General features: G+C 40.4%; 5 protein-coding genes across 11 annotated transcripts; 3 read left to right on the forward strand and 2 right to left on the reverse strand.

The window, feature by feature from the left end:
* Positions 1 to 1,704: 1,704 nt before the first annotated feature.
* On the forward strand, positions 1,705 to 26,823 carry Cdhr1 (cadherin related family member 1). Its single transcript, XM_090345539.1, has 17 exons — positions 1,705 to 1,808; positions 2,292 to 2,464; positions 3,771 to 3,916; positions 4,838 to 4,888; positions 6,242 to 6,331; positions 8,583 to 8,669; positions 10,314 to 10,430; positions 11,278 to 11,421; positions 13,122 to 13,200; positions 13,665 to 13,765; positions 16,185 to 16,388; positions 17,077 to 17,229; positions 19,586 to 19,750; positions 20,346 to 20,413; positions 20,978 to 21,206; positions 22,018 to 22,275; positions 24,323 to 26,823. Exons 1-17 carry the CDS (start codon positions 1,705 to 1,707, stop codon positions 24,854 to 24,856), a joined length of 2,703 nt encoding a protein of 900 aa, XP_090201665.1. The 3' UTR covers positions 24,857 to 26,823.
* A 2,514-nt stretch (positions 26,824 to 29,337) lies between these two features.
* Lrit2 (leucine rich repeat, Ig-like and transmembrane domains 2) lies at positions 29,338 to 33,377 on the reverse strand. The gene is made up of 3 exons (XM_090345540.1): positions 33,268 to 33,377; positions 32,187 to 32,968; positions 29,338 to 30,086 (listed from the first exon to the last, which is right to left on the reverse strand). The coding sequence occupies exons 1-3, from the start codon at positions 33,375 to 33,377 to the stop codon at positions 29,338 to 29,340; spliced, it is 1,641 nt and encodes a 546-aa protein (XP_090201666.1).
* Positions 33,378 to 39,653: 6,276 nt separating this feature from the next.
* Positions 39,654 to 48,023, reverse strand: Lrit1 (leucine rich repeat, Ig-like and transmembrane domains 1). Its single transcript, XM_090346997.1, has 4 exons — positions 47,902 to 48,023; positions 45,451 to 45,917; positions 42,397 to 42,702; positions 39,654 to 40,621 (listed from the first exon to the last, which is right to left on the reverse strand). Exons 1-4 carry the CDS (start codon positions 48,021 to 48,023, stop codon positions 39,654 to 39,656), a joined length of 1,863 nt encoding a protein of 620 aa, XP_090203123.1.
* A 5,358-nt stretch (positions 48,024 to 53,381) lies between these two features.
* Positions 53,382 to 64,456, forward strand: Rgr (retinal G protein coupled receptor). Of its 2 annotated transcripts, XM_090346998.1 has the most exons (7): positions 53,382 to 53,530; positions 55,146 to 55,302; positions 56,665 to 56,786; positions 59,722 to 59,875; positions 60,577 to 60,694; positions 63,537 to 63,650; positions 63,952 to 64,456. In XM_090346998.1, exons 1-7 carry the CDS (start codon positions 53,449 to 53,451, stop codon positions 64,081 to 64,083), a joined length of 879 nt encoding a protein of 292 aa, XP_090203124.1. In that variant the 5' UTR covers positions 53,382 to 53,448; the 3' UTR covers positions 64,084 to 64,456. The 2 variants fall into 2 exon arrangements, with proteins under 2 accessions (XP_090203124.1, XP_090203125.1); XM_090346999.1 differs by lacking the exons at positions 55,146 to 55,302; positions 56,665 to 56,786 and having other exon boundaries at positions 63,952 to 64,451.
* A 36,949-nt stretch (positions 64,457 to 101,405) lies between these two features.
* Ccser2 (coiled-coil serine rich protein 2) lies at positions 101,406 to 224,767 on the forward strand. 6 transcript variants are annotated; one of them, XM_090346699.1, is made up of 12 exons: positions 101,406 to 101,523; positions 140,079 to 141,534; positions 142,508 to 142,704; positions 167,233 to 167,323; positions 174,021 to 174,183; positions 181,448 to 181,643; positions 193,221 to 193,304; positions 195,507 to 195,593; positions 203,412 to 203,501; positions 210,487 to 210,619; positions 217,996 to 218,035; positions 223,486 to 223,636. In XM_090346699.1, exons 2-12 carry the CDS (start codon positions 140,118 to 140,120, stop codon positions 223,547 to 223,549), a joined length of 2,562 nt encoding a protein of 853 aa, XP_090202825.1. In that variant the 5' UTR covers positions 101,406 to 101,523; positions 140,079 to 140,117; the 3' UTR covers positions 223,550 to 223,636. The 6 variants fall into 6 exon arrangements, with proteins under 6 accessions (XP_090202825.1, XP_090202826.1, XP_090202827.1 ...); XM_090346700.1 differs by having other exon boundaries at positions 101,407 to 101,523; positions 210,487 to 210,571; XM_090346701.1 differs by lacking the exon at positions 217,996 to 218,035 and having other exon boundaries at positions 101,409 to 101,523; positions 210,487 to 210,571; positions 223,486 to 223,681.
* Positions 224,768 to 288,358: the final 63,591 nt, after the last annotated feature.

A 288,358-nucleotide genomic window follows, 5' to 3' on the forward strand; every position in this document is an offset into this window, starting at 1 on the left:
AAGACTTTTAAGTGTTGAACCAGAATTCAGCACCTGGACAGCAACCTCAAGGTCAAAGGACCTAGGACCTCATCAAGTCTTTAAGATTTATCTGAGAAGCACTGTATGTTAGGAAAGAGAACACAAGAGGAGGCAGAATGAACTAGAATGGGTACAGGCACTGGGACGTATACACAAGAACTGGGTGGATAGGTAGGGATAGGTCAAACCCTCATCAGGAACTTCATTACTAACTCAGAAGGTGGCCAGAAATGGCAGAACTGTAGTTCCCATGTCCTGGCCTTCCCCATTCTCCCCTTTTCCCCAGAGACAAAGAAACACATACAACTTTGCATGTGAGCTTGCGTATACTACGAGGGATAATTCCACCACTGTGCACCCTGATTCTGAACTGAGCCCCTTTTGAATATGGACAGAACATAGGGAGATAGGAAGCCTACACTGTAACTCTGAGGGATTGACTATGCCTTCCTGAGGGGCATAGTGGGAGGTTTTCAGTGATCTAGCTAGCACACCTTCTCAGGGTGGGGGGGCAGGATTGCAGGGCCATGGCTGAAACCACAGTGGCCTTCCAGGGACACCAGTCTCAGAGCAGTTCAAGCCCTAAAGAAAGATGAGGATTCTGCCAGTGCCCAACTCCACCTGTGGCCTCTGTGACATTGATCAGATGTGTTGTATACATAAAATGACGTGTTGAATAGAACTCCTTCATACAACTACTTAAAGATCATCTATTTTTTTTTTAATCATTCACTCTTCCTTGGCCAGCTGGAAGACAGGATCTACTGCCGACACCCCCTCCTTCATTGTACAGACTAGGTACAGGGATAGGGAGGAGATGGCAAGTGTTGGGTCCACCAAAGGGCCTCCTTGCATACACATAATGAACACCTCTGGGAGAGCTGGCCTTCTGGGGAGACAGAAGGCCTTTCTCTTTGCCTTTTTTTCTTGCCCTCAAATCCTAATGTCTGGGTGGTTTCCTGGCCCATTCACTATTTTTATCTTCCCGAATGCTTAGCTCAGAGAAGTCATGAAACTCCTTGAAAGTCACAAAGGAAGTTTATGACAAAGGACATCTCCAGCTGGGCCGCTGGGATTTACAGCTGTAATCCTAGCCACTCAGGAGGATGAGATCTGAGAGTCTCCAATTAACTAGCAAAAGGCTGTAACAGGCTAGCACACCAGACTTCAGGAGAAAAGATGCAGGGCAGTGCCCAAGCCCTGAGTTTAAGCTGCAGTACTGAAACCCTCCCTCTGCGACTCCCACCACCCCTTAACATGAAAACCGCCAGTGGATCCCAAGTCCCACCAGCACTAGGGGGGCTTAGGGGACCCTTAGTAGCTGCCCTGGGCCACCTGCAGAAAGACTTTCCCTGACTCATCCCTGAGACCCAGGGTCCCTTCTCTCCTGGGAGCCTGGCAGAGGCAAAGTGAGGGAGGCGGGTAAGAGGGAGGGCATTGTCTCACCCCACTGCAGCGGCTGGTTTGCCCACTAATTGGCCTCATTAGGCAGCAGGCAGGAGCCCTCCAGCTGCTGAGATCCCAGGGGTGTCATCCGCTTAGCACTCACGCACCACCGGCGCTCCTGCCCTCGCCCCTCCTCCTTCCTTCCCTCCCTCCCTCCTTCTCTCCCTCCACTGCTGCTGCAGCTGCCGCTGCTGCGGGTGCCCGCGCCGGTGTGCTCCCTGCCCGCGCGTCCCGGGCATGCCCCGCACTCCTGCGCCCGGTCCCGGTGGCATCGGCCCGCGGAGACATGGGTTGCGGGCCGCGGGACGCTCTGGCATTGGGGCTGCTGTGCTTCTGCCTGGGTGAGTGGAAAAGAGTGGGGATAGTCGGAGGGGACGAGTGGGGGGGCATTTCTTCGCGCTGGGGGCTCCTGGAGCACAGTCCTGGATCCTAGACTCCAGCAGAGGGGCGCAGGCGGGCAGACGCGGGGAGTCTTCCAGCTACCAAGTACTGTCCGAGTAGTGGGGCGCGTCCAGAGTGCTCCCGCAGAGCTGATCGCGCTGTCCTCTCTGTGGGAGGATCTGGGCTGCTCTGCACCTCTGGGAGGAGGTCCTGCCTCCCTGCCTCGCCATGTCACTCCAGCTAGGTCACTGTGCCTCTCTGGGCAAGGCTTCCCTGCTGGTCCTTTAATGGGTTGTGCTCTCTGATGGTTTTTAAGTGCTCTCACATAGTGTGTGACCCAACAAGCTTGAGCCCAGCTGAAGCCCACAGGAAGTGAGGAGAATTGGGGTGGGGGACTCTTCAGACCCTCAGAGCATTACAGACAGTGGGCTCCTGTTCTGAAGAGTGAACACGCTGGTACCCCCTCCTCTCTATCTTCCTGTCTCTGGGTGTCTGAGTGTGTCTGTCTTCTCTTCCTTAGCCCAGGCCAACTTTGCTCCCCACTTCTTTGACAATGGATTGGGCAGCACGAGTGGAAACATGGCCCTGTTCAGCCTCCCGGAGGACACCCCTGTAGGTAAGGAGCCTTGACTGACAGCATCACCTGCCCTACGTCATCCCCATTCCTCTGGACTCAGGGACCAAATGAATGCCGGCTGGTACCAGGTGGTATGCTCCCCAGGGAGCCCCTGTTTGTGCTCTGAATTCCCCAGAGTGATGAGAGGAAATAGAAGCCATCGCTGCTATAGTGACCCAAGAAGGGGAGGCCACTTCCGGAGGCCAGGGCAAGCATGTAGCAGGCTGCTGGCTTCCAACCAGCTCCATGGCGCTGCTTTAAAAGATGGTGCAGTCTTGAGGACAGCCTCAGATCTCTAGGCTGAAAAACATCAACACAAGCTGGCTACTATAGGCTCAAACCTATAGTCCTAGCTACTCAGGAGGTGGAGAGCTGGGGATGGAAGTTCAAAGCCAGCCCAGGCAGGAAAATCCATGAGACTCGGCCCAACAGCCAGAAATGGAGCTGGAGCTGTCCATTTGAGAAAAAAAAATGCCAAGGGACAGTGCCATGGCCTGAGTTCAAGTCCCAGAACTAGCGAACATGTACACACACACACATACACACACACACTCACACTCACAAGTCGAAATGGCTATAGCAATGGGGGAAGGAAGAGAGGGGATTCGTCTGCATTCAGAAAACTTTTAAGAGCCAGTCCAGGCATGGGGGAGGGGGCAGATATAACACTACACATGCGCAGTCACTGCTTTTTTCCCCCCCTCGCTCCTCTTCCATCCCAAGGACCCCCCCTTGACTTGCCTTCTAGAAGAGGAATTGATCCAAGCAGGGGGAAATAAAGTTGTTACTGTTAGACACAACAGTTTCCTTTGTAGACTGTATTGAAGATGCCAATCCTGCATGTGACAGATAATATCTAATAGGTGTGAAGATTAGAGATTAAATAAAACGTTGGAACCACCAGCAGGGATGAGGCATATGAGTGCCCCATTCAGAGCTGTAACTTTGGCACTGAACTGAATATTCACTCTAAACAGTTGAATCCTTAGCTCTGAGCAGTTGCCACTGTGTGTGTGTGTGTGTGTGTGTGTGTGTGTGTGTGTGTGTGTGTGTGTGTGTGTGTGTATGTCTGAGTTTAACTTGCTCAAGGCCAACACTCTACCACTTAAGCTATCAGCACCACTTTCCATGTTTTGGTGATTAATTGAGTCTCACAGACTTTTCTGCCTGGGCTGGCTTCCAGCTGCGATCCTCAGATGTCAAACTTCTGAGTAGGTTGAAATACAGGCATGGCAACTGCCACTTTTATAGGGAAAGTTGGATCCCAGGTTCTAAGCTCCTCTCTTCCCCTTGTGTCTCATTCCAGGATCTCATGTATACACCCTGAATGGAACAGACCCCGAGGGAGAGCCCCTGTCCTACCACATCAGCTTTGACCCTGGCACTAGAACCGTCTTTTCTGTTGACCCCAATTTTGGAAACATCACTCTGATAGAGGAGTTGGACAGAGAGGTATGGAGAAAGTTTGAGGAGTGCTTTTGGGCTGCTGTGTGTTTGGCTGGGTAGACCTGAACATTCCGCTAGCTGGTCCCTGCTGGTATGCATTAGACCCTCCTGCAGAGTAAAGGGTGACTAGAGGGCTGTCTTCCCCCACCCCAACAGCTTTGCTTCCCATTAGCCGAGAAAACATTATTCCTCCAGAGTGATGAATGGGCCCCCTCACATCTGCCAGCCCTGCCTATCTTTCCAGAACGTGCCATTAAGAAGACAACTGTTTGCATGTTGAAATTTCTGATAGAGACCCTCTCAACATGCTTTTTCAAGCCCGTGCTTGAAAAGGCACTATAAGCCATAGGAGATTCACGTAGCACATAGACAGAGGCGAGAGCGAGAGCGAGAGCGAGAGCGAGAGCGAGAGCGAGAGCGAGAGAGAGAGAGAGAGCGAGAGAGAGAGCGAGAGAGAGAGAGAGAGAGAGTTGCTGAGCTTGGAAAAATTGTCTGTGCTCTTCTGAGCCTACAGGGATAGCATGTGAGCTTTCTCTCCCTAGAGAGACCCTACACCTGGCTGGACAGTTTAGCTGACCATGAAGTTAGACCTCTGCTATGGGGCTACTACTACCTCTGGTTCAATGGTAGAATCCATTAGCTGCAAGGTGGGGCAGAGAAAGAAAAGGGAACTCACAGAGCCTGCACCCTTTGATCTAATGACCTCACTGAAGTCTCAGCCACATCCGAGGAGAGAGAGTACTGGAGACACTAGCTCTGGACCACAGCCCAAACTCTGCAATGTAGATAGTCATAGAAAGATAAGGGAGGATAAAGGACAAGAGGATTGTCTTTTCTTTTGGGCCTTGGAGACAGAGAGAGCCCAGTCTCTGGTCTAGGGTGACCTATCAGACCCTAGACTATTAACCTGGTCCCTGTGCTTTACAGAAAGAGGATGAGATTGAAGTCATCATCAGCATTTCTGATGGCCTGAACCTGGTGAGTGTTTCCTTTGTGGACCCTGGCTGCCTGCAGTCAGGCCAGAGAAGGCTTGGTTTGTCTCCCAACCCAACTGAAGGATGCCTAGTAAATATAAGCAGGGACTGACAAGGCTTGCCCAAAGTGCCCAGAGCAGAGGACCTCAGTGAGACCAGAGGGAAAGGAAGAAAGAAGAAAGGGAGAGGAAGAGAGAGGAAAAAGCAGGGAGGAAGGAAAGAGGGAGGGGAAGAAAGAAGGGAGGGAGGAAGAAAGGGAGAGAATGGGGGAGGGATGATAGAAGGGAGGAAAGGAAGTGAAGAAGGAAGGGAGAAGAAAGGGAGAAAGGAAACAGATATCATGTTCTCTCAGCTGAGCTTCTGAGGTGTCAACCCACATTGCCTGGCATCTCCTCAGAGCTGCCTTTCTCATTCCATATCTACCTTCTCCCAGATGGCTCTTGGCCTCTTCCTCAGTTTCCAAACTGATCACCTGGCCACCCAGGTGTCTTTCTTCACCTCCTGCCCCACAGCCACCATGTTCCCCTGTCCTAATTACTGCTTGCTAGGCTTTCTACACTAAGTCCCAGAGTATTCCCCAGCCATTCCAACCCACCTTCGAATGACCATCACTAGGAAATAAATGTAGATCTGGACTCTCAAAGTGTCAGCCTCTGCCTCCCATCTGTCCACAGGTCACTCAGGGGCTCAGGGCTTCCTGTGTGATGCCACCTGCCTCTCTTAGCTTTTCTTCGCCCATCCACCCTACAACCACAGAAATCTCCTGTTCACTGCAATCACACCATGTATCTCATGAGCCCTTCTTTGCCAAATGGGTCTTTGCCTGACCCATTTTCCTGGCCTACTTTTCTACCTTGTAACTTACTGCAAACTTGCTTTAGAACTTGGCCCCAGCACTCCCAGCAGCCCCTCTGTTGCCCACAGCTGGGACGGAGGCTTTCCTTAAAGCCTCTAGCTCTAGTGATTAGTCCCGAGCAATGCATTTATGCAGACCATGGTGCAACAGTAGTGCCCTTGAGTTCGGTCCATGCTTTCTAAACCTGGCACACTGGCATTGTTACCCCAAATGACATCTCCACTTTCTTCTCCATGTTGATCTTTGCTCCATATCTAAGCCACTGTGGCCACTGCAAATCAATATGCCATCAGAATGTCTGCTTCTCTAGAATAGGATTTAATACATGATGTCAAGTATTCATTTTATGTATATTTACTGAATGAATGAAACAAAGAAGAGAAAAGGGAGGAGGAGAAGAAAATATGGCAGGACTGTATTCCCAGTTGTCTTAGTAGCCAACATTTTTTTATCCACCGGAAGGTCACAATGTCCTAATCCTGGTCCCTCTGCCCTTCTCAGGTGGCAGAAAAAGTTGTGATCCTGGTGACTGATGCTAATGATGAGGCGCCCAGGTTCATCCACCAGCCCTATGTGGTGCTGGTTCCTGAGGTGAGTGAGGGATGCTGGGTAGAGAAGATGCTCTCATGCCAGCCCATGATCTGCATTGTAATCAAGAGAGCTGCCCTGTCCATCAATGGCCACTCATTAGAGGGTGCTGGGTGCTTTGTCTTTCTCCACCTCTGCAACTGTGGCCTCTCATACAATCTATCTATCTATCTATCTATCTATCTATCTATCTATCTATCTATCTATCTATCATTTATCTATCTATCATTTATCTATCTGTCTACCTGCTGTGCATCTGTCTGTCTGTCTGTCTGTCTGTCTGTCTATCTGTCTGTCTATCATTGGGGAGGGCCAGAGTTGGGGCTTGAACCCAGAGCCTGAACATTGTTCCTTAGCTTTTTCACTCCAATTTAGCACTCTACCACTTGAACCACAGCTTCACTTCTAGCTTTTGGCTGGTTCACTGAAGATAAGAGTTCCACAGATTTTTCTGCCTGGGATAGCTTTGAGTAGTTAGGATGGTAAGCATATACTACTGGCACCAGGTTCTCCCATGCATTCTTATCCCAAGTAATGTTCACTTAGTACTTTACATTATCATCATAATGTATACTTATTAGAAATATAGTATAGAAAAGTATGAAAAAAGACTAAAAACATTATTCTGGACTCCTCTAATTTAAGTGTTAAGTTTAAGTGTATTTTCTTCTACTATTTTGGGGGTTTTTCTTTATTTAACATAACTGTGATTGTACTAAACTTATGCTTTCTACATCCTATTTTTCATTTAATTTGTACCATAAAACCTCTCTTTATTGACTATAAAACTTGTGTGACTATCAATTTAACAGCTTCCATCAAGTTAACATTCTGGTTAATGGTTCATTTAACTGACTGAATCATTCCTTTATGCTTGGATATTCAACCTTGGAATTTTTGCTATTGTAACCAACACCCACTGCTAAGCATTCTCCCCCCCCTCTCTCTCCCTCCTTTCCTTCTTTCCTCACTATCTCCTTCCTTTTCTTCTTTCCTTCTTTTCTCCTTTCCTTTCTTCCTTCATTTCTTCTTTTCTTTCTTTTCTTCTCTTTTTTAGTTTTAATTGGACACTGTCTTGCTATACATACTGCCTAGGCTGGCCTCAAACTCCTAGTCCTCTCTAGCCCTAGGATTACAACATATAAAAGATTTTTTCTCTTTAATTGAGATTATTTCCATGGAGCTAATGGTGGTGGTGCATAGCTGTAAGAGAAGATAGAAGGAAGCTGAAGAGAAGATAGGAGGATCAACACCTGAGGGTAGATCACACTAAAGTGTGAGAACCTAACAAAACCCAATCTAAAAGTCAAAGGGCTAGAGACATGGTTCAAGTGATAGGGTGCTTTCCTGGCAAGATGGAGGCTTTGAGTTGGATTTCTACTATTAAAAAACGCAGAAGAAGGAGGACAGAAGGGGGGGGTAAAGAGGAGAAAAAGAAACAGGAAGGGGAGAAGGAGGAGGAGGAGGAAGAAGAGGAGGAGGAATTATATCTTTAAGGAGAGGGAGATAGCGCAATGGTAGAGTACTTGCCTTTTTGCTCAGGAATCTATGTTCACTCTCTAGCAATGCAAAACCAAATAAGAAGGAAAGGAAGAGAGGGAGGTAGGAGGAGAGAGGAAGAGAAGGGACAGAGGACAGAAGAGAGAAAGTGAGAGAGAGAAGAAAGAGCAGAATGGAAAGATAATTTCCTTAAGACACACCCCAGTATTTGAAGTTACAGAGTAAAAAGCATGAGTACTTATATTTCCAAGTTGCTTTCCTGGTTTCCTCCTTGCCCTGTAACATAGAGTATGGTTTCTCTTCCCTGTTCCTTGCCAGTGGCTAGAATTCTCAAAGTTTTGAACATTTGTTCTGTTAGTAGGATAAAGATGTTTTATTCGTACTCTCATTGTGTCTCTGTGGTCCCAGGTGAACATACATTTGCCAATTTGGATATTCCCACTTCCTATTTAAACCCTTTATCTATTGGGGGTGGGTAAGTCTTGTCTTTTCTTTTCCTCCCTCCCTTTGAGTGCATCCCTAGCTCCTCACCTTATCTTTTCCCTCCTTTCCTTCTCCTCTTCCCTACTTCACTCTGCCATGTCTCCTCCATGCTGGGCCTGCCTTGTCAGGAGTGCACTTACTGACACCATCTTCTCACCATTTTTGCTCTTCCCACCCTTGAGCTCCACCCTTGGACCCCATGCATCTATAGCTCCCTGAGACTCTTGTCACTGCCCCTGACCCTTCCTTGTGGCTGTCATCCCTCCCCCAGGACACTCCTTCTGGAAGCAGCATCTTTAAAGTTCATGCAGAAGACAAGGACACGGGCTCTGGAGGAAGTGTCACCTATTTCCTGCAGGTAAGGTAGGACATAACCCATGCAGCTGGGGGATACCTGGTCACCTTCCACCTCTATCACCAGTGTCTCTGCTGTTCTCAAGACTACACCGGGAACAGGAGCCTGAGAGGGACAGAGGTTTCCTTTCCTGACTGTCCCCTACCTCTCACAGCTCTCCATTGCCCTAGCCCATTCCCCAGGAGGCCTGGGTGTTGATGATATCAGAATATAAGATATACCTAGCTGGGCACCGGTGGCTCATCCCTGCACTCCCTAGCTACTCAGAGGCTGAGATCTGAGGATTGGAGTCCAAAGCCATCCTAGGCACTAAAGTCTGTGAAACTCTTATCTTCAATTAACTACTAGAAAACCAGAAGTGGCACTGTGGATCAAGTGGTAAAGTGCTAGCATTTAGCTGAAGAACTCAGGGACACCACCCAGGCCCAGAATTCAAGTCTCATGACAGAGAAATAAATAAATAAATAAACAAATCTATCTAAGTTTGGGTTTGTTAACAGGAAGAAAGAGAGAAGAGGAAAATCTCAACATAAGCATGGTTATGAGACTTAAGTGCCTATCTTTCTCCATTCATGTCACTTTGACCAAAGTCAGGGAGTTCTCCCTTGTACCTCTGTATCAGCATGGAGTTTGAACACAGGGCCTGGGTGCTATCCCTGAGCTTTTTTGCTCAAGTCTAGCACTCCACCACTTAAGCTCTGGCTCCACTTCCAGCATTTTGGTGGTTAATTGGAGATGAGTCTCCATGTCCAGGCTGGTTTTGAATCTTGGTCCTCAGGTCTCCTGGGTATCTAGGATGACAGGCGTGAGCTACAGATACCCAACACCCCCCTCTGCCTTTTTAACTTTCCCAGGAATGAGCCATGTCTCCCTCCCACGGCTGTGATTTCTGCAGCAATTCCTCTCCTCTCCACATCTGGTACCACCCTTTATAATTTTTAAATCAGTACGGGTTGGTGGCTAAAACCTCAGGCTATGAAGAAATATCCTGGACCCCATGGGTACCACGATACCTCCCCCCCCCCAGCCCAACTTACCAGTCATGTAATTTTAACCCTTTGGTGCACTTTCCTACCCAAGCTTTCTTGATTGTAAAAGAGGAAAGATAAAAGCACCGGTTCATTACAGTACTGTGATCCCATAGAGGCAGAGGAAGCCACAGTCACAGCACATGCTGCTTAGCCTCTAGCCTTCCCCAGAGGGCCTGAAGCACAGGAGGCAGGAGCTCCTGACTGCCTGCTCCCCACTGCTCCCCACCTGCAGCAGCCTGGTGAATCTGCAGGTCTCTAAGATTCTCACCTTCTCCATGAGTGTTAAGCCCCAGATACCTCTAGCATTCTATCTGCTGGAACCAACAGGGCTGATCTTAGCTCAAGGCTACATGTTTTCTAACTGAGCATTTAAAAAAAAAATAACAAAGCTAAGGCCTTACTGGGAAAGAAGATTCTCACTTTGATCGAGGATGTCAGGAATGAAGTCCTCAATAAAGCCCATGAAGAAGGACCCCAGGGATCAGAAAGGCTGGAGACCTTCCCTCAGGAACACCCACCATGAGAGTAGAAGAGAATTCCTTTGCAGGCAGAGTGCCCATTCTTGGAGTTGGCCTGAGTTCCATCCCGTCATCCAACCACCCTCTAACTGTTACAGAACCCGCACTCTACCAACTTTGCCATAGACCGCCATAGTGGTGTTCTTCATCTTCTGCCCGGGGCCAAGCTGGACTATGAGAAATCGAGGTCTCACTCTGTCACTGTGGTTGCCAAGGTAATAGAGAGGGTGGGACAGAGAAATACCTACCCCCTCCTCAGCCTTCACTAGGCTGACACACAGTAAAACGGGGCAGGTAGTTGTGTGCCACAAACTGGCCAGTAGGCACCTCTCTTTACCCTTGCCCCCAATTCCTCTTCTCCACAAGACCAGCTACCTACCAACCCTCTCTTGGCCTCTGTGTCCTCATCTATTCACTCCTAAAGCTTCACTGAATTCCTCAAATGTCTGGAGTGGATAGAGTAGCATACTTGGCAATCAGCAGTGCTCAGTCAAACTCTTCCTATCCTCCTCCACTCCCCAAGGCAAATACCTAGCAGTTTCTTTGATAGGAAGCTCCTGGTAGATCACAGGTTAGCTATGAGCCATTTTCACCCATTTGGTTATAGCTTGCTCCAGGAAGCTTAGAAATGGTACCACCTGCCAGTTCTCCAGTGAGAGTTCTGCTTGTGGACATTTCCACTGCACCTACATGAGTGAGGGTCTAAGTATTCCTGGTGAGCCTTTCTCCTGGCTCAGCCTGGACATGAGGTCGTCAGGAGATGTGGGAGGCTTGGTTCCTGGTAGGGAGTGAAAATCCAGCTCTGACACTGGCTGCCCACTCCCTGTCCCCAGAAAGACCTTCTATCCAAAGGAATCTGTTGCATGCTGAACACTGATGGAAAACCTCCACATCTCATCCCATTTTCCCAACATTCCTGCAAAGGGAAAATGAACTTCAGAAACAAACAGACCCCACTCAGCCATGCAGCTGACTTCACAGCCAGTAGGTGGCAGGAGTCAGATTCCAATGGAAATGTTCTGACTGCTGAGCCTGTCTATTCCTTCCTGCATTCCTCTCTAGGATGGTGGAGGCAAGCTTCGGGGAGACCACGTGGTATTCTCAGCTACAGCCACTGTCACAGTGAATGTGGAGGATGTACAGGACACAGCCCCTGTCTTTGTGGGCACACCCTACTATGGCTACGTGTATGAGGACACACTGCCGGTAGGTGGTTGTGCCCCTCATCCAGTGTCTCCTCCAGACATATCCTGTCCTGTTCTTTACAATTCCCAATCCCACTGGTTGCCCTTCCCACATAGGAGTTAGTCCTGAACTCACCCAGGCTCAGGACACAAATACATTCTTTTACCTTCTGAAGAATAAGAGAGAGGAGGAAAGCCACAAAAGTGTGTTTGTGCTTAGGCTGGATGGGTCACTTGTTCAGTCACTCTACTTACTCCAGCCCAGCTTCTAGAAATGGGTGGAAAACAAGGGAAAGGTAGGTGGCTGGCAGGCTCAGTTTAGGCAGAGCATTTCTTATTCATCCAAAGGTTTCCTTTGTGCTTCATCAGCTCCAAACCTAAAGCCTGGAGATCCTCAGACCAGCGATCCTACTATGGTCAGCTGCTGTGGAACCATTATTTTTGTCCGGCTTCCCACAGACTCAGCAGGAACTTAGTCTCAGCTTCCTTTCTGTTCAGATTTCTGGTGGCCTCAGGACAAGTCCCCAATGTTTGCACTCATCAGCGTGAGTCCCCAGGGCTCAACTTCCCTGCCATTCCAGTGCATAACTGCCACATCTCCCCACCTGTCTGATATCTCTCCTTCCCAGTTTGGCTCAGGCACTGTGATTCCTACCACATTAAGAGGAATTGGGTACCTCCTTTCTGTTCCCACATGTGGCACATACTTCACCTGGAGTATTTCCTCTCTGAAATACATCCATGCATTTATTTATTCATCTATTATACCCACATATTTACATGTTCTCTAACTCCAGCATGAGGTCCCTATGAACAAGACCAAGTTAAAGCCAGACTCGAGTGTGCCATGATTCAGTGGCTCACTGTGGAATGTCTTCTAAACTTTCATGTCTTCCTTTTCTGACTATTCTTTATAACACAAAAGTGGAGACCTTGCAGCAGGAAACAGAAATGCTGTAGGCCCATGCTTAGATGTGTAGGATAGTTGAGTAGGCCCAGACTCCCCTACACACACACACCAAACAGCTAAGGGTCGAGAGAAATGTCAAGGTCCAGAAATCAGGACAGGCTCTGGAAGGGGAATCCTTTCCTATGCTGGGTCAGAATGCAGCTCTGAGTGGATATGCCAGAGGGAAAAGCCTACAGAGAGTGCTTAGAAAGTGGCTATAGGCAAAGGTCAGTCTAGACATGTTTAGTTATGCTCTGCTTCTTCCAAAACTCTCTGAGTGATATCCGGGTGGTCACAGGATCAAATCTGAAATCTGAGACCTGCTGTTGGAGTTGTTCCATGACTCCTCCCACCTCCCTCCCACCTGCCTCTCACCTCTTTCCTTTATGCCTTTGGTTTGCATGAAAGCAAAAGTTGTTAGGGAGAACAGAGTGAAGCTGGAAATAGAGGGTCTGAACGAGGACTGAGGGAGTAGCATGAAAGGAGCAGGAGTGGGGCAAGAGGCTCACAGTCACTGGGCTCTCCAAACTCTGACCCCATGAGTTAGGAAGTAGCCAGGTTCAAAGCTGTCTCTCCAGCCCTTGGGAAGCCAGTGGGCATGGAGACCTCTCATCCCAGCAGGGCAGAGTCATACTCCAAGGCCACCTGTAGCATGGCTCTTTTCCCGGGAGGGACCATTGCCTCATCTCTGCGCTGGAGCAGAATCTAGAGAGAGGAGACTTCAAGCATGAACATTAACTACAGGATGCTTATGCTTGCTTTTGTCCTCAAAGGGCTCAGAAGTGTTGACTGTAGTTGCCATAGACGGAGATCGGGGCAAACCCAACCGCCTTCTCTACAAACTCATGAACGGTGAGTCTTGACACATTGGGAGTGATGGCTCTGAATGTCTAAATGAGCAGAATTAAGTTTCCAGCATTCTTAGGATCTGGTTCCCCCACCCACAGGACTAGGGGGAGCAGATGCTTTGGAGAAGAGGGGCTGAGCCCCTCAGAAGATGAGTGCTCCCTCCCTGCCTGTCATTATATCCGGAACGAGTCCTGTGCAGGGCTTGAGAGCAGCACAGGCCACATTTCATGCTGGCCACGGACTCATGGATGGCAGTGAGCAGCAAGACTTTTTATATTCCTGGAATTGCTGCATTTTGTTCTTATTCTTTTCAGTTATTTTGGCTTTAGAGCAGAGGGTTGAATTAAATGAATTAAATGCAATGATGCCTAGGCACCTGTTAAACTCACCTAGAGACCATCTCCCAACCTTGCCTCCCCTGCTCCCTCCTGTGGCCCTGTGCTGAACTGCAGGGCATGTCTTGACAGAGAGCGATGGAACCTTTGAAATCAATGAGACATCTGGAGCCATCTCTGTGATGCAGAGCCCTGCCCAGCTGCGGAGAGAGGTGTACGAGCTGCATGTGCAGGTAGTGCCTCTTCTGTGTGTCCTGCCCTTTTCACCCTCTAGCTCAGGAAAGCTACAAGAGGGATTAGAACCAGGACCTCCCTATGGGGTAAATCTGGAGAAGGAGCTCCATATTGCCTCAAGGAGCGAACAGACTGTAGTGTCTTCGGTAAAGAGAAGCATGAATTTGCAAGCAGGACTCATGAAAAGCCAGGTGAAGGGAGGCTGAAAGCATCAATGAATCCCAGTATGAGTACAATGCAATCTGTGGAGGAACACTGCTGGAGAGGGCTGAGGTTGGGAGAGACAGAGTGGAATCAAGGCATCCCAAGCCATAAGCCTGGGAGCTGACTGCATGAGCTTTTGCAGACTTTTCTGCCTCTAAGCCACGATTATCAGATCTCAATATCCTGAGTTGCTAGAATTATAGGCATGAGCTCTAAGGGTCTGACTTTGTTTTGAATTCTTTGTAATGGTGCAGATGTCCACATGCAATCATAATTTGGTTTTTTTAAAAAATATTGTTGTTGTTGTTTTGTCAGTCCTGGGCTTGAGCTCAGGGCCTGAGCACTGTACTTGGGTTTTCTGAAGGCTAGAGCTCTAGGAGCCTTAGCACCACTTCTGCATTTTTCTATATATATGGCACCAAGGAATTGAACCTGGGTCTTTGTGCATGCTAGACAAGCACTCTACCACTAAGCTTCTGCAATCATAATTTTTAAAATTGCTGAAAGGGTTTGAGCAAAATCTCAGTTACAAGGCAAAAACCTCAGTTGGGCACCAGCGGCTCATGTATAAAATCCTAGTCTATTCAGAAGTCTGAGTTCTAAGGATCCCAGTTCCAAGCCATCCTGGGCAATAAAAACTGTAACACTCTCATTTCCATCTATCCAGCAAAAAGCCAGAAGTAGAGGCGTTGCTCAAGGGGTAGAGTGCCAGCTCTAAGCTAAGTGAGATCTCAAGGCCTAGAGTTCAAGCACCCATATCATAACACACACACACACACACACACACAAACACACAGAAAGACACACACACACACACACACACGTGTAAAAGCTTACTCTGGCTGCTCAGTAACCAGTGGATTTGCAAACTGTGACCAAGAAGTATACCTGTGACATCAGTATACCTGGGTTTGTGGATACTGTGAGGGTCCAGGAGATAAGACCCCTATCAGTTGAGAATGCTGGTCTCCACCAGTTGACACCCCTGGCCTTGAGCAAGGTAGAGCTGACAAAAAGGAGCAAATTGCAAAGTAGAATGGGAGCAGATTACACATTGATGGCCTCTGAATGTGAACAGGATGGGATTGCAGAGGGTGGGGGTAACCCAGGGTGATCATAAGGAACACAGGAAAGGAGACAAGATTTGTAGAAGGACAATGAGGAGTCTCTCCGCCTGGGGAACATTTTAGGTAGGCCATCTAAATTTTGTCACACAAGTTTGCATCTTGGAGGAGTCAGGATCCCCATGAAAGAGAATGAGAGCACCCTGAGAATAGATATGGGTAGAGAGGAGACAGGAGCATCAGAAGCTGGGACTGAGGTGGGATCAAAGATGTCAGTGGGAACTGGCTGAGAACAGAATCACATTAGCCAAGTGAATGGAGCCCTTGGAAACATGCAAAGGTGATTGCACTGGACACAGTGTGGAAGTCAGTGTGAAGATGCTAAGGGGACAGGTGAGAATCCAGTGGGGGTAGGAAGTGGAGAAGAAGGCACAGGCTAATGGAAGAAAAAAGGGTGACAAATGCAGCGGTGGTACACGCCAGACACTGTGTTGAAGATGAACCATTCAACTTGTGGATGGGGACAGGAGGGAAAAACTGGAGGCTTGGCTAGGGAAAGACTGCCTTCCTACTTTGGTTAGTTATTGGCATGACTCAGTTACTTGATGTATTAGCTAGGAGTTCGCATTAGTTCCTTGTCACCTGGTCTTCCCAGAATAGCTGCCTGTTTCATCAAACCTGTTTCAAAATGGAAGTTAGAGTCTCTTTGTAATGTAATCTATCTTGTCATTTTTTACTGTATGCTGCAAATTAGAAGCAAATGCTAAGCCAGTCTACCCTGAAAAGAGGAAACTCACACAAAGGTACCTGGCATAAAATGGGGTATATATGCCAGGAAGCAGGATTGTAAGGACCAATAAGATTCCACTGGAAGCTTAGCACCAGTGGCTCATTCCTGTAATGCTAGCTACTCAAGAGGCTGAACTATGAGAACTGCAGTTTGAAGTGATTCTAGGTAGAAAAGTCCATGAGACTCATCCCCAAATAACCACACACAGTTGGAAATAGAGCTGTAGCTCAAGTGGTAGAGTGCTAGTCTTGAATGCAAAAGCTCAGGGATGACACTAGTCTCTAGAGTTCAAGCCCCAGGATTGGCAGAAAAGAAAAGTCACAGAGCCATCCATCCTTGTCTACTTGTCCCAATCCCCAGGTGACAGAGGTTAGCTCTCCAGGAAGCCTAGCTGCCCAGGCTGTGGTTCCAGTCACCATCAGGATAGTAGACCTCAACAACCACCCGCCAACGTTCTACGGAGAGAGCGGGCCTCAGAACAGGTTTGAGCTGTCCATGTACGAGCATCCACCGCAGGGGGAGATTCTACGAGGCCTTAAGATCACAGTCAACGATTCTGACCAGGTGCACGGTCCTGCCCTTAAAATTGATGGGGTCTGCATCAACCCTCAGAGTTCTTGTATCATAGGCCAGACGTGTAGAAACACAATGAGATGAGAAGGTCTGGCTAAGGGCAAGTGGAGGGACAGTGGCTAATCAAACACTATCTGCTTGGTCGAAATGTATGCACTACCAATTGAAAAATGAAAAGTTGCGCCAGGCACCGGTGGTTCACGCCTGTAATGCCATCATCTCAGGAGGCTGAGATCTGAGGATCAAGGTTCAAAGTCAACCTAGGCAGGAAAGTCTGTGAGACACTTCTTTCGAATTAATCACCAAAAAGGCAGAAGTAGAGCTGTGACTCAAGTGATAGGATGCTAGCCTTGAGCACATAAAAGTTAGGAACAGCACCTAGGCTCTAAGCTTAAGCCCCTGGAGAAAAAGGAAAACCAGTCAAATGAAAGGTCTTCTGATCTTCCCCATCCCCAGCTCCGGCCACAGGTGTTAGTCCATATGTCATGCCAGACCCTTTGCCCAGCTCTGTTTGTTATCTTGCTTAATCCTCATAGTCTGCTAAATCTTGCTGATCCTTGATCGACTGACCTTTATCAAAAAGAGTTAAGGGTACAGGAAGGCTCCACCCTGCTTGAAGTGAATACTGTTTCTGTTCTCATGTGTCTTCCATGTTCCTTTCCCACACTCCACTGTCCAGGGAGCCAATGCCAAATTTAACTTGCGGCTGGTGGGACCTGGAGGTGTCTTCCGAGTTGTCCCGCAGACTGTTCTGAATGAAGCCCAGGTCACCATTATCGTGGAGAATTCTGCTGCCATCGACTTTGAAAAGTCCAAGGTGTTAACTTTCAAGGTAGGCAGTGCTTTGCACTTCCTTACATGGGAAGGAGAGGCAGGACATAGGAATTCATTCCAGCATCATCTCAATTTATCCTTGAGGGAACTCTTGTTACTCCCTTCTCTTCCTGGCCCTACTCTTCTTCCAAACCCTCTGCTCTTCTGCTTCCTGGGAAGCAGGCGGTGGGTCAGGGAGAGAAGAATGGCTCTCAGACAGAAGAGTATTCACAGTCCCAGAAAAGCAAGGGCCAGGGAGTCAAGAGTTTGACATTTTAACAGATACACAAAGGAATTTCCACTAAGCGGGGCAGATGCTTTCTCATGAGCCTTTAACATCTAACATTTATTTTGATATTACTACTTTGACGTTATTCATAATTGTATAAAATTAGAAATGTATATAAATAATGCATATTATGTATTAACCGATAAGTCAGGTACTGGCAAGATGGAAAAGTAATGACTTACTGGATGATTTAATTATTTATCATCACACACATACACACACACACATATACACACATACACACACACACACAAATATACATGCCCATAGCATGAATTAGGATAAAAAGTAAAATACTCAAATACTAAAAGGCAGAATAAAATATGACTACCCTCAGGAGGCTGAGATCTGAGGATCATGGTTCAAAATCGTCCTAAGCAAGAAAGTTAGCTCTACTTAGCCAGCAAAATAAGCTGTAAATGGGGCTGGGAGTTTGACCTAGTGGTAGAGTGCTTGCCTAGCATGCACGAAGATCCAGGTTCAATTCCTTGGTACCACATATACATAGAAAAAGCCAGAAATGGTGCTGCGGCTCAAGTGATAGAGCTCTAGCCTTGAGAAAGAACAAGGACAGTGCTCAAGCCCTGAGTTCAAGCCCCAGGACTGGCAAAAAAATGAGCTGAAAGTGGAATTGAATCACAGAGATAGAATACCAGACTTGGGTGAAAAAGCTAAGGCACAAAAACCCAGTTACTGAGTTCAACTTGTAGTACAGTATAAAATAAACAAGACCATCTGCTCTGGCATTTAGTTCAATTGTTTGTAATACCAAAATTCCTAGGAAAAGAAGGAAAATAAGAGCTTCAAACATTAGAGAGGACATTATAGATAAGGAATGTTATTTCCTTAAAAGATCTAAGAGAAATAATGGAAAAAGTATTAGAAATATAGACAAATTGCTAACACTGTTGATCACAACATTAGTATCCCATGGGAGGGAGAGCAGGAACAGCTGATACTAAGCAACAGGAAGGAAATGTACATATCATCCGATCAGGAAGAAATATTTTTATCAATAAAGTTTGAAGAGTTAAATTTTTTTCCTATGTAAAATTTGGGTTCTATGTATTTTATATTATTCATAAGATTTTTAAATCAGAATGATGATCCTTATCAGTGAGAATATAAAAATGATTATGCACATAATTGCCTAACCTTAATAAAGAAAAAAATATAGTACCTCAAATACAACTGTTTTACTATATTCCCACCTCCAAAAGAAAATATGCTGGAATGGAAGATTCTTTCTCTTTTACAAAAAAACTAGCAGAAATTACCAGAGGAAGAAATAGCATTGAAATAATGAAAAGTGAAGAATTTCACAAAGGAATAGGAACAAAACAGGTATGGCCAGATGCCAGTGTCTCACACCTGTAATCCTAGATACTCAGGTGGTAGAGATCTGAGGATCGTGGTTCAAAGTCAATCTAGGCAAGAAAGTCCTTGAGACTCTTATCTGCAATTAACAACCAGAAAGCCAGAAGTGAAGCTGTGATTCAAAGTGATAGATTACTAGCTTTGAGTATAAAACCCCAGAGACAGATGTACCCATATGCCTTTTTATTTTGTTTGTTTTGTTTATCTTTTCTTTTTTTGGTGATACTGGGGCTCACTCAGATACTCTTGCTTACTAGGCCATAGTTTTGTTTTAAAACTAAAAATTCTCCTTAAAGACTTCACAGCTAATAAGAATAGAATAAGAAGAGCTAATAATAAGATAATGATAAGAACTAATAAGAATCCTTGATAAAAATTATACAGGTTTTGATCTGGAGAGACGAACTTACAAAAATAGTAGGAAACTTGGAACTAGAGAGGAATTATGCAGATAAGTAGAGCAACAAAAACAAAAATAAGTAGGCCCAAAGACAAATGGAAATGAAAGGAAAGCTGGCATTGCATGCTCATCAGAGCAGAATGATGTGGAGTCTCCCTGAGGGTGGCTAGAATGGCCCTGTGGCAGGCAAGAATGGAATGGGAGACAAGGCAGATGGATGCTGCCTCAGTGCTGGAGAGACAGGTAGTAAGAGTGTTTGAGGCTCAGTGGCCCCATCCAAACAAGACTTAATTCTCCTTCCTCTTCCAGCTCCTGGCTATTGAAGTCAACACCCCGGAGAAGTTCAGCTCCACCGCAGACATCGTGATCCAGCTCCTGGACACTAACGACAATGTCCCCAAGTTCACTTCCCATTACTACATTGCCAGGATCCCTGAGAATGCCCCAGGAGGCTCCAACATAGTGGCTGTCACAGTAAGCTGGGGGCCAGCCCAGGGCCTCGGGTGGGTTTAAATGGGATTCCAGTTTAAGTGACAAGGCCACAGTCCTTAGTGTTTGCATGAGCTGTTGCCCTTTGTTAGCCACTGTTTCTTCATCTGTGCAATGAGTTTTGTGTTTTCCATCACTGCTTATATGGCAGAGGGCCAGGAAGGGGAGAGGATCTCCTAGCGAGACCGAGTCACAGTCTCTCTCAATCTACTCTTGAGGGGATAGCTCGTCATCTGCCATGTGGTCAGTCAGAAGCAAGCAGCCAGGCCGAAGTAGAGAAGCTTCTCATTGTTTGCGAGGAGGACCTTTGTATAAATTTCAGGCATGAGGGGTAAGGGGACACATCCCTTGTTCTTCCTTATTTACAAAAACATAAATAAATATTTTCCAGATCTAAACCATTTTGGCTCCAACACTGCACCTCTCTGGAAGAAACCTATGGTCCTAGAACAGTTTGCAAGTTTGAGACTCCCTGGTTGCTGAGCTCTAGGCTCCCCATCTCTCCACTGGAAGCCTCCTTCCACTCTGGGGGCTGCCTGGCTACTTTGGCAGATACCAATGGGAGCTTTCTTTCTTCCAGGCTGTGGATCCAGACACAGGACCTTGGGGCAAAGTCAAATACTCCATCTATGGACCTGGAGCAGACCTGTAAGTACATTCAGTATCCCAGGTGGAGCATCAGGCAGAGGATTTGGGTGGTGAGGGTTTATAGCAATTAACAACAGGAAAGACTAAAAAGGCATAAGAATCTGGACTGGGGAATCCTAGGCAAGGTTCAAGGTAGGGAGAGAACAAGAGATGAAGAGTAGGGATGGAGTCTGAGGTATAGGGGCCACACACAATAAAGTGACCAAGAAAGAAGAAGGTAAGGTCACAGCCTGGAGTTGGGGTCATGGCCTCCAAAGCCAGGCAAGCAGAAGTGGGCTTAGGAAGAAGCAGGTCATGGAAGGATAGGGAAGGGCTATTACTTTCGGGTTTGGGTTGTTATTCTCCATAGCAGTAGATATATGCACCAATTGGCATATCCACCTTCCAGAGTTAGGTGCAAAATAACAGAGTATCTGGTGGGAGGACCTGGAGAAGAAGCTGAACTATGCCTCCTGTGTGTGTAGGCCTGTGTATGTGTATCGAGGCCTGGGAATGTGTGCCTTTGTGAGTGTGATTATCTGCAGATATGTACACCCCTGTGCCTGAACTCCTTGAACTTGGCAGTTTCCTCATCCACCCGTCCACCGGGCTTATCTACACCCAGCCCTGGGCCAACCTGGATGCTGAGGCTACTTCGAGATACAATTTCTATGTGAAGGCAGAGGATATGGAGGGCAGGTTCAGCCTGGCTGAGGTGTTTGTCACTGTTCTCGATGTCAACGATCACTACCCTCAGTTTGGAAAGAGCATCCAAGAAAGGACAATGGTGGTGGGGACTCCGGTGAAAGTCGAGGTAAGTTTTACAGGCAACTGAGCTCCACTGAGAGCCTCGTTTCTATCACTGGGAGAAGCACCCTAGGCACATTCAGTTTAACATAAAATGTACTATACTCTCAGAGAGGGTAATGCACTACAAGTTACTTTACAGGAGTTCATCTCCACATCTACGTGGACAGATCCTCCAGGGAAACAGATGTTAACAAACACAAACCTGAGGCTCAGAAAGGTTGTATCTGACTTGCCTGAGTGTTTCCTAATGTGGAGAAAGTATAAACTCAGAAAGCTAGCCAAATGGTTGGAGGCATCCCTTAGGTTGGTAAAGTGGTGACCAATGAGTGAAAGCATCAGGTACTAAGTTCAAGTCCCAGTCTCAAACCAAAGTAAGAAAAAAACAAAGAGAAACAAGAAACAAGAGGAAGTGGCACTGTGGCTCAAGGGGTAGGGTGGTAGCCTTGTGCTGAAGAGACAGCACCCAAGCCCAGACTTCAACCCCCATGACCAATCAAAAGAAAAAAAAGAAAGAAAGAAAAGCTACAAAAGAAACAAAGGCTTTAGTCTCAACCCCAAGGTCACTCTTTTCACTTGTATCCTTAGACAAGTCACTCAATAGTCAAGCTTTTCCATTCTAGGAATGGAACTATGTAACTTACATACTCAATCTTAAGTAGACCCAAGCTCATGGAAGGGAATACATTCTCTTTTCCCACCTCAGTCCACTCAGGACCACTTCCCATCAACTCAGCCAGCCCCATACCACATGCTCAGCTAGCTTGCCCACACATCTTTCCCTCAACCTGGCTCAGTCCGCCCCACCCTGTGCACAGGCGACAGATCAGGATGCAGAGGAGCCCAACAACCTAGTGGACTACTCCATCACCCGCGCAGAGCCAGCCAATGTGTTCAACATCGATGCGCACACGGGCGAGATCTCGCTCAAGCCCTCTATCCGCTCTCTGGATGCTCTATACAACATCACGCCCAACAGAGACTGCATATGGTCTGTAGAGGTGCAGGCTAAGGATCGAGGCTTCCCATCCTTCAGTACCACAGCCTTGCTCAAGATTGACATCACAGACGCTGAGGTAGGTACAAGGCCATGGCTTATACCTAGACAACACGGGCAGGCAGCTTGGCAGCATGAGCAGAGAGACCCTTCCCCAAAAGACCTTCAATGATAACAGAAGCCATCTGTGCCTGCCAAGCTGGTTTATTCATGGTGTGTGGGTGATGATGCCTTCCTCGTATGCACAGGGTGGGACAGGCAAAGCTAGACTTGGGGGAAGACACTGGGCACATGGCCTAAGTTGGCATGCACTATGGAGCTTGCCAAAAAGAAGCTTGGAAAATGGTCTTGTTTTATTTGGAGTGGATGGAGTTGGTAAAGGAGAGTGAGTTTCAGTATGCTCATACTGAGAGGGAGAGGTAAAATGATGCATGTGATACTCAGCTAAGAGCCAGATTGCTGGCAGAAAATAAGGAGTTTCTGATTCAATTTGGTTTAATGCTCCCCTACCCCCGTCGATCAAAAGTAAACAATATCCAACTCTTCTAAGGACAGAGTCCAAATAATCAGAGATTATTACTTATTAAATTTAGTGTGTATTAATTATTTTATTTTTTCCCAGTCCCAGAGCTTGAATTCAGGGACTGAGCACTGTCCTTGGGTTTTCTCAAGATTAGAGCTCTACCACTTTGAGCCTCATCATTTCTGGCTTCTTCTGTGCATGTGGTACTGAGGAATCAAACCCAGGTTTTCTTTTTTTTTTTAATTTTTTTTATTGTAATTAGTAAAAGGGTTACATGATATTTGCCAGATAGAAGGTACATTAATTCACATACATTGATAGCCTTTCACATGTCTTGGTACCCGTTTCCCTCCCCCCCCCACACCCCCCACCCGTCTTGGTTTTCCCCCCTTCCCTATCAAATTTCAAATATCCAAATATAAATAAATTCAATATATCAGATAACAAAGTGAGATATTATACCAATATGAGATAACCAAGGGACAGCAAAGGAGATGAGAGACAACATAGTACATTAAGGACAACAATCATTCATTATATGGCTTTTGTTTCACTATCCTGGAAGTCCTTTCAATTAGCTTCACATTATATGTCCTTATGTATCAAGATTTTGCTCTATTGCAAATCTCTGCTAGTAGAGCCCAAGGTTTCTACTGATTATGACAAATGAGGGAAACCATTGAGCCTAAGTTCCTTTGAGTCTGGCTTACTTCACTTAATATGATTTTTTCTAAGTCTTTCCATTTCCTAACAAATGGGGCGATGTCATTCTTTCTGACAGCAGCATAGAATTCCATTGTGTACAAATACCACAACTTGTTGATCCACTCATCAACTGAGGGACATCTAGGTTCAAACCCAGGTTTTCATGCATGCTAGGCAAGCACTCTACCACACTAGGCCAAACTCTCAGCCCAATTTAGTGTATGTTAAATTATACAAGAGATTTTTTGTGTGATTGTTTCATACGCAGAAATTTGAGCAAATTCACCCTTTCATTATCTTCCCAGAGCTGGAGTTTTTAATCTAAAAAGATTGTTCTTCTAGTAATGGGAAATATCCAGCCTGTGGCTGCAGAATCATAGGGACACAAGAGATGGGTCAGTTGCTCATGATCCGTCTTCCTGTATTGATAATTCTTGTATGGCTCTCAACGGATGCTATATTCAAATAGCCCTTGGCAGAAAAAAATGATACCCCATTTGTTTGCAACATTCTCCCTCTGCCTATATATTTTTTTTTCTGTAAAGAAGTCTGTAGTAAGCCAGGTGCCATTGGCTCACTCTTATAATCCTAGCTACGCAAGAGGCTGAGATCTGAGGACAGAGGTTCAAAGCCAGTCATGGCAGACAAATCCAAGAGACTCTTACCTTCAATTAACCAACAAAACTCTGAATTTGAAGGCAGAGATCAGGTGGTAGAGTGCCAGCAATGAGCAAAAATGCCCTAGCAAACACTCAAGGCTCTGAGTTCAAGGCTGAATGAATGAAAACATAAACAAATCCCATAATACTTTTCTACAAAGCAATTCCTGAACTGCAGTAAAGTCCTGGGTGGCAGGAGAGAACAGCTGAATGCAGGAGGTGGTGGTTTTTTCTTCCAGACGCTGTCCCGAAACTCCATGGCTGCCTTCCTGATAGCGACCAAAGACAACCCCATGAAGGCTGTGGGTGTGCTGGCGGGCATCATGGCTGTCGTGGTGGCCATAACTGTCCTCATCTCCACTGCCACCTTCTGGCGCAACAAGAAATCCAACAAGGTCCTGCCAGTGCACCGTGTGCTCCGAAGAAGGCCCAGTCCTAGACCCCGCACAGTCCGTGTGGAGTGGCTCAAGTTCAGGAGGGCCAAGGCTGCCACCAAGTTCATTCTCAAAGAGGATCCACCCACCGAGAACTGCAACAGCAGTGCGAGAAGCTCACCTCCTCCCCGGGCTCCAGCTCTCCCACCCACCCCTAGAATGGCACCCAGCACAGCTGCCCACTGGACTGTGCCTACGGTCTCCGGATCCCTGACCCCAAAGCAAACCCAGCAGTCACCCAAACCCAAAGACTTGGGAAACCCTATCCAGTCTACCCTGGTATCTGAGCTCAAGCAAAAGTTTGAGAAGAAGAATGCTGACAACAAGGCTTGCTTCTAGAGTGTACCTGGTGGCCCTGCTCTTCCTCTCCCCCTATCATCAGCTATGCTGATGCTCCCTTCTTACCCTCTACTCTTCAACGAGGCCAGGTCATCCCCCCCCCCCCATTTTGTACAGCAATATGGTAATTCTCATATCCAGGGGTCTGAACAGGGAGGGCCTTGGGCAAGAGAATTCTTGGGCTAGGGCATACAATTGGCAAATATATTTCCATTACCTGAATATTTGACACAGCTACCAGTGCTCTCAATTCTTCAGAGACTGGGAGCTGACAAGGATGTTACAGTCATTTAAGTATTACTGAGATTTCATCATCTCTAGTCAAGGATCAGGGCCTTGACTATGTATGACAGGGAAAACAAGAATCTGGATACTGAAGCCTAAACCTGAGACTCAGGCCTGGGTAAGGCTAGAGGTTAGCAAAACTTACAGAGCCATAGGGAAAAAAAAGTGGAGTCAAGAGGAAAGCCTGGATGCTCTGAAAATTCATTCTGACTACAGAGCTGAGGCCAGAGCTATTAGGACAAAAGGATGAGATTAGAAATCCTTGCTGTATCTAGTAACATGGGAGTATAAGATAACTTTGTGAAGAGTAAAGTTAATTGGGCACTGGTGGCTCATGCCTATAATCATATCCTCAGGAGGCTGAGATCCAGAAGATCATGATTGTAAGCAAGCCTGAGTAGAAAAGTCCATGAGACTTCATCTCCAAAACAGTCAGCAAGAAACTAGGCTGGGGGGCATGGCTCATATAGTAAAACACCATTGAAGTAAGCAAGCTGAGCAGCCAAAAAAAAAAACCTTATAAACACACACACACACACACACACACACACACACACACACACACACACACACACACACACACATGTTGTTACCAGCTCCTGTGTCCAGAAGCTGGAATTACACTGAAAGACTAGAGACAAGTAGAAGAATGTCAAGGCCCCTCTCTGAGGTGCTACCCCTGGTCCTCTGAAGAGATAGATAAGGTGGTAGACAGATATGAGGGCTAATGTTTGAGGAGACTTCTATATTTATTCACATCTTTTGCTCATATTATGGCACTCTAGGGAAAGTGTTTAAACTTCCTGATTGCCTTCTTCCTATAAAATGAAGAAAGTAAACCCTAAGAACTTAGTGGTGTTATAAAGTGATAAGAATATACAATTTTTTTCTGCAGGCTAGATCTCTAAGTTCAGTATTAAAATATGACGCCTTGTTGGTACTCTGCCAAGTGTGTCACCCCCTGAGGGTAACCACACATCTGAAGTCTGATGCTGGTTATGGTCTGACTCAGATACTTCCTTTCATTATCCTGTCACCGGACAACACTGCTAGAGCCAGAGACAGACAGCCACAACAAGTTTAAAGCTCTGTTTTGTCTAAGATAAGCGAAATATGTCTGGAAGAGAGGAGTGATTGGTCCCATACCACACAATGGGTGATTGCAAGGATCTGGTCTCAGGCTTATAGTCCATGGCAAGGCCTTTAGTTGGGGCTTACCTTGTCTTTGTGACCATTTCTCCCAGGAGAGAAATCTTTCAAAGCCTTTGTGGTTAATATGCTGAAGCTTTGCTCTGCTTTAAGGAATCTCCTAAAGGAAAATCTAGACACATAGACAGAGATAGCAGTTGAACTGTTCGTTGAGTTTGCTTCATTCACTTATAGGACCTCTGGAAAACAGAAGTGGTTTTATGTAAATAGATGGTACACACGTGTGATTTTCTTCATGCCTGAGTTTGTGTTTTAAGGTGTTGTCCAGATGTGCCGAGGTGTCTGCCGCCCCTGAATCAGACAGTATTGGAAGATAAGACTGCAGCCTACTGGGAGACAAGTTAACATGTCTCTTCCACCCCATATTTTAAGAGGGAGCAAAGTTGAATAAATGCTTCTCCTCCATAAGAATGTGGGATCCTTAAGACATGCATGTCTTCAACACTTTTGTAAATGGCAAATAAAATCTACTTATGAAAGGACAAAAACGGTTCTCCTTCTCTCCTTGCTTAAATGTGTGCTCACGAATTTAAGGAGACTAGTATTTCTGATTCCTAGATCTGACTCGAAAGGAAGCTGCAAGATTTGTCCAAATTGCCAACTTATAGGATGTATCTGCAGACTCGTCTGATGGCCTTGACTTTGACTTAGGCTTGTATTGAGCAGGACCAGCTTAGGTAGGGCTATTTAGGGTAGAAAGAGGTCTGGAGCTAAAGTTAATTATCCCAGTACAGTCCAGAAGGGGCAAGAGTTGGGAGATTTGGCATGAACCTGATTGCCAAAAAGCGCTGGACTCTCTCAGTCAATGATCATGAAGACCTCTGAGTTATAAGAAAAGTCCAGCTTATGGATCTTGAAAGGAGAATGGGTCCCTGGCTAAACCCAGGAACTTGAACCAAGGCAAAGACAATCTTGGAAGCTGACTGTGGAGAAGGAAAGAGCCTAGGAGCTGGTATGAACCACAATGGGGAAAAAGAAGAGGGTAGGGCCAACCAGAGGGAACAGCAAATGTGGAAAGTGCTGGAGGCGCTGCTGCCAACCACATGGTGGTGTGAGAAACTGCTGATCAGTCACACTGGGACAGACCAAGATGTAAAAGCCAGCACCATGTTAGGCTTCTAGCTAAGCATCTGCAAAGCAGGAAGAATAGCTGGGCAAAGCCTTTCTTTTTTTTTTTTTTTGGTCAGCCATGTTGCCTAAACTCAGGGCCTGGATACTGTCAAGGCTAGGACTCTACCATTTTGAGCCATAGCTCCATTTCCAGTTTTCTGGTGGTTAATTGAAGATAAGAGTCTCATGGCCTTAAACCACAGTCCTCAGATCTTAGCCTCCTAGATAGTCAGGATTACAGCAGTGAGCCACCAACACCCAGTTCAAAGCCTTCTTTACCTTCCCAAATCCTAAGAATGGAGCATTAGCCATGTAGGAAAAAGCATCAAGGAGATAAGTCATTATTTCATTTTCCTGTGGCTGATCTGAAGTAATCAAATCTTTTTTTTTTAACAGCCTGACAGCCCTAGGTCTGAATTTAGGTTTTGCCACTTACCTGTGATTTGAGGCAACCTTTCTGGGCCTTGCTTTCCTCACCAATATAGAACTTGCAGCTGTTGGAGGTAACAAGAGCTAACAAATGACAAGTACCAAGAGTCAGCCCTGTGCCACTGGTAGATTGATAGACACTTGCTGTTCTGAGTTTACAGGTGGACATTTGAGGAAGGCTGAGTGTGGTTATACATAGGACCGCATGTCCAGGAGGAAGGACCTTTCCCCACAGCCTCATGCCAGGATGTGTTTACCTTTCGGAGCTCCTGAAAGCCTTTCCTTTCTGATAGGAGAAGGGAGAAGTTGAGGTAAAAGTGGATGAGAGTAGGCAGACACCATAGTGACTGTTACTTCTGTAGCATTCAGTTTGGGTACCTAGCTATATGCACCAAGGGAGTGAAAAATACATGAGACAAGAAGCAGCAAGCTGACAAAAACATGGTAAAAGTTTGGGAAGGAGCTAACATCCTCAGTTTTGCTATGGATGTGTTATTGTTGTTGTTGTTGGGACAGAGTCTGACATACTGGAAGTGTGACTCAAGGGGTAGAGTGCCATCCTTGGGCGAAAAAGCTAAGCAAGAACATTAGTCCTGAGTTCAATCCCCAATTTTTCACCATATATTTAAAAAATTTAGACCAATATTGATTCTAACAAGTCCTAATATTGGATATGCATGCTGGCAGTCGTGAGAAGTTTCCTTATTTGAGGAAATCATGGGGTTTGTGGTGCCTGCCACCTGCAGAATGGGTGATCTGTAAAAGTAAGTCATTAAACATTTCAAATTAAGTTTCTTCACATATAAAAAAGGATATTTTAATCTGTCTTTGGGAGGATAAGGTAGCACATTTAAATGGGGGGATAAAGAATAAACAAATACAGCAGTGGTACTCACTAGACACTATGTGGAATAAGAACTATACAACTTCTGGGTGAGAATAGGTGGGAAAACCTAGGAGAGAATGAGAGAAGAGGGGATATTTCCCCAAAAAAGAAAAGAGAAAAACATACTCTTTAACTGACCCACATAACTGTAACCCCTCAGTACATAATCTTTATAATAACAACAACAAAGAACTTAAGGGATATTCTACCCTCTTTTACAAACATGAAGTGTTATGTGTAGACACTATACATGAGCACGTGATGGTTATCAAGCTATGCACATACATACAGTCATATAGATATATATACATTGATCATAGATTTATTGATCTCCAGCCAGTGTCTATAATCAGTTTGCTAGGTTGAGGCCTTAGATGCATGAAAAGACCTACATCTCACTTTTCACTTGGGAAAACCCTCTGTCAGTTCCCATGCCTAGAATACAGGAGCTACTCAATAAACACTAGTTGAGTAAATGCATGGAATCAGATTGAATTGACATGGACTGTTGGATTGAGAGGACGCTCCACATCATTTCTGCCTTGTAGTATAGTCTGGGTCATTAAATCTTATCTTTGTCTTCTTTTTCCTCCTCCTCCTCCACAGCTCTGTGTCCCTCAGCATCCTCACAGGCAATGTGATGGCCTTTAAAGGAGTCATCCTTGGATGGTGGGACTGCTTGGGGACACCTAGGGACTTTTCTGTGACGAAGATAGCAGTGCAGGCCCCACTCACTGCAAGGACCCTGCGCTGTCCAGACATAAACACCCACAGGCACTGCCAGGAGCACAGCACACAGGACCACTGTGACATGAAGGAGGCGTTCACGAGCCTCCAACCCTCCACCATCTCTGCCTGTCACAAAGACCACACATTGGCCTTGGTGCGGAGGTTGATTCCCCAGGCCTAGACATGCCTCGTATTTTGTGCCAGGCAGGAGGTCATCCACAGCATATGTGTTGATTCCTGGACCCATGTGGATCACATCTTTCCTGAGGGCCTCTTCAGACGCAATGTAGAGAGTGAACCACTCCTCAGGAGTGTTGGCCACAGCAAGCCACTCCAGCAAGATCCCACGTGCAGTGTGCTTCACCACGCGAAGGTCTACGTAGGCATTAACTTCTGAGGAGATGGATAGAGAATTGGATGCAGGCAGGGCCTGAACAGGCTGGACATGGAGAGAGATGACAAGGTGGCTCCTGCCGATGGAGTTCGAGGCGACACAGGTATAATTACCGCTGTCTACGAGGTGAGCAGCAGGGATGACCAGCTGTGACAGAACTGCATCTTCTGCAGTAGAAGAGCCCAACACTGGGTGGAAAGAAGAGCAAACACAGTTCTCTGCACTTCTTTGAGAGACATCTGGAGGGTTGCAACAATGCTGGTCTTTGTCAAAAGATCATCATCTATGAAATGTACTTAGTGCCCATTTTTCTCTTCCCAGGAACCCTAGTAATTAATTATATTTTTTTTAGAAATATAAGACATGGCAGGATAGAGCAATTGAATCCTTCAGATTGGATAGTGAGAGTTGTTCAAAAGTGACAAATGATCTGGAACCTGGTTCTTCTATTTATAAACGCCACAATCTTTTAATAACTTTAGTTGCTCCTACCAACAACCTTAACCTAGCTGAGTCCTGGCTTTCTGATATCTCAGAATTATATGGTAAACAGTCAGAAATAGAAGATTCAAATTTGTGATCCTACCTACACAGGAGACTAAGATATAAGGGTCCCCATTCAAAGGCAGCATGGGCAGACAAATCTGATACACTATCATTTCCAATTTAAAAAAAGCTGGAAGGGTGGGTCAAGTGGTAAAACACCAACCTTGATCAAAAAAGTCAAGCAGTGAGGCCCTGATTTCAAGTCCCAATACCATCACACACACACACACACACACACACACACACACACACACACAGACACAATTGTATGACTGAAACTGTGAGCCCCAATACTTCCAACCTCTCACACATGCAGCGCTCCAGAGCCTCGAACTTCCTAAATACCTGGTCTTAGTCATGGTGTTTTTAATTCTCTTGCCCTTGATTTCCTTATCAATGAAATAGGATAAGGATTGCTTTCAATCTGTAAGTTTGATAGCAAGTATTCACTAAGTCTTAGTTGTTTTTTTTTTTCCAGAAGACTGCATATAACACAATGCCAAGAATGATTACAGAGCATCACAAAAGACAACCTCTAGATGCATTTCCTGGTTTTCTACAATGATAAATTCTTGATCTCTGCTTTATGAGCACTTAACCAACAGCCAGGAGAATATGATCAACACAAAGAGGAAATAACTCAGTCAACTGAACATGGTTTAACTCATCTCAGGGCTTGTCACTATGTATCACAACTATCTGGATGACTGCATGTTCCAGATTTTAACATCGTACTTCAGGTTGATTTCTAGATAGAGGAAGATAAAAAAAAAACTATTGTGCACCTTTCTTTTCCCACAGCCTTGAGGAGGCCATGCCTAGCTTTGTGAAACCTCCCAGTACTGTAGAGGATTCCACACGAGGTGTGAAAAAAGAATACATGACTCCAGGGAAGTAATGGCAGATTTTGAGTCTTATTCTGGAACACATGGATGTTATTTCCCCCCTACGAATCCTAGGATTGTAATTGTAAGATATTAAGATTTGATTAACATAGTCATAAGACCTAGAAAATTTATATACAGAGATGTGAATTATATGTAATATATACATGCATGTTATATGCATAACATATGCATGTATATGCATATATTATAGAACATAGACATATGTAATATATATAATACACATATATACATATGTAATACATACACATATAGTATGCGTATACATATGTGTGTATGTATATATATCTATGACTTATCAGCCTTACTAGATAATAGTTGTGAATTAAGTTAAGAAGGAAAGGAATACTTGCTAAAATACATGTTGTAGGCATTAAATTCACTGGATTTAATTCCCTAGGGCAGGGGCTGGGAAATCTTATTCTGAGCGAAAATCCAAGTTATTTTGCTTACTTTAGAGAATAATAGATATTCTCAGGAATCAGTCCTAGTTGGAATGCCTAAGATTTTAAAATGCACAGTATAGTGACTTGTCTGGCAGACTCTCAAAGAAAGTGTTTGTTCATATACAATTCTATAACGTTTCAATGGTGTGCTAAATAAGATCCAGAATATGTATTTAACTTATGTTTGTATGTATGTTTGAGCAAGATTTGTGAACAAACTTTTGAGACAATACTAACAGTCAAATACTACCTTGGAATCTTTTCTGTTCTGTAAACTAATTTAGACCAATATCAGTTTTACCTATATATCACTTTCATGATCCTCCCCAAAAGAGGTAGAGTAACTACAATCTCACTCCTCAGATATACTGAGAGGCAACATGTAGCTTACCATCGAATTCTCTCCACATGCTCAGAGGATACATCCACGCAATGGATGGCAATGGGCTGGCTCGTGACAAACATTGCAGCGTTACATTCCGTCCTGCCTGGATGGTGATATTGTCACTAGGGGTTGAGATCTGTGGCTTCATGCAAATCCTAAGTTCAGTCTCATGAAAAAGCTGCCCTGCTTTGGAGAGAGGGCCCTGGCAAATCATATAGGAATTCACCAGAATAATTGGGAAGGTAATGGACTTGAAAAACTGGACAAGTCCCTTTAGACGACAGTCACACACCCAGGGGTTGTTGTGCAGTGCCAGTACCATGCTGGAAGGAAATGCCACCCCACAGCCTGGTTGCTGGTGTTTCTGGTAGGAGAGCCAGTTCAAGAAGACACTCTTGGATACTACTGTAAGCCTATTGGAGGAGAGATCGAGGTAGGTCAGGTTGGCCAGGAACTGAAGCGCCAGCTCAGGGATTACATCGATCTTGTTGTGTTTCAGATCCAAGACTCTTAGAAGTGGAGTGGCATGGAACACTGTCCATGGAACTGAATGGAGTTTGTTCCCTTCCAGCCTCAGCTCTCTCAGTTCTGGTAAGTGATGCAAGGCTCCTTGGTGGATCACAGTAACATTGTTAAAGTTGAGCCAAAGGGACTCCAAGGTGCTCATGTTGACGAAAGACCCTCGGGGAAGTTCATACAAGGGTGAATTTTCAATTCGTATTTGCTTGAGCGCTTCAGGAAGGTTCTGTGGAATCTCTCCCAAAGAGACAGACCAACACTTCAGAGTCCTGTGCAAGAAATCAGAAAAGCTTTAGGATGAATATTGAGGATTTGAAAGTCGTAAATGGTAAATCCTGGCATGAGATTTGTAAATTCAATTTTTAAAAAGACACTCTTCAGTGAACTGAAAAAATACCTATATTTGATTTTTCCAAAAAATGCTCAGCTCACCAAAACCCAACACAAACTAAATGATTCCCGTAGACATTCAAATTTCTTGCCAGTTCTAGGTGTATGTATACTCTACGTTATCTCTACAGGAACCCCAACCCCTATCACCCTCTGGCATTCTGCCTAAACTGCACACCTGCCAACACTTTCCTCTGAGCAGATGCATCCTGGCAGGCAGAAAGGCTGAGCTGCCTGTGCGTCCAAAAGAACCAGAACTAGCAGGAAATAGTGATAACCCATAGCCATCTTTCTCTGTAAGAAACTACCTCATATGCTTTGAATAAGCACACCCTAGTTTCCAAATGACAAATCCTATTATTGGTAATCCATGGTGATATAAGTCAGCACAAAAGTAGCAAAGCCCCTGCCTGTCTATTGAGGCTCAGATCACAGGCTCGGGAAGAACCCACAGAGAGAGAACTAGGTCTCTTATCTATGATCAGAAAATTCTCCCTTCATCTACTTTGAGTTTGGAAAGCAAACTATTAATTCAGACAGCCAGTTCTCTCCTCAGCCTCTCTCCTCTCAGTCTCTTACAGGGAAGTCTGCAAAAATAAGTAGGTAATGCTATGCTGAGTAACATTGCATTTCAAGAGATTTGGACAAAATTCATTGAATACTTAATATTTCCTAAGTGGACTCTTAAGCCCAGCATTTCTATTTTCTTGAAGTGACAGCAGATAAGTGAACAAAGTCAAGGTATAATCATTCTTTTTTCTGTTTCTTGTGGGACTTGAACTCTGAACCTGGGCATTGTCCCTGAGCACTTCAGCTCAAGGTAACCGCCCTATCCCTTGAGCCATAGCACCACTTCCAGTTTTCTGGTGGTTAATTGGAGATAAGAGTCTCACAGACTTTTGTACCTGGGATGGCTTTGAACTTCGATTCTCAGATCTCAGCCTCCTGAGTAGCTAGGGTTACAGGCATGAGCCACCAGCACCCAGCAAGTTGCGATCATTTTTTATCATTCTTATCAATTGTTCTCTCCCCTAAACTTTGGGTTATGTGTTAGCCCTGTTTCCACTGCAGCAAAACAGCTGTATCTACAGAGCATGGTGCAGTTTCAAACAAATAAAACCAAAGCAGTGGGGGTTGGAGATAGAGTTCAGTGGTAGATTTTTTTTCCTGGCCTTTATCTCAAATGTGGTATATTTCATCCACACCATAAAATTAGTCATTTACATTGTAAAGTGGTATGTGTGATATGATATTGCTCTAATATAATTTAGTTTCTCCATATTTACTGGTCATCTAAGCTAGACACACTTGTTAGGCACCAGAGATGGACTGGTGAGCAAAATAGTTATAAACCTTCCCCATTTGCAACTTTCTCATTGCTTCTGTTTCATAGTCTTGAGGGTTTGGCAATGTCATTTTACCACTATAAGTCTGAGTTTCTCTTCTTCAGAATGAGACAGTTAGGAAATACCCCACAATGCTTCTGAGACATTTTGACATTATTTAAAGAAAGCACTTGGCATCAATGGATGGTTTCATATCAAGAACTTAGCTTATAGCAGATGCCCATTCATTCACCTCATATGGTACCAGATTTTTAAGAAGCAGAAATATCTGCTCTCTCTTAATTGGGAGTACTTCAGAATCCCGTGGTTTCCTGTAAGACTCATGATATACAATATACCTTACAAAATGCCTCAGTGAAAAAAAATCCGCTTAGTAGCTAACCAGTGAGCAGAAAATGGGTCAATAGCTAAGCTGATTACACTGCAGTGTTTCCACTCATCCAGATGTATTTGCTGGAATTCCCAGGCAGCCTAAATCTACAATCTGGATATATCTCTGTGATTTCCCCTCCACCCCAAAAATAAAAATCCAACACAAAATGTGTAAAATGGACATAACATTTATAATATGGTAAACATGTGATGCCTTGCTCACCTTTCAAGAATTGAGCTGTTACTCAGCAGCAAGAAGTGTTTGCATGAGGTTATGTCCCTTCCAAGGCAGCCCACTCCCAGTGACAAAGGAGTAAGCAGACTAGAAATGACCAGTATGGTCTGATGGAGTCAATCTCTCTCTCTCTCTCTCTCTCTCTCTCTCTCTCTCTCTCTCTCTCTCTCTCTCTCTCTCTCTCTCTCTCTCTCTCTCTCTCTCTCCCTCTCTCTCTCTCTCTCTCTCTGTGGTGTGTGTGTGTGTGTGTGTGTGTGTGTGTGTGTGTGTGTGTGTGTGTGTGTGTGTGTGCTGGGGTTTGAACTCAGAATATCATGCAATTGCTTAGCTTTTTCACTCAAGTCAAGCCCTACCACTTGAGCCATACCTCTCCATCTGGCTTTTTGCTGGTTCATTTTCTGGATTTGTATTCTTGGGCTGGCATTGAGCCTCCTCAGGTGTCGGCCTCCTGAGTTGTTAAGATTAAAAGCAGAAGCCAGCTGGGTGCATTGGCTTATACCTGTAAGCCTAGCTACTCACAAGGCTGAGATCTGAGGATTTGAGGTTCAAAGCCAGCCCAGGCACAGAAGGACCTGAGACTCTTATCTCCAATTAATCTCTAGAAAAAAAGGAAGTGGGGCTTGGCTCAAGGGAAGGTCAAGGCTACTAGCCTTGAGCTGAAGAGCTCAGGGACAGTGTCCAGACCAAGTTCAAGCCCCCTGACCTCCTCCAATAAAATAAAAGAGAAGCCACTGTCTTCCAGTGGATGCAATCAGCATGGATGGGAAATTTTAACCCCAGTGTCCTCTATCAACTTTAACAAGACTGCATCAGACTTGCTTTGTGAAAACACACACAGCTCCGTCTATCCAAAACCACTAGTGAATTCCTTCTTATAGCCAAAAAAAGGTAGCCTAAAGAATCTTCTTGCTTCCCTATTATTTCTTCTCTATTTATTTCATGCTAACCTTTTCACATAAACCCCAGCTCCGTGCAGCTTTCCATAAGCTGGCTGAGAACTTATGAGAAACCCCCTCTGGCGTGTCATCATCTACGTACCTTCTCCTCTTATGACTACTTTAGTCTCCTATTTCCTGATTGGCATGAAAGTGTAAGGGTGAGAGACAAGGCAGAGGACTAGGATAACTAAAGGTGTTAAGGACAAGTCACTCAGATAAAACAACTTGTGGCTAAGAAACCCTAAGAGTAAAGGAGAGGGGACCTAAAACTATGCTATAAACCTCATTTCCCTTCCTGTGGAAACTGTCAGGAATTAGGCTCTTAGAATTCTTAGAAGAAACAGAATTACTCTGTGCTTATGAAATCGATATAAATGGCTCCTGGGAAGCAGTTCACTGGCTTATTTTCAAAATCTCTTGATAAGAGACTATCCTGTCTGTTCAATTAGAAAATTCCACTCATGTGGGAGGGGGTGGGAGGAAGGAAAGTGGGAGAATAAAATGGGAAGGGTTTACAGTGTTCAGGAAGCAATGTACCCACTACCTGATGAATGTAACTGCAACCCCCAAAATAAAATAAAATTAAAAAAGAAAATTCCACTCACTGCTATTAGCAAATAAATAATACTAATACTAACAAAACTTTCACATAGACCAGTTAGAGAACTAGATGTAACTTGCCATTCTTTCCCAAGCTAGAAGTCTTTCCTATTGGCTACACTCTTGAGTTGTGTCTGTGGAAGACACATGAAAGATCACAAGATCCAAGTCTTCCTGAAATACAAAAACCACATGATTCATGTTATATCTAAGTGAAATATTAGAGTAAAATGCTATCTGAAAAAGCCCTACATTCTTCTCCAATCTATTTTATCACTGCTGGGGAAACTGTTGGTATTCCAGATGGTAGACTCTCCATCAGCCTGGTCCTTGAGTGAATGAGTGATGCAGAGCCTTCTCTTCCCAACACTTCCCACCCCATCCATGAATCCTTCTCATTCAAAGACACTATTTTTATTTGGTTTAGATTCAGGAACAGGACTCAGACTTGGTACCTGATGCTTTTGCTCACTGGCTAGTACTCTACCAAGTGAGACATACATCTGACATACCATCAAATACACTCCTATAGAGTAGAAATAAAATACAGGATATGTGTTAAGCCACTAGAATTGGGGAACTTCTACTGTGTCATAAATTGAACCTGCCTACAGTGCTTTTTTTTTAATTTGCCAGTCCTGGGGTTGAACTCAGGGTCTGGTCATCGTCCTTGGGCTTTCTCAAGGCTAGTGCTCTAGTATTTGAGCCACAGCACCACTTCTGGCCTTTTCTATGTATTTGGTACCAAGGAATCGAACCCAGGGCTTCATGCATGCTAGACATGCTAGGCACTTTACCAGTAGGTCGTGCTCCCAACCCCCTACAATGCTCTTGTGACTTAGTAAGACCTAACTCCATGTTTGCCTTTGCTAGATTATGTGATAAGTTCAAAACCAAATTTCTCAGATCCACTCCTCTGGATGATCTGCTCAGGGAGTCTTCATGAGTGGCAGCCTCACCTGGTGCCCACACCCATCTTCTAGAACAAAAGCTCTATTGCTTTAGTTTTCCCTGAAACTTAGGTAACTGAAAATAAGTGACTTTGGGCTTGCCTTCTGCCTAGTTGGAAAAAATAAAAGACATGACAGAGACACCATGTCACAACCAACCTCCCAAGTAGATTTGTAAGGAAAACCCACTGGGGGATCATGCATCATCACGTCACCCATCGTAGTCTAGGGTAATCGGAGGATATTCAGTTTTCATGAACTAACTCATACTTGCCAGATATCTACTAAAAGACTAAGACAGAAACCAGAAACCGTTCACTTTTCTATGTTTTTTTAATAAATAATTTTTTTGGACCAAAGCATGTCATTAACTCACACATCATTACTGAATGTATAGCCCATTGGCAGAACTGAACAGTGATAGATCCCATAATTGTTATCACCTGTTTTGTTTACAAAAAAACACTGGCCCTTGATGTTGATAATATTTGTCATCATCAAATTGAATAGTTTCTCTTGCCAATGATAATGGCCCACAGATATAATTAAATATATCCCCCAGACAATTGCAGAAAAATATCCAAGTGTAGAAACTGCAGTCTTATATACTCAAGTATTGCCATTGTGTTGAACCAAAACAACTCCTTTTCCATAGTGAATCGATTATGGATCACATTGCAGACATCAATACCAAATGAATGTCCTTCACCTGGCTAAAAATTTCCCCGCCTGGATTTCAAAAGATAACCAACCCCTCCCCTGTAAAAATCAATGCTTTGGTTCTCAGTTTTGTTATCTATTGAATCAAGGAGAATTAACGTCCAGAGTGGATTGTCATAAGAATTCAAAGGTGCAAAAATTGGGAGAGATACTATGAAAGGTCATTTGCAAGTGTGATAGGGATATATATCTGATAAATGTTCCCATGATGTTCTCTTGCTCGTGACTAACAAAATAATTACTTTGGATCACTTGCTGTCCTCAAATATTCTCAATTATTACACGAACAATGGGAAATTAAGTATCTTGGTTGCTCCCCACAAGAGTTTGGCTCTCTGGATAAGGAACAAGTGAAGCCATCATTTCCTTGGGAATATCCATTTTCTCCTGTGTAATGAGACACTGACTCAGTGGTTTCAAGCTTTAGGTAAAACTGAACAAAAGTCCTCTTTTGAAGTACGTCATTGAGTGACAAGGAGAGCTCCAAGACATTTGCAAAAACCCATGGAAGTTTCTGTAGGATTCTCAGAGGCAAAGGTGATCTAGGGAGCCTAGCAACACTGGGTATGACTGTAGCTCTGCCAGTGAAACTCTCCGGGATTCCTTCCCTCCTCACACCACACTCAAAGCTCTCCTGAGTATCACCTAAGCTTTAGAATCAATTATCTCCAAACAGAAGAGATATACTGAAAATAAAATTTGGAATTCATAGAATAGATATTAGAATTCAAACACATGGATGAGTGAGGTACAGACATGCGTGCGTGCGTGTGTGTGTGTGTGTGTGTGTGTGTGTGTGTGTGTGTGTGTGTTTTGCTGGAACAGGTGCTTGAACTCAAGTCTCAAGGCCTCATACTCTTGCTTAGCTTCTACACTCAAGGCTGGCACTTTATCACTGCCACTCTTCCACTTTTGGCATTTTGCTGAATAATGGAAGAGAAGAGTCTCTTGGATTTGTTTGTTTGCTGGTTTTTGAATAGGGATGCTCTCATCTCAGTCAGCTTCCTTAGAAGTATTCCAGGTGTAAGCTACTGGAGCCTGGCAGCCTTTGCTTTTATTTGTTTTGTGGCCAAACAACTGACTTGATTGATAGCGGCCAATCACTAAGCCCCTGCATTTCTTTCACCTCAGAAAAATAAATAAATAAAAAAATAAAGAGAAGAGAAGAGCAGTGCCTGATAAACCAATGACTGTTTTGCAGAGTTCCATGCGTTAGGGACAAAGCCTCTGAAGGACAGACGCTTTCTGGACACACAATTGCTTAGAAAGCATTTGTTGTGGCCCAGGGAAACCACAGGGAACGATCAGGTATCCAATCAATCGAAGTGACCCAGCCCATCTTCAGGCCATCAGCGTGACTGCCACGACCCTGACAGGGAAGGGTCGACCCAGCGACACCGGCCTCAGCAGAAGTACTCATGGAGGTGCCTGCCACCCCTGACCCCCAAGGCCTGAGAGTCCAGGCTGGACCGGGCTGAGAGGAGCCTGTCTGCCTCGCTCAGGCTGTTCTGGGATAGCAGCTCAGAGCCATCCTCGCTGTGGCGCAGCCTCTCCAGGTGGACATAGGCGGCCCCGGTGGCCTCGGTGGAGCCTCTGGCCCGGCACTTGCGACAGCGCCTGCGGAGCGCCCCGCAGCAGACCAGTAGTGTGGGAGGCAGGGCAATGACGGCCGCCACGCTGATCACCACCACGTTGATGAGCCTCTGGCTGCCCTCGGCCTCCACCGCCGCGTCCGTGGAGAAGAGGACGCATTGCTCTTGGCGCGGCACCAGGCCCCGCGCGCACACGCACGCCACATACTTGGTCTTGGGCACCAGGCCCTGGATGGTGATGCTGGTCTTCCCTTCTGGCACCAGCACCCGGCGCATGTCCCGCTGCCCGAACACCGCGTAGAGGACGCTGAAGGCCGTGGCGTTTCCAGCCTGGGAGGCCTTCCACACCAGGGACACGCTGTGGTAAGTGTCCCCAACCACCTTGAGGGACCTCACCATCTGGGCGTCCTGGGGTTCCTCTTGCCCATCAGGGGCGCCCAGCTGCAGGTGATGCAGGGTCAGCTCCTCCTTCAGACTGGGCACGGAGGGCAGAGGGGCCGAGGCCTCGGGCTCCGGGACACGGGGGATGTGTCTGGCCACCAGCTTGTTGTTGTAAGCAGCAGCTTCCAGGCTTTCCCCCATCCTGGCCAGCAGAGCCCCCTGGAGTCCACTGTGCTCTGTGGAAGTCTGGGGTTCTGTCACCAGCAGAGAGATGAGTGTCTCCGAGGCTCCCAGGAAGTTCTGGGCCTGGCAGATGTAGTCTCCAGAGTCCAGAGGAGACACGGCAGGCAGATCGAGCAGGGACCAGCTGGAGCCATCGCTGGAAACTTCTTGGTGCACTGGAGAGAGAGAGGAAGCAGATATGGGAGGAGGAATGAACTCAATTGTGCCTCCATTCCCTCCCTGTCCTCTGCCCAGGGCTAAGTTCACAGCTCCTGGTTTGCACACTTGATAATGAGCCCCTTGTTATCCCAAGAAAACACTGGCAGGCATTCAGCTTTCACATCATTCAAGACTCGGTTCACTGGGTCATTCAAGGCCTCACCACCAGCCCCTCCCCTTCATAGCTGAATACCCTTTGCTTAGACTAGTCAAGGGGCTTAAGACCGTGAGGAGTCCATGGAGCTTCAGGCTGAGGCCGAGGCTAAGAATAAACTGCCTTTGGGATTCTGGGCTGTTCAAAAGGGTTTGTTTGTTTTTGTCTGTTGTGGGGCTTCAACTCAGGGCCTGGGCACTGTTCCTGAGCTCTTTTGCTCAAATCTAGCACTCTACCACTTTGAGCCATAGCTCCACTTCTGGGGTTTAGGTGGTTCATTGGAAATAAGAGTCTCAGGGGACTTTACTGCCCAGACTGGCTTATTGTGGGCTGGCTTTGAACCTCGATCCTCAGATCTCAGCCTCCCAGGTAGCTAGGATTCCAGGTGCTGGGTGTTTTGGAGGGTGCTGAAGTCTTACAGGGGTGACTGCTTAGGATCACTGGTGAGATGGGTTGGAAGGTAAGCTGGTCTGGTGGTGAGCAGAAGGCAAAGGCCCAGTGGGCATTCCCCTTCCCATCCCTTCTCACACCCACTACCAAGTCAACCAAAGCATCTTTACCTTCCTGATTTGCATAATGGAGCTTTGGAGTACCATTTTATTTGTAAAGTTATTTCTAGAACCCCCTGCCAAAGAGGGATAGGAGGCAGGTGAGGTTTACTCATTCAGTGCTCAATCATGCCTCCTCCCACCCCATTTCTGCCCATAGATTGCTGTGACTCCCACCTCCTCTGCCACCATGGCAGAGATGAATCATAATTCCCCACACAGCCTCACAGAAATAGGACACACTGCTGAGATCCCAGTTTCTTCTCACACAAGCTCTAGGATGTAGGTCAAGCATTTACTTCTCATTTACTCACTGGCAAAATAAGGATAATCGGGTTGCTTTTTAATGTTCAATAACATTCCGGGCATAATTCTTTTCATATAATGACCAACACACATGAAGAGCTCAAGAGATAATAACCTCTATTATTAAATACTCCTGATAATACTAGCTTAATAGTTACAGTTGGGAAACTTGCTATCAGCATTAATACATTAAAAGAGCATGTTTTACCAAATATCACTTTTTAAAATTCTTCCCAGGATGGCTCTGAGTCTTGAATACAGTGGGTCATGACAGGACAGGTTTGGAACCTGGAGACAAAGGAACTTAATTTTAAGTTGTTGATACTGAGTTGGATGGTATCCAACTCCATTCGGGTGAATGAGAGTCCAGTTTGGGTCCCTCTACCACCTAGTTTGGAAGTTCGACACAGAAGCCCTAGCACTTCTGTGCACTGGTGGCTCACACCTGTAATCCTAGCCATTCAGGAAGCTGAGATCTGAGGAGCACAGTTCAAAGCCTGGTGGTAGCTCACACCTGTAATTCTAGCTACTCAAGAAAAAGCTGAAATCTGAGGATCACAGTTTCAAGCCTGTGAGTCTTACCTCCAATTAACTAGCAAAAAGCTTGACTCAAGTGGTAGAGCATCACCCCTGAGTGAAAAAGCCAAGCAAGAGAGAAAGACCCTAAGTTTAAGCCTCATGGGGATTCACATGCCCCAAAAAGTCCCTCCTGTAGCTCACATACCTGTGCCATTGAGTGGGTGCCCATTGGCTCTCCGCCAGCTCATCTCCGGCCCAGGGACTCCTGTGGCTCCACAACGCAGCAATACTGTGCTTCCCACAGGGGATATGATGCTGGTCACCCCTGGATGCAGCTCTGGGCCCTGACATTTCCTGAGCTCCAGCTGGCTGAAGGCCACTCCAGCCAGGCTACGCGGGCTGCCACACTTTAATCTGGCTTCGATGAAGACTAAGTTCGGGACCCAGTCATCCAGAAGATGGACCAGTTCATAGAGCCGGCAGTCACATACCCAGGGGTTGTCCTGTAGACCTGAAGGAGTGTGTGAGAAAAGGAAGAAGTGAATCCAAGATAGCCAGGTATCCAGGTGTCTCTTTCCTCTCAGGTAAAGTGTAATCAGAACTGGCCAATAGGCCCAGATCCTTGTCTTGCTAGGTATATGATCTTAAACTTGCTTCTTTATTTGAATGGCACCATTATTTCCCTTCTAGGTTGCTGTTAGCATAAATAAAAACACATTAAGTCCCGGGCAAGTCATACAGCATACTGACAAAATGCCATTACTGCTCTCATACTGAGGCTAATTCTTTCAAGACTCTGGCAGGGCAGGGGGCAGTTTGTAATAATTGCAATATGCCAAAATCCATCTTGCTTCATTGACTCCTGATCCTTGACCCCAGGCCTCCCAGTATAAATGGTACATTTGGCATCAATAAAAAAAAATGCTTCTGCAAAATGGTTCCCTTTGACATAAGCTCAAATGTGGAAAATGGTGGGGTAAGAAGAATGGAAAATCAAATCATGTGATATATCCTGTCCTCTTAGTGTTGAATATTTTTAAAGAAATGAGCAGGGTATTTGTGGCTTATTAGTACCTGCAATCCTAGCTACTCAAGAGGCTGAGAGCCCCATGATTGACAAAGGAAGGAAGGAAGGAAGGAAAGAAAGAAGGAAGGAAGGAGTGAGTCTTGTTGATATTGTTTTAAGAAAGGAGGGGGTAGTGGTAGAGGGGATGAATTTGCATTTCCAAAATACTTGACAAAAGCATTTATTATAATGTTCTTTTTTGTGTGAGGGAGTTATGCCAGCATCAGGGGCTTGAACTCAGGGCCTGAGCACTATTCTTGAGCTTTCTTACTCAAAGCTGACACTTCACCACTTGACACACATTTTCCTACTTGGGCTGACTTTGAACCCTGATCTTCAGTTCTTGGCCTCTTGAGTAACTAGGATTATACGTATAAATCACCAACATCCAGATGTGATTTTCTTTTTGCATCCCCAAGGGGTTGTTTCTAAATTTGGTAGAGTGTAAGAATCCATGATTTGTTTTGTGTTTACATAAATATATTTGGAAAAGGGGATATCAAAGAGTTAGAGAAGGTATGTTTGGGTCTGATTGCATGTCACTGACACGTCCTTTTGAGTGCAGCTAGGGTACCAGCTTCTTCTGTCTCCTTGCTCCATCTTGACAAAAGCTGATACTTGATGTTAGATGCTCTCATAGTACATCTACAACCCAAGATTCATCATTAATTCAGCTCTGGTGGTAAGCTACTTGGTGAAAGACAGTTTCAAAAGAATCAGTGCAAAAGGTAGAGTCAAACATTCACTCTTCAAATTGACACTCGTAAAGCATTTCGAACAGTTTGTTAGCTCAGTAAGGGTATAGATTTCTGGTGGTAGTGGTGGTGATAGTGTGTGTATGCTGGCACTGGGGCTTGAACTCAGCCTTCACATTCTCACTTGGCTTTTTTACTCAAGGCTGATTCTCTATCCCTTGGTAGAGCATCATTTCTTTGGGAAGGGCAGTATTTTTGTTTCTATTTTTTTGTCCTGGAGCTTGAACTCAGGGCCTGGGCACTGTCCTTGGGCTTTCTCAAGGCTAGAGCTCTACCACTTGAGCCTCAGCACCACTTCTGGTTTTTTTTTCTCTGTATATGGTACCGAAGAATCGAACCCAGGTCTTGGTGCATGCTAGGCAAGCACTCTACCACTAGGCTAAACTTCCAGCCCTGTTTCTGGCCATGGTTCCATTTGCAGTAATTTGGAAAGATCTCTGGCATACACTGTTAAAAGAGAAAAGTAATGCTGTGTAGGCATTAGGCAGACAGACAGACAGAAAGACAGATAAAATGAATAACACAGATACATAACTTCATGTATATATATATGTATATGTAAGAATTTGTATACATATATGAATGTATTGCAGAAGATATGGATGTTTTGGAAGAGAAAGAATGAAGTAAGAAGGCTAATGACAAATGAGTCATTAGCCTGCTCAGTTATGTGTTAAATGGTTATGTTTATGTGTTACATAATTCAAATGGATTTTCCAATTGTGCCTCATCTGTCATTCTCAGGACCAGGTAGATGCCTTGGGAAGGAAATGGGACCTGGTTCACCTGGTAAGCCTTTGCTTTGTTACAAAGAGGAAGGAAGAAGAGATAAAAGGAATCTGGTGATGTGATGTTGTGATAGGCCAACCTACTGAACTCTGAGGTAGGGAACTGAGTCTCAGAGGGAGTTTTTCTGTTGCTCTTATGACCTAGAAGGCCTGTTGTTGTTTTGTTTCATTTTGGTTTTGTTTCCCTTTGGGAAGAGCCAGCATTTTTGTTTCTATTCTTTAATTCACAATACTGGGACATGAAGTGCTATAGTAGGGATTGGCCCTTAAATACCTGAAACTGTTACTCTGTGGCTTTGTTCATCTTTACTCAAACACATTAGAAAGGTATGGTTTTTATTTTCCAGCTAAAGAATAGATGTAGGCCTATAATTCTAGTTACTCCGGAGGCTGCGATCTGAGGATCATAGTTGAAAGCCAGCTCGGGCAGGAAAGTCCATTAGACTCATCTCCAAAGAACTACTTGGAAGTCCTGCTGTGGCTCAAGTGATAGAGTGTTAACCTTGAGCACAAAGAGGCTCAGGGACAATACTCAGGCCCTGAGTTCAACTGGCAACAAACAAACAAAACAAAAACCAGACTTAGAGAAGAAGCTTAGAAACAAATTCAAGCCTCCTAAGAGAATTAAGATGAAGGATGACATCTCTTACCTAGGACCAGCCTGGTGTGATGCCCTGGAAAGAAGGACCCTGTCTTCAAGTGAGCCCAGGTGAGCAGGAGCTCCTGCGGTAGCCTCATCAGCTGGTTACTGGAGAGGTCCAAGAAGGTGAGGTTTCCTAGGAAGCGAGCAGCCTCAGGTGGCACCACAGATAGGCGATTAGCCTGCAGGTCCAGCAGCTGCATCTGGGGGGCGTCCCTGAGGGCAGCCCAGGGGAAGGTGAGCAGGTGGTTCCCAGGCAGCCTCAGCTCCCTCAGGTGATGCAGGCCCCGCAGCATGAGTACACTGAGCTCACTGAGGGCATTGAAGGGCAGCCACAGCTGCTCCAGGCGGGCCAATGACCTGAAGGCCTCACCTGGCACCCTGCGGATGGCTGTCCGCTCTAGGCGCAGCCTGCAGGTGTCCAGAGGGATAGATGCTGGAGGCAGGGTCATATCAGGATCACTGCAAATCACTGTCCTGGGCAGAGAAATGAGAGGTATTTGAACCAGTTCTTGTATGAGCCTCACTCCCAGATCTATCAATGAACACAGGTAACTTATCCATTCCATGATGGGTTCTGCAAAGACCTAGGAACAAGCAGCCTCATGCTTTCATTCTTTTGGGGGACTATTGCTGTCAGCGCAGTCTTTCACGCACTGGTGGCTCACACCTCTAATCCTAGCTACTCGGGAGGCTAAGATCTCAGGGTTGAAGTTCAAAGCCAGTATGGGGCAGGAAAATCTGTGAGACTCTTATCTCAATAAAACTACTCAGGAAAAAAAAAAACTACCCAGAAAAAGCTGCAGTGGCTTAAATAGTAAAGCACAAGTGCTAGCGGGACAGATAGCACAAAGAGCATAAAGACACATTTATTTAGGTGTGTCTACACTAGACCCTCCCACCAACACTCACACTCACAAGGAGCCTTGTGGCATGCCACAAGAGTGTGATGCAGGATGAATAACCAGCATAGGGTCTCTGAGAAGCCTGGTTAGATCTGGGTATCAGGAAGGTAGTTGGGATTCAGAAAAAGCCTTGGTGTAAGCACAGTCTGTGCCCGTGGTCACAGGGGATCTCAACCCCTCTGCCAGCCCCCAGAGCCTCATTCTCCTCCTAGGACACTCCATGATGAGGGCTGGTACAGATAGTAGGTATTACCAATTGTAAGAGATCTAATTTCAGAGGAGCAAAGGACATCTAATATCTGCAGATATTGGAGCCTCTAGAAACTTCTCTCTGAATTTTGTTTGCCATCCACAAGGAAACTCTATTGTCTGAAGCTTTCCTCTGATCTCTCTCCATGGTAACCTCCTCAGAGGGGAAAGATGCTGGGAATTCTATATTAGAGTATTCAGCCCTTAAGCCAAATAAGGGATTCTTCCTATTCCTCAGATCATATAGGATGTCTTTCTTGAGGTTTTCTCTCCATTCTCTGTCTCCACTCACCCCCAGAATCAATTTGATGGAATCATTGGAAGGGTCTGGTAACATGGTTCTCTTGACTAGAAATTAGCTGTGGCTTTTTGTATCTACCTAACACAAGTGAAAGAGAGGATGGAATTCCAGAAGACTGGAGAGTTGGTAGGAAAAGGCTGAACCAGAAGCTGCAATCTTTACAAGTAAAGAAATTGTAATACTAGCTGTTCAGGAGGCTGAGATCTGAGAATTGTGGTTCTGAACCAGACCATGAAGGAAACTCCATGAGATTCTTTTCTCCAATAAACTACCAGTAGAGAACTGGCAGTGGAGCTGTGGTTCCAGTGGTAGAGTACAAGCCTTGAGCAAAAGAAGTTTGGGGATAGTGCCCAGGCCCTGAATTGGAACCCCAGGACCAGCACAGAGTGAGGAATACCACAGCATCCTTGAATTGGATGGGGTACTCTTGGCACCCACGAAAAGGGTCAAGGCTGAATCTCCCATGGGCTTCCAGAGGTAAGACATACAGAAGCATCACGGAGTAAAGGAGTGAAGAAACGTTCCTGGCTATACCTAAGTATCACAGAGACCAGGTATAGGATTGGAAAAGACCAAGGACACAAGGGACTGGAAGCCATAGAAAGGATCAAATGGAAGGAAGCAGAGAAAGGAAATGAACGATATAAAGGAGAGAACTCCCTGGACTTTAAAGAGAGTTCCTCCCTGCCAAGGTCCTAGAGAAGGATAGGAGCAGGACTTCCAGGAGCAGGAACACCTCTTTCCATACTGCTATGTAGAGGTATCTAATCCCTGCTGTGAACAACAACCCTCCTGCCTGCTGGAAGATGAAACAACATAGACAACTCCCAGAGTTTCTAGGCCTCACCCAGTCATGGGTCATAGGCCATAGACCCACCAGATCCCTATGTACCCAATGGCCTCAGGTAGGGATAAGGGCTGGATATCCAAGCCTTTCCTATACAGCCTAGCCCATACAACCATGAGGCCTCAGTAACCCATCCCCCACACACCCTCGGTGCCATACCTGGCCTTACTGCCATCGCCCAGGATGTGAAGGCTGCAGCTGCATTGAGAGGGGCAGAAACCCCGGGCTTGATAGGGCCCCCCAAAGGCCAGGAGCCACAGTATGCCCACTGCTACCCACATGATTCCTGACTCTTCTGTATCCTGGGCAGGGGGGCCTATACCTGGCCTTCTCCGTCCTGCCAGCCCCACAAGCCCAGCAGCTAGCTACCCACTTGCTTGCTGCCCTCCCTCCCCCTTTATGTCTGCCTAAGGCCATCGGATAAACATGGACAGGCTGGGGATTAGGGAGGGAAGCCCTGGCTACACCACTCAGCCGCTTATTGCTTCCTGAATCACTCCATCCTGAGGGCGGGGGATGGAGAGAGGATCTTTTTCAGAGCAACAGCTCTAGGCCCAGTAAGGCTGAGCTGCAGCAAGACAAAGCAGGTGTACAGCTGGCCAGAAGCAGACTGGCTACTATATTGGCTGGATGAGCTGCCCACCTGAAAAGTAATCCATGCCAACCAGGCTGTGGGTGGCATAGATCTATCTCATTGGGCTGCCGGGAATCAGGGAAAATGGAATCAAAACTCAGATTTCTAATGAGGGCCTTTGGAAATTTTCTCCAATGACATTCTCTTTACTGAAAAAGCACTACAGAAAGCCAGGCCTTGCTGAAAGTGACCAAGGTAATAAAAAGAGGCCAAATTGCAGAGCCAGGCTCCTAGGCTCAAATCTCAGCTCTTCCATTTACAGGCCACGTCGTTGGGTAGGATTATATCACTTTCTTGGCTTCTGTATCCCCATTCCTTCTAGAAAGGAAATGGTTATTCCAGCGAGGGTGCTGATGAAAAATCAAGCAAGCCAAGTTTCCATGATCTTGACCACTTGGGGAATAGAAGCTCACTCATCAGTTGCAAATATCCTGTTCTATTGGCTGTACCTACTTAGGGAGAAGCTAGAAAGGTGCTGATATTTCCGAGACCTCAGAGATGGCTCCCATGGACTCGTGAGCCACCTATTCTACTACGTAAACTACTGGTTCACCTGAGACCCCAATAAGACCTCCAGTTTCTGAACACAAGAAGGTAGAGGTTCCTACCTCAAGATATTGTGCCCCAGGATTCATTCCGAATGGATCAAAGACCTCGAGATAAAAGCAGATACCCTGAAAACTTCACAGAACAGGTAAAAACTTTCTTAATAAATACCCAGAAACACAACAAATTAATGACAAATGGGACCGCATTAAACTGCAGAGGTTCTGTATGGCAAAGGCCATAGCTAGCAAGTTAAATAGAAAGCCCATAGAGTGGGAGAAAATCTTCATTAACCATACAACAAAGGCCTCATATCTAAAATATATCTACAGTTCAAAAAATTGAATCTCTCCAAAACAAATCTTCAAAGAAACAGCATCCCATTAAAAGATGGGCTAAAGATGTAAAGAGAGACGTGTCTGAAAAGGAAATAAGAATGTCCTATAGACACATGAAGAAATGCTCGATATCTTTGCCCATAAAGGAAATGCAAATCAAAACAACTTGAAGATTCCACCTCACTCCAGTTAGAATGGCCATGATCAAGAAATCTAATAACAACAGATGCTGGAGGGGATGTGGCCAAGAGGGATCACTACTATACTGTTGGTGGGAGTGCAAACTTGTTCAACCACTATGGAAAGCACTATGGCAGTACCTCAAAAGACTAAACATACAGCACTACTTGGCATTTATTCAATCATCCAAAAACAAGGACATGCTAAATCCATTAGTTCATTGATGTTCATTGTAGCACTATTTACTATAGCAAAGATATGGAACCAACCCAGATAACCCTCAGCTGATGATTGGATTAATAAGATGTGGTATTTATACACAATGAAATTCTGTGCTGCCATCAGGAAGAATAACATCACCCCATTTGTAAGGAAATGGAGAGATTTGGAAAAAATCATATTTAGTGAAGTAATGCCAGACCCAAAGGAACAAAGATTACATGGTTTCCCTCATCTGTAATAATTAGTACACATCTAGGACTCTCCTATCAGAGGATTACAATAGGGCAAAACCTAGGTACATAAGGCCATATAGGATGAGGCTAAATGAAAGGATCTTCAAGATATGGAAACAAGAGGTTTATCTTGTGTGATTGTTATTTTTAATGTACTATGTTATTTCTCTTCTCTTTTTTGGCCCTTTGGTTAATCTCATATTGTTACTCTGTCTGAATTTGTTACCTGGTATATGTATACGTTTGTTTATTGGAAATAGGAAAGGGAAGGGGGAAAACAAGATGATTGGGAGGAGGTGGAAAGGAAATGGGAACAAAAACATAAGAAGGGGTATCAGTGTGTGAGAAGTAATGCATTTACTACCTGGTGACTGTAACTGTAACCACTCTATATATTACAATAATAAAAAAAGATACTGTGCTCCAAGGAGGATCCTAGAACAGTACCTCATACAGTTTTTAGAGAAGACACTTGCAGTCTTTGTCCCTTGTCCTTTCCCCAATGTCATCCTGCCAAATCTATTTAGAAAGCCCAGAGGGACTCAGCCAGGGGTGGGGCTAAGTTATACTCAGGAGATTCCTCCCTTGGTTCTTCACATTTGATTCAAAGATTTTTGCTTTCTGGTCCAACATCTCTACTCATACCCTTTGTCTTTTCCCTTTGTTCCCCAGTCCCTCAAGCCCAGGGCCTGGACAGGCCTAGTTTAGGGACGGCTGATTGAGGAAGATACCCAGAGACTCAGTGCACACACAGGCAGTTCCTCGCTCTGGGATAAATCTGTTTTGATATTGGCTTCCAGAAGACAATGGTTACTTTCTCTCATCCAATCCAGCCAACAGGATTCCATTACTGTGCCTATAGTCCTCTTTCCCTAGCCAAAAGACTTTTGTGTTTTGCCTCATCAGGGCTATCTTTTCCTTTTTGCCTGGGATTCTTTTCCATTGCTGTTTGATTTATTTATTTATTTCAGTGCCAGTTATAGGGCCTGAGCTTTTCTGTTCAAGGTTAATGCTTTACCATTTGAATCATAGTTCTGCTTCTGGTTTTCTTCATACTTCATTGGAAAGAAGAACCTCACAGACTTTCCTCCCTGGGGGTTAGCCTCAAATCATGATTCTCATTTCTCAGCCTCCTGACCAGCTAGGATTTCAGATGTGAACCACCAAAGCCTAGCTCTGGCATTACTCTTTATTTATGGCCTTATTTCTTATTTTTCATGAATTCTTTCTTGCAATGTTTCAAGGCAGGAAGAAAGATGTAAAGAATTATGTAAACAATAAATGGGTAGGGCCGGGAGTTTGGCCTAGTAGTAAGAGTCCTTGCCTAGCATGCACAAAGGGGTTTGATTCCTCAGTACCACAAACATAGAAATAGCTAGAAGTGGTGCTGTGGCTGAGGTGTGGAGCTCTAGCTTTGAGAATAGCCCAAGGACAGTGCCCAGGCCCTGAGTTCAAGCCCCAGGAATGGAGAAAGGAAGAAAGAAAGAAAGAAAGAAAGAAAGAAAGAAAGAAAGAAAGAAAGAAAGAAAGAGAGAAAGAAAGGAAGGAAAGAAAGGAAGGAAAGAAAGAAGCTGAAAATGGGCAAGAAAGATGCTAGAGGATATGAATATAAGCTCAGATCCAAGGACTGGGAAGGCTCACATATCAATGGGAATTTACAAAAGGGAAACATGGGAATGGAACATTCTTTTTTTTTTTTTTTTTTTTTTTTGCCAGTCCTGGGCTTGAGCTCAGGGCCTGAGCACTGTCCTTGGACTTTCTCAAGGCTAGAGCTCTACCACTTGAACCTCAGCACCATTTCTGGCTTTTTTCTATGTATGTGGTACCGAGAAATCGAACCCGGGTCTTCATGCATGCAAGGCAAGCACTTTAACCACTAGGCCAAACTCCCGGCCCGAATGGAACATTCTTAATGAGTTGTATAACCAGAGGAAAAATGTCTGTGAAAAGCACACAAACCAGGGCAGGGAGTTTGGCCTAGTGGTAGAGTGCTTACCTAGCATGCACGGAGACCTGGGTTCAATTCCTCAGTACCACATACGTAGAAAGTAGGAAGTGGTGCTATGGCTCAAGTGGTAGAGCTGTAGTCTTGAGAAAAGTCCAAGGACAGTGCTCAGGCTCTAAGTTCAAGCCCCACGACTGGCATACAAAAAAACACACAAACTTGCAGAATGGGAAATGAGACATTTGTTCCAGTACCATCTAAAAATTCTGCAAAATCTCAGGTTGGGGCCGGGAGTTTGGCCTAGTGGTAGAGTGGCTTGCCTAGCATGCATGAAGACCCGGGTTCGATTCCTCGGTACCACATACATAGAAAAAAGCCAGAAATGGTGCTGAGGCTCAAGTGGTAGAGCTCTAGCCTTGAGAAAGACCAAGGATAGTGCTCAGGCCCTGAGCTCAAGCCCAGGACTGGCAAAAAAAAAATCTCAGGTTGATTCTTCACTAATTTTATATGCAGTTTTCTCATCTGAGATAACGAGAAAAATGCCATCTGATTTATGGAGTCCTTTCCAGAAATCATCAGATGCCTTAGCACAAAACCTGAACTAAGTAGATACCAGTTCTATCATTATTGCTTCTCTGTGGCTCAGTTTCTTCATCTGATAATGAGTTAAGTTGCACAGATCCATTTTACTGGGTGTGGGTTTCACCAGGAAACAGTGTATAACTTGTACAAAAACTTCATTTGCAGAAGGAAATGTTCTTAGTAGAAGATGAGCACAAGTAAAAGAAAACAGTAGACCATTGGTTCCAAGTTAATGTCTCAGGATATTTTTTAATGTTCATATAGTGCAAAGGCATTATGGGAGACAGAAAGTAAAGGCCCTCAATATATATCCATGGTGTATTCTAACCAAGGCTTAGTTAGACAGGACAAGGCATAAATAAAAGATGATCTTAAACTTCAAAAGAGGAAATTGAGAAGATCAAGCTGTCCCACTTTAGAGCATGAATTTAGTTACTGGTAGATTCCAAACCAGAATCCTGGGCCTCAGGTAAGGTTTTTTTTTTCCCCTATGATAGCAAGTAATATCCCAAACCCTATCCTTTCCTCAGTTCTTTCCAGCACATCCATGTGATCTTGTGAGGGTGCACGCACACACACACACATACACACACACACACACACACACACACACACACACACACACACACACACAGAAGACTACTCCTACCCAATTCTCATGAGCAGCTGCCACTACAGTCCCTCCTTCTACTCCCCTCCTCCTTAGTTATGCAATACTTTTCCAGTTCAGCTCTCAGCCACATGCCATTTGGGTCCCCAGACTTTAATCCTGCCCAGTGGTACTTAATGAATGAGACAAGGCTCTATTCTAGCTTCACAAAGGCTGCACTGTCTGACTGGTGAATGATTTCCTTTGGCTTGGGCCAAGAGGACAAGTTAGAGGAGGGGAGGCAGAAAGAAGGAGTTCAAGATCTTATTTCCTGATAATCTGCAATGTGCCAGCATGTGGAATAGTTCTTTATAAAGGAAGGGCCTGAATTTGAGAAAGCCAGAACACAGTGGGACCACTGGCAGAAAGGAAAACCCATGATGGCAGCATCCAGGGACCTTCCAACTGGTTTGGGGGAGCTTGAGTTGCTGACGGTGGGCACTGTGCTGCTGGTAGAAGGTGAGCCAGGCAGAGTGTTGGGTGGAAAAGGGTCCCAGTGGGTTCTCTGAGCTCAAGCCAAAGAGCAGGCCAGGGAAGTTCCCAAACTCTGCTTCCAAGTTACGTTATCTTGATACTCTCCCAGGGAGTCTTAATGGCAACCCCACCCCCCACCACCACGTTGGGAGATACACCATGCTGGTAGGAGCCAAGGGAAAGAAATCAAGTGCAGGTAAGGGAGGCAGAGACTTGGAGAATCGATTCAGGAATCAGCCAAAAACCCAACTCAAACTTTCCTTGTCCCTCTAACCAGAAGAATATAATTTAGTTCTGGGAAATTCTGTTAAGGATCTCATAAAAGATCAGACCTTTGGAAGACTCTGGAGGCAGACAGCTCTACCAGTTGCTGTGTAGGGGACTGGAAAACCAAAACAGTTCAGCTCTTTTAACTCTAAAGTCTTGACATTGTAAGTAAATAGTTATGGAGGGCAACAGGGATCTTCAGTGTAAAAATCTAGACTAGATAGACAGCCAGGGGATTTCAGTTCATTAGTTCCTATCCTTTTCAATCCCACTATTAACTAACTTTCTCTCTCTCTCTCTCTCTCTCTCTCTCTCTCTCTCTCTCTCTCTCTCTCTCTCTCTCTTTTCTTTCTTCCTTCTTTTCTTTTTCTTTTTCTTTTTTTTTGCGAGTCCCAGGCTTGAGCTCAGGGCCTGAACACTATCCTTGGATTTTCTGAAGGCTAGCACTCTACCAGTAGAGCCACAGCACCACTTCTACCTTTTCTACATATGTAGTACCAAGGAATTTAACCCCGGTCTTGATGTTGCCTTTTGAAGCATTACTAACCTACTATGAGGGATTAAATTAAAATTCAAGTTCAGCTTGTTGTTGTCTTAGGTCCTGGACAGCTCCCAGCTCAAACTTGAATCTTCTTTACTAGGCTCTCTAAGATCTTGTTCCACAGCCTTCAAAGAAGGCATTTTAGAATCCAAAGCACCTGAGACAGAGCCCTAGCTCTGCCATTTACCAACTGTGCATTTAGCACATATTAGCTAGAGTCTTGGAGCCTTAGTTTCCCAGTATACCTGGAGAGGAGAGGTCAGAGAGAAGATGGAATGAGCTGGATGTGCGTGGCTTACGCCTCTAATTCTAACTACTCAGGATGCTGAGATCTAAGGGTCACAAAAGTCTGTGAGAATCTTATCTCCAATTCACCAACTAACAAACTTCCTCCTGTTTCCCCTCTCTGAATCATCCTCTTAAGGTATGAGTCAATGGGTAGAGTGCCACCCTTGAGCAAGAAAGCCACAGGAGAGATTTAGGCCCTGAGATCAAGCCCCCAATACACACACACATAACACCACACACACACACACACACACACACACACACACACACACACACACACACACACACAAACTGAATAAGCTGATCCATGTCACATGTTTTTCTCAGAGTTGCCATACTTGCTCAGTGATTATGTTACATTGTGTTCCTCACAGTAGGGGCAGGCCAGTAGTATTTGTGTATGAAGTAGGTGGAGCCAGCTGAAACTCCACCCACCCCAGACCCTGGTTGGGATCCTAGGTGACTCACACCAGCCCAGATGCCAGTCTCTATCCTTCTTTTCAGCTATCTCTGGTCTCAGCCTCAATGGTCTGACCATCTTCTCTTTCTGCAAGATCCCGGAGCTGCGAACTCCCAGCCACCTGCTGGTGCTGAGCTTGGCTGTGGCAGACAGTGGAATCAGCCTGAATGCCCTCATCGCAGCCATCTCCAGCCTCTTACGGTACCAGCCAGCTCCTACTCCACAGGCTCTAGAGCCCGGGCATGAGGCCTGACTTTGGGGTCCTGGGAAATCAGGCCAGAGTGTTTCTACCTGTAGAAAATGGACCAATTACAGAGAGTTGAGCAGCCTGAAGTTATCTACATCTGAATTTCAGATTATCTCTGAAGAACCACAGCCAATGTCTGGAAATAGTAGTTTCTCAAACCTGAGAGATATGACAAACTCTAAAGATTAAGAGCATGAGCTCTCTAACAGGGTGATCTCATCTTCGATCCTCTTTCTGTCTCTTGGATACTTGTTTTACTTTTATTTTTTTCCTTTTCTGTGTGTGTGCGTGTGTGTGTGTATGTGCGCGCTCACATGCAGACATACACATGCATGTGCCTGTATGCATCTGTGTAAGTACACCCATGAGTATAAACATACTAGTGTTTAAACTCAGGGCCTAAGCACTATCCCCAAGGTTGATGTCTAATACTTGAATCACAACTACACTTCTGGATTTTTGGAGGTTAATTGGACATAAGTCTCATAGAGACTTTCCTACCAAGTCTGGTTTCGAGCAAGGATCCTCATATCTCAGCCTCCTGAGTAGCTAGGATTACAGCCATGAGCCATCAATGACCGAGGTCATTGGCCTATTTTGGGGAATTGAATATTATTATCTTGTTCATATGGATAGCTAGAAATATTGATTTCATGACTTACAAATAACTTGAAATGATGCTACCTGGGCAGTCCTTAAATAAGCATTTGTGAAAGCAAGCAATATTAGGACTGGCGCTTCTTGTCTCCTTACGTGCGAATCGAGGCATTCCCACACAGAGAGAAGGCATTTCTAGGTTTGTTTTTTTTTTTTTTTACTTAAGCTAACTATTTCCCATCTGTGTCAGCCACTACGAATGCAGGCTGAGCTCATCCAGGTGTGCAGCTCTGTGGGGGTCTAAAGCTGTGGACTGATGCCTGGTGGATGGCTCTGACAGCTGGGAAGCCTGGGGTCTTCCCTCTGACTTTGCCTTTATCTATCTGTGTGATGATGGTTCAAAGACTTTTCCTCTCTGAACTGCCTTTCTCACCCTGCCGAATAAAGACTGAACAGTTAGACCTCTGGCCTTGCAGAGACCTTTCCTTCAGTCAGGTACATGACTTGCAGTGGGATCTGCCTCTCCATCTGGGTGCCAGAAACTCTCAGGGCCCTGCTTCCCTTTCTGAAAAAAAAAAAAAGATGACAAGACCTTCTTTGTAGAAGCAGGAACCCAGGAACCATATGTGGGAATCTACCAGAATGCAGTTGAGCTGGTGTGGGAATTGGGGGGAGGGCAGAGGGCTGGAGAGATCACATGGGCTCAATTTCCCCAACAGGCACTGGCCATATGGCTTGGAGGGCTGCCAGGCTCATGGTTTCCAGGGCTTTGCCACAGCATTGACCAGCATCAGCGGCAGTGCAGCCATCGCCTGGGAGCGTTATCATCATTACTGTACCCGTATGTCATGTCCTCTCCCCCTACCCCCGCCAGAATGAAGGGGTAGTTCAAGCTTTGGGTATGGGGAAGATAGGAAGCAAGTGCCTTCCCACCTGGGATGAGGGGGTGGGGTACATTCCTTTCAGTAATGGGGGGCAGATGGGAGAGTATGAAGGAGGCCTGTTCCCAGGCACAACTTGGAAAGCAGGTGTCAGACCTGCTGCAGCCTTAGCAAATCAGGGGTCCCCTCTGAGCCTTAATTCTCTCCTTTGTAAGATGATTAAAAACAAACACAAGGGGCCGGGAGTTTGGCCAGGTGGTAGAGTGCTTGCCTAGCATGCACGAAGACCAGGGTTCAATTCCTCTGTACCACATACTTAGAAAAAGTCAGTAGTGGTTCTGTGGCTCAAGTGGTAGTGCTCTAACCTTGCAAAAGCCCAAGGACAGTACTCAGGCCCAGAGTTCAAGACCCAGAACTGGCAAAGAAAAGAACCCTCATAATTTTGTTTTGAAAATCAAATGAGATTAGGGATAAAAGAAATGCTCTTGCCTCCAGGCATGGGGGGAGGAAGGTAGAGAGAGAGAAGGTGTGAATATGCATGCATGTGTGTATGTGTGCTTACATGAGTGTGTCAGTGTGTGTGTGTGTGTGTGTGTGTGTGTGTGTGTGTGTGTGTATGTGCATGTAGCTGGGCATGTGCCCTGCTACCTCACATACATTTACAGACCTCTATCATGGCATGGTTCCATGGAGATGTGTCCAGTTCTGCATTTTGCAAACCACATTTATCAGACACCTTCATTCTTATCGATCATGTTATTGTGCTACTAGTTCTGGTGCATGAGTGGGTCCACATGTGTGTATTTATGTGTGTATATGTGTGTATGCGAATTCAAGCTAATTCTGAGGCTTGAACTCAGGACTTGGGTTCTATAGCCTAATTTTTCCCTCAAGGCTAGACTTCTGTCACTTGTGTCACAGCTCCACTTCTGGCTTTTTAGTGGCTAAGTGGAGATAAGAGTTTCACAGACTTCCTGCTGGCCTAGCTTTGAACTATAGTCCTCAATCTTAAACTTTTGTTGTTGTTGTTGGTGGTGGTGGGGTTGGTTGGACTCTGGGCCTGGGTGCTGTCCCTGTTGAAGACTCCTGCTCTACCCTCTGAGCCATAGTGCCACTTCTGATTTTCCAGTGGTTAATTGGAGATAAGAGTCTCAGGAACTTAGACTGGGAGTTTGACCTTGTGGTAGAGTGCCTGCCTAGCATACACGAAGGCCGGGGTTCAATTACTCAGTACCACATGCACAGAAAAAGCCAGAAGTGGTGTATGGCTCAAATGGTAGAGTTCTAGCCTTGAGAAGCCCAAGGATAGTGCTCATGCCCTGAGTTTAAGATCCAAAACCAGTAAAACAAAGCAAAACAAACAAACAAAAAAAGAGTCTCAGGGACTTTCATGCCCATGCTGGCTTTGAACCGTGATCCTCAAATCTCAGCCTTTTCTGAGTAGTGGATTGGTGATAAGAGTTTCAAGGACTTCCCTGCCCTGGCTAGCTTCAAACTCTGATCCTCAGATCTCAGTCTCCTGAGTAGCTAGGATTATAGGCATGACTTACCCATGCTTAGCTTGTGTTCCTTTTTATAAGGACATTACTCTCGCTCAAAGGTCTTCCCTCTTGACTAATCCACCTTGCCAAAGGCCCTACTTTCAAATACCATCGTATTGAGGATTGAGGTCTTAACATATGAATTTGGGAATATACACATTCCTTCTGTAGCAAGGCAGCACATTGAAACAAACTCCATTTGGGGCCATTTCCTATAAGCAAAATGTCCAGTGAGGGGGGATGCCCACCCACTTCTCTGTGCTGTACAAAGTCCATGTGAGATCCTTTGCTCTGCCCTAGGGTATCATCTGTGGAGCCACACCACAAATAGACTTATGAAGGCACAGAATAGACTTGTGAGGGCATGTGGGACAGGCATTCAGAAGTTTGGTCTGGGAAGACACTCTGAAGGGAGGAACAAATGAGCTGCAGCCTTCAGCATGGAGGAGTTGGGGTGACTTTTGCTCAGTAGCACTGGGCCATACCCAAAGCTATTACTGGGATCTGTCATCTGCCCATGGAAGTGAGGTGGATTTCCAGGATCTCAGAGGGGATTCTGGAAGCAGAGCTTGCCTGTTCCTGAGCAAGACTGAAGGATGATTCAGATTTTTACCTCCGCTGTCTGCTATCTCCTCCTCCCTTCCTCTGATCTGCCACCTTTATCTCATCAACCCTAACTCTGGCTTTGGGAAACACATCTCTCTTCTTTCTGCTCTCTGAAGAAGCTGGTGCCAAATGGCATCTCTTCTGCTAGAGACTTTCACCATCCATGATCTCATGGATTGCTCATACTGAACTCTAGAGGTAAGGAGTTATGAGACCCACTGAAGCATTGAAGAGGAGAAAACTAAGGCTCAGGGGAACCCTTCACTTTCTGGAAGTGCCAGGCTGTTATGTTAAAATCAGAGCTGGAAGTTAGGTGCTGGTAACTCATGCTTATAATCCTAGCTACTCAGGAGGCTGAGATCTCAGGATTGCAGTTCAACACCAGACTGAGCAAGAAAGTTCAGGAGCCTCTCCTCTCAACTTAACTGCCAAAAAAAATCCAGAAAAATGAAGCAATGGCTCAAGTGGTAGAATACTACCCTTGAGCAGAGAGAGAGAGAGAGAGAGAGAGAGAGAGAGAGAGAGAGAGAGAGAGAGAGAGAGAGAGAGAGAGAGAGAGAGAGAAGCAAAAAGCACAGGGATAGTGGCAGACCCTGAGATCAAGTCTCAGGAAGGGCACCAAAGCAAACAAACCAACAGAAGAATGACAAATCAGAGCTTGGATTTAGGGACACCCTGTTTTTGTTGTTGCTGTTTTCAAAGTATCTTCCTTTCATAAACTCTGCTTCTTCCTCTCTCCTCTGTGCAGGCAGCCAGCTGGGATGGGACACAGCTATTCCCCTGGTAATTTTTGTGTGGCTGTCCTCTGCTTTCTGGGCAGCTCTGCCCCTGCTTGGCTGGGGTCACTATAATTATGAGCCATTGGGGACATGCTGCACCTTGGACTACTCCAGGGGTGACAGGTGAGATGGCAGAAATCGCTTGAAGACCCCTTGACCTTGAGTTTCTGGGTCAAGGATGAAATCCCCCCTAACTCTTTCTTAGTCAGCCTTCCCTCTTCCCCATGGTCATGGCCTGAGACTCCAGGCCCTTTAGGGGTACCTTCAATGATTTCTTCAGAGACACACTAGACAGTCTCCTTGTCATCCAGAGCCTCCCCCCCCCGCCACACCCTTTGCCCAGCAACCTGGGTGCTGGCCTTGAGCTCTTTGCTCTGTCACTCTACTTCCATTCTTTAGATGTTTAAATGGTGATACAAGTCATATAGACTTTCTTGCCTGGGCTGGCTTTGAACCTCAACCCTCAGATCTCAGCTCCCCGAATAGCCAGGATTACAGGTGTGATCCACTGGCACCAGCTCCAGAGGCTCTTTGCAAATCCTTGCCCCTTTCTCTGCATCAGAATCACAGTTTTAGGTTGAGGGCCAAGTGCTAGCACTTGAAGGCGTTTCCTCCTTCTCTCATCAGCCTACTTCCCAAAGGCAGGGTCTAGGAAAACTCCCCGGAGAGGTCGGCTGTGACCAGGAGTGACAGTACCCCGGATGCTTGTCCAATGGATTCTGTTCCCTACGTGTGCTTGAGGAGTGGGAGGCTGGCAGGCGGGCCTGGGAGGGCAGGTGACCTCCTTCATCACTGATCCTCCACCTGCTCCCTCCCACCTGTAGAAACTTCACCAGCTTCCTCTTCACCATGGCCTTCTTCAACTTCCTTGTACCACTGTTCATCACACTCACTTCCTACCAGCTCATGAAGCAGAAATTGGCAAGGAGTGGCCAGCTCCAGGTAAGGACTATCTCCTAAAATAGCAGCCATCAGCCAGGCGCAGTGGCTCACACCTGTAATGCTAGCTACTCCGGAGGCTGAGAGGTGAGGATCACGGGTCAAAGCCAGCCCAGGCACTAAAGACCATGAGACTCTTATCTCCAATTAATCACTAGAAAATGGGATGTGGGGCTGAAGCTCAAGGGGTAGGGTGGTAGCCTTGAGCTGGAGAGCTCAGGGACAATGCCCAGACCCAGAGTTCAAGCCCCGTCACACACACACACACACACACACACACACACACACACACACACACACACACACACACCAGCAGCGATCTCTAGCTGCCTCCCCCCCCCCCCCCCAGCCAACCTCCACCCAGGAAACACACAGGATGGATTTCAGTTAGGTTTCTTTTCTTTTTGTATGCTGGTTCTGAGACTTGAATGCTAGGACTGGGCACTGTTTTCTAGCTTTTTTTTTTTAACTCAAAGTGGCACTCTACCACTTGAGCCACAGCTCTACTTTTGTTTTTTTGGGGGATTTTATTTTAGTAGTTAATTGGAAATAAATATTTCAAGGGTTTTCCTGCCTGGGTTGGCTTCCAGTCACAGTCTCCATATCTCAGCCTTCTGAGTAGAATTATAGGGATGTGTTCACACTGCCTGCCATTCGATGGGGTTTCTATATTTGCAACCACCAAGGGAAATATTAGCTTCCATAGAGCATGGGATTGGAAGGTGAAAGGTCACTCTCCTTCCTCACCAAGAAGAAGAGCTGGGAATGTTGAGAGTGATACATACCCTTCAACCCTGAGAACTAGTGCCTCCTGCATGATTCCACCCCTGACCTTACACACAACTCTTCACAAGGATTTGAAGCTTAGCACCAAGTTACAGATCCTTTAACTATTACTTCAGTTGATTTAATCACGGTCACAAGCTGTTACAATCTAAAAGTCATACCAACAAGCATATTTGTTCAAGAAAAACAATGCTTTAAATGAAGTTTTCTAGTCCATTTCCACATTTCTCTATTAACATTCCCTTCCCACCTTTAACTCTGTTACCTGGGCAAGTTAGCAAAAGAAGTCATAGCAAACAGCACTTTTTTTTTTTGGTATTTTTAAGACAGGAATCAGTATAACTTTATGTGCAATGTCATTTCCTCTGTGTGACCACTCTCTGAGGAAACCAAGCTTTATTTACCCTGTTTTACAAACTGGATCTGAGACAGAGGGAGGTTAGCTAAGCAATTCACCAAAAGTCACGCATCTGGTAATAACAGATACGTATCCAAATCTCGGAGACTCTACCACCATAGTGCTCAGAGCATCAAAAAGCATACTCTCCCACCAGCTGCTTTGCCTCACTCCTTCAGTTCTTGCTTCGTAGGAAGCTGAGATTCTGAGGGTCATGGTTAAAGCCAACCGGGACAGACAAATCTGAGAGACTCTAATCTCCAGTTAATTAGCAAAATGCCAGAAGCGGAGGCATGGTTCAAGTGGTGGCTTGCTAGCCATGGAGGGAAAAAAATTCTGAGGCAGAGCGCAAGGTTCTGAGTTCAACCCTCGTTTCCACAACAACAACAAAAAATGTGTTTGGCTGCCAAGGATTAATAGCTATCACCAATGATACACAGCATTATGTTATTCAAAAACTTCCAGTTTCATTATTAACACGCTTTGCTTCTTCATTATTTTTACATCCCCATGAGCTGGGAATGGACTGTATAGATTAATTTCAGCAGGCGATCCACATTCCTGTGAAGTCACAGAAGAAGGACAAGGATCTGGGACAGGATCCCAGCTGCCAGCTCCCAGCTCTCAGGCCTGGCCACAGCCTGTCCTCTGCTCACCCAACCCTTGTCTGCATACACAGGGAACAAGGCAGACAACATGCCTTTCTTGTTATCTCTGTTGACTTATTCCATCTGCAGAAGCACAGATGACCTTGGAGAGATTGGAGTGGTCACCCACTGAGGCACAGATTCTTCTCTAGCCTCAGCTTCTCCCAACTAGACTCTCCATCAGTGTTGATCCCACCCACCCACCCTATCCTCTCTTTTTGTCTGGAAGGGGCAACTCAAAAGAAAAATATATTGCCTGGCTGGCCACTGGTCACTCACACCTGTAACTGCAGCTACTCAGGAAGCTGAGAACAGAGAGGTTTGAATCCAGCTCAGGCTTTGAGGGGGAAAAAAATTCCAGGCAAGAGCACGTGAATCTGAATTCAAGATCCAGAACCACAAAAAAGAATGTGGTATTGGTATTGATATTTTGCATCAAATTTTTACTATGTGAGCTTTCAGGAAAAAGAAGAATGGGACAAATCCATTCCAAAATTAAGAGTTTGCCTTTTACACCCTCTTGTGGCCCTAGGTGGAACTTGAGCATCATCCACCACTCTCAAGGCCAGACCTGCTTGCTCCCTGGTTGTATCTGACACTCTGGAAATCTGATCTCTGACAGGTCCAAGTTATCAGGTGTCTAGTGCCACTAATGATGAGCTTGATCCATGCCTGGAGACCCTTTTACACACACAGTCACAGAGTCCAGAACACTCCTAAAGAGGAAAGATCCCCATTAGCCAACCCTATTTATAGCTCTTGCCTCCAAGCACAGTAGGTTCCTTCTGGACAACTGAGCTCACATAAACTTAAATGGCAGGCTTTGGGTCACATGATATTCTAAGGGAGAGAGGCCCATGAGGTCCCTAGGTCTTCTGCTGGTTCAACCTTTTCCTGAAGTCTTCCCACAGCTGCTCAGAACTAGTAAGTACAAGTACAGACCTAGTCTCCCTACCTACTCAGGACTGCATCCAGCTGGGATGAATTGATGCCTCTGATGCCTGTTTCTCTCCAGGTGAACACCACTCTGCCAACCAGGATACTGTTGCTGGGCTGGGGTCCCTATGCTATGCTGTATTTTTATGCAGCCATTCTGGACGTGAACTCCATCTCCCCCAAGCTGCAAATGGTACAGTGTCCAAAACTAGAAGTCTCTCCATTTTTCATCTCTCTGTCTCACTGCCCCCCTCCCTCCCTCTTTCTCAGGGTCCTCTACATGGGCTGATATCAATGCTCAAGTGGGGAGCATGTGTTCCTAGACAGGGCCTCATGAGCCAGGCAAATCTGCCAGCTACTCAGGAAAGGCCAGAGGCTTTTGAATTAAGGGGAGGATATACGATGAGCAGCCTCAGGGATGAGGCTGCCTGGTGGGATGAAAAGGAAGAGGAGCGGCCCTGGAGCATCTTTCCTGGACTTCTCTGCCACCACAGGTACCTGCCCTAATTGCCAAAATGGTGCCTACGATCAATGCCATCACCTATGCTCTGCGCAGTGAGCTGTTCTACGGGGGAATGGGCCGGCGTGTCTTGCCACAGAGGAGCAAGCAGGACCTCGCCCAGTGAGACTCTCCACATAACTGCTCAGGACCAGTCCATCCTGCCAGAGGAAAGCTCCCACAGCAGGAGGCTTCCCTGGAAACTGGCCCAGTGGTGCCAAAAGCCAAGTCTCAGTCACTCGTCCACAGGCAATAATGATGGGCTGAATGTGGAATGTGGCCCAAGGCTAGGCCCAGGGACTCAGAGAGATACCAGGTTCTGTGGGGAAAACCTTGGAAGAGACACTGTCTCCAACCTGAGCCACCTGGACCCAAATGTTAGAAGCTCTATGAATATTTACTCACTAGGTTACTTGAACACCAAGTGTATAGCAAAAGCTCATTAAAACAGCTATCAGTTTAACCTATGTCAGTATGCCCCAGTCATTCAGTCTTCGAAAGAAGACAAATTCCCTGATGGAAGGGGTTTCTTGTGGGAGCTTTTCCTAGCCTATCAGCACTAAGACACTACATATTAAATTGCAGTAGCACCAGTGGTTCACTCTGTCCTCAACTTAGAGAACCCCATATGTATCCGGCTGTTTCTATATCTCCTTCAGGGCACTTCGGGGACAAGGTGTAGCAGGTGGGACCCAATGTCCTAGAGGGAACAGAAGGATAGGGTGATGGGCGCCACACAAGAGGTCTCAGAATGGAGGTGTTGCTGGTCCAGGCCCCATGGAGGCAAGAAGATAGAAGGCCTGCCCTGTAGAACTGAAGAGATGAAGAGGGGTCATTCCAATGACATCTTGGGTCTCTAGACCAATGAAGAAAAGCAGGCTACATGCACCCACCTCTCAAGACACTTGCAAAAAAGGAGGCTGGTCCTGTCATTTTTCCAAGCCAGAGAGGGAGAGAGGAGGGGAGGGGAGGCTGCCTTTCCAAAGCACTGAATCACAGCCATGGTGTTGTGGAGATAAGATGGCTCTCAGCTACATGCCAGTGCCCACATAAGGGTCTTGTGTTGGGCCGGGAGCAAGGGCAGGATAGGGAAATCTCTGCACCTGAGCCACAGCTGAACTCATATGTGAACTGAGTGGTGGCCAGGAAGAGTGAGGGGGCCAATTTGTCCATCCTGACCTGGCTCTCCACAACCTATCCATCCCCAGACTGTCTTTCTTAGGGACTTCCTGCCTCATCCAACATTTTCATAAGGAAGGATGAGGAGAAACGGTAAGAAGCCAAAATGATGCACTTCCTCAGAGAAAAGAAGAGCTGGAAGATAAGGAGCCTGAAGACCCATGTCAGCTTTGTCCATGGCCTGATTCCCCAGGTCTGACAGATGTTTCCAGGTGTCCAGCTCTGGAGCTTCTTGGAGAGGGAAGAGGCTCGAGTGCTGAGCCTCTCAGGCCTCCTGACACTGACATGGGTTGACAGGAAATAGGAAGGGCGGAAGCAGTTCCTCATGGGCAGGACGAAGGCTTTTCACTTCAGCTCTGTCCACACCTCCCAAATCTTACTCATAGAATAATTTCCTGTGTCCTCATAACATCTGGGGTATCTGCCCATCCCAGATTGCTTTCAGGAATACAAGTTTCTATGAACAAACACTGAGATCAAGCAGAGCTCTGCACTGCCCCTTCCCACCAACCTTCAGCAACCTCAACCTTGACCTTAGGATCAAAATCAAGTTCAGCTCAGCTGTCTCAAGGTGAAGGACCAAGAAGATGTCTGTGTCCCACCTGAGATTCACCTTTCTGCAAACCCTTTGCACAATCCTGCTTGAGCTTGGGTAGAATCAAAGCTGGTTGAGCTAGCACTCAACCAGAACCTGACGAAAGTTAGATAGCCAGAGACCTAGAGCCTCTCCCTCCCCATCCCTAAACCCCAAGCCCATGGCAGATTCATGGCCCTCAAATTCTTCAGCTTTTCTACAAATGAGTGAGTTTTACAGGTCAGATGCTGACTCACACCTGTAATCTAGCTACTACAGGAGACTGAGATCTCGGACTTTCGGTTCAAAGCCAGCCTGGACAAGAAAGTCTATAAGAATCTTATCTCCAGTTAATCAGCAGAAAACAAGAAGTGGAGCTGTGGCTCTACAGTGGCAGAACACTAGCCTTAAGCAACAGCCAATAGCACTCAGGGACAGCACCCAGGCTCTGAGTTGAAGCCCCATGGGCTTTCTTTCGTGTGTGTGTGTGTGTGTGTGTGTGTGTGTGTGTGTGTGTGTGTGTGTGTGTGTGTTTGACAGTCCTGGGGTTTGCACTCAGGGCCTGGGCACTGTCTTTGAGCTTTCTCAAGGCTGGTACTCTACCATTTGAGTGCCACTTTCATCTTTTTCTGTATACGTAGTACTGAGGAATAAAACCCAGAGCTTCATGCATGCTAGGCAGGCACTCTACCACTAGCACATATTCCCAGCCCCAGTAACAGCTTACCTCATCTGTAAGCCAGCAATGCCTTTAACCTCCCATCACTACCATTTCATTTTGCTCCTATTCATCTATTTATCCAATATGTATTTAATGAGTAGGGGCCATATGTCAGACATAGTGTGCAGCCAGTGACATTGCCAAGATTTTTTCCAGTGACTCAGGAAACTGTCTGTCACCTCTTCTCCTCATATAGGATTTATGAGTTTAAAAAATGAAAACAAACAAACAAAACAGCTAATAGCCTAGTGCCAGTGGCTCATGTCTGTAATCCTAGCTATTCAGGAGGCTGAGAGCTGAGGACTGAGGTTCAAAACTGGTCTGGAGCCGGGGGTTGTGGCTCATACATGTAATACTAGCTAATCAGGAAGCTGAGATCTGAGGACCGAGGTTCAAAGCCAACCTCAGGCACTAAAATCCGTGAGACTCATATCTCCAATTAACCACTAGAAAACAGTAAGTGGTGCTATGGCTCAAGGGGTAGGGAGGTATCCTTGAGCTGAAGAGCTCAGGGCAGAGCCCAAGCCCAGAACTCAAACCCCACAACTAACAACAACAAAAAAGCTGGTCTGGAAAGTCATGAGACTCTTATCTCCAATTAACAACCAAATTTCTGGTGGTAGAGTGCCAGTCTTGTGTAAAATAATTAAAATTGAAAACTTATTGGCAGGCTGGAAATGTGGCCTGATGGTAGAATGGCAAGCCTCATGCTTCCATAAAGCCCTGGGTTCAATTCCTCAGCACCACATACACAGAAAAGGCCAGAAATGGCACTGTGACTCAAATGGACAAAAGAAACTTAGGGACAGTGCTGGCCCTGACTTCCGATCCCAGGTCTGGAAAAAAAAAATCTTGGAAGTTCAAAGTAGAAATTATGGCACAACTGCATACAAATAGGACGGAATAACTACGATGATAAAGATAATCCAAAAGGGGCTGGGAGTTTGGCCTAGTGGTAGAGTGCTTGCCTGGCATGCATGAAGACCCGGGTTTGATTCCTTGGTACCACATGCATAGAAAAAAGCTGGAAGTGGTGCTGAGGCTCAAGTGGTAGAGCTCTAGCCTTGAGAAAGTCCAAGGACAGTGCTCAGGCCCTGAGCTCAAGACCAGGACTGGCAAAAAAAAAAAAAGAAATATAATATCCTCAGAGATACTTGAGAATATATTGTGCCAGTAAAACATAAAAGAATTCTTATTGAATTTATTTGTATTTGGATATTTGAAATTTGATAGGGAAGGGGGGAAACCAAGACGGGTGGGGGGTGTGGGAGGGGAGGGAAATGGGTACCAAGACATGTGAAAGGGTATCAATGTATGTGAATTAATGCACCTTCTATCTGGCAAATATCATGTAACCCTTTTACTAATTACAATAAAAAAAATCTAAAAAAAAAATAAAGGACAAAAAAAAAAGATAATCCAAAAGTTCCCTTCAGAATCTCCTCAGGTCCTTTCCCTCAGAAATACATTGCTTTCACTCATTTCAGACATGAAATATGTACTCACTCTCAGCTTTAGATACCTGGCTTTAGGTACATAGTTAAGTTGAGCTTCCATGCTTAATATACTTAGTTTTTCAGCCCCATTTTGGGTATGTGTTATACTGGGGCTTGAACTCAGGGCCTCATGCTCTTTCTTAGCTTTTTTTTTTTTTTGCTCATGACTATTACTCTACCACTTGAGCCACTCCTCTACTTCCAGCCTTCTGCTTGTTATTTGGAAATAAATATCTATGACTTTTCTGTCTGGGTTGCCTTCAAACTAATCATCAGATCTCAGCTTCATGCATAGCTGGGATTATAGGTACCAAACACCAGCTCCTAGCCTTTGATTTATTTCTTTTTTAATATCTAGGGTTTTATTTTATTTTTTTGCCAGTCCTGGGCTTGAGCTCAGGGCCTGAGCACTATCCTTGGACTTTCTTAAGGCTAGAGCTCTACCACTTGAGCCTCAGCACCACTTCCAGCTTTTTTCTATGTATGTGGTACCGAGGAATCGAACCCGGGTCTTTGTGCATGCTAGGCAAGCACTCTACCACTAGGCCAAACTCCTGGACAATATCTAGGGTTTTAATCCACCATTATTTTTCAGAATAATTTCTCCTTTAAATGAAGCCTACCACAGAAAAAGAGCCCCATACACCCCCTGTCATGGCATGATCAGACCCTGGCTCTATTATCCCTTAAGTGGGGTTAGTGGGCTTAGATAGACAGGTAGAGAAAGGAGTTAGTGAGGAACAGACAGGCAGCCAGCCAGATAGAGAAAGAAAGAGGGAAGCAAGAAAGGAAACAAAGAAGGAAGCAAGGAAAGGAAGGGAAGGGAAGGGAAGGGGAGGGCAGGGGAGGGGAGGAGAGGAGAAGGAGAAAAGAAAATAGTAGAATAATATCTTCTTTTTTATTTTTTAAATATTTTATTGTAATTAATAAAAGGGTTACATGATATTTGCCAGATAGAAGGTGCATTAATTCACATACATTGATACCCTTTCACATGTCTTGGTCCCCATTACCCTCCCTCCAGCCCCCATCTTTGTTTTCCCCCCTTCCCTATCCAATTTCAAATAACCAAATACAAATATATCCAATACATCAGATAACAAAGTGAGATACTGTAACAATATGAGATAACCAAGGGACAGCAAAAGAGATGAGAGATAACATAGTACATTAAGGACAACAATCATTCATTATATGGCTTTTATCCTAGAGGTCCTTTCAATTAGCTTCATACTATCTGGCCTTATGTATCAAGGTTTTGCTCTGTTGCAAACCTCTGCTAGGAGAGCCCAAGGTTTCTATTTATTATGACAAAGGAGGGAAACCATTGAGCCTAAGTTCCTTTGAGTCTGGCTTACTTCACTTAATATGATCTTTTCTAAGTCTTTCCATTTCCTAACAAATGGGGCAATGTCGTTCTTTCTGACAGCAGCATAGAATTCCACTGTGTACAAATACCACATCTTGTTGATCCATTAATCAACTGAGGGACATCTAGGATGGTTCCATATCTTTGCTATGGTAAATAGTGCTGCAATGAACATTGTTGTGCTGGTGGATTTAGTATGCTCTAGTTTCTGGATGGTTGGGTAAATGCCAACTAGTGGAATTGCTGGGTCATAGGGGAGCTCTATGTTTAGCCTTTTGAGGCACTGCCATACTGCTTTCCATGGTGGTTGAATGAGTTTGCACTCCCACCAACAGTGTAGTAGTGATCCCTCCTGGCCACATCCCCTCAAGCATCTATTGTTATTAGATTTCTTGATTATGGCCATTCTAACTGGAGTGAGGTGGAATCTTAGAGCTCTTTTGATTTGCATTTCTTTTATGACCAGAGATGTGGAGCATTTCTTCATGTGTCTATAGGCCATTTTTGTTTCTTCTTCAGAGAAGACTCTCTTTAAGTCTTTGGCCCATCTTTTAATGGGATGGTTGTTACTTTGGAGATTAGTTTGGGAGTGATTCAATTTTTTGAGCTGTTGATATATTTTAGATATGAGGCCTTTGTCTGTTGTATGGTTGGTGAAGATCTTCTCCCACTCTGTAGGCTTCCTATTTAATTTACTAGCTATGTCCTTTGCCCTATAAAAGCGCTGAAGTTTAATGCAGTCCCACTTATCCAGCCTTTCTCTGATTTGTTGTGATTCTTGGTCCTTATTAAGAAAGTTTCGACCTGTGCCAAGGAGACCTAGTGTATCTCCTATTCCTTCTTGTAAAGTTTTCAGTGTGTCAGCTTTTACCTCCAGGTCTTTAATCCATTTGGAGTTAATTCTAGTGCAGGTTGACAAAGAAGGATCCAACTTTAGTTTTCTGCATGTGCTTAACCAGTTCTGCCAGTACAACTTGTTGAAGAGGCTATCTTTCTTCCATTCTATTTTTTTGGCTCCCTTGTCAAAGATTAGGTGGCCATAGGTCTGTGGTTTAATATCTGGATCCTCAGTTCTATTCCATTGGTCTTCAGGCCTGTTCTTGTGCCAGTACCAAGCTGTTTTGATAATTATAACTCTGTAATAGAGTCTAAAGTTTGGTATTGAAATTCCTCCTGCGCTGTTCTTTCTGCTAAGAAGTGTTTTTGCCATACAGGGTCTTTTATTATTCCATATGAAATTTTGGATTGCCTCTTCTATTTCTTTAAAGAATGCCATTGGGATATTGATGGGTATTGCATTGAATTTGTAGATAGCCCTTGGCAAGATTGTCATTTTCACGATGTTGATTCTTCCAATCCAGGAGCATGGGAGGTTTTTCCATTTCCTTAATTCTGCTTTAATTTCCTTTTTCAGGGTTTTAAAGTTTTCATCAAAAAGGTCCTTTACATTCTTAGTTAAGCTAATTCCTAGGTACTTTATTTTCTTTGAGGCTATTGTGAAAGGAGTTTCTTTCCTGATTTTTGCCTCATTCCTCTCACTGTTGGTGTAGAGGAAGGCAGTTGATTTTTGAGGGTTAATTTTATAGCCTGCTACCCTTCCCAAGTTTTGAATCAGCTCAAGGAGCTTGGGAGTAGAGTCTATAGGAGTCTTTAAATACAGAATCATATCATCTGCAAAGAGGGAAAGTTTTACTTCCTCTTTCTAAATGGAGTAGAAGTACTCCACCCATCTCATCTTCTTTCTGGGAAGTATTTCTCTTCCTTTTCAAATGGAGTTGGATTATAGTCTCAAATATACTAACAAATTGTTTTCAAAGTAAAGGACTGGCTCATCACCAAGGCTTCCATTGAGATAATTTTCCTGGAGAGACAAGATGTCTGTAAACAATTGATTAGCACTTAGAAATTGCCTAAACTCTATCATCTAACTAGCTAAATATGCATTGCTCATTAAAGGTAAAGGGAATTCTGGAAATTTTCCACATATGTAAAAAGGTTCAACTGTAAGAAAGTCCTGATTTAGGGGCTGGAGTGGCCTAGTGGTAGAGTGCTTGCCTAGTATGCATGAAGCCCTGGGTTTGATTCCTCACTACCACAGAATTGGTGCTGTGGCTCAAGTGGTATAGCACTAGCCTTGAAAAAGCCCAAGGACGGTGTCTTGGAGTTCAGGCTCCAGGATTGGCAAATAAATGAATGAATAAATAAATATTCCTTGATTAAAAAAGAAGAAGTCCTGATTTGTTTTTTTCTGCTTTGCCACAATAGTTATGAAACTTCTGCTTGTTTTTCTTGTGAGAGGAAATCTTGATCCAATTTGCTCAATGCAGACTTACTTTCTTTCTCACTCTCTGAGTAAATGCCAGTACTTATCTGTCTAACTTAAAGGAAGAGGAATGGAGAAGGAAAACTAAAGCTCCAAAAAACATAAATTGTTCTCTGGAAGAACAATGCTTAGTAGTTGCCACAAGGTGGCAGTGTCCCCTCAATGATTTTTTTTTTTTTTTTTTTCCTGGGTCACAAAACCTGCAGGCCCTCTGACAAGACCACTGGGGTGGAGTGTTGATTCCTGTAGGATCTTTAACAAACTTTCCTTTGTCTGCTTTTTGTATTGAAACATGATGCCTAGCTATTTCTATGTTGGGAAATAAGATTCCCATCTTTACTTGAAAGAACAAGAATCTCATGCCCCATTCCCAGGAGAGTCAGTCCCAACTGCCTCCATTCTCATAAAACAGTCATTGGAAATTGATCTGGAGATAAACTTCCAGCCACCATGGAATTCAGTTAAGATCTCTGGATGTGGGCTTTGCCTTTGTCTGACAAATTGGGGCCATCTTGATTTCTCTGACCTTGCTTATTCTGTGAAAAGTGGGGCTAAAGTCAGGAATGGTGGTTGAAGTCTGAGAAGTCTGGTTCACAGATAGCCTGGGTGATATAATCCAGGAGGCTCTTACCTCCAATTAACAGGCAAATAGCTGGAAGTGGAGCTGTGGCTCAAGTAGTAGAGGACCATCCTTAAGCAAAGAAGCCAAGTGAGAGTACACACACACACACACACACACACACACACACACACACACACACATACACACAGAGTGGTGCTGAGAGCCCATAAGTCAGGGTCACATGTGGGAGCATGTTGTAACTGAGGTGGGGGGGCAGTGCGTGCCTGGAGAGCATTCCTGGTACAGTGCCTGCAAAAACAGCCCAGGCCCTGGCAGATACAGAATAAGTAACATTTGGTGATAGGCAATGTTTCCAAGGTAACAAATGCTGGGAAAGCACTGGGTGAAGGCCAAGGACATAATCCCCAAATTTTCCCTCCTCTTAGTTGTGATCACTTGCCACACCCCGAAGCTGTTCCCTGGCTCCCCCACCATACACCTGTTTTTCCTTCCATCCATCCAACTCTCCTACAATGGTCTCCATTGTCTCCCAGAGCAGCACCCTGGGCTCAGCTGCCAGTCCCCAGTGCAGCTGTTGGACATATGCGACTTCTTCACCCTCCTAGGTAACACACAGAGTGGCAGCTTGGAAAGCCCTGAGATTTGGTAGTGGGAAAACCTAGGCATGAATCCAGAGTTGGCCAGCTTACTCAATATGATGGTCTCTGCTTGATCAAACTTTCCTCCATCTCTGAGCCCTGCTGTGCATTTCCTCGTAAAACCCAGTTCCAACAAAACCCTGCTGAGCTGGTTTACCTCCTGCATCGGATCAGATTCCTCAACCTCTGCCATATCTCAGACAATAACATATGCCCATTGGCCTATTTTTCAAGCAAGTATCCTGTTCACTGGGTCATGAAAATCCTTGAAGTCCCATGTATTAAAGGACTCCCTGGCTCTGTGCTTTGGGGAGGTGGCAGAACCTTTAAAAGGTGGGGCCTGTGGAGAGGTCTTAGATCATTGGGGTATGCCCTTAAAGGAGATGTTGGGGAGTCCAGCCCTTCCTCTTTATGTTCTTTCCTTCTTTCCACAAGGTGAGCGGACTTCTCAGCATGTACTCCCTGACACGATGTGTTTCTTACATATTTTGCTTCTTACATATTCTGAGCCCAGTGAGTGGGAACATGAAGGGTGGTATCCTGGTGGAGTCACCCATGCCACACAATCTCCTTTAGGTGTGGATCAGAGTAACAAACTCCCAGCCAGTCCCAAACAGTCCCTTCAATAGCTCAGGAATCAGAGTGAGTATAACACTCTGACTGTGACCTTTCTTTTTAAAGCCAAATAAGACCATGAATGCAAGCATTCTGCTACTGAAAATAATAAAGAGGGGTTATAAAGAAGAAATTTTATAGTGGGGTGCCCATGCCTCAGGCCTGTAATCCTACTAGGAGACTGAGATTTAAGGATCATGGTTTAAAGCTAGCCCAGGCAGGAAAGCCTGTGAAACTCTTAGCTCCAATTAACCATAAAAAGCTGGAAGTAGAGATATGGCTCAAGAGGTAGAATGCTAGCCTTGAGGAGGATAAAGAAAAGAAAAAGAAATTATAGGAAGAAAATCTTCACACATCTCTTGTGTTGGTGATCTTCAGATCACCTATAGGGAAGCTGGGAGGGGCTGCACAGATGACGTAGTATCTGAGTTCACATTGGAAACCTGCCCACTTCATCCCTAAATTGAATCCTTAGTCTCTTCAGACTCAAACATGTAGGATCAGAAAAATATGCTTGAAAACGACGTATCTACAGATCAGGACTTGTGACTCAAGTCAGCACATGCAAGACATTTGGTCAGGTGTCCTGGGAGATGGCAGTTGAGATGGAAAAAACTCTGGACTTCCAGACACACAGCTACCCAAACACCTCACTCTGGAGCCCTCGGAGCCCTGGAGCCCTCCCTTCCTTGGTGACCTTGGATGAATCAACACCTTTTTGTGGGCTACATTTTCATTTCTCTAATAGGAGGTTGGATTAATTAGTTGTTTTCAAACTTTAAAACTTGAAGCATTATTGAATGAAAGACAGGAAGGAAGGAAGGAAGGAAGGAAGGAAGGAAGGAAGGAAGGAAGGAAGGGAGAAAAGCCACTTCAGAAAGTATAAATAAATTAGGGAGAAGCCAGATGCTAGTGGCTTATACCTGTAACCCTAGCTAATCAGGAGGCTGAGATCTGAGAATCAGAGTTTGATGCGCATTTTGGCAAGCAATTCTAAGACTCTTTTCATGATTAACTAGCAAAAGCTGGAAGTGGAAGTGTAGCTTAAGGGTGGAGTGAGCACTAGGCTTAAGTAACCAGCACCAGCTAAATAAATGCTCATTAATTCGTTAATAAGAGAAATTCCATTGTATCTCTTTTATTAGATGTTTAAGATAGAGTGTGGAAACCCCCCCCCCCCCAGAATCCCAATCCTGGAACATCACCAGGCCATTCTGCTTTGTTCCCCCTATCCTGGGGCTTGAATTCAGGGCTTGAGCATTGTCCCCAAGTGTCTTTGTTCAAAACTAGCATTCTATTATTTGAGTCGCAGCTCCATTTCTAGCTTTTTTGGGGGGAAGGGGGTGTTAATTGGAGGTAAGATCTTCACAGGCTTTCCTGCCTGGGCTGGCTTTGAATCGCAATCCTCGGATCTCAGCCTCATGAATAGCTAGGATTACAGGTATGAGCCACCAGCACCCAGCTTGCTTAGCTTTATAAGAATCTGTTAGGTAAGCAGATTTCCTTCCTCTGTAAGTCCTAGGATTGTCTACCTTCTCCCAGCTCTAAAGCCCTCACTGTTCCAGTCCTCTCTGCACCTGGTCAGTGCAACTGGACTGCAGGTACTCACTATTCTTACCTCTACTGTACAGGAACCCTGTAGATGGAGTACCTTGACCATTTCTCCTGCCTGAGTTTCAGAGGCCTTTGTGATTTCTATTGACAGGGGCATTTTCCAAACTCATGGTCAAGTTAGACAGGAAGTGATTAGAACACTCCCCGAGGTTAGGAAATGCAAGACTAAGCAAGTACAAAGTAGCCTGACACTTTGCTATAGAGGACATGTGTCAACACAGATAATCCTTTGAACAGTAACAGGATCACAGCATTATAAATTTAAGTTTTATTGTCTACATTGTATGTATGAGAAAATTCAGCCTGTGATTATGAAAACTACCGTAGGGTAGCTTAATAAGTGATAAGATTAAGACACTATGTAAATACAAAAGCAACCAGTTTTTCAAAGATATTCTCAGATTAAGGGAAATGTTAGCCTGGCACTGTTGGTTCTTGCCTATAATCTTAGCTACTCAGGCAGCAGAGTCTGAGAATGGTAGTTTGAAGCCAGTCATGGGCAGATAAATCTTTGATACTCTTATCTCTAACTACTAAAAAGCAAAAGTGGAGATGTGTCTCAAGGGATAGAGCTCCAGTCAAGAGAAAGAAAAGCCAAGTAAGGGTGAAGTTCTGAGTTCAAATTTCAGTGTTGGCAGAAAAAAAAGTAAAAAAGGAATAAAGAAAATAGAAAGAAACAAAAATCAAACAAAACAACAAAAATCCCACAATTTTTAACTAAAACATTATCTCTATAAGACTCACTTAAAAAATTACCCAGGCAGAAATAAAGGACACTACACAGTAATTAGAATCCACAGGAACAAGGAGGAAAGTGTCTTATTTGGTCTGAGTTGCCAATAAAACACCATATATTGTTTAAAACAATAGAAATGTACTCTCCCTTAGTCCTGGAGGCTGGAAGTTTAAGACCAGGCTTTCATCATAGTTGAATCTGATTGTTACTCAGAAATTCCTAGGTTAGAAGTAGTTGCCTACTAGGTGTTTTCATACTAACAGAGAGTCCTCTCTCTCTCTCTCTCTCTCTCTCTCTCTCTCTCTCTCTCTCTCTCTCTCTCTCTCTCTCTCCCCCCCTCCCTCTCCCCTCCCCCCTCTCTCTCTTCTACTTTGATCAAGTTAAAATTCCAGTGCTCCTGTATATCCCAGCTTATTATTTTCTCAGTAAAAATATTGCTGGGCACAGTGGCTCATGCCTGTAATTCTAGTTACTCGGGAGGCTGAGATCTGAGGATCTCGGTTCAAAGCCAGCCAGGGCACTAAAGAACCTGAGACTCTTAGCTCCAATTAGTCACTAGAAATCAGGAAGTGGGGCTGTGGCTCCAGGGCTGTGGTGGTAGCCTTGAGCTGAAGAGCTTGGGGACAGCACCCAGTGTAATAAATAGCTCTGATATATAACATCCTACTGGTCTGCTCCTTTCCAGGAGTCTCAACTTACAGGTGGGAATTTTGACAAGAACACATTTAACAATTCCTAATGGGGGAGAAGGAACCTCACTTCAGATGGATAGAAATAATCATATGAGACTATTCAAACAACCAATTATGTCTCTCTGCACAGTATCACCATCCTGACCCATCCCCCACAGCTGTCCTCTGGTAGCAAGTATTTCCCATGTGTGTGCTTTACTGCAGTATTGGCAGCTCAGTTTAAGTGTTTCCTGATTCTGCTCTACCAAAAATGGCTCAGTTTGAGTCTAGCCTTCCTTGTGCACATAATATAGGTAGTTAGGATGAAGGATGAAATGAATTAGGAAAGCTACATTTAGATCCTTGTGTATGAGATCAAGAGATCTCAGGAAGACCTCCTATTTCCTATTTGGGAACCTTTGGACTTGAGCCCTTCAGATTGAAGGAAGTAATGTAAGTGTTCTTTATCCAAACCCTATATACAGTAAACATTCATTTAGCTACTCAGGCTTTTTGAGCGCTTCATATTGTAGTTTAGAGTGCAAGTCTGAGATGTCCAAGTGACAACAGCTTCTTCTCTTGGAATACACTTGTGACCTGGAGTGTAGGAAAGAATTAAATGTTCATCATCATACTTTGCTCTAGAAACAGCTCTTCCCCAGCTAGGTGCTAGGTGGCTCATGCCTGAAAACCTACATAATCTGCAAATTGAGACCTGAGGATCATGGTTCAAAATAAGCCCTAACAGAAAAATCCCTGAGACTCTTAAACCAATTAACCAGCAAAATCTAAATGTGGAGGTATGGCTAAAGGCTAAAAGGCTTGATTGAAAAAGCCAGGCCAAAGTCTTGAGTTCAAGCTCCAGTACCTGTACACCAAAAGAGAAGCAGGAGAGGGAGACTGAGAAGGAGGGAGAGAAAGGAGAGAAGAGGAGAGAGAGAGAGAGAGAGAGAGAGAGAGAGAGAGAGAGAGAGAGAGAGAGAGAGAGAGAGAGAGAGACTCAGCAAGCAGCATCTTGAAAATCATACACTTGCAATCAGACCAAATGTGGTAGAGGCATGATTTACCTTTGTCTCAGCAGAGCCAAAGAAACAAATTCCATTTTCCACATTCGTCACAGTTTTCCTTTACTTGCTGCTTGGAGATCTGCTGTTGGTTCCTGCCCCACCCCCGTGGAAAGGCTGTCTGTTCAACCAGAGACACAAAGTTGGCTTGTACAAACCATGCATAGAAGACACAGGAGTGATTTATTCTGGTTAATAAGCTAAGAGAAGGCATGTAGAGGCCAATTGTCTGCTGAAAACAAAAGAGTTTCTTGTGTAGGGAGTGTATAATGTTGGAATAAGCAGCATCACTTGTTTGCCTAGTTGTTGAACAGCCAGCCCCCTTTTTTACTAAAAGAAAACGCTATAGACAGCAGGCAGGTGGCTACAGGATTTGGGAGACAATGATTCATTACTATCCCTGAAGAATGCATGAATTACAACTTCCTTATATATTTATGATATCAACTTTCAAAATATCTTCAGTGATTCTTACCTCTTGTGATTCCTGCCGTCATGCAATCTTTTTCTACAACACACAGGGTGACATGCCACCAACAAGATATTGTGGAAATCTCAAGATTTGACTTTTGAAGAGACACTGCAATGTTAAGCTGGCTCTCTTGGATCATTTGCATCCTGAAGGATGCACAGTGAAATATCATGAAAACTTTCAAGCAGCCCTTTGGTGAGGTCCATATGACTTAGACACTCATCAGAACAACTTTGCCAAACATGCAAATGAGCTAACTCTGCTTAAATGACTAAAAGCCCAGCTGCTACTTTGACTACAATTTCATACAAGATTTCAAGCCAGAACCACTTAGCTAAGTCTCTCGCAAATTCTTGGCCAACATTAAAAGATATGTACTATAATATGCTGTGAATTTAACTTTCTCCAACTCTGGACCCAAAACATTTACATTTACATTATATAGATTTCCTAGGTCAATGAATAGTAAATATCTTAATATGAAAATACTATCATGAAAAATATTGTTGGCTCAAAAAATATAAGAGATGTAGATTGTTGTATTAGGCCATTAAATGTCAGTGGGATTTGCTATAAAACAATGCCTAATCTACCGAAATACTCATTTCCATGGTATATATGTAGTAAGAAAACCACAGATTAAAAGTTAGAAGCATCAGTGAAAGTCCTTGGCATTACCTATATCTTATTCTAATACATTTGGCCAGTGGTATATTAGTATGTCATATCGTTAGAAAAAATTAGGAAGCCTTGATTTGTAATATTTACCTAAATCTATAGCATAAATATTATCCTCTTCATTTGTTTTATGCTACAAATATGGTGTCACTGAACACAGAATTGGGAAGAGATGAACACAACTGGTTATTGTAAGATCACGTAAGCCATCTCCTGTGAACCACAAGATTGAGCTAGGGAGAGACAGATGGGGCATATAGTCATAATATGTAATTCTGCTCATGTCACCAGGAGCAACTTCTTAATAAGCTTCTTAAGTACCATCATGAGCTGAGGACTGGTATCTCCCTTCTGTAATCCTAACTATGGAGAAGACTGAGATCTGTGGATCAAGGTTTGAAGGCAGTCTGAAAAGAAAAATCCATGAGAAACAGGTCTCCAATTACCTAGGAAAATGTCAGGAGTGGAGCTGTGACTCAGGTGATAGAGGACCAGCCTTTAGGGAAACGCCAAAGGAAAGCACGAGTCCTTGAGTTCAAGCCTTGGAGTAATGGAATGGGGTAAAAGAAGTATCATAATGTTTTGACAATAACTTTAGAATCAAATAACCTAAGGCTCTAATTTCGTTTCTGCTGTTGTGGCCCCTACATGTATTCTGTACTAATGACATGTCAGACTCTTTGCCAATGAAGTAAAGATGGCAAGACATACTCCTCTGAGTTTTATGAAAATAACAATCAAAATAAAAGCTATTAGCTGAGTGCCTGTGGCTTATACTTGCAATCCTAGCTACTCAGGATGTTGAGATCTGAAGATCACAGTTTGAAGCCAACTTAGGCAAGAAGGTTTGCTCTTAGCTCCAATTAACCACTAAAACACCAGAAGTGGTGCTGTGGCTCAAAGTGGTAGAGCACTATTCTTGAGAGGAAAAATGTCGGTGACAGTGCCACCAGGCCCTGAGTTCAAGTCCTAGGACTGTCAAAACAAAACAAACAAAAAATGGAGTTTTTTTTAAACTATCAGGCCACAGTCTGAACTTATTAGATATCATCATTTAATTTAATAATATAGGGGAAAATAGTAAGGACTTAATAAATGCTAGCTGTCAATATCCTTTATTTTATTACATTCCCCAACAGGGTGAATTCTGGTCATTAGGATTCATAATGAATTTGAAATGGTTAGAACTGTCTGTCTCCCACTGACCAAACTCATTTACCATCTTTCTGAACTGAAAAACTGGCTCCTATGAAGAGTTGTAAAGTTTACAGAGGAAAATGCCAGAATCCAGGTCTGGGTTGCCCATACAGATCTGTGACTCTCCTGGTGACCCAAATCAACAGTAAAGGAATCCAGACACGTGCCCACTTCAGCACCATGGCCAGTAATTGTGTCCCAAGTCTGGAACAAGATGTTCTCCCTGTCCTTAGTGCTGAACTCAAGTTACCATTGGTCCCCTTGAAGGGGCTCTAACTTGTGCCCACCAGCATCATATGAACCCAGCTTCTTCCTGAGACCACAGTGAATAGGACCCAGCAGAACTGGGGTCCCCCTAACAGCAAGAAATCTCTGAAGAAAACAGCTAAAAACTTGACTTAGACAAGGCCTCCAGCCTCTGTGAGCTGCCTTGACATGCACATATCTTTATAATAAGAATACTGGATGGGTGCACACTTGGTGTTTATTCCTGAGCTAGTTGCATTCTAAATGATCTGTTTGATCCTCATAACCTTCTATGAACTTTTCTCCACACTGAACAAAGTGAGCCAGAGAATTTGAGTAAGGCCATTCTCCTAATCATCAGTGAGAAAAGTATTTCTTTTTTATTTGGGGCCTGTCCTGGGGCTTGGAATCAGGGCCTGGCCTCTGTCTCTGAGCTGTTTGGTTATTTTTCCTTTCTCCTCAAGTCTAGTGTTCTACTACTTGAGCCCCAGCTCCACTTCTGGCTTTTGATGGTAGGTAATTGAAGAAGACTCTCACATGCTTTCCTGTCTGGGCTGGCTTTGAATCACAATCCTCAGACCCCAGACTCCTGAGTAGTTATGATTACAAGCATGAACCACTGGTACCTGATGAGAAAAGAATTTAGTTTCTTATCTGTCTGTACAAAGCCCCAACTCACTACTCTCTGGACACTGCTATTTCCAAAATGTCAATAATACTGTAAACCCTCAAACTAGAAGAAAAGAATCTATGGGACAGCTAATAAAAAAATCTTGGTGTTTTATTATTACATGTGTTTTTCTTGAAGCCAGAGGATAGGACTTCTACATCTTCCTCTTCAGGCTTTGGAGGAACTCCTTTTGCTGTTAGGAAGAGACAGAAAACATAACAGTTACGGAAGCTAAAGACTTGCTTGGTTTTTCCCTAGAGTTAAAGAGCACCTGAACTTGACCTGAGGTGAGAGATGTCCTGGTGTGTGCTTAAGTCTCTGGTGAACAAGATGGACCTCTAACCCTAGGACCAGGAAACTGTCAACAGGCTGTGCCTGAGATGTGGTCAGGTCAGTAATCACCATACATGGGAATAAACACTTATGCTAAGATAATAGCATAGTGGTTAAGGGTCAACCCAGATTATCTGCACCCACATGAACTTTCCTCTAGCCATGAAGTTGTGGAGCATTTACTTCACTCTCTAGCCCTCTGTGTTTCTCATGGTTAAAATGTGAATAATAGGGTTGGTTGTATATAATTATATACATATATATATCATATGTTTGGCTTGAGGAACTAGTTGATAGACTTTAGCTTCTGCTGCTACTATTACTATTATTACTATTGTTATTAATTATTATTATTGCTATGGCTCTGTGATGCAGGTCACAGAAGGGAAATAATTTTAATAATTAAAGGGTTGTAGCTCAGGGATAGGGCTTTGGAACACTCCTAGGAGTGTCTGAATTTTCCCTGAAGGGGAGCAGGAAATACAGGACAGACATTGCCTCTCTGCCCCAGGTCTTCCCTGCTGAGTCTTAGTGACGTTGCTTTTTAAAAGTAACTCCACCCTCATCCTGCATCCTTCCACACCAGGACCAGAGTCAACATGACTTCATCCCATCAGCTATGCCACCATCAAACCCCCATTTTTTAAATTTTCCTTCATGTTTGCTAGGCACGTGGTGTACAACTTGAGCCACATTCCAGACTTTACAGTTTTTATTGGTTTACCAGATGGAGCCTCTCCTGCTTTAAGCCAACACTGGCTTTAAACTGTCATCCTCCTACCTCTGTCTCTTAGTTGCTGACAGTAGGAGTGCATGCACTACCATGCCCAGCCCATTCACTACTTTTCAAGTTGCTCACTAAATCTCAGGCCTTCTCATTCCTATCCTGTTATTCTTCTTCCTCTGAGCAAGCTCCTGACTTGCTTCTTCGGCTGAACATCTGTTAGGCGATGGAGACTCATCTGAATCTTGTGGCATCTTGCCCAAGGAGGGGATAAAGTGTTCTTATACTTTGAGGTGACAGTGGTGTCCAGTCCTTTGTATCTGTGTTGTCTGGAAAATGATGGCACAGTCTGCATACTGTGCCAGTTGTCACTATGATGCCCTCACTCAAATGAGCACTTGTCACACCCCTGTGGATCACCAGCTGCTTCTTAAAGAAAAGCTCAGTCCTATAATGGCCTATTCTGGCTTTTCAATATACATTTGATAGAGCCAAGGGCCCTGTGAGCTTTGAAGATGAACTTGCCATGACATTGAAACCACTCTGTCTTCCTCTTCTGAGTCCCATCTCACCACGGCCTGCAGCCAACTCTCTCGATGCAGGCCAAAGGGAATCAGACTTCTTGCAGTCATTAGAGCTGACTGGCTGTCAGCTCTGAGCAAAACACAGGGAAATTCTACTTCCCTAAATTCCCTAGTTTGCTGCACCCTGGGCTAATCTATGTGTAACTCCCAATATCAGGATCCCTGATTGATAGAGGAACCCAGGAAATTAGTGGACATCTAAGAAACTTGAGTTCAACTCTGGAATATCATTACATTCTTTTGTCTACTAGCCTTACATTTAAGGTCTGTATCGTTACAGAGAGGTTATTCAACAAACACCTGCCAAATAGGTCAAGACAGATTTTATTTTATTCAAGACTATTGTAAAAGAGAAGTGCTCTGATGGGAGCATTTAAAGTTTATGTCTTTTTCTTTTCAAACATTGAAATAGAACTATTCATATACCTTACCCTGTGTGAGATGATGAGGTCAAGAGGAAGAGTCCCTGTGAATGGGATTGGTGTCTTTATTCAAGAACCCTGAAAGATCCTTCACCTCCTACACAATCAGAACTAGCCAGCTGTGAACCAGAAAATTGGCCTCTACTATACACCCAACATCAGCACCTTGATCTTGGGCTGCTTTCCAAACTCTAGAACTGTGAGAAAGAAATGTCTGTTGTTTATAAGCTGCCCAATAAATAGCATTTTGATATGTCATCTCTAATGGACCATGGGGCAGAGGGTTTGAACGCAGATACAAACAGAGTCAAGTTGGGAGGTTGAAGGAAAGGACAGAGAATCACTCAGAGGAAGTTGGGTGGGTTGACATGGGTCAGAGGAAGGTAATTAGATAGAAAGAATATGGGGATGATTCTACTGGCTCAAGGCTCAATAGAATAACTTTTAAACTGGAATTGGGCTTAATAGTAGGCCAAGGACAAGTCGAGAAGAAAATTTAGAGGAGCCAGACTAATAATCGGTCAAGGAGAATGTCATTGCCAATATTGGTCTGAGTTCTCCAGAAAACCAAAATCAATTGCACATATACATGTTCACAATAGCCATATAGCCATACCAATAGTAAGAGAAGAAAAGAAAGAAGTGAATGAGAGATTGGACTTTAAGGAACTAAGTGAAGTAAGTTTTAGAAACCAACAAGTCTGATATTTGTGCAGCAGATCAGTAGGTTCTGATGGAAACTGAGGTTAATCAAGTCTAATAACTTCAGGGCAGACAAGCAAGCCAGAAATGCAATTTCAATATTATCCTCTTCCTTCTTCTTCTCTTTTATCCTCTTTTTCTTTCTTTCTTTTTTCTTTTGGCGCTGGTACTGGAGTTTGAACTCAGCACCTCATACTCTCACTTAGCTTTTGCATACTTAAGGCTAGCAATATATCACTCGAGTTACAGCTTCATTTTCAGCCCTTTTATAACTATAAAATAGGATATAGGAGTCTTATGGAATTTCCTGCCCAGGTTGGCCTTGAATTTCAGTCCTCAGATCCCAGGCTTTTAAGTATCCAGAATTACAGGTGTGAGCCACTGGAACCCTGCAATATGATGTAGTCAGGATTTGTTCTTCTCTGAGAAACCTCAGATTTTCTTCTTGAGATCCTTAACTGACTGAATGTGTCCCTTCCAATTTCTGAAGGATAACCTGCTCTGCTTAGAAACCGTTGATTTAAATGTTCATCACATCTACAAAGTATATTCCTGCGAGGACAAGGCTAAAATTTGACCAAATGATTGACTAGAACAACGCTGGTAAGCCGACACATAGATTTGCCCATCACAGGGTCAGGGAAGAGTATGGCAGAGCCTACGTAGGCATCTTCAGTCACCTTCACTTCTGAGAAGTGCGCTCCAGTCCTCCTCACTAGACAAGACCAAGCAGGGCCCCTATCTCCTCACAACAACTGTCTTATAAGACAGAGATTAAAATGAGGTAGAAAATATCCCCACATGAACATGGTCTATTTAGAGGGCTTTTCAGGGAACATGGACCCCTCAGCCTCTGACTGCTTAATGACTTGGACCATCCCACAGGTCATTATCAAAGATAAAAGAAAGCAGAATCCAAGCATAGTAGGGTCTCCTACCAGAGAAGCTGGAGTTTGGCAGTAGATCTAAGAGCAGCAATATATGTATTTGCCAATGATACTTTGGTGGAAGGATTAGAATCTGGACCTTTGGATAGCAGAAGTGGAAAGAACCACTTATGGTTGTCTCTCTCTCTCTTTCAATTGTATTTTTATTATCTTTAAGTAGCTGTACAAAGCAGTTACCATCCAATAAATGAGTTTATAAAAATAAAGCATCTTGATTGATAATACCCCTTTCATCATTCTCCTCCATCTCTCCCAACCCTACTCCTCAGAGGAGAATTGAAACTGTAATTCTTTAGACAGACTAACTCACAGTCCAATCAAATGAATGCCAGGAAGCTGATACTTGAAAGATAGACAGGGGAATGAAGAGAGGAAAGGGGGAGAATGAAGTCTTAACATTCAATGCACATCCTTCTATTAGAAATGAGCTCAGATTACAGGTGTGAATCTCTAGAACCTGATTCCAAACATTTCAAGAAAGCATCTTGTGTGATGAATCTCAGAAAGATTATTGAAAATCAAGCTGTTGCCAGGCTATTCAGAACCAAGTTGCAAAGTGCCAGCACCTCTGCTCCATAGGGGTGGGCTTTCTTCTGTTTCCCCAGAGAAACCACTGTTGCCAAAGACTGTGAATAGTTTACAAAGAGGGAGAGGAAGTAGCACACTTTTCCTACCTTCTTGGATGCATTTCTCTTGGAGCAGCTCTAAAGTTTTTGTTGTTAGAATGACAGCCTTTTCCGTTTTTACTTAAAACATCCTGTTCTCCTGGGATCCAGACATTGAAGGCTGGTCTGAGAGACAAAGCTGAGAGACGCCTGGTCTGCCTTTATCCCTAATGACCAAGTTGGATCAGAGTTTTCCTGCAGGGATGCCTGCCTGCCTGCCTGCCTGACTATTCACTCACTCACTCACTCACTCACTCACTGCAAAAGTAGATTTTAAAGACATATTTCGAGTGTCTGTTATGTACCAGATGCTAAGTGTTGGAGATACAACTGCAAAATATAGACTCTGCCATCCCAGAAAGTCCACCCTTACAAAGAGAATTTTTATCACTGTTACCCCAGTAAATAGATGTGTCAGAAATGCCTGATTCCAGCTCAAACTCTGCTTCAAATGTTTAAAAATGTGTATTATTTTATTTCACTGGGACTTGCACTCAGGCCTGAGTTCTGTCCATAGCATTTTTTTCTCTCTCTGTCTCTCTCAAGGGTAGCACTCTATCACTCATGTCTCACCTTCTATTCTTGAGTTTTAGTGGTTAATTGCAGATAAGAATTTCACAGACTTTTCCTGACTGGATTGGCTTTGAATCCAGACCCTCAGATCTCAGGCTCTTACATTGCTAGGACTATAGGCATAAGCCACCAGTTTAAGTACTTTAAAACATCTCATGGCAGGTACAATTATAGAAAAGTAGGAAATTGTAGAAAGTACAGAAAAGAATGATCACCTCCACTTCCATATCCAAAGACTTCTGCTTTTATACTCCTCAATTCCTTCCAGCTTCTTTTTGCTCTCTGTGATATATATAAAATTAGAAACATCCCACATATCCTTGTAGTGTGGGGAACTGGCCATCATTGCCCTTTAGTTCAGAATGACTTGTGGGGAAACAAAGACTCTTGGCTGGGAATGAAAAGGAAGCCTTTTTAGAAGGGTCATTGTGCAGCCTCTGTTTGGGTAACCAAGGGAGCTTCCTTTGAAGTATAATTTGACTCTTTTCTTTTTCAGGTCTGTCCCAAGAATATAAGCTAAACATGATACAGCATCACAATGCATCCTGTTGGGAGTCCCAGGAAAAGGGAAGCCCCAGGACTAATTAGGAGATCTCCATGAAAAGAGCTCCGTAGTCACCATCAGTTTAGGTGCTTTCCTTGTAGAATTCGTATTAGTGTTTATCCTTGGTTGATGTAAGGACTGACGTTTGCTTTCATAGCTATATAATTTAAGGAAGCCAGATGACCATTTGTAGTATCTATCAAAGCACTGAATACCCTTCCCCCGCCCAAGAAGCCCAGAATGTCCCAGGTATTTTTGTCCCTGGAGACTTTTTCCATTATCCAGCTGGGAGGTCTTAGGAAGAAAGACTCAGACTTGGGGCAAGGCACTGGAATCATAGGAATGGATGGGTGTACAGAGTGAGAACCTCTTCCTTTGCCTGCAGTGCCAGAAAGGCAGGGAGAGGTTTGAATAAAGAATGGGTGACAGGCAAGTAATCAGGTGGCAGAACCTGGTTCTGGTATGGACCCTGAGGTGACCCCTCCAAGGGCCTCAACTTCTGCCGGCAAGCTGCTCTGCTTCTCAGAAGTACCGATTGTTACCTACTATGAGACAAGCATTCTTCTTCAATTCTTCTTCAGCCCTTGTCTGATATCAGGGCAGCAAGTACAGAGAAGAGTAGGCCAACAGGAAAACAGATGCTATAAAGAAGGTCTTTGTCTCCTGGTTAAAATAGTAGTTACCTCCATATCGGATACCCAAAAGACCTTATTTTTTTTGTGGCTATTGTTTAACGGGAGGGAAAATGTTAGAACTTCAGGACAGAAAGACACAGAGTCATATCCCTCCCTTCCACTAAAAAAAGAAATGGACTCAAAACATTCTCCTTTTATCGATCAAGAACATTGTTGAGGTAGACATAATAAGATAGCTTCTGTTTATTGACTTCACTAAAAATAGGAAGAGAGCTATAGCGGGAAAGGTGATGTAGATCATGAGCTACAGGAGTTATCTTAGTCCATTTTTTGTGTGCTGTAACAAAACTCCTGAGACTGGGTGATTTACACAGGAAAAGGGTTTACTTTGTCTCATGACCTAGAGTTGTGGAAGTCTAAGATCTGGAAGCTTTATCTGGGGAGGGCCAGTTCTTCAACTCAGAGAAGAGTGGGGAAGGGAAGATGAGGGCATACAAGAACTCCAGACATAGGGTGTGCCCAATGTGAAGTAACTCAGTCTTGCAGTAACCAATCCAGGCCTGAACAAGCCACTTCACTCCTGCTTCTTGACAAGAATGAAGCCCTATGACCTAATGACTTATTAAAAGTGACACCACTTACCCAGGCGAAACTATGTTGAAAATGAACTATACAATTTGTGGGTGATGATAGGAAGGAAGAATTATGAGGGAAAAAGGAAGGGGTGACATTATCCAAAGAAATGTACTCATCACCTGACTTATGAAGCAATAACCGCTCTGTACATCACCTTTATAATAACAATAAAATTAAATAAAAATGATGACAACAACAACAAAAGTGCCACCAAATCCTGAGGGAAAGCAAAGGAAGAGATGATATTGTCCAAGAAGAATTTTATTCATTACCTGACTTATGGAATGGTAATTAACCACACACAAAAAAAACCAAATGTAGAGCTGTAACTTAAGTAAGCAGAAAAAAAAACCCAGACAAAATACAAAAAACAACAAAAACAATAAGGGACAAGACCTAGAGTTTAAGCCTCAGTGTCTGCACAAAAGAAAAAAAAAGGTTAGGCTAGAAGTTCATTCTTTTATAACATTTCCCTGCATCCTATTACTTCAACATGTAGTAAAATCACCGTCTTTGATATCTAAACAAAATAAACTCTTGCTGTGGTTTGTTCCTTGAATAATGTAAATTTAGTCATAACTTAATTTAAAACTATTGAGATTGAGGCTTCTTTTCTCTCTTCCTCTCAGCTGGTTTGCTAAAGATTTTACCTTCCTCAGGGAAAGGATCTGTCAGGAAGAGGTGTGACTGATAACAGGCCCACTAACTCCTGAGGGCTTTCCTGGCCCTTTCTTCCTATGTCAGATGAATACCAGTTGGAGGGCTCATGCCTATAATCCCAGCTACTCGGGAGGCTGAAATATGAGGATAGCAGTTCAAAGCCAGCCTCACGCAGGAAAGTGAGACTCTTACCTCCAATTTACTACCAAAAAGGTAGAAATGGAGTTGTGGCTCAAGTGATAGAATGCTGGTTTTGAGCAAAGAATTTCAGGAACAACGCCTAAACCCTGAGTTCAAGCTCTAGAACTGACATACACACACACACACACACACACACACACACACACACACACAGTTTTATACCTGATATTTCTTGAATATGGTAAGAAAGATTTTACTGGAGAATTATTATTGCATTCACAATAAGGCAAACATATGGAACTTCACTCTGAATATATGGAAAAGTAGAAAATTAGAGCCAAGGAGCAGGGTAGAATCAGTGGATGGCAATTTCCCAACAATTACATGAAGACTGGAAAGGATTCTTGCTAGGTCAGTTGAACAGGAATTCTTTCTCTTTCTTTCCTTCAATCATTTATTATTTTTATTTTATCTCATGTTACATTTTTTGTGCTACTTACCTGGGGCTTGAACTCAGCGCCTCCTACTATCTTAGCATTTTTACTCAAGGTTCATACTGTACCACTTGAACCATAGTTTCACTTCTGTCTTTTTTCCAGTATTGGAGTCAAGGCTAGCTAAAGCTCTAATCACTTGAATCACAGCTTGACTCTTCGGTGGTTAGTTGGGGATAAGAGTCTCATAGACTTTCTTGCCTGGGCTAACATATTTACACAGAGTGCAGTGTGCAGATTAAATCTCTTTTCTTTTTTTTTCTTAAACTCTTTTTTTTTCTTTTTAAACTCCTCGGGCCGGGACATTGTCCTTGAAATCAAGGCCAGCACTCTACCAGTTGAGCCATAGCTCCACTTCCAGCCCTTTTGGCTTTGTTTTGTTGGTTTTATTTTTTATTTTTATCAGTCTTGGTGCTTGAACTCTGAAATTGGGGGCTGTCCCTAAGCTCTTCAACTCTCAGGCACTGGTGGCTCATCCTAGTTACTCAGGAGGCTCAGATCTGAGGATGACGGTTCAAAGCCAGCCCAGGCAGGGAAGTCCATGAGAGTCTTATCTCCTATTAAACAGGAGAAAACTGGAAGTGGAGTTGGGGCTGAAAGTGAGCACTAGCTTTGAGCAAAAAGCTCAAGAAGCTAAGATTACAGGTGTGAGCTACTGGTGCTCAGCCTACATCCACCCCCATGAATTTCCCTGTTTGGGCTGGTTTTGAACCATGAGCCTCACATCTTAGCCTCCTGAGTAGCTAGGATTATAAGTGTGAGCCACCAGTGCCCAGTGGATATCTCCTTTCCTTTTGCATTTCATGGTATCAGAGTCCCTTTCTGAGAAAGCTTCATGATGACCGGTTTCTTGAGTGTCTTCCCAGAGATGGTCTTTGAGTTTAAGTCTGAAGAAAAATGTCTTGGATCCTTTTGCAAACCGTCTCCCTATGTGTTCTGAAGCTTTCCTTAACTGCAACCCTTTCTATCTACCCCAACTTCAGAAATGTATGCTATGTGCCAGTGGTTTATGTTTCCCTGATCCTCTTGCTAGTGGTAGAGTAATAAACAGTCCTAGCCATAGTGCTTTTTATTTCTCCCACAGAGCAACTGAGCAGGAAAGGGGCGTGGCTCTTTCCTGGAAAGGAGACTATGGACCTTCTTCAATGACATGCTGATGGCTGGCAGGGAGCCCAGATTCACAAAACTGCCTCAGCCATTTCGGACAAATGGAATTTGTACCATTAAGGCAAGGCTCAACAATATCAAATCAGCAACCTTTCCTGCTTTAGTGCGCATTTCTCCTTTTGGATAAACAAGGAATCATGTTACAGGAGGAGCAGTTAGCCTGCTTCTCAGGGCTTCCTTGTATCTTCTTTTCCTTACTCATTGATCCTGGGTGTTACAAGCACCAAGCATGTTAATATAATGTATTGCCATTGTCCTTTCCTAAAAACGTAGCCTCCCTCCACCTTCAATTCAACAGATGTTCTTTTTAAAATCTTACTGACATTGCTCTGTACCAGTGACTGACATGCCTGTAATCCTAGCTACTCAGAAGACTGAGTTCTGAACAAAAAGCTGGAAGTGGAGAAGAAGCTCAAGTGATAGAACACCACCCTTGAGTAAAAAAAAAAAAATACAATCAGGACAATGAGGTCTCCAACTCAAGCTTCAGAACTGGCAGGAAAAGCAAAGAGTGCGAGCATCAAGTGAAAAAAGCTTGCTGACATTAGAAATCAAGTTGTAGTCACTAAAACATGACTGTGTACATGAAGATATGTTTTTCCACTTTGAAGTACAACATGTTTCTTTTCCTTCTGTAGTTTTCCCTCTTACCCTAAAACCTACGTGTGGGCTACTTCTTGCGTAAAATCTCCATTGGAAACTATCTTGAGGGGAAGGATGGAGAAGAGATTGACAAAATGGGTGATGACATTGATCAAGATTCATTGTGCTCATAATTGAACTGCTGATATTTAAAGATAATGATCAATAATCTTTTTTTTGCCAGTCCTGGGCTTGAACTCAGGGCCTGAGCACTGTCCTTGGACTTTCTCAAGGCTAGAGCTCTACCACTTGAGCTTCAGCACCACTTCTGGCTTTTTTTTTTCTATGTATGTGGTGCTGAGGAATCGAACCCCGGTCTTCGTGCATGCTAGGCAAGCACTCTACCACTAGGCCAAACTCCTGGCACATGATCAATAATCTTAAAACATATCTTGCATAATTTTCTTGCTTCCTTTCAGTGTGTGTGTGTGTGTGTGTGTGTGTGTGTGTGTGTGTGTGTGTGTGTGTGTGTGTTAGCACTGGCGGCTTGAACTTAATGCCTAGGCACTGTCCCTTAGTTTATCATTCAAGACTGGCCTGCTACCACCTGAGTTAAGCTTCACTGCTGAATTTTTTGGTTGTTAATTGAAGATAAGAGTCTCATAACTTTCCTGCACAGACTGGCCTCTAAACTGCTATGCTCAGATCTCAGCGTCCTGAGTAGCTAGGCTTACAGACATAAACCACTGGGACATAGCTTGCTTTTAGTGCTTATTTCTTCCCCCAGAGATTTCCACAGACACAACATGTCAATCACTAGCTTTCTTGGCTTAATACAAAGGAAGATGTTAAAAGGAGATGGTATTAGACATTTCACTAATAATGTCTCTGGCAGAAACTCTCCCTAATATCCATTCTCTTTTCTCTTGAATTGTTACAGATTTTGTGTCTGGGTATAGTGTTGCTGGGGAGAATTAATATGCTTTCCAGCCTCCTTCTCATGTAATGTGTCATGAACTATGACTTTGTCTGAAGAGAAAGTATCCTGTAGTCTCATGGAAGAAAATTCCTTCCGATTATACAACATGTCTTTTGCTTTCTCATCCCTCTGGTTTGTTTACCAACTGCCTAGAACATAAATGCTGACTTATATCTCAAAGAGGAAGATGCAAAAGATAAAAAATTGCTCAATAATACCTGTTAATATAACAAGACAAACTTTATTAGGACCATAACCACAGATGAAGGGAACAGAAAGGAAAAGATGGAATTTATAGCTGGAATTATTAAGAGAAATCAAGGAAATTTGGACTCTTCCACAGCAGAGATATTGCAGAAGGCAGGTGGGAGTGGTCACATATCAACCAGGGAAAAAGGGTTGTGTATAGTAAGAGGAGCCTAATCAAATATTGAAGGTGATCAGACATCAAGGATGGAAAATGCCAGCCAAACCCACTTCACAGAATTCTTGTTAAATTCTTGAACAACAGAAACAAACACAAAGGAGACCTATTTGAGGAAGAATTCAGAAGAGAATCAGAAGAGTTTGTTCAAGGAGAGAATCTTTGTCAAGAACTACATTGTAAGCTGAGTGCCTGCGACTTGTGCCTGAAGTTCTAGGTACTTAGGAGGCTGAGATTTGAGAATCCAGACTCAAAGCGATTCTGGGCAGGAAAATCTATGAGAGTCATTGCTAATTAACTACCCCAAATCCAGAACTGGAACTATGGCCCAAGTGTTAGAGCACTAGTCTTTTTAAAATTTTTTTTGAAAGATTATACTAACATTGATTTTTACATCATATTTCAAATGTTATGCTTAACCGCCAAGAATTCAAGAAGGGAATCTCTATATACAATCACAGGCACACAGATTTTAGAACATAATTAAAATTAAGCTGAGGGTCGTATGTCATAGTTACATATCAATCTATATAACATTAGGTTTATAGAGTATACATCCCATCATATATTTTTATGTCTGTCTGTGTAGTTATGTTTATATCTCCAATACCATGTCCATAATCTTGGGTACCCAAATACTGAGTCATCACTCTTGTACTGTTTGGATCTAATATTCACATATCAAGGAGACCATGTACCTTTTGTTCCTTTGTTCTTGGCTTATCTCATTCAACATGATTCGATCTAGTTTCATCCACTTCCCAGCAAATGCCATTATTTTATCTTATCTGGTGGCTATGTAGAATTCCACTGTATGTATATGTACCACATTTTTTATTCATTCATCTGTAGTGGGGTTCTTTCCATTGCTTGGCTATTGTGAATAACGCAGAAATGAACATGCTGTGCAGGTGTCTTTATCATATCCTGGGTTATGATGCTCAGCATAGATGCCCAGGAATGGCATGGTGGGATCGTGGAGAAGGTCTTTTTTTAGTTTTTTTTGAGAAACCTCCAAACTGCCCTCCAGAGTGGCTGTACCAGTTTACATTCCCACCAGTAGAGAACACTCGTCTTGAGCAAAAAAGCTCAGGGATAGCTCCCAGGCCCCTAGTTCAAGTCCCAGGACCAGCACACACACAAAAAATGCCATACTGTAGAGTTGGCAGACAGATCTCAAGGGAAGTTGTTCATCCCACCCAATTTGGATTGCATATGTCCTGACCTTTCCATAAGGAAGAAGTTTGCTCTGATCTAATCACATCTGTGTTATGATGAATTTTCCTTTGTAAAAATCCTAACCCAAGGCATATGCTGGTGGCTCATGCCTATAATCCTAGCTACTCAAGTGGCTTAAATCTGAGAACTGAGGTTGGAAACCAGCTGGGCAGAAAACTCCATGGCATTTTTTTTTATCACCAGTTAACCAGCCAAAAGTCAGCAGTGCAGGTATGGCTCAAGTGGTAGAGTGCCAGTCTTGAGCAAAGAAGTTAAGAGACTATGTCTAGGCCCTGAGCACAATTTCCAGTACTGGCACTAAATAGAGAGAGAAAGAGATAGGGGGAGGGAGGGAGGGAGGGAAGGAAAAAGGGAGGGAAAGAGGAAAGGAGAGGGAGAGGGAGAGAGAGGAAGAGAGCTAGAGAGGGAGGAGAGATTAGGAGTGTACAGGAGAGAGAGGAGCAGGGAGGAAAGAAGAAAGGAGGGAAGAAGAGGAGAGAAAAGAAGAAGAAGGGAAGAGAGGAGAGGAGCCAGATGATAACACACTTAAGAACATTTAACGACTCAAATCTTTCCTATCTCTATAAGGTTTTGAAAGCTACAGCACTCCTACCATATAGTTACGCCATTTTAGAGAAAGAAGTCAGAAAATGAGGACAGTTATGGAGGTTCTGAGCCTTTTTATCCAAAAATGATTAAAAGCTTCTTAAAGCCAATGTGTTGTTTAAATTACATATAAATTTCAAATAGATTAATATTTCAGTACATTAAAAAAGACTCAGTAATGGGGACCAAGACATGTGAAAGGGTATCAATTAATGCACCTTCTATCTGGCAAATATCATGTAACCCTTTTATTAATTACAATAAAAAAAGAAATCCAAAAAAAGACTCAGCAGGTAGAGATATTTTGTGAAAAAGTACAGATTCTATACATCAAATAAAATAGCTTATATTTCTCTGTCATTATTGCTCCAACCTATCTTTTTAGCTTCTTGGGAAGTAGAAATCAAAGGATCTCTGAGGACACTGCGAGCGACATTCCAGTTCACAAAACTCCATCCTAACTAACATCTGGGCAGAGTGTTATCCAAGCAGAAAGCAAAAAAAAAATAAAAATAAAAATAAAAAAAATCCTGCCAAGCCAAGAGGCAACTTAAAAGTCCTCCAACTAAACCTGCGTCCTTTGTTCTGAGCTTTTCTCTACTGTAGTAACTTTGTAATCATCATGGTCTCCAGGAAAGATTCGCAGATTATCAGTCTTATGTGGAAGACAAACCTCCCTCAAACAAGCAACATCTTCTTCCTATTATCTTAAAGCAAACAGTTGAAAAAAATCCAGAAGACCATTTCAATCCTGTTCCATTCCAGTAGTTAGGGTGATAACTTCTCTGGAACTCCTCCAAGGACAAAGACTGAGCTAATGGTCAACCAGGCCATATCTGTGCCTTGGAACTGTTTTTAACTGTGCATACCTTTCTCATCCCCAGCCCCCAATTCTCCCTGTTTAACCTGAAGCCAGTGTCTGTACTGTGCCTGCCATGTAATAAGTCTTCTTTCTCTGCTCTTTTTATTTAGCATATGGAGGTGAGTAACCAGATCTAACTCAGGACTCCTGGATTTGGGGCATGAGGTGTTAAAAACTTGGTTTCACTAATACCAATATGCAAAGGGACTGGAGGCATGGGTCAAGTAATAAGAACCCTTGCCTAGAAAGCCCAGAGTTCAATCACTGGGGGGAAAAAAAAGCAAGCAAGCAAGCAAACAACATTAAGACAAGGTCTTTAGCATTGACCACAATCCCATATAACTGATGTCCTTATAAACACAAAAGGGATTTGAATACAAACACACACCAAATGAATACCATGTAAAGACACAGAGAGGTGCCAACATCATAGCTAAAGACAAAGACTTCAGAAGGATTCCAGTCCTACTGCCCCTTGCTGGCAGACTTCTCTAAACTCATGAAAAAATGTTTATTTGTTGTTTAAACTATTCATCTTGCGGTGCTTTGTTATAGGGAACATAAAAAATGAACACATCTGCTAATAGCTGAATAATAATGCAAATACATTTATATCATCATCACATGTTAATTTCTCTACAGTGATAGAAGTATGCTATAATAAGAATGTCTAGTTATTTCATTACCTCTCATAATTTTCAGTAGGAGTAATTTTAATGATATTTAGTTAGGATTTAGCAGTTCCTACAGGACAGGCCTTATTCTCAGGACTCATATTTTTAACTCATTGACTATACAGAGCAATCTCATTTATTACCCATCTGTAATTGTGAAAACTGGGTAACAGACAAATAAAGTAACTTGCCCAAGTCTCGAAGAGCTTAAGTGGAAACTGGTAGAGCCAAGATCACAAGTTAGATGGGCAGACTTAACTGCACACTCTTTTCCAGCACGGTGAGATGTGGTTTTCACTTTGAGAGAGTTTATGGCAGTTTTTTGTGTCAATACATAAATATCTATTGCTTTTGTTACACAAGCATGAAGTGCAACCTTGGCTGCCTTAATAAGTAGCCTTTGATTCCTCCTCAGGAACAGGAGAAATCAAGGTATTTCCTCTCTCCCCACAGGAAGAAGCAGTCCTTTGTGTTTCCATATACCTGCACTAGTAGACCTACCTCCGCTTATAAATAAAACAATTGGTTTTGCTGGCAACTTCAACTCCTCTTTGAGAAGTTTTTTCTTTTTTCTTTTCTGTCTGGAGTTTGAACTTAGGGTCTCATGATTTCACACTGCATATAGCTTTCTTATCCAGAGATAAGATTCTCAGGGATTTATCTGTCAGGCTGGCTCCACACTGAGATTCTCAGATCTCAGCCTTCTGAATAACTAAGATTATAGGAGTGAGTCACAGGTACCTGGCCTCTTTGTAGAGCTTTGTCAGAGACCACTTACTGGACAGATTTAGATCTAGAACCTTAAGAAATGGTAGGGAGTAGAATATAAGAAGGATAAAAGCCTAGGACCTGTAACATAGCCTAGCCCTTGGGTGGTCTCATTTATGGTATGTATGCAGCCTGGAGTAGATCTGAATAGGAAGAGGGGACCATAGCCACTCTGGCATCATGCCTAGGATGGATAGCAGACCAGAGAATGGTAGTATAGAAGGCAGAGGCAGCTCCACAGAGCAGGCCAGGCACAGAATGCAAGTCTTGCTTACCTAGCCTCCTGTGTGAAATCCTTTCCCATCAGGAATCCTCCTCACAACCTACCTGCCAGCTAGGACTTCTTAGGTCCCTAGGACTCTTGAAAGCTTTCAGATAAATCCATTGTTTTTGCATCATATTCTCAGATCTTCCCCTCCTCATATATCCAAATTGGAGACTTCATCTTTATTTGCCATTGCTTTTACTGAGTTTCACCACTGCTGTATCTTTCTCATTTCCAAGGACTCTTTTGAGAACGCTTCTTTTTATGACATCTATTCTTGTTTCAGGGGTTCAATTTTATTCCTTATGGCTTTGAACATATTATTTATAGCTTTGGAGGAGAGGAGTGTGTGACAGTAGTTTTTCTTCTTGTTTCTACTTTTTTTTTTAGGTCTTTTTGCGTGCATCTTTGTGAGATTTCCCTCTTGGAGTTTGGCCTTCTGTTAAATCGGAAAAGAAAACTAACACACTCTACAAAACAATTTTGAATCATGTATGGAAATTAGCCCATATATAAACATCATGATGTTTACATGTCATATTATATATGTTTACCTTCTTTTCATGTAAACATGGGATATTCATGAAACTTGACTACTTAACAGGCCATTAAGAAAACTTCAAGACCTTCTAAAAAACAGAAATATTCAAGTAACATTCTTTAATTATAAGGCAACATGTTAAAATTGATAGAAATTTTTTAATTTGAAAATTCAGTTTTCATGGAGACTTAAAAACATTGTATTAACAACTTTTTGAATTAAAGAGATTTTCCCCCTAAAAACGGAAGAATTTCTTGATGTGTGATCTGTGATACAACCAAAGTAGTTGCCATAGGAAAATTAACTACCTGAAATATGTGGCACAATAAAAATAGAAACAGAAATATAAAGGAATTTCACACCCAAAATAGAAAGTAAAATAACAAAGTACTCTAATAGGGATCTAACGCATATCAGGATCATAATCCTGTGGGGTTAATTTGCCTTTCTCTCATGGGAAGAAAACATGAATTCAATGTGGACTCTCTCGAAAGTCAAAGCTTAACCTTTAGAAACTAGAGAGTCTCTTGAGCCTCTGTAGCAGGGTGCAACAGACCATGTAAGCAAATGATGGAGCTAGACAGAAGGGCCCGATGCTACTATAGCAAATAGAAAATTGAGGATATGGGGTTTATGTGAAATTTATAATTTTTAAAATGTTGATAATTAAATGAATGTTATCATTTTGTTTTTGTTGTTGTTATTGTGTGTACACACGTGTGTGTGTGTGTGTGTGTGTGTGTGTGTGTGTGTGTGCAGGTCCCTAAATTTTTCTGCTCAAAGCTGGAACTCTCATTTGAGCCACAGTTCTACTGCTGACTTTTTCGTGGTTTTATTGGTGATAAAAGTCAAAGGTGGCTTCAAAGTGCAATCCTCAGATCTTAGCCTCCTGAGTAGCTAGGGTTATAGGTGTGAGTCACTGGCACCTGCCCCTGGTATGGCACTTTTATATTATCCACCTCTGGGCTTTTTATCTTCAGTCTATTGCTCCAGCCTAAGGTCAGGAGTCATGCCTTCAGCTGCTACCCAGTATTTGAAGGCACCATGGTGAGTGCTACCCTTGAGCAAGAAGCTAAGGGGCCATACTCAAGCCCTGAAAGTAAGCCTTGGGACAGGCCCACCCCCAAAAAATAATACTTTAAAAAGATATCTCTAGTGTAGTGTTTTTCAAAAAGGGAAGCTTTGTTAGAAATAGAAATTTATTAGTAATGTAAATTCCTAGGCTTCATCATAGGGCTACTGAATTTGAAAATCTGGATTTGGGATCCAGAAATCTGTGTTATTTCAAACTACTGCTCAGCTTGGACTGCTTTTTGGTTCATGGTAGTCCTGGGCTTGAACTCAGGGCCTGGGTGCTGTCCTTGAGCTTTCTTGCTCAAAGCCAGTGTTCTACCACTTGAGCCACAGCTCCATTTCCAGCTTTCTTTGGCAGTTAAATGGAGTTTGCTTTGAACAGAAATCCTCAGATCTCAGCCTCCAAACTGGCTATAATTACAGGCATGAGCCACCAGTGCCCAGTTGGTCTGCCTTCCTATCCTTAATCCCAGTCATACACAAACTTCAGACCCTCATGGGTCATAATATATATATATATGCATATGCATGCATGTATATACACATATACACAAATATTATGCATATATATGTATTTGTATATATATTTAAAAATAAGTAATTCTAAGTGACATTCAAATATACTTTCTTAGGTTATGTTTCTATTTAGCATCCAAACTAATGTCCTGTGACAATTTTTACACCTGTCTTGCCATCTACCTTTTGTAGGCATGTGAAAATCTCCAGTCAATCCAAAGCTACTCAACTACCCTCGGAATCTAACTTTAATACACCAAGTCAATATTTCCCCTGCTCTAAATTACCCAGAGCCAGCTATCAGATAACTAGAAAATGTTTCTATAGCCTCAAGGCCTCTGATCTTATTTAAACCAGCCAATTCTAAGGTGTCAACCCTCTCCTGTTTTCCTTTCTCACAGAAATCCCAATAAAAGTTCTGTCTTGTATTTCATCCTAACCAAATTTGATACTTCTTCCTGTGGCTCTGCACTGCTTTAGTGTGTGTCCAGTTCAAAGAAAAATGTATGTAATAAAAAACCAATCACTGCTTTATCAGTGGTTAGTGCCTATAATCCTAGCTCCTCGGGAAGTTCAAAGCCTATCTTCAATTAACCAGCAAAAAGCCACACATGCAGGTGTGATTTCAGTGGTAAGGCCCCCAGCTGTGAGGGAAAAGCACATTCAAAATGAGGCCCTGAGTTCAAGCCCCAATACTGGCACAAAATCAAAACAACCAAACAATAGCAACAAAAATGTATCAATACTATTGGACATTTCATGCCATCAAGGTCATCCTCTGGATTAAAGCATCAGGGTACACCGTGAAGCAATGATTGATGGTTATAGACATTCAAGGAGAGGAGAATGTCAGGAAAAGAACAAAAGGTGAATAGGGATAATCAATTGAAGGAAGCATTCCTACCTTCGTAGAAGAGGAAGGGAAGGGTGACTTAGTACATCACAACTGCCAAAAAAAACAGAACACCTAATCACCTCAAGCATTCAGGAGTCACAAGACAACAAATCAGCAGTTTAGAAAAACAAAAGTCTTCTTGGTTTGGGCAACTTGAGAGGTACTTCTTTCCAGATGCCCCTATGTTGAGGATGTAGCATCTTACCTAACTCCCAGGGACAAGCTGAGAGGACCATTCCTTTTCACATTTCTCAATTTAGCTCATGGCTTAACCCCTAGAGCACATTTTAGCAACTACATCTGTGGAATGGAGTATGTGAGGGGTGTGTTGAAGAGCTCCTACACTGTCTGCTTTTCTAATGATCTCCATCCAGAGAGAAATTGTGGAGCGAACGTGGATGATTTAGAGCAGGGGAAATATTGGCTTGGTGTTTGAAAGTTAGATACAGGGGGTAGTTGAGTAGTTTTAGACTAAAGATTTTCACATGCCCACAAAAGGTAAACAGCAAGACAGGTGTAAAAGTTATTCCAGGACATTAGTTTGGATGCTAAATAGATATAGAGCCTAAGAATGTACATTTAGAATGCCACTTAGAATTATTTATTAAAAATTATAGATAGACTTTCTCAATGTTTTAAACACACACCCTCATCAAGAAATAAATTATGTTAATATTTGATTTTTGATTAAAAAGTAGTTTTCAGTTGACCAAATATAAAGATATAGATTAATAGAGAGCTGAAAGGTAGAATAATTGAATCATGATATTCTATGTATATATATATGAAAGTAGAAATCAGGTAACTTGAGGGGAGGGGTAGGGTTGGAAGAGATGGGGAGAGCATAGAAGGGGTGACACTGATCAAGATGCATTGTGCTCATAAACTGACGTGTTGAATCGAAGCCCCTTTGTACAAGTACTTAAAGATAATGAAACATTTAAACCCTAAAGTACACAAATAAATATAGATATATTATTACATGCAATGTGATTTTATAAATCATACATTGTTCTCCTTTCTTTCTCCATGGAGTGTTACTGGTCTGTAGACACAGAAGAGGGTATTTTTCAAAAGCTTTCCTTTTAATGTTAATTATTGTAGTTTTGCTGTTGGGACCAGCACAGGCTTCAGCCTGACTAGTTCAGTGCAAGGACAGATCTAGTGCATCAGCAGCAGGCCAGATCCTAAGCTTTGCAGGGTAAAGATTCTCAGGATTGGTCCAACCATCTAGAAAGGAAGGAAGGAGGGGTAGCAGCAGTTCTCAAAGGAACTAGGACTTGGTCCCTGGCAGAAAGAAATTCGGATGTATGGGATCTTAACACTGAGGGTCATGGGTGTAGCACGAAGGGAGGAATGAGGGTGTATTCTTAGCCAGATTTAGTGTTCCGGTGTGACTGGTAGGAGACGTATGGTCCAGAGCGTGTAGGGGCAAGGGGAAGAGCTGTGGACTTGAGAACCAAAAAGGACCAGGCGCCGCTTCACGCTCTATTCCCAGGGTTCAGCCCACTCCCAACTTTTCAGTCTGAGCTGGGAGGTGACAGGTTTGGTCCACAGTCAATCAGCAAACGTTAGTCCATGAGGCCATCTGGAGATGAAGTCTGTCGCAGGAACGGCATCCGTGACTGGGCCCGGCGAAGCCCTGAGTCAGAGGACAGAGAGGCCAAGGTGAGTTGGAGCAGGTGGGACACGGAGCCGGGGCGGAGCCAGAGGACGGCGGGGCGGGGCCACAGGGCAGCTGGCGGCTAGGTTCGGGCGGCAGGGGCGGGGCCCCGCGCTGTGAAGTTCGCGCCTGCGCTCTGCGCCCCGGGGGCGGGGCTGCGCGCGCGCGTTGCGCAGGGCCCCCCCTTCGGAGGGCGGAGTCTCGGCGGGCGCCGACCGAGGGAGGGGGCGCGGTGCTGAGGAGTCCGGCGCTTCCTCAGGCCGCGGACGCGATGCAGGCTGCTCCGGCTCCGGCGGCAGAGCTGACCGGGACGTGACGGGCGGGGCCCTCTCCTGGCTTCACTTTCTATCCTTTGCGTCCGAAGGTCGCTTCTCTGGGCGAACCTCAGCCGAGGCCGCGGTGGAGGAGGCAGCGCGACCTCCGCAGGGTGAGCGGGAGCCGGGTGCGGGCGGGCGCCCGCGGCAGCCCGGGACTGGGGCGGGGGGCGCGGTCCGGGGTGGGGCCGGGCCGAGGCGCGGACGTCCGAGGGCTTGCGGCCCTTCCTGCCGACCTCCTCGTGCGCCCGCAGATCCGCCTGACACGGGCGGGCGTGGAGCGGGGAGGCCGGACGCCGCTGCCCCGGCGGGCTGGGGGCCTGGGGTCGCCGGGGCGCCGCCTCCCTCCCTTCCTCCGAGGGGAAATCGGGGCGAAGCTGAGGGGCACAGTGATTTCCCCGTCAGGATGCTCTTGAGGGTTGGGTGTGTGGGGGGGAAGTAGCGGGGCGCCCTCAGGAGCGAGCTTGTATTTATTTTTATTTTTAAAAACAAAGACACGCCCTAAAACACCTCTGGAGATTTAAAAAAAAAATCCGAAAACAAAACTTCGGTGCATCCCCACACCGTGGCCGTGTTTGGATGCTCATTCCTTTTCTCTTTGGATCTGGGCTATTTGGGGGGCATTCAAACATAATACTACTAATAAAAAACTGCACCTATTTTCTTAACCCAGTGGAAAGGAGGAATGCCCCCCTTTGAGGTGCTCACGGCCGGGTGGCTAAGCCTGAGTTTGGATCTCAATAATTGCCAATTCATCTCTGTAGGCTACGTTAGCCAATTAGGGTTGCCGTTCCTCCGCTAGGCCTTAAGCAGTGTGAGGATTAAAAGATGCACTGAGTGTTCCCGGTCCCGGATTGGAACGCCTCACCGTCTTGAGAGAGAACAGGACTCTGCAAATTAGACCCTTCGAAAGGGCATGCCATTTCCTTTGAACATTAAAATACGAGTGGCATGTATTCACTTGGCCATGCATATTTGGTGAAATACGTTTGACCATTTAGTACATACATACTACACATGCACACATGTTATGTGTATATACATGTAGATGCATGTGTGTATGTATACATATGCATCATCCTTTTGGCTTTTAGAGAGATTAGATGCTATTCCACAAAAGATACAAAATGTCTTACAATCTGTAAACCAAGCATGACAGGTAAACATTGGCTTGATGGTTTGCCTGAAGTCACACAGTCTTCTCATTGGATTTATTGCTTGCCTCCCTTAAATAAAAGCTCTTTGCTCTTTTCTTATTTGGTGTTTTTTCTTCCTTTTTTTTCTTTTTTGGTACTGGTGCTGGGGCTTGAACTCAGTGCGTGGGTACTATCCCTTAGCTTTTTCTCTCAAGGCTAATGCTCAACCACATTAACCACAGCTCTTCGCTGGTTAATTGGAGATTCTAGTCTCATGGACTTGTCTACTCTGGTTGGCTTCTAATCATTCTTCTCACATCTCAGTGTCCTGAGTAGCTAGGATTCCAGGTGAATCAGTATCCGGTTTGGTTTAGTGGGTTTTTTTTAGTGCTCTCAGCAACACTGATTTTTGATTATCTTTAGCTTAAAATGCATACCTTTTTCAGTCCTCAGCCATATTATACCATCTTACTTCAGTGCTAGGTTATTATGTCATACTAAGTAAGTGTTAATGTTCTGAGAGCAAGAACTTTTCATTGAAATTATTTTTTTCTGTCATTTCACAATTAGTATTTTGCTTTACTGGATGAGGAAAGAAGAGGGCTTTGATTTCATGTCAGTGACTCTTCATATGTAGTCTCTAAAAATCCAGGTTTATGCTATTTCTGGTTCTTGTCTCTGTTCTAGAATTATCTTCTACTTTAGGCCTGTCTTCAGATAAAATGATTTGTCATTTGAAAAAAATAACATCTTTCTTTGTGGTTTTACTTAATTTCCTCTGTTGAGAATTCTTTTCCTTCCAGTAATAACTAACATGTTCTTCACAACTTTACTGAAATACCACCTCTGAGTCTTTCTTGTCCAGTTACTGATCCAGTAGTTTAGGTACATTCTGCAGTTGACATTTTGCAAACTGGTAGTTAATTATTTGCTTCCATGCCAGGCTTTTGAGTTTCTTTTGGAGTTTTCTATTCTGGCACATGCTGTTGTGTGGTACAGGTGCTCAGCTATTTACTGAATATATTTTTCAGGAATAGTTCCAGGCTCACATACAGATTTAAGATAGGAAAAATAGGTTAGATTACTTCAATATCATGCAACTTAAGAAAGATACTATAGAAGGTTTTTGTCTTTGTTTTGTTGTGCTGGTTCTGGATTGTGTTTTTGAGGGTTTTTTTTTGTTGTTGTTTTGTTTTGTTTTGCTACCACTCGAGTCACAGTTCTACTTCCAGTCTTTTTTGTTGTTGTTGTTGCTTAATTGAAACTGAGAATCTCACAGACTTTCCTCCCAGGCTGGCTTCAAACCTGGATGGATCCTCAGCTCTCAGCCTCCTGAGTAGCTAGGATTACAGGCGTGAGTCACTGGTGCCTTGCTGTAGAAGGTATTTTTGAATATCCAAGAGTGAAGTAAAAATAGTTGGTGGTTATTTATGAAATTCTATTTAGAACAAAAACAAAATCTCCCAGCTAATCCATTGTTATGATATAGCAGTCAGAGGAATAGATCCAGTAAAGATCGCTGTTTCATTGGTTCTGGAACGTCACTTTGAAGTGCAGCAAATTTGCCCAAGGTCATGTGGGTGTAAAGGAACACAGCAAGAATGTTATCCAAGTCTTTGGATCATCTTTGTATTTCATCTTTGCTCTCCATCTCCTACTTGGAGATCTCAATCATTGTTTTACCATGTGAGTGTAGACTTGAGAGAATCAGGTGTGTATCCGGAAAGGGGTATGTTGTGGTAATAGTTACTGAACTTATGAGAATGAATGATTTCTTTAGCTCATTGAGCAGCTAACCTCTGAGAAGTCTGAGGTTACATGAGTCGCCTTCTATCCCACATCTCTTGATCTCTTGACCTCATGCTTTTTTTTTTTTTTTTTCTCCTATTTCATGATGTAGTGGAAGAAATGAGGACTTCACTGTTTTTTTTTTTTTTTCTCATGGAAAATGAATGTGCTCCTGCTTGCTTTCTCTTTGAATTGTTAGCTGCCATTTCTGGGGATATGGAGCCCGTGAGTGAGCGGTTGAGAAACATGATAACTCCTCAGGGATCCAGGAGAAACCAAATCATCACCATTCTTCTCAGCCATGTAGTTTTAACTTCAGTGTTTGAGTGTTCTCTCCAGATGCCCCATAACAACTGGCTTCGGTTGCCATATGGAGGGAGATCCTGCAGACAGTTATGTTTTGATGGTAAAATGAGAATTTAGTATAGTAAGGTTACAGCTGGCTAGTAACATGCTAAAATTACATGAGGGTAGCCTCTCTGATTACTCCTATGTGATAGGTTTTTTTAAGGGAATAAATTGATGATTGTGGTTTTATGCCTCTGAAAAGCCAATTTTGAAATATATACTTAATGAAGTGGGCCTGATCGATTCCTACAGGCTTTTTAGTTAGCAAATGATGTAATAGTCAAAGAAGTCAAGTCAAAATAAGCTTAATTTTTCTTTTTCTTTTTTGTTGCATTGGTATGATTTTATAATTGAACTTAAACATAATGGGATTTTGTATTTTTATCTTTCAACAGCTCACTGTTACTGTCAGTTGAGTCACTTTTTTAATATTTAGATATTTTAGATTGCTTCCCGTTTTGTATGTCTTGCATTTATTATGTATACTTTCCTTTTTGACCTCTCTAAACCTTAGCTTACTAAAATATCCCCACTGAGTCTTGTCCAAACATTTCATCCCTTTTTGTCTCTACTGATTCAGTAGTAAACTTAACATTCTTCAGCTAGTGTTCAACCATATGGTCATCATTTATTTCTTTTCTTTAGACTAAAGGCTAAGGGAAGGGATTACAAGGTCATAGGGTGTGAAGGTTTTGTCAGCTTCAAAAGATGCTGTCAAATATAGTTTTGAGAGGTATTTTTGTCTGCTTCCAATAGAGTTTAGCTGGGGGTCTTTCATACTTTTTATAGCCTTTTTGGTTTTTTAAGAGTTTTGTCTTTTTGAAATGATAAAAGAATCAATGATAGAAAAACAACTGCAGTATTTTTAAACTTTATTTTCTGCTCTGTATGAATTGTTTATCCTTTGCCAAAACATTGAAATCTTTTCACCAATCCTCATTAATATTAATATAAATACTTATATTTTGAAAAGCATTTCTGGTCTGCATCATTTTTGTTTTTTAGCATAGAAAACTTTGTAATTTTTTTGTTTTGGAATCACTGACTTAAAACTTGTGATTTTAGGTGGGCAAAGGTGGCTCACAACTGTAATCCTAGTTACTCAGGAGGCCGAGAGCTGAGAATCGAAGTTTAAAGCAGATAGGGCAGAAAAGTCCCTGTGAGAGTCTTATTGCCAAGAAAACCAGTAGTGGCACTGTGGCTTAGGTGGTAGAATGCTAGCTTTGAGCACAAAGACGCCCAGGAACATTGCTCAGGCCCTGATTTCAAGTCCTAAGACTGGAACAAAGAAACAAAAAAACAATAAAAATGAATTTTAAAAATTGTGATTTTTTGAGGCTAGGAGCTGGTGGCTCATACTTGCTATTTAAGCTACTCAGGCAGCTATTCTTTTATCTCCAAAGAAACTACTAAAAATGCCAGAAGTGGAGTTGTGGTTCAAGTAGTAGAGTACTAACTTTGTGCACAGAAGCTCACAGACAATGCCAAGGCTCTGAGTTGAAGCCCCAAGACTGACATACACAAACATACAAAAGAAAAGAAATTGGGAATTTTTGGATTTTGATTGTGAGGGTGAGAATTCCTTCATTTGGTGCATGCTTTTATTGAACATTAGAATTTGCTTTGTTATGTGTATGCATCTTTAGTAGATTGTGTACAGTGAAGTGAACTTTGATTATGTAGATCTTGTAATACAAAAAGAAACTATTCTGATTTTTTTTTTTTAAATACTGTTATGTGGGCTTGAATTCAAGGCCTTGCAACTCTCTCTTAGCTTTTTCCACTTAAGGCTGGGATTCTACTGTTTGAGCCCCATCTCCACTTCTGACTTTTTGCTGGTTAACTGGAAATGAAAGTCTCACAGACTCTTTGTTCTGGCTGACTTTAACCTTTGACCCTTAGGACTCAGCTGCCTGAGTAAGGAGGATTATAGATATAAGCCACCATTCTTGTCAGTAAGTTTTGAAACTAAATGAGAAACAAATGACAAATTTTAAAAAAGAATAGACACTTGCTTTTAAAAAGAAATTATGGTAATTTCTAGATAAACTAAATTTAAAAATAATAATTTTATTGTTATTATTAAGGTGTTACACAGAGGGGCTGCCATTTCATAAGTCAGGTAATTAAATGCATTTCTCTTTTTTTTGGACAATGTCACCCCTTTCTTTACTTTTGCCTAGGTCTCCCTCTCATCCCTGCCCATAAGTTACATAGGCCATTTTCCCCTAGTGTATACTGAATAACATGATTGCATTTGTTCACTTTTCTGTATCCTTTAAATAAAATGTTTATGAAATAGTTGTATTAAAGATTTTTATGTTGGCTCAAGATTAATCAGGTTATTTCTGATTTATTTCTTAGTTGTTAATCATTCTAAAATACATGAAACATAACCTTGGTCACTTTCTCCATTGAGGGAGTGATCTATTTTAGACAGATGAGATAGCCTATGATAATCATTGCCAGCATCACCGTGCTGATACTTAGCATGGAGTTTTCTCTTGCGCATAGCCATTCAGAAGATAGTTTTAACTTTGTAATTTCAAAATTTTATTTTATAGTGAAGGTCATGTACAGGGTGATGACAGTTACCTAACTTAGGTAATGAGTACATTTCTTTTGAATAGTATCACATATCTTCTCCCAGTTTTCCCATACAGATTCCTCTTCCCCACAAATTATGTAGTTCATTTTTAACCTAGTATCTAGTGAGTGTCTCTGCTGAATTTCTTTACCCTTGGTCCCATAATTTCTGTGCTCCCCCTTACCCTCTCCCAAATAGGCAAATTTATATAAGTTGAAAGGTACAGAAAGCAAAAGCAGTGACAAAGGAGGGAAAAACAAACAAGCAAAACAACCTAAAGCCTCCTGTTTCCATTTCTTGAAGTTCAATTCTATGATCATCATTTTATATGATCATATGCTCATATCTATTGGACCTTTGTGATCCTCTTCTGAGATTATCCTCCTTTGTGAATGTCCAGAGTCCTGTATCATTTATCATGTCCAAGTGTCTTTTACCATCCAGTGTGTTTACTTGTAGATTTATAGGTATTTTCTAGTTGCAGAAAATGAGGGAAACCATGCAGCCTATGTTTCTTTAGGTCTGGCTTAGTTCACTTAATATCACTTCCCCCCCAAACCTTTCCAATTCCTTACAAATGGTACAATTTCATTCTTTCTGATGGAAGTATAGAATTTTCTGTGTGTGTGTATGTATGTGCGTGCATGTGTGTGTGTATCACATTTTCTTGATTCATTCATGTGCTAAGGGGTATCTGTGTTGATGCCATATCTTGGCTGTGGTAAATAATGCTTCAGTGACCTTGGTTGTGCTGGTAGCTTAATGTGGCCTTGTTTGTTGCCTGTTGGATAAATGCCCAACAGTGGATTTGCTGGGTCCCCTCTTTTTTTTTTTTTTTTTTTTTCCAAATCCTCATTTTTGGTGGATGAGAAAACAGAGATATAAAGTGATCCGCTAAAGTTAACATAGCTTGTAAGCAGGGGAACCGAAGTTCACACTGCTTTTAAATGGTGTGATTCCAAGCCTAGGTGCTGTCCCTGAGCTCTTGAGCTCAAGGCTACCACCTTACCCATTGAGCCACAGCCCTACCCCTTGAACTACAGTCCTACTTCCTATTTTCTACAGATTAATTGTAGATAAGAGTCTCAGGTTCTTTAGTGCAGGCTGCTTTGAACCTGAATCCTCACATCTCAGCCTACTGAGTAGTTAGGATTACAGGCATGAACCATAGTGTCAGCCAAACCTATATAATTCTTATTTGTTGGGCCTAAGGGTCTGGATCTTCTCTGTAAGACATTCTGAAAGATTTAGATGTTTCAAAGCAAAGATGATGTTTTATCGGCTAGAGAAATGGCTAATGTGACTAGGTGGAAATAGATTGCATTGAATTTCTTACAGGAAGTTTTTCACATAGATTTTATGAGAAATGGAGTCTGAATTTTGAGGTGGACGTGGAGATCAGGGGTTATTTTGTGTAGATATGGGACTGCTTAACCAATTTATAAGAGAATGGGAAGGCAGAGTGTTGGGCAGAAGAAATGAATGAGCTGGTGAAGACAAATGTGTTTTAATAATAGTTTATTATATTTCTTTAAGTTGAGTGACTGTGATGAATTGTGCTTAATCTAGACATACATCTAATCCCTGTTGGATTGTGTGCTTGTCAGTGCTAGGGACTGAATGGAAGGTGTAAGTGCATATAGGATGACATGATAGGAAGAGGGCAGATGAATCTGAGAAGTACTGAATCACTAAATCAAAGAGTGGGTGGGAGAGAAGAGAGTTCTAGAACATGACAGCTTTGCAGGAGGGGCGAGCCATCATTGCTGAAGCCCAAAAGGAGATATTAACACAAAAGTAAGCACATAGATTGTTAACTCAGGCTAGAAATAGGTGTGGTTGGTACAGATCAAGTGACAAGCTGAAGGCTGGGGTTGTTCAGAGGTAAGTTGTGTTTCTATAGTAACTGACACCTCCAACCCTGTAGCTTCCTGTCTCTTGGTTTCTAACTTTTTTTTTTTTTTTTTGTGGGTTGTGGGACTTGAACTCTGGGGATTGGGTGATGTCCCTGAGCTCTTCAGCTCAAGGCTACCACCCTACCCCTGGAGCCACAGTGCTACTTCCAGTTTTCTGGTGGTTAATTGTGGAGATAAGAATGTTACTGACTTTAGTGCCAGGGCTGGTTTTGAACTGCCATCCTCAGATCTCAGCCTCCTGAGTAGCTAGGATTACAGGCCTGAGCCATGGCGTCAAACTTCCATGTGCAAGGGTGCTGATTCTGGAGAATGACTCAGTTGATTGAGATCAGCCAGTCAAAACATTTCTAATTTATAAGAGAATTGACCAGAGAATGTGATGAGTTATCTCAGAGTTTTCCATTTTTCTCTGATGAGTGGTTTATATTAGTCTCAGTTACTTATCTGCCTTTCAGAGACTGCTTAAATTAAATTGAAGTGTGGAGGCATTAGGGAGCCAGAGGGTTTGTCATGAAGTTTTTCTTTGTGTTTTCTGTGTTAATTTATAGTTTATTGAATATAGTTAGATCACCTCTAGGAATTGTTGGTCCTAATAAGGCCACAGATTACTCTAAATAATGAAGTCTCTTTTTTTCTTCGTATGATTTTTATAATTATATAAAATGTATAGAAGATGGTTTTATTTTTTATGATTAGTTCCTAACTTCATTTTCAATTTTAATTTTAGGATTTGAACTTGGGACCCTGTGCTTGTTAGGCAAGTGCTTTATTTAAGCCCTACCTCCAGGTTTTTATTCAGCTAGGGTCATGGTTTTTGCCTAAGGCTGTCTGGCCTGCAATCATAAGATCTTCCTACCTATTCCTCTTCTTCTCTGGTTTATTTATTGATATGAGGTCTTGCTAACTTTTTGTCCAGGCTGGCTTTGAACTATGATCCTCCTGATATTAACCTTGTTCTTTTCCTTTCTGTAGTTATTATCATCCACCTACCTCTATCATTGCTGCAAACCATTTTAGTTGTCATGGTATCCTATCCCACATCTTGAGTTCTGAATATGGGGATGGGGGAAGTAGAACATGGCTCTTTAGCTAAGGAATACTGGCTGTCACAGTTTTGGTGTCTGGGCATATCTTAGTAGCTAAGGTGATAAGGTGAATATCTCTTCCCCACTATTATACCACTCTTTTATAATGAAACGTGAAAAAATATTACCTTAAATTTTCTGTCTCTCTCCCCCAACCACCACATCCATCTAAATCTTCTCTCACCAGGATATTACAGTTTTTGCTTATTGAGCTGCTAGTATATACACTAGGGACAGCAAAGAGCAGAAGACACCAGAAGGTTCTTTGAATTGTTGTCATTATATTAATGATATTTGGTTACAGCTTGAGTGCTTTTGGGAAATTTGAGAGCTTTCTCTGAACATTATGTCTTGGCAACCAGTGGTTGGGTCAGGAGTTACAGTTTCCTCAACCATAGCTCAGAAAAGCAAGAGCTTTTCATAATAGCTATTAAGAATGATCACGACACTAGTTTGATCTGAGCTGGTAGGCCAGGTTACAGGAAGTATCCAGGTACTGTTTGTTTTCAGGGGATTGGATGGCAAGGATGGCCATCTCATCGTCGTAGTCGTTGTCTTCTTTATGTTCCTCAGTATTCTGTTCTTCTTGGTATGGACTTGTTAGTACTTACTCATTATTGTTAGTAGAGTCGTGTGCTTGATTATTGTCGTGATCAATGTGATTATTGTCTTGTAGTCAGTTTCTCCAGGACTTGTGAATTCTGCACTAAAAGTTCCCTCAGTCTTGGCTTTGAGACCAGATCACAAGTCTGGAGTTTCCTCTTTCTCTGATTCACTTAAAGAGGGGTGAATGCTCCTAGAATTTGTTTTGCAGTGACCAGAACAAATTATCTGTTTATTTGAGCTTACAGTCAGATGAAAAGATACAAAAAATAAATATCTATGTGGTATCTCAGTGGAATAAGGCAGAGAGGGCATGGGAAGGAGATGCTGCTGTTGTACATTATACTACTAGATCATTAGGAAAGACTTCTGTGAGAACTGCTATTTGAAGTGAAAGAGTGTGATCAGTGCTGATATTGGGGGAGAGAGCATTGCATAAAGATAGACCAGGGATGCCAGTAGCCTGTCTGAAGCATGCTTAATCTATTCTTAGGGTGACAGATACTGTCTCAGTGGAAACACTGAAGAGGGGTAGTAACAGTGAAGTCACATACAGATTGAGTTGGTGTGGAAAGGGTCAAGCAAATATGACTGTGTGGATCAGTAAGAACTTGGTGTTTCATTCTGCAGGGGCACAGCTACTGAACATTTTGACTTTTTTTTTAATGGGATACTGGGATTTGAACTCAGGGAGGGCCTCATGCTTGTTAGGTTGGTGCTTATCCATGCCTACAGCCCTGTTTTTCTATTTTTCGGATAAGATTTTTGCTTCTTATATGATCCATGATCCACTGTCTTTAACTTTAGGATTCCCCTGTTGCTGGGATAACAGGTGTGCATCATCTCATCCAGCTTTCCTCCAGGGAAAGGATCCAGGTGGACTTTTATTCCTGGGTGAGCTTAGAACCATGATCTTCCTAAATAGCCTCTTAAGTTGCTTGGGGTGATCAGTGTGGGCCACTGTGCCAAGCTTCAAGAAAGATGGTGTCTCATGAACATTTACTGCCAAGACTGGCTTCGAACTTTGATCCTTCTAGTCTCAGCTTCCAAAGTAGTTGGAATTATTGGTGTAATACTTGACTTATTTTAAATGGTCCTCTGGGTTGCTATATAGATAATGTCAGGTGTCAGGCATAATGAGAGCATTTAGCAAGCTGCATCAGTAATCCTGGTTAGATAATGATATTGATTTTGGCCAGGAGCTGGGAAAAGCACTCCTATTTTGTATGCATCTTGAAAGCAGAGCCAACAATTTGATGGTGGATTGGATGTGGCCTGAAAAACTGGAAGAATGGAGTTGACATTTACTGAGATGAGTAAGACTGCAGAAGAAGCAGGTTTCAGGGAGAAATAATGAGTTCAGTTTTAGTTTTGCCAAGTTAGCAATTCAAGTAAAGATGTTGTGTAGGTAGCTGAGTACATACGAGTCTGCATTTCAGGGCAGAGGTCTGCGATGGCTGTAGGTAGGTGACTGACAGGTAGCAGTTAGTACTAGGGAAATGGATTAAGATAGTTTACAAAGTGAATGTGGGCACAGATATCTGAGGACTTCTCTGGTTTGGAGAGTGAAAGAGGGAGAGAAAAAGGAACAAAGAGGCATAGAAAGAAGCACCCCATGCAGGAGAAGTAAAAGTAAACATTATCCATGAAACTCAGAAAAACAAATGTTTTAGGAAAGAAGGAGTGATCAGCTTACACCAGATTGTTATATCTAGTGATATGAAAATTGTTGGTGAGGTTAACAAGTTATATCTAAAATTTGATTGAAATTGGTTTGAAACTGAATTGGGATTGACAGCAGAGACAATTCTTTCCAGGACTGTGTTCTACAGTGAAACTGAGAAACAGAGTGGTAGTTGGAGGGCACAAGGTATTTTTCTAGTATATTTGTATATATACCACAAATTATTTAAGGTTAATAAAATTATAAGAGCAATTTCTTTGAAACAGAGATGAAACTAAGTTTCATCTATGCACCCAGTGTCCGTTATTATCACATATATCCCAAGTATTCCCCTTGCTCTTTTAGATAAAGACCGTGGCTAGTGGGGAAACATGTTGAAGAACACTTCTCTCCCATACTTTTTAGAGATTGGTTGAATTTTCATTAGTTCAAAATTATAGTTTTTACAGGTTTGAACTCAGAGCTTTGCACTTGGCTGGGCAAGGATTCTTCTCTTGAGTCATACTGCTAGCCTGTTTTGCTCTAGGTTATTTTTCAGATAGGAACTCAAGCTTTTTTTTTTTTTCTGATCTTTAAATTTCCTGATCTTCATGAGTAGCTAGGATTATTTGAGTGAGCTATCCACCTTGGCTTAGGTAGTCATACTTTTAATGAGTTATTAGGAAAGGAGTTAAATAACATGTTGTTACTGTTCTCAGCTGTTTTTCACAGTGTTTGGCCTTTTGTGGATTCTAAATTAGGATATGACAATCTGGTAGCATACTTTTACTATACAATAACTTCTTAGTAAAGAAAAAATACTAAAAAAAACAGACATATAAATGAAGTATAAAATAAGAAATAAAAAGTAAAGTATAAAATAAAAAGTATAAATAAATGGCTGCTTTTTTCCCCCTAATATACTTGAGGCTTGCTGTAATTATGGTTATTGTCAGTATTTTACTATGAAGCATTTTAATCCTCATTCTCCACTTTTTTTTTTTCACTAGCCACTGATCCATGTTCTTAATCTTTGAATTTCGGAATCCGGTGTGTCCTATTATCATTGTAAAATTCCTCTGTGGCTTCTACTTCTTTTTAGAAGTTTGGCCCCCTCACTCCCTTCTTAACCTCTCACCTACCTCCTGCCCATACATTCCCAGACAAGGAATGTAGAGTACTTTGTCAAGGATTTTAAGGTACACTGAGCGTACAGGATAAAGGTCAGATTGCTCATGACACAGTGCTCCATGAATGTCCTGCCCTTGTCTTCTGTCTTGGTTCCATGAAGATTAGAAACTGGACATGTTTATGCATGTACCTCTATTGCACCTCGATTTCTTTTTCTTCCCTAGACCTATCATTTGTCATCTTATCTCATTACATCATTTTGTCTCCTTAAGAGCTCAGTATATGTGTATGCTTGCTCTTCTAGGAAATACGCCAAGCATATTTTTGTTTTGCCTCTTCCACCTGTTCTTCATCATATTTTGTTACCTGTCTTCCTGTAACATTGTACAGTTTATAAGAACTGAATTATTAGCTATATTCTACTCTCTTGGTTTTCATGACTCATCTTTTTTACCTCCAACATAAAGTAACTCAGTAAGTTTTTGTTGAATAAATAATTGCGTAAAACAAGTACTCACTGTTGACCTGGTTTTGACTGAAGTATTTAGTTGAGTATTTATATCATTTAGCTTGCACAAGATACACAAGCATCTCAAATAATATTCTTAAAGGCATTTATACCCCAGTGAATCTTAAGCAGTTAATATTTTGTTAAATATTTACTGTTGTTAGTACATGTTATAATTGATAATTTTACTGTATTTCCTAAATCTCTGGTTCCTTTTTTTTTTTTTTTGAATCTCTCTCTGTCTTAGTGTCTCTCTGTGTTGTTTTTGTTGCTGGTACAGGGGCTTGAAACCTCAAGGTCTGGGCACTGGCACTGTCCCTGAGCGAGCGAGCTTGCTTGCTTTCTCTCTCTCTCTCTCTCTTTCTTTCTTTCTTTTTTTGTCACTTGTGGGCCTTGTACTCAGGGCCTGAGCACTGTCTGGGCTTTCCCAAGGCTAGAGTTCTACCACTGGAACCACAGCACCATTTTCAGCTTTTTTCTATATATGTGGTACTGAGGAATTGAACCCAGATCTTCATGAATGCTAGGCAAGCAGTCTTATCACTAGGACAAATTCCTGGCCCCTCTCTGAGCTTCTTTGCTCAAGGCGCGTATTCTTCCGCAGAAGAAGTTCCACTTCTTGCTTTTTTTGGTGTTTAATTGGAAATAAGAGTCTTATGGACCTTCCCGACCTGACTGGCTTCAAACCACAGTTTTCAGATTTCAGCTTCCTTAGTAGCTGCTTACAGATGTAAGTTGCTGTTACCTGGCGTCTTTTTTTCTCCTTGATATTTATTTCTATTAGGATTTTGTCTTTTAGACTTTCTCTATTCTAAAACAAGCATGTTTTATCCCTCATTCCTTAAACTTGATTCCCTTCCTAACTTTTCCATTAGTGTTTATCGTAAGTTTTTTGGTAGTCTTTTTTTGGTCTCATTTCTATATCTAATCAGTTACTTAATTCTATGATTCAGAAAAAACAAGATGATTGGGAGGGGGCGGGGTGAGGGAAAGTGGGACGAAAACAGGAGAAGGGATATAAATGTTTAAGAAGTAATGTACCCACTACCTGACAAATGTAACTGTAATCTTTCTATATGTTACCCCGACAATAAAATACAATTAAATTTTTTTCAAACTATTTCCTGTGGTGCTGAGTTGATAGTACTTGTGAGAGGCAGACTAAGGAAAGTGTATAAGACATAGATGATTATGATACTGCTTGCTGAGCATAGTAAGTACAGTAATAGTGGCATATTCAGAGCATCATTAGAAGACAGGAAAGAAAAGTTAAAGTGGTTTTCTTTCTTGCCTCCCAACACAACCCTCTTATAGCAGATGAATCTCCTGTGATTTATCTCAAGTCTGACATTGTATATCTAGACTTAGCGTAAGATCCTACAGGATCAAGGCTTGGTTCTGCAAGACTGCCCTTCACAAAGATGCCATTTGCAAATTCCATGTTATGACCTGTGCTTATGACTGACTTGCCACAAATCATGGCTCATAGAAACCCCTCCTTGGATTCAGTTAATTTGCTCACAGAGCTTAGGGGAACCTTTTACTTATGTTTAACAATTTATTATAATAGATGTCTAGGATGTAGGCGAATAAATAGCTGATGAAAGAAATGTTATCCCATCTGGCCAGCTCTCCCATCAGGGACCTCCTATTCAGCAATGTAGCAGCTCTGTAACCTGATTTTTTTTTTTTTTGCCAGGGGAGGGAGAGTATTATGGCAGATGACTGGCCACTGGTGATTAGCTTAACCTTTAGCCCCTATCACCTCCCTGGAGGTATTGTGGGTGGAACTGGAAGTCCAGTCCTTTAATCAAACCTTGATCCTTTTGGAGACCAGCCACCATGCAGAGGCTGTCAGGGGATGTCCCAGGCTTCTGGGCCGGAGGAGTGTCCCAGTTTACTAGTTATCTCCATTGATGAACAAAGATCTAGTCTTATCATGGATATATATTAATGAAATATTAATGTATAATTAATTAGTTAATATATTAATATTATTACAAAAGTAAAGTTAAAGGATATATCGAAGATACCTTCTCTACTACAGGATAATTCTGTTGCTATAATATAATAATACTCTTTACCATCTTCCATTTATTTATTTATTTTTTGTGGGTCATGGGGCTTGAACTCTAGGCCTGGGTGCTGTCCCTGAGCCCTTCAGCCCAAGGTTACCACCCTACCCCTTGAGCTGCAGCCCTACTTCCCCTTTTTTAGTGATTAATTGGAGATAAGAGTCTCATGTTCTTTAGTGCCTGGGTTGGCTTTGAACTATGATCCTCAGATCTCAGCCTCTTGAGTATCTAGGATTACCGGCGTGAGGCACTATGCCTAGCTTTATTTATTTATTTATTTATTTATTGCCAGTCCTGGGACTTGAACTCATGGTCTGATCAATGTCCTTGGGCCTTTCCTCAAGGTTAGCACACTACCACTTGAGCCACAGCTCTACTTCTGGCTTTTTGTGTTTATGTGTTACCAAGGAATTGAACCTAGGGCTTCATGCATGCTAGACAAGTACTCTACCACTAGGCCATGCTCCTAGCCCTCCTGTTTCTTTTTTTAAACCTCCGTTTATTTTCCTTTTCTCAAAGTTTTGCTTTCTCTGCTTAGTATTAAATTGTATTTGTCCTTGTCATAGTTTGTTAACTATGAGCCTTTTAGATGATTGTGTCCATATTACTGACACCTTCTTTTCCTTTTCCTTTTTCTTCTGAGACATAGCTGTTCTGTTTTGTTTTGATACTCATTATTCTCAGTTGTCTTTACTGACTTCTCACATGTTCACTTCATTTTTCTGTAGTGATTAATGGTGATACCAGTAACTCAGCAAAATTGTAATTCTGGAATCAACATAATATTCATTCTACTATTGTATTTTTCATTAGTTATACAGTTCCTCCCATCCTCTGGTTGTGGGGCTTGAACTCTGGGCCTGGGCACTGTCTCTGAGATCTTCAGCTTAGGCTACTTCCAGTTTTCCAATGGTTAATTGGAGATAAGAGTCTCATGGACTTTTTGTGCCTGGGCTGGCTTTGAACCTCGATCCTCAGATCTCAATTTCCTGAGTAGCTAGGATTATATGCATTAGCCACTGGTGCCTGGCTCCAGTTTATTGTTGTTGTTTTTTGATCTATACCTTTTCCATTTTCTCAGGCTATGTCTAATGTCCTCCATAAAAGTCTTCTGCCTGATCTTGGCATCCTATATAATATATATCAGGAAATGCATGTGCTAGTTTGACTGTCTTAGAATATAATACTGGAACCCAGGTCTAATAGTTTTATTGTATTAATACTTCTTTATCTATTAACATTGATTGCCAAAGTATCTCTGTTGGACACATTGCTATATTTTTTTTTGCAAGAAACATAAGAATTAGGAATATTATTTGTTATGATTACAGGAAAAAAAACAGAAGAAATGTGGAAACAGAGATCTAGTTGGGAGAAAGAATCTAGAAATAATTTTATAAGGCATTTTCTCAATGATATTAAAGATTTGCAAATAACATTTTGCATTTAATGTTCAAATACCAGTAAAAGAGTAATTAAGCACAGAAAAATCTTGATAATGTGAATAGGCAAAAACCTGAGTTTTAGTGAGGGTAATTTTGAGCAAATGTATTTGAGTTGTACTTTGAAGAGATGCTGATTGATATTCAAGGGAGACTCATTATTGTTGCATGTTACTGAAACTTAATATGTGGTAATATAATCACTGTAACTCTACATCATCTAACATGCTTTTTTTTTTGCTTTATTTTTTTTTATTGTAATTAGTAAAAGGGTTACATGATATTTGCCAGATAGAAGGTGCATTAATTCACATACATTGATAGCCTTTCACATGTCTTGGTACCCGTTTCCCTCCCCCCCCACACCCCCCATCCGTCTTGGTTTTCCCCCCTTCCCTATCAAATTTCAAATATCCAAATACAAATAAATTCAATATATCAGATAACAAAGTGAGATACTATATCAATATGAGGTAACCAAGGGACAGCAAAGGAGATGAGAGACAACATAGTACATTAAAGACAACAATCATTCATTATATGGCTTTTGTTTCACTATCCTGGAGGTCCTTTCAATTAGCTTCACATTATATGTCCTTATGTATCGAGATTTTGCTCTATTGCAAATCTCTGCTAGTAGAGCCCAAGGTTTCTAGTAATTATGACGAATGAGGGAAACCATTGAGCCTAAGTTCCTTTGAGTCTGGCTTACTTCACTTAATATGATTTTTTCTAAGTCTTTCCATTTCCTAACAAATGGGGCGATGTCATTCTTTCTGACAGCAGCATAGAATTCCATTGTGTACAAATACCACAACTTGTTGATCCACTCATCAACTGAGGGACATCTAGATTGGTTCCATATCTTTGCTATGGTGAATAGTGCTGCAATGAACATTGTTGTGCTAGTGGGTTTAGTATGTCCTTGTTTCTGGGTGGTTGGGTAAATGCCAAGTAGTGGAATTGCTGGGTCGTAGGGGAGTTCTATGTTTAGCCTTTTGAGGCACTGACTGCCACACTGCTTTCCATAGTGGTTGAACGAGTTTGCACTCCCACCAACAGTGTAGTAGTGATCCCTCCTGGCCATATCCCCTCCAGCATCTGTTGTCATTCGTTTTCCTGATCCTGGCCATTCTAGCTGGAGTGAGGTGGAATCTTAGAGTTGTTTTGATTTGCATTTCTTTTATGACCAGAGATGTTGAGCATTTCTTCATGTGTCTATAGGCCATTTTTGTTTCTTCTTCAGACTCTCTTTAAGTCTTTGGCCCATTTTTAATGGGATGGTTGTTACTTTGGAGGTTAGTTTTGGAGTGATTCAATTTTTTGAGTTGTTGATATATTTTAGATATGAGGCCTTTGTCCGTTGTTTGGTTGGTGAAGATCTTCTCCCACTCTGTAGGCTTCCTGATTAGTTTACTAGCTATGTCCTTTGCCTTACAAAAGCTCTGCAGTTTAATGCAGTCCCACTTATCCAGCCTTTCTCTGATTTGTTGTGATTCTTGGTCCTTATTAAGAAAGTTTCGACCTGTGCCAAGGAGACCTAGTGTATCTCCTATTCCTTCTTGTAAAGTTTTCAGTGTGTCAGCTTTTACCTCCAGGTCTTTAATCCATTTGGAGTTAATTCTAGTGCAGGTTGACAAAGAAGGATCCAACTTTAGTTTTCTGCATGTGCTTAACCAGTTCTGCCAGTACAACTTGTTGAAGAGGCTATCTTTCTTCCATTCTATTTTTTTGGCTCCCTTGTCAAAGATTAGGTGGCCATAGGTCTGTGGTTTAATATCTGGATCCTCAGTTCTATTCCATTGGTCTTCAGGCCTGTTCCTGTGCCAGTACCAAGCTGTTTTGAGAATTATAGCTCTGTAATAGAGTCTAAAGTTTGGAATTGAAATTCCTCCTGCGCTGTTCTTTCTGCTAAGAAGTGTTTTTGCTATACGGGGTCTTTTATTATTCCATATGAAATTTTGGATTGCCTCTTCTATTTCTTTAAAGAATGACATTGGGATGTTGATGGGTATTGCATTGAATTTGAGATAGCTCTTGGCAAGATTGTCATTTTCACAATGTTGAGTCTTCCAATCCGGGAGTATGGGAGGTTTTTCCATTTCCTTAGTTCTGCTTTAATTTCCTTTTTTAGGGTTTTAAAGTTTCATCAAAAAGGTCCTTTACATTCTTAGTTAAGCTAATTCCTAGGTACTTTATTTTCTTTGAGGCTATTGAAAAAGGAGTTTCTTTCCTGATTATTGCCTCATTCCTCTCACTGTTGGCATAAAGGAAGGCAGTTGATTTTTGAGGGTTGATTTTATAGCCTGCTACTCTTCCAAAGCTTTGAATCAGCTCAAGGAGCTTGGGAGTAGAGTCTATAGGATTCTTTAAATACAGAATCATGTCATCTGCAAAGAGGGATAGTTTTATTTCCTCTTTCCCTACTTGGATCCCCTTTATGCTTGCTTCTTGCCTTATTGTACTGGCTAGGAATTCTAGTACTATGTTAAAGAGGAGTGGAGAGAGTGGGCATCCTTGTCTCGTTCCTGATTTTAGAGGGAATGGCTTTAGATTTTCACCATTAAGTGTAATACTAGCAGTAGGTTTCTCATACACAGCCTTTATTACATTGAGGAATGTTCCATGGATTCCTAGTTTCTCCAGAGCTTTTAACATAAAGGGGTGTTGGATCTTGTCAAATGCCTTTTCCGCGTCTATTGAGACAATCATGTGATTTTTGTCCTTGCTCCTGTTGATGTGTTGAATTATATTAATTGATTTGCATATGTTGAACCAGCTTTGCCTCCCTGTGATGAATCCAGTTTGATCATAGTGAATAATTTTTTTGATGAGTTGTTGTAGACGGTTGGCCAGTATATTGTTGAGAAGTTTTGCATCGATGTTCATCAAAGATATAGGTCTATTGTTCTCTTTCTTTGATGAATGTCTGTCTGGTTTGGGGATGAGGGTTATGCTCATTTGCCTTTTTTTAAATGTTGTGTGTCCGTCCCCTTTCCCCTGGCAATACCAGGTTTGAACGCAGGGCTTCATGCTTTCTAGGCTGGTAAGATATTGCTTAGTGATCTTCACCCTGGTTTTCAGTGGTTTTTCAGACAGGGTCTTACTTCCTAATTGGGCACATACCTGAGTTGTGATTGCCTATTTTAGACTTCCTGTTCTTGTTGGGATGACAGATGTGGGAGATGTGTGCTACCTTATCTAGGTTCCTTCCATGGCAATGGAGTCTCCTATACATATTTTTTTACTTGAGGTGATATGAACTGTCTGTTGTCTACCTCATCTCAGTTTCCAAAGTAGCTAGGACTAAAGGCATACACCACTGATGATAGCTTCATTAATCATGTTTTATAAAATTATAGTACTTGTGTTATTGAAGTAAACAAAATTTGGGGATTGAGTAAGAATTTATAGACATTTTCATTTATCTGCTACTCCTACATGTTATGTCTTATTTACTGCTGAATTAAAGGACTTCCTGAATACTGTAGTGTTCAAGATCAAAACATAGCTTTTATTAAAACTATATCCAAGCATATTTAAAGTTTCCAGTAGTCTTTATTTCTTCAATGGCTTTTATTGCCATTGATTCCTTTTCTGTATTGAAATAGTCTTTAGGAATAGAAAAAATTGTAAATATTTTGTGTTCCTTGTCCTCATGGAGTTCTCTGTAGTAGAGAAAGTGGAACACAGGAAGACATGAGTTTAAGAAGAAAGTAATGGGATGATTATTATTCTGAAGAATCTCTAGTTATATTGTCTGAGCACGTAGGAGAAACTATTTCTAGCAGATGTCACATGAACTTGCTAATTCATGTAGTAAGTTTATGGTAAGAGTTATTATTGTATATTATATGAGAAAAGAAAATATGGGGCTGAAAAGGAACCTGTTACTCAACAGTCTGATAGAGATTAAAACGCAGGACATTCCAGAGACTAGAGTTGAAATAAATACTTATGAGAGACTACAGATTGCAAGAAGCCTCTTACAGTGCTCACCCCTTACAATGTCTTCTCTTTATAAGGTGTGTTGTGCATGCTTCTTGTTTCCTTGATGGAGACAGGATGGCTGGAATTGTTTGGGTTGAAAGGACTTATACTGATTTAGCATGAACAAGAGAATGCAGTCATTATATTAGATAAATATACTATGAAATTAAAAAAATCAACGGGAGGGCTTGGGCTGGGAAGGATGGGGGAAATGATGAAAGGGTGACATTGATGACGATACATCTTAATTATAAACTCATTTGTTGAATTGTAATTCCTTTGTACAACTGTTTAGAGATAATAAAAGCATAGTTTTAAAAGAAACAAGAAAAAATGAATATGAATTGCCTTTTTTTTTTGGCCAGTCCTGGACTTGAGCTCAGGGCATGAGCACTGTCCTTGGACTTTCTCAAGGCTAGAGCTCTGCCACTTGAGCCCCAGCATCACTTCTGGCTTTTTTTTTTTATGTATGTGGTACCAAGGAATCGAACCTGGGTCTTGCCTAGAGTGCTAGGCAAGCACACTACCACTAGGCCAAACTCCCGGCCACTGAATTGCCTTTTAAAGATTATTGGGGCTGAGGTGTAGCTTAAGTAGTGAGAGTGAGGCTCTTAATTCAAACTTCAGCACATATATATATATATATATATATGTATATACATTTTGTGTATATATGTGTGTATGTGTGTATATATATATATATATATAATTTCATCATCAGAGACTCGTTGCAACACCAATAATATACAGAGACTATTCCAAAAATATCTAGATTCACTAATCTTCTTTTGTTATTTTCTTATAATTTTCCTCCTCCTCACCTGGTCAGTACTGAGATTTGAACTCGGGGCCTTGTTCTTTATCATTAGCTGTTTTGTAAAGATTTCAACATGTATCTCCTCAGGATAGGAGTTTTAAAAGAAAACAGTATTGTCATGGACTTCTTTGGAGTAACATTGATATATCAATTTAATCTACCATCTATACTTCATTTGATCTAATCTCCTTTATAGATTTTTCCCTTTAGGCAGGGCTAGTTTGTACTTCTTAAATTGCAAAACCTGAATCCTGAGTGATTTTTGTTTTGTATAAATTTTCTATTAATGATCTAGAAAAAGTCACAGAGATTGAGAGTTGGATGCCTCTTCTTGTCTTTCTCATTTTAGAAAATGATAGCACCACTTGGTTATTTTTCAAGTTAGAAACCTGGGAATTATCCTTAATTTCTCCCTTTCCCTATTCTTGGATTTACCCCATCACCAAGTACTATCGATTCTATCATCTTTATATACCTTAAAAGTCTACTATTGCTTTCTATCAATTCAGTTCAACTTGGCTAGTCCATAATCATTTTTTTTTTTGCCAGTCTTGGACTTGAGCTCAGGGCCTGAGCACTGTCCTTGGATTTTCTCAAGGCTAGAGCTCTACCACTTGAGCCTCAGCACCACTTCTGGCTTTTTTCTATGTATGTGGTACCGAGGAATCGAACCCGGGTCTGCATGCATGCTAGGCAAGCACTTTAACCACTAGGCCAAACTCCCGGCCCCTCCATAATCATTTTTAATCTTAACTCCCACCTTGCTTTTTAACTGATTTCCCTGCTTCCAAGGTTTTTTCCTTCCACTTCATACTTGTGACAGCCCTTAATGATCTTTTAGGAGTGTAAATAAGATCTTGTCACCCTTGCTTATACATTCACAGGTTTTCCATTACACCATAGTTTTCTGCATAGCTCAGTCCTAAAATGTTTAATTTCTTCATTTGTAAAATATGGATTACATTAATTTTATAAAGAAATTATGTGGATAGAATGAGCTAATAGGTATAAAATATTTAGAAAATTTCTTAATTTGTAAAGTTATAAAAGTTTCTGCCCTCAGATATCTACTACCACCTTGAGTGCCTCTGATTTAGTTTTTGAAATCCTTTCGCTTCCTCTCTGTGATTAACTTAGGGAAGCTACTTCACCTCTTTAAACCTCTACTTCTTCAGCTGTGAAATGGAAACCTCTACCTATCTTGTAGTTGTAAGAGGTTAAGGTATAATTCTTACAAGTGTCTTGGCACAATTCTATACATACACTGTACTCGGTAAAAGCTAGGTCATATCATTAGGGCCTCTCACTATCATGTTCTCTTTGTTGTCAGTAGGGACAATTAGTTCTTTCTACTCTTCTGGTCTTATAGGAGAGAGTTGGTTGTCTTGATCATGGAGTCATTCCACATACAGACTACTTTTTATAGGTTTGTAGGTGTTCTGGGAGATGTTGACCAGAGCTAGCCTTACAATGTCAATTCATTTATGGTACTAAATGCCAGGTTTTGTGCAAGATGCTGAGACTTAAAAATTGTAAGTCCTTCATTAAACTACTTAATACATAATACCTACTGTAGATCTATTATAATTTTGAAGTTTTTTTTTTTTTGCAAGTTCTTGAACCCAGTTCACGAGTACTGTCCCTTTGCCTCTTTGTGTTCAAGGCCAATGCTCTACCACTTGAGCCACAGTGCCACTTCTGGTTTTTCTGAGTAGTTTATCAGAGATAAGAGTCTCATGGACTTTTCATCCAGGCTGGCTTTGAACCATAACCCTCTGATCTCAGCTTCCTGAGTAGCTTGGATTACAGGCATGTGCCACTAGCACTTGGCTTAATTTTGAAGTTCTTGTGTTCTTGATTGCATATTACTTACTAAGACCTAGTTCCTGCCTCCTCTAGCACCATTGAGCTGCAGGCAATATTCCTATACTGTGCAGGTTCAGCCAGTCTTGACTAAGGTATGTGAGTAAGGCCTGCAATTAGAATGGCCACAGTGTTTCTGCATCCACAACCCTGAGCAGTGTGTCAGGGCTGCTACCTTCTTGACTCATCACCTGTAATTCAGAACCTCTGCCTTTTTGTACTGTCATAACAGATTAGTTCTTAGAACTGGAAGTTTGTCTTGATTTTATATCTGGTAAGATCTTGTACCAGATATCATTCTCATTATATTCTTTATTTGTAACATTATCTTTGAGTGATTCCGCTGAAGGAAAAAGGGCTCAAAATTAAAAATCCAAACCAGAAAGTGGTATGCTTTTGTACTCTCTCAAGTTATTGCCTCTTTTTTTATCATGTCTTTGAATAATGTTATGTTATCCAGCCTCATTTCTTCCTTAGATAATAGAAAATGAGTGGAAAGGACCCAGCATTCTAGGCTTGCCTAAGTGAACTAAGGATGGTGGTTACATTTATTAAGGGAAACATCAAATGAAAAAATAGATTGGGAACTTAGTATGTCCGTGCAGACTTTAACAAATGGACATTTTCATTTTTGAGCTTATTGTAATTAGGTTCATTTTGTGCCCTTATCATTGCTGTCTCTGTTATAGCCTCTTAATGCATCTCCTTAAAATCAGCTCAAATTGCTTTTCTTTTTTCTTTTTCTTTTTCTTTTTTCACCAGTCTTGGGCTTGAGCTCAGGGTCTGAACACTATCCTTGGACTTTCTCAAGGCTAGAGCTCTGCCACATGAGCCTCAGGACCACTTCCGGCTTTTTTCTATGTATGTGGTACAGAGGAATTGAATCTGGATCTTTGTACATGTTAGGCACGTAGTCTACCACTAGGCCAAACTCCCAGCCCTCAAATTGTTTTTCTGTTCTAGTTTGAAACTGCTTTGTTAATATAATTGCCCATAGTAAAGCCTGGATTTCTTAGATGAATAAGGCCTTCTGCAGAGTACATTTTCTCCAGTATTCTCGTCTGGATACATTTCTTTGAATGTTATTCTTTCTTTATTCAACCACTAATAGCTTTCTTCATGGACGAGTTATACTAGTTCTGTACTTCTGTTTATTCTTTTAACTTGGACTATAGTTCTTTGTACACTTAGTGTATTTACTGTGTGTCTTCTGAGAATGAGCTTGTGTTGTCTTCTCTTTAAAACCATGTATGCTATCTTCTCCTCACAGTTAAACCAACACTTAGTCTTGTGTCTCCATCTGCTGGCCAGTATGTTTTACAGTATCTATTATAGCACTGTATTGTCCTTTCTTTGTCTACAGAGCTTTTTCTTTGCATTGGAATGGTTATTTGTAACTTTAAACTCAGAGCCAGATGCATAATAGGCTTTGAATAAGTTTTAGTTACTGAACATGTCTTAAGTCACTGATGTAAAGGAGAGCTTTCTTTTCTTTACAATATATTTCTTATAACAAGTATTGTGTTTTATGTTGTTTACACTTCAGGATCTTGTTTCATAGCTGCTTAATAAAATGCTGATATTAATCTGAGGTAGAAGTATGCAATGGGTTAAATGGGGCCTTCCTGCCAAGAAGATTTTATGTTAGTCTAGAACACCATAAGATTATTGTTACATTTGATGTGCACCATATGTAATTCATAGTTGTCTACATTGTGCCCAGTATTTTAAATAAACAAATAAGAATATATACAGTATACCTGTATACAAATTCAGATACAGTAACCTCATGAGATTAACCATAAATGGAAGAAAAAAAAAGTGAAAGGGAATAATGTCATATAGTGCACTAAGAACAGCAATCACAAAGATAAACCTCTTGTTTCATTAACCTAGAGTTCATTTTGTTTAGACTCATCCTGTTTGACTTTATGTACACAGTTTTTGAGCTACTGTGATCCTCTGCTACAAGAATCCTAGTTGTGTACTATTACAAATGAGGGAAACCATTGACCTTATGTTCCTTTGGGTCTGGCTTATTTCACTTAATATGATTTTTTTCAAGTCTTTCAATTTCCTTATGAATGTGAGGATTCCATTGTGTATCAGAACCATATCTTCTTGATCCATTCATCTACTGGGGCATTTGGATTGATTCCTTGTTTTTGGATTTTTTAAATTCTTTTTTATTGTAATTAATAGAAGGTTTACATTATATTCACCAGATAGAAGGTGCATTACTTCACAAACATAGATACCCTTTCTCATGACATGGTCCCCATTTCCCTCTCCCCTCCCCTGCTCATTTTGATTTCCCCCTTCCCTATCCAATTTCAAATAACCAATTAAGCACATATAAAATATATCAGATAACAAGGTGAAATATTGTAACAATATGATATAACCAAGGGATAGCAAAAGAGATAAAAGATAACATAGTACATTAAGGACAACAATCATTCATTATATGGCTTTTGTTTCTTTATCGTGGAGGTCCTTACATTTAGTGTCATACTATTTGGCCTTATGTCTCTAGATTTTGTTCTATTGTAAATCTCTGCTAGGAGAGCCCAAGGTTTCTTCTGATTTTGACAAATGAGGGAGACTCTTGGGCCTATGTTCCTTTGATTCTGGCTTACTTCAATTAATATGCTTTTTTCTAAGTCTTTCCATTTCCTAACAAAAGGGGCGATGTCATTCTTTCTGACAGCATAGAATTCCATTGTGTAGAATCCATAGAACATGGATAATAAAGGCTGTGTATCAGCTGAATTGTATAAGCTCTTCAACGAAAGCCAGTATAACCCTCATCCCCAAACCAGACAGATTCATCAAAGAAAGAGAACTATAGACCTATTTCTTTGATGAACATTGATGCAAAACTTCTCAACAAAATACTGGCCAACCGTCTACAACAACTCATCAAAAAAATTGTACACTGTGATCAAACAGGATTCATCACAGTGAGGCAAAGCTGGTTCAACATACGCAAATCAATATAATTCAACACATCAGCAGGAGCAAGGACAAAAATCACATGATTGTCTTAATAGATGCAGAAAAGGCATTTGACAAGATCCAACACCCCTTTATGTTAAAAGCTCTGGAGAAACTAGGAATCCATGGAACATTCCTCAATATAATAAAGGCTGTGTATGACAAACCCACAGCTAGTATTATACTTAATGGTGAAAAGCTAAAGCCATTCCCTCTAAAATCAGGAACGAGACAAGGATGCCCACTCTCTCTACTCCTCTTTAACATAGTATTAGAATTTCTAGCCAGTGCAATAAGGCAAGAAGCAAGCATAAAGGGAATCCAAACAGGGAAAGAGGAAGTAAAACTTTCCCTCTTTGCAGATGACATGATTCTGTATTTAAAGAATCCTATAGACTCTACTCCCAAGCTCCTTGAGCTGATTCAAAACTTTGGAAGGGTAGCAGGGTATAAAATTAACCCTCAAAAATCAACTGCCTTCCTTTACGCCAACAGTGAGAGGAATGAGGCAATAATCAGGAAAGCAATTCCTTTTGCAATAGCCTCAAAGAAAATAAAGTACCTAGGAATTAGCTTAACTAAAAATGTTAAAGGACCTTTTTGATGAAAACTTTAAAACCCTAAAAAAGGAAATTAATGCAGAACTGAGGAAATGGAAAAACCTTCCATGCTCCTGGATTGGAAGAATCAACATCGCGAAAATGACAACCTTGCCAAGGACTATCTACAAATTCAATGCAATACCCATCAATATCCCAATGCCATTCTTTAAAGAAATAGAAGAGGCAATCCAAAATTAAATATGGAATAATAAAAGACCCCGTATAGCCAAAACACTTCTTAGCAGAAAGAACAGCGCAGGAGGAAATTCAATACCAAACTTTAGACTCTATTACAGAGCTGTAAGATTCAAAATAGCTTGGTACTGGCACAAGAACAGGCCTGAAGATCAATGGAATAGAACTGAGGACCCAGATATTAAACCACAGACCTATGGTCACCTAATCTTTGACAAGGGAGCCAAGAAAATAGAATGGAAGAAAGACAGCCTCTTCAACAAGTTGTGCTGGCAGAACTGGTTAAGCACATGCAGAAAACTAAAGTTGGATCCTTCTTTGTCACCTTGCACTAGAATTAACTCCAAATGGATCAAAGACCTGGAGGTAAAAGCTGACACACTGAAAACTTTACAAGAAGGAATAGGAGATACACTAGGTCTCCTTGGCATAGGTCGAAACTTTCTTAATAAGGACCAAGAATCACAACAAATCAGAGAAAGGCTGGATAAGTGCATTAAACTGCAGAGCTTTTGTAGGGCAAAGGACATAGCTAGTAAATTAATTAAGAAGTCTACAGAGTGGGAGAAGATCTTCACCAACCATACAACAGACATAGGCCTCATATGTAAAATATATCAACAGCTCAAAAAATTGAATCACTTCAAAACTAATCTCCAAAGAAACAACCATCCCATTAAAAGATGGGCCAAAGACTTAAAGAGAGTCTTCTCTGAAGAAGAAACAAAAATGGCCTATAGCCACATGAAGAAATGCTCAACATCTCTGGTCATAAAAGAAATGCAAATCAAAAGAATGCTGATTCCACCTCACTCCAGTTAGAATGGCCAGGATCAAGAAAACTAATAACAACAGATGCTGGAGGGAATGTGGCCAGGAGGGATCACTACTACACTGTTGGGGGGAGTGCAAACTCGTTCAACCACTATGGAAAGCAGTATGGCAGTGCCTCATAAGACTAAAAATAGAGCTCCCCCACGACCCAGCAATTCCACTACTTGGCATTTACCCAATCATCCAGAAACAAGGACATACTAAATCCACTATCACAACGATGTTCATTGCAGCACTATTTACCATAGCAAAGATATGGAAACAACCTAGATGTCCCTCAGTTGATGAATGGATCAACAAGATGTGGTATTTGTACACAATATAATTGTATGCTGCTGTCAGAACGAACGACATTGCCCCATTTGTTAGGAAATGGAAAGACTTAGAAAAGATCATATTAAGTGAAGTAAGCCAGACTCAAAGGAACTTAGGCTCAATGGTTTCCCTCATTTGTCATAATCAGTAGAAACCTTGGGCTCTCCTAGCAGAGATTTGCAATAGAGCAAACCTTGATACATAAGACCAGATAGTATGACGCTAAATGAAGGGACCTCGAGGATAAAGAAACAAAAGCGATATAATGAATGATTTTTGTTCTTAAGGTACTATGTTATCTCTCATCTCTTTTGCTGTCCCTTGGTTATCTCATATTGTTACAGTATCTCACTTTGTTACCTGATAATATCGGATATATTTGTATTTGGTTATTTGAAATGGGATAGGGAAGGGGAAAACAAGATGAGGGGTGGGGGTGGGGTGGAGGGAAATGGGGATCAAGACATGTGAAAGGGTATAAATGTATGTGAATTAATGTACCTTCTATCTGGCAAATATCATGTAACCCTTCTATTAATTACAATAAAAATATATGAAAAAAATAAAGGCTGTGTATGACAATCCCACAGCTAATATTATACTTAATGGCAAAATTAAAGCCATTCCCTCTAAAATCAGGAATGAGACAAGGAAGCCTACTCTCTCTACTCCTCTTTAACATAGTATTAGTATTACTAGCTAGAGCAATAAGGCAAGAAACAAATATAAAGGGGATCCAAATAGGGAAAGAGGAAGTGAAACTTTCCCTCTTTGCAGATGACATGATTCTGTACTTAAAGAATCCTATAGACTCCACTCGCAAGATCCTTGAGCTGATTAAAAACTTTGGCAAGGTAGCAGGGTATAAAATTAACCCTCAAAAATCAACTGCCTCCCTGTACTCCAACAGTGAGAGGAATGGGGCAACCATCAGGAAAGCAACTCCTTTTGCAATAGCCTCAAAGAAAATAAAGTACCTAGTTTTTGGATTTTTAAAAAATGAAATAGACTGGGTGTCCCTTTAAGCATTATGTAAGTAGTTGTCTAAAATACCTTGTAGTCAAATTGAGAAGTATTTTATAAAGTGTTATAATCAAAGTATAAAGTATTGTAAGCATGCTACATTAGTAGAGTACCTACCTAGCTATGTGAGGCTCTATGGTCAAACCCCAGTACCATCTTAAAATTAAGTTTCTTGGACAAGTTGATTTCTTCTTTTATTAGCGTGTATTTTTATTATCTTTAAGTAGTTGTACAAAGTAGTTACTATTCAACAAATGAGTTTATATAAATACAGTTCATCATGATTGATGTCACCCTTTCATCATTCTACCCCACTCTTCCCAACCCAAGTGCTTTTCAGTTTTCTAATTTCATAGGATATGCACCAAATATTATAAGTACATTCTTTTTCCCCCTTTCCTCTCTTCATTCATCTACCCTCCTCCCTTGACCTTTCACATCTTTTAAATTCCAGTTTCCTGGTATTCATTTTGTTGGACCATTAGTTTTTCTAAGGAATTATACTATTTTCCCCCTCAAATTGCTTTTCTTTTCTTTAAAATCTGCAAGAATGGAGGATTGCAATCCAGCTGTTATTTTATTGGAAAAGATAGTTTTTCAGGAAATAACTGAGTTATCACAATAACTTCACCAGCTACGCTGATTATTTTGACATGCTTTCTAAATCATCACAGAAGGAGAGTGTAAGGGGTTAATATAGGCCTTGTTCTATGTATATATTGACTTTCAGATATTACTCAGCATTTAGTTGTCAAAGCAACTTGTTCTTTAATCCTGCCAGATTGGTTTACTGTCAAAATATTTGTTGTTTAGTAATATTTAAGATTAATATTAACGTGTAAGCTTTGTCACTTAATCTGTCATCTTGTTGCAGGTGCCATATTTATAAATATGGGATGAATATGGGATGAATATGGAATAAATATGGGATGAAATCTGAGAAGTATTAGGCTTCTAAGATGCATATAAAAAGCTGGAAATAGATGCATAACCTTTTGGCACAGCTGGATATATTGCATTGTGACCTGACCACTTTGGTGCAAACATTTTTTGTTCCATTTGAAAAATAAATTACTGCTGATTATGGTGGCTTATGCCTGTTAGGAGGATTGTCAATTTGAGGTGAGACCCTGCCCCCCAAATCTAAGACCAAACAAACAAAAAAATGATTAAATATCCCACTTTTGTAAGCCATGAATTAATTAGTACCAGCCACTTTTGCATCATCTTGAAGCTTTTAATTTTCCATTTTTGAATGAAAGTTGGAATTGTAAGGGCCAGGGATATCTGTTGTTCACCTAATATCCTTTAATAAATGAAAAACAACAAAGTCAGTTGAGCACTGGTAGCTCATACTTGTTAGCCTAGCAACTCAGGAGGCTGAGATCTGAGGATCATAGTTTGAAACCAGCAAAAAGCTCAAAGTGGACGAGTGGTTATTGTGAAAGAGTGCCAGCCTTGCGCAAAAATGAGAGCGAAATGCCCTCAGTTCAAACTCCAGAACTGGCACAAAAATGAAAGAACTATAAAAAAAGAATCAAACTAGAGTCAGTCTGGCATTATCAGATTCGTTTGATAACTTGAAAACAAGGGAGCTTAAAATAAAAGCCATAAATAACTATTACATACTTTCTGTTAATATGTTTTGTTGTTACTGTAGAGGTGATGTACAGAGGGGTTATTGTTACATAAGTGAGATAATGAGTACATTTTTTTTTGAACCATGCCTCCCTTTCCTTGCTTGCTCTCCCAGTTTTTCCTTTACCGTTAGGTACTTTCAAGTTACTTCATTTCTCACGTTACTAGAAAGTGGTAAGCATAAGATTCAAACCGGGGCTGCTACAGACTTTTAACCTTTGCATTTTATCTGAGTGACTGGGATCAGGTGAGGTAAGAAGGGAAAGAACTTGGAGGTGAGTGAGAAGAAGAGGCTAATAATATAGCATATCTCTTTTTTTGATGAAAACATTTTAATTATGGGCTAATTGTGTTTCAGAGGAGAATTATGTATGAATTCTTAAACATAATGAGTAAAGAAAAATCTAATTAATTCTTGGTATATTTATTATTTAGCTTTTAGTGGTTACCAATTTTATCATTCTTATCCCTTTGTTTTTATAATATATATCAGTACTTCAGATATATTCCACCATGTTATACTTTCTCTCACCTTTAAAAATTACCTGCAAGTAACTGTACATATTTCCATTCAACATGTCAGTGCATTTTGATCAATGCCCCTCTTTCCACCATTCTTTCCCATCTCTTCCAACTCCACTATTGTATACTTTCATGTTTAAATACTTCAGTATTTATAGCTCTATCATAAACAGACTTTGTGTTACAAAAGTAAGACCATTGTACTCTTATCACCATCCCCTACATAAATTTTTAGTATAATTCACTACTCATTCCATGCTTAATTTTCTGTTTTAAGAAATTCTTTATTACTGGAAATTTGCTTAAATTAGGATACAATAAGGTCCACACACTGATTGGTTTTCTTAAAGTTTATAATATTTATTTTATTTTTTTTTCTTTATTTTATTTTATTGTAATTAGCAAAAGGGTTACATGATATTTGCCAGATAGAAGGTGCATTAATTCATTGATACCCTTTCACATGATAATATTTATTTTTTAAGGAAAGCAAGTGAACTCTTCCATTTAAGATCTGACTGATTATGTCTTTTCGTTACTAAACATATTTTTCTGTCCTTGTCTTCCCTATAAATGAGTAAATCTAGAAGCTTAGATTTATATTACATTTAGATTCAGTTTCTTTAGGCAAATATACTTCATGGTGCATCTGTGTGTTCTTGTCTGATAAGGAGATATAAAAATCTTTGAGTTTCAGGTGTCTTTCACCTAATGGAGTTTTCCTAATGAATTTAGTTATTGTTGATGATTGCTACTTAGTAGATTAGTTAATTCATTAGAGTGGATGAAATAATTTCTGTATCCCATTTTTTGACTCTAGAAAGAAAAATTTCTGTAGTCATGTAGTTGATAATCTTAAAATAGGAGAATGGCTGGATAGATGATTAGTTCTCATGTTAGTTTATGGAATAGTTGTTTTGGGAAGTTGTCTTATTTGGTGCAATTGGTATGAATGCTCAAGTTTTAGAGAAACTTAAAGATTGAATTATAAGCCTACATAAAGCTCTAAGTCCACAGATCTTTATTGATGTACCTCTGGGTACATCATTCAGATTAAGTTGTACATTCATACCAAAACCTTAGTTAATCACTTTTTCATCATTCCTTTCCAGAGAAATCTTACCCAGGGAGTCTTAGCATAGGAATCCTGTATCAGCAGTTTAACCCCTAGCCCCCATCGTCTTGGTAGAAATATATGTTCCTGCGCCCTACCCTCCACATTGACTCAGAATCTCTGGGGGGTTAAACCCCAGCGATTTTATTTTAACAAAGTCCCTCAGGTGATTCTGATACACACCTTGTCTATTAGTGGCTGTCCTGTTACTGCTGACATCATAATTAGCTTAACCTGTTCTTGTCCTTTCCCTCATATAAATGGGTCAATTGGGTATTTTTCATATTCAATCTTATTTCCTCTAGGATGCAGAGGATTTTTTTTCCTGTTGCCTTGGAGCAATAGGACTTGTTGTTCCTTTCCCAGAATTAAAAGGCCTTTGCTTTATAGGAAAGAAAGATAAGGAAAGCGAGGGATGTTGTGTTTGTCTCAGGGCCACCTTTGATTATATCATGCATGTCAGTAGCATTGAGAAGAGAGATTTCTGAGCTCCTTTTTTCACAAGTTATTTTTATCTCTATCCGAGTAAAAATTAAGTTTTAGCTAGAGGACAGAAAAGGTCAAATTGGCCAGACACCGGTAGCTGATGCCTATAATCTCAGGCTGACATCTGCAGGATCAGGTTTTAAGGCTAGCTGGGTAGAAAAGCTTTTGAGATCCCCTGTCAACCAATAGCTGGTTTTGGTGGAACAAGATTATCATCCTAGCTACATGGGAGGGAGGCTGACATTGGGAGCATTGTAGTTCTAGTCCAGCCTCTGCAGAAATGTTCACTAGATTCCATCTTAATGGGAGAAGCTGAGTGATGGCATGCACCTCTCATCCCAGCTATTGTGGGAAACCGAAAATAGGAGGATTATGGTCCAGGTATGTGCTAGGGAAGACACAGAGACCCTAACTTAAAAATAGCGAGCATAAAGAATCAGTGGTAGAGCATCTGCCTAGCAAGCATTAGATCTTAAGTTTACACCCTAGTACCACCACTGAAAAGAAAAAAGGTCAAATTGATAGAATAATAGGGTTTTATGTTAATGTGATGTGCCCTTTTTATGCAGGTGCTCTGCTGTGGAGCACAATATACCCTTTTTAAAACTATGAAAAATCTGGAATGCAATTTGACTGTTTTGAAGTTTTTGCCTTGGCCAGTGATTTTCGTTTTTACTAATTTAACTGCCATAGTGAAACCTTTGAATAGGCTAATGCCACAGATGACAGCTGGGGGAGAATGAGAAAAGGGAATATGGGGGAAGTAGTTGAATAACACAAGTTAAAAAACAAATAAATTATTTCAAATTATGATGTATGTCTCTGAATGTGAAAGTGAGTTTAAGAAGTCACTACTTTCACCTGTGTAGTCATTAGCAATGTCGTTCAGCTAATTGCTCTTGGACTCAGAAATGAATTTATACCTATTTAAATTGCTAAAATGCAGGTACTTCCTAACCTCCTGAAAAGCTATTTGGAAAACTAAATAAGGAAAGTGAGTGGGTGGTTCTTCAGAGGATGGAGGTAATGGATAGGAAAAAGGAGTGAAAGAGTGACAGGTCTTACAGTTCATTTGTAAAACTTTTCCTTTAATCAGTACCTTGGCCCTTTAAGTTTTTATGCTTTTCCTCTATTCCTCTATTTCACTCTTGTCCCTTGTCTCAGAATATTTTATTCCTCTGTCATAAGGGTAGTCTGCATTGGCCCTGGAATCAAATGGACTTGAACACTAATGCTGTTTGGCCATTTATGAACTTATTTTAGCCTTTGACCCATAGGTGGGATGAACTCTACCTTATGTTATGAAGGGTAAGGTGGTAGGCACCTAGCCTATATATGGAGCCAGCACTAGGGGTTATATCTCCTTAAGACCTTTACTGTAGCAGCTGTGACTTAGCTTCTTCCTTTTAATGCATCTTTTGAGAAGTGTGTGTGATCTCTGCTTATGTGTAATTGGTAGCATTGACAGGTGAGCTCTTCTGGGATTCTAGGCTTCCCTGTCCCTCCTTAGGCTGTCTTAAGTGTTTTATGTTAGCCTTCATCCTTTTGAGGATATAATACATTTTAATGGACTTTAAGCTTCTTCCTCAATGCAGTAAACAGTAGTCTTTTGGTATGGACCTTAGAACAAAAACTTGTTAGGGCTTAGGATATAATAGAGCTCAGTGCTATATTGCACATATTTGATGCATTTTTCACATAATACTGCTGCCCAACTTCCATTATAGACAAGAGATGCCTTTCAACAGATGTCAACTTTTTGTTCTATATTTAAGCCGGTTAATTTTCACTTGCTTTTTGGATAGTTTTCCTTCTGGGAGGCATAGTTTTACAAAATTAAGAGTAGGGAGATACTCAGGTCATATAGTGATTTAAACCTTTGAAGACACCATGGGACTTACTGAGAGCTTCACATCAACTGTGCTGTGCAGTGGATGATAGGAATTTAAAATTTTTGTTTTCGAAATTTCTTTTGATTGATTCATCAGTTCTCTGAGTATTCTTGGTCAAAACTGCATTCTATGAATCCATAAATAATCCTGACTTACAGTAGATTAGAATCTCATGGATTGCCTGGGCACTGTCCTTGGGCTTTCTCAAGTCTAGAGCTCTATCACTTGAGCCACAGCACCATTTCTGGCTTTTTTCTATTTATGTGTTACTGATGAATTGAATCCGGGTCTTCGTGCATGCTAGGTAAGCACTCTGCCACTAGGCCAAACTCGCGGCCCTTTGGGCTGGTTTTGAACCTTAATCCTTAGATTTCAGTCTCTTGAGTAGCCAGGATTACAGATGTGAGCCACTGCCATTGTTCATTTTCTTTTTTTTAAACTCGTTAATAATTCAAACTTCATTTTTAAGGCTCACATGAACAAAAGCCACTGGCATAGTTCATTGCTTTTTAAAGGCTGTTGTTCATTGTTTTTTAAAGCTCCTGCATTCTTAGTTTTAAAAGTTTCTTATTTGACTAGCAGAAAAAAAGTTACATGCATTATGGGTATTCTGTTCTTTTTATTAGTTGTTGGGGACAGAACATTCTGTCATTTACTTGAAAATTTATGATTTTCTAAGTATTTTTGACACTAATAATAGAAATATCTTCTAGGAAATTTTAAGCTATAGTTGACTTACAGTCAGGTATTATATTTGGGTGGTACTAGCATTTGCGTTCAGCTCCTTGCACTTGACAGGCAGGTACTCTACTACTTGAGCCATGATTTCAATATACTTTGCTTTAGTTACATCTTGAATAGAGCCTACAATCCTCGTAAAACTTTGTACATAGCTGGAATGACAAACTGATGCCACCCTGCCCAGATGTTTTAGGTTGAGATAGGTCTTGTGAATTTTTTTGCTTAGGCCCTCATTGGAACCATGAGCCTTCCGAAACTACCACAGATGTTAGCCAACACATCTGATGGAATCAGTTTTTGTCTTTTTTTTTTAATTAAAAAGTTTGACAGATTTACGCTGTGTGCTAGTGGCTGGCTCCTGTAATCGTAGCTACTTAAGGGGCTGAGTTCTGAGGATCACAATTCAAAGCTAGCTCTGGGCAGGAAATTGTTATCTCCAAATAACTACCAAACAAAACAAAACAAAAAAAACTGGGACTGGAGCTATGGCTCAAGTGGAAGAGCACTATCATAAAAAAGTTCATAGCATCCAGGCCTCAGGACTGGTGGATGCACACGTTTCTTTTTTTGACAAATTAAAGACGTCATAATTACATAAAAATATTAGTGATACAAAGGCTCGCATTTTTGTTTGTATTTTACTCATTTGGATTTTTACAGAATTACATAGTTACTGGAAGCAGTGACTGTATTTTCTAAAAATTTAGACAAATGTTTTAATATTTCTTTACAATTTTAAAATAATTTTATCATAGGATGTTATTTATTGAGTGGTTACTTGAAGAGGAGAAGCTGGTTTCCAGTTCTATGTTCGTATGTGAATATGTGTATGGGTAGTTTTATGTTATGTTTAAAATTGATTTGAGGTATTGAGGTTAATGATTCATGGGCCAATCAACTTTATTAACTTTTTTTGTTTCATTTTGACACTAAGTTTAGTGTTTGCTTGTATTACTGGATGGAAGTTCTTTTGAGGTAGCTGCTTAACACTTTGATTCTGGTACCCTGTGTGTTGTATATATGTTTATCTGATTTGGGAAAGAAAGGAGAATGACAAAGTGGTGAATCAAGGACATAGGGTGAACCAGTGTAACAGTGATACTCACAAGACACTAGGTTAGAAATGAACTTTACAACTTGGGGTGAGGGGGAATTAAAGGAGTAGGAGAGTGAGAGAAAAAGGATAGAGTTGTAACTGTGTTCAACAAGAAATGTACTCAAGGGCCTGGAGTAAGGCCTAGTGGTAGAGTGCTTGCCTAGCATGTAGGAAGTCCTGGGTTTGATTGTTTGGTACCATGAATATGGGCAAAGCTAGAAGTGGTGCTGCAGCTCAAGTGGTAGAGTGCTAGCCTTGAGAAAGCCCAAGGACAGTGTCCAGGTCCTGAGTTCAAGCCCAGGACTGGAAAAAACAAAAGAAATGTACTCATTACCTTACTTATTAACTGTGACCCCTCTGTACATTACCTTTACAACAAAATAAAATAAAGATAGCTAAAATGTCAACCCTTAGTGCCAGAATAGTTTTTCTTTTTTGGTGCTATTTCATTTTTCTCATCCTTATTATAATTTTAGTAATTATTTAAAAATATGTTCCAATTTTTGTAAGACCTTGTATATTTTTTGCAATCAAAATCACATGTTCTGATTTTTTTATTTTCTTTTTTTTTTGATGGGGAAAGAGATCATTTTTGAATTTTGATAATCTACCCGATTAAACTGACCTGATAAAACAGACATTTTAAAGTAGAAAACACAAAAATAAAAGAGAAGTGTCGTTGGAAATACTGCACAACTTCTTGTTTCCTCCAAATTTGCTTTATATAATTGGATGAATTGTAAATTAATGAACAGAAACTTAAGCAAGATACATATAACAGAAACTAATAAGTGAAATTCTTTCAATTTTTTTTCAAACTCATCTTTAAATTTTTCCATCATGGGAAATTAACATTATAGTTGAATGCCCAATTAACTAATTATGACATATTAAATTCTTCTATAATGCAATCATGAAGACCCTTCATGACACTTGTGTTTTGTATGTGGAAAAGTGTTAGAATTACAATTTCAACTCAATAAAAAATAATAAGTAATACTTGGCTTGTTATCTGGAGACTGCTTCTTTTGATGATTTTTAGTTATAACACCACTGAGCTGAGCAAATAAATCATCTTCTGAGAACATAAGGAAAAATAAACACATGCAAAATGAATAAAACACACTACTACATCTTTACTAGGTCATCTGTACTTCTAATAGTTCAGAAACTTAGAGATTTAGTGTACTCTTACATTAACTGCAAGAAAAAATAAAGGAGAAATTCCTTTTTTGAGATCACACTATGAAGTCAAATGGTTATTCAAATTCTGAATTTGTGTGCAAAACATGAAACACATTTACCTTTGTTCTAGGACTTAACAGATAACTTTCCAAGAATCAAACACACAGATATATTTGTGTGACTTCAATAACCTCAGCACTACAGTAATGAGAGATGTAGTAACCTTTTGCTATTTCAAGACTATAGGGAAAGAAGTCACAAAAAAGGAGAATTAAAATTGTTACAACTAAGAAACTGCTTCTTGTTTAGTTTCACCATAGTGCCACTTTCACCTTTACATAAGCATGGTGGCATAATTCAAACTCAATAAATCAGAAATCTTAATATTTAAAATTTACCTTGGCTTTCAGTTATCACCATATTAACAACCAAAGGAATTAGATAGAACACAGAAGAGGTAATGGTTAAACCCGCTTTGCTAGTTGGTTTCTTGACATATTAACTCATTTTTAATAAAAAGGGATAGTACATCTCAGTTTACTTACAAGCTAGGAGATCACTTTGAATTCTGCATTTCCTAACTGCAAACAGAATAAAACATTTACAACAGATTATAAATAAATTGGTTTTCAAGCATAGAGCCAGCCCCAATGATAATACACTATTTTTAAAGACCTAAGGCAATTAATTCCATTATGTTCTGATTTTTCAAAAGAAGAGTTTATAATCAAAAGTGAAACTTTTTCATATATTTTTTATTGTAATAAATGAAACTGTTTTAATAGGAAATTGGATGATATACTGTAGAAACTTCTTGAAATCTAGTCACATTTGATTGTCCACTTTTATTACCTGTGGGCATTTCTGTTATATATGGCCCAAATTTTTAATAAGGTATTTAGAAAAATGTCATGAAGTTGTTGCTTTAATTAGTATATTTGGTCTTTTTTAAGATGACTACAAGAACCATTAATAATTTTGAATTTTTCTTTGTGTTATTACATATGTACATTTATATAGGCATGCATTATTAATCTTACTTTGGATATCTTACTTTCTTTTTTTCTTCTCTTCAGATTCTGTCACAATTTGAGAACAAATGTACCTTATAGCTCATGGAAGAGAAGACACAAATCAAGACATTTTTGGGTTCCAAGTTGCCGAAATATGGTGCAAAATCTGTAAGAAGTACACTGAAGCCGATGTCCAGTGGGACAGCTGTTACTCTATTAGGAACGTCCAAGGGTAGTAACATCAAAAGTTATATAAAAAATAATGGCTCTGATTGTTCATTATCTCATTCCTTTAATTGGAGGAAAGCAGATAAATACCAACTTAGTACACAAAATACTGAAGAACCTAACAGTACTCAAAATTCACATGATAAACTCACTGATACTGAAAAACATGCACCTGCTCAAGGAATGTTGGATAAAAATGAGGTAAAGGGAGGTTTAAAAAGTCTTCCTTTATTCACATCAAAGTTAACAAAGCCATCCACTATGTTTGTATCATCTACAGAGGAGGTAAACCAAAAGTCTTTTTCTGGACCATCTAACTTGAGTAAATTCACCAAAGGCACATTACTAGGAAGGACTTCATATTCTTCAGTCAGTGCTCCAAAATCTCAGTTGAATGGATTTTATGGAAATCGATCAGCTGGTAGCATGCAGAGGCCCCGAGCAAACTCCTGTGCCACTCGAAGCAGTTCTGGAGAAAGCTTAGCACAGTCCCCAGACAATATTAAGTCTATGGCTTGTGAAAGAATGGTAAGGTCACAGAGTTTTTCACATTCCATTCAGAATTCATTCCTTCCCCCTTCATCTATAACCAGATCACATTCCTTCAATAGAGCTGTTGATCTTACAAAGCCTTATCAGAACCAGCAGCTTCCCATTAGAGTGCCTCTACGGTCAAGTATGCTAACAAGAAGTTCTCGGCATTTGGAAGTACTTAATGGAAATGAACATTTGGGGTATGGATTTAATAGGCCTTATGCTCCTGGTGGAAAGAAACTGGCTTTAGCAAATGGGCCAGGTGTAACTTCTACTTTGGGTTATAGGATGGTTCACCCCTCTCTACTGAAATCCAGCCGACCTCCATTTTCTGGAACTATCACCGTCGATGGTAATAAAAATACATCTGCTGACACCTGTGTAGAGGAAGAGGCTACAGTTTTGGTTAAGGAGAACACTACCAATAAGGACCAAGAAGTAATTGAAAATGAAAGTTACAGAACAGAAAATGACCAGACCATGAAACATGATACTAAAATTAGATATCTAAGTGATGATGTGGATGATATTTCCTTATCTTCTTTATCATCTTCTGATAAGAATGACTTAAGTGAAGACTTCAGTGATGATTTTATTGATATAGAAGACTCCAACAGAACTAGAATAACACCAGAGGAAATGTCTCTCAAAGAAGAAAAACATGAAAATGGACCTTCCAAGGATGTATTTGAGTCCCCCAAAGAAAATGAAAAAACCTTTGGTAAAACTGATGAATGGATAGATTTAAGTGTTTCTGGTAAATATTAACATCCTTAATTTCCTTGCTTTTCTCCTATAACCAAATTATCATTTAGGATTATCTTCTAAGATACTCTCAGTGTTACACAGCGGGTTGAATCTGGAGTTGGGCAACATTTATCTTCCTTGTGATTTTTGTTCCCTATCCTCTTTTTAACCTATCTAATGCAAAGTCAGTAAAATGTCTTTTTTGTTCTTTCTTGGCTATTATATCCAAGCCACTTCGTATTTAATATAGACAATGTTTCCCAAATGATCTCTCTGCCTAGAGTGGTGAATCATTGGTCTTTGTTAAGAATAAAACTATGTCAAAAGAAACATAAGATAGGGAAGGTCATGCCCAGTCTAAATTTGCTTGTTTAGCAATTTTAATAGTGATACTGCCCAAGGAACTTTATTTCTGTAATTGAAGAAAATGAAATAGCCGTATATGAATCATTTCCCAATATAGATAGCTATATTGACATTCGATACTAGAGAACGTATATTTGTATTTTCATATGCCCTAAAAGAAGAACTGAAAAGAATGGATACAGGAATGTGGTCATGCCTGGAAATACACACAAACCCTTGATTGTCTGCAGGTCTTATAAAAGAGACTGTGAGAACAAGTTTATTTCCTTATAAGGAGGCAACTATGAAGTTAAAGAACACACAGAGGAAAGGAGTTTCCTGAACAGTGGTTAAAATAATATCTTGGAAAATATTAAAGAAATATGAGGATATCAGAAATGTTACAGTAGTAAAGGATGGCTAAGTGAATTTTTTTGTTTACTAGAAATATTTTAAAGATTTTATTCTTTATTTTTAAAAAAAATTCTTTAAGACTTAGAAGATGTTGCAGTTATGTATGCGTTTGGGGGCCATCTCTTTGGCCATAATATATTGAATTCTTATAGCTTATTTTTTAGAAATGACAAATAATCATATTTTGTGAATCAATATTTCTCTCTTTTTTAAACCAACTGAAGATAGGAGTGGCTATACAAAGCATACTTCCGGAAATAACTTGATTTCCCCGGATGCGGATTACAGAGCTGGCTCTTCATTTGAACTCTCCCCATCGGATAGTTCTGATGGAACATACATGTGGGATGAAGAGGGCTTGGAACCCATTGGGAATGTGCATCCAGTTGGCAGCTATGAATCTTCTGAAATGAACAGCATAGTACGTATGGATTTCTATGCCCTCTTGAAATACTTTACCTTACTGTAGTGAAGCTTTTGGCATTGATTGACATTTTTAATTTATGAAATAACTTTCCTAGTTTGGCAAATAATAACTCATGTATTTATTAGGACCCTATAAAATGTATAGTAAATACAGAAAGTGTAACCTTTGATTTAAATACATATACACATGTTCATTATAGAATATGCATACATACATGCACACACATACACATGTATCTATGGATGTACTTTATTGGGCAAGTTTAGCTAGGCCAGAAATTCTCAAGTAGGTAGAGATCGTCAGTATCTAGGAACATTTTTGGGTCTTTTTCCTTTTGATACCGGGATTGAACCTAGGACATTGCACTTGATAGGCAAGGGCTGTGCCACTGATCTATTTCCTGGGCCTTTCTGGAAACATTTTCAGTTATATTGCAGAGTGTTAGTTGGTGAATAGAAAGAAGCTAGAGGTTCAGCTATCTCACTGTGCCCATGGCAAAACATTACCTAGCAATTATTGAGAAAACCTAGGGATACCATTCACAGACCACAGTAAGGTTTTTTTGTTGTTGTTCTTCCTTGTTGTTGACTGTGAAGCTTAAACTCAGGGTCTAGGTGTTATCCCTAAGCTCTTTAGCTCAAGGCTAGCTAGTACTCGACCATGTTGAGCCACAGTACCACTTCAACACAGTAAGTTTTAACTTTTAGTCTTACCTTTAGTCTTTACTCTTTACCTTGTTGAAGGCCTGGATAACCATTGGAGGCACCTGTCCATTATGATCTCTGCAAGTTTGATCACTTGAAGCCCTTTGTTGGAGAGGGAGAGATTGTGTTGTTGTCTTATTTATAAGTTTCCTATCAATCTACCATGCATTTATTATACACAGGTATTCTAAGAAACAGTTGTGAGTAATGTGGTTAATATGCTGTTTGAATAAGGTGTAACAGATGTGTTAGTTAACAGGGCATTGATGCCTTTTGTGCTTGTATTCCTGAACTTAAGAGGCATAGATCCATAGGAGTGCAGTTTTAAGACTGCTTAGACAAACTACACCTCAAATGACTCACAAAAAGGAAAGGTTGACTTAAGTGGTAGAATGTTAGCTGAGTAAGCAAACTGAGCCCAACAAGCTCCAAGAGCTCCTGACAATTAAACAAAAAGACTCAGGCTGGGAATGTGTTTTAGTGGTAGAGGGCATGCCTAGCATGCATGAAATCCTGGGTTCAATTCATCTACAGTACCGCATAAATGAAAAAAAGCTGAAAGTGATGATGTGGTTCAGCTGGTAGAATGCTAGCCTTGAGCAAAAGCAGCTCAGAATCATGGCACAAGTCCTGAGTTGAAGCCCTAGGACTGGCCAACAAACAAAACAACAAAAAACACTCTCATCCTTTATTATTTAGTATGTAAAATGAGATTTCCTCATAAAGTCATATAGTAGTTTTTGTGATTATGTTGCATTCAAAGTAGATTTCAAGCAGTATGATTTTTTTTTTATACTCCTATGAAATAAAGACATGGAAAGAAAAAAACAACAATATTGCTACCAGGCTATTTTCAGGAAGAGGGTAAAAGTGGAGATAGGAGTGCTTCTGGAGTTTGATCTCAGGCCTTTCCTGGGCTGGTACTTTATCTCTTGAGCCACACCCTAGTCCTTTTTACTTTCATTATCGTTCAGATAGGGGTTCTTGTTTTTTCTGGGTCTGGCTTCGCCTCATAATCCTCCTTAACCACAGCGTCTCCCTTAGCTGGGGTCACAGGTGATTGTCACAGGTGATGACTGGCTTGTTTGTTGGGATGAACTCTAGCTAACTTTTTGCCAAGGTTGGCCTTGAGACTTGGCATTCTCTCAATCTCTGCCTTCTGAGTAACTGTGATTATAGTTACAAGCTACTATACTCAAACTTAACAGAAATATTTTAAGTTGTACAAGCATATAGAGGAAGAGGAAGCATATTTAATTTAGAGAAAGTGTCTTTATGTTATTAGATAAAGGAAATAAAGCTTACAGTTTATGATTTTTTTATTATGAGGCCTTTTAAAAATGAATGTAATTGAAATGCACATGAATGTGATGTCCAGCAGATGGCAGCAATATGACATTTAGTACCTGGTGCCTTTAGCGGTTTACCATTTTCAACACCCAAAAATGCCTTCTCTTAGTTTTAAACCTGTCTCAATTGACTATTAGCCCCTGATATCCATGACTTTCCTCCGTGATCAGTATGTTTCTGTTTACTTGAGATGGGAAGGAAAAAATAGGCTTTCTGTACTTTGGTGTCTCTAGTATTTTTCTTCTAATCAAAAGAAGACAGGCTAAAAAAGGATGAAGAACTGATGGAAAAGTTGAGATACGTGTTGAGATTCTGTTTTGCAATAGTTGGACTTAGCATTTTTGCTTGGAAGTTCAGCTGAATTTTTGCTTTGAGTATTTTAAACTTACTTATACAAGCATGTACTTGTATAGAATTGCTTTTATGATGAATTATTGTTACAGCCTTTATTCACTCTCTATATTCTATTCTTTTTTGTGCATTTTGTCTTATCTCTTTTTCTCCAGATACTCATGTGAGTATTCTCTTTTATAAAAAATAAACTCTAGGATAGGGAAACAAGAGGTTTATCTTGTGTGATTGTTGTTCTTAATGTACTATGTTATTTCTCTTCTCTTTTTTTTTTACCCTTATGGTTAATCTCATGTTGTTACTGTATCTGACTTTCTTATCTGGTATATTGTGTATACGTTTATTTAAAATAGGGAAGGGGGAGGAACAAGATGATTGGGAGGGGTTCGGGGAGGGAAATGGGGACAAAAACATGAGAAAGGGGTATCAATGTGTGAGAAGTGATGCACCTACTACCTGACAAATGTAACTATAACCCCTCTATGCATTATCCTGACAATTAAAAAATAAAAAGAGTCTTACAGACTTTAGTGCAGGGGCTGGCTTTGAACTTTGACCCTCAGATCTCAGCCTCCTGAGTAGCTAGGATTACATGCATGAGCCACCTCACCTGACTAGAATAAATGTGTTGATACTTTGTAAGTAATTAAAAATTAGTCTTTTCATCCTTTTTGTACTCATTAAACCATTAGTTGAAACACAACTATTTTGGAGATGAAATTCAGTACTTTTTTCTGCTAAGTGTTATTATAGTCATATTTATTTATATAGCATTAGGCAAAGGCATTTTTTTTCTTTTTTAAGCACAGTTAACTGTACTCAGAATCCTCTGCTGTCATGCTGTGACCAGTATGAAAGCTCTAATTGAGGGGAATTGAACTATAGTGTCACAATGACTGATTTCATAACTCCAAAATATTTAGGAAGTGGTAATTTTAAAGTATAAGATGCTGTTATTTTGGGAATTACTTTTTCTTTCTTGTTTTTCTTCTATTATCTTAAAAAGGCTTTTGCCATGTAGCTTAGGGTGGCCTGGGACTTGGTAGATTGCTCTGGGTAGCCTCAAACTCATAATCCTCCTGCCTCAAGATTAAAGTTATGAATATGCACAGTCATCTGGAATGATTTTTATATTTGAATCTCATGTCCTTATAAAAGTGTCTAGCTTTGCTGTTCTGTGTTTTGTCAACTTTGCCTCATTTTCTTATAGTAGGACAGTTTAATTCCTTTTCATTATTTTAATTTTTGAAAGGTTTTATTAACACTGATTTTTACATCATATTTCAAATGTCATCTTTAACAAACAAGAATTCAAGAAGGGAATCTCTCTATGTACATAGTTTTTTTTTTTTTTTTTTTTTTTTGCCAGTCCTGGGCTTGAGCTCAGGGCCTGAGCGCTGTCCTTGGACTTTCTCAAGGCTAGTGCTCTACCACTTGAGCCTCAGCACCACTTCTGGCTTTTTTCTGTGTATGTGGTACCGAGGAATCGAACCCGGGTCTTCATGCATGCTAGGCAAGCACTTTAACCACTAGGCCAAACTCCCGGCCGTCTATGTACATAGTTTTTAGAACATAATTAAAATTAAGCTGAGAGTTAGTATGTCATAGATACCTATCAATCTATATGACATATCTATAGAGTAATATCCCATCATAGATTTTTATGTCTATGTAATTATGTTTATATCTCCAAGACTGTGTAATTCCTTATCCTTTAAATAATCTTGAATATTAAAATGGAGTTTAACAATTGTTTGAATGTCTTTCATGTAATTATTCTAATTTCAAGTATACAGATATATTTTACTGAACATTTGTGGTTTACTAAAAAACAACAGGCTAGATTTATTTTTTGGTGTCACTGAGGGTTGTACTCAGGGCATGATGCTGGCTAGGCAGGTGTTCTATTTCTTGACTCATATCCTTGGCCCTTTTTGCCCTTGTTATATTTTGGATTGGGTCTTAGGGTCTTATATTTATGCCTAAGATTGGCTATTTATACTCTATGTAGCTTGGATCCTATACACTGTACACTGTGTCCAGTTGTTGATTGAAATGACATCTTACATTTGTGCCCAGGCTGTCTGTGAACCTTAATTCTACTGATTTCAGTTTTTGAGTAGCTAGAATTCTAGATGTGAGCCACTGGCATCTGCTTCTGTATTTGATTTTCTATGTTGACGATTGGTCTAGACTTTATTGAGACCTAACCATGTGCTGAGTATAATAATATTCTTATTAGTAGTTTTTGTGATTTTTATGAATTTCTGGGTTATTTGTACTGAAGTTTGGAATATCTCAAGTACAAAAGTAGAGAAGAACATAAAAATGCTTAATTTTGTTTTGAGTTTTAGAGGTAACCTAGATAATTTTTGGCTTTCTATCCTTTAATTTATCCTGGTTATTTTACTTTAAGAAAGAGACTAGAGATGGCTTTTTTTTTTTAAATCTCTATGAGGAGTATTCGTGAGGCTGGGAGTTTGGCCTAGTGGTAGGACGAAGACCTGGGTTGGATTTCTTGGTACCACATATATAGAAAAATCTGGAAGTGATGCTGTGGCTCAAGCGGTAGAGCTCTAGCCTTGAGAAAGCCCAAGGACAGTGCTCAGCCCTGAGTTCAAAACTGCCCCCCCACACACATAAAAAAGGAATATTCACAATATATTTGTTCTGCTAGTTTTTCGCCCCCTTAACAGGCATTGTACTATTGCCAAATAGTTATCATTTAAGTGATGAGTTTATGTGCCTTATTTATACCTGTATCTTTGTTATAGGACTCTCATACTGCTATTCCCTATATGTTTGTGTATATACTATTTGAGATTACTTGTATTTTTTCAGTGTTACTTTTGCCTATGTTGTTCTTAAGCCTAGGAAGCCTTCCTTCCTTAGTTTCTCTGCTGGTCAAATGTGTACTTGTTCTCTAATGTTTTTTTCTCCTTGCCCCCTAAGGGTTACTATTTAATGAGGCACCTGGCAGCACTTTATGTATCTGTATCTGTATTCATGTATGTATATATGTTTGTATGTATGTACACATGTAATATATATGTATGTATGTGTATATGCATTAATTATTCCTTTTTACTATTACTGGAAATAGGGTTTCAGCTAAGTGTTGCACATTTGCTTGGTGATTTACTTGCTCTTCAGCAAATGGCTATCACTTGAATCATATCTCTATCCCACTTCTAGCATTAAAAAAAAATCACATCCTAGCTTTCTTTTTTTTTTTGTTTTGCTCAATATGAAGTGATGTTTGCTATCCTGATTTCCAACAGACTTAGTATTTGTAGTCTTTAGTAAATGCCTCTTTTCCATTAGAATTAATCACTCCTTCTTCTCTGCTTCTAACTGCAGTGCTTTCCCTTGTATCAGTACTTTCCCCTTTGGGGTCACTTTGAACTGATTTCCTCATTGTCTGAAGGTAAAGAACAAATTATATTTTGTATTTCTTTCTTGGCATACACAGGTAGGATTTATTGGTTCTTTGACATGAAATGGACCTAGAGAAGTTAGTACTAGTGATAATGAATTATATTCAGATTTTTATTTTATTCTGTAAAATTATCATTTTTATGATATATATATATATATGTTCTCCTTCAGCCCGGATTTTACTATGAAGTCTATATTAGTGCTGAGTTTCATGGTGGTTATTGATATTTAACTTCTGTCCCTGTGGTTTACAGTGAAATCTCAAGTTTAGACTTGTGGTCCATAGGGTCATTTTCAAGGCTGACCTTTTGATTTTATTCAGGTTTGTCTCTCTCTTTTTTTTGTGTGGTGAAATGGTTCCCCTCCTTTTCTATATGAGTCTGCTATATTTCTATATGAGTCCTATTCATTCAGATTCATTATGTGACGTAACAAGTATAGGGTAAATGATGATTGTTATCTCTGTAAAATGATTCAGGGGCTGTGCAGTGATAACCCTAGCCACTCGGAAGGCTGAGATCTGAGGATTGAAGTTCTAAGTCATCCTGGGCAGAAAAATCCATGAGGCTCTCATCTCCAGTTAATAAGCAGAAATGAGGAACTGGAGTGGTAGAGTGTCACCTGTGAGTGAATGAGAACACAAGGCCATGAGTCTACGCCCCAGTACCAGCATACACACAAAAGAGGATGTAGCTACTAACACAGTTTTGCATTTATTTAAAAAGTGACAGCATGGCCCTATGTAATAGCACATGACTGCAATCCTAGTGGATAGCTGAGGCAAGAAGACTGACTTCAAGGCAAACCTAAACTACATAGAAAGTGAGATTACTTCAAAAAGACTAGGGGAAAAGAATCTCCTCCCAAAGCAATCCCCCCCCAACAAAAAAGATACATGAAATTGTTAAATGTTCTACTTTTTGTAAAGCCACAAATAATCTTTCACAGCTACTTTTGCAACATTTTTCAGACCCTCCCCCCATTCTTCAATCATCATGGCTCTCAAGTAAGGTTCAAGGGCACCTGTTTATATTCTACTATACAGTTAAATATTCTCCTACTTCAGCCTCCTGAGTGCAGGGATTGTAGACTTGTGCCACTATACTTGATTGAGATATTACAAACATTTTGTTCTTAATGTTTTGTAATATTTTTTTCTCTTAAGATAATTGGAATTTACTAAATTCTATAATGGATTGACTGTAGGGGGAAAAAAGCTCATGTCCTCACTTTAAGAAATTGTTGAGTAACATTTCTGCTTTTGTTTGTTCTTCTAGATTATTTGAAACGGGAAGTATAACTTGTTAATTTCTTTTTTATTTTCATAATTTCTCTTTGCTCAGTTCTCACTATATTTTTTTAGTCTAAACACCTTTGCTCTCCAGTTTCTGCTACACACCTTGAATATAGTATGGATTTTATTTTAATTTTCTATTTAATTTTAATTTTTTGGTGGATCATTGGCTTGAACTCAGGGCCTTGATGCTGTCCCTGAGCTTTTGTGTTCAAGGCCAGTGCTCTACCTATTTGAGCTTCAGCTCCATTTCCAGTTTTCTGGTAGTTACTTGGGGTTCATTGTAGATAAGAGTCTCATGGATTTTCCTGTGGAGGCTGGCTTTGAACTATGATCCTCAGCTGCCTGAGTAGGTAGGATTATAAGCATGAATTACCTCTGACTGACTAATGTATACTTGGTAACTCATTTCTGCTTTAGGGTTCTGATACTTAATGTTTTAATAAACACTTGTTAAAATGGATGCCTGATGACCTGATAACCATTACCATTTAGTTAAAAAAAAACTAGAAACACTTAAAGATACTGTTTATTGCTGTTTAGGATTTTTTTCACATACATTGTGACATAGTGTCTTTTCAGAGTAAGTTTCTAAGGTATCACATGTCATAATAGCAAGCTGCAGCTTGCTGGAAATATGATGCTAGCACAGATGGGATAGTGGAGGGACGGCTTACAGAAAGTTGAGACGGGCTTAACATAGGTAAATCAAAATCTCAAACTCCTATTGTTCCTTCCACTTTTGCTTGACCACCAAATCACAGAGAATTAGAAGTGAACTTCTCCACACATTTGATGAGGGGATACAGTAAGATGAAGAAACTTTCTCAAAAGTTTTTTTCCCCGAGTAGTAAAGCTTTACATATATACTGATCAGCATAGGTTCATTTTTTTCCTATTAATATAACTCTTATATTTGGAGAAAGTTCAGATTTGCCAAATATAGTTGTGACCCTTTAAAACATTTTTTCATTCAATATTAATGTAATTAAGTATAATATGAAGTTTAATTTAGTACTTTTTTGAACTATGATGATGCAAGTACACATAAATTCTGAGGACACTGATGTGGAAAAGGTTTTATTTTTAATGAATTCAGATCCTAATATGACAGATAGAAACATGATCACAAGATGATTTTATAAGTGATATGATGTGATTAGTACATATAATGTCTTGAAATAACAAGTTATCTTTTCATATACATGTATAAGTATAGGAGTAGGAAGGAGATAGATGGAGGAGGGCAGGAAAATAATAATCAAGTTTCAAAGAAGAACATTTTGAATTGAGTTTTGAATAATGGGTACAAAGTTAGCTTATTGGCCAAGGAATTGAGAAGTTTTGCATTTTAGTTATAGGTACCAGCATGTATCCTGAGAGTACCACTAAAATGAGATGTGTGGGAAGAATAGGGGAATTGCTAAGAATGTGAAGAAAAAAATACAAGTAGGGGGAAAAAGCTAGAGAAATAATATGGGAAGGAAGGAAAATCGGGTATCTCAGAAGGACAGATGATGTATACAAATCACATCCTAGAAATATATGACAGATGTGTTAAATATTAGTGTACCTATATGTGAGATGGTGAGTAGAATATTTTTTTTGAGTACTTTCACAAATTAAACTTTATACTTCCCAGTCAGAGACTGTCGTTCAAAACAAAAATTAGTGAATGTAAAAGTAAATTTTCTTCTCATCACATCTCCTTTATGGAGCATAGAACCAGGCACAAGGTAGATTTATAATATTTATGGAAACATTTGTGAATTCTGTGAATTGAATCAGATAGCATGTAGTTAACTGGTACACTGAAGCTGAGAAATTAAATGATTTTCACAAACTAGAAAAAATTTAAGAGTTGAAGTTACTGTTTTGTCTGAATAGTAATTGCAAATTTTAAACTCAGGCTGCTATTGTTGTTGTTGTCATCATCACCATCATCATCATCATCATCATCATCATCATCATCATCATCATCACCAAAATTTGTCCTGTGACAAAGCAAAAGCCAGAACATACTGTCTGCAGACTCTTCTGTTTCTAGTGTCCTTTAGTTGGTATTTTCCTAATCTTTCATCTCTTTTCTAGTTTAGGAACCAGGTAATCTGTATTTGTCATTGTTGCTGATTTAGGAGCTTAAGTTGGTTTCATGTAGGCAGATGGAAAGTTAATCTTTAACTGGATTTAATGAAGTAGAAAATAGCATGAGAATATTAGATGGACTACAAAGGAACCCAAAATTTTGACCCTAGTTCTACAATTGGTGCTTTTTATTTTTTTCTCTCTCTCTCTTTCTCTCTCTCTCTCTCTCTCTCTCTCTCTCTCTCTCTCTCTCTCTCTCTATATATATATATATATATATATATATATACTGTTCTTCCCTTATGATTTGCATTAAGTGACTAGAGATTTTTACCAGCTCTGAAGCTCTTAAAGTTTTCTCTGCCCTGTAATGTAACTTGTTTTCTTTGCCTCTTGCTTTTAATACTTGCAGAAATAACTTTTGTTTTGAAAATATAGTATCTTTCTTTGAAAAGCTTTAATTTCCTAAATTATTACTATTTGTTTTTGAGATTTCCTTTGTTTTCAGGGGTTGACTAACTCCGGTTAGTGTGAAGTAATCAATAGGAAATGTTTTGCTACTCAGATATTCTATGTAAGAATGACTTAAAGTTTTGTTTCATCTTACAGCTTTTTAGTTTTAGCTATTTAGACTTATAGAGAAAAATTGAAAAATAGAGTTGGAGTATAACTTTCATCTCTCATCTCCTAATGTTAGCCATGGGGTAGTGATCAAAACCAGGAAATTAAGTTTAGTATAGTACGTTTTTAATGTCTGTATTGGCTCTTGCCTGGCCATTTCATTTAGGACTGGTTTTCTACTACTCCATTTCTGGATTTGTTTTTGGTTAATTGGAAATAAAAGTCTCACAGACTCCTATGCCCAGATTGGCTTGGAATATAGTCCCAAATCTCAGCCTACTGATTAGCTACGATTATAAGTGTCTATCTGATTTTTTTTATGCTATAGAGGGCATATGCTTAATATATTTTTAGAATAAATTTTTGTATTTGGGTTGACTTCTTTGTGTTTTTGTTGTGAGTTTTAGCACTACTTGTTGAAAAGACGTTTCTGCAGGGAATACTTGTGTGCCTTTCTTGTAATCAGTTAACGGTATTTGTGTGGGTTTATTTCTGAACTATGTGTTCTATTCACTGATCTGTGCATCTTTTCCTTTGCTGTCTTGATTCCTGTCTTGTTTTGTCTTGGGGTATGTCCTCTCATGTACAATAAGGAGTTCAATTAGTTGTTCTCCCTGGTTCCTGTGTGGGAGCCTCTATCCATCTTCAGAATTTTTAGAGTAACAGAAGTATCTTTGTTCTTGGTGGGCCCTGCTAGCTTATGCTAATCAGGTGACAGCATGGGGGCAGGCAAGTTACGTCAGAATGACCAAATATGTGGAGGACTGGGTTTTGAGCCATATGGTATAATCTAACTTTTGGGGAAGGAAGAAAAAGGTACTGGAGATTGGTTCTGTCATGTGGGCAATAATTCAGTTCAGTCTATGTAAGGAGAATGACTAATAAAAACCTTGCACATGTTATACCTGGTCAATAATATTCTTGTGTGTGTGCAATTATGTGTCATGCTGCAGAAGGGTGACATGGGCTGGGCTGGTTTTGTGTAGACATGGAAGGTTTATATTTGGACTCATCTCAGAACTTGTGCTGTTTGTCACATTTTCAGGTTGTCATGATTTATATCCTTTTTTTTTGCTATAATAAAACTATTAATGTACTGCTTTTTTGAGTTGTATGAATTATTCTAGCAAATTATCACACCCAAGGGAGAAATAAGTACCTCTGAATTTGTAGTCAGTTGTTCAGAAGTACAGGTACCCTGGGAGCTTCTCAACTTGCAGCTGGTATTCGAAGTAAAGACATTCTGTTTCTTTAATTTGTGATGTGTTTCGTATAATTCTAGATAGTTGTAGAAATCCTGGGCTTTTGTTAGAACAACTCCTAGGCACTGGATTGTGGTTTGGTATAAGAAAAACTGATGAAAGGTAGACTTGAGGAACCTGTGATTGTGGGGTAACTTCCCAATCACTTGTGACATGAAATGTTTGACTGTGATCTGTTACTGAAGATACAAATTAAGGGATGGAAATGAAATTTTTTTCCTTCAAAAAAAAAAGTTAAGGGATGGAATTTGGAAAGGGCAGTAGGCCCAGCTTTTCAGGAAACGCCTCACCTAGATACAAAAGGAATTGTAAAATTAAAAAAAAAAACAATTAAATATGAAGTTCAGGCTGGGCGCTGTTGGCTCATGCCTTTATCCTAGCTATTTAAGAGGCTGAGTTCTGAGAATTGTGGTTCAAAGCCAGCTAGGGCATGGGAGTCCATGAGACTTCTATCTCCTGTTAACCCCCGAAAAACCAGAAGTGGCAAAGTGGCTCACCATGGTAGAACAGTAGCCTTGAGCTGAAGAGCCCAGGCCCAGAGTTCAAGCCCTATGACTGACGAACAACAGCAACAAAAACAAAAAAAGAAGTTCATTGATAATTATTACCTGTAAAAACAATAAGTGAAAGTCATAGAGAATGCTGGAGCCCCTGAAGTTGAACCAAACTAGGTTTCAATCAGTCTGAGCCGTGACCACTAGCCTCAAAGCCACCCATGGTGGGAAAGGTTGTTATAGTGCACTGGAGAGTACTATTCATGGCTTCTGATTTTAAGGAAGGTAGTGGAGAGAACAAATCAGGATTGTACTGAAATCAGAGGTTATAGTATAAAACAGTTGCCTCACTTTGTGGCCCATTCTCATCAATATCCTGAACTATCTTTTGCTGACTAATTTTGAAGCTGACTAATTTTTTATTGTAATTAATAGAAGGGTTATATTATATTTGCCAGATAGAAGGTGCATTACTTCACAAACATTGCTACCCTTTCTCATGTTTTTGTCCCCATTTCCCTCTCCCACCTCCTCCCCTCTTCTTGTTTTCCTCCTTCTCTATCCTTTTCAAATAAACATATATACAATATATCAGATAACAAGATAAGATACTGTAACAATATGAGATAACCAAGGGACAATACAGTAGATGAGAAATAATATAGTTTGGCTGGGAGTTTGGCCTAGTGGTTAAAGTGCTTGCCTAGCATGCATGAAGACCCGGGTTCGAATCCTCGGTACCACATATAGCAAAAAGCCGGAAGTGGTGCTGAGGCTCAAGTGGTAGAGCTCTAACCTTGAGAAAGTCCATGGGCAGTGCTCAGGCCCGGAGCTCAAGCCCAGGACTGGCAAAGAAAAAAAAAAGAAATAATATAGTTCTTAATAGAACAACAATCAAGGTATAGAAACAATCTTGTTTGTATATCTTGAAGGTCCTTTCATTTAGCCTCATCCTATGTGGCCTTATGTATCTAGGTTTTGCTTATTGTAAACCTCTGCTAGGAGAGTCCAAGGTTTATACTAATTATGACAAATGAAGGAAACCACTGGGCCTATGTTCATTTGAGTCTGGCTTACTTCTCTTAATATGATTTTTTTTCCAAGTCTTTCCATTTCCTTAGAAATGGGATGATGTCGTTCTTTCTGATGATATGAAGCTGACTAATTTTTATTTTAACTTTGATTCCTACACAATGGAAGAAAAGGTTGGGTTGATATAGGATGTAGCCTGGGATGGTATTTCAGTAGATTAGTCAAAGATTTATATAAAAAAGGCCTTTATTTGAATTTAATGCTTAATATCATGTACTTGAGTGGCTAACATGGTCATGGGCTACAGAAGAGACATTTCTGAAACTCCTGGACCGAAGGACCCATGCACTTTAGGTGAAATCTCAATTGGGGTAGTGATAAATACTGAGAGTATAGATATATATAGATTGATTTGATGAAATTTAATTTTATGACATTTGAAGATGAAAGATGGGGATGAAAATTAATTTTTTAAGCAAGTTTATTTATGTAAAGTGGTTGCTTTTTTTTTCTTTTACCTAAATGGATATTATGTCGAGCTAGGAAATACTTTCCCAACCAAAACTTGTTGAAGGGGTACAGAAAACTACTGTAAATATAAAAGTTGATGGAATTATTATGTATGAAGTCTCAGAATAATAATGCCTTCATCAACAATATTTATGATTACTGAAAACAGTGTGGAGGCTAGTTCCTCTTTTCCCTAACAGATTACTTTCTTTCAGAAGGATTATGTCATTAACTAGAAATAGTTAAGTTTATGTATATTGTTTTATTTTTTATTTTTAGGGTGATTCCTTGAAGCATTAGTTGTAATTTTGGAAAATTGGAAACAACCCAAACATCTAAATAATAGTCATACGACCTAAGAGTAGCATAGTATAAGGACTTAGTAAAAGAAGGGATATGAATGTTTAATTTAAACTGAAATAATTATGCCATTTTTTAGAAACAGGAGACAAATATGAATATATTTACCTTCCATATGCGTGTAGAAATATATTATGCCATTACAGATAATTCAGTAATTGGCTGTGTCATTTTTCTATTTTTATAACAGATGTGTATAGAATTGCAGTGTTAACCAAAGGTATATTTTCAAGTGATTTCATAAGTTACCTGAGCACTAATTTAAGTTTAAAAAGTTTTCTTTTAAGTTGGATGAACTTTACATAACATAAAAATATTTTAGTGGCATTTAGCTCATTGAAATACTTCATACCAACAATCTCTATGTAGTTTGAAAACTTTTTTTATTTTTTTGGATGTGGAAGGCAGCTTTGTCCTTGCAAGGTAGGAACTCTACCATCTCTGGCAGTTCTAAAACACTTCCAACATCCCAAAGTGAACTTTAACCACATTAAGTAGTTATTTCTACCCACCCTAAACCCCTCTACCTCTGGAGACTACTAGTGTGCTTTCTGCCTCAATGGATGTACATAATTTACATAAAGATAGAATAGTAGAATGATTTAAAATTCATCCATGTTGTAGTATGTATCAGCAATCACTCTTATAAAGCTGAGTAATACAGTCTGTTTTTGAGCACCTGTTTTAAATTTGAGGGGTTTTATATGTACATATAAAATTTCTGAGTCATATGGCAGTTAATTCTATGTTTAACTTTTGGAAGAACTGCCAAACTCTCCTAACAGCTGAGTTATTTTACTTTTCTATTAACAATATATGAAAGTTCATATTTTCCCACATATCTGCCCACATTCTTTGCTCCTACTTTTTAAATAGCTATTTTTCTGGGTGGTAAATTGTATTTAGTAGTGTTTTTGGTCTCATTTCTCAAATGATGTCCTGTTAGCTGTTTGCATATCCTCAGAGAAATATCAGCTCCTCTGCCTAGTTTTGGCTCGTTTTCATGGTTGAATTGTAAGAATTTCATAGTTGAATTTGTGGATACTGGTTTCACCCGATATATGATGCACAGATTTTTCTGTGATTCTGTTAGCTGTCTTAATTTTCCTTGTAATTTCAAGAAAGTACACAAAAAGTTTTAATGAAATCCTATTTATTATTTCCTTTATTATTTATAATCCAGATTTCATGTCCTGAAAATTCAATGCCAAGTACAAAAGTCATGAAGATTTGCCCTTTGCCCTTATGTTTTCTTCTAAGAATTTTATGTTGTTTTTTTCTTTTAATATTAAGGCCATTGTTTTGTTTTGTTTGTTTGTTTGTTTGTTTGTTTTTTGGGTCATGGGGCTTGAACTTGGCTTGGGCACTGTCCCTGAGCTCTTCAGTTCATGGCTACCACCCTACCCCTGGGCCTAGGCTTTGTCCCTAACCTCTTCAGCTCAAGTCTACCACCCCTACCCTTGAGCCATGCCCCATTTCTAGATGTTAATTGGAGGTGAGTCTCAGATCCTGTTGTGCCCAGGCTGGCTTTGAACCTTGATCCTCAGATCTCAGCCTCCTGAATAGCTAGGATTACAAGTGTGAGCACTGAGTCCGGCCTGGCCATTGTTCCATTTTGTGGTTTTTGTTTGTGATGTGAAATAATGATCCAAGTTCATGCTTTCATCATTAGTTGACAGCTTTATAGATATCATAGATATCATTTCACTGCAGTGGACTGTAAGCTTTCTGATGACGGTGTCATTGTTCATCTCACTGTGGGTTCCTGACATGTGACATCATTTCTCTTTCTGATTTCAGAAAACCTTAGACTTTAAACAGTTTGAATAATGTCTTTGTGTGGTTGCTGTTTATATCTATAATTTACTGTGGCTTTTTTCTAGTTTAGAAAGCTTTAGTCTTCTCATCTCATCTTGTCTTCTTTCTGTATTCAGATTTGAACTTCCTAGGCAGTCAACTACTTGAGCTACTTTTTCAGCTGTCTTTAGTTTATTATCTACGCCGCATCTCCAACTGCCTTCAACTGGCAGACTTTTTGTCTTCAGAATTTTTTTTAAGCCTTCTGTTGCTTTATTACTATTATCTTCCTTATGAATCTAATGTATGATTTCCTTTGGATCTTTGTATATATTCAAAATAGTTTTTATATAAAACATTATTTGGCAAGCCTACTGCTTATACTTTTTATCTACTTACAATTACAGATGTGAGCAAATATTCTTGACTTCTTTTTTGAGATAATCACACTAACTTTTGCTAGGCCTTCCACCTTTTATGTAGCTAGGATTATAGGCATGAGACATTATGACTAGTCCCTCTCACTTCAAATATCCTTTTTCTCACTTATGCGAATCTCTTTCTTAACAAAAATATTGATTAATAGATATTTTATTTCTGTCCTCAAATTTCCTTAGGCTTTGTTTTTCTTGATTGTGGGTTTTTTTTTCCTCTGTGGCCTGAAATTTTACTTGATCAAGCTCATTCTCTCTCTGGTTCAAATTGGCTATAGAAACTCCCTACTAAGGTTGCCTTTTGTTTTCTTTTGAGGAACAAATGAAGCTTTCAGAACAATTTTCACAGTATCTGGTTCCAATAGGAATGCAGTAATTATAAATTACATCTTTATAATTTTGCTCTTAATTCTTAAGATTTGCCAGTTTTTGATATTTTTAATTGTAAAACAAGTTAAAATTTACCATCTTAAACAGTTTTAGGTGTATATAGTTTCATAACTTTAGCATTCAAATTGTTAATGCAACCAATATCCAGAACCTTCTTATAATACAGGCTAGATATTATTGTTCTTACTTTAAGGCAGAGTCTCAGTATATATCTCAGGCTGGTTTCAAATTCTCCATTCTAGTCCTGCCTTACTTTGTGTCTGAGATAACCACCATACTCCTGTTGTATTTTGAATATTCTTTTTTTTCTCCCCTAATTCTTGATAACCATCATTTTGGTTTTTGTTTCTGTGAATGTAACTGCTTTGCACTCATCTTATTAGTGGATTCATACAGTATTTGTCATTGTGAGATACCTTATTTCATTTAACAATGTCCTTAAGAATGACCCTTTTTCTTTGAGATTATGTAGTGAGCTGGCTACTAGTAGCTTCACTCTGTTACCCTAGCTACTCAGGAAGCTGGGAGATCCAGGGATCATGGTTTGAAGCAAGATCAAACAGGAAAGTCTGTGAAACTCTTATCTCTAATTTATTACCAGAAAAGCCAGAAATGGAGTGGTGGCTCAAATGGTGGAGTACTAACCTTCAGCACAAAAGTCCAGGGACAGCACTCAGGCCCTGAGTTTGAGTCCTAGGGTGGGCATTTAAAAGACCGAGTAATATTTTGTTATAGCTACATATCACCTTTTGTAAGGTTTATTTAGTTCACAATTTTGGAGGCAGGCAGGGAGGCTTAGGATCTTGGTGTCAACATCCTTTAGCTTCTGGTGAAGGCTTCATGTTAGATCAACTTGAACAGAAAAGTAGAAGGTGGAACAGCCACACACTGAAAAAGTAGAGTATACGAGGTTGAGTCCAGGTGCTAGGTGCCAGGTGCTACCTTGTTAACAACTGGCTCTCTAAATAACTAAATTTGTGTGGAAAGTACCCAAATCCCCTTCTGAGGGTGGTACACCTTTGGCATGATTACATCTTAGAGGCCCATTAACTTTCAGAAATGTTATGTTGGAAAAAAATTTAACATGAGGAAAATGAAACTGTGACTCAATGCTAGCCTTGAGCTGAAGAGCTCAGGAACAGCATCCAGGCCCAGAGTTCAAGCCCCACAACCAAAAAAACACATGAGGTTTGGTGGAAACAATTCACACTCAAATCATTAGTATAAATATTTCTTCAAGATTCTGTTTGCAGTTCTTTTGTTTGTATACATAGAAGTTGTAGTTAGATTTTTCTTGAACTGATTCTGTCTTTTCTGTCCTATTAGTCTTGGGGAGGTCCTTTTTAGAAATTCTCATACTTTACTGGTGTTGCTAGTAATGGGATTAGTGGTGAGACTACTTATTGATGGTTTCCTTTGGTTCTTTGCATTTATAATAAAAATTAAAAAATCAACATTTAGTAAGTTCAGAGCTGAGGTTTTCCTCAGATATGTTTCAATAAATCTCTGTTTTAGTCATGTGTGCTCTGGCATGCCTGATATGTTGGCTTGTGGTTACTTAGTGTTTTGTGAATATTTCCTTGAATGTCATAAGCCAAATGTAATCAAAATTATAAGAAAAGAGGAAGGACACACACACACACACACACACACACAATATATATATAAGTTTGAGCAGGAGACAAACCCTAAAAGACAAAAATAAAAAGACAGATTGACTCTGTCCTGGGTTACACTTCCAGTGCTTGCTTCCCTTTGTGCTCCACTGAGCCAAGGAAGTGGAAAGCTGTCTCAGGTTCTCTTAGATGTTTACTGAGAGTAAGGTGCTGTCCTGCATTTTTGTGGCTTTCTAAATTTCCCCAGTATTCATGGCAGCATTACATTGTCTTTTCACTCCAAGCTTTTATTTTAAAAAATCTAATATGATTTACTCAAATAGAATTTACTCAATAACATTTTATATAGTAAAGTTTAGTGAATTTTGTCCCAGAAAGCTAAGATTTAAATTCTTTTGTGAAAAGAATTTCAGTCTCTCAGCCTTTGGTCATCAAGAAAGACATGGTAGAAATAACAATAAATAATTTAATGCAAAAGACCAGGTAACTAATGGGATAATCAGTATATTTTTTCATATTTATGTTTTGTTAATATTGTGATAGAACGAGTGCATATTATAAAAATGAGTATAATGGAAATTCAGTCTACATTATTCAGTATAAACAGATTTGAAGCTCACATCTCAGAATGAAAAGATGAAAGAATTTCTCACATAACTAAAACACTTTTCTAATGACAGCAACAACAAAACAAGTTTAGGATGAAGATAAAAGTATGAGGGAGAACCAGGTTACCCCCAGTTTTGGAGAGAAATTCTTCCTGGCTTTTTTTCTCCATTTTTTCCACATTCTGTTATATGTTTGTCATCCTTTGCCACAGGTGACTCTTCATAGTTCATTTACCTTACATTGTTTTTGAGGACTGCCCTAAGCTTTTCTGCCCCAGTGAATTCTGAATTACTTCTGGTAACCTCAGACTGGTTAGGGCAGACAAATAATTCTTTGTGAGTAAAGGCTTCAACTTTGCCCTCTGGAACCAATGTTTCTGGAGGGAGTGTGCTGTCTTCAAGTATACAGTGGAGCGGAGAAGGGGATTATGGGAGGAGCCTAGAGAAGATTCTCAAAGCCTGTTTTTACATTGTCCTTTTTTTTTTTTTTTTGGTTGGTTGCACTAAATTTGTTTTTTCATTCAGTTCTGACAAAGTTGGTTATAAATTGCTTCATGATTTTTCAGTGTTGGAGGAATGAGCTTAGCTTTTTTTTTTTTTAATTAGATCACTGGATTTTGTAGAAACGGAACTTTGGGGGATCTGGAGATGTAGCTCAGTAGTAGAGCGCATTCTTGTGTAACTTGGTGGTACAGTGCATTCTTAGCATGTTCGAAGTCCTAAGTTCAGTACTCAGCACCAAAATAATTTGTTTTTGTCTTATTAATGTATGGATTTCTTGTCAATGTATATTTTTCTAATAAACTCTTGAGAATTTATCCATTTATCAGAACCCGAGGGAGAGAGTAAGAAAAGGGGTAATATTATTCAAAAACATGTATTCTTTACTTGACTTACTTAAATATCCCCAGTATACATGGCAACATTACATTTTCACTCCAAACTTTTATTTTTAAAAGTAGAGTAGAATTTATTCAATTACATTATTCAACTACCTGTAACCCCTCTTACATCACCTTTATAATAACAACAGATTCTTAAAATAAGGGACTTAGAGACACTTTATACTAAACATAAGGATGATAGCCTGTGATGATGTATTCAGTCATAATTAGCAAACTCAGATTATTCTGAGTCCAAATAAATACTGTACACCTATTAGAAGAGCTAAGATTTAAAAAGTATACATTTAGTGCTGGTGATGATATCAAGCAGCTAGAAATCTCATTCACTACTGAACAGAATGTGAAAAGTTCATAATAACTATGAGAAATGGCCAAGGAGTTTCTTAAGATGCAAACATATATTGATTATATCATCTAGCAGTTCCACTCCTGTGTGTTTATCCTAGAGAAATGAGAGTTTATATTTGCACAAAAACTTGTACATGAATGTTTTTAAGTAGTTTTATTTCTTAAAACTAAAAGCTGTTGAAGTGGTACTGTGGTTCAAATGGTAGGGCAGTAGACTTGAGCTCAGGAGCTCAGTGACAGTGTCAAGAGCTGGCCCAGTGGTAAAGTGCTTGCCTAGCATGCGTGAAGCCCTGGGTTCAGTTCCTCAGTACCACATGCACAGAAAAAGCCAGAAGTAGCACTGTGGCTTAAGTGGTAGAGAGCTAGTGTTGAGCAAAAAGTGTCCAAGGACAGTGCCCTGAGTTCAAGCCAGGACTGCCCCCCCCACACCAAAAAAAAGCTATGAAGAATGAAAATGTTCTTCAATTAATTAATGGATTCATAAGCTGGCCCTCCTCTACAGTCTTAAGTGAACTCATTGTTCAAATGTTAAAATAATTTAGATGAATCTTTAAGGTATTTCATGAGTGAAAGAAGCCATTCAAAAGGGTGCTTATTGTATATGTGCATGATATTCTTGAAAGTGAGAAACTATACTGATGATAAACAGAGGAATGTTTGACAGGTGGTGGGTAAAATGAGAATTTAACTGGAATGCTAGGATTAGAGGCTTCAGGGATGAATAAATTGTTTTGTATCTGAATTTTCTTAGTATTTTCACAAATCTATATATACTATAAATCTGGGTATGAAATTAATAAAGTGTCCACACCCCAAATCAGTTTTATAGATAGCAATTAAAGCTAATGTCAAAAATATTTAAGCTTTCTGTAATGTGGAGGCAAAGCAGGAAGCACTGATTCACCACCTCAGATTTCACTCTGCTTGAAATGGAAAAGTTTTCAGGGACCAAGGAAGTACTGCGGCAATTCTCTTAATAAGTGCTCACAGTATCAATTCCATTGAGGCCTCTGGAAGCCACAGACTGTACATTTAATTTTCATTGTCATACTCTGCTAACTAAAACAGACGTATGGGAATATTGGCTCTGAACAAGTGCAGGTGTTCCAAGTTAGATACTGAAGCTGCCATAACAAACATGAGACAGAAACCTCCCCACATTAGCCAGGCTCTACCACACCACATGGCATCCTGTCTTCCTGTAATAATGTATGTCCTACCCTGTGTGGATGATTTCTAAATGGGTGAAGAAAAAAATTTACAGTAGGTTAATTGATTTCCCTCCTTTTCCTGAATCCTTATTGCAAGGATATTTGGGACAAGCTTATTATTCTATATCTTCCATCTGTCATCTATTTGTTAATGAATCTCTTTTTCTATGTATGTGGTACGGAGGAATTGAACCTGGGCCTTCGTGCATGCTAGGCAAGCACTCTACCACGAGGCCAAACTCCCAGCCCTAAGTTAATGAATCTCTTATATCACATCTTTTTGCTCAAAGTTATGCTTCTGTATTCATTTATCTACTGGAAATATGTTCTCCAATGCTGAAGGCAAATCAAAATTACTGGGTCCCCAAACTGTATTTTGCTTTTTGGGGGAAATTATTATTTTTTATTTGCTTTTATTTTTCATCTTTTTGGGGATTAGCATTTCTTATTTTGCTTTATTTCAATGAATGGTCATTATATCTGTTTCAAAACTAGGTATTTAAGGAGTTATTGTTGCTTACTTGCTAGTTAAGTCTGATCTTACATATTCTAACTTCTCAGTATGTCTCCAAACCACTTAGTCTTAGTTGGGTACTGATGGCTAATACCTGTGACGATTCTAGCTATTCAGGAGGCTGAGAACTGAGGATTAAGGTTCAAAACAAGCTTGGGAAGGAAAGTCTATGAGATTGACTAGCAAAAAGCATCAAATGGAGCTGAGGCTCAGGTAGTAGAGCATGAGCCTTGAATGAAAAGTAAAAGGGAGACCCTGAGTTCAAGCCCCAATATTGGCAGGTGTGAGTGTGTGTGTATGTGCGTGCATGCATGCGTGTGTGTACATGTGCACACTCTCTCACACATGGCAAAATAGGAAACAACAACAAAAACACCCACCCCACTTGGTCTATATTCTCATCAACAACAGTAAGACCAATGCCATTCATCACATCGGATCTCCAATAACCATAAAATTGTGTCTCTGTCTTGTTTAAGTCCATTCTGTGCACTGAATAATATTGTTTAATTCAAATCTTAATTAGCAATTTCTTAACTCTTTAGCCTTTTTATCTGTTTTTATTGGTATGTCATTTGTCAAATTGTTGAGAGTGCCTTGTGGTTGTCAGAATTGATTAGATGTTGATACTGATGGCAACACATGTATACCAAGAGTGAAAAGATTTATTGGTTTATTCCTAACACTGAGATTTTGTGGGAAGAGGAGGATAGGCATTGAAGGTGATCTAGAGTGACTTGTATGAGGGAGGGTGGAAAACTCTAGATTTTATTGTGGGTAGGCAAGGTTGAAGTTTCCCACATGTACGTAGATTGGGCAGGGTTGATTGAAATTCCCTACTGTTACCCAGGAAGACTTTCTTCAAGAAACTTTTCTCTTGAGTTAAACTGATAAAAGTACTGTTTTTATAATAGTTGTTCAAGAAAGCATTCTCTACTAAGATGTACTTGGTATTAACTTTATAAAAAGCAAGTCTCTAAAACAGCTTAGGTGGAACTCTCCATTTTATGAAATAAAAGCACTATGAATGTGCACAGAAAAAAGTTGAATACCACCTGGAGCATGGCTGGGAGTGTGGCCTAGTGGAAGAGTATCTGCCTAGCATGTACAAGGCCCTGGGCTTGATTCCTTAGTATCACATATACAGAAAAGGCCAGAAGTGGTGCTGTGGCTCAAGTGGTAGAGTGCTAGCCTTGAGAAAGCCCAAGGACAGCACTCAGGCCCTGATAAACTGAACTCTAGAAAGTATCTGTGAATCTCTTCTATTCTTTAGTATAGATGAATGCTAGATTCTTTGTGATTAATCAAAATTGATTTAGCATTCTTTTCTATTTACTGAGACACTTGTATTATTCTTATAAATCATTAAACCTAATGCCAGTTCATCTCTCATTACTATGTTCATATTTTATTTTTATGAGGACTATATATTAAGGACAACAGTTATTTTCATGATGGAAAGAGGTTCTGGGACATGGCCTTTTCTTGAACTAATATAAGTAGTTACTCAAATTTTTATGAAAATAATAATTGTTCTAATTGCTTATATACCTCAGATGGCCCAGCAATATAAAAATTGGAAATATTGGGGCCGGGAGTTTGGTTTAGTGGTAGAGTGCTTGCCTAGCATGCACAAAGACCCGAGTTCGATTCCTCGGTACCACATACATAGAAAACAGCTAGAAATGGTGCTGAGGCTCAAGTGGTAGAGCTCTGGCCTTGAGAAAATCGAAGGACAGTGCTCAGGCCCTGAGCTCAAGCCCAGGACTGGCAAAAAACCCAAACCAAAACAAAACAAAAAAATTGGAAATATTTGCATTAAACACCTGACATAGGAAGTAGTATAATTTCATTCATATTATCTGTCATAAAATAATTCTTCCCTTTCTAGTAGTGTTTTTCATGGCCATAATCTCAATTTAGTAGATTTGGAACCCTTTTACTTACACTAAAGTAGTAGTTTTATCATGTTGATTTTAGTTCTTGCATTGCAAAAATCTAGTAGTGGACCATAGGTGATGCAGTTTATAACCTGGTTTTTGTCTGTTCAGTTCTGTAGAGTTTTACATTGATAAAGACTGCTGTACATAAACTTTCAAGTAGATGCTTGTTGATTAAACTAGTTGGTGTATTCTAATCTTACTATAGAAAAACGAGCTTGCTGAATCAAGCCAAGGAAGTTGTACATTACTGATAGAAGATAGAGTTGGTTTTGGTACAAGACAGGAAACAAAATAAGGAATTGCTACTGAGTATTTATTTTTACATGACTGCTCAGTTCCTTGAAATTATGAAGTAGCCTTACACAACAGTCAATTATTTTGAGTGATTCTTCACTATTTTTGATTATTTATATTATCAAGAAAGTTATTAAAAGTATGGATACAGGCACCAGATTACTTTCGTTTATATCCTTTTGAGCTAGGTATTTGCGTTTTATAACATGCAGAAAGCATATTAGTAAATAATAGGGTTATTTTGAACATTAATAGCTTTATTTATTTATTTATTTATTTATTTATTTATTTACTTACTTACTTATACCTGTTCTGGTGCTTGAACTCAGGGCCTGAACACTGTCCTTGGGATTTCTCAAGGCTAACACTCTACCATTGAGCCAAAGTACCACTTCTGGCTTTTTCTATGTATGTGGTACCCAGTAATCAAATCAACGGTTCGTGCTTTCCTGCATGCTAAGCAAGTATTCTGCTACCAAGCCATGTTCATGGCCAGAATGAATATTTATTAATGCACATAGTAAGTTTTTTTTAATTGTGAAAATAAGCATTGCTTTTGAAAGAAACTTAGGAAGGAGGAACACTAAGAAAAAAAATGTTACAAAGAAAATTTTAAATAAGCCAGTTGTCTCAGATTTCCATTACTATGACAGATTACCTGTGATAGTCATCTTACAAAGGGAAACGGCATATTTGGGCTCAAAGAGATCTAGTTCACAATTATTGGCCTCATGACTTTGAGTCTATGACAACGCATTACATCTTGAAGGGATTTATGGAACGGCAAAACAATTCACCTAATGATCAGTAAGCCAAAAAGACAAAGAAAAGAGCCTTAGTATACTCTTTAAGAGTGAACACTCAAGGATCCAAAGATTATATGGTGATATTTGCAAAACCAGTAATTATTTGTCCCTTGAGCCAGCCCATAGTGAATTTTTTCATCTGGATTTGTTCACAGGATATTCTGAATAATCTTGAATCATGTGACCTTGAGGATGATGACCTTATGCTTGATGTGGATCTGCCTGAGGATGTACCTCTTGAAAATGGTAAGGACACTAGTAAACCTCCAGAATTATATGTCTGAGCTACTTAACTACTTAGCTACGTAACTATAACCAGTTTGATATTTGCTATTTACAGACTTAATGAAGCCTTTGAAACTAAGAATCAATATTAAGTGATAAATAGGTTCACTTGCAAATAAATATTTAAAATTTGGTTGTCTTAAGTATTAGATACAATTCTGTAATGATACAAAAACAGTATATCCCTCTAGCACAGAGTCAATGCTATATTTGTTTTCTTTCTTGCATTATTACGCTGTGTACATGACCAAGTGTTTCCTCACATTTTCGATTTCAGAAGGAATATATATAGAGAAACAAACATCACTTGACTTTTGAACAGTCTAATGTACTAATTTGATAAATATTTTAAGAAGATAAATTTGCAAAAGAGACAATATTTGGAATAAAACCTTCCTCTTTTCCTTCTAGTCTGTCCTGCTCTTGGTATGCCGGTAACTGACATTGTGGGATCTCTATTCAGTAAGGTTTCCCTTGTGTTCTCTTGCCTTCCAGTGAGTGGGCCTGCACACTGTCCCTGAACCTTTTTGTATTCAAGGCTAGTGCTCTACCATTTGAGCCACTACACCATTTCCAGTTTTTATTTATTTATTTTTTTGTCTTATCTATTGGAGATAGAAGTCTCACAGACTTTCCTGCTTGCCATCCTCAGATCTCAGCCTTCTGAGTAGATAGAATTACAAGCTTGAACCAATGGCATCTAGGTCTTGGGTTGTTTTGTTGTTTCTTCTTTTGTTGGCCACTTATTGTGTGCAGACTAAAACTTGGTATTTGGCACATCACCTCATGAAACTCAAGTTCTAGTCACTTTCTGAATCCTACCAAAAGTTATATAATACTAACTAAATTTCACTTTGTGTTAAATTCTGTCAGTCTATATTTCTTTTTTTATATATTTTTTATTGTAATTAATAGAAGGGTTACATGATATTTGCCAGATAAGAGGTGCATTAATTCACATACATTGATACCCTTTCACATGTCTTGATCCCCATTTCCCTCCCCCCCACCCCCACCCCTTCTCTTGTTTTCCCCCCTTCCCTATCCCATTTCAAATAACCAAATACAAATATATCCGATATTATCAGGTAACAAAGTGAGATACTGTAACAATATGAGATAACCAAGGCACAGCAAAAGAGATGAGAGATAACATAGTACCTTAAGAACAACAATCATTCATTATATGGCTTTTGTTTCTATATCCTCGAGGTACTTTCATTTAGCATCATGCTAGATGGCCTTTTATATCAAGGTTTTGCTCTATTGCAAATCTCTGCTAGGAGAGCCCAAGGTTTCTACTGATTATGACAAATGAGGGAAACCATTGCGCTTAAGTTCCTTTGAGTCTGGCTTACTTCACTTAATATGATCTTTTCTAAGTCTTTCCATGTCCTAACAAATGGGGCAATGTCATTCTTTTTGACAGCAGCATAGAATTCCATTGTGTACAAATACCACATCTTGTTGATCCATTCATCAACTGAGGGACATCTAGGTTGGTTCCATAACTTTGCTAGGGTAAATAGTGCTGCAGTGAACATTGTTGTGCTAGTGGATTTAGTAGGTCCTTGTTCCTGAATGATTGGGTAAATGCCAAGTAGTGGAATTGCTGGGTCATAGGGGAGCTCTATGTTTAGTCTTTTGAGGAACTGCCATACTGCTTTCTATAATGGTTGAACGAGTTTGCACTCCCACCAACAGTGTAGTAGTGATCCCTCCTGGCCACATCCCCTCCAGCATCTGTTGTTATTAGTTTTCTTGATCCTGGCCATCTAACTGGAGTGAGGTGGAATCTTAGAGTTGTTTTGATTTGCATTTCTTTTATGACCAGAGATGTTGAGCATTTCTTCATGTGTCTATAGGCCATTTTTGTAATTTTGTATTGAGATGCAAGAAGTCGTAATAGCTTTGACGACTTCCAGTTTATCTCCCTCTTTGGAAATATCTTTTCCTGTTTCAGTATTAAACATGTTCAGTACTTTTTTGTTACATGAACTTTATTTCTGTTAATCCTGTGCCAGTTGAAAGTATGTTCTTCTCAAGCTATGTATGTCCTCCCTGCTATATTTTAGGCTAATAATGGTTTGTTACAGACAGAAATACTACCTGTGTCATCCCATGTCTTTCTAAGACTTTCAAAGTTGTAAGAGAACCAGTCTAGGATACTTTTTATATCATTGTTTGTTTGTTTGCTTGTTGTCAAGCCAGCAGAAATGGATAATTACTACTCATAGCTTTCACTTTTTCTTTTTTTTTCCATAAATTTTTTCATTGTAATTAATAGAAGGGTTACATGATATTTGCCAGATAGATGGTGCATTAATGCCCACACATAGATACCCTTTCTCATGTCTTGGTCCCCATTTCCCTCCCCCGCACCCCCACCCCTCATCTTGGTTCCCCCCCTTCCCTATCCCATTTCAAATAACCAAATACAAATATATCTGATATATCAGGTAACAAAGTGGGATACTGTAACAATATGAGATAACCAAGGGACAGCAAAAGAGATGAGAGATAACATAGTACCTTAAGAACAACAATCATTCATTATATGGCTTATGTTTCTATATCCTAGGGATTCTTTTATTTAGTGTCCTACTATATGGCCTTTTATATCAAGGTTTTGCTCTATTGCAAATCTCTGCTAGGAGAGCCCAAGATTTCTACTGATTATGACAAATGAGGGAAACCATTGCGCTTAAGTTCCTTTGAGTCTGGCTTACTTCACTTAATATGATCTTTTCTGTCTTTCCATTTCCTAACAAATGGGGCGATGTCATTCTTTCTGACAGCAGCAGAAATCCAACAGTTTATGAAATTTAACAAAAAGGAGCACACAAAATACCAGCTCCTTTGGGACACGGCAGTACTCAGAGGAACATTTATAGCTCTGAGTGCCTACAATAACAAATTGGAAAAATTGCAGACCAACAATTTAATGTGTCACCTTAAGCTTCTGGAAAAAGAGCAGCAAACCAACCCTAATCCCACTAGAAGGAACCAAATTATTAAAATCAAAGCAGAATTAAATGAATTGGAATCCCCAAAAACTATAGAAAGAATTAACAAAACAAGGAGTTGGTTCTTTGAAAGAATTAACAAAATTGACAAAACCTTAGCAAATCTTACCAAAAAAAGAAGGGAGCATACCGAAATAAACAAAATCACATACGAAAATGGTAATATCATGGCAGAAATTACCAAGATCCAGAGTATCATGAGGGAATACTTCTCAAACCTTTATGCCAACAAATTTGAGAATCTAGAAGAAATGGACGAATTCCTAGCCAATATTAACATACCCACACTGAACCAAGAAGAACTAACCCAACTAAACAGGCCTATTTCAAGCACTGAAATATAAATGGCAATACGAGAACTTCCACCTAAGAAAAGCCCAGGCCCAGTTGGAGTCACAGCTGAATTCTATAAGGTCTTCAAAGCAGAGCTCACACCAATACTCCTCAAGCTCTTCAACGAAATTGAAAATGAAGGTTCTTTACCAAACTCATTCTATGAAGCCAGTATAACCCTCATCTCCAAACCAGACAGAGATTCATCAAAAAAAGAGAACTATAGACCTATTTTTTTGATGAACATCGTTGCAAACTTCTCAACAAAATACTGGCCAACCGTCTACAACAACTCATGAAAAAAATTATACGCTATGATCAAACAGGTTTCATCACAGGGAGGCAAAGCTGGTTTAACATACGCAAATCAAGTAATATCATTCAACACATGAACAGGAGTAAGGACAAAAATCACATGATTGTCTCAATAGACTCGGAAAAGGCATTTGACAAGATCCAACACCCCTTTATGTTAAAAGCTCTGGAGAAACTAGCAATCCATGGAACATTCCTCAATATAATAAAGGCTGTGTATGACAAACCCACAGCTTGTATTATATTTAATGGTAAAAATCTAAAGCCATTCCCTCTAAAATCAGGAACGAGACAAGGATGCCCACTCTCTCTACTCCTCTTTAACATAGTATTAGAATTCCTAGCCAGTGCAATAAGGCAAGAAGCAAGCATAAGGGGGATCCAAGTAGGGAAAGAGGAAGCAAAGCTTTCACTTTTTCAGTTAGCTATTATACGGATCCTTTTATCACTGCAGAGGGCACAGTACTGCTATTATCTCTGTTTCTAACTTATAGAAAGTAAATGAACTAAAATCTCCTTAGATGTATTGTCCTGTTCTTCATTTGTCAGACTCTGGAAACTGATTTTGATTTTTCTTCCATCCTGTAATTTTGTTGGCTTTCCATTTCTATATTACTTATGTGTCAGAGAACTGTAATCTTGTCTAAGAAACCAACCCTAATGTTATTTCACATTTCTTTTCTATCCTTTTTTCTTTTTTTTTTTTTTTTTTTTTTGGTCTGTTGTGGGACTTGAACTCTGGGCCTGGTATTGTCCTTGAGCTCTTTTGTTCAAGGCTACCACCCTACTCTTTGAGCCACAGTGCCACTTCTGGTTTTCTAGTGGTTAATTGGAGATAAAAGTCTCATGGACTTTAGTGCCCAGGCTGGCTTTGAACTATAATCCTCAGATCTCAGCCTCCTGAGTAGCTCGGGATACAGGCATGCCTGGCTGAGCAACCATTTCTTATAGGTATTAGGCCATCTGTCTCAGTCTGAACAGCAGTCTTTTGTAGTTATTTGTTTCCACTGATTATTTGCTGCTAGGCCCACTGTTGAATCAGAATGTCAGTAAGATAAGCAATTTGGAGTCTTCATGTAGCACCAACAACCTTAGCAGACTAAGAAGTAGCAGATGATTTCTGCATTATAACTGCTCACATCTAACTTCCTTTTAACTGCTCATATTTAACTTCTTGGCTAGCTTGCCTGGTTTGCTTGCCTTTTGATTCTATGGGTGTACTGCATTTATACTGTTCTAAGAACATATTGGATGATTCTGATTATATGGTTTGGAAGTGAATTAAGAAAAATATAAATTCAAAACCTTTAGAAGTTTGGATATATGTATGTATGCATACCCTTTATCAGTTATACAGAATTGCTGAAGCTAAAGTAACACCAAATGGAAGTAATTATGAGACTTAATTAAAGCTGAGTATAATACAAATATGAATTTATAAATTATGTTATCTAAAATCAGTTCTAAATTTTAAGATTTATTTTTAAATTTTTCTTTTGAATTTTCTATTGATTTAAAAAATGTAGCAGTTGCTGTACCTTTTACTATTTTAGGTTTTATTTATAAATGAGTCTTTAAAATATGTATCTGGGCTTATCCAAGCAATTGTTAGAAATAACTTCCAATGTTAAGCTGTAAAAAAAATACTCCATCTTTAAAAAACAAGGAAAAAGCCACCCTGTAAGATATATATCTACACTTACACTTATAATGAATTTCCACGTACAGTTTTAGTATTCTAAACAGATACTTAAGTTGTAATGCATTTGAAGGAAATGAGCTCTGTGTGTATGAAAGTTTAATTTATGCACTTAATTTTATTTGCATCATTTTTCTGCGTTTGGAAGTTTGTTTTTATCTGATGTACTGTAATAGAACATTTAGCATATTTTAAATCCAGTTAAGTAAAACAGTATTTTAAATAAGGAATTGTTTTTAAGAAGCAGGAATTCTGTTGATATCTCAAGTTTTTTTAAATCACATGCCATACTTGAACTTTCTCATGTAGTAGTTCTTGGACTGGAGAAAGCCTGTTCCGTGCCTCGGGTTAGGGTTTAGTAGTATTTTTAGTAACAGTCCTAAGTCAGTAGCTATGAGGGAAGATGGAGTCACAGGGCGGGCTGGGCTTGCTTCCCACAGGGAGGGCTGGGAGTTGAGCAGGAAGGCCTGTTCGGCAGTGCCTTGTGTGTGGCTATGTCTGAGTAGGCAGCTGGTAGCACAATGTCTCCCTTGTACAAAGTAACCCTCCTAAAGAGTGCTCAGATATGTGAGGAAAAAGTATTTGGGTAAGTGAAGAAGCTTGGTTGGGGTGTTTCAGCTAGATTCTTTTCAAGTTTCTGTGGTGTTTGGATTTCAGGGAGTACGCTATTTGTTGTTGCAAAGTAGTGGCTTTGTTTCCAGTAGCATTCTTAAGCTTTTTGAACAAACTCTACCTCAGGCAGATAGAAGCGTGCTACTTTATAAAAATGTGAGCTTAATTTAGCAAAATGATTTGTGATGAAAAGTTAAATTTGTACTTCTTGAAAATGGAGAAAATTAATTGTGGCATTCACTTCTAGAAACGAATTCTGTACTGTTCCTAAAATCTACTTTTCTTTTCCCCTGTCATTTTCATTCTGAAATCAGAAACAACTTGTTATAGTGATGAATGCCACTTGAAACTGCTTGCTGTCATGGGAAATATATGATGTTGATTTCAAAGAGGATTTGCTAATTTTAAAACAATGCAGGATTAGTCACTGAAATGACTAATATAAAAATAATATAAATTTACCTGATTTTGAATAATGTAAAATTTAGTTTACACCAAAAGAGCCAGTTGTTTTTTCTTTCGGAAACTTCATTTTGTGATAAGCTAGCAAAAATAGTTGCTGATACATAGTAGTACTCTAATAAATTTTCAGCAGCCTTTATTATGTAGCCATGAAGTTACCTCAGATAGAGTGTGTGCATGTTTATTGTTTTTTGCTTCTGCATCTGTGTAGTGGAGTGTGACACTATGAACCGCTTTGACCGATCAGACAGAAATGTCCGGCAGTCTCAGGAAGGATTTTGGAAAAGGCCACCCCAGAGGTGGGTTGGACAGGAGCATTACCACCTCAGCCATCCTGACCACTATCATCACCATGGGAAAAGTGACTTGAGCAGGTGAGTATTATTCTAACTGATCATTCACTTGTTACCCTCTACTTAGTTTGGATAATACTCCTTCAGAAACAAATTTTGTCTAGCTTTTGGAGGTGTCACAAAGACATTTCAGGTCACATGTGATACTAATTAAAATAATATTTAATAGTTCCTTTTTGGTCTTTTTTCTGTAGTTTTATCATAAATATAGACACTGTATTTGCTGTTCAGACTTTTAAGTTGTGGGATGATTTTTATATTTTTATTTTTTAATCGTTCATGGGATCATTTATTTAATCATTTAAGAATGATTAAATATTGACCTGGTTAAATTTTATACTTTTTCTGGACTTTTAAATTGTAGTATGACTATTTTTTCTTAGTTCTCATTTGAGAATGATTAAATATTGACCTTGTTAAAGTTTACAATTTTTCTAAATAATGTATACATTTAATACCAGGCAATTGTTTCTTTTTGCTTGTAAGTTGAAACTTAAAAATTGTACTAACACTTTTTGCATTAGATACTAGACATCTCTTCCTCCTTGAAGTGTGGAACAATCTTTAATTTGATCAGCTCTCATGTATAATGTCACTTGGTAGCTTAAGATCAAAGCCTCACCTTGTACAGATAAGCCTTGCAAGCGTAAACAATTTATTAAATGCCCTCCCTACTTCATTCAGTTTATTACCTGTAGACCATTAGCTTCTATATTTGGGCATCAGGGATAAAAGTTCCTGTAACAGTATCTGGTTTACAGTAGGTACCCCTTTATTGTTACTATTATTTTCCCCTTTTTACTGTCTCAACCCACAGATAGTTTTAGCTTATTCTGGAGCACATTTGCAGTGAACTAATGAAACTGAGATAAATTACAAAGTAAAACATACGGTTCTGTATACTCCCTAAAATAGGAAACAAAATTGTTGCCAAGATCTTGGTAGCAAAGGCAAAGTACAAAATCTGTTACAAGGTATGTGCAGAGTGTATCAATGAAGGATACACTTGTGGACTTACTTGCTTTTATAAAATAAAAACATAGGCTTTCTTACATGAATATTTAGAAGGAGAATACTTTGGAATATAGTAGATAGGTTGAGAGTAGCTCCCCCAAATAAATATAATGATAATTATCTTGTCTTTTTCTCTTTTTATATTTCCCATAATTTATTCCATCACAACTTTACTAGTTGTTTCTGATATTTTAGTATAGCACGTATTTTTTTAAATTTTTTTTAATTTAATGTATAGAGGGTTACAGTTATATTCGTCAGATAGAGGGTGCATTACTTCTCACACATTGATATCCCTTTTTAGGTTTTTGTACCCATTTCCCTACCCCCACCCTTCCCCTCATTTTTCCCCTTCTATTTCAAATAAACAAATAAACATCTATATAATATACCAGGTAACAAAATGGGATACTCTAACAATATGAGATTAACCAAAGGGCAACACAACAGAAGAGGAAAAACATAATACATTAAAAATAAGTCACTCATAATTAAGCTCTTGCTTCCATGTCCTGAGGTCCATTAATTTGGCCTCATCCTATATGGCCTTATGTATCTAGGGTATGAGCTATTGTAATCCTCTGCTAGGAGAGTTCTAGATGTGTGCTAATTATCAAGTCTTTTTCTTAGTTATATTTGTTGAAGCATGGTGCAAAGATTCTAATCCAGCTGAGAAAGGCAATTCTTCAGCTGATGATGAAGTAATGGGGTCACACTGAAAATCCTTTTGTTGGTATAATTCATGAGAGGAAATGAATGATGGAGACAGTCAGAAAGAATGCACTGCATGGACTACATACCATTCCAACACTTATTTCTGCTGGTTGTTCCATCTTATACAAAAATGAAAGTGTATATTTCAGCCACAAGAATGTTCAGAAAGTAGGAGAGATCAATATGTAGACTATTAGTGTGGTGCTAGTGATGATGGGTCCCTCGAACGCGATCCATGAACATGCAGTGGCTTTTTTTTTTGGTGGGGGATGGGTCGGGGGGGGTTGGGCAAGATAGCACAGACTTAAGAGTGTTACTTATAAAACAAAACAAAAAACTTTTTTTAATTTATTTTTTTATTGTAATTAATAAAAGGGTTACATGATATTTGCCAGATAGAAGGTGCATTAATTCACATATATTGATACCCTTTCACATGTCTTGGTCCCCATTACCCTCCCTTCCACCCCCCCATCTTGGTTTTCCCCCCTTCCCTATCCAATTTCAAATAACCAAATACAAATAAATCCAATATATCAGATAACAAAGTGAGATACTATAACAATATGAGATAACCAAGGCACAGCAAAAGAGTTGAGAGATAATATAGTACCTTAAGGACAACAATCATTCATTGTATGGCTTTTGTTTCAATATCCTGGAGGTCTTTTCAATTAGCTTCATACTATAACAAAAAACTCTTAATGGGTGTTAAAGGCTGTGGATAGGAGGAGGAAGGTTGATTGCCATAGGAGAAAGGTGGGTATTCCACCCAGAACAGTGGCCCCAGTAGAAGCTGTGTGATAGGATATAACATTTTCCAAGAACTACACTTCACATTTACCATAACACGATTTCTTGGTCATTTGGAGGAATGATTAGATGTGATCTCTAACTCTAGATAGCCAAATTGTATACCCACAGTTTAAGATAAAAGGCAGCAGATTTTGCCTTAAAGTGGGAGTATCCAAAATAGAATGAAATACTTTGAGAATGAATTACTTGTTTAAGTAGTGAATCTATGTGCTTGTAAAGTATAAGTGTCATATTGTGATTTTGCAAAAAAGGTCATTAACAGACACAAATACAGATCCTTTCTACAGAGTGTATATTAAATTACTAAGTGTTTGTAAATCTGTATCATCCACCTTGGTGATTCTTAGTGTGAAAAATGCATGGCGTTTATAGGGATTGCTAATCTTATCACACAGCTTTGGAATGGCTCAGGTTCACACATTTGTTGTTAATAGTTATGGGTGACAGTTTTGTTTAACCCTTACTGGTGACCTTGTTGAGTTTTCTGTATCTCCCAGAACCAATAATGAGGATGAAAAGATTAAAAAGAAACAACCAAAATAAGCCTTATCCCAGCATAATTTAAAACTGTTGCTTTTATATATGTCTTTGTATTAAATGTTGAATTTTAATATTTATGTGTTAAAGTCCCTCTCCTATTCTGAAAGTTTTTGAGTACTGATCCCTTTACTCTTTGTCCCTCAACTTTCATCACCTTTATAGTTAAAGGATTATACCTTGAAAAGACTTTGAGTTTCACAACTACTGATGTTCACTCATTGACAGTGTATTGCTATTCTTATTTTTAATAGTTAATCATCCACCTCTCTTTCCTCAACAGCTTCCTTTTCCAGACATTTCTACTATATCAAATGGTATTCTCTCACACCCTTACAAACTCACACCCTGACCACCCTTGACCCCTTTGCCTACATTCTACTTGTAACTGAAATCTAGCCCTTTCCTGATTGTACTGTACCCCAGCAGCGTTTTTAGAGGAAGGATTCTTATTTTCCAGTAACTGTAGAACTTTACCATTTAGAGGTGAGGTCTTTGTCTTTATTCTTCCTTGTCCTGTCTAGATGAAGTTTTCTTAAGTCCTTTTCCCTCCTTTGGACACTTAGCACATTTGGCTGAATCAGTTCCTCTTTATGGATCCATTCTTACAGTTTATGAAAATCATAATCCCCTGGCTCACTTTTCTCCTTCATTTATGAGCTTTGGTATAGTCCCAGTAGCTCTAGTGTTATGATTTATTTAACTTTCTTACTTCCTTAAAATTCCCTCAAAGGATACTTTCCTTTTTTTATTCCTCTTGCACAATTGCTATGGATTTTTAAGCCTTCTGATAAAGGCAGCAGCTGTATTTCTTTTCAAGATATTACAGAGAAAACAAAGTTAAGCAAGGTATTTTTGTGTGCACATGTATGTAATATATGTCTATATACATACAACATGTACATGTACATACAAAAAGGGGAGGAGGGAGGGAAAGAAGGAGGGAGAGAACTTCTTTATATATGTTGAAGAAGTTCTCTCCTGGTTTGTTGAGTGTTTCTATTATGAATGTTGAATTTTGTCAAATGTTTTTTTCTTATTTAAATCATACTTTACTCTCATTTTGTTGATTTTCCGATGTCAAACCTTTTATTTCTTGGTTAACTCTCAGTTGCTCATGTTATATCATTTTATGTTATCTTATTCAATTTGGTAATACTTTATTAAGGATTTCTTTGTGTATGTATTCTTAAGAAATACCCACATATAGTCATCTTTTTTTTTTTGAGATACTTTTAATTTTGGTTTCTATTTTTTTTTTTTTTTTGCCAGTCCTGGGCTTGAGCTCAGGGCCTGAACTCTGTGCTTGGACTTTCTCAAGGCAAGAGCTCTACCACTTGAGCCTTAGCACCACTTCTGGCTTTTTTCTATGTATGTGGTACTGAGGAATTGAACCTGGGCTTTCATGCATGCTAGGCAAGCACTTTCCTACTAGGCCAAACTCCCTGGCCCTAATTTTGGTTTCGGAACCACATATAATTGAATTGTAAAAAGCTTTCTCCTACTTCTATTTCTGGGAAGTTTGTGAAGTGCTTTTACTAATTTTTTTTGGACCTCTTTTTTGTTGCAAGTTTTTGGTTCCTAGTTTAATCTTTGTAAAATAATAATTCCTCCTCCTTCTCCTTCTCCTCCTGTCCTTCACCCCCCCCCCCCCCCCCCCCCGTCCTGGTGCTCAAACTCAAGGCCTGGGTACTGTACTTGAGCTTTCTCAAGGCTAGCGTTCTACTTCTTGAGCCACTGCACTTCTGGCTTTTTCTGTGTAGGTGGTACTGAGGAATTAAAACCCAGGGAGGGCTTCATGCATACTAGGCAAGCATTTTACCAATAGTCCACACCCAGCCTTCTTTGTAGAAGTCTATGTATGGCTGCTCTCCTTCCTCTCTCTCTCTCTCTCTCTCTCTCTCTCTCTCTCTCTCTCTCTCTCTCTCTCTCTCTCTCTCTCTCTCTCTCCCTCTCCCTCTCCCTCTCCCTCTCCCTCTCCCTCTCCCTCTCCCCCTCCCCCTCCCTCCCTCCCTCCCTCTCTTTCCCTCCCTCCCTCCCTCCATCTGTCTTTCTGTCAGTCTGTGTCTCTCCTTTCTTTCTCCTCTTTTTCCTGCAGTCATAGGGTTTGAACTGTAGACCTGGGCATTGTCCCTGAGCTCTTCAGCTTAAGGTTAGCACTCTACCACTTGAGCCACAGCACCACTTCTGGTTTTCTGTGGTTAATTAAAAATAAGAGTTTCACAAAAGACTTTCCTGCCAGGGCTGGCTTTGAAAGGCAATCCTCAGATCTCAGCCTCCTGAGTAGCTAGGATTGCAGGTGTGAGTCACTAGTGCCCAGCTATGACTGTTTTATCTTGTTGCTGTATAGTGTTTCCCAGTCTTCTGTTACATTGACAGTAATCTACCTTTTTAATCATCTGTTTGTTATTTGAAGGTGAGGTAGTAGAGGTGTTGGAGGTAGTTCATTATCTTTTGGGAAGATCTGCTGGTAACAAATTCTTATATTTTGTTTTCTTTCTTCATTTGTCCTTTATTTTGAATGTAATTTTTACCGGATTTAGAATGCTTGGTTGATAGTCTTTCTTGTAACATTCAGTCTAGCTTTCTGATGAGAAACTAGCCCATAATTTCACCAAACATGTCTTCCACATGGAGTCACCTTTTCTTACTTCATTAAGGATCCTCAGTTTTAATCTGGGGTTTGAAATATATTCTGATGTGTATAGATGGGTCTCTCATTTGACTTACACCTAGAGATAGTTGAGTATCTTCAGAATGTAAATTAATATTTTTAATAAAATTCTGGAAGTTCCTGGTCATAGATTCATCAAATTCATTCTGCTCTTCCTTCCTCTTCTTCCTCTCCATCCCCCTGGCTCATAATTCTTTTCTTGTCTCAAAAACCTTTAAAGATTTCCAGGCTCATGTCTGTAATCCTAGCTACTCAGGAGGCTGAGATCTGATGAGCAAGGTTTAAAACCAGCCCCGGTAAGCAAGTCTGTGAGACTGATATCTCCAATTAACTACCCCAAAAATTATAAGTGTAGCTGTGGCTCAAGTGTTAGAGCACTGTCCTTTAGCAAAAAAAAAAAAAAAAAAAAAAAGCCTCAGGGACAGCACCCAGGCCCTGAAATCAAACCCCAGGACTGGTGTGCACACACACACACACACACACACACACACACACACACACACACACACACCTTTGAAATGATAAAAAGGATATGCCAACTACTCAAATGGATCTCCTTTCTAGGATTTGGTGTGATTTGTTGTTTTTGCTTTATGTTCTCAGCATCAGGGAATGAGAATTTCTCTTTTTTGTCCTCTCCTTCCTTCCAGTTTTGAAACAAGGGTTCACTACATAGTCCAGGCTGATGTCAGGACTCACATACTTACTGTCTTAGCCTAAGTGTTGGGACTACAGGTGTGCACTATCACAGCCAGCTCTGATTCTGTTTAAGTGGGTGGAAAACAAGGACTCCCTTTGTGTGCATTCTTTTTATTTCTGGTTGATTTTGTTGGCTCTACATACAGAACAGTGTTAACTAATATTGATGCTAGTGGGTATTTCTGTTTTTATTACTATTAAACTCAAATAATTGTAGAGGATGTGGTTCAATTTTATATATCCATTGACGTGTAATGCACCTCGAATCCAGACTTGTGAAACCTGTTTAATTTTTATTGGTAAAGATAATTTAGCAACAATTAAAAAAAACCCGAAAGAATAGTGTATCATCTGTCTCAACTGCTTGGTGAGGCTTTTCGGCAATAGTAGTCTCGGGGTGTGCCCAAACTGAGAACTCATGTGGGCAGATATGGAATTAGTGTAGGAGCATAGTTAAATAGGGTTGAAAATAGGGTGTGAATTAAGATGCTAAACAATGTCAAAAGCTAAAGAGCAAGCAGACACTATGGAAAAAATTGACTAAGTTTTTAGTCAAGGCCTTCTCAGAGTATTTGATTTTTATTCTAGTTCTTGAGAAAGAAGGTTTATTCAACCAGTGTGTAAAATATATAGAAAAGGCAGGGTAGAAGTGATGCAGACAATCATTTTAATGACAGCTAGAGTTAATTATGCATTCCAGAAAGTACATTGAAGCAAGTGTAATTCAGAAACTTTATAATCATGATAAATTATTTGTAGACTGCTAAGATAATTTCATTATCTTTTTTCTGAAATAGTGTATCTTTCTTTCCATCTCTTCTCCCATTCCAGAGGTTCTCCTTACAGAGAATCCCCTTTGGGTCACTTTGAAAGCTATGGAGGGACCCCTTTTTTTCAGTCCCAGAAGATGTTTGTAGATGTGCCAGAGAATACAGTGATACTGGATGAGATGACCCTTCGACACATGGTCCAAGACTGCACGGCTGTGAAAACGCAATTACTGAAACTGAAGCGTCTGCTACATCAGGTGAGTACATAGCAAACATTTCCAGCTCTAATATACTGAGGTGTAGAAGAGATCAACTTCCTTCCTTCAACATAAAGTTCTTTGGATTTCCTTCATCTGTTTAGTTGCATATAGGAGTAATGCTTGTAGGGCTGGGAGTTTGGCCTACTGGTAGAGTGCTTGCCTAGTATGCATGAAGACCTGAGTTCGATTCCTTGGCACTATGTACGTAGAAAAAGCTGAAGTGGTGCTGTGGATCAAGTGGTAGAGTTCTAGATTGAGAAAACTCAAGGACAGTGCTCAGGTCCTGAGCTCAAGCCCAGGACTGGCAAAAAAAAAAAAAAAAAGAGTAAAAAAAGAATAGTGCACAGTAAAAAACGCTGTTGGAGAGAATTAAAATATGTGAGTTTTCTGTGATAATATGAACACAAAGCACAGCATCAACATTTATGAGCTGTTTGGTATTTGATAAGCCATTCTTATTGTTTCATGCCTTCATTTTTATAATACCTACCTTGTAAGTTTTTGGAAAGAATGGCAAATTGTAGCAACCTAGTGCCAGAAACAATGGGCATTCTAGGATTAGTAGTTTTTACTATAATTTCAGGTAAGTAGAAAATAGGAGCAATTTGTACTTAACTTTTTAAAATTGTATTTTATTGTCAGAGTAATGTTCAGAGAAGTTAGTTACATTTGTTTTGAACATTGATACCCCTTCTCATATTTTTGTCCCACTTTCCCTTCCCCCATCACCTCCCAATCATCTTGTTTTCCTCCTTCCCTTCCCTATTTCAAATAAATAAATGTATTTACAATATACCAGGTAACAAAATGTACTTAATGTTTGTTGTAGATTTTCAAGTTTAATCTTACCCAGCTTTTTTTTATCTTTTGAGAAGATTTCAACTGATTGTAGTAACTTCTTTTTATCTAAAGCCATGGATTGAGCTCTAGGTAGAACTTGGTTTTGATTCAAGAATCTTCTTTGTTTAAGTATTTAGCATTTTCAGGTGTGGTCACATGCACACAGGTAACCAAAAGATAAAATACTAATTTTGAATTTTGGTTACCTTTGTGTTTGGTTCTAAATCTAATATTTTATTTAGTAGCCCAAACTTAAAAGCTATAGTTGATAAGGGATACTCTGACTGCTCTGTTGTTGGTTTTCTTTCCAGGTCACTTTGTTCAAGGTTGTACTTTTAGCTCATATGTGTGTGTGTGTGTGTGTGTGTGTGTGTGTGTGTGTGTGTGTGTGTGTGTGTGTGTGTAAGCAGAGACATCATCTTAGAATTTGTGGTGACCATCAAATCAGATTCATGGTATCTGCTCAGTTAAGACTAGCTTAAATGCCATAAAGCTCCTCCTAGTATAACCATGAATACAAATACTCTGTTAGTTGGGTAAATTGTTTCACATTTTCTGTTTAGGATTTTTCAGTGTCCTATTGAGCCTTTGGAATATGTATTACATTCTGGCCTACTTGATGTATATGATATTTGACTACCTTTTGAAAAACACTCCAGGTGCTAAGGCTGGGAGCAAGAAAGTAGATGATTATTTTTGGATTTGGATGCTTGGACTGCTCTCAAGGCTTAAGTGGATTTCATGATTGAAATACTCAGAGAGCATATAGTTTAGCTGATTATAATTAGAGGTATGATTTATTTCGTAATATTTGTTTGCTTGTCTGAGGTGACTTTCTGATCAAGAGCTTCAGTATCAAAGGAAGTAGTATGTAAGAAAGGTTGAGAAATAAATATTAAATACCTAGTGTGAGCCAGATAGTGTATGTTGTGGCTGGGTATATTGCTTTCTCATGAAACATGATTAAATATTAATTGATAAGACTAGACCATCACTTATAATGAAAGAAGGCCTAGGTGAATTGATGATGGCCAGCACTATAGAAATAAACATTTTTATGCATTTGCTGTGACTCTCTTAATGTTTCGTTTTGTCATTCTGACCTCTGAAATTATGGGTAGTACCCACTGAACAAACTGACTCTTGGTTTTGTTTATATGGTGAGAACCAAATTGTCATTTCAGGTTTCTGAAATGCTAATAGAACTTAAGCACTGAATGAATCCAATATTTTATATAAGTGTTCTTTCAATAATTTTCTCTTCTTAATTTTTCTAAATTGAACAAAATTTAATGTGAGTCATCCATGGTTTAAAAAGATTTGGTAAACCTTATTGGATACTAGGACTTGTGAGCCTGTGATCCTAGCTGTTTAGGAGGCTGAGACCAGAAGGCCAACCTCTGTAAAACATGTTTGCATGACCACATATTAACGAGAATGCTAGGCATAACAACATACACCTTGTGATCCTATCTATAATACAAAGCACAAAATTGGTTGGCCTAGGCAAGAAAAAAAAAAACCTTACTTGAAAAATAAAACACAAAAAGACTTAGTAAAACCAACAATAACCAGAGTTGCTACCAACTGTATCAGTCCTTTGTCTGAATAATGTGTGGTCCACAGCTTCTTTAGAGCTGTCTCTAGGAACTTTTTCTATAGTTGATACCAAAGGGGGCACCTATTAAATACTCTTTTTCTTGATGGTAAGTATAATTTCTCCAAATTTTTTTTTCTTTGCTGATCTGCTTAGGAAAAAGAGGCCCAGAAAGTATTTATTCATTATGCAGACATGATGTGATATGCAGACACTGGCATTAGTACATGCTGAAGCTATTTTGCAAGGAAGTAGTTATGCCCATCTAGTTTTTACCTCTTTCATTTCTTTTCACTATTTTTCCTATTTGCTTTTATTGTATTGTCATATTTCACATCTGTTTGACCTTGGAGTAGGAAATAAAAAATACAAGATATAGTAATGGAGAAAGATGATGCCACTTCTTTTTGACAGTGTATTGAGGTTTCCAGAACGTTTGATTCCTGTGATTCTTTCCCTATAAACTTGAAGATAAAAATAAAGAAGTATATGCTTATGAAATATCTAATGTAGATATTTAGCCATTGTATTTCATTATTCCCTTTCCAGTTTTGAGAATTAAACCAATATTTTTTTCTCACATAGCTGGATGTGTGTGTACACACATTTGCATGGGGGGGCAGCCCATATGTGTGTACACAAGTGAAAAGAATATTGAGAGCAGTGGCATCCTGGATGAGTGCTCTGAGTTAAGACGTCACTGAGTGATCGCCACTTGGTGGCAGAGGCTATAGAAAAGCCAGGGCACTCATACTCCTCTATGTCCACATTTTTCTTGTCACTTCAGGGCACAAATAGCACATAGACAGCATAAGAGTTTGGTAGCATGGATAGCAGCTTTTTGTACTCTCTCTTCATCCTGGTTAAGTAATGAGGCATTATCCAGCTTCCTATATGCTACTTCTTGTGTCTGCAGCTGTAATAATATTTTGTTTTGCTTCTTTTATAAACTTTGAATAAGTGACATGACATGCATTTTTCTGTGACTTCCCATGTTTTTTAAAGACTTACAGCTCTATTTTATCATTTTTCTTTTATAGTTTCATTCCACAGATTAACCATACTATTTCTTTCCATTTTACTCACTGCGTACTTTGTTTCTAGTTGTTCTTAGCAACAGTATTATTTCAGAAAAGAATATTTTCCTGGTACACATATAAAAAAGCTCCTCTGGAGTATCTAATTAGAAGTGGAATTTCTTAGTCAGGATGCATAGAAACATTCTGCTCTATAAATACCAAAATGTTTTTCCACGTTTTGTCTTTTTTACTCCCATTGAGTAGGAGATAATATTTCCCTTTGTTCCCTGTCTGTGCAGACCTAATTTCATCATTTTTGTTACGTGGATAGAAAATAGTTATATTTAATTGTTGTTAGTTTGCGTTTTCCCCATTTCTAATGAAGCTGAATATCCTTGAATATCTATTGAATTTTGTTTCCTCATTGTGTCATTGTGTGAGATTTAGTTTTCTTTGTATATTTTCAGTGCAGATACTTCGTTTAATATGTTTGTAAATAGTTTCTTCTGTGAAGAATTGATATCCTTTCACTTTTTGCTGTCCTTAACTGAACAGAAATTGTAAATCCTAATGTTGTTGAATTTTTCTGTATGGTTTGCACTTGTAGAAAAACCTGTTTAGCAAGAACCATTTCTTGCTCTGTGGTCATGAAAATATATTCTCTTTATAAAAACAAGAATTTCCTTGGTCTTCACTATTAAATCTCAGGTACCTTTGGAATTTTGGTATATGTAAGGTATGAGTTAGAGATCCAGTTTCATTCCAAGTTCCATCTAGATTGTCAGTGGGTTCAGGACAAAATATATTGAGTCTATTCTATTCTTTCTCCTGTGGTAAGCAAGCAGTGTTCGTGTCTTTTTGCCTTTTTTTTTTTTTTGCCAGTCCTGGGGCTGGAATTCAGGGCCTGAACACTGTCCTTGGACACTTTTAGCTCAAGGCCAGTGCTCTGCCACTTGAGCCACAGCATCACTTCTGGCCTTTTTTGAGTATGTGGTACCCAGGAATCAAACCCAGGGCTTCATGCATTTTAGGCAAGTATTCTACCACTAGGTTATACTCCCGGCCCCATATTTGTGAAAACAAAAAATTAGTTGTCTGTGTATGACACTATCCCAATTCTAAGTTCTACAGTTTTCCTGCTGCATAGTATTTGATCATCATGGTTCTTATTTTATACAACTTCAAATGTATTTTAACATGTATTTACCTCTTCCCTTCCTGTTCCTCTGTATTCCCTGTTAGGTGTTTTTGTTCTTCAATATTTTAGTGAAATGTTGGAATCATTTTGTTGAATCCCATGAAAGCCTCTGGGGATTTTATTTATTTATTTTTTTTTTGCCAGTCATGGGCTTGAGCTCAGGGCCTGAGCACTGTCCTTGGACTTTCTCAAGGTTAGAGCTCTACCACTTGAGCCTCAGCACCACTTCAGGCTTTTTTCTATGTATGTGGTACAGAGGAATCGAACCCGGGTCTTCATGCATGCTAGGCAAGCACTTTAACCACTAGGCCAAACTCCCGGCCATCCTCTGGGGATTTTAATGGGCATAGCATTGAACTGATTTTATCCTATAATATTTAAATTAGGGGTTTATGAACATAAATATTGGTTTGTTGATTTGGTTTAGGAAGCACAAGTGGCTTGCCTGAGTTTGTCAAATTTACTTCTAGTACCTAAAGTTTTTGTTGCTATTGTCTGTATACTTTTGTTTGTACATTACATACGTTTGTGGGTATATATATACGCATTATGACTGCATTTCTGTTTATATATTGATATTTTGACTTCATATGTTCAATTTTAGTTTATTTTAACAATACATGGCCTTTCTATTTCTCCCATATGTATGTCCCCATTTTTATGAGAAAATTGATTTTCATTAGTTTAGAATTTAATCAGTTTACTTGTATTTAATTTTACCAATTTTCCTGGTATAAATAATTTTCCCCTGTGGCAGTCACCTTTTCTAGGTGTGCTTGCCAATTTCAGCCCACTAAGTTTTGATAGCTTGTGCTGGGCTATTCATATCTCACAGCATCCTCTTTAGCCCTTTGAGATGATGAATTGCACATGTGGTGACTCACCTTCCTCACATCACTCAGGCTATCGGCTTTATTCCTTTTCCTTAGTGGAAGCCTCCTTTCTCTGATTGGCATCATTTGCCCATACCTGAACATCTCCCTGTTAGGTCTGACTGGAAGAAATGACTTCTTCCCTTGGCTATCTCCCCCTGCACCCTGGAAATCCCCGCCCAGAACCTGTAACCCTGGCAACTGGCATGCCTGGGGGCAGTGGGAGGTCCCCACTGAGGTATTTCCCCATCCTCTGAGATCACATCCACTTCTGCTGTGGCTATACCTCTCCCCCTATATAATCTGTCACTTCCCCCCCCCCCCCCACCCTCAAGCCCTCTTGCTTTCCCGACTCCATCTTGGGCTCAGGAGTCTGCTCTTTACTCACGCATTAAACCCTCTTCTCCTGAACTGCATGGAGTTTCCTTTCGGCAGACCTTGCACTCCCTGATCCCTGCTTTTACTCTGACCCAGCTCTGAGCTTTTCACTTCTAACCCTTGAAAAGAAGATAGAAAGCCTATATATAGGAAGGGATATCCATATTCACATTTGTTCCAATTAAGCTTTTAGGTTTGACAATAAATTTAAATAGAAGATTTTTTTATGTGTGTGTGTTAGTATTTTTTTTATTGTCAGGGTAATGTATAGAGGGTTTACAGTTACATTTGTCAGGTGGGTGCATTACTTCTCGCATATTGATACCCCTAACAGAAGAAATTTTTAAGCACTGTTTCCTTAGAATAGTATGGAGTGTTTTTTCTATGTATAGTGACATTCTAGCCTATTTTTGAATGCTCTGTAGATTGATTTTAGATCACCTTATCTCTGATAGGCTTTGTGTGCCTATATTTAAAAAAAATAGAGAGCTTGAATCTTTACATTCTGCGCCCCATAGGTGATTACTGTATTACTTAAAACTTGTCCTTAATGGACATCACATTCTAGAGTGTGTGCAGTGTGATGGTTTATCCATGTATCATTTTATTATTTTTTGTAAACTCTCCTCTTTGCTGCTTTTCCTAGCGTGTGCCTGTTTTGATTGTGTTGTAGCATGTCTGAACACAAGGCAGCTTTGTTGACATCACTGATGATGCTTGTTATCCAGGGATTGGTCAGTGCTGCCAGATGTTATTAATCATTTCAAATATGTCTATTGCAGCTGCTCTAGAACTCATAGGCCGACCCCAGTATTTGCAAACTCATGGAAGAACCACCTGGGTAAGATGGAGTATCAGGTCTTTCAAAAAACTAAAATGTGGAAGAGTTAATATTAGTGCCCATAATTTATTATTTATGGTAAGAGAAAGAAACTGGAAGGTCAGTTGCTAACAGAAGTTCTCTAATAAGGAACTTAGTCCACCTTAAATAAAATGCTGATAAATTTTGAGGGTGTTGCTCAGTAGTAGAACTGTTTGTTGTTTAATATGATCATAGCTCTGCGTTCAATTCTAGGCACTGCAAAAATCCCCAAACAAACCAAACAAAAAAGCCTGATTTATTTTGTTAAAATGCTAATAACATTCTAATTGCACTTAAAATTCAAATATTCTAACTAAACCCCATAGACATTGCCTACACTAATAAAGCAATCCAGAATACTGGACAGTCAGTTAATTATGAATTGCTTATTCTTTGCTTATGTTTTCTCCAGTTGTTGTGTTCTATCATCATCATAATCATCATCATCGTTGTCGTCATCATCATCATTATTGTTATCATCATTACTCTGGGATTTGAACTCAGCCTTGTGTTTGCTTGCTTGCTAGGCAGGCGTTCTATTACTAAGCCATTCCTCATTTTGCGCTGGTTATTTCTGAGATAGGGTCTTATTACTGCCCCAGATGCATTCTATATGTCAATCTACCTATTTTATGCTTTCCACTATAGATGGGCTGTAAGGCACATGCCTTTGTAGCCACTTTCTTCCACTGAGACAGTCTTTTTGTTTTCTTGGTCATGGGGCCTGGTGCTGTCTCTGAGGTCTTTAGCTCAAGACTGGTTCTCTTTTGAGCCACAGCACCACTTCCCCACTGAGATAGTCTTACTGGCTTTTCTGCCAGGGATGTCCTGGAAACTCAGGTTTCTTAATCTCAACTTCACATTGAGCTATCAGCACCTGGCTGTATTCTGGAGTGTTTGTGTGGAATGTTTACCACAGTGAACATCCCTGCTCAGTAAATGTTAGCTCTTTGGGATATATCATTTGAAGCATGAAAAACACATGCTTTTGTCTTTATCTATCATAGCATATGAGGTCATATCTGAACTTTTTCTAGTCCTTTGATCCATGTCCTTGCTAATAGCATTCTCATGGTTACTAAAGTTTGAGAGCAAATCTGGAAGTGAAGTAGTGTGATGTCTATTTCTTCTAAAGAGTTTTACAGAGCTTTAAATTCTGAAGGAATTTGCCAATGAAACATCTAGCCTAAGATACTTTTTTCATGGAAGATTTTATGCTATAAATTCAATTTCATCTTGGTGAGTTTTAAGAATCTGTGAGCTTTGAAGCATTTTTTTCATTTTGTATAATTTACAGAATTTGTATATGTAGAGTTTTTCATAGAATGATGGCTTTACTTATTTACTCTCAATATCTGAGACGTCTCTTATGATGTTCCTGCTGACATACCTAATATGGGTCTTCATTTGCTTCTTCCCTTTTGCAGGACATTTTAGCAGTTTTTAAAGATGTTTTTGTTTCATTGATCTGTTTTTTTTTCTGTTTTGTTAGGTTTTGCACATTATACTTTTCTTCTTTGTGCTTGTTCTAGATATGTTTGGTTCCACTGACTGAATTGAAAACTTTATATGAACATTTGTATGAACATTTCATACAATAGATTTCCTTCTACATACTATATTAGTTTAATTCTGTACAATTTGGTGTTTAGTGTCTTCATTTTTCTTCATTTCAAAGATTGTCATATTTGTGATTTTTTTCTTTAGACCCATGAATGACTAATCAGATTTCTGATCTGTAGAACAGTTTATTCAAATGAAATTATCCTTCTGTTTCTTGTCAGATTTTCTGTGAGAGAGCATAGTCATTGTATTTTCAGTTCTTTTAAATTGAGCTTCTCAAATATGTCGGTTCTTCTTGGACATTTTCTTCTATCCCGTGTTCTTTCTTCTGTGACCATAATGACAAGAATATTAGCTCTTTTGTAATTGTCCCCATAAATTCTTTATCAGGCTTTTAATTTTTGGAGAGTTAGCATTTTTTTTCTTACATGTCAGGTTAGATCATTTCCCCCTCTTTCCATACTGGGGATTAATCCAAGATTTTGCACATACTGGACAAACTTAGCTTTGATTATTTTCCCTTAATTTGTTTTTTGATATGCTGATATTTAGCCCGTCAAGTTGCATTTAAAGATTTTGTTTAATTTTTTAATGTAAAATTTCCACTTATTTTTGCTGTGTATATTAACTTTTTTGCTGAAATGTTCTCTTATATTCACTTTGAGAGTTTTAGCAATTTTTTGGTGATAGCTTTATTAATATTTCTTCTAGCTAATTCTAAATTCTTAGCTACTTTCATATTGGTGCCTGTGTGAATTGAGATTATTTTTCTCTTGTCAATTTTGGACTGTGTCTTAGCTATTTGGACGTTGTATTAAGAGATTCATAATTTTATTAAAAATCCTTTGGAGAATATTGATTGTTTTTTTCTTTTTAAAGTGGGCAAATAATTTAGTGGGATGTCATCCTCCAAGTTCCAGCTAGCCAACTTTGGATTGTGTTTTTAATGTCAATTCTGTCTTTAAAGCCTCTGCCCTGTTCTCCTGATCTAATCTGAGTATACATCAGAGGATGGATTGGAGCCTGGCTAGTGGTCTTAGTTTATTTATTGTTTTATTTTTCAGCCTATGATCATATGACGTTCTGCTCAGGAATGAATTTAGGGATTTACATGCAACTTAGTGGAGTCTCTTTTGTGATTTCCTGGTATTTTAGTGGTTTTTGGCTGGACTCCTCTTTCTTTCCTCACCCTAGAAACTGGTATTTTATTTTTCTTTGCCTGCTGTACTGCTTCCCACAATTGCACCCACATCGATTGCAAAGCTGTATGTGTTTGCATTTGCTCCCAGGCCTTTGGGTTCCTGGTTTGCAGTGAGCAGGAAGACATTTAGATATTTGGAAATAATTTTCAGTCCTTCTTTTCTCAAACATACTTGTATATAAGATTGTATATTTACATGTTTAATAGTGATGGTTAAACATCATCTCATTGATGTGTCTTGTAAAATTTTTCCCCCTCTCGCCTTTTTAAAAACTAAATATTTTGAGAACATTTTCTGTTCATAGGATATTGCCTGTCTTCTAGGCCCAAGTCTTAAAAATATCCATATGGTATCACTAATAAATGCCATTTGTCCGTGCTGAAACTTTAGCAACTGTATAGTTAGCATTTGAGATTTTCAAAAGGTTAGTTAGGTTCCATCACTAGAGAGTCTGATTCAGTAGAAATATAATTCAATAAATAATCTAAATGTATCTATCAAAACACTGACCTATCTGAATGAAAATTACTGTCCATGGTATGGGAGTTTCAGAACAAGTGTGGTTGGTAGATTGTGATTGTAGTGCTATTTGAAGGTGACTGGTTCAGTGGTATTGCAGTTTTGCTGCCTTCATCAGGGGTTCAGTCCCTCACCATCACCTCACACAGTTATGGAATTGTTTCATCTTTTTTAATGTTGTCTATCTGATCATTGAATGATTTCCTATTGTGTTAGAAATCACTGCTTTCTTTTCCTCTCCCTCCCCCTCTCCCTCCCCCTTTCCCCTCCCTCTTCTCTCTCTTCCTCTTTCTTCCCTCCCTCCCTCCCTCCCTCCCTCCCTCCCTCCCTCCCTCCCTCCCATCCGTCCGTCCTTCCTTCCTTCCTTCCTTCCTTCCTTCCTTCCTTCCTTCCTTCCTTCCTTCCTTCCTTCCTTCCTTTCTTTTTTCCTTTGTTGGTCATGGGGCTTGAACTCTGGGCCTGGCCTCTGTCCCTGAGCTCTTCAGCTCAAGGCTACTGTTCTACCACTTAAGCCACAGCACCACTCCTGGCTTTCTGGTGACTTTCTCGTGGACTTTTTGTGCCAAGGCTGGCTTTGAACCGAGATCCTCAGATCTCAGCCTCCTGAGTAGCTAGAATCCTAGAATGTGAGCCTAGGGCACCTAGCCCCAGTTTCTTATTTATAAACTCAGCAAGGATTAGAACATTATTATCTTGTTTAAAGAAAAAAGTGTTTAGTTTTTCACCTTTTATTAGTGATTATGCCGTATGTTCAGTAAATTGTTTAAGGTGCACCAACATTAACTTTCATTGATACCTACCATGTAGTCAAGACAGAACATTTTCTGATTCCTGTGAGTTCCTTTAATGTCCCATCCCAGAGTCGGTCCTTACTCTTCTGAAGTCTAGCAGCATAGATTCGTTTTCTCTGTTTTTAGACTCAGTATAAATGGAATAATGTACTGTGTATTCCTCATGTGTTTGGTATTTTTATTTTTTAAAATTTCTTTGGTCAGTCATGAGGCTTGAACTCTGGGCCTGGGCTCTGACCCAGAGCTCTTCAAGCTCTACCACTTGAGCCACAGCACCACTTCCGTATCTGGTATTTTTAATCAAGTGATCTCTCTGGCCAAGCCTTGTTGACATATTTAATATTGCAGTTTCTAACTTCTTTACACTCAAAACACTAGTAAACAAAATAAGTTCAATTGATTTGTTTCATATTTTCCTTAGTGGAGGTAATCCAATCTTGAGATTCTTTAGGAATTTGCTTCATTTTTTTTTCCAGTTTTAAAACATTGAGTGAATTTCTGCTTTCTCAACTCATAGGATGTCTGTTATTTATTCCACAGATTACTCTTAGCTAACTTGCTTTTCCTTCTACATTTCTCTATACCAGTACAGAGAAGAAAAATATTTTTGAAATTTTACCTCTTGTTTTACCTTTGTCATGCTAGTGGTTGATCTGGGGGATTAAATCAAGTTGATGTGAATATCTAGAGTTGTTATATTAATCGTGTGTTCTCTCTCTCTCTCTTCTGACAGCATGATGGAAGTGGTTCGGTGCATGATATTCAACTCTCATTGCCATCCAGTCCTGAGCCAGAAGAGGGAGATCAGATGTATAAGGTATGACTAGGTAGTCATGCTGCTGAACTCAGAATTCTTATTACTAAAATAATAAAGCAGTGGCAGCCACAACTTTGCGTAATAAAGGCATTAAGAATAAGAGCTTTACTGTTTGGGGAAATAACCAGATTTTCCGTTAATCTGGCTTTTCCCTTAATCTCCCTAGTTTGTTATCTAAAAATATCACTTTTTAGCCCCAGGTTGTCTTACTAGTTTTTGCCTCCAGAGTAGTGGAATTACAGGCTTCCACCTCTGTACCCAGCCTTTAAATACCATTTTGGAGTTTATGTTTTCAATTTTTTTTAAATTTTTTGCCAGTCCTGGGCTTGAGCTAAAGGCCTGAGCACTGTGTCCTTGGTCTTTCTCAAGACTAGAACTCTACCACTTGAGCCTCAGCACCACTTCTGGCTTTTTTCTATGTATGTGGTACCAGTAGGCCAAACTCCTGGCCCTGGAGTTTGTTTTTAAATATAATAAATAATATTTCCTAATTGCAGTATATATAACAATAATTCACAAAAATCTTTCCCATTGTGATATTTAGGTAATATAGTAAAACCATTGTAAAATATCTATTTCTGATTTCTTGCAGTATAGCAATATTCTTACATTCTGAAAGAGATGGCATACTTTATCACTCAAAGCATATAATCATTTTCCTTTTTAGAAAGTTGTGTGTATATATGTACATCTGTCTTCTCTCTCTAATTTCTTTGCTGATACAAGCTACTTTGTCAGTATATAATACACAGCTGTATAGAAATGAATTAATAATAGTTAAGACTGAAAATATGCCAGATTGTGTTTAACTTGGCAATACTCTTAATACAATTAAATAATTGTATCATGCATATCTTGTTGATATACTACTTGTTTTCACCTTAATTCAGAATTCTTTGATTTACTTTTTTTTTTTTTTTTGCCAGTTCTGAGGCTTAAACCCAGGGCCTGGGCACTGTCCCTGAGCTTCTTTTGCTCAAGACTAGCACTCTTCCACTTCTTCCACAGCACCACTTCTGGTTTTTTCTGTGTATGTGGTACTGAGGAATCAAACCCAAGGCTTCATGCATGCTGGGCAAGCACTCTAGCACTAAGCCACATTCCCAGCCCTCAGGGTTGTTTTCCTGGAAAAGTGAATTTCCCTATTATTCTTTAGAAATATTTACTTTTTGATGATTTCTGAACCTGCCAAAATTTCCTCCTAATTATACTGTTCCTTTTCATTATTGTGTCTCACATTTTCTCTCATAGATACTATGTCCCTTGCAGATATAGTTAGTTACTATTTTGTATGTTATTTCTCTACTCTGTAGATTACATCTCAGTTTTCTTATATATAAGAGGATCAACAGGGTCGAGGCATGGCTCAGTGGTGAAGTAGCAGCCTATCAAGCCCGAGTCACTGAATTTAAACTGCAGTATTGCCAAACAAAACAAAATTTAAAGGCAGACCCAAAGGAACATAGACTCAATGGTTTCCCTCATTTGTAATAATTCGTACAAATCTTGGACTCTCCTAGCAGATTGTTACAATAGCTCAAAACCTAGATGCATAAAGCCATATAGGGTGAGGCTAATGAAAGGACCTCCAGGATATGGAAACAAGAGCTATATAATGTGTGATTGTTGTCCTTAATGTCCTATGTTATTTCTCATCTATTGTCCCTTGGTTATTCTCATGTTGTTACAGTATCTTACCTTGTTATCTGGTATATTGTATAAATGTTTATTTGTTTATTTGAAATAGGAAAGGGAAGGGGGGAAAGCAAGATGAGGGAAGGGGTGGGGGAGGGAAATGGGGACAAAAACATGAGAAGGGATATCAATGTGTGTGAAGTAATGCACTTTCTATCTGGCGAATATAACTGTAATCCCTCTTAATTATAACAAAAATTATAAAAACAGTAAAATGGATAAAAGCATGTGTACATCATTGTAGTCAGAATCGAATGCTTTAAATACTCAAAAGTTCTTAGTCTCTGACAACTAACAAGTGCTTCATGAACGTTAGCTGTCACTTTTTGTTACTGTCCATTGTTTACAAGTCACATGCTTTAGACCATGCCATTTTAGGATTTTTTTTTTAAATAAAGGGCCTTTTCTTTAAATGAACAAGTAGTTTATTCATTGCTGGTTTTCATTGACTTAATATTTCTCAGAATATTTTAAATAACTCACCTTAATTTTTTAAAAATATTTCAGAATGAAGATTTATTAAATGAAATAAAACAACTTAAGGAAGAAATAAAGAAAAAAGATGAAAAAATACAACTACTAGAACATCAGCTTGTAAGTAATATTGTAAAGAAAGTGAGTGGATGATTTTCATGCTAGGCTATTGGATGCTTTTTATGTTTTATTTTTTGTGCCAGTCCTGGGGCTTGAACTCAGGGTCTAGACACTGTCCCTGAGCTTTTTTTTTTTGCTCAAAGCTAATCCTCTACCACTCAAGCCAAGCACTACTTCTTCTGTTGAGTAGTTTTTTTGGAGAGAAGAGTTTCCTGCCTTGGCTGGCTTTGAAACGTAGTCTATCAGCCTCCTATAGGTCAGATTATAGGCAGGAGCCACTGACGCCTGTGTATTCCAATCTCTCAATATCTCTCTCTCTCTCTCTCTCTCTCTCTCTCTCTCTCTCTCTCTCTCTCTCTCTCTCTCTCTCTCTCTCTCTCATCCATATGTATATTTACTTTTGCAAGGTTGCATCATTACAGAATGTTCATATTATATATACTTTAGTAAATGTCTGTGGCTTAATGGTTAGTCTAAATATGAAGGATTCAATTCTTAAACTCTTGGTCGGATATACATTTTCAGTGGTCCTCTATTTTAGAGATTCAATTCAACAATTTACTTTTATTTATTTACCGATTCAGATTAATGTCTTTTGTGTGTGGTGTGTGCCAGTCCTGGGGCTTGAACGCTGGGCCTGAGCACTGTCCCAGAGCTTCTTTTGCTCAAGGCTAGCACTCTACTACTTGAGCCACAGCACCATCTCTAGCATTTTCTTTACTTGGTGCTAAGGAATCAAACTTAGGGCTTTGTGCATGCTAGGCAAACAAGACTACCACTAGGCCATATTCCCAGCCCCATGTTAAATGTCTTTGAGACATGTTTTAAGGTAATAAATGCTAGGGACTTTTTTTTGTGAACAAGACATTTTCTCTGTGAATGAAATGACAGTAGTTGTTAAGGTATAATGTGCCATATTGAAGGAGAGCCTAAGAATCTGTGGGTCAGGTTGATCCCTCAGTGCCATCTTTGAATCTTGATAATTTTATAATTATAGTTTCAAATTTTAGTCCCATATGGAAGCAACACCTTGAATCCTATTATAATTGTTTATTAGTAAAAATAAAAGGCCAGGGTAGAAAGAAGATAATGTACAAAAGTCATAGCAGTTAAAAGTCAAGTTAGAAATCAAAAAGCATCTTCACACAGAAAAGCAGCTTGGTCTTTTAGTATTAATCTTAAAGATAAAAGTGATAGAGTATATTGCACTCTGAGCCATAGAGGTCAGATTGTAGAGAGTGGTGTTCTGGAGGCTTTCCATGTTTCAAGAAGCACCATGGCAAGCACGAGACATCTGAGACCCATTTCTTGTAGTGGTCCTCAGTCCAAGACTCTTTGCTGTAAGAAACCACATGAGCCATTGTAATGTTGAAAAATACCTGTGAATTAAGGATGACTGCCCTTTCAAGAAGAATGAGGCATCATTTTGGTTGTCCATTGCTCTTTCTTTATCGAGTTATAGAATTGGCATTTCAAACCTATACCCATGTAAAGCAGAAATATGACTGATGACTGAAAGGATAAAACAAACAACTAGAGGTTGGGGGATGGGGATGAGGATGTAGCTGAGTGGCAGACCACTGGCCTAACACCAGAATCAAATTTAATTCTTAGTCCTTAAAAAAAGTAGGAGATTGTAATGTAGAAAATAGGAACATAAATTTAAAATTATGAGCTATCACTTTATACTGACCTATGATTGATAAGTAATGGAAGATATGTAAAGTTTGGACAAAATCTTCTTTTTAACATCAGTGTTCATCTTTCTTTTTCTTTTTATTTTTCTTCCTAGTACTGGGATTTGAACTTAAGGTGTTGAGTTAGCCAGCTTTCTTGTTTGATGCTCTTCTACTTGACCCAAGCTCCTAGCCTTACTTTTTCCTAGCTATTTTGGAGTTGGCCTCTCATGGGCTTTTGAACTACAATCCTATGAACTTCATTGTCAGAGTAGCCACTACTACAGGCCTGAACTGAGCTTCTGGCACTCAGCTTTCAGTATGAATTTTTTAAAAAAAGTCTTTCCATCATACCTGCAAAAAAGATATTAGAGCAACTTACAGGAATTCTCTAGTAATATCAAGTATCTAGTTTATATTCTGATTTCTCCACTTGTTCCAGAAATACAGAAATGTCCTATTGATTAGATAACTACAATCCAGTCTAGTATTTTTGTATAGTAGTGGTTATACCTGTCTCTTACGTTTCTTTTAGTTAAGAATATTTAATTTTTTGTACTTTTGGAAAGATTGAGTTAGTAATCCTGAGCAGCATCTCTGCTGAAATAATCTTTTTTTTTTTTCCGGTGGTGGGACTTGAACTGTGGGCCTGGGCGTTGTCCCTAAGCTCTTCAGTTCAAGGCTATCTCCCTATTCTTTGAGCCCCAGTACTACTTCTGGTTTTCTGGTGATTAATTGGAGATAAGAGTCTCAGGGACTTTAGTTCCTGGGCTGGTTTTGAACTGCGATCTTCAGATCTCAGCCTCCTGAGTAGCTAGGATTATAGGCATGAGCCTCTGCACCTGGCTGAAATATTTGTTTTAAAGATTTAAGAGGTATGTCAGAGATTCCTCCCTCCTCTCCCGCAGAAAAGAAAAAGAAATACAAGATAAGTATTATTCTTTAGAGTTTTAGAAAGTATTATTCTTTAGAATTACGTATGTGAAATGCTCCATACTGGAGGGTATAATATTCCTTATAACAAACCTATAAGTCACTTTAATTGGAAAAAGGACGGACAGTACTGTGGTATGCATAATTTTCCTATAGATTGCTCTAGAGGCTGCAGGGCATTTAGCTAGGAAGCTAGGGATTCCTTTTTTTTTTGTCGGTCATGGGTCTGGGTACTGTCCCTGAGCTCTTCAGCTCAAGGGTACTGTCCTACCCCTTGAGCTACAGCCCCAATTCCCATTTTCTAGTGGTTAATTAGAGATAAGAGCCTCTCTGTATTTAGTGCCCGGGCTGGCTTTGAACCTTGAACCTCAAATCTCAGCCTCTTGTGTAGCTAGGATTACAGGCATGAGCCACTAGTGCCTTGGCTATATTGATTCATTTTTAAATGCACAGCATTATGGCTTATAATAAAAGAACTTTGTGAAACTTTATTCAGTTCCTGTTTTAGTCAGACCTTCTATCACTGTAACAAACTTCCTGACAAACAACTTAAGTTAGATTTATTTTTGTTCAGACATGCAGAGATATGTCTGTAGCCCTAGGCCTATTGATCCTGTTTTTGCCTGGTGATACAACATCATGGTGGTAGGAGCATGTGGCCTACCTCATAGTGGGCAGAAAGGACAAGATATCACTCCCAAGGTCATGCACTCTGTCAGTTACTTTCTAGAGAGTTAAATTCCACTTCCTACCCCTACAACCTCCTCAAAATAGCACCACTAACTAAGGATTGAGCCTTCAGTATATGAGCATGTATGGGTCACTTCATATCTAAATCATAACACTGTTCTTGGATCTAGAGACAATGTTAGCATACTTTCTTTTTGCTTAGATTTAGAGGATTAGAAAATGGATGCTTTATAAAGGAACTAGCCAATGTTTTGCTAATTTCTTCCTTCTTCCCTCTTTCCCACTTTACCTCATTTTTAAAGCTAAGGAATTAGAAGCTATTCAGTGCTAATAAGTATGTCATTGCACACCTATAATTCCAGTACTTAGAAGGAAGAGACAGTGGGATAATGAGTTTGAGGGCAATGTGGGCTGCATAGCAAGAACCTTGTATGAAATTAAGGACTGGGGCTGTAGCTTAGTATTTGAGTCCAGTTTGTCTAAGTCCTTGGATTCCATACTTAGCACTGACAAATGAAGTCAGAAAGAATGCAAAAGGACAAATTTTACTTATGGAACTCTAGAAAGTCATTTGATAAATTCAAAAAAATTAAACGATATAAAGTCTTGAAGTTATAGATAGGTAATAGCAATTTTCGCATTACCAAAATTAAATTGCCCTTCTATTTAAAGTTGTTCTTTCTACACCACTTAAAACAGGAAAGAGGTCACCAGAAGAGCCATAAATAGTAATTTCTTGTCTTCAGTACTAATCAGTCGAATGACATAGGTAAATTGCATTGCTCATCTTTCCTTTTTTTCATGTGGAATGTGTAGGTCTTGTTTCACTGTTCCCTTCCAGTTCTATTCTGCTGTGCTTTTTTGTGTTTATTCAAAATATATCTCCATTTATTCCTAAATTTGAGTGCCTGCACACATCTGTCTTCTTTTGCCCTTCTCTAGCTTTTATCATCTTTGAGCACCATAAAGTCCAATGTATTTCCAAATGCTATCCTAGGAAGGTGTCTTTAGCCACATGTAAAATGTATTCATTCTTAGATGTTCTTGTTTGTTGTTGAGGACCTTGGACTATTTTAAGTACTTTATGTAAACTATTAAGATTATTCAAAGAACATGTACAGTTCTCTTTTTTTAAAGGACAAATACAAAATACTTATGATGGCAAGACTGTGACTTAGTTAAAATAAATATCTGTAAAATTAAACTTAGATCCACATTCTAAACCATGTGTTTCCTTTTGTCTTCTGCAACAATTCTGAATGTTACTTCAGTTCCTTATATTTCAAATCCTTTATTTTTAAAATGAAAATAATAATGACAACACATACTCTATAATTTTATATGAAGATTGTACATAAGTCACATGGAGCTATACTCGATATCCAAGGTTTCAGTAACTTAAAATATTAGTAAATGTATCATTATTATTGTTAGTTCAAATCAGTCCCTAAGTGAGGATGATCTAGAATAGGAACTTTTTAGATTTTATTTCACCCATTGCATTGAAGGTCAGATTTCTCTTTTTAAGACTCTATGATAGATGAAAGTAACTAAGAATATAATAAAAGTAACATTAACATACTTTCTATAACTTTAAAAATGTCTTCATTTCTAATCTATATTTGCATTCAAGCTTAAAGAAAAATAAAGCAACAATATAAAGTCCAGTTTTAGTGCTCTGAGAAAACTATAGAGATTTGTAGCAGAAAACTATAGAGATTTGGTTATATAAGCCTTATTTCATCATGCCAAGAATACTATTTAGGTAATAGTTAATTTAGATATATTTGCTGAATTCTCAGAATAATCTTGTGAGATTGCTAGTGTAGAATTTCTTTATGGAAACATGGAAGTGAAGCATTGGTTAAGCAGGCTAGCAGTGCCATTTGAAAACCATGACATTCCTTGAATGTCATCCTGTCTTTCAAATTCAATAGCTGGGTTATTTTGTTATTGTTTGCTTGTTTGGGGGAATGTTATATAATTTCTCTTAAGCTTCTCCTGTAAGTGTTGGTAATAAGAACATTACTGACTATATAAGCTTCTGATAATTAAATAATCCACAAATGTAAACTATTTAATACTTATTGGTTATGTGATGAATAGCACATCTTATTTAATAACTAGTGCTAAAGGACTCAGCATAAATCAGCATTTATCTTATGCTGTTTTAAGTTCCAAGTGGAAATCCCTAATTAAAAGTGGCTTAAAAATTAGAGAGTCAGGTTTGTTAATAGTTTATATGCCTGTAATCCCAATATTTGGAAGATGGAGGTAGGTGGATTGAGAGTTTGAGCCTTGCTTCAGCAACATAAGGCGTCCTTGTCTCAGAAAACAAAACAAAGAAATCAAGTGAATCAAGTGAAAAGGTCCATCTCTTTCCATACTTCCTTATTGATGGTCATTTGTTTAATAGGTAAATAGAAGCTGTTTTTTATTTTTAAGTCTTGCTGCTCCTTCATGATTACATAATGTCTCCCATAGTTCTTTTTTGTTTGTTTTTGTTGGTTATGGGGCTTGAACTCTGGGCCGAAATGCTGTTCCTGAGCTCTTCAGCTCAAGGCTATTGCCCTACCCTTTGAGCCACAGCCCCACTTCCTCCTATAGTTCTTTGTGTCACTCCTACACCCAGTTTGAGGTAAAGACTTGTTTTTTCCAGCATATCTATTTTTAAAATCAAGGAGCACTTTCTCAGAAATATTCCAGACTTTTCTTATGTTTTATTGGCTAGATTTGGGTTATTTGTCCTTTCTTAAGCATAGAGAAGAAAGATTGTCTTGGTGCTGTGTTAGCAAGGTAAGGCTCCTTGGAGAGATAGGACATATTTCTCTGAATACCAGCCTATACAGAAAATGAACATCTGAATACAAATCTGTGAGCAATAAAGGAAGACAGATAGAGAGGGAATTACTCGGGCAGTCATTTTTTTGTTGGGTATATAAATTTGTATATATACACTAGTGAGATTTTTGTTTTGAATTGGTTATTTTATATTAGGAAATTAGAAAGTTTCCTTTGCAATTTAGTCCTTTTACATGATTTTCAGAATAGAAACATTTTAAATGGATATAATTTACAATTTCTTAATTTTTTTCTATAAGAGAATATGTTTTCTTTCAGTGGGATTATTATTATTATTTTTTGTCAGTCCTGGGCTTGAGCTTAGGGCCTGAGCACTGTCCTTGGATTTGCTCAACGCTAGAGCTCTACCGCTTGAGCCTCATCACCATTTCCGACTTTTTTCTGTTTGTAGTACCAAGGAATCTAACCTGGGTCTTTGTGCATGCTAGGCAAGCACTCTACGACTAGGCCAAACTTCCAGCCCTCTGTAGGATTATTTAACAAATAATATGAACTCTCATTGTCATCTTTTCATTCTTGGCTTGAATTTGATGATTCTGTGAGAGACCCAAGTTTGTGTGCTATATATGTTGTATCAGTGGATTCATGGATAACAAACACATTCGTGAATTTGGCTGGTTGAATGGATTTTTGTCTCAAGAAGACTTCAAAATATTCCAGTCCAGTAGTCAACATATTATCCTGGAGGCTTCATAGCACTGCACATGTGGATAACCTTTTCTCTTTGTATTGTTTGTATTTAATACCCATTTGATCTGTGAACTGTTGGTATTTAATATCAGTAGAATCCCATCAAAATTGCATTTAAGAAACTATGATTATAGTTTAGAGAGATAATATAAATTTCACAGTTGTATTCTTTATATACCATATATGGGTAAATACATCCTATTTAAATAATACTCAGTATTGTGTGTATTTAATATTATATACAATAATACATGTAATGTTTCTACACTTATATATAAAATCATATATAGTGTGTTTTATGGTCTCTTTGAAATGCTTCTTTTAGTGTCTTATTTTTGACCAGGTCCATGAATAAGATGGTAAACAAGTGAACAGACCTTGTGGTTTGCTGCAGACTCTTATCAAGAAAGTAGCCAGAAAAGTGTTGCCAATGTGTGAATTTTTTTTTTTACAGTTTTTCCCATCTATTTCTAATGTTTGTTCGTTTGCTAAAAGAAATAGAAAAAAGAAGAGATTTTTGAAATGTATGTTATAAAGAATGTGATAATGATGTTCAAGAGATCCCCCTCTGTGCATTAGTAATGTGGCACATGGAAATACAATAGAATCTTCACTAGAAAATGATTATTGGAGTTCAGCTTCTCTCCCTTACAAGGAAAGATGATGACTAAAGATCTGTATTCTCCACCAAAGAATTTACAAGGCATACAACATGAATTCATAAGGATAACATGTAAATAGAGAAAAAGGTTTTCATAAGCCTTATATAAGGAATCTGAAAAATCTAGCTCCTGGGAACTCAAGAGATAGCAGTTCCTTCTTATGCATGAATAACAGCTGGCTCTGATGAGTGTGATTTTATTGGTTTTGATTTTTTTTTAACCCTAGATGGAGCCTCTAACCTTGCAAGTATATGTGCAGAATTAAACCAACATAAAAATTGTGTTTTTTTTTTTTTCCCCTTCAGGCAACTCATTGTAAATGTCACCAGAACTCTAAAGAAGAAACTTGCACATATGCTGATAAGTACACCCAAACACCCTGGAGAAGAGCTCCTGTAAGTGACATGCTCTTGGCTTCTTCTCCTGCCATTTGCTATTGTCATATTTTGTTTTGCTCTTTTACGCTAATCACTAATAATTTTGAATTTACCATGGCTACTGATTTTCTTAGGTAAGTTTTGTTTTTTTTTCTTGTGTCTTAGGTGTTTCATGTGCTTTTTAAAGCTTTTCATGTATTCTATATAAGCGAATGTGCATTTACTAGCTTTTCCATCTGCACACTGTAGCTCATGTTCTTTTGAGTGTCCACTCCTCTCGCTGCATGTTCTTAGGAGAGCAGTATTTTCATCTGCACTACAGAAGCCACGTATGCAGCTGTCCCAATTCAGCAGCATATGACAATTTGAAGAGACATGAGGTAGCAATACCTTTTTCCTTTTTCTTGTTAAAATTTCCAAATACATTTTGCTATTACAAAATGTTGAGAGTATTAAGAAATATTAATGTATAGAGTAGATTGTAAAGATTGTGTTTAGGCAGGGGGGTATGGTTTCTTCCAAACAGTAGAGTTAGCATCTATCCCTTGTTTGTTGTTTTTAATGTTACATCTCAAAGTATATGTAGGACTAAAAATATCCTGACCATCATTCAGTCTGAATTTTCTTGGAATTTAGTTTAGATTGTCGTCTGTGGCCACCAGTCACCATTTTCCTATTGTATAGGCAGAATAACAGGTTTTTTCTTATTACGAGAATGCCTGATAAGTCAAATCCCAGTCTTCTTTGCCTTGCATTTAACTGCAGAGTCCTAGTAACAAAAGTGAATAGGGAAACAAAAAAGATTAGTATAATCAGTACAACCATAAAATGAACCTCTAACTGTAGGCCTTCAAAGTTTATAAAAATAGTTACTTTATTTCTTTCTATCTAATAAATAATTACTTTTTGTGTGCTTTTTAGGTGTGATGGTAATTTATTCAACAAAAGTTTGTTGATCATCTCTTAGCCGTAGACATTAGGATTTTAAAGTAAAAGTGAGATTTAAGGGAGTAAATATACAGACAGTGATTCCTCTGATAATTACTGTTTAAAGGGAGCTAAATCTGGTCAGTTAATTATTGATATAAGCTTCTATAAATTCTATGAAGTCCAGAAGATGTAATTTGGTGAAGAGAGGAAAGGCAGCTTTTCCAAAAGGAAGGGGCACCAATAGATTGAAATGATGTTATATTTCTTAGTGTCAAAGCATCTTGAAATTTACCTGTATGGAAGCATTTCAAAGGAAAAGATTGTGCCCTGTCCTTATAAATGACATTTATTCTTTCTAGATCTTTCCAGTTTTTCCACCTGGATATTTAGACAGGCATTCATGCTCAGCATGAAAAGTTCCTTTTACCATCTTCATGGAAGTCTTTTATTATTGTCTCTGGCTCCTTTGATCTCACTCTTCTGGAAACTAGATTTTCAGTCCTCCTTGCTAAACAAAGTAACTGGCACAGAACAATACCACTACTCTTGGCTGTGTCCCTTGTGTCCCTTGTCTTGGGCAAAGGTCAGTGTTCCAGTTATATACCCCAGATATACCAGATTCCAACTGTCCCTGGTATCTGCTAGTGATGGAATTACCTGGCTTAAATGTCTTCATTTTTCAGATAAGTTGACACAATCCAAAGATAGCAAATGAGTTACTAAAGTTTCTACAATAAAAGAGGTTGAGCTGGTACTCTTAGGATTCCTGATTTCTAGGCTAGAGTTCCTTGTCCTAAAACCACACTGAGGAGCCGTGGAAGACAAGAGGATTTGTAAATTAGTGTAGATACATGTCCTTGGTACAAGGGAAAGTAAAGCACAGAGATGAAAAAGAACGGTTGAGCCATAGTTATGTACATGATTATGTCTGGAACATAAATGTAGGTTTTTTGTTTGTTTTGAGAGAGCCTTTAGCCCATACTGGTCATAAATTCATGATCCTTCTGTCTGAGCCTACTGAGTGCTGAAATTGCAAGTGTGAACCGCAACTCAGGCCAGATGTATGATTAAGGAAATGATGGAAATTTGTGTGAGAGATCAAATTAGTGTAGAATTATTGTTTTTAAACCCAGAAATTACTGTATAAGTAGTTTTATTGAGTTTTGTGTATTTAACTAAATCTAAAATATGAAAGAATAAATATTGAGTTTATCCTCTTTGAATAATTATTCTGCTCTTTAAACCTTTAAACTTCTTTTGAAATATATTAGATGGGAAAACCATTTACTGTAATCAGAATGATATTCTTTTCTCAAGAAGTTACTTATACTTTACTCTAAATGTCCCTTCTTTTTAGGAACTTACTATTTTTAAACAATTTTGATAATAATTAAGTACGAAGATGCAGCCTGATTCTTTGGCCATATAAGACATTTATTTAAAAAGCTCCAGTCTTATTTTAAGAAAAGTATTTTTGACCTAAGCTTGGATAAGGTTGAAAGTTAAAACCTGAGTCTGTTTTTCACCCTTTTGTACAGTATTTTGGGAAGTTTAAATGTTCTTGACATTGTCTCAGTCACTTAGCTGTAGAATCTATCTTAGATTTGAGGGAACCGTTTTCCTTTTTATTTATTTATTTTTTCCAGATGCAGTGGGAGATGGGAAAAATGTTGGAGGTGAAAGGGTTATTGTCTGTGGGCTTGTGGCAGCCATTTAGGAATTAGAAGAAAAAGTGAGCAAAATAAGACAAGACATAGCAGATAGGAGTTGCTGGAGGAAACAGAGTAGCTGACAGCGAGACAAAAGGAAAAGATAACAAAATTCACCATTACTACAACATAAAATCTTGTTTTTTCATTTCTTGGAGTTCATCTGGAAAAATGCTGCTTTTGTTGCCTTTTTCTTTTGTCTTGTTTGTGAGCTTATTTGTGTTTGAGAGGGTTAGGGGGGCATGTACCAGGTGGGACAAAAGGTAAGCAATTGCAACAGTGGTACTCGCTAGACATGATGTGGAACATGAACCATACAACTTGTGGGTCAGGGTGGGAGGGAAAAACTGGAAGAGAGCAAGGGAAGGAGTGACATAGCTCTAAAACAAATGTACTCATGACCTGACTTATGTAACTGTAACCGCTCTGTATAGCACCTCTACAATAACAATAAAATACATGTAAAAAAGAAAGAGAGCATGGCTGACTGCCACCAGAGCAACAGAATGGATATTTTCTGGGGTATTCTTCAATGGCTATAAAATGGAAAATGACAAGATACAGAAGCAAAAAACAAAGCATAAAAAAGGAAAGGAGGAAAGGCAAATTATCACTTACTAAATCACCAAAATACCCTCATGCTGTGTCATGCATAGGCTTAAACGGAGTATAAGCATGAAGTGGATAACATGTCTCTTGGTGCATGTAATATCTCCAGAATGCCTAATAACCTCCCCTTTCCTCTCCCCTACCCCTCCACATGAAGACTGAGAAGTGATTGGTACACGTGTACAGCATGCATACAGCATTCTTATATATATTTTCTTCATTTGGGGGTAATAGCTGCTTTCCTTTTGAGTGGCTGCAGGTAGTGAGGGGACAAGGAGGAACTCAGAGAACACATTCATACCATTGGGAAGGAGGACAGATGCTCCATAACAGCAAAAAAAACAAAAAATCACAAGAAGGATTTCCTTCCTTAAGAGAAAGATCAGTAGTAGTCCATTGTGATACTTGAGTTTTCTGTGTTACTTTATTGCTGTGACCAAAAAAAAAAAAAAATCCCACAGAAACAACTCCAAGGAGAAAAGGTTTATTTTGTCTCAGAGTTCCAGAAGATTCAGTCCATGTTTCTTAGCACTGTGTGCCTGGGCAGAAGAATGTCATTGCTGCTGGGGTGCTGTTGCAGGCAGGAAGCAGAAAGGAAGGGACCAAGGGCCAGGTATAACCTTCAGCTCCGACCCTTCCCCATCTAGGTAGCATCATCACTGGGAACCAGGCCTTCACCTCATGAGCCTGTGAGGACATGCCGTGTTCAAATTATAATACCATGCGAACATGCTGTTAGTATTTTTTTTAAAAAAATTGGTGGTAGTGAGGATTCTTTTTTAAAAAACTAAGTTTTATAAGATGAGGGGTGGGGGAGGGGGGAAGGGAAATGGGGACCATGACATGTGAAAGGGTATCAATGTGTGGGAATTAATGCACCATTTATCTGGCAAATATCATGTAACCCTTCTATTAATTACAATAAAAATATATTAAAAAATTAAGTTTTAGTAAGGATGTAAAAGACATATCTTCCACAAAATATTCAGTCCATGTTAGTAGCAATATGTGATATCATTCAGTGTCTTTTTTCAAAGTAATGAGGAAAAAAAGAACTATAATAATGTTTTGTAAAATAACATAAAGCTGAAAAGGAAACAAAAAAAACTTTCTAAGGCGAATTTTTCCTTTTCTGTCCTTTGTTTATCAAGAGGTAATAACACACTTAATCTGTAACTAAAAAATAAGAAAGCTGGCTGGGAGCATGGCCTAGTTAGTGGTAGAGTGCTTGCCTAGCATGCATGAAGACCGGGGATTCCTTGGTACCACATACATAGAAAAGGCTGAGAATGGTGCTGTGGCTCAACTGGTAGAGCACTAGCCTTGAGAAAGCCTTAGGGCAGTGCTCAGGCTCCGAGTTCAAGCTCCAGGACTGGCAAAAATAAATAAGTAAATAATAAGAAAGTAAATAATAAAAAATTAGTTAAGTGAATTTACATTACTCAAATTATACTAAATGTTCCAACCATTATTAATATTCCATGTATGGTCTTCCACACAATTCATGTTAATGGACATGTGAAGACCTATTAAATCTGTGTAGATATACATATTGTACATACTATATTTATCTGAGCAAAGTAAAAGTACCCAGATAGAATTGTGAAATGGTTAATTAAAAAGAATAGCAACAGGGGCCGGGAGTTTGGCCTAGTGGTAGAGTGCTTGCCTAGCATGCACGAAGACCCGGGTTTGATTCCTAGGCACCACATACATAGGGAAAAAAAAAGCCAGAAGTGGTGCTGAGGCTCCAGTGGTAGAGCTCTAGCCTTGAGAAAGTCCAAGGACAGTGCTCAGGCCCTGCGCTCAAGCCCAGGACTGGCAAAAAAAAGAATAGCAACAGTGTGAAAAGTGCCTACTCATTCACACAAAAATAGTGTAAGGGCCAGATGCTTGGTGGCTCACATCTATAATCCTAGCTACCCAGGAGGCTGAGATGGCAGTTCAAAACCAGCCCAGGCAGGAAAGTCCATGAGACTCTCAACCTCCAATTAGCTACAAGAAAAACCAGAAGTGGAGCTGTGGGTCAAGTGATAGTGTGCTAGCCTTATGCAGAAAAACTTAGGGATAGTGTGCAGTCCCTGAATTTAAGCCAGAGGACTGACACCAAAATAGGAGTACTGTTGAATGGTGGTGATTTGTGAGAGACCAAGAGCCATTTTATATATACAACTTAATGTTTGCAGATTTATACACACAAATAGCCTTAAAAATAGCATTATGTTAGACAGTGACTTCATTTTTATGTATTTCTGATATTACTTTAAAAGTAACCTTGGCATTTAAAGATAGGAATGGATGTTTTTCACATTAAGTAAATTCTGATTTTTCGTTAGCATATGGCTTTTACACACCATTTGGACAACTTAAGTTAGAAAGAAAAGCCTTCCAAAAATGAGAGAAAAGTTCCTGTGTACACACTAAAAATCCTTTATCATTTATTTTTTAATGAAAACTGAGTATAGGAATAAGCAGATGGATGAATATAGTGAAAAGATGCTAACAGTTAAACCTCAGAATATGTACAATACAGTTTTCTCTGTTGTTTTAAGAACTGTTGAAAAAGAGGCAAAGATTATCCTGTATTTCAGATGTCTTGTTAAATTTAGTTTCTAATACTAAATCAAAGGTTAGTTGCATATATTATGCATACATATAATTTACAAATTGAACAGTGGAAATCAGGTGAATATTCTGAGCAATCCTTTGTTCTGTCAGTTGTTGCCATGCTTGAGGTTTACTGAGTCAAATATGCTCCCATTATAAAACAGAAAAGATACAAAGTCAAGTGCTATCTACCACAGGAATCGTGTTCAGTGTTCATCATTTGCACTGGAAAAAGTTTAACAAGTTCCTAACAACCACAGTTTTACTGGGAATGAACCATATTTTTCATGACTGGGAGATGCATTATTTTACAAATTTCACTAGGGTGATGCTGTGGACTTAAGTTTTCCATGATGGTATTTTAAGAATATTCTCACAGTTTGATTTGTGGATATCTTTGATTAGTGAGGAGGTTGGGTGTAACAGACCGAGATCCAATTGGGTCCCATATGGAAGGAACTGAACAGTCAGTCCACGTTTCAGGGGCATTCTAATTCTGATAATCTGTGATTAAAAGTAATCATGCTAAGAAGCTACAAGGTATTCAGATTAAAAAGCACGTCTGTATACTCTGTGGCCTACATGCCACATTCTTCATAAAAGGACTTACTGTCTCAGCAGCCTAATTCTTTTCAATGATATGCCAGTTCTATAAGTTCAACTGATGTTCTTTATTTTTACCTTTTAATTTTCTAACATTCTATAACTTAAATGTCTGTATGGTATTTTTTGTATGGTAATTTTTGATTGTCTGATTCACAAATGAATGCATTTTCTTTAATAACTAAAATCTGTTTCTCTTAAGTTCTTTCCTTTTTTGCAGACTAGGTAACTACTTTATTAAAGTGATACATAATGATAAACATGATGTATTCTGGAAAGATTGTTATTTCTTAACTTAAAAATATTAGAGGAAAATTAGATTTTCCTTAAAATGTTTGAAAAATATCTGTTTGAATTGTAAGATAATTCTAGTCACTTGAGCTGCCTGTATTGTAAAAAGTGAAATCTGTCTTCTCCTGAGCACTATTGCTGTGTTATTTTTTTAAAAAAAACACAAAAAATAAATTATGACTTTGGTTTCTCTATTTTTTGGTCCCCCCTCCTTTTTTAATTATGCCCTCCCTACCCTATCTCTCTCTGCACAGGGTGGGTATTCTGCTCCCTCCTTCTCTCCTTGGCAGGGCTCCTTCCAGGGGATCCCACGGACTGTTCCACCGCACCGCAGACAGAGTGAGTCTGTGTTTCTCACTCCTCTCCTGCTCTGGCTTCCAGTTCATGGTATTTCCCTTCTGCATGACTTTCCCTCCCTCTCCCCTCCTTACCCTTACTGGGAGACCTGCAGGCCAATGCGTTATTAATGAGCTACCTCTTATCTCCCATATGAACACTTCCTTGACTGCATGTGAATAGACTTTAAACTTGTGTCCTTCTGAAAGCTCTGAGGTTAATGACATTCTCATGCTGTTTAAACCTATTGCCAGGTACCCTTAGGCCCATTGATATGCATCTGTCTAAATGCATTTCTTTTTAAGTAAAACCTTGACATGTGTGAATAAGCTTGTTTTTTTATCCAATTATTTTAAAAATATGCACTATCCATAATGGTTTCATAGACAGATGCATATTGTTTAGGGACTCAGCTTACTAGACCATTGCACATTTCTTTAAACACTTTCTAATGAAAGGCTTTGATTACGTTTCACTGTCATCTCAAATATCTTTTCAATTTTTTAATGTTTCTTTAATATAAAACAACTAAAATGACTCTGTAATTTTTCAGCTGCTTTCCAGCACAGAAGAAACTGCTTTTAAATATGCATGATTTACTAATGTTTCTAATAAGTTATTGTTTGACTTTATGATTGCTATGTACATTAAATTTACTTTCCAAAATATTGTTTATTACTTTGTATTATATACTTAAAGTATTCTGGTAAGTTGGTTATATTTTATCTTTTCTGAAAAGTCACCCAAAAAGCTAATATTAATGAAGGATATGTATATATATATATATATATAAATATAGTTAGTTGGGGTCACTTTTAGGCCTTCTTCCTGGATTTACTATCATTTTGATTTATATTAATATTTTCATTAGTTATCTTATTGTACTTTGACACTTTGAGCAACTAGCAGTTTATTTAAGAACATTTCATTTCTTCAAGGAGTCCAGAGGAGATGTGGAGTTTGCCTTTTGACTTCTTTTTTCCTTCTTTACTTTTTCTAATGAAAAGGGGAGTTTGTGTAACCTCTCCTTGAATGAAAGCGGTAAGAAAAGGAATAATCTACCATTTCCTTTACAAATCTTCTATTTTACTTCTTGTATTCAAATAAGTTTCCTCCTTTTCTCCTGTATTTATGTTAAAGCATCGTACTGCAGAAGAGATCAGAGCAAATTGCTAGTGAAGTGATCTGAAATTTCAAAGGCTGCTCGAAGTCAGGACAGTATTCCTCTTAGACTTAGAGTCAGTACTTGGTAGAGCTTGACAGGTTTACCTCAAATGAATCCACTTAACTTGGCTCTCACTTAAGTCCCTTTTTAATTCCTATTCTTTTTTCCCTGTCCAGGGATTCCCCTGTCTTCTCTTTCATTTAGCTAGTATATGGAGTTGAAGTTTAGAGTTGACAGTTCTGAATACCAAGTAGAGTTGCACATATATTTTTAAAACACATCTCTAGTCACATTTGTGTCACTGGTATAACTTGCATGTCTGTAGATATTTCTTATCCATCTTTGCATCAGTAGTTTTCCAGTTTCAGGTGCTTCTTTGTCAGTTTCAGAGCCAATCATTCATCTCTAACCATAAGTGGCACTCTCCTGTAGTGCTATCCTAGCTCTAAATTTTTGACTTCTCTGTTGTTTTTTCTTTTTGTGCCAGTGCCATAACTTGAACTCAGGGCTTCATGTTTTCACTCAGCTTTCAAGTTCACAGATGGTGCTCTTCTGCTTCAGTCGTGTCCCCCAGTCTGAGGACTTTTCTTCCTGGTCTGGCTTCAGACCACAGTGCTCAGCTCTCAGCCTCTTATATAGTGAAGGTTATAGGTATGGGCCATCGGCTCCCAGAATACTTTTTAGATTTGTAGATCAAGCCTCTACCTCTGTGCCTCCAGATTAGCAAGATGAAAGTGTTCTGCAGAGTTTGAATGGCTGGAAGTCAAACATTGAAGTTATTTCCTGAGTAACTTTTCATGGCCTACATAGCTAAGAGAATCAACATTGGGATTCCATTATTGATACTCACAGGGCCTTGTCTGGGGGAAGTAATAAACCTTAGGACCTTTTCTGATAATTCCTGCTGAGCTTGAGAGTTTCCTTTAAAGAAGAAATGTGTTTTAAGTATATTTTAACTGTTTTGGGTTTATCCTGAGATCAGCTGAAACTGTTTATTAACTTATTTATTTATTCATGTGAGATCACAAGGGGCAAATCCAGTGTTTCTCGTGGGTACTGGGAGTCGATTTTCTGCAGTAAGCTTATATTCATTTACATAATGTCTGTCTCCACATTTTAGAGAATATATGTTTCAGGTGTTGAAGATGTTAACTGTGCAAGTAATGGTGAGTGGTTTATACTTCACTGTAATCTCACTCACTAAAACCTTCCCTTCATGCCTTCTTCCAGTACTTTCATGTGTGTCCTACCAAGGCACTGATGGCAAAGATTCATCAAGCTTCAGTAGAGAAAACTTCTTTTTTTTTTTTTTAAAGAAGTAGTAGCAAGAAACACTGGTCTAAATATGCAGAGTAGATAATTCATGTTTACATCGAAGCAACCTCTGGTTACTCTGGAAAGTTGCAGTGGTCCAGAATGTCTTGGCTGAATTACAGTTACCTCTAGGAATTAGAGATAATTGGAAGTTCTTGGTTTTGTTGTTTTTGTTTTCGTTTCTCTAGAGGTTTTTAACTTGTTCATATCTTCTAACGTTTATTAGAAGTCACTTCATGATCTTTATTTTCTGCTGTCAGTTTACTTTTTATAGGTTAGCAGAAAGTAATGTACATTTAGACATAGGGAGATCTTTTCCACTGTTTGTGGGAATTTTAGCTGTGGTTTGCATTCATGTAACTGGCTTTGATTTAGTGCTTCTACTCTAATTTCCAAGTGAATAACCTATTTCATAGTGGATTTTAATAAAACAAAATTTCTTTTGACAAGTAGAAAGCCTTAATGGTAATCCAGGTAGCATTTTGTGCTATAGCTCATGCTTACAGGATACTTGTTGTTTCACAAAGCATATTTTAAAAATAACTCTTTGCCTCCTTTCCTCAGAATCTTACTGGGTAGATTAGGCTTGCCTCAAACTTAGGAGCCTCAGGGTTGGGAGTTAGAAAAGCACCTATTTACTTATTATGCCTTACACATCTTTTAAAATTTGCCTTTTCATGCCTCTCTTCTATGAACTGAGAAATTCCCATCTTCTTTCCATATACAATATAAGTTAGATGGGAAGGGAAAAATGGTTTCAAAAAAAACCAAAGACCTTATATGGTTGTGCATGCTTGTAATTCAAGATGCTTTAGAGCTGTAATTTGGAAGATCATAGTTCAAGGCTAGCCCAGGCAAAAAGTTAGTGAACACCAAACCAGGTGTAGTGGGGACACATCTGTAATTGCAACTATGTGGAAAGCATATAGAATGAATATAGTATGAGAATGGCACTGGGAAAAAAAATGCAAGACCCTATCTGAAAACTAAAACAAAAAAAGGTTTGAGTGGTAGAACTGAATAGCAAACTTCAAACCCCAGTACTGTCCCGCCCCAAATTATATAAATGCATGTATATATGGCTTAATAGCTTGTCAGTTTCTTGGTATACTGCTGCCTGATTTCTAATAAAAACATATTCACCAAAATTGCTCTAAGAATCATAGGCCTACCTAGACACCCTCAATAGTGGCTATTCAGGGGGCAGAAAAGTCTCTTAAGATTGTTATCAAACCTGCAAAAAGCCAGAAGCAGAACTGTGACTCAAGTGGTAGAGTGCTAGCCTTCAGTGGAAATGCTCAGGAATAGTATAGTACCCAGGACCCAAGTTCAAGTCCTAGGATTGGCACCAAAATAAGAATCAGGGCTACTCCATAAACAGTTTTGATGTGTAATCACAAATTTATATTACCACTCAATACATTTTTTATTATAAGCATATATTTACCACCCAGTTTTTGTGTTTTTATTTAAAATTCAGGCAAAAGATTAATGAAGTAATGCATATAATACATTATTCTCTTAGAAGATATGTTCTTCTGTAATCTTTAAAAATGTGATTGGCAACTTGGAGTTAGAAAAGTGTGGTGTATTTTGCTCCTGTAAGTTTGGAAGATGTAATTTTAATGTACCAAGTGCTTCATGAGAAAGTCAATACCTCACATAATTAAACACTCATATCTTTTATATATACAACTTTTTTTGTAGAAATACTGTTTGTTTTTGTCAGTCGTGGGGCTTGAACTCTGGGTCTGGGCACTGTCCCTGTGCTCTTCAGCTCAAGGCTAGTGCTCTATTACATTGAGCCACAGTGCCACTTCCAGTTTTCTGGTAGTTGATTGGAAATAGGAGTCTTACAGACTTTCTTGTATAGGTTGGCTTTTTGAACTATGATCCTCAGATTTCAGCCTCCTGAGTAGCTAGGATTATAGGTGTGAGCCACTAGCACCCAGCAGAAATACTATTTTTAATTGGTATCTTCTAAGGAGTGAGCCTATGCTGGAAAACCTTTGTATTGTTGAAAAATACAATAGCTTAAATTGCTGGTGGCCTTCAGCCTATGGCCATTTGTTCTCAGTCCAACTAAATTCCCATTTTTCCAAATCCTCCCTTGCCCTTAGCCTGCTGTCTTTGATTTCATTCCCTAACTTTAGTAACACCCTAGCTTTCTTTCTTTTTTTCAGTTCTTTTGGTTCCTGAGTTATTCTCTCAGGATGTTTTTAACATACAGTGAATAAAATAATTACTTAAAAATTGTATATATAACTCACTATGACTCCACTGGTGGATAACCTGCCTATCAAATGTGAGTCCCTTAGTTCAAGCTCTAGTACTACCAAAGAAGTTTCTTTTTATCAGATTATTCGTATATTGGAGTTTGAACTCAGGGCCTTATACTGGAGCCTTACCATTAGGGTTTTTTTTTTTTTTGGTTGTTGTTGTTTTATTTTTGATGCTGGTAGTGAGGTATGAACTCAAAGCCTCATATTCTTACTTGCCTTTTTCAGGCAAGGCAGATGCTTTATCAGTTGACCCATACTTCTACTTCAAGCCTTTTATTGGTTAATTGGAGAAGTGTCTTGAGGATTTTTCTGCCTGGACCGACTTTGAACTATTAGCTAGAATTACAGGGGTGAGCCACTGGCCCTTGGCTGGCTGGGTCCATGCAGCAGGTAACTAAACTAAATTACTTTAGTGTTATAGTGTTAGGTGGAGTGTTGGGTTTTTTGCCTGGGGCTAGCCTCAGACTGTGATCCTTCTGATTATGCCAGGAATCATAGGTTTATGACTGGAATCATAGGTATAGGTCACCACGCTAGGCTTGTTTATTGAGATTAGAGGTAGAAGCTACCTCTAATCCAGTTAGCTTCAAACCCCAGTCCTACTAGCCTCTGTCCCAAGTAGCTGAAATCATAAGCATGGATACCACACTGAGCCTGAAATCATAAGCCTTATAATGGTTGTCAATGTTAGGTACTTTTCTAGTTGTTTTATTTAAACTGTTACTTGATAAGTATTAATTTTTCACAATAACTTATAGAGTCAGAGCTACTATTCTATTTTTATAATAAAAAGAATGTAAATAAATATGAATGATGACAGTAATTTTCTCAGTGTAAGTAAATAAATGAAAATTAAATTCTTCTCCAGGTCCTAAACTTGATTCATAATTATTTATTGTGGATACTGTTTTCAGTTTTATAAGTTTAGAATTGTAGATATTTAGCTTTTGGTGATTTTTTTCATACAGTATCATAAACATTTTTCATATATTAAACATCTGTGAAACCACTGTATTAATTAAGTTTGGATAGTAATACATTATCATGTTCCAATCCTTGATCTAACTCTTTCCTCTTGTCTGACATTAATATAGTTCTAGTTATGGAGATCTTATTACAGTACAATTTATCCTGTGTAAAAAAAAGTCGGTGCTGGCATCTTAAGCGTATTCCTAGAAGGACATTATTTAATGAAAGTGTTTGCACTTCTTTGGGGCACTTGATTTGTGCTGGTCACTTGTTAGACATTATAGCAAAGTAGAGTACTAACATGGCTTACCCTGCCGGACTCCAGCATGTGAATGTAAGTGGTTTTATGTGGGAGGACAGATTCAGCTGTAGTGTTTTCATGAGAAATTAGCTCTGGGAGTGACTTTTTATGAAAATAAAATATTGTCAATGAAATAGAAACTAGGATAACTTGATAAGAAACTCAACTAATTCACCCTTACAGTGAATTTGTAATTAAAGATGGTAATAAAATTGAATATGGTACTTGTCCATTTTTGCAGCTGTTTTTCCAAGGCTATCTAGCTTAGCAGTTGAGCAGCTGGCTAGAAATGTGCATCTAACTCATGGTCCAGTAGGCCTTCCCGTACATGTAGGCGTGGTTTAGTTTTTCTCAGGAGTGTGATTATGGTAGACAACAGCGGTTTGCCATTTTTTTGTGTGTGTAGCTTTTTGTGACAATCTGCTCTAAAGATTGAGTCAGCATTTGCTTCTGTACCATCCTTCCAGTAGCAGCTATCCTCAGCTAATAATGCATGTTGGGGTTACCAGGGGCATGGTATTGCTGTGATGCTGGTAACTTGCTTTCTGAACTTCTCACCATCTAGGAGGTAGATGCTGTTGATGTTTGCCTCTAGTAAATACTTAAGTCACTTTCACTCACGTGGATAAATTTAAAAGCAGTACACTGGTCATTAACATAGAAGTCATTGGACTCCTTATTTCTGAGTTTAAAATAGATAGCATATTTGTCAATAAGGTGTCCTCTGTAACTTTTCTAGAATCTAGAGGCACCATTCTGAAAGAGCATTCATGGTTTCCCCAGAACATCAGAAGCTGTGATTGGTCCATATGAATTCTAGGAGCAGATGCATTTAGTTATACTTGTGACTTGGTTAGAGCTTTCGTCTCCATAGTGATGTGTAAAGCTTATGGCCTGGCATTTAAGCTAGGGCCAGATTATACCTTTAGTGGTCCCTCAGACACTGAAGTTTCTTTGCTTCTGTAAAGTACAAGAAGCTCTAAAATTATTTTAGAAATGGTTTCTACTTTCTTCATAAAGGATTACGTGGGGCCAAATCTATTTAGACCTTTGGAGTAGGCATTGTATCAAAATTCCTTCCAGTATTTTGTTTAGTAAGATCCAAGTGACAGCTTTTTTGTGAGAAATTTTACATGCACGCCTTGTGTGGGCATGGATATTTGCACTAACTTGCAAACCATGTTAGCAAGAAAGTATGAGTCATATTAAAATATTGTCATTTATAGTTAACTAAATAAGGAAAAGAACTGAATAGTGCCTGGAACACTATAACAATAGCAAAACAAATCCTCTGGGCCTCCACCCCGTCCTGGCGATTCTCAGTGTTGTGTGTGGTCTCTGATGCCATTGTCCTGTCTCTTTCTTGTCTCTGCTCTCTCATTGTGCCTTTGGCAAGGAGTTGAGAAGTTAGTCCATTACTTCTCTGACACAGCGTGGTACAGTACAAATTTTGGATTTTCTCCTACCACCTTTCTTGTAATCATGTTCTGTTTTGGTTTTTGTTTCTCCCAGTTTGCATGATGCATGTCAAAGTGTGCATGCAATCATAGGCATGCTGCCAGTGGTACATTTCAGTTTTTGCTTTTATCCTTTAAAGTGTATTTAATGACAATGAACCGTTGTGTACCCAAGAAAATAATTTTAGTTAATTCCAATGTGTAACATTTTTGCACTTGAGAATATTTCCTGATTTCTACTTGATACTCTGTGGTATATGTCTACTCAATCAGGACTTTCCATCTTAGCTGCCATTTTTTGGTTAGGAACCTTAGAATAGGGCTTATAAAACATGGAATGTGCAAGATATTTTTCCTTGATCAGAGCTAGATCTCTGAGATAGTACAGTTGTAAAAACAGTTTTTCTCAGTGCCCGGTGTGTTTTTTAGAGGGTCATTCTGGAATCACCACTTTCCAGAAACATGGCTCTTCGATATGACTTTGGTTTGGTGTTTCAAAGTTCTTTGTTGGAGAGATCTAAGAAGGAATAGAATATTACCCAGGAAAGCAGGCACCTGAATTATTGTATTGAGTATAGTAAGCTTAGTCATATTGTGTATTCTGAAAGCCTGTGAATTTAGAAACTACCTAAATAATACAGAAGAAGAGTTTTAGTATTTCATTTTAAATTCTCTGGTGGGTCAGATTCTACTTTTGCCACTTACTAAAGTATGTGACATTTAGACATGTTAACTTCTGTAAACCTCTGGAGACTCAAGGACAAAATTCCATAACATCTCTCACTCACAACATCAGGAGAATTAGACATCAGACATGTAAATTTAAATTTGACTTTCTGCCCTTGGAGAAAACAGCACCTCATCTCTGAGCCCAGAAATGTAACAATTCTTAAGAATTTTAAACACATTAAACATTATAATAAGCATTTTATACATGTCATTATTTACAGTTCTGTGAGGTACAGATTCTAAGATTTTTATCATTTTGAAAATGATTAAATTCCTTTCAGGATAGTGAGATTATTATCTACTATCTCATTAATAGTAAGGAATTGATCATACAGTGCACACGTGATGAGATTTAGTACTGTGAGAGACTTGCTCTGAACTTCAGAGTACTATGCACATACTAGTTCCTGTTCTTATCTCCAGGAAGGGAGTAAAGGAATCTTGACTTCCAGTGTTGTATGTGATGTAGCTAGCTACTGCTGATTTAAAACATTTAGATATAACTAGAATTATTGAGCTATGCGCTGAAGCTTAGAAATGTTAAATTAGCAATTAGCTTATGTTGCTAAAGAATTTGTCTTTCATCCAAGACCCAGTTACAAAACAGCCATACCTTGAGTTGCCCTACATAATATGTGGCATGTTCTAAGCACTTAACAGTACCCTGGGAGAACCTGTACTGAGTGCTTTGCACACATAGTTATATTTAATTGTTAGAAACGGAAAAGTAAAGAATGCTTATTCAGGTAGTTTTCCAGCTACTTACTCTAAAAATATCTAGTCTTTGAATAAAAAACCTTGAAGCCTAAGCTTGTAGGTCATTATGAGAGGTACTTGTGTTCAAATTAGCATAATTAATCCCTCTTGCTAGCCTTCTAAACATGAATTATTAACACCAAACCTGTTAAAGAAAACTTTTTTTTTTCTTGCCAGTCCTGGAGCTAGAACTCAGAGCCTGGGCACTGTCCCTGAGCTTCTTTTACACTCTATCATTTGAGCCACCAGTACTACTTCCAGCTTTTTCTGTGCATGTGGCACCCAGGAATTGAACCCAGGGTTTCGTGCATGCTAGGCAAGCACTCTACCACTAGCCTACACTCCTAGCCCTAGAAACTGTATCATCAGCTTTCTTTTTCTTTTCTGGCAGTACTAGAGTTGGAAGGCATGGCTTTGTGTTTGCTAGACAAGTGCTTGACCACTTGACCAGTGTGCCCAAACAATTTTGCTTTAGGTTGTTTTTCAAGTAGGGTCTAACTTCAGACTCAATCCTCCTACGTCTGCCCCTTGTATAACTGAATTTGCAGACATGAACAACCATTCCTGGGTTATTTTTAGAGACAGGGTTTTGGCTAACTTTTTTTTTTTTTGCCTACCTTGACTTTAAACCATGATTTTTTCCATCTCTGTCTCTTTCATGGCTGGGATTACAGGCATTCACTGCAATTCCTGTCATATAGATTGTTAAATCATTTTTATTTAATCATTAACACTCCATTCTTGACCTGATGGGAAACTATCACTTTGGTGATTAATGACCAAAGGAACCATTCTTAAATTGACAGCTAATATTCCCCTTAGAACTTTTACAGCAGATATATATTGAACCCATACTTAGGCTGCTAGGAGTACACACTATGCCAAAAAGTGAATAAGGAATGGTAGGTGCTGGTAAGGAGCCCAGGCATTTAAACTTATCAGTACAGGTGACTTTCAGCCCCAGTAAGATACCCCTTCTGCTGGTGCTCTTGACACATATGAACATTAAGTGGAGGAACTCACAGAAAACTATTTTCAAGTTTATGGATCTGACCTAAGAAGTAAGACTTATGGAGGTCTGTGGCTCTGAGTCTAGAGCTGTGGCTGAATTTCCCAGTGTCAGCAGCAAGCCCACTGCAGGTTGCTGGGAGGGAGCGCTGCGCTCTTGGGTGACTGTAGAGCATCTCCCTCCATTCCCATGATGGGTGCCTTCCTCCGGATCTGGGAGGCAGCTCAATTCAGGCAGATGAACCTCTCCAGTCTTGCTATTTTTTTTTCTTTTGTTGTTGTTGTTGTGGATTCTTGAACTCTGGGCCTGGGCGCTATTCCTGAGCTCTTCAGCTCAAGGCTACCACACCGTACCCTTGAGGCAAGCCCCACTTCCTATTTTCTAGAGGTTAATTGGAGATAAGAGTTTCATGGACTTTTTCGTGCCTGGGCTGGCTTTGAACTGTAATCCTCAGATCTCAGCCTTCGGAATAGCTAGGATTACAAACCACACCTGGCTATATTTGCTTTTTTGATCCTTTATGCTGTCATGCCTGAGATGTGGTCTTCTCCCTTGTTTATCTGACCAGCTCAGAAAAGTCATTAAGCAAAGGAACTAGGGCGACTGTGTTCTGCTCCAGGTTCCCCAGACCACACATAGTAGACATGTCATTCTTCTGCATTCCTTTCCCCTAGTCCTAAGAAAACTTGGGATCTTTATACTTAAATTCATTCTAAATGTTCCCTGTAGTTGTCAGCTGACATGTTGAATTGTCACCCCCTTGTCCAACTATTTAAATATAACAAAAACATAATTTAAAAAAGTTTTAAAAAGTAAACAGGAGTACGTTTTTTAAATGAGTAATGCGTAAGTAAATAAATCCATTCTAAAGATCTCAAGTGGCATGTTGGTAGCACTCGGAGCAGCAAGAGATGCATACAGTGTGAATCACATCTTGTACATGTGTCCGGGAACTTGGGGGAAGTGAGTTCATTTGCTGGCGATGAAGGTAGATAGATTGCTGCGAATCCTTTGCCAGCAGGTGCTTAGCAGCACCTTAGCTAAGCTGCAGGACGTCATTGTCCTGTGTGGTAGCTCTCATGTGTTGTCATCCATGTCCTAGGAGCAACTGGCCTCTCAGTCCTCACCTTATGTTACCTCCCATCCTTGAAAACAGACCATCTTAATTCAGTTAAATTTCAAATACCAAATGGTAGTTTTCAAATAGATAAATAGTAGCACTTAGTTGGGGATAGAGACATTATATCCAACCACTAAAAATAATTTTTAATATATGATAAAACCTACCTGGATTTAGCTGTCACTGATTTGAAAACCACCCAAATGATTACTCTAATTAAACGATAATTGAGACTTCCCTGTATTCAGATCATGCAGTCTAACTCCTCCTGGGTAAAAGACGCAACATGCTGTTCTTAAAAACCTGTTCATTTCCTATTTCTTCATTTTGGGGATGGAGCTTTCTCATATAACTATACAAGCAGCACTGCTTTCTACCTAGGGCAATGGTGCACTGGTTTGTGCAGTGAGAAGGCATTGGCTGTACAGGGCAGTAACAAAAGTACATGTGGATCATTTACCTCCAGGTCTTTCTGGAAAGCAGTCTGTGCAATTAGGAAGGCATATTACCTTTTGCCGTTCTGAGTAATAGCACATGTCCATTCCTTTTTGTCCCTATTGGAAATAGATTACAACAGTTCCTTTTTAAATTATTGACAATTTTTCCAATTGTAAAATACATGAAGAGTTTTCAACTTGGGATAAGAATAACTTACATGTTGGCATCTAGGAGATGCAAAGGGAGATGTCCCCATGCTATCAGGCACTTTGTGCCATCTCTGCCTCCCCTTATACCCCTCCCACGCCCTATGGTATATTGTCATTCCCACACACTTTTCTAAATTTTTTTTGGCCGGTCCTGGGGCTTGAACTCAGGGCCTGAGCACTGTCTTTGGGCTTTCTCAAGGCTAGAGCTCTACCACTTGTTCCCGCATGTGCTGGTACTAGGGTTTTAACATAGCGCCTCCCCCTCTCACTTGGCTTTTTCACCAAATGATGGCACTTTACCACTTGAACCACTCATTCACTTGTGGCTTTTTTTTCATTGTTAATTGGAGATAAGGGTCTCTAGGACTTTTCAGCCTGGGCTGGCTTCAAACTGCTATCAGATCTCAGCCTCCTGAGTAGCTAGAATTACAGGTGTGAGTCATCAGCACCTGACTCAAGGCTGATCATTTTAAATTCTTCTAAATACATGTTTTTCATGTTTCAGCCATAATGGCAATGAAATATGGAGGAAGTAAACTGGAAAAATGGTTTTTAACTTTTCAACAACAATATTAAAAGTACACTAGCATTAACTAAGTGAATGAATTCCATACATTTAAGAATGTCATGAAAAGTGACAGTATGACCTTTAAACCTTTTATCAGCTGCTAATTCTAATTTGTCTCAGAGGTACAGCTCTTGATAGTGTGGCATGCAACTTTACAAAAAGACCTCTAAGATGGGTGATAATGTTAAGTCCACCATTATATGAGAGCACTATTTGTGGAGAAAAAAAATAAAAGTGCTATAGAAAGTATTCTTTCAGGATTACTTGTAGGTGAGTGTGTAAATACATAATGAAAGTACTAAGGCAAGAATGTTTCCTACAATGAATCGGAACTTTAAAGCTTTCTTTTATTTCTCCCACATTTGGGGGGGGATCATATTCAGTGTGTATTGCCTGTATTATTTTTTGTTTGCATCACCACTTTTATATATATGTCATGAGATTGCTTGAATACTGCAATTCCTTTTCAGTTTGTATGTTTCAAATACCCATATACTTCCCATATTAAAGTCTACTCAGCCTACTGCCAGCTTCACTTACAAATAATTCTGAGCACTTTGCTGAGCTACATTGTAATAGTGTTGCTTTTAATCTCAACAGCCTCAAGTACTACAGCCTTCCAGCAGCCTTCCCAGACCCACAGACCACGCCCAGGGAAAACTAATAAGGCCACAACGAATCGAGGCCCGCAGTGATGGTGCAGGCCAGCATCAAGGCGCTGCACATCCAGATGGAAGTTTTCCACATGGCTTACAACAAGAAAACTATGGTTTGAAAGTCCGGCCTGTTTCCTCAAGGCCACAGTTCAGGATGGATGTGGCGAAAAGTATGTCTGACTCAAACTTGAGCATGAGTGCTCAAGGGCCTTCTCATTTGGCAAAGAATCGAATTGGTGGTGAGATGCAGTGTAGACCCACTTCTCTCCAGGCACCTCCCCAGTCGAGTACAGTAGAGCAGGCTAAGAGAGTTGGAAGAGATATGTTTTCGATGGTGGGCTGCCTGTCTCAGCCTAAGCCCTCCCATCTTCTAAAGCCACCTGTCTTGAGTTCTTCAGCACCTCCTCTAGACAATGGATCATCTCCAAGTAGGACTCTTGGTTGTCAGAAGCCATCTATCATCGCAGCTCATTCAGCAAAGCTTCAGCCCACATCTAGCCAAACAAATCTTGCAAATAACCTGAATCTGAAAACATCTAAGCTCCGTCCTCCATCCAGCTCTTTCAGACAGAAACAAATAAGCAGCCCCCGACTCGAGCCTCAAAGCTTGCAGGCCAAGACCAGCATCCCCAGGCCATTGGCCAAGCACAAAGAAACTGTGCCCACTCCAAATGGCAGTTTGCATTCCGGGGATCCTTTGGCCTCTAATCGATATTCTCGTCTTCCTAAACCAAAGATACATTGAGCACATAGCCAGTGTCTGCCAGTTTGTGTTTTAACAGCAGTCTGTTCCGTAATAGCTTTATGTGCAGTTTGCCACCACGTTGGAGGTTCCGTTGAAAGCTTGCAAAAACCTTAAAATTAAAATGTGGAAGATTCTACTCCTTTGGCTCTTCCATTTTATATCTTGGTTCAAGTATGTACCATTTGAGCACACTTGTCTCAGGTCTGCCTGCTCATCTCAGAGGGCCCCACTGTAGCCTCTGACCACACTGTCTGCTCTTAGCAGGCAAGATGTGTGCTTTGCTGACTTAGTCCCGTTTCCGTCCATATTGACTGTGGTTATCAGAACCCCATCTCTTGTGCACCATGGCTACTATTTTAACTAACAGCATGGTGATAGTGGAAGATGGTAGTGTGTAAGCAGAGTTCTGGCCTGTGTTTTGTATATTTGAAAGGTCTATGCAAAGCTTTGTGATGAATAAAGATCCGGGTTTTAATGGGAAGTGGATGTCAGCTTTATTTCTTCTGGCCTAGGATCAGCAAGCTACTCTTAACTGTTTATTCATTTACCAGATAAATTCCCTAGGCTGACAATGTTCAGTAATATATATGTATATGCTGCTGGTCTGTCACGTTGACATCTTGTTTCTGTCATGCACATATTCTGTTTGTGCTTGCACTGTGTACATTTGGAGAGCTTGGGATACACCTTGAAACCTGTGCCTAAGGCGTATCTACTCGTAGCCCATGCTGGTGCTAGAGTTTTGCTGGCTGTTCAGATTCTAGACCTATAGATCCAGCATAGCTGTTTCAAGGTTCCACAGCATCTATTTTAAATTAAGTGGTTATTATATTTATATTTATTGACTTCCTACTAATATCTGAAGACTGGAATAATGGACTTGAAATATTTGCACAAAGTTCTGATGGGCTAGAAGCAACCCCCTCCTTCATACATAGGACTTAAAGCTTATTTTCTATAGAAAAAGAAGTTAAAATATTTTAAGAAAAATTATATAAAGTGAAGTAAAACTGTCCTGAGAAAGTTAAAATCCATAAGAGCTTTGCATTTCTCAATTTCCCGGCTTGCCCTTTTCTGTTGGTATATATTTAAATGAAAAGTAGACTAGAAAGAACTGTATATGGGAAATTGTGTTTCATTAAGCAATATTAGAAACTGAACACTGGTGGCTCACATCTATAATCCTAGCTACTTGGGAGGCTGAGATTTGAGTTCAGAGTTTGAAGCCAGCCTGAGCAGAAAAGACCTTAAGATTCTCATCTCTAATTAACCACAAGTGGAGATGTAGCTCAAGTGTTAGAGCCCTAACATTGAGCAAAAAAGCTAAAGGATAGTGCCCGGGTCCTGAGTGCAAGCCCCAGTACTAGAAAGGATGTTACAAAAGCAGAAGCTCATTTTTTTTAACATGCTACAGAAAGTAGCTGTGGAACCTGCAGGCAATCATGTGCCCAAACTCAATCATGTCTTCTTCAAGCTGCCCGATTCCTGGCTGCTTGAAATGGAATTAATATTCATCAGACAGCCTTACAAGGTCAGTTTTTGTTTTGATTAGCTAACCCAAAATGTCTCCCAAAAGGAATTATGTCCCCCAACGTTGGTTACTCAATTTTCTAGGTATTTCCTTTAAAAACCTTAATTGATGAAATTGTCTATCCATGTATGTAATGCAACTGACTGTTGTAAGTGCTTTAATGGGAACTTCCAAAGGGGAATTTGCTCCTGTTGTGATGCAGTGGTCCTCTCTTACCTGTCAGAACCACCTGGTGAGTGTGCTGTGCGGGGATTTGGTGATGAGGGATGGGGCAACGCTGGCCCACCAGAGTGTACCAGAGAAGCACTGAAGTTCAGAAAGTCATTCATTCCTCCAGACACTGCCAGTGTGCTGCCATGGCATGAGTCTGCTTGTGGAGTTGAGCCAGGATGGCTGTGGCTATGTGTGGTAGGCGTGGTCTTTCACCTTGAAGAAGAAAGAACACTGCAAGTAGGATGTTATAGTACTTTATTTCCCTAAAGTAAATCATACTAATGATTTAGTAAAATGTTTTATTTACATAGAAGTTGGTATAGACCCTCGGGGAATATTATTTTTAGGTTGGCTTTAACCGTTAGGGAAATGATTTTCAATTTTTTAACTTATTTTTTAACCTCCTGGTCTGAGAAAATTATCCTTATTGTCTACCATGTAAAAATGTTGACTCCAATTATTTAGGGTTTTTTTCTCGACTGTGTTTTGTTTCTTCCCTGATCAGTTGGCAGAAATATTAACCCAGTTTAGCTTCTTGGTCCCTTGCTCCTGAATACAACTCTGTGGCATAATGCATTTAAAGGAAAACTATCTGAGATGCTTCCATGAACAACATAAAGTATTTGCTGCATAATGTGTGTGCTTCTTGGTAAATGTGAAGTAGAGTAGGAAATGAAAGTGAGGATGGAGCTGTGTGCCAGACAGAACTTACCTTCTCTGATTTGGCTCCATCTGTCTAGCAAATGTGCCAAATCCTCACCCACAGCAGTTTCACTTCCTTATTCCCTTCTTTCCTGTGGTGTCAGTGAAGGCAGAGGAAATGAATGAATTTTAAATTGTGAGGGGGAATTTGTATGCAGTTGGTTAAGTTTCACATTGGTGAGAGAGAGAATGTTGGACAAGAAGGCAGAATTATATATTTGCTACGAGTGGGACACATAGCAGTATTTTAAAGGAAGCTTGCTCTAACGGAGTTTACTAGCATAAGTACAAATTATGTTAAAGTACGGACATTAAACCAGGGATTAGACAGCTCTGTATATTTAGAATGTTTCTAATAACAGACCAAGCATTTTTCTGTTGGAGTCTCATTTTTCTTTGTGCAATATTTTCAAGCCTATAGACTACTATTCATTGTATAGATATTATAGGGATCTTACTATTTTAAACCAGTAGAAAAAGAAGTCTGATTATGAAAGAAAATAGCAGATTTGCACTTTAAATGAGCTTAATTGCTTGGAGCTGTGCCTGAAATATCAAAAAACGCCTCCTCTTGGGTGTGGCTTGGTTTCCGTGGAATGAACCTCTCTAATTTGTTGCCATTTGGAGATATCTGTTCACGTTCACAGAGTTCTATCCCCAGCATGCCACTTTTCCCATGAAGGCACTAGGTTTTCTTTGAATCTACCATTGTCCCCTGTAGTATCCATTCTACTTGGTACAATCAGAGAGGACATGTCCTGCTGCAGCTGTCACTTCCCCCAAGTTCCTGTGACAGTAGGCAGTATTCCAGACCCTTTTGTGTCTGTGGTTCCCAGCAGGGTTGCCCTGCTGGCTTCCTGGGCTCCAGGCCACTGGGGAATACACTTTGCAGTCACCACACAGGCTTGTCCCCAAGCCACTAGGACTGCTACCTTGTCAGCAGTGCCTTCTCTGTCCATTTTAACACATCAGGTTTCATGTTGCTAAGTTAACTTTGGGTAGTTACATTTGCATGCTTATGTACACATTTGAAAATTATAATTATCACTGTAGCACAGGTTTGTCCTCAGGGCTGACAGCCTTGCTGTTTTTCTTGATGCTTGAAATTCTTCTATTGTTTCTCTCCCCCAACCCCCAACACACATATCCCTTTGATGTTTCTACTGTCCCAACTTGAGAGAGGAGTATATTTAGATCAGTGGCGATGACAGTGAGCAACCAGTCTACAATTATGTTACTAGTTAAAGATAGTTGTCTGTTGGAAAGAGCGCCTTCTGCCTTTGGCCTTGATGTAAAGCACTGCCCTAAGAAAATACTAGTCTGGAGAACTGAAAATCTGTGTCATGGCTAGAGTCTTTGTGTCATGACTGATTATAAACAAATAGTATCAGCAGTGTTGTTTTGCCCCATGGATTTGAGAAGCCAGTTCAAAGTACATATTGTATATTAGAATTTGCCTGTAAAATTGAATTATATAAACCCCAGATGTAAAGTCTCTTGAAAATGTTGGCATAGTAAATTTAAAAAAAAAATAAAGTTCCTAATTATGAAAAGGCTTTTGTTTTTCTTCACGTTAACTTCCGTCATTTATATTTTCCCGATAGTTTTACCTCATGAAGATAGCATTAATTTGCTTGAGTTTTTTAAAATTCTTAATTCCTGTTCTTCCACACAGATTACACTGAAGCCCTGAAGATTGGGTAGGAATTGAGCAAAGTTTTCTTGGGTTTTCAAAGATTCTAACAGCCTAGTATTTCTGTTTCATATCTACTCATCTTAGGGAAAAAACTGGGATAGTGGGTAGAGAATGCTTAAAGAAACAGTGCTTTTATTATTTCTAAACATTGTACATTTTATTACAAAATACTTTGGAAAAAGTTTAGATCAAGTTAACATAATTTTAGAGAACAAAACGAATATTAAATCTTTTGTTCCCAATTTAAACAAATACGATTATATAATACAGAAAAACTTGATGAGGTGATAAAATGTTAATTAATCTACAGTGAGTCCATATATGCCAACAAAAATTGTGGAGGAAACTGCATTGGTAATAAAGCTTGACAGCAGCTTTGGCTGCTGTTGAAGACACCAATGTTAACTTCAAGGCCATCTGAGTTATTACCACATGTTTGATACTGCCTCACATTTACTCTTGTTCAATCAAATACGGTCATTTTAGGTTCTTCATTTGCACTGTGTATTTTCCATTAGGAAAATGGAGTGAAGCAAGAATTAATAGTTGTGTGTTGACTAGGCTTGAGTTACATTGGTGGCCCATCTCATGTGGGCTAGTCACTGCTGTGTCCACATAGAAGAAAGTGACAAGGCCCGGAATTGAACTTGGGTCTTTGTGCATGCTAGGCAAGCACTCTACCACTAGGCTAAACTCCCAGCCGCCTGATTTCATTTTTTTGTCTTTAATTCTCATGCCCCTTTCTGCTCCTGTGTTTTTTCTTGGTTTGCATGCATCTCCCTCTGAAAATCTGGCCTTTTTTTTTTTTAAATCAGTGATTTTTATTACAAGAATAATACTCTAGAAGTGCCAGGAATTTTTAAGTATTCTACCTTCTGCTAGAGTCTTAGAATTTAATTTTGAGGATTCTCAACTATTCTACGATACTTTAATGGCATCAAGTTCTGATTTTCTGAGTCTGCATTTGACATTCAGATTTATGACTTGACTTCTTTCTCTCCTGTTCCATTCCCTTGTTTCCATAACATCCAGACATTTTACAATACCTGCTTTGTAGCTCCAAATGGGGCCTTAGGTTCTTCTTTAGGATCTACTCATTTGTGAATCCTCAACTCCTACGAAGTAGCCTCCCACTTAATATCTATTCTGTGTGAAAGTAGAGATAAAGAGTGGGGGAGGGGAGAGATCCTCAGAGGAATTTCTATGAGTTCTCAGACATAGAAATGAGAAATCACTATTTTGGGATTCCCAAATGATCCTCAAATGCCCCATTACTTAATCCTATGCATTTATTCACACAGGCATTTTGAGAAAGAGAGAGTCTGCAGTGATAATACTTTCAGTGACTACAGAATGGATCTTTGATGGCAAAATTATTTTTCAATGTCAGCCTGTATTCTCCTCATTCCCCTTGACATTGTTGGAAAGCTCGCTCACTGCCCAGCTCTGCAGAATGTGTGTATGATTGACAGCTTGCCTGCAAGAAGTCACAGGAACAGTTCAGATGCATCCCCAACCCTCACCCATCCCAAGAGGGCAGATTATAGCATCACAGCTGAGCTCACTTCCAAAAACCAATTCTCAGGGCTGGAAGTGTAGCTCATGTGGTTAGAGCACTTGCCTAGCAAGTAGTAGGCCCTGAGTTCAAACCCCAATAGTTAATAATGACATAACATGCAAAATTCTTCCTCAGCAAATGTGCATTTATAGCTAAACAAAATACAAATAGATCTTAATCACATGACAATACACTTACAATCTGAGACTAACCATCTGGTAAGTGCCCAGTATTTCCAAGTTCTGAGGAATTTTCTACATTTCCTTGACAAATCTCAGCTGAGTGTTTGTACTTTGATAACCAAGGTAGGTCAAATGCAAATGTGAACTCCAATGAGAAAAGTCATAGCAGCTATGATGAATTATTGATATAGGTTATTTCTTAAATTTGTTCATGACTAATGTTGAGAAGCAATTATAGGCTTTCTGAAGTCCCAACTGCCAGGAATGTTCAGAGCATAGGGTGAGGCCGAAATCCAAGAGGGAAAGTCTGTGGATGCAGGGTCATGTGGCAAGATAATCCAAGGAGCATTAGAAGTCACACCAAGGACCAACCATGGAAGCATAAAGGGTTGCTAAACATGAAAAGAAATGCTTTCTAGTAATCAGAATTGTACCATACAGTGACATTCTATTTATTAAAAATCTTTATGTGCAAAGATCTGTAAAATAGAAGCAAAAATGGTAAGCAAAAAATAGAAACCTAGCTGACAATAAAAATGAATTATTTCATCCATATAAAAATGATTCCATAGCTAGTGCTCTTGAAATTTTTGCTTTTATATTATCCACATTATAACTGAATTAAAAATCACAACTGGACTAAGCTTAAAACCTTGAAACCAATATCATCTTAATAGGGATATACATATAAATATGTTTATGAGACAACTAGTTGATAGTAGAAATTGAATTCTAGTTGATTTTACCTTTGTACTCTGCCTTACATACTTTTTTTTTCTCTCTCTATATATATGGTGGGTCATGGGGTTTGAACTCGGCCTAGGCACTGGCCCTAAGTTCTTCAGCTCAAGGCTACAACCCTACTCTTGAGCCAAGCCCCACTTCCCATTTTCTAGAAGTTAATTGGAGATAAGAGTCTCAGATCCTTTTGTGCCTGGGCAGGCTTTGAACATTGATCCTCAGATCTCAGCCTCCTAAGTAGCTAGTATTATAAGCGTGAGCCACCTCGCCCAGCCGTATTTTCTATTTTTAAGAAATTGTATTCTAGGTTGGCGGCTTACGCTTTTAATCCTACCTACTCGGGAGGTTGAGATTTGAGGATCCCAGTTCAAAACCAGCACATAAGTGACAAATCTGACTCATCTCCAATGAGAAAAAGGCTGGAAGTGGTGTGACTCAAATGGTAGAGCACCAACATTGAGTGAAAAGCCAAATGACTGCAAGTTCTTAAGCAAAGCCTCAATTCTCCCCCCCCACACACAAGCACAAGCACATACACAGCTGTGAGACTATGTTTATAGAGAGATTGTAGGTATGTTTTCAAATTGAAAGTCAAAGTAATTTCTATTTCCTGGATCACATTGGTAAAACACATGATACATAGTACACAATAACTGATCTCAGCCACTGAGCTATCCACACTACCCTGACATAGGAGAGTGCTTTAGGAAATGATAAGTCACTTATGCAATATGCACGAATAGGTTTGCTGCATCCTGAGTCCCTCCCTCCCTCCCTATCCCCTCCCTCCCTCCCTCCCTCCCTCCCTCCCTCCCTCCCTCCCTCCCTTCCTTCCTTCCTTCCTTCCTTCCTCCCTTCTTTCCTCCTTTCTCCTTCCTCCTTCCTCCTTCCTCCTTCCTTCCTTCTCTTTGGTGTTACCAGGGTTTGAACTCAACTTCACCCTTGCTGGATAGGTGCTCTGTCTCTTGAGGCCATATCTCTTAACTTTTTTTTTTTTATAGGCGGTCCTGATCCCACTCAGCCAGATTCTTGGATGTTAATCCACCTGTTTTAGGCTTCCTGTCAAAGTGGAGTTGGCTGGCTCAAGTGACCAGGCCCAGCTTTTCTGTTGAGATGTAGACTAATGGATTATTCCATCCTAGTTGGCATAAAATGGATTCTCTCCTAATCTCAGCCTCTATGTTGCTCAGGATAACAGCGGATATCACTGCACCCTGTTGAGAAGGGGTGGGGGTCGCAAGGACTTTCCTTCCCACACTTGGAACCTCAGTCTTCACATCTTCAGTCTCCCAAGAGCTAGGATTACAAGTGTATATCACCAGCACTTGACTGGCCCCTTTTATTGATTGAGACAATTGGGATTGGGACTCCATTATTCAAAGTATCAGATCCAGACCAACCATTAGTGACAAAGTATTCCTTTGGAAATCAAACAATTTGCTTTTCTAGTGCAGATAAGCTGGGGCTACAGAGACTCTCCCTGCATTGCACAAGCCCTTCTTCAGGCTTTCCATGGAGTCCTTTTTTTTTTTTATTGGTTCTACCTACACCTTCCCAAATAGGAGTGCTGTAATGAAAGTATTTACAGACTAAGCAATCTTTCTTTGGGTCCTGCTTCATGCCATTTTTTTAGGGTTCCCTTTCTTCTATGCTAATGATCAGGAGTAGGGTGAGGGGCAGCAGTCCATTTATCCAAGTCTCAAGCCCACAGGGCCTGATGGGCGCATCCTCCCCCAAGGAACAGAGGCAGCAACTGCACAGACAAAGGAACAGGAGCAGAGCTCCTCAGGCAAGCAACCTGAATACAGTCTGGGTGACTACTCATGCTTTGGATGGAGAAATAATATTCTCCCCATGATAGCTTTTTTTCTCCTGTCTGGGCCAGTGGCCATGCCTGACTGACACATTTCTAAATAGCATCTAAGGGCAGAGGAAATGGGGTTTTTTGGTCTCTGAAAAAATTTTAAACACCAGGCTCTGCACATCTTGTGGGGGCTACTTGTCCAAAGCCAGGGACTTCATAGGCTTGCATGCTTAACCTCCCAAATGTACCCATACTGCCTTCTAAGAATTTCATTGGATTTCCCCCCTGCTGAAGCAATAATAAACACTCGGGGTTGCCATGGGGCTTCATGCTTGAGAAAAAAGGGAGGAATAAGACATGTAGATCCTTCATCAAGAATCCCACCACTATGGGGCCGAGAGCATGGCCTAATGGTAGAGTGCTTGCCTAGCATGAACGAAGCCCTGGGTTCGATTCCTTGGTACCACATACACAGAAAAAAGCAGAAGTCGTGTTGTGACTCAAGTGGTAGAGTGGTAGCCTTGAGAAAGCCCAAGGACAGGGCTCAGGCTGAGTTCAAGCCCCAGAATTAGCAGAAAAATAAAAAAGAATCTCAGCACTATGGCATTCTACACAAGGATACCAGAAAGCTGGCTTTGTGCTCCTAATTTTGTGGGACTAAGCCTAAACCACAGATTTCCTCACTTTTAACTAAAGTAGTGCTAACACTCACTTCACAAGAGAGACAACTGGTTGACCTCCATACCACCAAGACTTGGCACAGAGCCTAGTGGTCCAACCTGGGCAGACATGTGTCCACTAGTGTAGGAAATGAGACATAGGCTGTCAGGCAGGTCTGGGTCTCAGTCTGTGTCCAGGACCCTGGGGTCCCCCAAGGCCACAGCAGGGCTTTATTCTAGTTGAGCAAGATGAAGGAAAGAATATCCAATGTAATTTAATTTTGTTTCGCAGCTCTGAACTTCTTTTGCTGCAATACAACCTAGTACAATCAAATCCAACAAGCCAGGTACTGGTGGCTCATGTTGGTAATCTCAAAAAACTGAGATCCAAAGGTCATAATTCCAAGACAGCCCCTACACAGACAACTAGTCGACCTCCATACCACCAGGACCTGGCACAGAGCCCACGAGATTCTTATCTCCAATTAACAAAAAGCTGGAAGTGGAGGTGCAGACTAAGTTATAGAGTGCTAGCTGATGAGCCTAAATTTAAGCCCCAGCATAGACCCCTCCCATTGTAGATTACTTCCCTCAATACTTCTTTCCAAACTATTTTAGCTATCCATCATTTTCTATAACTCCTGGTTAATTTTAGAATTGTTTTGTCAACTTCTACAAGAAAGCATGTGGGAAATTTGAGAAATGCAGGGAGTCTTTGCCATTAGGGGAATTACTTGTAAGGGGGTCACCTTTCTTCTTGTCTCTTTCATGCCCCCATCCAGTCTTTTGTTCTGTGGAGTAGTGGGAACAGAACCCAACCCTACCTCTTTGGCATCCCCAGAAGCCCCAGTTGAAACATCTGACAGACGCATGCGTATAATGATGGTGTCAAACTGAGTTCTGTGCCATGCCCAGCCCGCACTTCACACCTCACTGACCCCTGGGCTGGCCCCTGTTGTAACTTTGCAGAGCAAAGTGAGCACTTAGCTCACAAGCTGGGCACTAGGCTCACTATTTTGCAGGGAGGAAGCTCAGGCTCAGAGAAGCTTTATAACCTGGCCGAGCTCACAATCCTGAAATGACATACTAGAACTTGAAATCAAGCCATCTGCATCATGCTCTGTGCACTTAAACGGTAAATGGCCGAGCCTTTTGCTCGCAAGGTACATTTAATCCCAGTTCATTTTTTACAGCAGTTCTTTCTTTCTCATGGGAAAAGGAGGCCCATGGTGTTCAAAAGTCACTGGATCAAAATCACAAAGCTATTAAATAGTCATATTTAGCTCTGATAGGGGAAGGAAGGTTAAAAGAGCTATGGCTGGGTTCTTCTCTTATACAATGCTGACATCTACTGGAGCAATGTGCAAGCTTCCTTACATATGGATAACCCAGAAGTGAAAATCTCAGAGAACAGCAATTTCTAAGGTGTTCAAATACTAAAGGACAAGAATTAGAAAAATAATGAAGTGTGGCTGAGATGATATCTTTTAAATGAGAACACTCAGGTTTAGCTCTGAGTTTCCTGACAGCCAGGGGGGAAAGGAAGAAATTTACATGTCCATGCTGTCACTGCCCAATTAGGAACTGAACATCACAAGAGTTTTACTGATTCTTGGAATTTATAAAATAACCCAATCACCTCTGTTTGACATTCACTTACCTAGAAAAGCCAGCCTCATGTTTTCATGTGACAGGCTTGCCTCTTTCTTTAAGAACCCTGCACATCCTTGTTCAGAGTCATATATATATATATATATAGTTTATAAGCTGAGAACTAGTGGCTTGTGCCAAGCTACTCTGTAAGCTGAGACCCAGAGGACTATTGTTCAAAAACAGGCCAAGCAGAAAAGTCCTCAAGGATAAGGCATCTCCAAATAACCAACAAAAAGCTGGGCTGACTTTGAGGCTGTAAGTTCCAACTGCAGTAGCAGGAGCAGAAAAACAAATTTTATTTATAACTTTGTATTTATTACATATCAAAAGAAGTTATCTCCTATTGGATTATCAATATTAAGTTCACTTGTTTTCATATTTTAATATGTGACTTGTACATGATTTAAAATTGCACAGATGGCTGCTCTCTGAGCCCATTAACCCCTGAAGTGCTGGCCCAAGCTATTATTCTGCCTCTCCCTGGCTCTAACTACATGAAAATGCAGGGTCCTCTAAAATCTGTTATCATATCACAGATTGTTTTCGTTCTTGTCCTCCACTGAGGGTTGCTTGGGGTTGGGAGAGGGAAATTCCATTGAACCACACCAAAGCTACATCAGAATGGGGAAACTTACCTGCAACATTCAGTGTCACAAACAGTTTTGCTGTGGGCAGCAGGGAGAGGGGAAGGAGAAAGCAAATGTAAACTGGGCGGGCCCCTCTTTTGACAAGTGTTCACCCATCCTAAGCAAAACAGTGTCCGGAACTCATCCCTCCTGTGGTGTCGTGTGCCCTACATCATGTACTAGGGAAAATATATTGGGTCAAGTTTCCCTAGTGTGTTATTGTTATTAGGTGGTTGCACCAAATACCAACCAGTGTCTCACACTCAAGTGGATATCTCCAGTCCCCTGGACACTCCCAATTGCAAGTTGTAATTGCCAGGTGTAAGGGTTGTCTCTTGGGCTGTGTGCCCGCCCCCCCCTTCCTGTCCCCTCACTGTGGTCTTTCCTTCCCATTGCAGGCCTCAGGCCTCAGGCCTCAGGCTGGACAGCCTGCCAACAGGACCTGCATTCTCAGGGCCTGCCACACGAGGGCGCGCGGCCCTCGCTCCGGACCAGACTGGCTTTCAAGTCTTTGTCACAAGCCTGTTTTTGTAGCTCATCGCTGTTTGCAAATCAGACTTTCTCCTACACTCCCGCGCCCCCGGGGGCTGTCTGGACACCCCAGGTGCGACATTGTTGGCAGAGGTCCCCTCGATGACTTTGTTTCCAAAGACACTGCAGCTTGGACAAGTAGGTCCAAGAGCTCAGCCAGGTTCAGTCCATTGTAAAACGGAAACTGCACCCCGAATTCTTCCTCCTGTCCCAACACGTTTTTCTCTTCGCCAGTCTTTCAGAGGGGAAAGTTCGCACAGGAAGCAAGGATTCCTGAGCTTCGTGGCCTAACTATGAGTGTCACAACTTTCCCAGGGAAAAGCTGGGGGCGCCCTGCACTCCCAGGCAGGGCCACACAAGGGCGCGCAGGCACAGACGGAGGTGATGGCTGGCCCTGCACTTCCAGATTTGGCCACGCGAGGGAGAACACGTTCAGCCCTGTACCGTCAGTAGCGACATGGGGATTATTACAGCTTGCTCTATGCCTCTGTGACATATGATGTCTCTGCCCTCTCACAACCCTGGGGACGCAGGTGCTGGTATGTTTTTCAGTTCACGGGTAGGCTTCCAGTTGTAGGGGGGTAGAGCAGGCCAGGAACAGCCCAGTGCAGGGAACTTGAACACCTATTCGTCTGCTCCCTGTAGCCTTAAGACCTATTCTTGCTCTCTGATTTCCTGTCTGCTGTGTCTCCTAGGCCTTGTGCGTACTGCCAATGGCACAGGCTCCTTGCAAGGCCCTTGAGACCGTTCAGGCTCCAGGGCTGTCAAGAAATAGCTCCATGCTCCCTTCCCTTCACTGACCAGTGATCACAGACTACTGCTAAGGGCATGCCACATGCAGGGCTTGGGGCTCCAGCTGTGAGGAGATAGGGAAGGAGTGAAGGAGAAATGGTTTTGCAGTCTCCTCCCTGCAGGGGTTTTCTACTGTGGCCCAAGTGAAGGTCTAGAGGTGCTTTATTCACCTTACATTATGTAGCACCCAGTTCTAGGCAGAAAAGAAAGGACACTTTTCCAGCTTCCATGACATTTCCTTTTTTTGTTTGCCCTTTTGCTGTTTGTACCAGGATTTGAACTCAGGGCTTCCTGATGGACAGGATGCTACTCCAGCAATTGAGCAATCTGGCTTTTGTTAATTCTTTTAGATCTGGAGTCTTGAGGACTTTTCTGCCCATATTGGCTTTGAACTATGATCTTCCAGATCTCAGCCTCCTGAGTAGCTGATATTACGGGTGTGAGCCTCTGACACATGGTTTATGAAATGCTATAGTGATGTAGATAATAAGTAAAATGAGCTAGGTGCCAGTGGTTTCCACTTGGGATCCTACCTCCTTAGGAGAATGAGATGTGAGAGGCATGGTTTAAAGCCAGCCTAGGCAGACAAATCTGTGAGACTTATCCCTGGTTAATCAGCAAAAAGCTGGAAGTAGGGATATGGCTCAAGTGGAAGAGTACAAGCCTGGAGAATTTAGGTAGAAGGCTGCATCCAGGACAGGTGAGAAGCTGGCTCACAGTCAGCCTTGTCCTGGGATGGGGGTCCCACAACCAGAATGGATGGCGTGGCTGGGGCCTGCTTGTCCTTAGCTGTCCCTGCCCAAGCCTGCACATATCCGCTCACTGAATGAACACTGTCCCATTCCCATTAGTAGATTCTTGGTTTACTTATTTCTCTCTCCCTCCCTCCCTCCCTCCCTCCCTCCCTCCCTCCCTCCCTCCCTCCCTCCCTCCCTCCCTCCCTCTCTCTCTCTCTCTCTCTCTCTCTCTCTCTCTCTCTCTCTCTCTCTCTCTCTCTCTCTCTCTCTTTCTGTCTCTCTCTCTCTTTTGTGCTCGTCCTGGATCTTGAAACTCAATGTGTAGGCACTGCCGCAGAGGAGCTTGCTTTTCTTTCTTTCTTTCTTTCTTTCTTTCTTTCTTTCTTTCTTTCTTTCCTTTCCTTTCCTTTCCTTTCCTTTCCTTTCCTTTCCTTTCTTTTTCCCCTCAAGATTAGCATTCTAACACTTGAGCTGCAGCCACACTCCAGCTTTTTGGTGGTGAAGTGGGGAGAAGAGCTTCACAGACTTTTCTGCTTGGACTGAATCCAAATTGCAATCTGAAGATTTCATCCTTCTGAGTAGTTAGGATAACAAGTGTGAGCCACTAGTCCCTGGCTTTTTTTTTAATCTATCAGTAAACGGAATAGATCGACTAAGACTCAGGCTCCTGGCCTCTTAGATTCTGGTTTTATTTTCTGCGGTCTGCTGGCTGGAGCTGAAATGTTGCACGATTTCCATTCTGAAGACACAGGAGATATCATTTTTGGCCACACTAGTGCTATTCAGCACTCAAATCTCCTGTGCTGTCATTTAGGCATCATCATATTCTCAAGATCCTGATTTACCTGGGTTGTAGACACCAGGTAAGTTGTTTCCTTTCGCCATGTGTGGATGAGGTTTATGGCCTGGCTACCGCTTCTCAAAAGCCTTTGGCTACCAGGCAGGTAAAGCCAGGAAAGTTGTTATGGAAGGTTCCCTCTAAGAGAGGACAGGCTTCATGGCAGGTGAGACATAGCTGAGTCATATTCCTCCAAGATCTGAAAACAGAAGCAGACTTTTGGAGGCAGAACCTCCAACTCCTTTCAGAGTAATGAAACAACGAGGGAGAATTATGCCGTACCATCTGACACAGGGTGTTTCTGTTCCCAGTTTACCCAAATAACAAGATCATTTCATTTATAATGAGATAAATGGAGAATGGTGCTCAGTAGGGCTGGGTGTCATTACAGAGCTATTTCTATGTTAGTGGTGGTTGGGAAGAGAAGGCAGGGATGGTTGTTAGAGGTTGGGAAGGGTGATATGAAATGAGCTGGTTACAACACAGCCAGGCAGGTCTCATTTCAACGAAGGGAATCAACTGGCAATGTTTGACTTAGGTGCTTCTTAGAGAGGGGTGGAGGTACTTGTACTCCATTGTGAACCTATCCTAGGAAATGTGGCAATTACTCTCCTCTCCTGCCCTTCAGAATTTGGCCTGTGAGTTCTAGGGGCAAGGATTCTAGGAATGATCCAGAGACACCCTCAAGATGGTTATAAACCCCAGGTCCTCTGCCTGGGTACCAGCTGATCATGGAGGAGACAAACCATGAAGCAATCTGAAGTGCAAAATGGAGAAACCAACTCAAAAATGAACAAAAGATGAAGCCATAGGATTGACTCAAGCAAGCCAAGTATCCATGGCTCATGCCTGTAATCCTATATATTCAGGAGTCTGAGAGCTGAGCATCCTAGTTTGATGCTAGCCTGGATAGGAAAGTCTGTGAGACACTTAGTTCCAATTAACTACCAAAAAGGTGGAAGTAAGCAGTCGCTCAAGTGGTAGAGTGCCAGCCTTGAGTTAAAAAGCTCAGGGACAGTGCCCAGGCCCTGCATTCAAGCCCCAGTATCTGCTTGTGTACACACACGCATTTAACTCATATAGATGGTAGAAAAACATGCAAACGGGCTTACACACAAGGTGTTCTGGTGTGGCTTGCTTTGGCCTTAAAGAAGATTGTAAGGATGTCATTATCAGTCTCTTCCGTTGTTCGCAATTCCCTTCTTTTTTGGGTCTGCTCCAGACTTCCTCTCAGGGTCTATCTCTTTCCTCTAAAGTACAATGTATCTGGTCATACCCTAGAGAAAAGTAGGGATCTTCCTAGAAAACCTGAGAAAAGTATCACTACCTACCTGTGTCTTTGACTGGGACATATGCTCTCCTTTAAAACACTCCCCATGCCAATCAAAATGCACAGCTCTGATTGGCCAGGTCTGCCCCTTGGACCGGGCCTGAATGACATGGCCCTCCAATGATGGTTCTGCTCCAGTGTCTGTGTTTCTCACTTCCAACCTCCCAGGCTGCTGCGAGTGTCTTTTCTGTGTTGGCAGGTACAGAGAGTGGTATAAATACTGGCTTGTCCCTGAGTGAGAACTCACCTCCCACCAATGTGTGAATTGTCCTTTAAATAAATTTCAAAATAAGCTTTTGGCATCTACAATCAGTGGGTAAAGGGACCCAAGTGCGATTCTCCTTGGGGTAGTCTGGGAATAACAATTCCAGCCCAAATAAAAAAAATAAGATGGGGTCTTATTTTATTTTTATGCATTTTATTGAATGATTCCTTTAATTTATGTAAAATAATGCACCTAGAACATTCATACAAAATACATCCGGATATTCAACTTGCTTCAGATAGGAAAATACATTATAATGGGACAATTATTGGAATAAAATCAGTTTGGTACAGAAGTTAGGCACATCAATGGATAACATTCCCATGTAGAAACATACACAAGTAGTACATGAATTTAGTTTATAATATAAAGGGCAATTCAAAGCAGTGGGGGAAAATCAATGGTGGTGTGATCTCTGGCAAAAAGTATTTGGAAAACAAGAACAGTCAGTTTTGTCCCATTCATATATAAATTACAAGTTTTACCCTATCCCCCTCTTGCTTGTAGTGCTTGTGTGCTCTCTCTCTCCCTCCCTCACCCCCGTCTTTCTCTCTCTTCCTTTCTTTGCAGTTGAGAACTCTGAGAATCAAACTCAGGGCCTCACAAGTACCAGCAAAGTGCTCTAAAATGGAGCCACACCCCCTAGCGATTCACTAAATCTATTCAGGGATTGAGTTTCTTGTTGTTTGTTTTTGTTTTTGTGCTAGTCCTAGAGCTTGGACTCAGGGCTTGAAAGCTGTCTCTGAGCTTGCTTTGTTCAAAACTAGTACTCTTCCACTTGAGCCACAGCTTTTTCGTAGTTAATTAGAGATAAGGCCTTATCTTATGGACTTCCTGCCTGGGTTGACTTCAAACCTTGATTCTCAGATCTCAGCCACCTGAGTAGCTAGGATTACAGGTGTGAGCTACTGGTACCTGGCTCATTCTTTGTACCTACCTACCCTTTTTTCCCCCCAAGAGAGTGCCCCATTCTTCGGTGGTAATTTGAAGGTTAATTAAGGGTAAATCAATTTGGGTTAAAGGATAAAGTTGCTAGAGCCAGCCATCACAGGTCTTAGGCATTGGGTTGGTGTATTCATGAGAAGGCTCATCCAGCAAGAATCAATCTACTGGACTCAGAGTTACTACTTGACAAGGAATGAGGCCAAGAGAGCTCCCAGGAGAAATGGGGGATCTCCTGCTATGGAAGGGAATTGTGGGGGACTCTGTCACTCAGCAGTGTGGCATGGGGTCTGAATGCACAGCCCAGACAGTCCTGGGCATCTTAGAGCCTTTGACTGCACAGGCCTCATCCTATCCATTGCTAAAAGCTATTAATTGGGGCTGGGAATGACAGCGACACAGGTAGACTTTACATGGCTAAAAACTTGGCTTGTCTGAGCTATTTTAAAAATAATTGGGCGCATCAAAATGTGAGTTTGGTGCTGGCAGGCTTTTGAACACACACGTCTCAGCTTGAGGTGGGGAATAGAAGCAAACTAGAGGCTACCCTACTAAGTCATTTATATGAGTTCACTTGGAGTTGCTATAACACAATCTGGCTGGGTACTTTATAAATAAAAGAGGTGTCTGCAGCTCACTGTTTTGGAGATTGAAAGGGCTGAGATTGGATGGCTCTTTTGGCTTGGCATCTGGTAAGGAGCTCATGGCAAGGGGTGTCACAAGGAGGTGGGTAGGAGCTAAGGGGATGGCAAAACAGGAAAGCCAGGCAGTAGAGAACAGGTTCTTTTTGTTGTTGTTTGAAATAACCAGCTCTGTCAGGAGCAAGTCAAATCCCTGTGAGAGTTACATGAATCTATTCTTAGGGCTGTGTCTCCCAGTGTGGCCATAGCCACACTGGACTAAATTTCCAGCAGGAGAAGACACAGCCATACCCTAACCTCAACACCCACTTGAGCTTGTTTATATAAGGCGTGGCTTTACAAAGGTCTGTGAGTGAGGTCTTCTCTCTCAGCAAGCCCAAGCTTCTCCCTGGTGGGAGATCTGGGGGAGCCCTCAGTCTAGTCTACAAGGACGTGGGTTGTTTCTGAGGTGCTCACCATCTCTAGCTCCTAATGGACTCTTGACTCTCATGAGTTGTGTCAGTGCTGCGTTGGCTCATCCAGCCCAGCTCTGGCCTTTACCCCCTGGAGTGCGGGACTACATGGCTTGGCTGAGGGACACTGAACTTGGTTTCTGGTCCTGCCCCACCCAGCCATACTTCTGCAGTGGACTTATTGTAGGCCTGTGGTTTTTAGTATTCCAACCCACAACTCAAGGAGGGGCCCGGAGTCAGTGGTGATAGGCCCTGTGATGCAGATAGCTGCAAATCATTGGCCAGGACCCTGCAAATCAGGGTCCAGGAAAGAGTGCACAGGTCCAGGGCAGAACAGGCAGGGTAGCATCCTTTCAAACTCCTAGGCATGCTAAAGCTTTAGTCTGACTGACCCAGGCCAGTGGTCCTCACACAGTGCTGAATAATTGTTGTAAGGTGAGAATACAAACAAGGCAGGATTTTGAGAGGTCAGATCTTGGAGTATTTATTAAAAGTCCACTGACTGCATGGGGGACCCAAAGACCAGCAGCCAGCAAATACCCTTAACATAGGAAATAAGCCAGAGAGGAAAGTAATGGAGAGCAGAATTGGGACTCCATGGTGACTGGAGAACAGGGGACAGGATGTGAACACAGAGACCTGTGGCATGGTGTAAAGGTGCCTCAGCTGGTCCAGATCTAAATAGGGTCAGGTCAGGGTCACAGGAAACTCCCAGTCCCAGGCTCTGGACTGACAGGTCTCATAACCTATCAGCCACTGCCCACCCCTCTCTCCAGGGATTCAGGCACGCCCCTCATCTGGAAGGTGGTGGCTTTTCATTCCCCCACCATGAAGACAAGATGCCAGAGCCTGCCATCCACCATGTGGCCAAGATGGTGCCAGCCACATCTGACCTCCTTACTTCATCATGACATAGATGTCAACCTGTATTCAAACCATAGAAGTTCTGTTCTAGTTCTGGGGCGGGGTGGGGGGCTTATATATGAAAAATCCTTGAATTCCCTGGGAGTGTGCTGAGCATGGAGGAGGCTGGGAAGCCAGGCCTGAGCACCCACAGGTGGACAGCTGAAGGAGGGCTGCTGGGATTGCTGGTGACATGATTTGCAGCCTACAGATGCAAGGCATGAGGGGATCCTCATGATCTCACATGCTCTCAAATCCATGTACACAGAAGCCTCACCATGCAGCTTTCCTTGCCTTCAGGTTGTTCAAGCTTTCCCCATGGGCAGCCACAACACCCAGATCCTAGGGTTTCCTTCCACAATCTTGATGAAACACATCCCTCCCCACCCTTATCTGAGAGGCCCCCTCCCAGGCGTGTTCTCACTGGAGAGAAACTGCAAGGCTGGCAGAGGGCTCAGGGTTTTGCCTCCTCCTGTAGATCTCCTTACCCCATCCAGGCTTCTTCACCCCTCCGAGGGTAGGCAGAAATCGGGTGCATTCTGCAGAGATGCTCATCCGATCCACCCTCATCCACTGGAGAGTGCCCTCTACTGGCAGAATCCAACAGGGAGCAGCTAGAGCATCTATGGGTTTGCTGCATCCCTGGGCTGAGATGGGGCAGGAGCTGAGATACAGTTACTGAATCAATGACCTACTTCTTCTGGTCAAGGTGAAGGGCTTGTTTCTGTCTCTCCTACTCCAGGCTAAGTGCCTCCAACATTTCCTTTGTGCTCAGTTCTCTGGCCTCTCTTTAGCTAAGTGTTTTAAATTCCTCTGGTGATAGCCATATCCAAACCTGATGACTAGATATTTATATGCATATGTGTCGTCTGCATGCAGGACTGAAGGCTCAGCCATCCACACATCCCTACTTGGGTGTCCTATAGGTGTCCCAGGCAAGTAGGATCCCTTCCCAGAATATTCCAGAAAGGCACTACAGGGGACCGAGGGAGGAAGGAAGGAAACTGTGGAACTGCTTTTCTTTCTTTCCTTCTCCATCCCTCTTGATCCTGTTTTACATCTGTATGTTCATGTATGGTACCTACATCTCCTAGAGATGAATAATTTGATTTTTGTTTTCAGGAAGGGACTGATAGGCTTTAACAACATCAAAGGAGCACATATCAATTATGTTCCAAAAAGCCCACCATAAAATTAACTCCAAAGTTACTTAACTGAGAAATGTACAATTACTGTCTCGTGCAATAAAATAGAAAGGACTGTTTAAGCACTTAATTGGCATCCAGCAACCTGTGAGGACATATTAATTAGGCATCTATTATGGCAGAGCATGGATTGACATTTGATAAGAATTCTAACTGATAACCAATGTTTGCTCTGCAAAGTTAAATGCCTTGGGGGGCTGCTACTGACTACGGCGTAGTGGAAAGGCTGTAATGCCTGGTAACCACCAAGTGGCAGAACGTGGACTCTAGAATATTCTTCCAAGAGTCAAGCAGTAGGGCATTTCTACAGTGGCATCTGGGGAGAAAAGAGGTCATTTTCCTGCTGGAGTCAGACATTGTGTTGAGTACACAGGAACTCTTTCTGTTTTCTCAAAGCTACTCAGCTGCAAGCTTTGCACTGTCTGTCCATGGCTATGCAGCCAGATCTGTCTAAGGCTGAGCCTGATTCTAGCATGTCCTCTTTGTGACTGAGTCTATTCCCTTTGGCTTGCTTCTGCTTTCCTAGGCTTAGGAAAAGTATTGGCCCCAGTGCTTAGCACAGAGTAGGAGCTCAGTCTTCTTATTTTTTTCTTTCTTTCCCTTCTCTCCTTCTGGCCTCTGGCTTGTTCCACCCTGTTGCACTGTAGTTCTGACACCATCTTTTTTTTTTTGTTACCTTCTAGTTGTACCAAATTTTAGCAACCACCAGGGAATTCCTGGGGGTAGGATTTTATTGCTCATTCCGTTGTGTATTAACTCAGTGGCATTGAGTCACTTAACGTGTGTGTGTGTGTGTACGTGCCAGTCCCAGAACTTGAACTTAGGACCCATGCACTTTTTCACTCAAGTCTGACAATCTACCATGAAGCCATATCACCAACTTTGGCTTATTTTTTTCCCTAGTGCTTTGGTGTTGAATGGAAGCTAATAGTCATACAGATTTTCCTGCCCAAGCTGGCTTCAAACCTGGATCCTCAAATCCCAGCCTCCTGAGTAGCTAGGTTTACAGGAGTGAGCCACCAGGGCCTCAGAGTTCTCTATTCTTCAGCTTTCCTCTTGTATGTTACAGGGACTGCGCATTCAGCAAGCTTTCTGTATCCATGGGACCTGCATCTGCAGACACAAGCCACCAACAAGCTGAACCCATTGCAGCTGAACCGCTTCTGAACAGAATGTGCATGCCGTTCCCCCCTTTGCATTATCCTCTAAACAGAACAGTGTAGCTGCAAAGCATTTACTTCACATCAGGAGAGGATATCTGTGCATCCGGGAGAGTATATGGAAGTTTATGCAAATATGTGCTTTTTGTTTTGTTTTGTTTTTTGCCAGTCCTGGGGCTTGAACTCAGAGCCTGAGCACTGTTCCTAGGTTTTCTCAAGGCTACCACTCTACCACTTAAGCCACAGCACTACTTCCAGCCTTTTTCAGTGTATGTGGTACTGAGGAATCAAACTCAGCTCTTTATGCATGCTAGGCAAGCACTCTACTACTAGGCCAAACTCCCGGCCCCAATCTGTGCTGTTTAGAGAGGGGATTTGGGAATTCTCATATGCTGGTAACTGTGGGGGTTCTGGAACCAGTCTACCATGGACACGGAGAGATACTTTACCTTTTAGGGTTGATACAAACATGTGGGATGGTGTGTGTATTTGACCAAAGCCCAGTCTATGTTGGCTGTTGTAGATATTAGAGCTGAAGAGAAAGAGAGAAGGGAGAAGAGAGGTGGGTGGGAGCAAGAGAGGACATAGGAGGGAGAGTGCAAGTGGACTTACAGTGTTAAACATCCTAATTCTCTTTAACAAATGTGGTGACTCTGCCCTCTCTGCTCTGTTCTCAATTGCTATTTGTGAGTGTGAGTGTGTGTGTGTGTGTGTGTGTGTGTGTGTGTCTGTGTGTACGTGCGCGTGCCATTTCTGGGGCTTGAACTCTGAGTCTTCTGCTTTAAGGCTAGCGCTCTATCACCTGAGCTATACTTCCACTTTTGGCTCTGGAGATAAGGGTCTTAAGGGCTTTCCTTTCCGGTCTGTCTTCAATTATCCTCCTATCTCAGCCTCCTGAGTAGCTAGGATTAGCTACTCAGGATTAGCACCTGGCTTCTCAATTGGTATTGTTCTAAAACATTACTTAGAAACTGAGATTGCCCACAGATCTAGGTCAATCCAAAGAAAACTAATTTATTAAATGGCTAATTTGCTAAAAGTCAAATAACTAGGAGGTAATTTGCTGGAAATCCATTTGCTGAGTCATCAGATGACTGGATGGCTAATTCACCGAGAATTGACAAAGCTGCAGCTGTGGGGAGGAAGTGGCTAGCAGTGCTGCCAGAGCAAGACACACCTGTAGAAGTCAATCAGGAATGAAGACCACTGTCCTTGGTCTTGCTCAAGGCTAATAGTCTGCCACTTGGGCTACACCACCACTTCCGGCTTTTTCTGTATAGGTGGCATCAAGGAATGAATCTGGGTCATCGTGCATGCTAGTCAGTACTCTCTCATGAGCCCAAACTCCCTGCTCCCTTGAAGAGATTTTATACTCATATTTTATTCTCATCTAAGTTGTGTGGGAGTCCTCAGAGGCTGAGGACATTTTAATAATTGCCAGACTCTGGATGTTTCAATAATACTTCCAGATCCTTGCGATAGTCATCTAACAAAATTTTAAAAAAAGCACATAATAACTTTTAAAGCATGTTTAAATATTAAAATAACTAATGATTGCAGGAATGTGTGTATGTGTTTATGTGTAATCATTAGATATGGTATACACACATATTACTATAAAGAAATGTACTCAGGAGGCTGAGATTGGAGGAGCATCAATCAAAGCCAGCCCAGACAGGAGTTGTTGAGATTCGTATCTTCAATTAAAAAAAGTTAGAAGTGGAGCTGTTGCTTAATTGGTAGAGTGCTAGCCTTGAACAAAAAAGCTCGGGGATATCACCCAGGCCCTAAATTCAAGCCCTAGGATTAGTACAGAAATAGAAAGAAAGAAATATGCATAGATGGTAAAGTCAAACACTATACAATGCCAAAGCATTCTTGTCTTGAATAGTCTCTTAGCTTAGCTCAATCCATGTTTTATGTTTAGCCATATTATTAATTATGTACATGGTCATATATACCTATGAATACATTTGAATATATATGTTTTTTAGGTTTAGCTTCCATATGTGAGTGAAAACATAGGATACAGAGAGAGAGAGAGAGAGAGAGAGAGAGAGAGAGAGAGAGAGAGAGAGAGAGAGAGAGAGAGAGAGGGAGGGGGAGAGGGAGAGGGAGAGGGAGAGGGAGAGGGAGAGAGAGAGGTGCTTGCCTTAACTCAAGATGAGAAGGGGAGGGAGGGGAGAATGGAATAAGCCATGCTGTAGTAGCTCACATCTGTAATCCTATTTACTCAGGAGGCTGAGATCTGAAGATCACGATTCAAAGCTAGCTTGGGCAGAAAATTCTGTGAGACTGTTATTTCCAATGAACCACCAAAAAGCTAGAAGTAGAGTGGATCAGTGGTTGAGCACTAGCCTTGAGTATAAAGCTTTATGGACGGTGCCAAGACCCTGAGTTCAAGCCCCAGGAGTAACACTAAGAAGAAGGAGGAGGAGGAGGAGGAAGATGAGGAGAAGGAGGAGGAGGAGGAGGGGGAAGAGGAGGAGGGGGAGAAGAAGAAGAAGAAGAAGAAGAAGAAGAAGAAGAAGAAGAAGAAGAAGAAGAAGAAGAAGAAGAAGAAAAACAGCTCAGAACTGCAACACATTTAAAGTGTATATATTAACATACCACATAGAAATTCAGTGAAAGCTGTTGACAAGTAAGGGGGGGAAGGGTAAGAGGGAAGAGAAATCAACTCTGTAGGTGGGTGGGAACAACTGTCAGGGTTTGGAATGGCAGGGAGGATAAAGGAGGCTGAATACTGTCTAAAGAGATTATTTGCAACTGTGAAAATGAGATAAGGAAGTCTGTTGTGCCTGATACTTTGTAGAGGGTAGAGGTTAAGGGAATGTGACAGGGTGAGATTGACTGGGATAAGTGTAAAGAAATGTAACAAGGAAATCAGTTCCTCTTGTAGAATTCATAGACGCTCATGAAAATTAAAATAAAATGCAAAAGGATTATTTTACATCTTAAAATCAACTACTAGTATTTTCTTGTGTACATTTTCCAAAATATGCATATAACTAAGTGTGAACATATGTTAAGAATTTTAGTTATATATTATATGTTAGCATTTTTAATTCCTTCTTTTAAAAAATACGTATAAGAAGTATATCACTTATCCTTTTACTATTTTCAATTAAAACCATGAATTGGAGTGTTCTTTTTGTGTAAACAGTTCTTTCTTAAAATAAAAAAATGAACAACAAAAAAATCCCAAACACTGAGTGGCATTTCAGTGTGTGGAGCTATTGAGCCAAATTTTGTTTAAATGTTTATGAGAGTTCTCATTGATATACTTGACAATACTCGATACTGTCAATCTTCTTAAACTGTGATTTCCTGGTTGGTGTAAAACAATATTTCATTATACTTTTAATATAGAATTTCTTAATGGCTAATGAAGTTTAGTACATCTTCCTATGTTTAGTGAACACTTATCCATTCTTTCATTGCCAAGTACCTGTTCAAGTGTCTTCCCATTTTTCTATTGCTCTTCTTGACTATAGTAGATATTTATAGATTCAACCCCTTTAAATCTATATATGAGTTTTATATGAAATATATGAATATTAAAATATATGGATACAATTACATATGATATGATTTTTTTAAGTTTGCAATTTGATTTTGATTCTCTCTTAATAGTATCTTTTTCCATATGTTTTTTATTGTAATTAATAGAAGGGTTACATATATTTTGAAGTATAAGAATCCTCCTGGGAGTTTAGCCTAAGTGGTAGAGTGCTTGCCTAGCATGCACAAATCCATGGGTTCGATTCCTCGGTACTACATACAGAGAAAAAGCCAGAAGTGGTGCTGTGGCTCATGTGGTAGAGCACTAGCCTTAAGAAAGCTCAAGGACAGTGCCTAGGCCATGAATTCAAGCCCCAGGACTGACAAGAATAAAGAAAAAGAACCCTCAACTTTACTCACCTCTCATTGAGTAATGCTTTCCTCAATACTTGATGCCCTTAGGAAAATGATCATTTTTCATATTTTGGGAAGGGAAAAACTATTCCATATGCTATGATGTAATTTTTGAGTTATTATTCAATCCAGCTGTATTTGCTCTTTCTGTGAGTGGCTCAATGTGGTGAATAATTTACTCATTTTTCCTAAATGTTTATCTAGTTGACCTAGCACCATAAAAAAGCCTATCATTAAAATTTTGTTAATTAAACCAGCTACTTTATTTGGTGTTGGGGATTCAACTCAAGGTCTCATGCATTCTAATCATGTACTCTGCCTCTCAGCTCCACTGTAGCCTCAGGTTTTAAAAATGATACATTATAAAACCCAAAAGAACTCGGGCCGGAAGCGTGGCCTAGTGGTAGAGTGCTTGCCTACCATGCACGAAGCCCTGGGTTCAATTCCTTGGTACCACATACAGAAAAATGCTGGAAAGTGGTTCTGTGGCTCAAGTGGTGGAGCACTAGCACTAGAGAATTCCTAGACAGTTTTAGCCTCAGGACTGGCAAAAAAAGAAAAGTTTCTTTAGGCTGGGAGCAGTGGCTCAAGCCTGTAATCCTAACTACTCAGGAGGCTGAGATCTGAGGATCAAGATTCAAAGCCAGCCTAAGCACAAAATAACCTGCGATTAACCTCTAGAAAAAGGGAAGTGGGACTGGACTCAAGGGTAGGGTGTTAGGTAGGCTAATGCCCTACCCTTGAGCTGAAGAGCTCAGGGACAATGTCCAGACTCAGGGGTAGGATGGTAGCCTTGAGCTGAAGAGCTTCTTAAAATAGTTGCTGTCATTTTCTGGATGTGGAGAAGGCGTTTGACAAAATACAGCATCCATTCATGTTGAAAGCACTAGAAAAAATAGGAATAAGAGGTACATTCCTTAAAATAATTAAAGCCACTGGCACTCATAGGCACAGGCAAAAGATTCCTGAACAGAATCCCAGGGTCACAACAGATTGGAGAGAGACTCAATAAATGGGACTACCTAAAAATAAAAAGTTTCTGCACAGATAAAAGCACAGACACTAAAGTAGAGAGACAGCCAACCAACTAGGAAAAGATATTTACCAATAATACATCAGACAAATACTTAATATCCAGTATCTACAGGGAACTCAAGAAACTAATCCCTCCCAAACCCAACAAACCATTCACTAAATGAGCAAGGGAACTAAAGAGAGACTTATCAGAAGAAGAGATTAAAATGGCAGAAAAGCATATGAGAAAATGTTAATCGTCCATGGTCATAAAGGAAATGCAAATAAAAACAACCCTAAGATACCACCTTACCCCAACAAGAATGGCCAAGATTTTGAACTCAGACAATGAGAGATGCTGGCAGGGTTGTGGAGAAAAAGGAACCCTACTGTACTGCTGGTGGGATTGGAAGCTAGATCAGCCACTCTGGAAAGCAATTTGGAGGTTTCTTAAAGAACTGAAAATAGACCTTCCCTACGATCCCACCATACCAGTCCTCGGCATCTATCGTGAACATCATAACCCAAGATAGGATAAGGACACCTGCTCAGCTATGTTCATCTCTGCACTATTCACAATAGTCAGGCCCCTACTGCAGATGAATGGATACAGAAAATGTGGTATATATATATACAATGGAATTCTACATAGCCAACATACAAGATAAAATAATGGCATTTGCAGGGAAGTGGATGAATCTAGAGCGAATCATGTTGAATGAGACAAGTCAAGACCTAAGGAACAAAAAGCGCATGGTATCCTGAATATGTGGCTATTGGATCCAAACAGCACAAGAGTGAGGACTCAATATTTGTGTACCCAGTGCTATGGACATGGTACTGGAAATAAAAACACAACCACATAGACATAAAAATTTATGACTCCATAGACAGGTTTTATTACATAGATGAATATGTATCTATGACATACAAACCCTCAGCCTAATTTTAAATATGTTCTCAAATCTAAGTGCCAGTGATTGTATATAGTTTCCCTTCTTGAATATTTGTTTGTTAAATATGTCATTTGAAATATGATGTAAAAATCAATATTAATAAATTCTTTAATTAAAATATAGTTGCAGTCAGATGTTATAATACCTCGATTTATTATTTATGGTCTAGATTTCTTTGGTTATTCAGAGTATTTTTGATGGTTTCACACAAATTTTTGTATTTGTTCTAATTTGGGGATCAGGTCATTTGTTAAATTTGCAGTAGACAGTGTGATATTGTAGCCATGATCATTCTTCTAATCCGTGGGTATGAAATATTCTTCCATTTCTGCAGCATTTTCAATTTATTTCATTACTGCTTTGTACTTCTTTTATCATACAGTTCTGTAACCCTATCTGGTTAAATTTGTGTGTAGATTTTTTTTTGTAACTATGAGATTGACGTCTTAGTTTTTAGGTTGTGTTTCAGGGAACTGATGATTAGATAGAACAATGCTATACCTTTTTATTTTGTTAGTAGTGGGGCTTGAATTCAAGACCCAAGTGCTATCTCTTAGCTGTTTTGCTCAAGGCCAATACTCTACCTTTTTGAACTACAGTGTTACTTCCAGTTTTCTGAATAACTTACTTTCCGTTTTTTTTTCCTTTTCTTCCTTCCCTCCCTCCCTTCCTTTTTTTCCAGTCCTGGGTCTTGAACTCAGGGCCTGAGCACTGTCCTTGGTGTTTCTCAAGGTCTAGTGCTCTACCATTTGAGCCATGCCACCACTTCCAGCTTTGTCTATATATGTGGTACCAAGGAATTGAACCTGGGTCTTTGTGCATGCTTGGCCAGCACTCTTACCTCTAGCCCAAACTCCCAACCCCCCACTTCCAACTTTTGCTGTTTATATGGTTCTGAGGAATTGAAACCAGGGCTTCAGGCATGGTAGGCAAGCACTCTACCATTAAGCCCCATTCTAAGTCATGAGTGACTTTCTTGGTGAAATATTAGGGGAGTTCTCCTCCTTACCTTTTTGAGCTGGTACTTAGCATTGAACTCAGGGCATTCTGCTTCCTTTGGTTTGTTCTTTGGTTTTCTACCACTTGAACTACACCTCCACCCTGCTTCCCACCCCCACTCCCTAATGGGGATTTCTTGTGCTTTCCTTTTCCCATACTTCCATGATTCATTTCTCAAGTGATTTAAAATTTTTATTCATATGTTCAAAGAGCAAAGGCTATTTTTGGACTTTGAATTTCTTTTGACTTTTTCTCTGTCCTTTATTTATTTTCTTCTCTATTTTTTTTCTGTCCTTCATCTTTATCCTTTCACTTTGAGTTTAATTTACCATTCTTTCCCCAACTTCTTGAGATGGATGTTTAGATCCTTGATTCTCAGCATTTCATCCTTTTCACGAATGCATTAAATGGTAAACGTCCTCTTCTTTTCACAGCGTTGACTGACTTCCACAATTTTTCCTAGGCCAGTACCGAATATTTTCTAATTTGCATTGTATATTTTTCTTTTGGCTTTTGTACCACATAGAAATGTTTGCTTAAAATGTGATACATTTAGGAATTTTTGGTCATCTATCTTTTACTGATTCCTAGCAAACTTCTATTGATGGTAAGAAAGATAATCTGTCAGGTTTTCATGTGTTTATCATCATTGGCACTTGCTTTAGGAGTCAGTATATGGTTGATTTTCATAAATTTTCTGTAATAGTCTGAGCACTTTGAGCTATAGTACTATGCATATTTCAATTAGGTATGGTATGCTAAACATGCTATTTTAATGCTACTTCTAGATTTTTCTGTCATCTCTGGAACTGTTTTGCTCAAGGCTGGTTCTCTACCACCTGAGCCACATCTCCACATTGGAAATAAGAGTCTCATGGACTTTTCTGCCTGGACTGGCTTCAAGCCAGATTCTCCTTTCTCAGCTCAGCTTACAGGTGTGAGCTACCATCACTAGCTTATGTTTGGGATTATGTGGAAAATGTCTTCTTCTTTAGTTTGGCTTTTATGCTGGAAATAAAATTCTTAGTTGAAAGTTAGTTTCTTTTAACAGTATAAATGTGTCTCCATATACCTATGTATTTATCTACATACCTACGTATATATGCATGTATCTATATTCCTTTCATTGCAAATGCAATGAAAGGAATGTTATAAAAATCTAGTTAATTTCTTTGTGTGTATACTCAAAAATATACATATGTGTGTGTATATATGCATAATACAAACACTTACACCCATGTATTTCTATTATTTCAAACATAATTTTCTGTGGACCTACTGAGAAGCTCTACCCTGCATCCCTTAGAAGATGAGATGGTGTAACTCTGCATGTATGGTCCCTTTTCTTGACTGTCTGCTGACTCAGGTGCATGTGGAGCTCTAAATTGCCAGTGGGAGTTTCAACTTCCTATGTGTCTGGTAGAAAAAATTCTTTCTTAGTAATTATGAGCTCCACACTAGCCGAGTTCCACATGGTATGAACTAAAAGCAACTATTTTGTGTTTAGTAGCTGGGTAAATATCTGCCCAGTGAGTTTATGGACCCTGGCTAACGGTGAAATGGATTAAGGCAGAAAGTCCATGTATTACTCACTTTCCATCAGCCCCAACTTTGATGGGTGAATTACAAGGGTGTCTGGATCCTTAGGGACTACTATCAGCTTAGGCAGTTCCCAGAAATCCCTGATAAGCTTCTGCATGGACCATTGGCTCCAAGTCTGTAGGGCCTCTTAGGAGATGTGGAAGGGGAATTTGCACTATATCTTCAGTCAGCTTCCTAGGATTCTTCCAGTGCAGGACCTGGATCACCTTGTGCCCATCCTTGTCTGTAATATAGCCAAGCGCTGGAAATTAAAAGGGAGGCAAAGGATGACTCAGAATGACTTGGGAATTCAAGTCAGATTTATCAGATTCATCCAGGTCTACCACCATAGCCTGATTCAGAGGGCCAAATCTTAGTTATGATACTAACTCAACCACTACTTATGTCTCTGAATCAACAAATTCAGCAAACTATTGTTTGCCTCATAACTGCACAGCCTTTGAAAAGGTGAAACAGAATGAGAATGCTGTTTCTGATGACAGCTGACATCATAAAAGACAAGAGCAGTTATTAGTATACAAAAATAAGAAGGCTAAAGGATGCATACAATGGCAATGCCAGTGGTGGGATAATATCCTTTCTTAAAAAGTTCATCCATAGAGGTAGTAGGGAGAATCACAGTCCCTCAGAATGCCCTCCGTCTAGCCTCCTGAACTTATGAATAGCTGTGTTTCCTTATAAGACCAAAGGGATTTATTGATGTGACTGACTGCAACTGTGCATGAGATGGCCAGTTTAGCTTAAGTTACCCTGGTGGTGTCAATTTAATTCTTCCTTAATTCTTCCCGCCTGAAGAGAACCAGAGTAACGGCCATGTAAGAAGATCTGATGGCCTGATATTGTTGGCTCTGAAGATAGAGAAAAGGAACCAAAAGCAAAGAACTGTGAGTGGCCTCCAGAAAGAGGACGAGACAAAGAAATAGTCTTTATCCTAGAAAAGAATAGAGTAAGAATAACCAAAAAAGAGTCTGATGCCCACTTGACTTTAGTGCATTTGAGGTAATTTTTGACTTCTGGTCAAAGAGGAAAATGAGTTTGTGTTGTTTAAGTCATCACATTAGTGGGTATGTGTGATGGTAGTAATAAAAACTAATACAGTAAGAATATAACAAAGAATAGAAAAATAGGGAGGGAATGGAAAAAATTCACAGAATTAATCAAGTAAAACCTAAAGATGTGTCTAAGTGCTTGTAGCTCACACCTGTAATCCTAGCTATTCAGGAGTCTGACATCTGAGGATTTGAAGCCAGTCCTGACAGGAAAGACAATAACCAATTAAATTGCAAAAAGTGGGAAGTGGAGATGTGTTACAAGCAGAAGAACACTAGCCTTGAATTAAAAAGCCCAAAGGACAATTCTCAGGTCCTGAATTCAAGCATCCATACCAGCACACATAAAAAAAAGTTTTAAAGATATGTTTAATTTTATTAATGAAACAGATTAATGTAAATGAAAACAAAGAGGTGCCATTCTTTACTCTATAAATCTGTAGTTGTTAAAACCAGTGATAAAGAGAAACAATGAATGAGAGACTAGCATTCTTGAATTTGGTTGCTAAGAGAGTGAATTCTTTGGGGAAGGTACTAAATATTACACAATATTACAAATAACACAGAAATTCGTTGACATGCAAAGCCACTTTTGACTATAAATTTAGAAAATTTACTGTGGTGCCCAAAATCTAGAACTAATATGAAGATTTATCTTGTGTCATGGATAAATGATTATAGATTCACAATATGAAATACTACAGTTAACTGGAAATCTAGTAACTTTACCTTGTGTATAATATTTCATATTATGAGTATAAATCAGGGTATTTCATATTATAGTATATAGTTCATATTTTGGGTATATAACATATTTTATATTATGAGGAATGTTATATTTCATATGGATATATGTGTTATGGGCATATATCTTGTGTATAATATTTTGTATTATGAGTATAAAAGAATTTTGTCCATTGTGTATTATGGACTAAAATAGAAAGTTGCAAGAAAATGAGCATAATATGACTCCATCAAGGTTAAGAATCATGTGACCAAAATCTAAAGCAATGTTTATATGTGCATGATTCTGTTTGTTTATTTTTTGTCTGCTGGTCCTCATACTTGAGACTCAGGGCCTGAGTCCTGCATCTAAGTTGTTCATTTTTTTTGGCTCAAGGCTAACATTCTACCACTTGAGACCACAGCTCCACTTTTGACTTTTTGTTGGCTAATTTGAGATAAGCAGCTCACAAACTTTTTGGCTCAGGCTGGCTTTGAACATGGATTTTAATATCTCAAGCCTCTTGATTCAGCATCATTACTTGAAAACAAGCAGATAAAAAGGAAGAGTGAAGGGGGGAAAACAAGATGGGGGGTGGGGGTCAGGGAAATGGTGAGTGACCAAGACATGAGAAAGGGTATCAATGTATGTGAATTAATGCACCTACTATCTGGCAAATATAATGTAACCCTTCTATTAATTACAATAAAAATATATGAAAAAAGGAAGAGTGAAAAATCATTTCACAATCACTGGAATAGTAATAATAAAAAAGATCAATACCAAGTTTTGACCAGGATTTGGAGACATGAAGACCCTCCTAGAAGACTAGAGGGAATGCATTGCTATTGGCTACAGACATTCAGGAAATAGGTTTGAAAATTCCTCAAGGAGTTAAACACGGTGTCAACATGTGATCCACCAATTCAATTCCTAGGTTCACATACAAGAGAAATGAACTATGTGTTCATGTAAAACCTTGCATCTGAATGTTCATAACAGCCCCAAAACAGAAACAACCCAAGCATCCATTCATTCCTGCATTAACACCCTGAGGAATATCTTGCAATGAGAAAGTATTCCATAACAAAAAAGACATGAAATTCTGATGCATGTTACAATATAGCTAAACCATATTCAAAATGTCAGGAGATAATTTAAAAAGACCAGGTTTGGTATAATTCTGTTTATGTGAAATGTCCAGAAGAGGCAGGAGATAGGTTAAGGTCACCAGGCTGTGAGTGTGTGTGTGTGTGTGTGTGTGTGTGTGTGTGTGTGTGTGTGTGTATGTGTAATAAAATGCTCCCTAATGGAGATAAAATTTCTTCTCTGGAATAATTAAATATTCAAAATTTAGATAGTGATAATAGTTGCATAAATCTGTTACTGTAGTAGATACCACTGGCTTATGCCTAGATCCATTTTATTGCATATGAATTATTTCTCAATATAGTTATCATATGTAAAAATATGTGAGATGTATTTCTGAGCCCTGGTGGCTCATACCTATAATCCCATCTCTTTCATAGCTGAGACTTAAGAATCATGATTTGAAGCAATCCTGGGCATAAAAAAAATCTGTGAATTCTCTGATTGCCAATTAACTATCAAAAAGCTGGGACTGTAAGTGTGGCTCAAGGGGCAGAGAACTAGCTTTGAACAAAGAAGCTGAGAAAAGACATGAGGCTCTGAGTGTGTGTGTGTGTGTGTGTGTGTGTGTGTGTTTGGAAATATAAGAGCAGGTATAGATAACTTGTGTTTTAGTGACCAGTGCATTTCTAATAATTTTTAAACTAAATAGAACCTACACATATTTCTTTTTTCCATATATTTTTATTGTAATTAATAGAAGGGTTACATTATATTCACCAGATAGAAGGTGCATTACTTCACATACATTGATACCCTTTCTCATGTCTTGGTACCCATTTCCCTCCACCCCCTCCCCTCATCTAATTTTCCCCCCTTCCCTATTCTATTTCAAATAACCAAATACACATGTATACAATATATCAGATAACAAGGTAAAATACTGTAAAAATAGGAGATAACCAAAGGACAACAAAAGAGATGAGAGATAACACAGTACATTAAAGACAACAATCACTCATTGTATGGCTTTTGTTTCTATATCCTGGAGGTCCTTTCATTTAGTGTCATACTATATGGCCTTATGTATCTAGGTTTTGCTCTATTGTAAATCTCTGCTAGGAGAACCCAAGGTTTCTACTGATTATGACAAATGAGGGAGACCATTGAGCCTATGTTCTTTGAGTCTGGCTTACTTCATTTAATATGATTTTTTTAAGTCTTTCCATTTCCTAACAAATGGGGCAATATCATTCTTTCTGACAGCAGCATAGAATTCTATTGTGTATAAATACCAAGTCTTGTTGATCCACTCATCAACTGAGGGACATCTGGGTTGGTTCCATATCTTTGCTATGGTAAATAGTGCTGCAATGAACATCATTGTGCTAGTGGCTTTAGTATGTCCTGTTTTTGGACGATTGGGTAAATGTCAAGTAGTAGAATTGCTGGGTCATAGGTGAGCTCTATGTTTAGTCTTTTGAAGAACTGCCATACAGCTTTCCATAGTGGTTGAACAAGTTTGCACTCCCACCAACAGTGTAGTAGTGATCCCTCCTGGCCACATTCCCTCCAGCATCTGTTGTTATTAGATTTCTTGATCCTGGCCATTCTCACTGGAGTGAGGAGGAATCGTAAAGTTGTTTTGATTTGCATTTCTTTTATGACCAGAGATGTCGAGCATTTCTTCATGTGTCCATAGGCCATTCTTATTTCTTCTTCAGAGAAGATTCTCTTTAAGTCTTTGGCCCATCTTTTAATGGGATGGTTGTTTCTTTGGAGATTAGTTTTGGAGTGATTCAATTTTTTGAGCTGTTGAAATATTTTAGATATAAGGCTTTCTTCCATTGTATGGATAGTGAAGATCTTCTCCCACTCTGTCGGCTTTCAAATTAATTTGGTAGCTATGTCCTTTGCCATACAAAAGCTCTGCAGTTTAATGCAGTCCCACTTTTCCAGACTTTCTCTGATTTGTTGTGTTTCTGGGTCCTTATTAAGAAAGTTTTGACCTGTGCCAAGGAGACCTTGTGTATCTCCTATTCCTTCTTGTAAAGTTTTCAGTGTGTCGGCTTTTACCTCGAGGTCTTTGACCCATTTGGAGTTAATCCCAGTGCAGGGTGACAAAGAAGGATCCAACTTTAGTTTTCTGCAGGTTCTTAACCAGTTCAGCCAGCACCATTTGTTGAAGAGGCTGTCTTTCTTCCATTCTATTTTTTTGGCTCCCTTATCAACAATTAGGTGGCCCCAGGTCTGTGGTTTAATATCTGGGTCCTATTCCATTGGTCTTCAGGCCTGTAGAACATACACATATTTCTATCAATGCTACATTTCTGAGAACTTTTAAAATCAAATAATACCATGCATTTTGAGAGCACATCTCCTTAATAAAGGGCTTAAGCATTTAAGAGGGAGAAAAAAGAATGTAGAAAAACCATGGAAGAAATAAGAATAAGATATTAGAGATGATATTAAAAGATTGTAGACGCCAGTCTGTCACGAAGCTGGGCAGAACTGAATAAAATACACTGAATAAAGAGAAGAGCACTGGGGAAAGAAGGAGGATGGGTCCTTAAGGACAAGTGAAAATGAAAGTTCTGGGTTAAAAATTATCAGCACGCTGTAATGAATAGAGGAAAGCAGCAAGGGAAATATGTGTCCAACTGGAACACCTGAGATACAAGGTCCTAGAGATAATAAGCCAACATATTGGTATCTTATTAATAACAACAGGCGTCTGGTAACACCAGGCACATCTGGCAACTAATTGAAGAGGAGAGGGAAAACCATTTAATACAGGTGAATGATCTCTCTCCCTCCCCTATACACACATTGCTTGATTTCCTACAGTTAATGTTTTGTGCTCTATAAGTGTCTCATGCAACCAAGCCATTGACAGTGGCTTGGTCTGCACTGAGAATGACCGGAGGTCTGTTCCTGGCTTCAGCTGGGGCAAACGTTAATGGAGGGCCAAGTTCAATGTTGCAGTGAAAGGAAAAATGACTCATGGTCTCCAAGGAGCTGGGGAACTGAACCATGCACTTGTATGACCTTTGGGGCAGCAACTACTTTTAAGGAGTGTGAATCACATGGACTCTCAGGGACTCTGTAGAATAACATGTGTGTCCCTATCTTGGGTGTGACTAATCAGCTTCAAGCTTCTTGTTCCTTAATCAATTCTTGAATGGTTTGTGCTAAGTTCAGAAGCGGTATCAGGTACTCAGTTGAAATGATGAGCCAATTGGAGAGGCCAGAGCAAGTAGTTCCCACTGGTACACCTGTTAGAGGTAGCTGGGGGTAACAGGAATCATCTGCCAATGAGCAGTAAAGAGGGATGCACAAGAATGGGAGTTCTGCAATGGCCAAAGAGCCAGGGCACAAAGTTTCAGTCAGGAAAGGCACAATTTTTCCCATTACTATAGCAAATAGTGAGATGGTTGACTTCCCAAAGAAGAGATGAATTGGGACTCATGGCTCTAAAATATTAGGTGTAGAGCCTTTGTGACTCTGAGGCATCTCAGCGTATCGTATCTGCTTTTCAGCTCTTCAATCCATGAGGTTTCAATCATTGTCAGATTAAGCTCTGCTCTCTTAATTAAGGTATAACTTTGGACATTTTAACAAAATTAATACGAGGCAATTGGATCATGCCTTGTTAAAGAGAGGAACGGCAAGGGAGGACAAAATACAAGTGGAGAGAGAAAAGAAGAGTAAATGCAGTCAAAAATTGTACATATAAATTATATATAATAAATAATTTATCTATAATATAATTATAGTGGCTTGAGGGGATGAACAGGGTTGGGAAAGACAAGAAAGAATGATGGAAGGGGTGACTTGATTAGGATGCTGCTGAAAGCTAGTGACTCACACTTGTAATCTTAGCTACGCAGGAAGCTGAGAGCTGAGGATTACAGTTCAGAGCCAGCCTGGACAGAAATTACAGTCCAATTAGCCAGCAACTCTGTTCCCACCCCACTCCAAAAAAAATTGAATAACCCACAGGTGGAACTGTGTCTGAAGTAGTGGTTGACATGGAGATTGGAAACCTCTTTGTACAACTGCTTAAAGATATTAATTTAAAAATATGAGTTTGGGGATTGAATTTCTGCATGATCTTAGGGGAGGATGGGAAGATGGGGGTTGGACAAACTGTCGACAAGGCATAGCAAAAGGTGAGGTGGACTTGATGTCCACAGGCCTGATGTGGCCTCAGGGATGAAGTGTGGAGGAGAGGGCATGGGGCAGGGGTTTGGGCAACTGTGACACACACTTCATGACGCTGTTTTTGATTTTAACTGGGCACTCCACTTGGTTCTATTGCCTTTCATCCTTCAAGGCATCTCATTTCCCTTAAGCTAGCTTGCTCACACAGGCAAAGCCCAAACAAAACATGGTCAAGATCTAAGTGGATGGGCCGGGAGTTTGGCCTAGTGGTTAAAGTGCTTGCCTAGCATGCATGAGGACCCGGGTTCGATTCCTCGGTACCACATACATAGAAAAAAAAAAGCCAGAAGTGGTGCTGAGGCTCAAGTGGTAGAGCTCTAGCCTTGAGAAAGTCCAAGGACATGCTCAGGCCCTGAGCTCAAGCCCAGGACTGGCAAAAAAAAAAAAAGATCTAAGTGGATTTAGTATGCCCTTGTTTCTGGATGGTTGGATAAATGCCAAGTAGTGGAATTGCTGGGTCATAGGGGAGCTCTATGTTTAGTCTTTTGAGGAACTGCCATACAGCTTTGCATAGTGGTTGAACGAGTTTACCAACAGTGTAGTAGTGGTCCCTCCTGGCCACATCCCCTCCTAGCATCACAATTTTTCATACCATGCATTACTTAAATAAATGAAAGCATTTACTTCATGTGACACATTTTATAGAGTTACACTTTCTTATGCTAATTCACAGACTTCAATTAAATTTGTTCCTTAAAAAACTGAAAAAAAAAAACCATGGTCAAGATATTTAAAAAATTGTTATTATAAAGGGGGACATTCAAAGGGGTTATGGTTACTTTAGTTGGGTGAAGAGTACATTTCTTTTTGGACATGTCACCTCTTCCCAGTGTTTTCCTCCTGTCCCCATCTGTCAAGATCTTATGAACCATTCACATACCTCACGACTTTGTCTTAGGCAACTGAACTAGTTTTGCTATTGTTCATTACTATTTTTTTTTAAACCACAGAATCTCAGATAATATGATCTACTCTTTGTGAGGCCCACAAACAACTTGAATTTACAAGGCCAGCTGGAAAAGTGAAGATGATGCTCTCATTACCTAGCTGTACCACCTTGAGTGGGTAGACTGCTAGTGGTGCATTTCTTAAAGAATGAGTAAGACAGAACTCCATGATGCCCGGAACCTTTTTGTAGCTGCACAGAAGTCAGTTTGGGGGAAGGAAGTGTGTCTATTTGTTTGTTTTTGAAGTCTGGCCAAGTTCAAAGTAGCAGGGTATAAAATTAACCCTCAAAAATCAACTGCTAGGAGAGTCCTAGTGTGAGAAGTAATGCACCTACTACCTGATGAATGTAACTGTAACCCCTGTATACATTGTCCTGACAATAAAATATTTTTTTTTAAAGTCTGGCCAAGTTATTTTGAAAGAGATTCCTCTAGATCTAGATCTAGAGCCTTTGGGTTAGTTAACCAAAGGCAGGGAGCTGGGATAGAAAAAATTTCGCCTTTTTGTTGGTATATAGCCCAAATGATAAAGGCCTTGTCTAGTGGAGTCAGAGTCACAGATCATGCAAATGGTCTGCCTTATGGCCATGCACTCCAATGGGCAACTGAAGTGAGAGAATGGTCAATATGATTGCTGATATCCTGAAAAGTGTCAGGAAATAAGTCACTGAAGACAAAAAGCCAAGCTCTACAGGGAGGAGGGAATGTGCAGAGCAATGTGAGGTGGGAAAATGCAAAGACAATGGCTGTTCTCTTCAAGGCAGGAGCAGAGTAATTGTACACTGTTTCTAGCAGACAGGAAAGAATGGGTGTCAGGCTCTCCTGGCTGTAAATTTTGTGGGTTAATTGCTTCAACTCTTGGAGTCTCAGTTTTGCCACTAGTTGAAGGTTGTCTAGAAAAACAATATATGAGCACAAATTCAACCCAATATAAGTTCCCCTTGCCTTCTATTCTCTTTCAATCTCCCTTTCCTTCATAGTTTAGGAAAAAGCAATGAAAATATTCTGGTTTTTGTTGTTGTTGTTTCTCAGCAAAACAATGTCAGTGAGCAACCTGTTTAGAACTTCAACCCTGAACAGTGCAAATATAAGTCACTTTCCTAGTTTTTTCCTAGTCACTTCCTCTGCCCCGTCAAATTGCTGAGCGTTGGTAGCTTTCAGGTCTCTCAAATATTACAATCGATTCTAAATTTATTACTTCAATCTCAATCTTGATTTAAATCTCTCATTTTTTGGGGGGATGTAGAAGATAGTTTAAGGGGGTCGAATCCTTACTTCTTACAAACCTGGAAGAATGCCACTCAGTATTATTGCTTCGGTGTAGTGGAAGAGCATGGCTGTTATTGTTATTCATATACTTTCTGTTACTATAACAAAATAACAAAATGATAATTTATTAAGAAACCATTTTTTTTTCTTACAGATTTGGAGATCCAAGAATATGGTTCTGGCATTGGCTGGGTTCTGGTAATGGTTAGTGAAATCGCAGTGGCAGAAATACTTAGGGAGGGATTCAGGCCACATGCAGAGTCTGATTTCTTATTTTCATGGGAATGAATCCAGTCTCCTGTGACCTGCACAGTGCCCCACACAACCCGATTCCCTCACACTGCCGTTCTGGAGAATGAACTTCTAGTCATAAAGTTTGGGACACAATTCTAACACCACCTAACCATCGCAGGATCTGATGGGGCAGTTGAAGGCACGTTTCTCATGCCTTTCAGCTTCTGGGAACTGTCTGTGGATAGGGAAGTAACTGGCAGTGGGGCAGAAGTATTCTTGCTTCTCTTTCTTTATCTCAGTCATGGACTATTTGTCTGGAGGTGCAGGGAAATCATTTTAAGGAGTACTGGAAATCATCTTTCTTCTGAGTTCTAACTAGACAACCCAAGCTATACCCACAAGAAACATGTCTGCCTAACTTATGCATCTCCATCCACAGTCTTAACTTCCTTTGCTTGTCTCCTGGTGATGGGGTAATGTGGTAAGTGCTCCTGGGAGGCCATTTGAATCTCTTTCTTCACTTCCAAGTGCCTGTGTTCTTTCTGAATTAGATTTACCCATCCTGGTGACACTAGGACTCCTGCTTTATTCTGCATGGTCTGGTTTGAGCCCCTACATCTTCCCATCTGTCACTCCTGGGATATCTACTCATTTGCCCAAGGCAGGCTGAGCTTTAGGGTCTAGAGTGAGCCTATTAGTGGCATGGATATTTAGGATGAAGGGGATGTGATCGAAAGAACAGAGAATCAAAGTCTGCATCACCAAGGGTAGAAGAATTGGGCGTGCATTTCTGTCCAGGGTAGCAGCAAGAAAGCCTCCGAGGGTACTGAAAAAGACAAAACCAAAGAAAATGAAAGTGCAGCCAGATGCTGGTGGCTTGCACCTATAATACTCAATACACTGGAGGTTTGGATATGAGGATCATTGTTCAAAGCTGGCCCAGGTAGGAAAGTTCACGAGACATTCTCAGAAGTTACCTTGTCTGCTCAAAGATTTGTAAGACCCCTTTCTGCAGCCAATCCTGTCCCATATCTGAGAGGAAAAAGATTATCTAAGAGGACCAGAGACTGGTGAGTCAGTCAATAATCCTAACTACTCAGGAGGCTGAGATCTGAGGATCATGCGTTGAAACTAGCCTAGGCAGACAAAACTATGGAACTCTTATCTCCAAAGAACTAGCAAAATGCTGAAGTGTAGATGTGGCTGAAGCATACCAGCCTCAAACAACAACAAAAATCCAAGCAAGAACAGAAGTCCCTGAGTTTAAGCTCCAGTACTGGGGTAGAAAAAACAAGAACCGAGTAAAAAACCTACAAAATGTATAAAGAGGCAAGAAACCATTGGAAAAGACAGGCCCTTCTGCATTTCTCCACCCAGTCTGCTTCCCCTAGCTCACCCAGTGATCCAGACTGCCCGTGCCCCATCAAATCTAAGTAGAATCATTCACCCAAGGTGAACTCGGTCTTCAGATCATCTATCTGAAGTCTCCCGTGTGACATAAAATGATAATTGAACAAATCTGTTACGACTTTTCTCCTCTTAGTCTGCCTACTGCCTTTTTAATTCATCAGACACGACAATAAAATCTTTCAGAAGGGAGGAGAGAAACTTCTGTGCAATGTTGTAGCCTGCTAGAGGTCAGAGGCCATGAAAATGATATCCTCCAGAATCTGAGGCAGGGACTAGGGCAAGCTACTGCCAATAAAGGTCTTAACATACCTCCCTCTGTCTCTTAAAGGAATTCTGTCTGTTCCAGGCCTCATTGCTTCTAAGCCCTTGTGGTAACCTTAGTCAGAGAAGTGGCTCTTTATCCTGACATCCTATTTCCCCCACCCCCAACCCTGCACCCTAGGATATCAGCTCTGTGATACAGCCTCAGAGCTTGCTGAATGTCCAAGTCAAATAAATCCTTTGAAATCAAAGGGAAATTTGTTCCCCATTTAAGAGGCAAGCTCTTCAAATTGAGCTCAAAGGTAGGGATTTAAAAAGAAATTCTGGTCTTTTTCCTCACTCCCTATGGAGGTGGTGCTGGAGGAAGCCAAGGCTCCCTGGAAAGTGGAGAACGGGTCTTGGGACAGGTTCATCAAGCAAAGGTAACCTTTTAATATCTAAAGATATTATACCACTACATTTTCCTTTTTAAAGTTAAAGTTACATGTTTATTAATTTCCTCCAGAGGGCTTATTAAAATAGGAAGATTACAGTGTGAAATTTATTAAAGATGACTTTATAGATGGGAGCACCTTTTAAGACTCGGATATTAGACTCAATCAAAGGATAGATGCTCAATCCCACATAGAGATAAATTTTTCAGGAAATGGGCTCATGAGCTTAGGTAGTTCAAGCAAAGGAGCCCATGTCCTGTCTTTCCTGGAGTCTCCAATTTGAAGACTGTTCATGGCTGCCTTTCCATTTCCTTCCCATAGAGAAGCCCTCCCATTGATTCTCTTTTAGGTTAAGCTTCTGGATAAATAGAGGATAAATAGAACCCCAGTAAGAAGAGATGGGGAAGATGAAAGGGTTAAGGGCAACAGATGCCAATGCACCCAAGAACCTGTGGGAGGTTCTCTGTCTGCTTCTGCTGTCCTCAAGCCACAGTCTTAGCACAGACCCAGGGAATGCTTGTAAGGCAGGCCTTAGTGTGGGGTGAAGTGAGAAAGTCTGGGCGGGAATGTTTCTGATAGAGCAAGTTGTGCTCCAGGGGACCAGGGGCAGGGAAAATGGGGGAATGGACTTTGTTCTTGTCCAGGCCTGGTTTGGGTGGATGCTGTGTCTGATTTGTTCTCTGCTCAGCCAGAAATGCCTGTCCCTGATTGCAGCAGAGACTGTGACAACGAAGCAGGTTAGGGAAAGTGGGGAGTGCCTTGACTCTTGAACAAAAGAGGATTGGACAGGTGGACATGTGTTATTCTTGTCTATTATGGCTCTGAGCAGCTAGAATCCTACTTAAAGTTAGGTATCACATTAGGATGTTTGACAAACCCTAAGGGCCAGCACCTGCTGCTCTCTGACCCAAGAGAAGCTGGGCTTCTTGACCCAGGCTCAGCCACTCTGTCTCTAATGGTCTACCTGCAGAAGGATGGTGTGGGAGGCCAGTGCAGCATCATTCCTCTGTCCTGGGAGTCATTGAGCAAATGGAATCAAAAGCTTGTTCAACCCCCTCTTCTCTCATGCCTTCTGAAGACGAAAGAACCTCAAGGGTTCTCCAAATAGGAATGTTTTGTCCAATCCACATCCATCAGAACTCACTACAAACAGCAGAAACAGACTGAGATCCACTTAAAAGAGCCATACACAATATAAGAAATTAACTTTCTTGGCTAGTTCACTTTAGCACCACCATTTTTTTTCTCCTTGTGCCAATGTTGTCTCTGAGCTAGACCATGAGACACAGGGCCAGAGAAAAAAGTGTGGGTTTCTAGGATGTGGACACTATAGGGTGAGCAAGAGGAGAGCAGATGGAGGGGTGATGCATTCATCAAGATGGGAAGCATCCGCATGGGGAGGAGACAGGGATTTAGAGAGCCTTTTGTCCTGTGGCTTAGAGCCTCCATTCTTTATGGCATGGCAGGTGGTGGCCACAGTGGAGGTACAGAAAGAATAGGAACATAGGAACACTGCAGAGGAAGCCAAAAGCACAGCCAGTAGCACAGGGGTTCTCACCTCTGGTGATGGAAGAGAGAAAGCTTGGGACATTCTTTGATCCCAACTATCTATGTAGATGTGTAGGGGGAAGCTGACACTTCACAGGATAACTGAAGCCAACACCTGTATCCTCTGAGAACTTCTGGGGCCAGAGTGAGTGAGGCCTTTAAGTTACCCCCACAAAATCTAGGGGAGGCCTGGAGCACAGGTACACAGCTAAGGTCTCCCCACTATCACAAGAGCTGTCAGCCCACGTGATCTGGGCTGAAAAAACACACAGAGGGTAAAGTGCATGGTAAACATTCGCTCTACTATCTGGTGTGTGTGTTGCTGGTACTCAGGCTTGAACTCAGGGCCTCATTCTTTTTTTGTTTTGTTTTCTTTTTACTCAGGGCTACCATTCCATCACTTGAGACAAATCTCTACTTCTAGCTTTGTGTTAGATTATTGGAGGTAAGAGTCTCACAGACTTTTCTGCCCAGGGTTTGGTTTTGGACTGTAATCCTGAAATCCTAGTCTTCTCCTGAGTAGCTGGGATTATAAACATGAGCCATCAGTGCCCAGCCCTGTGTAAATACTGGAAAATAGCTCTTTCTTTTCAAAATAGACTGAAAAGTAGTTTTATTAGATTTCCCCCCCTCTCCCCTCTAAGGTAGAATCTTACTATGTAGTCAGGCTGGCTTTAAACTCCTGATCCTCTTGCCCCAGCCTCCTGACTTCTGGGACTATGGGATTAGAAGCTACCCAGCCAATGGATTGAGATATATTGAATGCACAAGTTTAAAGGCACCTCTGCAGGTGTGAAAAGCTTAGGAAGAGCAGCTGAGTTAGCAGGAAGATGTATGTAAAAGATGAAAATAGGTGTGGAAAAGATACATGCTACTTTGTGTTGCAGTCTGAGTTGTAAAGCATCCTCTTTGATCCCATTGCATAAACAACATGAGATTGTTGCATGGAAATCAGGATGATGTCCACAGAACTGCTGGGGGAGGGGCTGAGGGAGGCCTGGGAAACCCTAGCTGACTGACCAATGGGAAGCAGCCCTCACCTCTGCCTTCTCACTGCTGGCTTTTTTTCTCTGCAGTTGGCCCCTGTTTACTTCTTGGGCCATAGAATGCCAGATACTGATCAGTTTGGTGCCAAGCTAATTTTCCATTAAGAGGTCAGATGCCCTGACTCCTAATTCTGACTTTTCAGAGGCAGAAATCTCAGTGGCTCAGCTTAATTTCCGGGTAGAGACCAGATTCAGGCAACTGTGCTCAAGTTCTTAAAAGGGCATGGAGGAAATGGTTCTGTGTTTACACCTCTGATCTCTTCTGCTTTGTTGGTCTTGTGTGCAAGGGTTAAGTGTTTAGACTGCTGCATACCACTCTGAGCCAGTATGCCTCGCTCAGGCTTGTTGTGCGTATAGCTGACCAACCAGGGCTTGCTTGCATGGGAGACAGAATCCAGATCTGAGCTTCTTTTTTCAGTGGTAACTGTTTACACCTGAAAGTCAGGGAGGCATTTTGGCCAAACTCAGAATCATAAAAAAGCCAGGTAGCAGAGGAGAAAGTAATATGGGCACATGGGTGTTAGAAATAGCCCTGGATGTTGGGGTGTCGTGAAGAATAAGGATACCAATTAGAAAGGAAACTCTCAAGGCAAAGTTTACTTTTGCAGAAGAGTGCAGCATCAGCCAAGATTTTGTCAGGTAAACACACAGAGCAGGCAGGCTGCTCCCTTTTCATCCCTAACCCTCCAGGCCTCACCCCTCTCATCCCATTGGCTGAGCTTAGGTTCATAATCTGTTTAATTACCAGGATGTAACTAACATCCCAGGAGCATCTAACAGGATATCTTAATTAAGGGCTCAGGAAAAGTAATGTAACTTAATGTGCTGTAAATGTAATTAACAAAGGCCAAGCCACTTGGTCACAGCAGGAATCCTCTAGGAAAATCATCCTCTAAATATTGACAGAAAGGAAACAAACTATTTTGCTAGAAAAGATGCTTTTTCTCACATTGGTCCATACCCATATTCTCCCCTAGTCACGTGGAGCTGGGCAGTGGGCACTGATGGCTCATGTCAGCAATTCTAGCTACTCAGGAGGCTGAGATCTGACAAAGAGATTCTTATGTCTCATTAACCAGCAAAAAGCTGGAAATAGAAGTATGGTTCAAATGATAGAGCACTAGCCTTGAGTGAAAAAGCTAAGCAAGAGCTCCAGGCCCAGACCTTAGCACCTACAGAGAGAGAGGGGCGGGGGAGAGAATGATATACATGGGACCCCTAAAGTCTTGGTATGTGTGACCTCACTGGACTGGGGACACCTTCCCTGGGGTTTGCTGCATCTTGGCCTCCAGGAAAATGGGCTACATGAATGCTTTTTTCCTGGAGTCTACTTGGGCTGGTGAGAAGACCAGTGGACAGGACACCAGAGGCCTGGGCCTTAACAGTGATCCCAGCCAATGGGAGATATCATCATGGCTTGTGGCGTCTCGCAACTTCTGTTCGGGACGCCTTCTGATACTCTCCTTATGTTACACATGAGATGAAGGTAAGCTAGTAGAGTACTGGGTTCATTCTAGCTGGTCCTTTCCATACCCACTCACTTCTCCTCTCCTTGCTTCTCCAGACAGTGGTAAAAGCTCCAGCACTGGCAGAGAAAGTGCAGAAAGACCTTGGCTATTTAGACAAAAGAAGGGAACCATATCATTGTGGGTACTGTCCAAATTGAACAACATGCTCTTTCCTGGATACTGTCCACTGTTGACTTCTTATAGACCACAGAAAGGGTTGCTTTGGCATTTTGGATTTGTGATTCAGAATAAGCACCAGAGTCTAAGCTCTAGGCTAGTTTGACCTGACTTAGACCCTGGGGGTCAGGCTCATTCTTGTATTACCTTCATTTTGCTGTCCCCAAGCTGATCTCTGGAGCGGACAGAAGACACTCTGAAAGTTGGAATTCAGGCTTCAGGAATGAGATGCTTGAAGCCCCCTGGGGCTCAGTGGAATTCAAGATCCTAAAGAATGAGAAAAAGGAGATTTCATTTCTTGTCTACACCTGAACCTGTAAGAGACTTTCAGTTCTGCACTGCCAGCTGCCTGCAACACCAAACCCCCAGAAAGCAGTTTTACTGCATCAGAAAGCGATATATTCTCTGAAGTTAATGATCTGGAACAATAGATTGGCCTTGGTCAAAAAAATCAATTTTTATTATTTGGAGAAGGGGCTAGATAAAGTCTCCTTTTTCATGATCAGGCTCCCAGATGACACAATCCTAAATTATGGTTGTTCAAGGACAAAGCTTCATTTGGATCAAGATTTGGGCACATTCACATTTTTTTCCTTCTTTCATTAGTTCTTAAATCTTAAATCCATATTTGGTGATGATTCGCGTAACTCTCACTTAAAATAAATCAGTGAGATTTGGTTTCCAACTTAGAGAAGAGTAGACAGGCACTCTTGGATACATCACCGAGTGAATGGTTATTGAGCTGGTTGCTTGTTCTGGAATGGTTATTGAGCTGGTTGCTTGTTCTGTGTTGCTGCACTGAGATGCGCTAGCGCTTTGTAACATGGCTGAAACTAGAGCCAGGATCTTTATAGCCAATATGCCTCTGGCTTTTAATGTCCTAGAATGAGGGTAAGTAAAAGATAGTTGGCCACCTCTTTTTTTTTTTTTCTGCGCTACTGAGTCTCTTGCTTGCTAGGCAGGTACTCTACCACTTCAGTCATGTCACCAGCCCCAAGCTTCCATATAACCAGGAAGAAGTTGAATACCAGAGGAAGTAGTCAGCAAAGTGGAACACTGCCAGGATGGTACCAGATGGGCCTTCTTGTGCCTGATGCTTCAGATAACCTCTTGTGGTTCCCTCTGGCTAAATAATTCTATTAATTCTTCCCCAGAGCCAAGAGTCACATTGTTATTCCTGAATCTTTTGGCTTCCTAGTAAACCCTTGGGGTCTCTCCTCCCTTTGCCTCCCAACTCCAGACTCTTAATTTTTAGATTGTCCATGAATCAGTTTTGATCAGTTTGCTGACTTTGCTTCGCAAGTCCCCTGTCTGCCTGGAGTGCCCTCATTCCTTTGCTCTGAGGCAACTACGTAAAGGTGAAAGGTGATTCCCTCCCATAGTCTACAGCCCCTGTGTTAGACCCACATTCCAGAGATGGGCCCAGGATCATGATTGTCTTTCTCTTCAGGCTCTGGGTTTATTGAGAACAGTGCTGATTATTCTCTGTGTCTCTAGAGCTCCCAGTAATGTCTGGCACCCTTGGGAAGGATTCCATAAAGATTCAGGGCAAGAACAAATACATCATTTCTTAAAAGGTGCTTTCCTACAGCTTTCAGCAAAGGCTGACCTTGACCTTTTCTGATTTCACATTTCTTGTTGCCTGCTCTGTAATTCCTTGGCTTTAGATTAAGGTCTGCTGTGTGTGGTTACAACTGTTCTCCCTTGCCAGTGGGAAACTCTGTTCCTTCTTGGGACCATAGCTCAGTGCCTAAGATAAGATTCCCTTGGTATTTGAATTTCTTTGGGGAGATTTGCGCGTGATCAGAACCACTTCCAGGAGGAGGAGCAGCATGTACTTACAATGAAGTAACTTCAGCCTTAACCAGTCCATATCTTGGTAGCTGATAGGAATCCCATGTGCAAGCAAGTGCTCAGCTTCCCATGTATACTTCAAGTGTCTATTTTCTTCTGTTCTTCTCTCTTCCTTGAATACTTGCTGGTTATTTCTTATGAGAGGAACCTCCATTCTCTCTCCTCCCTGCCCTTCTTCAGAGCCCCAGTTTTCACCCCATCTGTGGCTTCTCACAGCTCTCCAAATGGCAATTCTCCCTCCCCTCGTCCAAGGGCCTTACTCTACAACCTATTCTTCATTCTTTCTGCATCAAAGTGGGCCCTGTGCTAGGAAGAAATGGGAATCACATCTTGTGATGGCTTTTCAGGTAGGACCCCCCCTAGCAGTTCAGCCTGCCTGTGGAGCCTTCCAAGGTGCTCATGAAAGCTGCTTTCAGCTTCTGTTTGCAGTCATTTTATCACACTGCAGGCTGTTAGAAGACATCAATCTAGCTAGTCTTCCATCTAGCTAGCCTTCATTTCCTTACCATTTACTTTCTCCTATCTTAGAAGCCCATGGGCAATCCATGCATATAAATCCTGGGGCAAGGAGAGGTTTTTCTGGATGGAGAGAGAAGTAGGCTAGACCTCAAATTCTAGTTTGGGTGTGTTGAAAACTCAGGGTATGAGTAGATGGTGCAGACCTGTAGTTTTGATCTTTTTTTGCATACATATATTTAACTTTTATTTTAATTTTTTCATATAATTTTTATTGTAATTATTAGAAGGGTTATATTATATTCACCAGATAGAAGGTGCATTACTTTACAAACATTGATACCCTTTCTCATGTCTTGGTCCCCATTTCCCTCCCCTCACCCCGCTCCTCATCTTGTTTTCCCCTCTTCCCTATCCTATTTCAAATAACCAGATAAGCATATATACAATATATCAGATAACAAGGTAAAATACTGTAACAATATGAGATAACCAAGGGACAGCAAAAGAGATGAGAGATAACGTAGTACATTAAGGACAACAATCACTCCTTATATAGTTTTGTTTTTGTATCTTGGAGTTCCTTTCATTTAGCATCATACTATATGGCCTTATGTATCTAGGTTTTGTTCTATTGCAAATCTCTGCTAGGAGAGCCCAAGGTTTCTACTGATTATGACAAATGAGGGAAACCATTGAGCCTATGTTCCTTGGAGTCTGGGCTTATTTCACTTAATATGATTTTTTCTAAGTCTTTCCTTTTCCTTACAAATGGGGCGTTGTCGTTCTTTCTGACAGCAGCATAGAATTCTATTGTGTATAAATACCAAGTCTTGTTGATCCACTCATCAGCTGAGGGACATCTGGGTTGGTTACATATCTTTGCTATGGTAAATAGTATATAGCTTTGATCTTTAGAGGCTAGTTCTATGGGTTTATTGAACTTGTCTGTTTAAACCCTCTCTTCACTACTGCGATTTATACAAATGATAATGAGATACAAATAGGTTGTATAGCAAGAAATTTATACCAATTGGTTTCTTCAAGATGCAGAATAGAAGGTCAAGGGTGGATCCCATTGCTGAGTAGACCATGTAGAAGGGCAAGTATGCAGCATCAGTGCCAGGGTTTCAGGTTTAAACCGCAAGCAGAGAGAGAAAGATTGCCGATGGTGATGTCATAATCTTGGTGGGCTTTCCACTATGGTAGCCACCCACTTCCTGACACTTGGTGACCTAGCTGTGAGTCCACTCAGATTTCTCATCATTCTTCATGCCCTGTCCTTCTGGCTATTATGCCTGTAGCCTAGGCATTGTGTGTGGATTCTGTTTGATAGGGAGTTCATTTTCTTTATCATTGTCCCATTCCCATTTCCACAGCCAACTTCTGTTTACAGATATGCCTCTTTTCAATGTTTCTAATTATCTTACTCTTTTGGAAGACCTTCTGCTATAGGTAACTGTTTTTTTACATATATTTTTATTGTAATTAATAGAAGGGTTACATTATATTTGCCAGATAGAAGGTGCATTACTTCACAAACATTGATACCCTTTCTCATGTTTTGTTCCCCATTTCCCCACCCCCACCTCAGCCCCTCATCTTGTTTTCCCCCTTTCCTATACTGGTTCCCCTCTTCCCTGTCCATATAATGTGTGATGGTTGGCCTTAATGTACTTTGTTATCTCTGATCTCTTTTGCTGTCCCTTGGTTATCTCATATGGTTACAGTATCTTACCTTGTTATCAGATATATTGTATATATGTTTATTTGGTTATTAGGTAACTTTATACTGAACTTTATACTGCAGTAAAGTTGGCATGCAACTCCTATTCCAATCATTCTCTCTATTAATTACTTTTATTTAGTGAAATATAAATTTACTTGTAATGATGTCAGTTATAATTCTTCTAGATTGGGGAGTCTCGGTTAGGAACAAGCTGGGGGTGGGCATTTGGAAGGTGTTTTGTTTTATGGGAAGATCCACAGATTAGGAAAGTATTTTCAATAGATGTTGAAGGGAGGAGTCATGGAATATGCTAATCAAGTAAAGAAATTCAAATAAGAGGGAAATTTTTAGACTAGATGACTATGAATGGGAAATGTGCCTTACCAAATATTTATGTTTAGAAATACGTTGTATTCTACCACAACAATGTTCATTGCAGTATTATTCACCATAGCAAAAATATGGAACCAACCTAGATGTCCCTCAGTTGATGAGTGGATCAACAAGTTGTGGTATTTGTACACAATGGAATTCTATGCTGCTGTCAGAAAGAACAACATCACCCCATTTGTTAGGAAATGGAAAGTCTTAGAAAAAAATCATATTAAGTGAAGTAAGCCAGACTCAAAAGAATCTAGGCTCAATGGTTTCCCTCATTTGTCATAATCAGTAGAAACCTTGGGCTCTACTAGCAGAGATCTGCAACAGAGCAAAACCTTGATACATAAGGCCACATAGTAGGAAGCTAATTGAAAAGACCTCCAGGATATTGAAACAAAAGCCATATAATGAATGATTGTTGTCCTTAATATACTATGTTATCTCTCATCTCTTTTGCTGTTCCTTGGTTATCTCATATTGTTGCAGTATCTCACTTTGTTATCTGATATATTGGATTTATTTGTATTTGGTTATTTGAAATTGGATAGGGAAGGGGGGAATACCAAGATGGGGGGGCGGGGGGTGTTGGAGGGGAGGGTAATGGGGACCAAGACATGTGAAAGGGTGTCAATATATGAGAATTAATGCACCTTCTATCTGGCAAATATCATGTAACCCTTTTATTAATTACAATAAAAAAGATAATAAAAAAGAAATACGTTGTATTTTTGCAACTGATGTATATGAGATTATTTAAAAACATTTGAAAATTGTTTATTATGAAATCTTTATTTTGAGGGGTACTAATTCTGGGGCTTGAACGTAGGGCCTGAGCACTGTCTCTAAACTTTTCAAGGCTTGTATTCTTTCACTTGAGTCACAGTTCCACTTTTGTTGCTTTTTGGGTTTTTTTTGGTGGTTATTTTGAGATAAAGAGTCACAGACTTTCCTGCCAGCCTGGTTTTTGAATCATGATCCTCAGATCTCAGCCGCTTTGAAACTCATACAAACACAAGTGAGGAGGTGCCTTTTGTGTACTCGTTGTCCAACTTTTGTTTTTACTAGTCCTAGGGCTTGAATTCAGGGCTCAGGCATTGTCCTTGAGCACCACTTCCAGATTTTTCTATGTATATGATACTGAGGAATTGAATCCAGGGCTTTGTGCATGCTAGGCAAGCACTCTACCACTAGGCCATGCTCCCGGCCTCATTATCCAACTTCTGTAATTATCAGATATAACCAACTTTTATTCATTTGTTTCTCCAGGTTTAGTTTTAAACAAATCTCATGTAAAAGATTTGATTTATGAAGTAACTACTAAAATAAGTATTACATCAAATAATTTACATGTATATAGATATAATATTTAAGAACTGAATAATCATTTTTATCAGAGGTTAATGAATATTTTCATTTCTTGGGATGTTTAATAAACAAGTGATTTTTTTTGTTTATTTTGGTGCTAGACTAAGGACTTGAATTCCTGGATACTGTCCCTGAGGTCTTTTTTTCCCCCCCTCTCAAGAGTAGCTCTGTACCATTTGAGATTTATTTATTTTAAGTTGTGGGGCTTTAACTTAGAGCCCGGGCACTGTACTTGGACACTTTTTGCTCAAGGCATGTGCTCTGCTACTTGAACCATAGCACCACTTCTGGCTTTTTCTGTGTATGTGGTAATGGGGAAATCAAACACAGGGCTTTGTGTATGCAAGGTGAGCATGCTACTGCTAGGCCATGCTCCCTGCCCTTTATTTACTTTTTAATGCTTACTTGGAGATCAGAATCTTATGAACTTTCCTGCTCAGGCTACCTTTGAACTGTAATCTTCAGAGCTCAGCCCCTGGAATGGTTAGGCATATAGGTATGAGGTGGTGTCTGTCAGGTGATTTTTATTTTTATTTTTTTGTAACTTATTTGAGTTAGAATGCAATGAAACCTTACAGCTGAAGATTGGCTAATGTCTTTTGAGTCACCATTTTATATTCACAATATTTCATTACGAAAGAAACTTGACTGTCCCTCTTGTAGCAGTTTCCAGTCTGTTTGGCTGTGACCATCCTCATGGGATTGATCACCTGATCTGTGTAGTATGTTTAATAGATCTAGCAGCAACACCAGACTCAGGGGAAATTTGTTGGGTAGCTTTTATTAGGAGACATGTAATACCAGATTGTTTTTCTTCCTTGATTAGTTGTTTGCAACATGCTAACACTCTAGTTTACCAACTTCTTCATGTCTAAGCTAGAAAATGTCTACAAAGGGACATTTCACCTCCTTGGCTACTAAATTACTTTGCCATGTAGTTAAAGTAGAAAGGAGAATGGAGGACTGATTCTCTTTATTCAAAGCAATAAGTGAATGCTGTAATGTCTTCCAAAGGTAGTCAATGGCTTTTATTTTCTTCTACTACATATCACCATGAACTTGTGTGTTGAAGCTCATCTGATAGTCATATCAACTTGTCATACTCTCATACTTGATATGTTTCAACTTGTTGTAACTGTTCTCCTTATTGATATTAAAATGGTCATATCTTAGCACAGGAAAACTTAGCCCAATGGACTTCTAGGTTCCTGATGGGGTACATTCATCTTCCTTGTGCCTTGCTCTATCTAGAATGTGTCATGTCTCCTAGGAATCTGGCTCCTTTCATAGAAAATGGCATTTGGAGATAATCCGCAGAGAACTATAGATGCTCACTGGTGTGGAGTTGACTATTATTTCTAGACATTGGGAGCAAACAGAGGTAGGAAACACATACCCATTTTTCACTGAAATGTATCATGAATTTCTAGTGATATTTTCAGTTTGAATTCTGGATTGTTGAGTTCTTATTTCACCTTTGCCAACCTCACTGAAGGAGGTTCACCTTTGTTAACCTCATTCTGGGTCTTCTTCCTCTCATACTATAAATCCCAAGGTTTGCTGACATGAACAATTACATACATGCAACAGAGACTGAGTGTTTAACATTCTGGCAGTCACAAGGCAGAACATTGATCTGTAGATTGAGCTGAGGAGAGCAGAAAGAATGACTACCTATGTTTGCCAACGAGTTTGATTTGCAGAGAAAGAAGACTTAAAATAGGGAAAACTCCTGGACAGTTGTTATCTGTAGTTTATCCTGCTGGCTGGATCCTGGTCACCCAGTGCTTGTGAATCTACCTTCATACCCATCAGCTTCATGTAGAGGAAGTGCTGCCCGGACAGTGGAGTTCATGATGCTGGTGATTCTAGTGGGAGTGAGTTTCTCATGGCAAGGCAGACTGGCTCCTCCAGTAATCTTGCTGTCCTTCCATGTGACCAAAGAATGTTGAACTTACCCACCACTGAGGAGTAGAATAAATTGGGTGCATCTCTATCTCCAGCTACGGTATTTGCTTCATAATGCCAGAATATTCCAATCAAAACTGTCCCTGTTGTTTCCCTTTCCTTCCCTAATTCAAATAACCATATAGACAATATACCAGGTGCCAAAATCACATACAGTGACAAGGGAACCAACAAAATGGTGAGACAAAGGGTGAACTAGTGTCAACAGTGATACAAGACAGCACGTTGGAAATGAACTTTACAACTTGGCTGGGGGCTAGGGAGAGAGGGAAAGTGGGAGAAAAACGGGGGAGGGAGTAAGCATGTTTGAGATGACATAAACTCACTACCTTACATATGTAACTGTAGCATTTCTGTACATCACCCTGATGATGAAAATAAATAAATAAATAAACACATACATACATAATACATACATACATAAAAACCAACTCTCTGTGTTGCATCTCTGTGGCTCACCTCCATCTGCACAGGCGTCTTTAGGTTTTAGTTCCTAATTCTATTAAAAGAAGCCAATATTAATGTGGTATAGGACAATCACCCAGCTATATTTGCATGTACTAAGCTTTTTTCTCTACTCACAGCCTTCTTAGGTTTCCTTTGAGGGAGGAGGAACATCTATTGCACCTTGTTGCTTTGCTGGCAGGGTCATCATTCACTAATGGCAATGTGCAAAGTGGGAAATCTCCTTTGGCACTTTCCAATTACACTCCAGTGTATATTGTAGAGAGTTCCTCTGTATCACCTGAGGGTGGTCATTGCATGATGACCAGACAATAATAAGAGAAACAATCATTGATTACATGTTCCTGTCCTTGTGTTCCCTGTAAATAGATCCAAAGGCAGTATGGGATTCAGAGGAGATTTGTTAGCAAAGGTGATAGGTGACTGCTACTAGGAGATACTGAATGTTGTCTGGTTATTTCTCTTCCATGAAGAGTAGCAGTAGATGTGCACAGACCAGGCACATTAACTCATGGTTGATTGCAACAGACTGACAGACTAGTTTACAATTTTCTTCATTTAGAAGCTGGAAAATGTCTCCGGAGGAAAAAAAATTTCACCTCATTGGCTATTGGATTTGCTTTGTGACATAGATTTGCCTTATAACATATGAAGTAATTGGAAGACCGGCTTGGGCTCAACCTTAAGTCAGATATTGGAATCGGAATTATTAGACATCTACTCTGTGGAGTTTTGACACTGTCCTCACTAATAAGAAAGTATTAGCTTAGACTTTCTTTTCTGTTGTCATTGTGTGGGTTGTCAGGACCCTGGGGACTGGGGAATTACCTGTATATCCTTTGTTCCTGAACAGGGTATCATTTCAAAGCTTCCAAACACTATATTTTTTTCCCAACATAAAAGTAACAGTAAGGTTGGAGCCTTAATTGCCTGGTATATATTGACTCTGTTTTATGAACTAGGCCATTTTGAACTGTGCAGGTGACACTCTGTCAATGCAGTGGTATGCCTTGAGATAGAATGGAAACGGGTTCTGATGTTGCCTCTGACTAGCTGGGTGACCTTGGATAAATCAAACCTGACATTTCTATCTATGAACTACAATGCTAACACCTACCTCAGAGGGTCCTTGATGTTCAATTGATCCGTGGTGTTCTACAGGTCTCCACTCAGTGGATAGGACTTTCCTTCGCAATCTGTATTACCACTTGGATTACTGAAGAACCCTAGAAGTGAGGTGAGTCCTTCCTCCTTTTTTCGTGCTTTTCTTTCCTTTTTTCTTGTCCGTCCCTCCTCTCCCATCTTTTTTCCCTCTACTCTTTGACTTCCTTTCTCTTATTCTGTTAATTTCCCCTCATCCTCCCTTCATCCCCCCATCCGGTCCCTTCTTCCTCCACTGAAGTTAAACAGCACCAAGTAACAACACATCAGTGATGTGAGTCTTGCTATGATTTCATTCAAGTAGCAATGTAGCAATGTTTCCAGCCCTGGGGATATCCAGCTCTCTGAAAATGAAAACAGATTAAATGCCATGTCTCCCCTTTATTAGAGATTCAATAAATTTGGCAGGAAAATGGTTGTTATTCTGAGACTGGACATTCCATGACCAATATGTGTAGGTTGGAGCTCCTCCTCTATGTGTGGGACAGTGGCTGACTCCCTGCATTTCCAATGTTGTATTTGTCCCTTTTATAGAAAGAGTTTCTTTTACGCCTGGGCAAAAAGTTGAGATCATATCTACACGTAAATTAGGCAAAAGAATCTGAGAAGTTTAGCCAAAAATTTCCCATAAATAAGTGAAAACATGTTCCCTTCTTATGATAGAAACAGCAAATGTACCCTAGAGCACGCAACCAGCTGACTGTCAGCTTGCAGTTTCTGGCCATGACTGTAGTAGTTCAAGTCCACATACATTTTCTTTTTGCCAGTCTTGGGCTTGAACTCAGGGCCTGAGCACTGTCCTTGGACTTTCTCAAAGCTAGAGCTCTACCACTTGAGCCACAGTACCACCTCTGGCTGTTTTCTATGTATGTGGTACCGAGGAATCGAACCCTGGTCTTCGTGCATGCTAGGCAAGTACTCTACCATTAGACCAATCTCCCGACCCCCCCACACACAATTTTTATTGTATTGGAAATTCTCAGATCTGATCTGCAGAAGGATAGATTCCTAAAAAAAATCTTACATACCAAGCTTGGGTGATGCACCTTTTATTTTGCCGAATGTAAGCATTAGAAAAAAAAATCCAGCCAGGTGCTGTTGGCTCACACATGTAATCCTAGCTACTAAGGAGTCTTTGATCTGAGGATTAAAGCCAATCTGGACAGGAAAGCCCAGAAGACTCTTACCTCCAATTCATCACCAAAAGGGCTGGAAGTGGTGCTGTGGCTCGGTGGTAGAACACTAGCCTTAGGAAAAAAAAAAGAAGAAAAAAAGAAAAAGTAAAAAAGCACAAGGACTATTATCCAACAAGACATGCACTCATTACCTGATTTATGTAACTGTAACTGCTTTGCGTATCCCATTTATAGTAACAATAAATTTCCTTTTTTTTTAAAAAAAAAAGCACAGTGACAGCACCCACATGCTCAGTTCAATTCCCATCTGTCACTACCATCATTTAAACCAAATAAGTGACTTCTTAATGACAAAATCCAGGTTTCAGTTTCAGAATGTAGGGTAGAATGTAGTAGCGCAGGAACCACAGGGTTATCTGAGCTTGAAGGTGAGAGGCTCAGGAGTCCATTGGCAAGAGTAGAGCTGATGTGGGTTTTGTCCATGATTTATCCTGTGTAATATTCATGTATGGTCTTGTGTGTTGTGTGTGGTGTACATACATGCTGTGTTTATGTGGCCAATATGTATGTGCCATGTGTAGGTTCTACTCTGAAAAGGATGAAATCAATGATGTTTGGGGGTGCATGCATAATGGAGTTACCAGTGCTTGTTTGCCTACCCCCCCTCCCTCCCCCCGCACTTCTCCCTGCCCTCTGGGCAGACAACACCTCCCAGGTAGAAGCCAAGAGTGCTTGTTGACAGCTAGGACTTCTGGAAACATAAACACCAACTCAACTCCCCAAGAAACTTACTATATGATCCATGGCATGCAAAGAAATGTCTGTAGAGAAATCTCGGTGTGGTTTCAGCTTCCTGGCAGGACTACCTCCAACTACAGGAAGCACTCTTACTAGAGCTAGTCCATCTAGGGTCCTCAGGCTGAAAGCAACCTCTGTTCCTGGGTCTCGTGCCTGCTAGACCCCACAATTTTTTTCTCAGTAAAAGCCTGTGGCTGACAGCTCCAGGCAGAGACTTCAAGAGATAGAGGCCATGTACTTCTCCTGAGGCACTTTGACACAGAAACCTCAGCTACTGTCAGACTCTGCTGGCAGAAGTTCCTCCTAACAGCATCGCTCACAAAGCAGCCGCTCCCTTGTGTTTCTTAGGAGGAGCAAGGAGTCTGGTGAGGAAGCCCACACGTGGGTATATCTACCTTTCATTGTCCTTCATGCGTCTGACCCTAACATGGCGTTAGGTCATGCTGACAGGACAGGAAGTCTTCTATTCTGCCTAAAGTCTTTTCCTCTCCCACACACTGTCCATCCTGACACCAAACTCCATTATCAACCACTTCAGCAGAGATTGTCAGCAATGGCAGGTGTCTCACCTGTGCCAGGCCTGAAGCAAGATGGAGCAAAGGGTAAGAACGCAGGTAGGAGGGAGAGCACTCGGAGTGATATTACATCGACAACCCTTGAGAGAGCATCTGGCCTTGTGTGCCGAGCCGGGCCCATTTCACTCAAATGGCCTGCAAACTAAACAAACCTTTGCCCAATGCACTGCAAGCTCACAATCAAGTGAGCCTGGTGTTGGGGTAGGAGCTGCCCATCAGGGTCTCGGCAGGGAGCGAGGCCTGTGTGTAATCACATCCACCTTCTCCAGGGTAGATGATGAAGACAAAAGGGAGCTCCACCTGACCACGGAGGTGGCGATCCTCGGATCCCCAATCACTCCCCAGGACTCAGCAGAGAGAAGCTTCAGATTATAGAACTGGACAGAGCCACTGAGATACACTGGACTTATTCTGAAACCATTTGACAAAATGAGAATAACATGTGACAGGAATCTCCATATTCACCATAAAGTTATCTCATCCTTGCTAAATGTTAAATATCTATAAATTTCTAATACATATAATATTTACATATTATAATATATAGTATATATGAAACATATCTCTATATATTTAAAGGTCGATGGCAAGGTACAACATTAACATGGAGGAGAAGTGGGAAATCAAGTGATAGTTGCTATATTACTAGCACATCACTCACATATGTGATATATAAACATACATTGTATACACACACCCAACATATTTGCACACCACATATATAATACTCATATCTCCTTCACATGTTTTCACTTACATTTGCTCATCCTATGTACACACAAACCATACACACACACACACACACACACCACATGCATCACATACACTATACATGCCATACATATACCACACACTATGTATCACACACACACACACACACACACACACAGACACACACTTCTTCTTTCTTCTTCCTCCTTTGTGTTTTTGGGGGCTGGCCTGTCTGTTGTACAACTTGAAAACCCCTACTGCCCCCAGGAAAACCAAGTGGCATAACTCTGGGTGACCTTTCAGCCCAAAGTCAGTGGGCAGACAGATGTTTGCAGCTGGCAGTGACACTGACATCTTGAAAACCATGAATCCAGACAAAAGGGAGTGATATTTTCTCTCTAAGATTTAAATTTAAGACGTCATTTCACAAAATGGCACTCTCCTCCACGAACAAACAAATAGCTAAGGCGATAAACAAGCAGCTCAGGCAACAAAGAAATATGCTGCACAGATAATTGCCAGGGGAAAGAAACTTTTAAATATGTCTTCAGCCACAGTCTGTAAATGTCTCTCAGTGAGTTATCTTGCTCCTCAGGGAGTGTAAGTAAAGCCTTTCAGAAAGACAAGGAAACTATGAATGAGGAGACAATCCAAAATTTGCTAAGATGCTATGTGATGTTCTGTACATGAAAACAATCCTCTTTTTGCAACAGAAACAAGCGTACAATCTGTCTTAAGAGAATATTTTTTGTTCTACTGTATTGCATATATATGTAATATATATTAATACTGATTTGGGGGGCATGGCTCCTGTAAATTGTGTGCTGCCTAGTGTGCTGGTGAGCCAGTGTCACCAGCTTGTCTGTTTATTTAGTCTAGCTCTTCTCCTGGAGGACTTGTATTTCTGGAGCAGGTAATCTTCATCAGGGGTTGTTTCATTTCAGCCTCTGGGGAAAGGTCTTGGTCCCTTCCTGGAGTCCTCTGGAGAGAGAAAGGGGACAAACACCTAGTGAGCAGTGGGCTCAGCATGGTACCTATTTAGGTACAGTGGGGAAATGGGAGAAAGTGTCACCTCTCAAAATACTACAGGGTACAAAATAAGTACAGGCCTTTTGACTGTCTAAATGGAAGTGGTTATGTATGGGGACATATCTTCATCAGAAAAGAAGTTAGTTTCTCATCAGGAAATATTTATTTATTTATTGTCAGTACCAGGACTTGAACTTAGGACCTAGGTACTGTCCTTCAACTCTGCTGTTCAAGGCTGGTGCTCTATCACTTGAGCAACCGCTTCATTTCTAGCTTTTTGATGGTTCTTTGGAGTTAGAGTCTTAAGGATTTTTCTGCTTGGGCTGGCTATGAAGTGTGATCCTCAGATCTCAGCCTCCTGAGCAGCTACGATTACAGGCCTTGACCAATGCATCGTGGTGAGTAGGGGACTAGTTTTGAGCTAAAGTTTTTGAAATTTGGACCCCGTCTTTAGTTTCTTTTTCTTTACCAGTTTGTGGCTCACTCTACAATGCCATTTTGACCATTTCTGGACAAAGCTGAACCTGCATTGTGTGAACCTTTTTTTATGTGGCTTTTTCTCCTTGGCGGTAGTGGGAAGTGAAAGACATTTTGAGTCCTAAAAACTCAACTGTGCTAGAGTGGACAGAAACAACGATGTCATAAAAGTGGGAACGATGGCGTGTCTGGGACAAATGAGGGCTCAATAAACCTCAGTGAGGGTGGAAGGGAAAGGATTTGCAGCAGAGAAATTAAAAAAGAGCTGCCACCAGCCTGAGAAGCTTTCTGCATTCCCAGGGAGGCCAAAGAATGTACAGCTCCACAGAACAAAGAAGCGCCATCAGGAAGCCAGCACAGCTCCTCCTTGGGAACTGTGGCTCTCTAAAGAGCCATCACTTCTGCTCTGAGTTTTGAGGATGTTCTAAAAAACAAAAACAAAACCAAAAAAACACAGAACATCAGCTAGAAAAGTGTTTTGGGAGAAAAGGGAGGGAGATAATTTCTGTAGCTTAGCCCATTTGGAACCAGTGGAGAGAGAAAGATTGACTTTTGCAAACATAAAAAGTGATGCCTCTAATCTTAGCAACTTCATGAGATCTGAGGATTGTGTTTCGAAGCCAGCCTGGGTAAGAAAGTCTGTGAGATTTATTTTATTTTATCTCCAGTTAACCATTTAAAAATCCAGAAATTGTTCTATGGCTCAAATGGGAGAGTGCTAGCCTTGAACAACAAAAAAACTCAGGCATTGAGTTTAAGCCCCAGGTCCAGAACAAAAACCAATAAAAAGAGTTCCCTGCTGGTGAGGAGGAACATTTATGTATGGATTATTCCTAAATCTTAGGGGTGAAATTCTGCAGCAGCCCTACTGTGTTCTTGTAGGAGTGGATGCAGGCATCTTTTCTTGGTTGCCACTGAGGTACCTTCTGCTCAGAAATCCAGAGGACGCAAGACAGGGGGCTTGGGGAAGATGCTTTAGGAATGAATGAACTTCTTCAAGTGCTCTATTCAGGCTTTGACACAACTGTCCTGTTCATCTTGAGATGCGGATTTGGGCCCAGAACTGGCAGGACTTTGTGTATCTTGGGAAAAACTCCATCTCTCTTTAGTTTGGAGTTTATTTCCAGAACGTGCCCACTCCGAGTTATGCCACCACAGAATCAGGAGAGCCCTCTTCTCTTTTTATGAAATAGACAAAAATCTGGAACAAATCTAAAATCTGAGTTAAATATATATATTTAATGGAAAAATTCTCAAGCTTCTGAACTTGGCAGAGAAAATGAGAATAAGAAAGTTTCTAATTGAAGGGAGAAATGACTTTGGAGTGTCATTTACATTCATGGAAGGCAAAGATGGAGGAGTGCAGATGTCTCTGGGCCAGCTGCAACCCTGCTGGCCCAAAGCTCCTGCTGTCTCTTTCTGTCCTTGGCAGTGGTGGTGCTTGTGTTTATGACAGCTTGGCACCTCCCAGAAGCAACAAAGACACTGATGTCATCTCGGTGTTCTTCTAGAACCCTATCTGAGTGGTTATCTAACTATCTTCTATCCTCTTCTCTCTCCTCCTCTTTCTCCTCTTTCTCCTCCTCTTCCTCTTTCTCCTGCTTCTCCTCCTCCTCCTCCTCCCCCTCTTCCTCCTCCTCTTTCCCCTCCTGATCCTTTTCCAGTGCTGTGCTGCTACTAGGGCTTGAACTCAATGCCTGGGCACTGGCTCTTAGCTCTTGGGCTCAAGGATAGCTTATTCTACCACATAAACCCCAGCTCCATTTTCGTTTTAATTTTGTTGGCTAATTGCAGATAAGAGTCTCACACATTCATGTGTCTGGGCTAATTCTGAACTGAAATCTCAAGTCTCAGCTCTCTGAGAAGGTAATATTCCAGGCATGAGCTCTTGACACTTAGCTCCATCTGTTGTTTGTATTGAGGCAGAGGCCATGGCTCTTTGTTCTCTTCTTTAATTTTTTTTTTAGAAAAAGTGATGAGCAGGGGACTTTCAGTTATACAAATATTGAATACATTTTTTTGAGCACTGTTACCCCATCCCTCATTTTTTCCCACTTGCCTCTCCCTATTCCCCTTCCTCCAAGCCGCTCATATACAACACAGTGTCAAGTGAGTCTCAATGTTGCATTAGTTCATCCTTTGTCCTGCAGTTTCTGCGATTCCCTTTCCCTTCCATACATCAAATAAACTTACGTGCAATACACAGGCTACAGAAATTTAAGAGAAACACAAACAACAATAACAAAAAAAACCCTACTTACAAGATATAATAAGAACCTCTAGTTTCCATGTCTCAGAGTTCATGGATACATTTCATTATATGTGGTGTTGTGAGCCAGGTAATTGGGTTATTGAGATACCCTGTTAAGAAGACAATAGACATATTCTAGTTCTTACAAATGAGGAAACCATGCAATCTACTCTTCTTTGGGTCTGGCTTACTTCACTATTTTTTTCCAAGTCTTATTCTCTTCTTAGGAGAAAGAAGCTTTGGTTGTCTTTGCTTTCCTGGGTGCCTAGGTCAGGGAACAGCAACACATTCCCCATTTGAAACTATGGGTGCTTAGCGACACCTTACAAGGGGAAGGTGGAGGTGGTAGGGTAATTGAGCTTGGCTGGTTCACAAAGCATCTATGTTGTGTCTATTGACTATATCTCCCAAATAGTTCTGGAATCAACCCTGTTTTCTTTGTTCAGGCAAGAACTTTAACAAAGCTTTCTGTAACTTAGGACATTTTTAGTTGCACACAATAGAAACTAAGCTGCAGCCTTAACAAAAAAAAGGGAAATAAAATACATCAGGTTTAGTTCTTGCAAGCCTATGGAATGCAAAAGCAAGGTGAAAGCTGGACTCTAAGAATGGAATAAGAACCTGGGACAGGGACAGTTGAGAGTCATGACCTCATACCCATCTGCCCAAGCTCTGAGTTCCAGTCCCAGGATTGGTTCATACACACACACACACACACACACACACACACACACACACACACACACCCCACACACACTCCTGATGGCTGGGCAGATAATATATCTAACGCTTGTATGTGTACCATCCCGTTCCTAAGGCAGAGCATTTTGTTTCTGCTTCTCTCTTCTGCACCTTAACACTCATCTCTAGTCCAAGTTCTAGTTTTTTGGGGGGACACAATAGTACCTTTTTGTTGTCAGTCCTATGCCTTGAATCCAGGGCTTGGGCATTATCCCTAAGCTCCTTTTTGCTCAAAGCTAGCACTTGAGCCACAGTGCCTCTTCCGACCTTATCTGACTACGTGGTACTGAGGAATAGAATTCATTCATGCTAAGCAAGCACTATACCACTAAGTCACATTCTCAGCCCCCCACAACTAGTATCTTTTGACAATAGAAGAAACTCCTACATCCACTGGCTTTGAGCAGCAAGTCTAGCTCCTAGCATTTTGCGTCCTCAAACACACCAATTTTGTGTCTGTTCTTACACTAAATGTCCTGTCTCTCTCTTTCTTTCGGTACTGGGGCTTGAACTCAGGGCCTTGAGTTTTCCCTTAGCATTTTTGCTCAAGTCTGGCAGTCTACCACTTGAGCCACATCTCCATTTTTTGCTTATTTTTTCCTGGTTAACAGATGAGTCTCCTGGATTTGTCTGCGTGGGCTGGCTTTGAGTTGGAATCCTCAGATGGCAGCCTTCTGTGTAGTTAGGATTATAGGTATGAACCACTGGTTCATTGCTTAGATTTTGGGTTCCCCCTCACATAATAACTGTTCTCAGGAACAAGAGCCCCTCCTCGATAAGATATAGCTGGATAAGTGAAAGGATCTAATCAGGCATAAGGGATCCCCTCTATGAATTCAATATATTGTCAGTGGAGCTTATCTTCTAGGTGGGGAGGGGTGACCCTACAGGAAGCCTCGATTAAGTGTGTATGAGAAAGGAAGAAAAGAGGGACAGGTGCAGATGCTCAAGTGTCACTTGTGACAGCAGGACACTAAGAGGACAAGAGGGAAGGAAGAGTCCTGCTGTCTCAGGCAGGTGCACCCAGAGCACACTGTCTTCTCGTGCCAGGATACAGGTGGAAAAGCTTTCTGACATTCTTAGCTGTCTGTCACCTGGCAGTTTGTTTCAGGTTGAGTGTTGCTTTGGAAGCAGAGAAGCTGAGCATTGCAGACTGTCTGGGGAGGGAAAGGTGGAGTGTCTGTAGCCTGTCTGGATTGCAGGAAATTGAGGTGAAATGAGGAGCGAGCTGAGAAGAGGAGGACAGACACAGGAAACCCAGGTGCCCATGTCTGCAGCAATGCTGGCTTGTGCTGCCCTCCTTCTGCAGCAAAGCTTTGGCACTCTGCAGAAGAACCACAGGAAGTATACAGATAAAAAAATCAAACTCATGTACCTATAAACCCCACCATTCAGAAGTAAACACAGC

Source organism: Megascapheus bottae, chromosome 15, assembly GCF_031878675.1.
Source record: "Megascapheus bottae isolate mThoBot1 chromosome 15, mThoBot2.hap1, whole genome shotgun sequence".
Taxonomy (NCBI): Eukaryota; Metazoa; Chordata; class Mammalia; order Rodentia; family Geomyidae; genus Megascapheus; species Megascapheus bottae.

Excerpts from the sequence above, each read along its gene's own strand:
- Cdhr1 (XM_090345539.1), top strand. The coding sequence starts at position 1,705 with ATGCCCCGCACTCCTGCGCCCGGTCCCGGTGGCATCGGCCCGCGGAGA. Across the intron at positions 1,809-2,291 it reads GCTGCTGTGCTTCTGCCTGG|AGTGAACACGCTGGTACCCC; the intron begins GTGAGTGGAAAA and ends CCTGTTCTGAAG. Across the intron at positions 19,751-20,345 it reads CCAACATAGTGGCTGTCACA|GCTGTGGATCCAGACACAGG; the intron begins GTAAGCTGGGGG and ends TCTTTCTTCCAG.
- Lrit2 (XM_090345540.1), bottom strand. The coding sequence starts at position 33,377 with ATGGCTATGGGTTATCACTATTTCCTGCTAGTTCTGGTTCTTTTGGAC. Across the intron at positions 32,969-33,267 it reads TCAGAGGAAAGTGTTGGCAG|GACTCTGAAGTGTTGGTCTG; the intron begins GTGTGCAGTTTA and ends TTTCTTGCACAG. Across the intron at positions 30,087-32,186 it reads CATGTGGAGAGAATTCGATG|TGTTGGGCTCTTCTACTGCA; the intron begins GTAAGCTACATG and ends CTTTCCACCCAG.
- Lrit1 (XM_090346997.1), bottom strand. The coding sequence starts at position 48,023 with ATGTGGGTAGCAGTGGGCATACTGTGGCTCCTGGCCTTTGGGGGGCCC. Across the intron at positions 45,918-47,901 it reads GGCGATGGCAGTAAGGCCAG|GACAGTGATTTGCAGTGATC; the intron begins GTATGGCACCGA and ends TTCTCTGCCCAG. Across the intron at positions 42,703-45,450 it reads TCACACCAGGCTGGTCCTAG|GTCTACAGGACAACCCCTGG; the intron begins GTAAGAGATGTC and ends ACACTCCTTCAG.
- Rgr (XM_090346998.1), top strand. The coding sequence starts at position 53,449 with ATGATGGCAGCATCCAGGGACCTTCCAACTGGTTTGGGGGAGCTTGAG. Across the intron at positions 55,303-56,664 it reads GCCATCTCCAGCCTCTTACG|GCACTGGCCATATGGCTTGG; the intron begins GTACCAGCCAGC and ends TTTCCCCAACAG. Across the intron at positions 56,787-59,721 it reads TTATCATCATTACTGTACCC|GCAGCCAGCTGGGATGGGAC; the intron begins GTATGTCATGTC and ends TCCTCTGTGCAG.
- Ccser2 (XM_090346698.1), top strand. The coding sequence starts at position 140,118 with ATGGAAGAGAAGACACAAATCAAGACATTTTTGGGTTCCAAGTTGCCG. Across the intron at positions 142,705-167,232 it reads CTTCTGAAATGAACAGCATA|GATATTCTGAATAATCTTGA; the intron begins GTACGTATGGAT and ends ATTTGTTCACAG. Across the intron at positions 181,644-193,220 it reads TGAAGCGTCTGCTACATCAG|CATGATGGAAGTGGTTCGGT; the intron begins GTGAGTACATAG and ends CTCTTCTGACAG.